Here is a 288,358-nt window from a genome sequence, read left to right on the forward strand (position 1 = left end):
TAAGTGTGAAAGCCATTTTGGCGATCTAGAGAAAGAGGACAGGAGAGTATAACAGGACTGATGCTGGACTATGCCGAGTTCCTACCTGAAGTCTGTGGCTACAATGTAAAATGAGCCCAATAGCCCCAAATGTATATGTGTATCTCTAGTGATATTCAGCTGTTCCTCTGTAGCACAGAGTAGGTGGATAGTTGGGTTTGGCTTCTACTAGATGAAAACAACAGAGGAAGAGAGAGGGAGAAATTAAATATATATATTTGCAAGGGTGGGGGGATTATGAAGTTGGATCACATAAACAGCTCATTTTTGATGAAAATGAGGACTCTAGGGAAATGGCTCATTGTAAGCAAGTAAGAGGAGCCAGTGGACTAGAGGTCTTGGTAGAGTCAAAGAACTGACGGAGTATCGATATAAGAGAGCTGAATGAATAGGAATTTGTGGCCAGATAGGGTAAGCAGAACAGCTATGTGTGGGAAACTGCTAGATTAGTGAAGGGTATTTTTATACCCACTGCTTATTTTCTTTTGCAGTAATCAAGTTCTCTGTTGCATTGTTCCAGTGATGGAGTTAAACTGCAGGGGACCACACAGATTTTTGAATAACCCATCTAAGCAGCAGATGAGAGTCAGATTCCACAGGAGAATTCTAGTAAAGATGGTCTTAGCATGTGACATTATAAGCAGCTTTAAACAAAATTAAATTTTGAAAAATAAACAAAAAAAAATCACTTTAAATGGAAAAAAAGTGTGTTCTTTTTCTATTTACAACACTTCTGACACCAAATGTAGGTTTTATTCCACACCAAACAACTCTCCAATTTTCTGTACACCAACTGGGTGTCCTACAATTCAGTTCACTTCTGGCACTAACTACCCCGACTTAGCGCAGACCCCACAGGTTAAGGGCTCAGTCCCACAAGAACACCTCCCACTTTAGACACCCATCAAAAGCCCAGGGGTTGTCACCTTTTTTCATACCAACTGGCTATAATTTGGGGGTTCCCACAACACCAACCTCAGGTTCAATAATTTGTTATAACAGCTCAAAGGGCTCACAGAAACACTCCACTTACTATTATCAGTTTATTACAAAGGATAGAACTCAGGGACAGCCCAATGGAAGAGATGCATAGGGCTAGTTATGAGGGAAGGGGCTTGGGGCTCAGAGCTTCCCTGTTCTCTCCAGGGACATCATTCTTCCAGTACCTTGATGTGTTCACTAACTGGGAAGCTCGCCAAAGCTCACTGTTTTGGTTTTTTTTAAAAATGGAGGTTCCATTACATAGGCATGATTTATTGGCTATTGGTGATGTGCTCTTCCAGCCCCTCTTCCCTCTTGTAAGTGGAGGGGGGGTGGGTCTGAAAATTCCCACCTTGTAATCATGCCTAGGTCTTTCTGGAGATCAACCCCAATCCTAAAGCTATCTAGGGAGCCCAGCCACCAGTCATCTCATTAGCATCAAAGACGACACTCATCACTCTGGGAATTTCAAGGATCTTAGAAGCTCTGGTATCAGGGACCAGATCAAATATTAGAACAAAAGATGCTCTGTGGTGTGGCGTGGCATGGCGTGGCTCAGTGGTTGAGCATCGACCTCGGATCCAGGAGGTTGCGGTTCGATTCCCGGTCAGGGCACATGGCCAGGTTGCGGTCTCAATCCCCAGTAGGGGGCGTGCAGGAGGCAGCTGATGGATGACTCTTTCATCATTGATGTTTCTCTCTCTCCCTCTCCCTTCCTCTCTCTGAAATCAATAAAGATATATTAAAAAAAAAAAAATGCTCCTAGCACCCTAACACTGAGGAAATTTACAAGGGTTTTAGAAACCCTGTGTCAGGAACTTGGGGCAGAGACCAATTACATATTTATTATTTCACATAGTTTTATCACCTTAGTTGATGAAAATATTGCCCATAGTGTATGAAAATAATGCACCTGTGTCTGGAACGATGGAAGAGTGTGCGCTTTGCTGTGTCTTCCTGGAAGTATTTAAGTGCTCTGTTGTCAATAGTGATGAATAATGTATTAGTTGTAGGCTTGACTCTTTTGTTTGCACTATAGGCACACACAGTAAAGACAGGACATGTTTGGGATAGAAACAACGTTTTCCATCATATAATGCTGTACACTTTACAAAATACTCATTTGAGAATATTTGCTGCATCTTTTCAAAAGAGCTGTAAGTACTTTCCAACAAGCACCCCATTGGCTGCTTTGTGCCTTCCAAGGTAAGCTGCATTATTCCCTCCAGCTCCCTGCGAAGTCAAACCTCTTGGACTGTGAATACCAGCAGAGCGCAGGGCTCTGGGGCTGTGGTTTTTGACTTTAAATAATGACATCGTTCAGGTTCTAAGCCCACGTCCCTCTTCTGGCTCGCCGTTCCCCTGTGACCTCATTACTTTCTCTTAATCTATAAAACAGACACATTAGTGCCGATTCACTTCCTATGTCTATCATCAGAATAGGATTTAAAGTTTCTTAGAATGGACCAAACACGGGCTTTAGAAAGATCAAGTGCAACACGTTAGCGACATCAGCCTACTAAATAATTTGCTATGGCCCCCAAAAGACAACCCCAAACTTCTCTTTGCTGACTACAATTCCAGTTTCTTCCTACGCTTTCCTCTGACTCTGCTTTCTGTTTGGCTGAAACTGGAGGCAGGAAGGAAGTAGGGATACGAAGCCAGGAGTGGGACCAGGGCGCCGAAGCCCCGCAGGCCGGTTAAGGGAGCCTGCGCGTCTCTCCCGTGCTTCCACCGAGGGCTAAGGCTTCCAGCAGAAATGAGGATGGGGTCCGTTCCCGGTCCAGGCCGAGGTCACGCTGACAGGTTTTACAGAGCAGCCTGCGACGCCACAGCTGGGTACCCGTTCCGGAGCCCCCGCCTGCGGACACGGCCAGGGACCCCCACTCCGCCCCAGGCTTCCTCACCCGCCTCCCGAGCGGGCGCGCGGCGGACTCGCGGGCGCGGCCTCTGACGGGAGCGCAGCGCTGCGCTCCGCCGCCAACGTTTTTCCAGACCGCCGGAAGGAGCGGCGGCCCCACTACCCTGCCGCCTGTCCGTCACGCAGTCGTCCACGCCACGCCGCTCCTGATTGGTGCGGGGCCTGGCCAGGCCCTTTCCAGCCCCGCCCCCCGCGGATGGACAGGCCGGGGGGGCGGGGCGGCTCCGGGCGGGCCCGCCCAGCTGTCAGTGAACGGGGGCGGCCTGGCGGGCGGGCGGGCGTTCGCTCGCTGGCTACCTCGTCGCTCGCTCGCTCGCGCGCGCTCCCTCTCGCCGCCTGTGGGGAAGTCCGGGCGGCTCCAGCGCCCGCCGCCACCGCCACCTCCTCGTCCCGACCTCCTGCTTGGTCCCCTCCTGGCTAAGTTCCTTCCTCTCGCGCACCGCCGAGTAGTCAGTGGCCCGGCGTAGGGGTCCGGAGAGTCACCGCGGCGGCGTCGGGTGGTGGTTAAACCATGTTAAGGAGGATTTTGCAGATGGTAAGAGAGTGAAACCGTCTTTCCGGCAGCACGTGAGCGGGAGCGCCCGAGCCGCGGGCTGCGGCTGCCGCGGCCGCGCTGAGCTCCCGAGCAGGCGCCACGGGCGCCGCTCCCCGGCGCGGGCTCCTTCCTTCTCTAGGCCCTGCTGCCCGGGAGGCGGTTAGGCCGCGGTCGCCCGCCCCGGGGTCAGGGAGGGCGTCCGGGGCGGCGGCGGGGCGGCAGGCCGGAGCCCCGGCCTGGAGTCCAGTCCTGCGGCCCCGCGCGCCCAGGCCCAGCGCCCCGCTCCGGCGCGGGGCTGTCAGTGCGAGGGGGCGGCGGGGCGGAGGGTGTGGTACCCGCACGTCCCTCCCGGGTCCTAGAACGGCCGGGTAGCCGCGAGTTAGCGCCTGCGGGACCGACGGGCCGGCCGCCTGCCCGGCTGCAGGTCGCCCCGGGGGTCGTCGCGGGACGCTCGCTTAGCGTCAGCCGCACTCCCCGCGCCCACGGCGACCCCCACCTTTACACCTCACGCACCTGCCACCAGGGCTCCGGGTTCGCGTGGGGACCGTGTTGTAGGCTAATGTGGCGAAACCCGGCCTAGCACGGGCCCAGTCATGGTACCGACACTTACTGGCAAAGTCAGCTGAGAAAGAAGATATTACTCACTGTTGGAAACTTCTGTTTCCCAATTAAAAATGCGTTCCCCCCCCCCCCCCCAGCCAGGCCCCTTTTTGAGCTGTCCAAGAATAAATCCGCAGTCAGCTTATCCAGTGGTATACATTTACTCTATTTAAAATCTGGAAAAAACCTAAACATATAAGGTTAGAGCATTGGAAAGAGTAGGCGCATTGTTTAGCAGTCAGTCCCTATAATAACATCATAAAATCCATTTTCCTGTAAGAGTTACTGTACTAAATTTTTGTTTTGGATGACTGCTTTTTTTTTTCTTTTCTTTTTTCTTTTTGAGACTAACAGGGTGCAACAAAATGTAAATGATTGCATAGTTGGTGCCAGACGCATTTGTTGGTTATGGAGTGAGTGGGATAACTGATTCAGAGGACAGAAGAAATGAGTGAGTTTGTGGTATTCAGCCACTGTTGAGTCAACTGCTGCATAGAAAGGGAGTGTTCTTGCTTTGGCATAGCTTTTGCGAAATGTTCACGTCATGTGAAACTTGGTAATATATCAGGGGTAGAAGTAGTTCACTTCTGTATCTGCCACCCTTTATTGATATTTGATTTTTTTTTTGCAGTGGTTCTGTCAGATTTTTTTTTTTTAATCTTTATTAATAAGCTGGTGATTTTGGTGGTAGCAAGGGCGTGCCCTTTGCTCTTGCCATAGGTTCTTGCGTTCAACAGTTAAGACATCTGTGCATGATTTACTTGTAGTACTTAGAGATTTTTCTTTTATCGGGCCTGGAGGAATGAATTACCTCATGCTTCAAATTTTTTTTGTCATAGTTCCATAACTGAAAATTAGTTTTCCTGTGGTTTCTTTTAAAGTTTAGTTTGCAGAAATATGGGATGCTTTCCAGTACTCTTAATGTTGTTAAGCCTTACAGTTATATAAAGACAATTTTTAGTGTTGGTGCATACACATCAACTGTTGTATAAGTTTCAGTTGAAACTGCAAAATTGGAATTTGTTCTGGTTATTGCTGAGATGTGATATGGAATCACCACATATGAATAAGTCAATTGACATTTGAGTTTTTTTGACCGTGGCGCTATTGACATTTGTGACTGGATAATTCTTTCTTTTGGGGGCTGTCCTTTACATTGTAAGATATACTACCCAGTAGATGCCAGTAGCACCCCCCAAATCCCCTTCCCCTTATGTGACAACCAAAAATATCTCTAAGACTTTACCAAATCTCCTCTAGGGGCTATATTGCCCATGGTTGAGAACCACTGGGTTAAACGTGCATACTCTTTTATAGGAAAGTTTGAATTGTTTCTTACATTGACTAAACTTTTTTTTTTTTCCAGTGTACTTGTATTGAGTGTCCATAAATGCCAGTGATATGCTAAGGGCTGGTAAACAGTTGAATAAGATATGGGCCCTCCATTTAGAACTCACAGCCTGTTTATGGAAGTGGACATTTAAAAGTAGTAATTAAAGTGCTATGTAATAGAAGAATGGAGAGTGCCCTGGGAGCTACTTTGTAGGAGGGTATTGGGGCAGTCATGAAAACTTCAGGAAGGAGGACATATTCGGAGCTCAAAAGAGGGAAGGACGTACCTAGCAGAGGGAACAGCAAATACCAAGACATGAAGTCATAAAAGGGTGGGTGATATTAGGGGAGAAACTGAAAAATTAAGAAGTTAAATGATACCCAGGGATTGGTGGGAGATGAGGCTACAGAGGTGGCTACAGACCAAGGTGAGCAGAGTCCTGGAGTGCCTTCCAAAGTACAGCTTTTATCTTATAGATGGGTCAGTGTTAATGCTCAACATTTAATAGGGGCATTTTGATAAAAGCCTTAAAGAAATCATGTGATTTTATTAATAGTTTAGAACCTAGACTATATATTTTAATTCCACAGGTGATATTTATTAACAAGTATAACTGGAATCTTTAAATTATGCAACATAGTAACAATTTTATTCCTCCCTGATAATCTGACTTCTCAGCAGAGATACTAAGATATAAGAATAAAACTAAAGTTACTGATTTAGAGATTTGTTTGAAATGGTATCCATGCTTTGAAATTATACTGCATTCCTTTAACATTATGTTTTTAGGTCACCTTTCTGTTTCAACTGTTGTAATTTTCTTTTGAATGATGTTTTTTAAATAGAATTTATGAAAGAAGAAACAGACAATGTACGTATAATTAATTATAACTCAGAGTGTTTGAATATCACCAATAAGGTCCTAAGTTACTTGACAGAAAATTTAGTGTCTCATTCCCTTCTTCCTGCTCTTCCTCCTCCACTTTCTAAAGGGCTCTCTCTGAGTCTTGAAAGAGTCTGAAAAAAAACTTGAGGTGGCTCCAGTATGTGTGTATTGATTATTTTGCATAATAGTCCTTTGAAAAGAAATGTGAATTTAAAGTACTTGATAGCCAGAAAGATGATCAGCATTTAGTACTTTAGGCAGATTATAAACTTTCTTGCATTTTCTTTCTTAAGTAACTTACTGTGATTTAACATTAGTGTATTTGATTTACTTTTACTGCTACATAACAATAACGTTGCTAAAGAAAAATGGTGTTTCGCTTTTATAATCCTCACCCGAGGATATTTTTTTTCATTGCTTTTTTCAGAGAGAGTGGCATATGAGAGAGAGAGAAAGAGAAACACTGATGTGAGAGAGACAATTGATTGGTTGCCTCCTGCACAAGCCCTGACCACGGCCTGGGATGGAGCTTGCAACTGAGGTACGTGCTGTTGGCCGTAATCGAACCCAGGACCTTTCAGTCCGCAGGCCAACACTCCAACCACTGAGCCAAACTGGCTAGGGCAAAAATAGTTTTAATTATTCTAGAATTGTAGAAATAGGAGGCTTTTATGGTCAACAGGTCTATCTCTCTGATTTAAAATATGAGAAAGCAGAAACAGAGATTCAGTGATTTATCTAAGGCAACACAGATAGTAGATGTGAAAACAGACTACAGCCAAATTTTTCCAACTCCCAATCTATTTCTCTTTTCTTGGCATCTTGTCCCTGCACCCCCCCAACTTGGTATGGTTAGCACTATGCTTGTCATTATGGAAGATATAGAAAAAATATGAGGCATAACTTCTCCCGCAAGGAACTTACTAAGTACCAAAGTAAATGATATAGCAAATGAAGGCTATAGTAGTACAGAGGAGGAAAGATCAGAAATTAACCTGTGTGAGTGGGGAGTCTCCTTGGAGAAAATGGGCATGAGAAAATGGGTTTTGAAGAATGTGTGTGATTAGGAGAGAAGAGAAAAGTTTCCTTCTAGGAAGGAGTTACAGTATAAGCAAAGACTCAGAGATGAGAATGCATATATTCTTCCTGCCTACCCTCCTTCCTTTGCGTACTGCCTTTCAATAAACAAATATTTATGACACTTGCTATGTGCTAGATACTGGGATACAACAGTAAGTAAGATACAATCTCTACCCTTAGGTAGCTTAAAACCAAGTGACTTTTAGAGAGAGAGAGAGATGTTTAGAGTAGAAAGAAATCTAGAGAGAAATTTACAAAAATAGCGTGATACCTCCTTTTAGAGATTTTTGTTTAGCCCTGTCCAATGCAGGTGAGTCACATATGTAGTTTCAAGTTTCTAGTAGCCACATTTAAAAAAAGCAAAAAAGCCCGGCCGGGCGTGGCTCAGCGGTTGAGCGTCGACCGAGGATCCAGGCGATCGGGGTTCGATTCCCGGTCAAGGCACATGGCCGGGTTGCGGGCTCGATCAATGACTCTCTCATCATTGATGTTTCTGTCTCTCTCTCTCCCTCTCCTTTCCTCTCTCTGAGATCAATAAAGATATATTAAAAAAAAAAAAGGGGTGAAATTAATTTTGAAAATATGTTTTCTTTGACCTAATATATCTAAAATATTTTAACATGTAATCAGTATAAAAATTACTAATGATATACCTGACATTCTTTTTTGTGCTAAGTCTTTGAAATCTGGTGTATATTTTACACTAATAGCATATCTCAATTTGGACTAATCACATTGCACCTGCTCAACAGCCTCATGTAGCTAATAGCTACTGTATTGGATAGTGCAGGTCTAGTTGAATACAGTACATATATAATTTTAAACTTAAAAAAAAAATCTTTATTGATTTCAGAGAGAGGAAAGGAGGGAGAGAGAGAGAGGGGGAGAGAAACATCAATGATGAGAAAGTCATTGATCGACTGCCTCCTGCACGCCCCCAACTGGGGATCAAGCCTGCAACAGGGGCATGCGCCCTGACCAGGAATTGAACAGCGATCTCCTGGATCCTAGGTCGACACTCAACCGCTGAGTTTTATTTAGAACTAATTTCAAACTTATAAAGTTTCAAGAATACAATAATACAAGGAACACTTGTGTACGTTTTATCCAGACTCACCTATTATTTAACATTTTGTCCTGTTTGTTTTAACATTTGCTCAGTTTCTTCTCTTTCTTCTTTGGTTCCATTTCTTTCCGTTTCCCCTTTCCCCCTCCTCTTCCTTTTGCTCCCCCTACTCTTCCTCTGTGGTGTTGACGTTCTTCTTCCTTCTCCTCCTCTCTCTTTGTAATTATATTTTTTTCCTGAATCATTTCAGGATCAATTATGGTCCTTTCCCTCTGAATACTTAAGTGAATATTAGAGATGTTTTCTTACATAACCACAGTACAGTTATCAACTACCTAAATTTAGAGTGATTCACTTGATTATCCGTAATTTCAGTTTTGTCAATTGATCTGATACAGTCCTTTGTCGCATTTTCCCCTTCCAGTATAGGGTCCAGTTAGGGATAGATATTATATTTAGTTGTCATGCTTCAGCCTCTTTTAATATGGAGCACTTCCATAGCATTTCTTTGTAATTTATGACATTTGTGAAGAATACAAATTCCCCCTTGCTTTTTTTTTCTTCTTTTTCCTAGAACGTTCTTCATGTTGTGTTTATCTGATGTTTTCTTGTGATTAGATTGTTATTATGCATTCTTGGCCAGAATGTTTCCTAGAAGATGTTGTGTCCTTCTTAGATTATTACATCAGGAGACCCATGATGTCTTTCTGTATTTCTTTCATAGGTGATGTTAATTTTAATTACCTTGTCAAAGGTCAAAGTGTAGCCTAATTTTTTGACTGGTTAATAATTATTTTTTCTTCCTTTGCATCTAATAGGCAGCTACTTATAAGACCATGCAAATGTCCTGCTCCTTATTAAAATTTTCCCTAGATTTAACATCCATTATTTACTCATACCTGATCTAGTCTTCACCACAGTGACAGCAAAATGATGATTTTCCCACTTTAGCATTCTCTCCACATTTACCATTTGATCCTTGGCATTCCCCCTATCCCTTTCTCCTTTGTAGTTCCCTTCCATCCTAGTCCTAGCTACCTTCCTTAGAAGTTCTCTTCCTTCTCAGCTCCATTCCCCTCCCTCCTTTCTTCCCTCCCTATTGGTATGAATTCATAATTTCAATTTTTTTTATGGTTTATTCTCATCACTGTACTTAATTATTTTGGTGCTCAAATTAGCTCAGATTTACACAGTGGGAGTCCCTTCAGGATGATGCCTGTGTCCTTTGACATGCCCCTGTCATTGTTTTGAGCTCTTCCTTACTTTCTGGCATAACAAGGTATTCCAAGTTCATCCTCTATCTTCCCTTTCTCAGCCCTGAAATTAGCAATTTCTCTGAGGAGCCCTATTCCTTTTTGTGGGGAATTGTAATAGAGACCAAGGTCTGGGATGGCTTTCCTTCTTGTTTCTTTCAACAGACAAATCTAACTGAAAATTTGAACTTTATAGGCATTAGGAAATAGATAAGATTTTATTAAGCAGTGAAATGTATTTAGTACGGAGGGGAGGAAACATCTTTTTTACCTTCTTTGGGTCTTTCACTGGGCCTAAGAATTAAACTGACATAAGACAGATTAACAGGAGAAAAACATACACATTTTATTAAATTTGTGAGAGCCTTCACAAGAGAATGAAGAAGACCCAAGTAAATGACCAGAGCAGAAAGTGTATACACCTTTTAGTCAAAGAAACAATACATTTGTGAAGAATTGACAAGACAAAGGGCTTTGGGCTGAGGTAGTGAATGGTGAAGAAATAACTAGGAAGATAAGGGTGAGCTTAACAAAGTTTGTTTGCACACATTTCTCAGCCCCAAACTCTGTCTCTGGTGATAAGGCTGCCTTCTACCCTGTTAGTACAGGAGGGTACCTTTCACATGGGAGTTTTACTTCCTGCTTTCAGGAAGAAAAAGGAGGGTCAGAGTGTCCTTTTTGCACATGCTATTTCTTAAGTGCTTTTAATGAAAAATAATCAATATGCCAAAGTGGCCTATTTTGGGGTAACATACTCTGGTTTCCTTCAGGCACATAGTAGGAGTTAATAATATTTGTTGAAATGAGTATTAAAAGGAATGTTTTGGGAAGATTAATTTGCCACTGTTGCATGTGATGTATTAAAACCATAGGGTATAGGCAGAGATCAGATGGGAATGATTTTAATATTTTAGGGAATGATTTATATTAGGATGATGGCTATGTGAGCAGAAAAAAAGGTCATCAATAGGGAAGACCATTTGAACATATCTATTCCCCAAACATCTATTATGGGCCTACTATGTGCTATGGACATATTGTTGAGTAAAACAGACATGAACTGCTGAGGAACTTAGTGTCTAGAGGAGGAGAGAGGAACTGTTCAAATACTCACATAACTATGTGCTCACATCCTTGGGTGAGTGTTAGGAAGGAAAAACACAGGGAGCACAGCCCCAAAAGCACACAGCAAGAAGGCCTTGATCTAAACTAGGATGCTATGGGAGGCATCCCAGATTAGTTACACATTTGAGTTTCATTAAATTATTATTTATTGATGTGAATTTTTAAAAGTAGGATTAATTTTCTCTGTATAGATTTATTTTCAGTGTGTTAAGAATAAGGACAAGATTATCAAGGCTAGAATAAGTTTTCTAATCACAGTGGTCTTTTGCTTGAGCTAGAGACAATATTTAGTGGTTAAGAACGAACTGTGGAGCAATACTACCTTGGTGATATTCACACCCCATTTACTAGCTGAGTAGCTTTTTGGCAAGTTACTTGAATCTTCTGTGTCTCATTAAAATGATCAGAATACTAGTACCCTTCTCATAGGGTTGTTGTGAGGACTAAATGAATTAATACATGTGAAGGTCTTAACAGTATCTGGCACACAGTGAGCTCTCTATAAAAGTTAGCTGCTGCTAATATTGGTATTATTATTAGTATTATTATATAGTCTAAATTTCTTCAAGGAACACTTATCATTCCCTTGCTTTATCTTTTTTTTAAAAAAATTGTGTGTGTGTAGACATTTATTCATCATACTGTTGAACATTTATTCTGTGCTAATTGCTGTGCTGGGCTTAGGGATTAAAAAAAACCCTTGAGTTTTAATGGAAGAGACAGATACGGATACTTAAATAATTCCAAAGTAATGTGGTGTTAATAGATACACAGAGGAAATATTTGAATACAAAAGAAAAATTAACTAATTCTGTGGCAGAAGAGTGAGGGAGAATTGGGGCTGAGACAGGGAATGAAGATTGTTGAAGGCCTTGCAGAAGCTGGAAGAGTGACTAACGCAAGGAGGAGCAATGGAGAGAAGGAATTTTAGAAACAGGGACCAGCTAAATGGAAGAGTATTTCTGTATGGGGATAGGGATAATTGTGAAATGAGGCTGGAAAGGGTTTTGGACTTTATATTATAGACAAGAAAAAGCCATGGAGAGTTTTTAAGTCATCAAATTTGTAATGATATTTTCCCTAGGTAATCTTTATAAAAAGTAAATCAGGTCAATGAATCACTCTTCTGTCTAAAGTCTGTTGGTGACTACTCAGTGCCTATAGGAGATGTCCAGATTCTTTACCTTGGTACACATATGCCTAATGCTCTGGTCCCATTAACACCATTTCAGGCTCATATCCATGCATCTCTGTACATATACTGACCTTGCTATCCCCACTAATTGCATTTCCCACAACTTACACTGTTCTCTCATCCCATCAAACCTTTGTAGAAGCTCTTTATTCTCCTCAGAATGTCCTACAGTCATTTGTCCACATTGCTCAGTTCAGTGACACTGGAAGTTATTTGCTTACATTTTTTTCTTCTCTCAAAACACCCCATGCTAATTAAGAAACTGGGCTTTTGGAATGAGACTATCATTTAGGGCTCCTCCATTAATGAGGATGAGATCTTATGCAAAATTTCAAGCTCTCTTGAAATTAATTTAGAAGTAAATTGAGGATAATACATACCTTACAGTGTTGTGGAAGGATTAAATGAAATAATGTTCATGAAGTACCACAGTATCTAGCATTCAATAAACATTTAATATATAGTAACTGTTATGTTACATATATCTAGAAAATTTATTACATTGCTTTTGTAATTTGTTTATTTGACTTCTCTCTTACTTGACTGAGCTTCCTTAGGGTGGGGATTTTGTTTTTTTCTTAGTGTGTAGGACCTAACTTAGTGTTTGATGCTTAGTGGTTTTCAGTAATAAGTATATGTTGATGACTTGATGGCTCTGTAGAGAGAATGGTTTCATTGGGGGGGGACCAGCTAGAAAGTAATAATTTTTAGTTCCTAAAATTATTGTACATTAGAATAATTTGGAATCCTTTAAAAAGAAATAAAAGATTCCCAGCTCCCTCTATTGAATCAGAATTTTCTGGATCTCTGGTTGTCAGTCCAGGGGATGATAAAGGTTTGAATTTAGGCAGTGACTTTAGGGGTAGAGAATAGATTGATTTTTTAAGAAATAGAATTGATAGGAGGTAAATGCAGTACTCACATCCTCCCACAACTGCATCAAATCACAGCTAAACTACAGAACAACCATCATCAGAACTGCCTGAAATCTAGCTGAACAGAAATCCTACAACTAAAGATAAAAGAAGAAGTCACATTGAGTCTGGTAGGAAGGGTGGAGACATGGAATGAGCTGGTCCTCCATCCACGTGTGGCAGATGTAGGAGGAATATCTTGGCTACAGAGGTTCCCTTTGATGAACAGGGGGTCCCAGCCCCACACCAGGCCCTTAGCCTAGGCTTCCAGTGCCAGGAAGATAGGTCCCCATAACTTCTGGCTGTAAAAACCAGTTGGGATTGTGGCTGAGTGAGATGGAGGGCTGCTGGAGTCTCAGGCAGCTCCTCTTAAAGGGCCCATGCAAGGACTTAACTCAGATTCACTCCCTCTGAGTTCCAGTTCTTGGGCAGCAGCTTGAAAGGCATCAGGGGCATTAGAGGAGGAACTGGAACTGAATTGTCTGGCATCAGGGTGAGAGCTGGAGGGGCAGCTTTCTCCCAGACAGAAGTGTTGGCAGAGGCTGTTGTTCTTTTCTGAGCCCTTCCCCCACAGAGCCAGCAAGCAGGAGCCATGCCTGAGTCTCCATCTATCTGGCTGTCACTGTTTATCCCACCCTGTTGACTCCCTGAGACCTTGCTCCACCAACTTGTGGGCCCACCCAAGCTTTTTTCAGTGGCTTTCCATACAAATGGCCTGTCTTGGCTCATGCTTCAGACTTTCCTAAAATCTCTGAAGCAAATAGCACCTGGCTTTGGTGTGCCCCATATCCCTTGCTAAGTGGTCCCAGGCCTGACACTAGGGGCAGCTGGCCTTGGTTCGAAGCTTAACCTCTTCTGGGCACCTCCAAGCCTAGCACTAGTAGCAGTCATCCACAGATTACTTTGTAGCTCATTCTGGGTGGCCCTGGGCAGAACACAGGCAGCCGCTGACCTTGGCTTATACCTCCCTGGAGTTAGCATACCCAGTGGACAGCTTCAGACTATGTCCAAGCACTACCTAGCCACCTCCACAAGTGACACACGCAAGGGGTGGACTCCTCGGGTACCAGAGCCCCACTGAAGTAAGTCCTGCTCTGTGGGGTAGACCCTGGCACAGCTGATCCTTGCAGCCCATCGGCCTGGGGTAAATCCCTCCCATTGAGGTGCCAAGAGCAATCAAGGCTCAACTACAACAGGAGGGTGCACACAGCCCACAGCAAGACACATCATAATTAAAATGCCAAAGGTTAAAGACAAAGAGAGAATCTTAAAAGCAGCAAGAGAAAAGCAGTTAGTTACCTACAAGGGAGCTTCCATAAAACTGTCAGCTGATTTCTTAGCAGAAACTTTGCAGGCCAGAAGGGAGTGGCAAGAAATATTCAAAGTGATGAAAAGCAAGAACCTACAACCAAGATTATCCAGCAAAGCTATAATTTAGAATCAAAGGACATACAAAGAGCTTCCCAGACAAGAAAAAGCTAAAGGAATTTATTACCATAAACTAGTATCACATGAAATGTTAAAGGGAAGGGTCTTCTTTCAGCAGGAGAAGGAAAAAAAAGGTAAAAATATGAACAATAAAATGGCAATAAATACATATCTATGAATAATTGAATCTAAAAAACAAAATAAATTAACAACAGAACAGGAACAGATTCATAGATAACAGAACATTTTGATGGTTGCCAGATGGGAGGGGTGTTGGGGAGGTGGATGAAAAGGTCAAAGGATTAAGAAGTACAAATTGGTAGTTACAGAAGTCATGGGGATGTAAAGAACAGCGTAGAAAATATAGTCAATAATATTCCAATAACTACGTATGGTGTCAGATGAGATGAGATTTATTGGAATGATCACTTAGTAAGTTATGTAATATCTAATCACTGGGGTGTACATCAGAAACTAATACAATATTGTATGCCAAGCGTAACTGAAAAAACTGATTTAAATTGTAAAAAAATGAGAATTGGTAGGATTTGTTGGTTTGTGAGTAGTTTGGGTAGCTGAGAGGATGGTGGAATGAAGTAAGGTAAAGAATAGAGGAGGAAGAACAGGTTTAAGGAGAAAGGTGAGTATGGAGCTAGAGAGATAGACATTCCAGGAGATGTTCACTAGGCAAGTGGAAATATAGGTCCAGTACTCAGGTGACAAGTGGAGACAGGTATGTATGAATGTTGGAGAGAATTCAAATCAGATAAAGACTGAGAAGTGTCCACTGACTGGTACAATTAGAGCATACCTAGTTCAATTTCAGAAGAGCCATAGGGAGAAATGATTGGGAAGTAAGGAAATAAATTTAAAAATACTTAAAAAATATTAAAATAAGTAAAAAGTAGCACAGACTACTCAACTAAGCAATATGGAAGAGTGCCTGGTCGGGTGTGGCTCAACAGTTGAGATGGAGGTTTGATTCCTGGTCAGAGCACATGCCCAGGTTGCAGGCTTGATCCCCAGTCGGGGGAGTGTGGGAGGCAGCCGACCAATGATGACTCTCTCATCATTGATGTTTCTCTCTGTCTCTCTCTCCTTTCCCTTCCTTTCTCTGAAATCAATAAAGATATACTTAAAAAAATATATGGAGGGGAGGAAACAGAAAGTAATTAAATATTAAATGCATGAATGTAATCTGCCATCCTTGGACAACATTCTAATAAATGCTTTTCATTTTCAAGGATCACAAATTTTATCAAATCAGTTTAAGTAGAAAGGGGAATTTACTGTGAGTTTTCAAAATGACCAAAGAATAAGATTTGCTGTACTCTTGGGTCTCTAGAGAGTAGGACCTAGAATGGTGTTAGAGGCAGCTCTTCCCTCTATCTCACACTCTCTCATGGAACACTGGTATCTTGTGTCTGCATCTCTGCATCCATCCTCTTTGCTGCTGCTTACTCAGTATCTCAAGACCTCAAATTGCCACCTGTCCACATGGTTCTACTTGCTTGCCACCTACCTTTACATAACCAAATGGCCCAATGTCTCAATTCCTAAATTCTAAGAGAAGAATCTGAAATGTCCTCTTCATCTTTTCTTGTTGGGTCATGCATTGGTCTCCAGCTGGCCAACAGAGTTGCTTCCTCTGGGTCAGGTGTTCATTGCTGGTTTAGTTATCTGAGGTTAGGAGTGGAGTGGGATCATATGAATACTTAATATTCCTCTTTCTTGGAGTTGTGGCACCATGAAACCCATCTTTTACAGATCATTCTAGAAATAAGCTTTGTCATGGCTCTGAAATTATGAGTAGGTTTATTAGGTTCTAGGAATAAAAGGTTCATCAAGTTAGCTCAAAAATAGGATGATGCTGGATTAGAAATACGGAATTTCAAAACCAAAAATTTAATACGGAGCTGAGCCTCAGAGACATTTTTATTGAAAGGCTTCAAAGGATCCAAGGCATTGCTGTTCAGGACCTCCATGACAGGGCTTTATAGGTTTTTTGTTTGTTTGTTTGTTTTTTAAAGACAGATACATTTCTATTTTGCATTATAGAACATTAATTTTAAACCTATTTTAAAATTTTAAACTTTTAACAAATATTGTGAACCATGTAAACAAATTATTCAAACTTTCCTGAAATCCATTGTACCATTTAACAACCCCAAAGACTGACATTCTGTGTAAAGACATGAAAACAAAGTGAATTTCAAATAAATCCCAACATAGAATAAATATTTTAAATATTATTTCTTTCACTCAAGAATTCATTATTAGATGCAGTGTACTATACTTACAAATTTATATAGGATTTTACCATAAAATACAGATTGCATTATTGTTCTACAGCAAAAACAACCAAGCAACCAACCAAACAAAATAGTATTAACATAATTCTAGTTTATCACACTGGCTTTCACTTGCTTTGTTTGGAAAAATTGCCTGGCTTTATTTAAAAGATTTATAATTTCTCTAAAATAAGGTTGAGGAATATGTATCTCGAACTTGGTGAAATATTTTTGAAACATGACCAAAAAATCAAATGTATAAATTTTAAAAAGAAATAACTATTTGTTTATGCATGTTATTTAGAAATATGGAGGTAAATACCAAAAGAAACACCATAAAGTGGAAGCATTCCAGGAGGATTAGGGTCTGCTATTATACTTTTAGAACACTTACCATATGAATTTTACTTTTAAAACGATATATTTATTATTTTGATAAAAATAATACTTAAATTTTTAAAAAGTCCTTCAGAATTAAACCCATTATAGAAAAGATTGGCTTTGATAATCTTTTCAGACTTAATCTCTTTGGACTTCACATCTTACAGCAGTGTCCCAGCAAAACTAAATTATATAGTTTCCCAAAACCTGCCCTCTTGTGTCTCTCTGGCTTTTCCCAGGCCATTCCTCCCTCCCTCCCTCCCTCCCTCCCTCCCTCCCTCCCTCCCTCCCTCCCTCCCTCCCTCCCTCCCTCCCTCCCTCCCTCCCTCCCTCCCTCCCTCCCTCCCTTCCTTCCTTTTTGACTGTAGAGTTCTGCTGTTCAAGGTCTCAGTGATTCTTCACATATTTATTATGTCCCTTGTATACTTTTGTTTCTGCTATCAGCTAATTTTCTTACCATCTATTTTAGTTTTTTTCTTCATAACTTCTGCATACTCAGAGGCTGTGGTCTTTGAAACTCTGGCTGGTTGATTTGCTCAAAGTCATGTACTCTTACTTTACCTCATGACTGCACTGTGTATCTGTTTAGTGCCAGTTTGTGCAGCTTAATCATTTCTCTTCATAGGGTGCAATTCAACGGCCTAAGCATAAGACTCGGTGATAGTTGTTGGCATTTTTTGCCCCTATTGAATCCTTTTATTGGCTGCTAGCTAGTTTATGAATTGGCTGCTATTGGGCCAGGTGAACACATCTGGTCAATTGGCAGTAGACATGGGGTCATATAACCTGGCTGTTTTGAACTGTGTTCTCAACATGGCCTATGGTAGAGTAACTTACTTTAGGATGGATCCATGCCTATTACGTGCACTGTGATTGATTGACATATTTGTTACAATAACATGAATAATTTAGTTGCATAGCCATCTGTTTAAGTGTTGCGTGGGCTATAGCAGTAGATGTAATGTAAGAAAACCACATTTTCCCCCTCATCTCAGTTTTTAATATCAGTTTTTAAGTTTTACATCAGTATGCTAATATAAAAGTTTTTCCAGAGTATCAGTGATACTTTTTTTGGACTTTATTAAATAATCTTTGGAAAATGATTTAAGAATTCCTATTTTTGTATGGTGCTATGCCAAAATGCATTATTGTGTGAGATGGATTAAGTGGTAAATCATATTGAGTTAGATCCTTGATGAGGAAGTATGACTTTATGTTGTTCTTTAAGATATTTATTTTTCTGATATAACCTTATATCTGTTTTCAACTTCTAAATATTTTAGGCAGTGGTTTAGTTTTTAAAATAAAAATATTTAAATATAATAAAATAATATATTTCTGGTTCTAAAAATAAATCATATGCATCATGAAAATTTGAAAAGTTCAGAAAAGGAAAATTGAGAAGCATAGGGGTATAGTTTAGTGGATTGTTTAACATTAAGAGCACAGTTTTGAAGTCAGGTGGAATTCTAGCTCTATGCATTATTATATTTTTTATCTTAGCTAACAACTTGTTTAGCTTCTTTAACCTTATTATTTTTTCCTTTTGGCTAAATGGGAATAATCCCTTTGACTTTATTCAAAAGACTGTTGTGAGGATTAAATGACATATGTAAATAAAGTGCTTGGTGGTATGCCTGTCATAGAGGTTATATGTTACCTATTATTACTGTTAATAAAAAAATAGAGTATTTCATTTAGCAAGCTACCAATTGATGTTTCCTTAACTGAAGTTTCTTATGTGCATGATTTCGAAAATGTAAATGATGTAGGGGAAGTTTATATTCTGAGCTTTTCAATAAGATTTATGCCTCAGAGTTATTTTGGTTTTACGTGTTTGAGTATAAAGGTACCACAGCAAGTAGAGAAATTACTAAATTTGGAATCAAAATACCTGAGTTCAGGTTCTACCTCTGCTACTAGTGTGATCTTAGACAAATAATTGAGCTTCCTCTTGGCTTGACTTCCTTTCTGTCCAATGAGGGCATGACTTAGTGATTTCTAAAGCGCTCTTCAGGGTAGAAGCGTTAGTTGAAAACTAAGGAAGTACCAGAATTTTGACTCTGCAGATCAAAATGCAACCCCTAAGTGGCATTTTAGATGTGTTATGTAACAAATCCTGATACCTTTTACCCTATTTTCTAGCATCTTTGCTGAGAAAAAAGTGTCTTCAGGAAGCAAGCATTTAGTGCTAAAATTTGATAACTCATGCCCAGTGACTAGGATAGCACCTGGCACATACAAGGCTTCAGAGGATTCTTTTCTACTGAGATTTCTCCCCACCCAGTGTGTAGCACTCTATAGGCAACTCAAATGCAAGTAAGGTACATTCATTGTAGCGGATGCTTTGGTGTGCACCTACATCCCCCTTTAGAGTGGAGAAACATTCCCTTAGCTGCCTGGAATCATGGCTGCCAAAGGCTCATAAGGGTATCCTTCTCTGGAAGTTGCCCTTACAGAAGGAAGCTGCCTCACCCAAGATTATGTCCCCATTCTAGAAGCAGTCCGTCCTTAATTACTGGTTGATGTGGGAGATACAAAGAATCATCATCCCCTTTCTTTGATTAGGGACTTCTGTGAAGGGCCATTCTAGCTTAGTAGGATTAGCTGAGGCTGCTGTTGCAACTGTATTACTGATCAATACTGTTCTGTTTCTCCCTGGGCCCAGTTATACTGCCCCTCTGTTCGCACAGGTGTTCTTGAGAGCACTTCTGCTTACAGATTTCAGAGTCTCAGAGTTTGTTTCCTTGGGAACCTGAATTACAAGTCATCTCCTATTTGAATAGTTTTTCTCAGGGATTTTTCATCATAAAAGAATTATATTCAAGATGGATTTTAATTTTATGAATGTTGTGTTCTGCTTCTTTGAAACTGGTATTCAACATATCTTTTATAGCAGGAATCAATGGCTAGTAGATAAGAATTTCTGTTAGATTCTAAAATGCTGAGTAAGATGTCTTCAAGCATATTTTGCTAGGATTTTGAACATGGTCCACAGATGCTCTGCTTAGGAAATTTTATTATCAGCACTTTTCCCAGTTCCCTCAAATGACTTTAAGACTTAAAAAAGTGAAAAATAGCTTCTCAAACCTAAACTGGGAACCCTTATTTTGGTATAGTGTCTATCCATACTTGTTGAATCAAAATATCCAGTACTCTAAACTTGTTTAAAATGTGTAAATCAATTTTAATTATATGTTAGATATTTTAAAATGTTGGATATTTAAAAACTTTCATTCTTTTACTTAATATTGAGTTAATTGTATGATGTCTATAAACCCAATGTAGTTACTGATAGCTTATCGATAATTAGTTTCCATAGCCTCGGTGTCTTAATGACTTGGTTGCCTTTTTTTTTTTTTACTTGGTTGCTTTTGAGAGGTAAATTACTTTAGTGTAACTATTAATTACCAAGTAAGTTTTAGAATTTTGAAAGTGCCGGTAAGAAAGCTAAGCATATATAGAGATTGGAAATATGTTTAGGGCCCAAAGGAATCACAGAATGAGCATTTTAGGGCTTCAAGGACCATGATCTTATCAATGAAGAAGTTGAGATTAGAGAAATTAAGGGTCTTGATGGGTATCAGAGAGATGACCTAGCAACATTTTTAGATAGTAGTATTCCCTCTAGATTATTGAATTGGGACTTGGGAGACCTAAGTTTTAATTGCAACTCTACCATTCTATAGCAGAGTGATGTTAGATAAGCCAATTATATTTTCTAGAGGTTAGTTTCTCCATCTCTGAAGTTATACAGTTGTAACATTATTTCTGAGGTGCTTGATTTCTGATTTACTTTCTGAGATGCTTCCCAGCTTTAAATTTTTATTCTAGGTCTTTTGGGAGAGAAGTGCACTTAATAAATGTCTACTATTTATATCTACCAAATGTCAGGCACTGATTTAAACCTTTCATATATTATTTCATTTAATCTTCACAACAATTCTGTGAGGCTGACATTATTAGTTCTACTTTACAAAGTGGGGATTAGGGGCTTAGAGAGGTTAAGTAAATTTACAAAGCTTCTAAGTGGGTAAACTGAAAGTTGAATTCAGGTCTTTGTGACTCCAATTTCTAAATTCTGAATCACTGTTTCTAGATTTAGGTGTACTTTTGTTTTTGGAATACTCGACTGGTCCTGCTGAAAAGAAGAGCCAATTGCATTTAGATAGGTAAATGCTTCTAACCTCCCTGCTCTAGCATTAGTGTAGTATGGTGTATCAATAAATTTGGCAGGAAAGACTTAGGATGCAGAAGTATATTGTGTGCAGGTGCTTGAGAAATTTTGTAGAGAGCTGGAATCAGGTGCAACAGGGGGGGATACCTTTTTTAGCAGCTACTTTGAAAGACAAATTGAATAAGGATTACACTTAATTTAGCATTAATAATTTAACAACATAGGCAACTGTATTTTCTTGCTCATTGAAATTGTAAATGATTCTAGGTTAGGCAGAATTGCTCACATTTCAGAAAATAGGAATTGTTCTCAGCTGAAAGCTGATATAAATGAATTAGCGTTAAATGTATATTTGTGTGTTTTGTTTTTTTTTAATATATCTTTATTGATTTCAGAGAGAGGAAAGGAGAGGGAGAGAGAGAGATAGAAACATCAATGATGAGAGAGTCATTGATCGGCTGCCTCCTGCACGCCCCCGACTGGGGATCGAACCCACAATCGGGGCGTGTGCCCTGACCGGGAATCGAACCCCGATCGCCTGGATCCTAGGTCTCGATGCTCAACCGCTGAGCCACGCCCAGCCGGGCTAAATGTATATTTGTAACGAAGCTTACTATTGTACGTGGTTTTGTGATGGGTAAAAAAGTATCTGTGGAATTATATGGTTCTATAAGTTTTCTAGGTCAAGGTCATATTATTGTAAAAGTCTGAGTAAGCCTTCTACTTTGGGATTTGATATTGATCAGAATATATTCAGTTTTAAGAAGAAAGTGGAGAAATGAGAAGGAACACTGAGGACAAAAAGTAATTAGCAAAAATGAATTATGAGACAAAATTAAAGGTGTTAGAGTTATAATGGAGATTGGGATGAAGAGTATTAGCGACTGTTTTCAAGGTTGAAGATTTAGAACAAGCAGGAAATGGTTTAAGAGACAAATTTTATGTGAAGTTTGAGGCTGACAGCTAGTTGTTAGGATTAGGGGAACAGAAGGTATAAAATGAAAAGTGGAAGGTTCTTTCTCCAAATAATTATTTCTAATAGTTTCTTGTATACTTTTCCACATTTTTTGATGTATATATCCACTAACATTATACAAATATAATCATACTCTTCATTTAAGTTCAAAATTTTTTACTTAATATAAATTGGAGGTATTTTAGAATCAGTACTTTCAGACCTACCTCTTATTGTTTATTTTTAATAACTACATTATATTCAGTTGTGTGGATTATCAAAATTTAATCTACTGAAGGATATTTAGTTTGTTGCCAGTTTTGCTGTTATAAACAAGACTGCAGTGAACATGCTTGTACATATATAGATGGTGCTGGGTAATCTCCTAGCAATGAGTCAGAGAGTATGTACATATTTTGTATTTAGTTACACTCCCACTAACAATGTTTGAGAGTGCTGGTTTTCCAACACTCTTTCCACCAATAACTATTGTCAAAGAATAAAAACATCTTGATTTTACTCAAATACCCTGAAAACCAGATTGGCAGTTTGTCATTTAGTCTTCCAGTTTCTTTTAACTTAAAAAGTTAAAAAAGAAAAGATGGAAAATAGAATGATGTAAATTTTGGAGTAGTTACATTGTCTTTTTAAAAGTATGAAAACTATTATGTGTTGGTTAAATGCAGGTTGACACTTGTATTATGTCCTTACTAGAAACTGTGGTGAATATCTCATTCTATACATGGCTCCCATTTTCAAAAAACGTTTGTTTTCTCTTTTGTAGAGAAGATATGACATTGCACCTACTGTATGTAATGGTATTGCTGTATAACAAATCACCCTAAACTTTGGCTTTGGCTTAAAACAACCACCATTTTATTTGCTGTAAATTCTGTAGGTCAACAATTTGTGCTAAGCTTAGATGAGCTGTTTTTCTGCTATTCTCTTTTAGAGTTACTCATACAGCTGGAGTTATCTGTTAAAGTGGTACCTCGGTTTTCGAACATCTCCGTTGGCGAACATTTTGGGTTATGAATGCTGTAAACCTGGAAGTAAATGCTTTGATTTTCGACCACGCCTTGGAAGTTGAACATGCCACATGGCTTCTGCTGAGTGTAAAATCCTGAGACCTAGCTGTTGGCTCTTGATCCCTCGGTTTTCGAACATTTCAGAACTCGGTCTTCCGAAACGGATTACATTAGAAAACCGAGGTACCAGTGTAATTTGATTGGGATGTGTCATCTAAGGTGGCCTTACTCAGATTGCTGATTATATTCACTGGGCCACAGGTGTCCAAGGCTAGCCTGGGTTTATATAGTGGCAGAAGAGTTTCCAGCAACAAGAGAGCAAATCCCATTGTGCAAGCACTTTTCAAGTCTCTGTTTGTATCTCATTTGCTACTCTACCATCAGCCAAGGCAAGCAAGTCTCAGGGCCAGTCCAGAGTCCATGTGGGGGCGGATTAAACAAGAGAATTATAAGGGCATTAAAATATAGTTGTGATTCATTGAGAGTAATTACTGTAACAATCTACAATAGACTCTAGTTTCTTTTTCCTTGTATCATAAGTAAATGTTACAAGAGAAGTATAAATAAACGACAATAGAATTTAAAGGACAGAAAGGTTTCTTATTTGAAGGGGGAGATTCAGGGAGCATTTTATGTTATTTAAGTTGGAAAGACTGATTTTATCAAAAGTTACAAAATGATGATTTTCTGAAATTTTTATTCCTTTTACTTACGTTGACATTTTTTGTAAAGAACTTTTCAATATCAACCAGGGCTGTTTGGTTATCATGAATTTCAGCGCATACTGGAAAGTCAGGATAAATGCTTAATTCTTTTAATTTAATTACTAATTTTCAGAATAAGAATTGTTACACTATTCTAGTAGTGATCGATGTGGCATATTTGTTTTTTGACTTTTTCCTTGAGAAAAGAGAACTTAAGGATTTTTTAATATACTGTTTTATGAACTCATGGATTTATAGATATTTAGTGGCTTTTAATCATTGGAGGCCAGTGTGAATTTTGATTTGCAAATTGTCCCAGCTTTAGCTAGTGGAAGTGCCTCCAAGGTGACTCATCATTTTGATAGGACCTGATTAATTTTTGATAGCTTCCTTGCTTTTTGTCACACCATGTCCTAGGTTTATCTTGTAAAATTTCTCCTCTAGGCCTGGAATCAGCTATTTCTTCAAAAAGTCCTGGTTCCTTTTAGTGGGGAATGCTATTTAGATATCACTGGCTGGGCACTTGAAGTGCTCATTACTTTTGGGCTGTCATTGCTTTTAATCGATAACTAAGATCTACATTTATATCTATATATATCTTTAATCTTTAAACGACGGCATTTAAAAGACAGCATCGTACAAACTCCATATATTTTCCAGGATCAACTGTACAATAATGGTTTCTTTCCTTTTGCCTGTAAAAAAGAACGTATATGCTTAGGTTTCTGAGTATTTAACCTTTAAAAGACGGCATTTAAATTCCGTCAGCATTTAAATTCGGCCAGCGGGACCCACTCCTTGCCGGGAACTAAAGTTCCCTTTCATCGGATAAAGGTTAAATATTGTTTTTTAAGCTTTTAAGCAACAAGAATTAAGTAAATATATTTTAAATACATATTTAAAGATATATGAAAGCAAACAAAATGAGTTCAAATTTAAGATTATAAAATGGTTTTTACTTTTTTGATTTTGTATTTTTAACTTACACTGAATTTCTTGGTTTGTAACATTAACATACTTATTTTCTTATAAGATACATAAAATAGCTTTAAAATAACAATATTAATATTACTAGTAATAAGATTACTGAATGTTTTTAACTTTTTTTAGCATTTTTTTTTTCCTTATAGTAGCTAAGGCTAAGTAGTCAAAATGCTATGTTCTTGGAATAATTATTTTCTTTGTGGCTATACTGCCAACTTGAGATTCATTTGGGTTTTTAAAATTAAAAATTTATTTTTAAATTGTGATAACATAAAATTTACAGTTTTACCTCCTTAAAGTGTATAATTCAGTGGCATTAAGTACATTTATATTGTGCCATCATGACAACTATCTGTCTCCAGAGAGAGAAAAAGAGAGAGAGGGAGGGAGGGGAAGGGAAACATTGATTTGTTGTTCCACTTATTTATGCATTCATTGATTGATTCTTGTATTTGCCCTAACTGGAAAGAAAACCCACAACCTTGGTTATTAGAAAGATGCTCTAGTCAATTGAGCTACTCTGCCAGGGTCTCCAGAGTTTTTTCATCACCCCAAACTGAAACTCTGTACCATTAAACAGCAACTCACAATTCCTCCTACCTCTGTAGCGTCTTGTAACCACTATTCTACTTTCTATCTCTATGAATTTGATTATTCTAGATATCTCTTATAGGTGGAGTTTTATACATATTGGTCCTTTTGTGTCTGGCTTACTTCACTTAGCATAATGCTTCCTAGGTTCATCCATGTTGTAGCATGTTTTAGAATTTCCTTTCTTTTAAAGACTGAATAATATTCCATTATATGTATATACCACATTTTGTTTATTCATTCACTCATCAGTGGACATTTGGCTGGTTTTCATCTTTTAGCAATTGTGAATAATGCTGCTACGAAAATTGGTGTACAAATATCTATTCATGTTAGATTTTAACCGACGTTTTTAATAAATGAGGATTATTATTAACTAAGTTAGAGAACATAGGAGAAAAAAAGAAAACTTTCCTGTGGGATGGTAAAAGGTTGTGATAAATGAAGGGTTTGATTTTGGGTAAGATTCATTTCAGGTGCTTTGGGAAATCAATTGGGGAGCAATTGGAAATGTGGGTGTAGAGGTATAGAGTGCTAAAGTTGGTCTCTCTTTTATAGCTGGGTGAGAGATGATGGCATCTTGAACTAAGATAGTGGCAAAGGAGATGAAGGAAAGGATAGATGCAGAACTTATGTAGGTGATTGAATTAACTTGGTCTTTGGATGTGAAGGTTAAGGAAGAGAGGTGATACTTTGGATTTAGGCAAGATGAGTATGAGGTATTTCTGTAATTTGAGGTAGAGAATGCAGATAGGTGAAAGGTTTGTGAGACAAGATAATGAATTTGGTTTTGAATAAGCTGACTTCGGGGTGCTTTCAAGGCATTCAGGTAGAGATATTTAGCAGGACAGGAAAATAGGAATTTGCAGTTCAGCAGGGATCTGGATTAGATTTAGAATTTTATTATTGTCACCACTGGGGGGTAATTAAAATTAAGGGAGTAAGTGTGATCACCTAGAGAAGGTATATGATAAGCTAAGAGGTCAAGCATGAAAACTGCTTTCCATGAAATTAAAAAAAAATTCTCCATGAAATAGTACTTTCAAATTTCAAATAGTACTTTCATTTGCAAATATATATTCTCATTTTATCTGTTATGTGGTAAGTTCTTGTCTTTCAATAGTAGGAAAGGGGTAGTGAGGGCATTAAGAAATCTTTGGTTATCCATTTTTAGTGTAAGGATCAGGTAATGTATTTAAAGCACCTTTCTCAACGTCTGTATATAGTATATATGGCTTTTCAGACTTTTTGAATTTGTGAAATTCTTTCTAATTGGGTTTTATAGTGAGCTGAGGAAGAAATAGAGTAACAAAATCAGTGCTGAAAGTTAACATTTTATGACATCCTTGTCATTCATCCTTATAAATGTCTTATAAATCCCCAAGTTTTGAGGTTGTATGCCATTTAATTTCTAATGCTTGTATTCTTTCCTGTTTCAGAAATAATTTTGCTAACTATGAAGTGTGTATAGTATTCAACAATGTTTTCTTCAAAGAATTTTCCAATTTTCCAAAGCAAAAAATTTATTTTTAGTTAATTCATCTTTTTCTGGAAATTAACTCATTATTAACTCAATTTTAGCTGATGTGCCTTGTTCATTACCTAGTTTCAGCTAGAGCAGTATGTGTTGTGCATTTGCTTATTAAGCATTTATTATGGCTCTTGTGTGTGCAAAGACTGCTCTAGTTATCATTTTAGTGAACTTTAGTGCTTTGAAGGTAGATATGATTTAGAGATGACGTTCTTTATCTTTAGTAGCAATTAGGTTGTGAACCTGATTTGAGTAATTTTCCCAGTGAAATGTTTGCTCTCTTCTTTCTTGATCTTCTCTACAGTGAAGTCATATATAGAGTTGGGGACGAGGGGAGATGTTGAGAATTTGGAAGCTCTGACTCAGTATATCGCCAAATATTAGAAAAAACTTGTTATCGAAAAATATTTGTCTTTTATATGCTACTAGATGTTTGACTTGGTTTCTGTTTTTTCTCTGCTATTAGATATAGTGATTGAATTGCAAGACACAGCTATTGGTTACTTTGGATAACAGCAGTGCAATAGTAGATTATTTAGTTTTATTCATTATACAGCTAATCTGAATAGGTAAATTATGTATTTCAAAGAAACTTCATGTTGTTAAAATTTCTGTGATAGTGATATTTTCTTTCAAGGTACAGTAAGAAGTGATAATGTTTTTGTTTGCTTGTTTTTTTGTCTAGAAAAGTGCAGTTCTTTCTTTAAAAGCTTGTATTTGATTTTAAAAAATATCTTTACCTGAGGATATTTTTTCCATTGATTTTCAGAGAGAGCGGAAGGGAGGGAGGGAAGGAGGGGGAAAAGAGAGAGAGAGAGAGAAAGACATCGATGTGAGAGAGACACATCAATTGGTTGCCTCTCACACACGCACTGACCAGGGCTGAGTGTCGAACCTGCAACCCAGTTATGTGTCCTTGACTGGGAATCGAACCCGAGACCCTTCAGTATTCAGACCAATGCTCTAACCACTTAGCAACACCAGCCAGGGTAATTTGATTTTTTTTTTTTAAATTTATCTTTATTGTTGAAAGTATTACTGGTGTCCCATTTTTCCCCCCCATTGACCCCCTCCACCTTACTACCACCCATTCCCCAGGCCTTCACCCCATTATTGTCTGTGTCCATGGGTTATGCATATGTGCCTATAACTTCTTTGGTTAATCTCTCCCCCCCCCACCCCCTCCCCTTTTCCCTCTGAGATACAACTGTCTGTTTCATACTTCAATGTCTCTGGGTCTATTTTGTTTGTCAGATTATTTTGTTCATTAGCTTCTTCTTAAAGAAGACTCTTCAACATTTCATGTAGTACTGGTCTGGTGGTGATGAACTCCTTTAGCCTTTTTTTTTTTTTTAATCTGTGAAGCTCTTTACTGACCTTCAGTTCTAAATGATAGCTTTGCTGGGTAGAGTAATCTTGTTTGCAGGTTCTTGCTTTTCATCACTTTGAATATGTCTTGCCACTCCCTTCTTACCTGCAAATCTTTATTTTTTATTTTTAAATATATCTTTATTGATTTCAGAGAGAGGAAAGGAGAGGGAGAGAAAGAGATAGAAACATCAATGATGAGAGAGTCATTGATCGGCTGCAGCCCGCAACCCGGGCATGTGCCCTGACCGGGAATCGAACCCTGATCGCCTGGATCCTAGGTTGACGCTCAACCGCTGAGCCGCCCCGGCCGGGGCAAATTTTTGTTGAGAAATCAGTTGAAAGTCCTATGGTGCTCCCTTGTAGGTAACTAATTGCTTTTCTCTTGCTGTTAAGATTCTCTCTTTGTCTTTAACCTTTGGCATTTTAATTATGATGTGTCCTGCTGTGGGCCTCTTTGGGTTCCTCTTGTTTGGGACCCTCTGTGCTTCCTGGACTTGTAAGTCTATTTCTATTACCATGTAGGGGAAGTTTTCTGTCATTTTTTCAAATAGGTTTTCAATTTCTTTCTCTCTTCTCCTTCTGATACCCAATTATGCAAATGTTGGGCCGCTGAAGTTATCCCAGAGACTCCTTATATTATCTTCATGTTTCTGGGTTCTTTTTTTTTTTTTTGATCTTCTGGTTGGATGTTTTTTGTTTCCTCATGTTCCAAATTACTGATTTGATTCTCAGCGTCCTCTACTGTTGATTCCATGTAAATTATTCTTCATTTCAGTTTGTGTAGCCTTCATTTCTGATTGGTATTTTATTATGTCATTGAGGATCTCACTAGTTTCCTTAATAGTCTTACTAAGATCCTTGAGCATCCTTATAACCATAATTCTGAACTCTGTATCTAGTAGCTTGCTTGGCTCCATTTCATTTAGTTCTGTTCTAGAGATTTCTTTTGTTCTTTCCTTTGTGACATGTTTCTTTGCCTCTGCATTTTGGCTATTTTTTGGTGTTTCTTTCTGTGTATTAGGCAGAGCTGCTATTTCTCCTGGAATTTGTAGAGTGGCTTTGTGTAGTAGGTATCCTGTAGGGCCCAGTGGCTCAGCCTCTCCAGTCACCTGAGCTGAGCCTTCTAGGTGTTCCCTTGTGTGGGCTGTGTACACTGTCCTGTTGTAGTTGAGCCTTGGTTGCTATTGGCATCACTGGGAGGAATTGACCCGCCTCTTGAGTGTGTCACTCATGGATGTGGTAGGGTTGTAATCCAGCGTGGTCAAAGCTGACCACCAGGTGGACTGTCTCTGGGCCTTCCAGGAGGTGCAAAGTCAGCCTCTGCCTGTGCCTTGCCCAGGGCCACCCAGCATGAGCTACACAGCAAGCTGTAGATGGCTGCTACTTGTACTGGGCTTGGAAATGAACAGAAGAGGCCAAGCTATGAACCAGTGCAGGCTGCTGCTACTTCCAGGCCTGGGGCCACTTATCAAGAAATATGGGGCACGCTGAGGCCAGCTGCTGCTTGTTTGAGAGATTTTAGGAAAGTCCTAAGCATGAGGTGAGAGAGGCCATTTGCATAGAAAAGCCACTGGAAATGTCTTAGATGAGCTTGCAAGTAGGGAGGGGAGGGGTCTCTGGAAATCACTAGGAAATCACTAGGGTGAAAGATATGTCAGATTGCTAGAGATTCAAATATGGCACCTCCCTGCTGGCTCTGTGGGGGTGGGCTTGTCAAAGGACCAATGGCCTCTGCCAGCTTTCTGGGAGAAAGCTGCCTTTCCAGCTCTCGTCCTGATTCCAGACAGGTTAGTTCCTCCCCGAATGTCCCAGGTTCCTTTTAAGCTGCTCCCCAGTGCTGGAACTTAGAGGGAGCATGTCTGATTAAGTCCATGCTTGGGCCCTTTAAGAGGAACTGCCTGGAACTCCAGTAGCCTCCGAGTCCCTCAGCCACAATCCCTGCTGGTTTTTATAGCCCGAAGTTGTGGGGACTCCTCTTTCTAGCACTGAAACCCTGGCCTGGGGGGGCTGATGTGGGGCTGGGACCCCTCGCTTCTTGAGGAAACCTCTACCACTGAGACATCCCTCCCAGTTTTAAACCACAGCACCTGGGTGTAGGACTGTGTCCGAGTCTCTGTGATTCAGTCCCCTACCCTTCCCCACCGTACACCCCCACCCCACCCCCAACCCCGTTTTTGCCCCTCCTACCCGTCTAGTTGTGCTTCTTCAGTTCCCTCATTGTAGGATTTCTGTTCAGCTAGATTTCAGGAGGTTCTGAATGATGGTGGTTCTGCATTTTAGTTGTAATTTTGATGTGGTTGAGGGAGGCAGCGGGTACCGCTGTTACCTATGCCACTGCCTGGTTGTCTTTTCTAATTTGATTTTTTGATAGCAGTGTTTATAGAGATTAATGCTGCTTTATATTCATCATATAGTTGTTGTTAATATGAATCTGCTTTTATATTACCAGCAATCTAGGGTAGCCTATCTGTTGCAGGTATCTTTTTATTTGGTTTAAGTAAATACCTTGAATAACTCTTGGGCTTATTTAGGTCTGTTTAATAGGACTATTTTAGGCAAATTTGTGAAAGGGTCTTTTTGGTGATGATAATAGGATTATTACAGGATGTTTGTGTGTTGAGGCAAATGTATAGTGAATTGTTCTACATCTTGGGTACTTAAAGTACATCTCAGTGAAGATGTCCAGTAGAGAAGCAATATAAGTTAGTGATTAAAAGCCAGACTGCTTGAGCTAAATTTTTCACCTCCATTTATTAGCCATGTGATTTTGGGCAAGTTACTTAGACTCTGCCTTGGTTCTCTCTTGTGTGAAGTGGTAATGATAGTATGTACCATAACTGTTTTTTGATAATGACTATTGAATCAGTCCTTGTGCTCTGAATTTGTCATTTTGCTCAGTGTTGTAATAGACTTACAACTACTTTAATGTAACTCCTACGTATTAATGAATGATAAACTTAGATGATAAAAGTGGCAGGGGGAAAAAAACTTTAGCACTACAAACTACATCTTTGGTGATGGAATATCAAGTATTGGAGACAGATTGGTAATGGTTGGTATGGATGGTAGATTGCTGGGTGACTAGGTAATGTGAACTGTTTGTCTTTTTAGCACCTCTCAAATTTTGTAGTTTAGTTGATGTAGGAGAGAGAGCAATGTAAGAGGAATCAGATCAGTATTTTAGTTGTTTCTTTCTGAATTTTGTTTAATACAATCTCAAGAAGTCCTTTAGCTGCTTTGAATCTGTTTTATCATCTATAGAGATAACATTTGTCCTGCCTCTCAAAGAGATATCATTGTGATTAAATAAGATGTTCTGTGAAAGTGAATTTAAATTATAAAATACTATATCCAAAAGTAAAATTTTTATTAATTTAAAAAGACTGAACATGAGGTAATTCATATAGAGATCTTGATAGAGTATTAGTCAATTTTCAATTAAGAATAGCTGCTAGTACTGTTTGTTATTATTGAAAACATATCTACTTATGTGTAAACCTAGACCTGATTACTGTTTAGGTTATTAAGTAGTTTATGAATATATTGTTAATATCTGCTTTGATTTTTTTTCCCCTTTTCTGTTTATGTTTCAGACTCCTGGGAGAGTTGGCTCTCAAGGTTCTGATTTAGATTCATCAGCAACTCCTATTAACACAGTGGATGTCAATAATGAAAGCTCTTCAGAGGTATGGAAAATAATACTTTGTCAATAAAAGTCAATATTATTTAAGGGAAAATAGCAAATATTTGGAATAATGAGTGGTAATTTAAAGTTTCATAGGAAAAGTTATTATGTCCTTTTACTAAGGAATGCAACTTTTTAAAAATTATTATGTCTTTATTGATTTCAGAGAGAGGAAGGGAGAGGGAGAGAGAGATAGAAACATCAGTGATGAGAGAGTCATTGATCGGCTGCTTCCTGCAAGCCCCCACTGGGGATCGAGCCCACAACCCAGGCATGTGCCCTGACCAGGAATCAAACTGTGATCTCCTGGATCTTAGGTTGATGCTCAACCGCTGAGCCACGCCTGGCTGGGCAGGAATGCAACTTTTGAATCATACTTGTAGACATATACTGGTACTTAGTTGTGAGAATGAAAAGTAATATTGCCAATATCTCTTAAATGCTAATGCCATCTCAACTTAATGAAGATTTAAAAATCTGTTGGTAAAGAATTCTCAGTTGATAGGTATCTACTTATGTGTTTGTACGGTCATGAACTACTGAGCTAATGAAAAATTAGGTTATCTTTAAAATTTATACATTATTTGCTGTCTTCTTAATACCTTTTATTTTATCTTTGTTAGCTTATTAAAAATTAACAGAGAAACTAAATAAGTCTAAAGAAGAAATAACTTTTTGAGAAGTCAACCTTAGTAGTTGCTTTATTTTAATAATTAAAAAAAAAAAAATTTGTACGTATTAGAGAAAGGAGGTAAGGAAAGGGAAGAACATAAAACCACCCATAATACTGTTCCTAAGAGATCTACACACATTTTGCTCTGATAGTTTTTATTAGTTGACCCTTTCTAGGTCTAATGGTGCCACCTAGTCAGTCCCCTTTTTTCTGTTTTCTTCTCACCTCTTGCTTAATGAGTCTCTCTCGTGTGTTTTTGGGTATATTTTTCTTTCTAACCATTCATCTCTGTGTTTTTTCTCTCTCTGACCATCTGTCCCTTCATCCATTTGTCTTCATGTATATGTATATTAACCATAATATTTTATAAGATTGTGAGAGGGAGAAGAAAAGTATTAGATGAACTTCATTACAAACAAGTTTAAGGAAATGTCTTAAAAAAAATATTCCATACTGTGTTCATGATATGATGAGTTTAAAGTGCCCAGCTGTACACCTGTAAAGAAATCTATTAATAATTGTTGATCTCAGTCAGACCAAAAAGAAAATCTCCAATGGGTAGTGAATAGTGAGTGCCTGGTTCTTCTTAGGGTCATTTTCCTACTCTCTGAGATAGTTTTCTTTTCTTTATCCTCAAATTTCCCATGTCTTATCCTTTTCCTACCTTCCTCAGTTACTTTCTATATCCTGAAAAAAAATAGGATCCATTAGATGAAGTGTTCCTGTTTTGTCACCAAAGCTATGCTTGCACCTGTGTTCTCTTTCTTAGTTTAGTACAGGGAAGACAGGTAATTTTCCTATCAAATTTCAGTCCTTTCTGTTGTGCACTGGATTCCATTCTCTCACATTCTCAGTTTATCTTCTTTTCCTCCCACCACTTTAGTTTTACCTATGTTATGAATTTTTCCCATCAGTGTATAAATACTACTCTAGAGGTACCACTAACCTGGGACTCCCTTAAATTAAGTTCTGTGCTTAAAATTCGTCAGTCTACACAATAATATAAATTCCGACTACTAACCTAATTGAGGATTATTGGTGATTATGAATACTCAGGGGAAATTGTTTTTTCTATGTGCCCAGTGCTAAGGTACAGACTTGTCAAGGTCTCAGTCAATGTCTCAGTTGATATCTCTCTCTTTCTCTCAGTCTCTCTCAATCTCTCTCAGTTTCTCTCACTTTTACCCCGAGGCTGGCTTCCCACTTTGAACGAACTCTAAGTTTTAACATTGTGCCCTTCACAACCATCTAAATGGAATATGAAATATCATGGTCTCTAGGACTTTAAAGAAATAGTAAAAAGTAAAGCAACAGCTTGCTTTGGTGCATATTTATATCATCTTTTATATTTTATTATATATAATATATATAATATTGTCTTAGTCATTATGGGCTATTACAAAAAAGGTTCCCTAGACTGAGTGGCTTAAACAACATTTATTTCTCACAGTTCTGGAGTCTTGGAAGTCAGGATCAAAGCTCCGGCAAATTTTATGTCTAGTAATGGCCTGCTTCCTGGTTCATAGATGGCTGTTTCACATGGCAGAAGGGATGAGTAAGCTCTCAGGTCTCTTATAAGCACACTAATCCCATTCATGAGGTCTCCACCCTTATGGTCTAATCACCTCACAAAGGGCCCACCTCCAAACACCATCACATTGTGTGTTAGGATTTCAACATAACAAATATATAACATGTACAATTATATAATGTAATCAGTGATACTTTATATTATTTAGTTGTTATCAGGATAGTTGTTCAGACTATTTAGTAGCCAGAAGCAAATGTCTTTGTTTACTCTTTTGTCCTTCCCAATCTGGCTTCCTTTCTTAGTACTCACTGAAACTACTCACTAATAACCTACATAATGCCAAATTTGATTTTCATTTTCCTGGTCCTTTGGCTAGAGAGAGCAGGTTTTTCTTAGGGCATTTTTGTAAGTGGCCACTGAAACTTCCAGCTTCTCTAGTACCTAGTCTGGATAATATGAGGCAAAAAGAAAACTCAGAGCACTGTCACGACTGTCAGTCTTTGTGTCTTGAAATCCTTAGCTGGTCTGCATTATTCTCTTTACCTTTCAAAGTCTTCTGATGTTGTTTTATATATAATTTCTAGGGATTTTAGTTTTACTTAGCAGGAGGAATAGGGAAAAGTACATCTATTCCATTTTGTCGGGAACTGGAAATCTGTCCATTTGAAAAGTTGGATTTATTTATCTTTTTACTATCAAATTGTGGGAATTCTTTATCTATTCTGGGTACAAGTCCTTTGTCAATGTTTAGACTGCCTTCTGTTCACCCCATTGGTGAGGGTTATGGGATGGCTAAATGCATAATTTAACCTGACACTGGGCAGATGAGATCAAGAGCAGTTTATTAGTCACATAAACTCACAACCCAGGGGAGGAGGATATTGCATGCCATACAGGGCCACATGAGGACTGCACTTAGGAACAAAATGAACAACCAGGGGCTGTGAGAGGCAGGCTTTATAGTTTCAAGAGGGTAAGGTGCCCAGTGGTTCCTACAGAAGGATGTGATTGGCTTGTGTGAATAACTCCATGGGTGGTGTGGAACCGAAACCCACTACTCGGGGATAATAAGCGAGCCCTGCCCTATTTGCTGTGGAGAAGAGGATTGTTTGACTACAGGACCTTATTTGCAGGAGCAGAGTGGGGACGGGAACTTGCAATTAGGCCATTTGAAACCCCTCAGTTTCACCACTTGTTAAGGCAGCACATATTATTGGGACTTAATTTTAGGTCTTACACTTCAGTCAGATACATGTGATGGGGATATTTTCTCTCAGTCCGTGGCTTGCTTTTCATTTTGTTAATTTTTTCTTTTCAAGAAGTTTTTAATTTGGGGGAAGTCTAATTTGTCAGCCTTTTTTTTTTATGGTTAATGCTTTTGGGGTCCTTCTATGAATTTTTTTTGCTACCACAAAATTGCAAAGACTGTCTCCTATGCTTTCCTCTGATTAAAAAAAGTCATTTTAGGGTGTACATGTAAGTCTGTGATTTATTTAAAATTCTTGTGTATGGTGTGATATAGTGGTTGAGGTTCATTTTTTTCCCACATGGATATGCAAACCACATTTTTCCATATGGTTGTTTCAGTATTGTTTGTTGAAACTGTTACCTTTTTTCATTGAATTACATTTTTAATTTTGTGAGAAATCAATTTACCTTATATGTGTGGCTGTATTTCTATATTCTTTATTCTTTTTCATTGATCTTTATGTACATTTGTATATTTATGTCAATACTGTCTTGATTACTGTAGTTTCACAGTAAGTCTTCAAATCAGATAGTTTAAGTCTCCCAATTTTATTGTTCTTTTCAAATTTGTTTTCACTCTTATATAATAGGTTCTTTGCATTTTTATATAAATTTGAGAAAAGTTCTAGGATTTTGATTAGGATTATATATATATAATCTACAGATTAATTTGGGAGAGAGACGCCATCTTAATATTGAATCTTCTAATTCTTGCACATATAATTCTATTTCTTTAATTTCATTCAGCCATGTTTTGTAGTTTTCAATGTAGAAGTCTTATATGTCTTATTAAATTTATTAATTGGTAATTTTTATTTTTTCATGTTAGCATAAATAGTAGTGTTTCTAATTTTATTTTTCATTTGTTTGTTTCTGTGTTATAGAAGTACAATTGACATTTGTATGCCTAAGTTTTATTTTACAACCTGGCTAAATTAATTTATTCGTTCCAACAGGTTTTTGTTGTTTTTTTTGTTTTGTTTTTTTTGAGATATATTAGGGTTCTCTAAAGAGAAGCAGAACCAATAGGTTCATATATGTGTTCTCATCACCTTAGCATAATGGGTGGAGCACAGTAATCATACTCAGTAAATACTTCTTGAATGAACAATTGATTTCATGTGGAAATTTACAGTAAAGAAACCAGAGTAAAGTGAAAGCTGTGATAGCAAAAAAAAAAATGCAATGATGCCTTCTTTTAAAGAAGTATTATTTTGTAGTTCTAGTACTTGGAACTGTGGTTACCTGAATGAAATCCCTTTCATTATTTAAAAAACACACACCAAAAAACAAAAAAATTGAATTCATGTTCCTCGCTTTCACCTCCTGGCTAATCTCCTTTAAGGGTTATTAACAAAAGGAACAATGATATTAATGAGAGCCAACATTTAGTAATGTTTTCTTTGTTACGGGTGCTATGATTACCATTTTGTATGTATCATGCCATTTAATTCTCATGAGACCCATATGAAATAGTTTATTATTGTTATCTTATTTAACAGACGGGGAAATTGAAGAGTAGTGTGAATCCACGATTCAAACCCAAGCCTAGGTCTTAACTACTATCCTGTCTTGCCTCCTACTTTGGAACCTTGTTTGCAGTCTTCCTTTCCATCCTTCCTTCTGTCCTAAGTGATATTAGTGACTCAAGGAAAATGCTAATTTCTCAGTTCTTAATGTTATAAATGCCAATGGTCTTTATTACCTCTTTTCTAGCTACTCAAGTCATGGCAGTACTTTCTCTAGCTTATTATCAGGCAGAATAATTTTACCCGAAATGATAAAATCTTATCCCCCATTTCTTACCATAAATGCCTATCCCCTCAAAAACTTCATCATATTTTCACTTCTTAACTTTGGGCTTGCTGAGTATTTCAGGTTTTAATTTCCTATCTTTTCTTCTAGTCTTTAACCTTTCCAGGCTTTATTTTGTTTTCTTTCTAACAATACATTTAATGGTGGTTGGTGTTAGGGAACACTTACAATGTCTCAGGCACTGTACTAAGCCTTTTGTGTACTACACAATAACTGTAGGAGAATAGTTGTTAATATCAGCCCCATTTTGTAAATTAGGAAACTGGCAGTAGGTAAAGTGACTTTCTTGAGTTCATATAGTCAGGATAGGTTGAGACTCAAATCTACTATTTTTGACACCTAAACTCATGACGTAACTTTTATAACCTATTGTCCTTCACCACTGTCTTCATTTTGTTTACTTTTCCCAATACTGTTAATTTTTCTATTCTCTTTTCCTTTTACTGTTCCTGTCTGACAAAACTCCAAACCATAGCTCAGTGTAGCAGTCCACAGTTTAAAATTCAAATATTGTTAGGTATAGGAAATTTGGAAGATTGTTTTAAAATGATATTATTTGGCTTAGGAAAGTAGAACGAAAGGTCACCTACTGGGAATTATGGGTGTGGGCAAAAGGATCTTAGGCTAGGGGAATATGATGAAGGCTAAAAATTGCTTTCATTATAAGAAATTTTGTTTAGTATATTGTATTACATAAAGGTATTTGTTATATCTAGTGGACATTTCCTGATCTAAAATAAAAGGTAACTTGCTAATAATAGCTCTCTCAGATAAGTAGGGATAAAGTGTTATAAACAAAAAAATAATAATAATTCAATTAATAATAAGCAACTGGCCATTATAACTTAAAAATGAACCAATGGGAATTTATAGCATAAGATGGTAACTAAATTTAGGAGTTCTACTTTGTATAGATCTTCCATCTTTTATGCCATTACTACCTGAAAATTTCCTTTACATGTTCTAAAAAGAGATAATACTAATTATTTTCCTATTATGTCTATTTTTTATTGTCTGTATTTTGTTTTATAAATAACTTTTTATGTATATACTCCTAAAAGTTGTTATTTCACAGGGTTTCATCTGTCCATTATGTATGAAAAGATGTGTAACTGCTATTGATTTGTCGGAGCATTACCAGAAAGTGCACGCTGAAAATGAAGCAAGAGGACAGGAACTTCTTAATGACTCCAGTGTTACTGTGGGTCCTGTATATTTTGTTTTAGCAGCTTGGTTATGGGTTGCTCAGAATAGCTTTCCTTGCTTGGTGTTGCTTAACTTTTTATGCTACAAGGGAATATGGATTGCTTTAATTATGCATGCTTTAAAGAAAGTTCAGTAAGGAAAAGAGGCTCTTGGGAAGTTGGCTTGATTTCTCTTACTGTTTGCAGCTGTCTAAACATAAAAGTTTAAGTTAATATCTTTGCATAAATATAAAAGTTTAAGTTAATATCTTTGCATAAATTTTGTCATGAAATTTGAAATATGTGAATGATATTTTATTTCAGCATTGTAAGCTATTACCTTTATTACATAGGTAATGCTCTACTAATGAATGCATTAAAATGCTTTAGGTTAAAGGACTTTACATGTGAGCTGTTACTGTCTTTTTTTTTTTTTAATCCTCACCCGAGGATATTTTTTCCATTGCTTTTCAGAGAGAGTGGAAGGGAGGGAGAAAGAGAGAGAGAGAAAAACATTGATGTGAGACACATCGATTGGTTGCCTCCTGCGCACACCCTGATCCAGCGAGGGATTGAGCCTGCAACCAAGGTATGTGCCCTTGGCCAGAGTTGAACCTGGGACCCTTCAGTTCTCAGGCTGACTCTCTAACCACTGAGCTAAACTATCCAGGGTTGTCTTTTTAAAAAAATTAATTTTATTGATATTTTTAGAGAGAGGAGGGGGGAGCGGAGAGAAACATCGATGTGAGAGAGAAACATCGATTGGTTACTTTCCACATGTGCCCCGACCGGACTGGGGATTGAACCCACAACCTGGGTATGTACCCTGACTGGGAATCAAACCCACCACCTTTTGGTGTACAGGAGGATGCTCTAACCAACTGAGCCACACTGGCCAGGATGAGCTGTTACTGTCTTTATTTGGGAAAATATACAGTAGAATCTGGATTTTTCCAGACCTGAGGGAGATGCCAGAATGACACACACTCATTAGCAGTGGATCACCCAAATGTTTCTCAGTAGTGTGTGGGGCTGGTGCATACCTATGGCAGGGAGTAGGATTCAGTGAAGGGAAGGAAGTGTTGCCCATTTTCAGGGTGGAAAAAGTTTCACAGATGATCCTGATACATATATCTATCTTTCTTTTGAAAATTACTACAGTGTTCTAAAAAAAGAGAAACATGACTTTTTTTTTTGCTTCTTTTACAATTCTTACAAAAGAATGACATTTTTAATACTGTGAAAGACGAAAAAATCAGACTTACTTTTTTCTGTGAGGCAATTAATTATATATATATATAAGGAAGTGATTTTACCAAACATTCACTTATTTCACATATTAGTAGAGCACCTCTTAGTTGCTAGGTATTTTGGTAGGTAAAGGAGACAAAAAGGTAAGTAAGATATGATTTTTACCTCAGGAAGTTTCTATGATAGATTTTATTTGCAAAGAGAGTACAATGGCTATTTCAACTTGAGGGGAACTAGAAAAGCTTCACTGGAGAACAATTAAACAAGAAATTCTCTAGGGTGATGTGAAAAACAGTGCATATAGGAGGATATCAGTTAAACTAGCCGGAGCAGTGGGAGCAAAGATAGAGGCCTAACTGATTCTTGGAACTCTGCTTAGCATTTTACCTGTTGTCTTCCTTCCAGAACGAATGGGTTAACGGTTCTTCTTTATGGGTTGTCGAAATCATAAGTGTCAATCTCACCTACCTGTCACTTAGATAGGAACTTTCCTTTTAATTCAAAGAACATTTGGTATGACAGGGATACCCTAAGTATCAAGTTAAGTTTTTAGCTGTAGTGAATCTGAGAAAGGATTACAGATAACTGAAATATGAATAAGGAATTTATTGTTTTTAACCTTAAGTAAATTGTGTGTGTAGAGGTTGGTTAGGTTTTATGTTCCTTTGTTGTTTTTTTGAAGTTGGTGAGAAATTAGAATGATTAAGGGAAATAAATGTAGCTGGCTGTTTTTAGTGTTTTATAGTTTGCTAACAATACTTTTGTGGAAGTTATCTAACAACTTCAATCCCCTTGAAAATAGTTTAGGAAATGTAAAAAAGGCAGAGCCTCTTAATGTCCAGAATTAGTATCACAAAGCCCTTGAACTAAAAGATCATGTCTCTGTTTATGGGATATCACTCAGGCACTCCTTCTGAGCTTATTTTACTTTTACTTTAAATGAGTGATGTTGTTTTAATAAACTTTTCGTTAATCTTAACCATTCCTAACCATAGCAGGCTAGCATTGTTAGAAATAGCATGTAAACAATTTTCATAAATGATTGTTGAAAGACAAGACAGGGTGTAGGAAAAACTGTAAAATGTGGATACAGGAATTAAAGAGTCTTGCCAGAATTAATAGAGTGGATGACACCCAAATCAGTGATTAATAATTTATGCCTCTGAGGCATCAAGCAAAGGTTTAATATCACCTATTTAAGAAGGTAAGGAATTATATGTATTTTAGAAAGATTTATATTTATCAGTAATGTCTCAAAATTGGAATTTTATTTAAACATACAAGCTCTAATCACATGGAAAATTCACATAGGTGGAATATTTTTATAAGTAAATATATGTTTTCTGAATTTCTAAAATTTCTCTTTAGGAATGAATTAGTTCTTTATTTTTATAAGTAAGTATATGCTTCTGAATTTCTAAAATTTCTCTTTAGTGATGAATTAGTTCTTTCTGAACTATTAAGGTGGTAATATTTATAAACTTTAAGAATGTATGACATATCTTAATGTGATCATTAGCTTTCTGGCATTCTTAGGTTCCTAGAGCCAAAAACTGAAAGTAGAGATAATAGTCAAAAAGCCCACATTGTGAAAACTAAAGTGTCATTGGGATGTGAGTTCTCAGAGGAATGCTCTATAATTTGTCTTCTATGTACTAGCAGAAGTTGAGACACGGGAGAGACATGACAGGCTGAATATTATAGGGGTTCGTGTGCTGTTGCACCAATGACATGCCAACTAGTGTGGTATAACAGCCACTGAACAGAAGTTATAAGAATGCCAAATTAAGCATGATGTAGAGCCATTATGAAACATGGTGGTAATGAGATGGTTTTGAAGAAAGAGAGCATAACACCAGCTAGATTAACACACAAATGGAGCATGCATTCATTCATTCATTCATTCATTCATTCATTCATTCATTCATTCATTCAAAAGACAGTGCTGAGTACCAAATATCTCTGGGGCCTAATGGCATTATTCTGAAGTCCAAAGGCACATCCTCAGTACTACTGTCTTTGCTCATTTCAGTAATTTTGTAGGGAGCTCACTGCATTCATTCACCTGTTGTGTGCCCCTGCACTTCAGTCTGACTCTGTGACCAGAACACATCTCTGCTTCCCAAACACAGCACCACTATCTTTTTTTATACCTCTTTCTGATCTTTGTTCATGCTCCTCCATTTGCTTAGAATGCCTTGTACTTTTCACAAGTAAATATTGCCCATTCTTTAGGACCTAATTCCAATGTCTCATATATATATATGTGTGTGTGTGTGTATATGTATGTGTATATGTATATATGTATGTATGTATATTTGTTTATTTTTTATAAAGCAAGAACTGTTGCCACAGGCAGAGTTGGATATTTTTTTCCTTTGTTTTCTGTAGTTCTTCATATATACTTGTGTTATAGCATTGTCTGGTAGTGTATGTCTATGTTTACATATCAGTCTCCCCAATACTCAGTGAGTCTTGATTCTGCCACACAATTCGCATAAATGATAAGTGAGGATATGCTCTTTGCATAATAACCAACAAAGGAGCAGCATTTTTATTTATTTTTAGTTTTTATGTGTTCAGAGTATTTATTGCTTAGCTTAATCTAGAGGTGTTAATCATGTCTGATTTTTGTTGTTGTTATTGTTTTTCACCAAATTCTGTACTCTTAGGTTTATTCATATTTCATTAAATAAATATACAATGTAGAAAATATATAGTATGTTAAAAATTCTACATTAGTCATTAGGGAAACATAGATGAAAAGCTTCAATGGTTGTCTATTAAGTGAATGTAGAAACTTGACAAGCTAATGAGAATAGTGCTGGAGGAAGAAGCAGTATATGCAAAGGCACAGAAATGTAAAGTACCATGGTGTGTTCAGGGAAACATAGGTATTGTTAGTATTGTTTAAGCATGTTGTATATAGAGTGAGAGGTGTCAGGAGATCATTGGGAGAATAGTCATGCAAGATTGTGTATGTCATAACCATATCATCTGGGATTATTTATAAGTTTTTTCTATTCTTTGAGACTATATATTAATTTTAGACTTTTGCAGTGTTAATCTTAGGTTAACAAGGAGATTTAGTTCTCAACCATTGTAGAAACTCTGGTAATTATGAGTTATATACTATAATACCCTTTTCCTCATTCAGTGATCAGAATGCTTCATGTTCTTAATTTCATTGTTTTCATTCCTCTAACGTAGATTGGAGCCGAGACTATTTTACTAATGGGGATAGCTACAGAGAGGAAGGATGTAATGACATATCTTTTCAACAGTTCTTCTAGATTAGAACTAATTTCTCGGATTAGAACTGTATACTCTAGTCATTAATTTATTCAACCTAAAAGATGGTTGTAGGGACTTTCTTTTTATTTTGTAAACTTCAATGAGAATAGACAGTGATATGCCTTTGTACAAAACCAGAATTTGGGATTAATACCATAAATTATAATTTACATAATAGCACTATTGTGTGAATGACACTTGACTATATTTTATAACATACAAATTATTATTTTGCAATATTAAATACTATATTGAAATCTTTTTCTGCCTTTTTTCCATAGGGTTTCATATGTCCCCAGTGTATGAAGTCCCTTGGATCTGCTGATGAACTTTTCAAACACTATCAGGCAGTTCATGATGCTGGTAATGACTCAGGTCATGGAGGAGAGGCTAATCTCGCTCTGAAGCGGTAGGTATAGTATAATAGTTTTGAAATGTAATGTTATGAATGTATGTAATATCATTGTTTAATCTTGAATAATTAGCTTGTGAAAATAGTATTTTCATATTATTTAATTTAAATCTGTCCATCATGGCCTTCCTCCTTTACTGTTATAACCTATTCAGCAATTATACCAGCATATACAGCATGATCCAGAAGTTATGTTTTTAATGAATATTGTGAGTTATCAAAAGAAGGATAAATTATATTTAGCATATTCTGTTTAATAAAGAATGATATGCTTTGTTTAGAAGATTTTATAGTAAGTTGTTAAAATAATAAATTTAGTCAAGAATTAAAATTTAATATTTTTGAAAATTTCTTTTTTAATCACCAACATAACAGTAAGCACACATACACATTCTGCTTCATCGCAGTTTTGCCTGACCATGTTAAGAATTAAACTAAAATATAATTACTTAGAACAACATGCGACAATATAACTTTTCTTTTGCTATTGGTGAGAACTCTTGTCTTATACCCCCACTAAGGAAGATAGCTTGATTTCATTGTACTTGTAAAAAAATTTTTAGAGAGAGAGGAAGTGGGCGAGAGAGAGAGCACGAAACATCAATGTGAGAGAGAAATATTGACCCATTGCCTCCCACCCCAACTGGGGATTGAACCCGCAATCTAGGTATGTGCCTTGATCAGGCATCGAACTCACAACCTTTTGGTGTATGGGACGATGCTGAAACCAACTGAGCCACCTAGTTAGGGCCACATTATAAATATTTTTATATTTAATATCAATTTAACAGAGTTGCTTTTTCAACTATGACTTAGTGCCCAATATATGAACTTTCAATATAAAATTATCCACAGTTTATCCTCGTTTTTGTTTCTTAACTTTCATTCAGTGTTTAATTCATCAAGGCCTAGAATCTGCCCTACGGTTCTCCTGAAACTCCTTTGTCAAAGGCCAAGAGTAACCTTGATTATTTTCAGTTCTTATTGTGTGGGCAGAATAAATTTTTCCTTACTTTCCTAAATTCTTTTGGCTGGTCTAATAATTAAATCGACTTGAGACAGATTAACAAAAGAAAATAACCAAATTTAATTACATACATACTTATGGGAACCCTACATACATGAGAGAGTTAGACACCCCACATACATGAAAGGTTCATAGACAGAAAGGTAGAAATGAGGTATATATGACATTCTGATCTAAGAAATGATATAAGGTGCCTTAAGGTTTCAGAGGGGAGGAAGATCATTCCAGAATAAGAAGAGCAGATGTTGAGTAATTAGAAGTTTGCCCTGCCCTAGGTCCTAAAAAGTTACATTTGGTGATAACTCTTACTCTTATTGTGGGCAAGCCCTTAATTTAAATTCTTTAAGGGAGAACTAAAGTTTCTCTTGAGCCTGTAGGATCTCGATTGCCTTCAGCTCAAAATAATACCCGTGCTGAAGTAGCACATCTTGGCAAGGTCTGTTCTAAAGCCCTCCAGTAGGTTGACTTCTGTTTGGTTCTCTATAACCTTGTAACAATTCACCAAAAATTTAGTGGTTTAAAACTATAACAGTTTATTACTATGATTCCTTGGGTTGACTGGATGGTTGTTCTGCTTTAAGTGATATAGACTGGTGTGCTGAGAAGGCCAAAAGGTCCAAAACGGCCTTAAAGTCATTGCTGGGAGTTGGTGTTGGATGCTGGCTGCAAACTGAGCTGGGGCTGTATGTCAGGAGCCTTAGTTCTTCTTATGGGTTTCTTCATGTGGCTGCTTAGACTTACAGACTAGCAGCTGTATTCTGAGAAAGAGTGTTCCAAGAGGAATTAACCAGAATCTGCCAATTTTCTTCAGGCTGGATTCAGAAGTGTCAAAGCCTCATTTATACCACATTCTGTTGGTCATTTCTGCCTTCAGTCTTGTACTTCTCCAGTGAATTCTCTATATTACTTCCAGGGTAATAATCTTAAAATGCAAATTTGATTACTGTTGCTCTAAGTAGTAACTTTCACTAGTTTCTCATTCCTTCTGGGATAGTTACTACATAATTTCCCAGGTTTATCTCTTACTGTGTCTGCTCTTCTCATTTTTCTACATCTCTCCAGTTTCTGATTATTACTAACTCGCTAACAGAGTGGATAACATGTGACTATGGACATGATATGTCTTTTAGATCAAAAGCCCACATGATTTAGGTGGGGCATGAAACCTTTCTGCTTTAAAGCTCTCTATCAAGTTTACATGTGAATTCTATCAACGTCGATCACATATTCAAAACCTGATGCATTAGTAGTTTTCTGGGGATCAGATTTTTAAAATGTATGTACAGGTAGCATATCCAGAGTGCAAAATTCAAATGATTCAAAAAGTTATATGGTAAAAATTGAATCCTTGCCACTTTTTTCTCTAGTCTCTTGCTGTCTACCAGTTTCTTGCATATACTTTCAGAATAGCCTGTGCATATATATGCTTATATCTGTCTACATATAAAAATATATAAATATCTGTGAGCAGTTCTACAATGTTCTGCACCTTTTGTTTCTCTGTGTATCTTATGAATTGTTTTACAACAATGCAGAGTAAAAAGCTATTTCACTCTTTTTAATGATAGCATAGAATTTTATCATTCTATTGATGAGCACTTAGGGTATTTTCAGTGTTTTGCAATTACAAACAGTGTGATATATGTCCTTGAGGATGTATATTTGTATATGGTTGAATATATCTGTAAGGCAGTGATTTTCAGCCTTTTTCATCTCATGGCACACATAAACTAATTACTAAAATTCCGCGGCACACCAAAAAAAAAAAATATTATTTCCAGTCTGACAAAAAACAGGTATAATTTTACTCATTCTCATCAGATGGCTATTATTGTGTTGGCTGTTGTTATTTTTTTATTTGACAATCTTAAGGGAAAAGAGGTCAGGTATTGAATGTTTTAAAATTTTTTGCGGCACACCAGTTGAAAATCACTGCTTTAAGGTAAATTTCTAGAAGTAGAAATTTTGGATGTTTCCCTTTCAAATTTTAATAGATATTGCCAACTGTCTTTTGTAAATATCCTAAATTGTTTTATGTTATACATTTCAGAATATTTTCTATTGTAGGCAAATTACTTTCACAAATTTGTTGAAGTGGCACTTTAAAAAAGATTAATTTGAGCAACTGAGACCATCAAGTGAGAAGTTGAATTGGAATTATCTTTCTTGGGATTTCATTACATTTTACATGAGCCATTTATTTATTTATTTATTTATTTATTTATTTATTTATTTTTAAATATATCTTTATTGATTTCAGAGAGAGGAAGGGAGAGGGAGAGAGAGAGATAGAAACATCAATGATGAGAGAGTGATTGATCGAGCCCACATCCTGGGCATGTACCCTGACCGGGAATCGAACCCTGATCGCCTGGATCCTAGGTCAACGCCCAACCGCTGAGCCACGCCTGGCCCGTCTATTTATTTATTAAAAAAAAAAATTTTTTTTAAATTTATCTTTATTGTTGAGAGTATTACAGGTATCCCATTTTTCCCCCCAATTGATCCCCTCCACTTCGCTCCCACCCCCTTCCCAGGCCTTCACCTCATTATTGACTGTGTCCATGGGTTATGCATATATGCATATAACTTCTTTGGTTAATCTCTTCCCACCCTCCACCTCCCTTCCCTCTTTCCTCTGAAATATGATCGTCTGTTGCATGCGTCAATGTCTCTGGATCTATTTAGTTCGTCAGATTCTTTTGTTCATTAGCTTCACTACAACTTTTCCTGTAGTGCTGGTATGGTGGTGATGAACTCCTTTAGCTTTTTCTTATCTGTGAAGCTCTTTATTTGACCTTCAACTCTAAATGATAGCTTTGCTGGGTAGAGCAATCTTGGTTGTAGTTCCATGTTTTTCACCTCTTTGAATATTTCTTGCCACTCCCTTCTGGCTTGCAAAGTTTCTGTTGAGAAATCAGCTGACAGTCGTATGGGTGCTCCCTTGTAGGTAACTAATTGCTTTTCTCTTGCTGCTTTTAAGATTCTCTCTTTGTCTTTAACCTTTGGCATTTTAATTATGATGTGTCTTGCTGTGGGCCTCTTTGGGTTCCTCTTGTTTGGGATCCTCTGTGCTTCCTGGACTTGTAAGTCTATTTCTTTTCCCAGGTAGGGGAAGTTTTCTGTAATTATTTTTTCAAATAGGTTTTCCATTCCTTGGTCTCTTTCTGCCTCTTCTGGCATCCCAATAATACAAATGTTGGGCCTCTTAAAGTTGTCCCAGAGGCTCCTTATACTATTTTCATATTTCTGGATTCTTTTTTCTTTTTGCTCTTCTGGTTGGGTGTTTTTTGTTTCCTCATGTTACAGATTGCTGATTTGATTCTCAGAGTCCTCTACTCTACTGTTGATTCCCTGCAAATTATTCTTCATTTCAGTTCCTCTAGCCTTCATTTCAAATTGGTACTTTATTATGTTATCGATTTTCTCACTTATTTCCCTAATAGTCTACTTAAACATCCTTATAAACAAAATTCTGAACTCTCTATCTGTTAGCTTGCTTGGATCTATTTCATTTAGTTCCTCTTCTAGAGATTTCTTCTGTTCTTTCCTTTGTGACATGTTTGTTTGCCTCCACATTTTGGCCGCTTCCAGGTGTTTGTTTCTATGTATTAGGTAGAGCTGCTATGTCTCCTGGAATTTGTAGAGTGGCTTTGTGTAGTAGGTGTCCTGTAGGGTCCAGTGGCTCAGCCTCCCCAGTCACCTGAGCTGGGCCTTCTAGGTGCTCCCCTGTGTGGGCTGTGTGCACTGTCCTGTTGTAGTTGAGCCTTGGTTGCTGTTGGCGTCCCTTGGAGGAAGTGACCCCCAGGCCAATCAGCTGTGAGGACCAGCTGCAACTACAGCCAGAGAGCTGCTGTGCTGGAGACACCCTTATGGATCAGGATTTACTTCAGTAGAGCTTTGGTGTTCACCAAGTGCGCCCCTTGAGTGTGTCACTCGTGGATGAGGTAGGGTTGTAATCCAGCGTGGTCGAGTCTAACCACCAGGTGCACTGTCTCTGGGGCCTCTGGGGAGGTACAAAGTCAGCCTGTGCCAGTGCCTTGCCCAGGTCCACCCAGCAAACCATAGTTGGCTGCTACTTGTGTTGGGCTTTGCGTTGTCCAGGAGAAGCCAAGCTATGAGCCAGTGCAGGCTGCCGCTATTGCCAGGCCTGGGGCCACTTATCAAGCTGTATGGGGTCTGCTGCTGCTTGTTTGAGAGATTTTAGGAAAGTCCTAAGCATGAGGCTCGAGAGGGCACTTGCACAGAAAAGCCACTGGACATGGCCTGAATGAGCCTGCAGGTGGGGAGGGGCGGGGCCTCCGGGAATCACAGGGCGGGGCCAAAGGTGTGAGTCAGGTGCTGGGGATTCCTCCGGGAAACCCCCACTGCCGAGATTCCCTCCCGGGTTTCAACTGTGGCACCAGGTGTGCGCCTGCAGCACATCTCCAATTCAGCCCCAATCTGCCTGAGTTAGCACCCTTCCTACCGGTTTCGGTGCTTCTTTAGTTCCCTGATTGTAGGGCTTCTGTGCAGCCAGATCTCAGGAGGCTCTGAGTGCTGGTGGTTCTGTATTTTAGTTGTAATTTTGATGTGGTTGCGGGAGGCGGCGGGTGCAGCTGTTACCTATGCCACCTCTTGTTTCTCTCCCTACACGAGCCATTTAAATATATTGTTATCATTTCCTTTCTTCATCATTTTAGTTTATACATAGAGTTGGAAGATACTAAATAGGAGAGAAAACTTAAAACTCATCCATACTTTTCCATACACATGGGAAGACTAAATGTCCTACTTTGGCATGTGGTTTCTACAAATCAGATTAGTTGATAGGGCCATATGTGGGAGGGATGGGGACACACCACACACAATACACATGCACACACACCCCAGAAATGAAAACTAATGAAAATTTTACAAGAAAACGGATTTTAAGAGTCTTGAACAAAGGTATCAGGAATCTATTTTTGAATTTTATGTTTATATTCAGAGGACTAAAGACTTTATCTCAGAGTATCTCCATCATGATGAAGCCCTTCTAGGTAGAAGTTGCCACTATTTTTATGCCTCTTTTTATTACAGTCATAGAGCTAATGATAGTCTATTACTCTTACTTATTTACATGTTCATTTCTCCCATTAGACTGAACAACTTGAGAGTTTGGAATAGACAGCAAATGTCTGTTGGATAATGAGTGAATTCCTTACACATGAGTGTCTATGAAAGGTAGAGGACTCATTTCTCCATCTTTTACATTTCTCTTAGTTGCTGATTTCCTTTCTTTTCTACTGTTAACCCTATTTCACAGATCAAGCTGATTCTGACTTTTTATTCTTTATCTCCATCCTCTTTCTAGAAGAGAATTTACCCACCAATATATTCCATTATCCTTGCTGATAATGCATGTGCTGTGTGAACTTGATCTTCTTATTAGAAATGATCCTGTTCTCTATTCCCTTTATACTAGAGTCAGTTCATTTGAGGATTCCTAATGAACTAATTTGAGTTCTTGTGTCTTCTATCAGGGCAGCCATTAGTAGTGGCAAGGAGCAAGGAGAGTTCCTTTCTTTGCTCTTTACAATCCAAGAATGGAAGATATGTCCAAACATACAGAAGGATAATTCCAAAAGTATTTTATCATGGAATCTCTCTTGCATTAGGGCCTAGAGTCATCTTTAGCTTACTATTCTTTGTCATACTGACTCTTAGGTGAGGGAAACAATGTGAGAAGGTTCCACAGGGAAGAGCATGTCAGACTCAAGGAACAGAAAGAAGTCATTGCTGCTAGAGCTAAGTGAATGAGAGGGAGAGTGATAAGGCAGGGACTAGATGGTGCAGATTTTATAGTCCTTGTTAATGAGTTTAGATTTTATGTTAACTACAATAGGAAACTATTGATACTTATTGTTGGTAAGTTAGTGGGAGATATTTTGCTTCTGGCTTAGCTACTTGAAAGTCAGTTATATCATTATTTCTGTGATAAAGTATTTTTCCATTTATAAACAATGAGCTTTAGGAATAAAATTATTTTCTTAAGGGCTATATATATATATATATATATATATATATATATGCCACTATACATAAAATCTACAAGAGTTTTTTAATTTGTTTAAATCTAGAAAACTAGCCATGGTTTGTTAAGAGAGGAGGTTCATTAAAGAATATTATTAATTCTCCCCCCCACCCCGTCCCCAAATATGTTTAGAGATGATGTTACACTACTTAGACAAGAGGTCCAAGACCTACAGGCTTCACTTAAGGTAAGAATAAAAATGATTATATTTGTTTATTTTCAGTGTTTCAAATAATAAATCTTTTAAAATTTGCTAATTAAAAATCTTTCTTTTCCCCTTTAGGAAGAAAAATGGTACTCAGAAGAATTAAAGAAAGAATTAGAAAAATTTCAAGGGCTACAGCAGCAAGTAATTGTTTTTAAATACTTGAAGTGTGTTTATGAGTTGATTATTGTCATTGTTGAAAATTAAGCATAACACCTTTTTTTTTTTTTGTAAGCAGGTGGCCTGATATAAACAACTTACTAATTCATTTCCTGTATTTAATAGCCTACAGTGTATACTTTGTAATTCTAATGAATGCAGACAAGTATATAGGAATCTAAGATGTAACTTCTTAAAGGTGTTCCATTAAAAATCAATTACCTGTGATTTTAAAAAAATAATCAGGCTACATTATTGTATTCTAGCAATGTACCTAAATGGTTAAAAAATACAGGCTCAAACAATAGTGAAACTTTTCAAAGCATTTGTGATTGTGACAAGTTGGAAATGACTAAAATGTCTATTGGTAGGGAAAGAACTACTATTAAGTGTTATAGTGAAAGTTGTTTGAAAACGTGGGAAAACTTGTATTAACAATGTTAGGTTTCAAAAATCAGAATAAAATATTTATATATATGTGTGCATATATATAAACACATGTATATATTACATGACTTTAACTATATAAAAATAATACATAGAAAAAACAAGAAAATCACTGTGCTATCAAAAGTGGTTATCTCTGAGGGAGATTCTTTTGCTATCTAGATTCTTTATAATTTAGTGTATTTTCTAAGTAAATATCTTAACCAATTATGATTTTATACTAAAATTATATTGACTTTTAAACTAAAATTACATAAATTGCATAAAGAATTGTAGAATAATGAATTTTACCAAATCCATATATAGTTTTCATTTGTTAGAATAAAATGAATACCCTTCAACAATAGTTCTAATATTTTTATAAAGTAACTAGTGATCCTTTTGCACATTATCTTAGCATACTGTGACTCTCAGTCAGTCTTTTTTGCCTTTTAGTCTTTTCACCAAAAATTGTCATTTGGACTAGAAAAGACAAAAACAAATAAGTGGACAGTAAAATATAAGTCTTGTTACTATTCAGCCTCTGTAACCGAGGTTGCATTAAAGAGGTTTTTAATAATCTAAAATACTTATAGATCAGTTACTCATCTTTTACATGGATGCCATTAACAACCAATCAAACATGGGCTGTATTATCTTCTGTATCTGAAAACAGAGAGGAAGTTGTTAACTACATTTGAGATGACTATTTTACATTTAATAAATAAATTCTCCACAGTGCAAGGTATAAATTGATTTGTTAGATTTCCCTTTGGGGCAAAGTGTATTTGAAATATTGATGATTCTTAGCAATCATAATGTCCGAATCCAATGTACAGGAAAAAGAGTCACCATGAGATGCTTTATTAAGCAAACTCTGTAATATGTGTATAATTCTTTAGAATATGACAATAAAGACAAGATAGAATATTATTTTTTTCCTAATGCATGTGATAAATTAAACCTTATGGAATATGTTCTTTATTTCTGCCTCTTTTTAAAATGATTTATGATCCTGAATTAAAAGTGTATGATTTTAAAGCCAAATTTTTTAGAAGTGATAGTTTCATGGCATATTTATCTTACGTAAATTTTCAAGTATTATAGGATTGACTCTTGCCTGCATACTTAAATATTTGCTTTAGAATCTATATTTATAATTGTAATAATTTATATTTATTCCTGAATTTATGGAATTTAAGATGTGCTCTATTGCAAGACACATAGTAATTTCTTATATGTTAACTTAAAAACATTCTTAGAACCAGTGAGCTACAGTTAAATTTTTATGCCAGTGGTCCTAGTGTTATTTAGAGATGTGGAAGAATGTGAGCTGACCAAAATTTAATTTTCATCAAAATGTTCTTTACCTGACTGAATGTGGCTTTCAGAGATTTCTTTTTAACATTGGCAATTGTAAAAGTATTATTTTTTCTTTTTAATGCATTTGTTTATGTCTTTTGTTTTCACTGAGGAGTCTAAACCTGATGGATTGGTGGCCGATTCATCAGCAGGTAACTTTACTTAAAGCAGATATTTTGTTTTTCTTTTTCATCTTTCTCATCCTTCTTTTTTACTTTTTTCTTTTTCTCTTATGCCTGCTATATGAATTTTATTTTGTGGTTAAGTTTTATGGCTCTAAAATAGTGAAGATACCAATAATATTCTAGGTTTACAGTGCTTGTTACCTATGAACTTTATAATTTAATCAATTTGCTAAAATCCTAGTGTTTTCTTAGTTCATTATACTCTGAAGTTACAAACTTCTGGAATATTACATCAATCAATATGGTTGTTTAATGAAAATTTAAATCTATTATCAAAGAATGATGTACTCTTTTTCTCTCAAAATAAAATGATGAAATTAGCATCTTTATAACTGACTATCACAGGAGGAATGCTCAATGAATAATCAAAATTATTTTTGAGGTTAATTTCCCCCTGAAATCACTTTTCTTTATGAGAATGAAGTATTAGGAATTGACTGGATATTTTAGTTGATTATTTTACTTAAGACCTTGGTTGTTTTCCTTAAGCCGTTTCTCATTGCATTTCACATTGTTACAAATTTTATCAGAGAAGCAGAATATATTCCTTTGTAGTCAGTTTACAGACATAGGAAAATAACTATGAAATGTGAAATCAAAATAATATTTAAACAAATATTTATAGATTATTTGGGTGTGATGCTAAATAGTTCTTTCATTTGTTTTACATGTATGCGAATTATTACTTTTGCCTTAAATGAAACAAATATGCTTAATCCTTAAAATACGAAGATACTCGCAATTGGTGGTAGGCATGTTAATTGTTTTTACTGCAATGATTTTAAGTACTTAGAATTTAGCAAATGTAATTAACCTTATATTTGAATACATGCTATACCTTTTTTGTAGAACTTCACTCTTTGGAACAACAGTTAGAAGAAGCCCAAACAGAAAATTTTAATATTAAGCAAATGAAAGACTTATTTGAACAGAAAGCAGCACAACTTGCCACTGAAATTGCAGGTAATAACAATTTTTTAGCTAATACATCAATTTCATTTCCTTTTCGTCATTATATATCCTAGAAATAAGCATTGTATTTTAGTGATAAAATATTTGTTATAGACTATTGTGGGGATTACTATAATTTAGTAACAGAATCACTATATAAATTATTTTGTTTGTTGTCCCACTACTTTCTTCAAAGAACCGATTTTCTCTACAGAATTCTTCTTGAATTTTAGAGAAGATGAATTTTCTTTTGGGGTATCTTAAAGGTTAACAAGTAACATTTTGAAAATGTTAAATAACGTAGTATAGATTTAACCTTTTGTTATATTATCAGTTACATATATTATTTTTTTTTAAATTACATACTTTTAGGTAAAATATATGTGATTAAATATATACTAAAATTCTATTTAGAAGAATATTTATATATACCAAAACATTTGATTATTTTAAGTTCATTATTTAATGTAATCAGAAGTATACTTTTATTATATATTTATGGTTATCTAAGGAATGTGAATTGAATTAAGTGATATATAGACATGCACTACAATGTACAGGAATTTATAAAACTGTTCTTCCCTAGATTTAATGTCATGAAACTAATATATGCATATATATATACATATATATATGTATATATATTAACTATCTTTAATTAGATATAAAGTCAAAATATGATGAAGAAAGGAGTCTTCGAGAAGCTGCTGAACAAAAAGCGTCACATCTGGCAGAAGAATTAAACAAAGAGGCAACTATAATTCAAGATCTGAAGACTGAACTGGTAATTTACACACCATTTATTAGAATGTACCTTTATAATCTAAATTCAAAATGAAGTACCTGCTCTGATGAAAATTTTTAAAAGTATAGCTTCACTAAAATGGAGAAAATAAAAAATTCCCTATAGTTCTTCTACCACCTTCTTATATTCTATATATGATTTTATAAATCAAATTGGAATTTTATGATACATAATTTATTACTTTAACATTTTTACTGTTTCTGTCTTAATATCATCTGTCTCTTTGTAGTTTCCATATTTGCATCTCTGATGTTGACCTTCCCTTGCTCTTTAGTTTTATAAATCCACCTACTTTCAGGATACTTTCATTTCAAATTCAATAAGTATAGAGACCATGGACACAGACAGTAGTGTGGTGGCCTGGGGTGGGGCGGGAACAAGTTGGAGGGGGACAATAGAGGGAAATGGGAGACATCTGTAATACCCTCAATAATAACAAATAAATTTAAAAAATTTAATAAATATAATCAGGTCATCATATTTCCTCCATAACTATTTCTGCCATTGGTACTGTACATCTTCAACACTCTCCTGAGGCTTAACAACCTTGGATCTGTTCTTGACTCCTTTCTGTTCTTTATTTAGCACTCAGTAAATATATGAATGAATAAATGAGCTACATTCAACCTGCAACAAACCCTAATTATGCTTACATCTGCTCCTTCTTCATTTTTATTACCAGCTTTTTAGGATAGAAAAGGAAGTAATATTAAGCATTTATCAAGTGATTGTTTTGACCAATGGGTGTAGTTTGTGAAGGAAAGGAAAGCAAATAAAGTACTAAGGATAATCGTGAATTTGTTATTTTGCACCTTGAGTGGTAATTCTCTCAAGTATGAAATAGAGTGGGAAGAGAAGAGGCTTGTTGTGGGGAAGAAATCAGTGTTTGATATTTGGAGTTCAGTAATTGATGTTAAAGATTGTTTTCATTTTGATTTCTTTGTAGTGGAACCATTTAAAATGTTCATTTTAATTTTTCACTGTAATTTTTAATTAACATGTGTTGTTGCTTCATAGCTTCAGAGACCCGGTATAGAAGATGTTGCTGTGCTAAAGAAAGAACTGGTCCAGGTTCAAACACTAATGGATAACATGACCTTGGAACGTGAGAGAGAATCTGAAAAACTCAAAGATGAGTGCAAAAAGTTACAGGCAGATTATGCTAACAAAGAGGTAATGAAGTTCAGTGTATTTAAATGTGATTGACATTAACTTATTTATACTGTTGAGAGAAGCTAGGATTTGAGATTTTTCTGAATGATCTATCAAAACAGTATTTGCCTTTCTTTCATTTGCTGAGTAATATTTGTATATAGTCAATATGGTCTGAGAGTCACTCTTTTGTCTTTGCTTTATGTAGCTAGACACTTAGAGAAGAATGTTTGCATAAAAATGTATTGTGTTATTTAAGAAATGATGTATGTTGTGCAGAGATGATATTTAAAGTTAAATGTGCTCCTGGCTAGTCAGTAAGTGGTAATTTAATTTATTTCAATTAGGTAGGGGTAAAGGAAGCATCTCTGAGAAGTGATCTACAACTCTTGCTAGATGGTGTAGGGGTTCATATTTCTTCGTAAGTCAGCCACTCCATTGAGCTGACATTTGTTTCCCTGTAATTTACATGCACTGGTTCCAGTTCTCCGCAGGAATTACACAGAATGCATCCTTTTTCTTTTCCTCATGAGATATTAGAAAGTTGTTCATATTAACTCTGAGTTTTTTTCTCTTCCAGGATAAACATTCTTAGTCCCTTCTATCATTTCTCACATGACATGACCTTGGCCTATAAATCCGTTATATAAATTATATCAGCATATGATAAGCTCTAGGATGTGTAATAAATATATTTGTATAAAAATAGTAGCCTTTATCCTTTTTACCGTATTATAGAGATATTGTTATGACTACTATATTTGTAGTTCTTAAGCTCCCTTTTGTGATATGGACCTCTGTTTTTTATATTTCCAGTTTAAAAAGTAAAGTTATAGTGACCTTTCAATTTGTATCTCTTAGAGTTGTTAAGCTAATGATCTAAAAGCCACTCTATTCATATTTAGTAATATATTAATGAGCTATGGAGTATAAATATCGATAATCCATGCCATCTTTTACTTCTTCCTGTGTCTTATCGGTGGAGGAATGGCGAAAGTTTATGGGTACAACATGCATAGGCATATGAGGCTTTATAATGCTTAACACTTCAAATTTTAATTTTATGAATTTCAGGGCCAGATTTCCCAAAAGTGATCTTTGTAGCTCAGTAACATAGTCCCACAAATTTTCCATCAATTTCAGGGCATTCATGAACTTATCAAAGACGGTTAAAAGCTCCTAATGTGTAATCAAGGAGAGGCTGAATTGAAGACATCTCATGAGGAAAATCTCATTTAGATGACACTAAAGTAGAAATACTTGAACCTGGATGAATCCAGTTATTTACTTCTGTACTTCAATAAGAATTACTTTTGATTAAATCTGCCTGCCTACTAATATTTCTCAAATTAAAAAAAATTATACTCTGTTTGATTAAAAATTTCCTTAATGTTAATTGAAATTTCAAAACAAATGCAATTGGGTGACTAAAATTGAGTCACAGTAATGGCAGTTTTAGAATATGTCTATTTTAAAGTGCAGTCCTCCCTCAACTTTTCCAGCTGAGAGTTATGGTGTTATAGTTGTTATACAAGTAGAATTTGAACAAAGAGAAGAAAAATATATATATATATATATACATATACATACATATATATATATATATATATATATATCTTACTCGCATTTTGGGAAAAGTATACGTGGGAAAATATTTTTGTATTTATATATTTGTATTTATATATATACTTTTCCCACGTAAAAGTATACGTGGGAAAAGATTTTTGTATATATATATATACATATACATATACATATACATATACATATATATATATATATATATATATATATATATCTTACTTGCATTTTGGGAAAAGTATATGTGGGAAAATATTTTTGATCAAATATTTGTAATATTTGATTTAAGAATTACTCTAAGATTTTAAAGAATTTATATTTTTTATTCATGTAGATTAAAATATCTTTATATGTAATGAGAAGAGGTTCTTTCAAGTTTTCATAAAAAATGCCTGTGTTTTCAATTAAATTTTAAAATAAAGGGATTTATTCTTGCTGAATAATGGTGATTTAATATTTCATTATATTACTAATATCTGGATAATATTTACTCCCTTCTTAGGTAATTAATAGATATACAGTGATTGAGGCCTCAGGGGGGTTTTGAAATATTCAAAACAACTTTAGGAAATGGTAGTATAAGAGAGAAATATTATTATTAGAAACAAACACTTACTTTTGAGCACTACTAGTTTTGAATACTATCCTAGGCATTTTAAATGTGTAGTCCCATTTGTTTCTTTTAACCCTGTGAGTTAAGTACTATTTTAAGTTTGTTTTATATGTAGGAATCTGAGGCTCAATGAAGTTACAAGACCTCTTCAAGGCACCTAATATTAAGAAGCTAGTATTAGAACTCAGGTCTTATCCAAATCCTGTGATCTTCCTGTATCATGTTATCTTCCATTTTAGGTGATCTGATGATTTACCTTAAAAGTAAATTTGTGCTGTTACTCTTGACCTAATACTTATTGTTATAACTTTTGTATTTTGCCATATTGTATGTTGTAATATTTATATTGAGTATAGCTTAAAATTACTTTTGAGTTGTGTCTCATACCATTTTAATGTGAAAAAATTTACTGTCTAAATACTCCATCTCATTTATTTGTTTATAACTGCATTTGTTTTTAGCTTCTGCTTACTCTTTAAATAAATGACATGTATTTTATTAATTTACTGACATTCAATTCTATTTATTCTCAGTTAAGTGTGTTGGTAAATTATAGGACTTAAAGAACTTAATAGAAAAAAAAATTATTTTATGTATTAACTATTTTACTGAACCTAAAAATTAGTGTGAGAAACAAAACATATTTAAAGGAAATAAAGAAGCTAAAAAATGCAATGGTTTATTTGGTATTCCTGGTTGAGGCTAAAGATATATAATGTGATGTGCATCGTTAAGTATGTCCTTATGTTTCATTACTTTCATTAAATGTATACCTTATGAATTCATTGACAGTTTTAGGGGGGGTCTAGATATTTTAGATGGCATTTTCATAGCTCATTCTAAAAAGTTTGAAAGTGCTTTATAAATACTAGTTAGCTGTTTTATAGATCAGAAATTGAGGATTTAAAGCTTTAAATTGTGTTATTTCTAAAGACCTACATTATTGAAAATGCTGAAGTTGTAATCAACTTACATTTAGTGTGGTTTTTAATGGAAATTATTTTTTAAGAATTGTATTCGTATTCCAAATAAACTCATTTCAATTTTAGTTTTAAAAGCTAAAATGTTGATAAAGATATGAAATAAGAGTGATTATATTCAGCATATTTATTTAAATATCTTTTAAAAGTATGCTAATATAAGAGATCAGATTTAGCAGTATGTTTTGACATTTTTATTGTGTTCAATGTGTACTTTTGTCAGTCTTGTTTTCCATCTTTCATCCATCATTTTATTATTATTTTTTCTGCTTTCTAATGGAGATGCTTAAACTTGAGGTAATGTGTTTTTGGAAGGCTTTTAATATTAGTAATGCTTTTAATATAGTACCTTTATCGACATATGGCAATTTTGTGTTTTAAGGCAATTTCAGAACCTCAAAGATATGCTGATTTTTGTTTTTATTAACCATGCAAATTTTTAGCCGTATTCCATTGATTATTTACTAAGTAACTGTAGTAGACTACTAGGACAATAATTATAATTCTAAACTACTAGCAGGATGTTTGCTTGAAATATATTTGCTTAATTATTTTGTAATTTAAAGTTTGTTAGTAAAAGTTCAATGTTGAATTCAATAACATGGCTTCAAAGAATGCGAACTATTTCTAGATTCTGATATACTGTTTCTATGGGAACAAATATCTGTTAACTCATTGGATATAGAGTCAGTCATTCTTTTTTTAAAATATGTTTTTATTGATTTTAGAAAGTGAGGGAGAGGGGAGAGAGACAGAAACATCAATAAGAGAGAAATGTCAACATCCATCTGCTGCCTCCTGCACACCCCATGCTGGGATCGAGCCCGAAACTCAGGGATGTACCTTGACTGGGAATTGAACCAGTGGCCTCTTGGTGCGTGGGTTGATGCTCAACCATTGAGCAACACTGGCCGGGCAGAGTCATTCTTTTAGTCAGTATTTTTTTTTTTTAAATATATCTTTATTGATTTCAGAGATAGTACAGGAGAGGGGGAGAGAGAGATAGAAATATCAATGATGAGAGAGTCATTGATGGAGCCCATAACCCGGGCATGTGCCCTGATCGGGAATCGAACCCCCAATTGCCTGGATCCTAGGTCGACGCTCAACCGCTGAGCCACGCCCGGCCGGGCTTAGCCAGTATTTTTTGAATGCCTAAGTGTTAGCAGTTAGGAGAAGGGATATAACAGTGAGTAAAACAGAGGGGCTGATCTCATAAAGCTTATATTTCTTTGTTGAAGCCAAACAATATAGCATAAGTAACAAATCATGATAGAAAGTCAGTTCATGCTAAGTTCTATAAAGACACAGTGTGGAGCTGACGATAGTGTGGGGAAATTTTAGACAGAATGATCAGGAAGGTCTCCTCAAGGAGCATATGTGTGAGAAGAAGGAAGTAAGTAGGAATCAGGGTGAAGAATTGGGAGCACGAAGAGGCAGTGCAAGTACTAAGGCCTTCATGGCACAGGTGAACTTTGCATGTTAAATAGGGAGGAAAGGTCGTGGCAGGATGGCTTAGTTGGTTGGAGCATTGTCTCATACACCAAAAAGGTTGTGGGTTCGATTCCCAGTTTCAGGTTCAATTCAAGGTCAGGGCATGTACAGGAGACAACCGATCCATGATTCTCCCCCCCCCCCCCCACTCTCCCTTCTTCTCTCTAAAATCAATAAATACATACTGGGGTGAGGATAAAAAAATAAAAATAGGGAGGAAAGGTAGTGAGGCTAGAGCAGAGAGCCTTCGTTGTTTGAATTTCATCATAGTGATATCTGAACAAGGAATTTATTTATTTTGAAATTTTGTCTTTTAATTTTTATTTTTCCCCCAAATATAAACATTATACTTGATCTTTGTAAAAAGAGAAAGCAAAAGTTTCTGAAATTCACTGCCCTCTTCCGCCTTCCCCATTATTAAAGTGCACCTTTTGGTATATACTGTTCCCAGATCTTTCTTTTTTTCCCCTTGAGTAAATTAAAAAATTTAAATGCTTGCTTTTTTATTTTTAAAAATTCTGGATCTAAAAAAGATACATATTTTGTGTACAAATGGTAAGTGATACACCTAATGTTCAGTTCTTTAGGTGTTAACATTATAAAGTCATTTATAAGAACATGTCTAAAAACTATGATATTTTTGGATATATTTTCTTTACATTTTTTTTGTTTAGTTTTTTCTACATTTTGGAATTTATCAGCAAGATAGTTACTTGAGAGATGTTACACTTGGCTTACATCTTATAAACTTTAATGTGGGATCATGGTGTTTTAATGAAATATACTCATAATTTGCATTTTAATATATACTATTATTTATTTCTGTTACGTACCAGACCCTCTGCTAAATCTTTTGATAAGATATTAAGAAGTAGGGATTTAAACATGATAATTTATTTTCTTTTATGATAAGTTGGCATTTGTGCAATATGATTAAAAAATAGTAATTTAGCCCTGGCCAGGTTGCTAGTTGGTTGGAGCATCATCCTGTTTCAGATTCATCATCCTGTTTCAATTCTGGGTCAGGGCACATACCTAGGTTTCACGTTTGATGGGCGGCAACCCATCCATCTCTCTTACTCACATCGATGTTTCTCTCTTTCTCTTCCTCCCTCTTTAAAAATCAATAAAAACATATCCTTGGGTTAGGATTAAAAAAAAAATACAACTTAGTAATTAATGTAGCTGAATTTTCCCTAATATTTCTATTAACATCCTTAATGTTTCTAACAGAAAATGAATCTGAGATTCCAACTTATTAGAAATAGCAATTTGAAATAAACTCCCAATACCTATAGCCATGTCAAGGCTACATGACCTATTTATGATAGAAGTTATTGGGATATATGACTAACTTGAACACAGTTACAAATACATGAATAATTAAACATGTCCTTCTTTGAAATATATATATATGTGTGTGTATAATATATATACATATGTATACATATACATATATATACATAATTAGTTATATATTATGTTGAAACACCCTGTATAAGGTGTAACTATAAAGTAACGTGGCAAATTGCCTTTCAGTGTGTCACAATTGGTTTGTTTACAGTGAACTTTACATGAATGTTTTCCTTAAAAGGTCAGGCCATAAACATATCTCAGACATGCTGCCATTTCTAAAAAACATTTTTGAAACTTCTTTGAATTGATTTTAAATCAGTTTGGAAAAACACTCAAAAAACTAGTTTCGCCCTAGCCAGTTTGCTCAGTGGTTAGAGCATTGGCCCGTGGACTGAAGGGTCCCGGGTTTGATTCCGTCCAAGGGCACATACCTCGGTTGCAGGTTCAATCCCCGGCTGCTGGTTGGTGTGTGAGCGGGAGGCAACGAATTGATGTGTCTCTCTCACATCCATGTTTCTCTCTCTCTCTCCCCCTTCCACTCTTTCTGAAAAGCAATGGGAAAAATATCCTTGGGTAAGGATTAAAAAAAAAAAAAAAAAAAGTTTAAAAAACAAAAAAACTGGTTTCATTAATTTATGGTTATTAAAGTAAACTAAAATAAAAGAAGCCTATGTTTGATCATTGAGTTCAATCACTTACCTCATTTACTAGGTGGTTTCTAAAACTTAAAACCAAAGCCACTGTAAATGGCTGAAGATATACCACCAATGAGAATCCTTAAAAAAACAACAAAGTGCCATACATTCTGGAAGGGTTTCCAGAAGAGGAGTAGTAAAAGATGTCTTGGCAATTTTGTCACAATAAAGTAGTAGCCTTCTAACTTTTCTTCCTTGAAGATGAAAGTACTTATTTATAATCTATGATGTAGGCAACTGCTGATGTATTTAGTATGAAAAAAATTTATTTATTTAATTTTTATTTTTTTGAAAAAAAAGTTAAAGTTTATCTTATTTGTGTTATAAAGTTTATATATGAATAAAGAATATAGACAGTGAAAATTGTAATTTTAGGAATGTAAAAAGTAAAAAGGAAATCCAATAAGCAATATTAGAAACACAAAGTTCTTTTGTTAAAGTCACTTACAGCAAACCATACTTAAAAAACAGTTCTTAGTCTTTCTCTCTAAAGGGAAAGCTTTAATGGTTAAAACATTCATGTATAAGAAGTTTATATTATTTTTAAATAATCAAACCATTGTTTTAAAAATAGAAATTAATTTTCATGAATAAATGCAAAATGTATTAAAGCAAATTCATGTTCAGCTCTTTACATGATCATAGAGTGATCTGGCTTAATGAAACTATATATAACTTCCATTTGATAACTTCTTTGGACAGTTACTTTCCATTACAGTCAAAAAAAGTGATTCACCACCTTTCAAGGTGATTCTTTGTTGTATGTTTGCATTTAACATGCTTTTAAAAGAAAAGGCTATGTTATAGAAATTGGGAGAAAATGTAGGCTTAACTTGCATAACTTCTTTAAATTCAGGAGTATTAATGTACAGTTTCAAAGTCATTAAGTTCAAGTTTGTAGTTTGATGCTTACTTCAGATGCATAAAGTAGGATGTCAACTTTTCATTTCATGTATTATTAAATAAATGAAGTGCGTTCTGGATAAATTTTTAAAATTATTTTTAGGGAAATTAGATGTGGGCTAGCAGTAGGATGGTAGGATAAAGAACCAATTGAAACTTCTAAGGATTATTTCACTTTTACATCAACAACGACAAAAATCTATGTAATCTTAAAACCTTTGTTCCATTTCAGTTTGATCTATTTCTTTTTTAGGCCACAATAAGCCAGCTAAGGAGTGAACTTGCCAAAGGCCCCCAGGAAGTTGCTGTGTATGTGCAAGAACTACAAAAACTCAAAAGTTCTATTAATGAATTAACACAAAAAAATCAGGTGAGAATTTTAAAACTACATATAGTTGTGAATTGATTTTATATATCTTAAATATTAATCTTGTGTATGTTATATGTGGGCACAGTACAATGTGACATATTCTGTTTTTTCTTTTCTTTAGTGTTAGATATATTCATTGTTATGCAGCCAATCTCCAGCACTCATCATCTTGCAAAACTGAAACTCTATTCTAATTAAACAACTCCTCATTCATTGCCATTCCCTGCATCACCATTCTTTCTATATCTATCAATTTACAATTTTAAGTAACTGATAAGTGCAATCATACAGTATTTGTGCTTTTGTGTCTGACTTATTTCACATAGCATAATGTCCTCAAGGTTCATCTATGTTGTAACATGTGTCAGAATTTCCTTCTTTTTCAAAGACTAAATAATATTCTATTACATGTATATGTCATATTATCTTTTCATCTGTTGATGGATACTTGGATTGCTACAATCTTTTGGTATTGTGAATAGTACTGCTATGAACATGGGTATACAAATATCTTTTTAAGACTCTGCTTCTAATTATTTTGGTTATATACACAGAAGCAGAATTGCTGGATTATATGGTAATTCTGTTTTCAGTATTTAGAGGAAGTCACCATAAACAGTGCATAACAATTCTCATAAGTAGTGCGCAAGGATTCCAGAATTTCTCCACAGTTTTGCCACCTTATTTCTCCCTCTCTCTCTCTGTTTATAGTCATCATCCTAATGAGTGTAAGGTGGTAATTCATCATGGTTAATTAGCATTTCCGTAATGGTTAGGATGTTGAGCATCTTTTGATGTGCGTTTTGGCCATATAGTAATGTTAATTGGGGTGTTGTTGTTGTAGTAGAGTTGTAGAAGTTCTTTGTATGTTTTGGATATTAACCCCTTATCAGATACATGATTTGCAAATATTTTCTCTCATTTCTTAGGTTGCCTTTTCACTCTGTTGTATCTTTTTGTTAAAGAAAAACATTCCTCCTGTATATCTCCTTTATTCTTAATAAACACTTTGACATCAGATGTGTGGGTGCTCCACACATCAGCAGGTCTGCGACACAGGCTGGGTGTCCTACGGTTTACCTCAATTCTGAAACTCCTTACATGGAGATAGTATCAGATCCAACACATTAAGGGTGGAGTCCCACAGGACTGTGACACCCCCCTTCAGATGTCAATTGGAAGTTTAGCTTGTTGTCTATAATTCTGACCAACTGGCTATAAATGGAGGGTTTCCACAGCTCCCTCCTGGGGTTCAACTAATTTTTTAGAGTGACTTACAGAAGTTAGGACACATTGTACTTACTACGTTTCTGGTTTATTATAAAGGACTATAACTCTAGAACAGCCAGATGGAAGAGATGCACAGGGCAAGGTTTGTAGGAAAGGATACAGAGCTTTTAATGTCTCTCTTTTCTCTCCACATGTTCACCAACCCAGAATCTCTCTCAACTCTGTCCTTTTAGGTTTTTATGAAGGCTTTATTACATAGGCATGATTGATTAAATCATTGGCCTTTTGTGATTAATTTAGCCTCCAGCCCCTCTACTCAACCTGGAATTGGAGGGTGGCTGGAAATTTTAACCCTTTAATTATAGTTGGTTTCCCTGGCAACCCCTCCCCTATCCTTAGGGGCTTTCTAAAAAAAATCACTTCATTACCATAAACTTACAGGTGGTGGAAAGGCGTTTGTTGTGAATAACAAAAGATCTTTATAGTTTTATTGTTCTTGTCACAAAGAAAATTCCATGGGTTTCAGGAGTCTGTTCCTGAAATGGGGATGAAAACGAAATATATATTTCTTATTATAAACCAAAATATCATACCTTTGATGCAGTTCTTCTATTTTTACTTTTGTTGCCTGTGCTTTTGGTTTCATATCCAAGAAATCATTGCCAAATCTAGTGTTACCAAGCTTTGTTGTGACTACCACAGCTTTTAATAAGTTTTGAAATCAGGAAGTGTGTGAGACCTCCAGTTTTGTTCTTTATTTTGTATTTTGTAATGTTAATGTTTTCTGCCTTGTTTCTTTATAGATGAACAACAGATAACATTTAGTTTAGGGGCAGGGCAGGTAATAATATTAATTCCTTTTCCCCATTTCTTTACTGTTTTAGTGATGGTGGAGTAGTGTTATTAAACCCTTCTATTCAAAGGTATGGTGAATTTATTGGCTTTACTGTTAACTTAGACCTAATGTTTTGGTGAAATATAACAAGAGGAAAATCAAGAACGAAAAGAACGTGGTAGAAAGGAAAAAAAGAGAATTGACTCTATTAAAGAAGCTATAGGCCTGAGTCTACAGGACCCAAGCAGGGCTGTTGAGGTCAGCACACTGTGGACATTATTCATTTATAGGATCTCCAGGAGTAGGAGCTGACTCAGTTGCATGTAGCACACATAATTGGCTGTAAATATTAAGTCTGTTGCCAACAGCCGGGTGAACTAATTTCGAAGTGGATCCTCCAACTCATGTCTAGGCTTCAGAGACTGCAGCTTTGACCTGCAGTTTACTATAACCTCATGAGAGACCCTGAAGTGGAACCACTCAGCTAAGGTTCTTCTCCTGACTCTCAGAAGCTGTGTGGATTTCTGACTCTCAGAAGCTGTGGGAAATAATAGATATAATTTTAAGTTGCTAAGTTTTGTGGTAATTTGTTGCTTGTGCCTTGGCCAACAGTTCTCAGGTTTCTTGATCTGAGTGTTATGCATAGAAGTGAAGTTCTTGGGGTGCTGCTAGGAAAAGAATTTCCTCAGGTGCCCCACAGGAGAATGGGGTTTTGTGGAAAGCTTTATCGATGATAAAAAATTAAGGGGGTTCCCCTCTAAGGTCCCGTCTCTGTTTTGCAATGGAAGAAGTCCAATTTTGTCTTCAGCAGGGCCAGAATTAAGGCCATTGCCCAGAATTTCTGTTCTTTATTAAAGTCCAGTCCAGCATCCTGTGTGTGGAGTCTACATGGCCACTGGCCATGAAGCTGCTTAAGGCCACATGGCTATGGAGAGAGAACAGGTGAGCGCACTAGTGAGTGTGGGTCATGGAACAGGGAGAACAAAGGCAAGGAAGAGCAAGGTTGTGGGAACTCTTTAGGGATTTTAACCAGGAGCTTCGTCGAACTAACCAACCAACCTTTTAAGATTTCATGTGCTTCTGATGGGGTTCGCCCCCCACAGCCAATGCATTGTTCCCCAGGCTAGACTGACAGGCAAGAACCTTCCCTACCTTACCCCAACTTCACTGTACATGCGCCTATCTCCCCCTTTGTTTGATCCCTTCCCCCACTGATCTGGAGGAATGACCAGTGGTTCCCTGGGGAGTGTGCAGCTGTATCTTCCTGGTGAAGCTGCCCAGATGACCATGCTTATAATGTCTGCCCTGCCCTTTGCTCTCTTCCTATTATTAATATTAATAAACTAGCTAATTATGATGATAACATCAGCACTGCTTTACATTCTCAAAGTTGTTATGAACCTCAAAGAACTTTTATTTTTCTAGTTTATATCTATGGATACTTATTAGAAATTAAAATATAAACTTTAAAAACATTAGCAATTAAATAATTAACATAAATACTATTTCTTATGAAAAATGACTGTTTTTTTCCAAAACGAAGAATAGTGGTGGTGGTTTATATTTTTGCAAACCTCTTAAATGTTTAGCTTACTACAGGACAGGTGGACTCTCTGTTGGCTTTTACATTTTATGTTATAATATGGCTGAAGTATATGAACAAAAATTCAGTCTCACACAGATATGTAGTTGGAAAAAGTAGGGATAACTTAATAACCTTTTAAGATAATTGTAGCTATTTTAATTTGATACTATACTGTAACTAGAGAAGTTATAGTTTCTCAAAAGTTACAGTGTAGAATCTGAAACCATATCAATGCAGTTTTTGTACTTTGTACCATTAAAATTCATTCCTCTATCTTGCCTTTTGAGTCTTATCTTTCCTGTGCATGATTTTGTAATATTGTGTTACAAATGTGGAAAATATTGGTTCACTGACATATGAAAATCTCTCAAGTACTGACACAGTTCATTGTACCGTATAAAAATAATCACATTTGTCAGTATCACCATCAATCTCAGAATAGGCTTTAAGTATGAAAAAGTGTCAAGCTCATGGTGGTGGATACAAGTTTTCCAAAATTCTAAGCTTCATTTGCAAGCTTTAATTTTATCATTGGCAGCAAATACTATCAGTTCTATTCTTTGAAGTGACAGGTCCTCTTTTCTCTTTTTCCTCAAGTCTGAATAATCACAGTTTGTCTCTCATTCTTTCCAGTAAAAATGGTGTTTCATTAAAAAAAAACACACAAAAAAGCCAACTAGCTCAGTGTATAATTTAAACACAAAAAATACTTTTTCATGTGATAATTATATTTTTCTTTGGAACACAGCAGAAGTAATCCATATGTACTTCCATTTGAACACAGTTTTATTTCCTTTCCTATTACAAATATTACAACTATGGATATTCACATATAAATCTCATGCATTTTTGCAAGAATTTCTCCGTTATATATTCCCAAGTGAATTTTTCCTGGAGAGTGTCAGTGTAGCTTCCATTCAATCTGCTGCCATCTTGAAATCCACTACCAAGAAATGCAAATTTAAAACATAGTGAAATACTGCCATACTCTATTAGAATGGCTAAAATTTAAAAGACTGACATAATAAGTATTGGCAGGTATATTAGCTTCCTAGTGTTCCCACAACAAAGTACTACAAATTAGGTGGCTTAAACAACAGAAGTTTCTTGGTTCATAGTTTTGGAGGTTAGAAGTCCAAAATCAGTGTTAGAAGGGTTTGCTCCTTGTAAGGGCTGTGAATGAGAACTGTGTTCCATGCCTGTCTCTTAGCATCTGGTGGTTTACTGGATGTCTTTGTCATTCCTTGGCTTGTAGATGCATCACCCCAATCTCTGCCTTCACCTGCACATGGTGTTGTCCACTTTGTCATGTCTCCCAACTGAATTTTTTTGTAGGCTGTACACATGCTCAAATTTACTAGGTGACCCCAAACTATTTTCCAAAGTAATTATACCAGTTCACCAGGGTTGGCAGTCTGCCTCTTAGAAAATGACCAGGATGTGTACATGCAGTGGATGCTTATGCTCAGCGTAATTTCTTATGTATTTTTGAAACAAACTATTAATAAAGGACATGTTTGATATTGATAGCCTGAGGTATATGGTCAAATAATGCAGCACAGATTGTGTGTGTATGTGTGTGTGTGTGTGTATGTGTGTGTGTGTATTCACACACATTGTTAAAGTACTATGGCTATTTTATAAATACGTGGAATCAAGATGGTTTAGTATAGTAAAATTAGAATATTTTTGATTAGGGAATAGGATATTATACTAATCTTAATAATACTTGTGCAAGACTTCACAATTTTTTCCCCCCTCAAGGTATTTTCCTCTTTAGGATTTTCCCTACAGTTAGAGCAAGCTCAGAGGTGCATTTTCCTTTACTTATGGTCCTTGCTATCTGCCTACCCGACTCCTCCTCACTCCATGTCCTTGGGAAACCATAATTGTTGACAGCAGTGATATCCCATTGTTTTGAATTTGGAAAGCTCTATTCAGTATATGGTCTCTTGAAGGCTATTACATAAAATGCCTTGGGAAGTTTTTATGGATCATAAGCAACATCCAGGTGGGTAGGTAACACTATAATGTATAATGAATAGGAAATTGCTTTTGTGCTAATGTCAAGATTTTCAGCATTAAACCAGTGTTTTGTAATTACTGGTTTTGAAAACTTAAAAACAAAAGGGGAATATTGAAGAAACTTCTTTTTTAGTTTTTAATAAGAATTATATTTTGACATTTAAACAAAATTCTGCAGCTCAATTTTAATTAACTATTTCCATTTAAATTTTGAGCAAATCCTATGCTTATTTAAAGCTATCAATATAATATAGGTCATTGAAAGAGACTGAGTTATTTTTTGAGTCTCATCTCTCATCCCTTTACTATCCTTCATTGCTCTCCTCTTTCTAACAGTCCCAGTATTAAGGTGCTTATAGGCCAAGCGGGAGCCAGATGTGGCAAGTAGTTATATTGCTTGTATTACCACTTTGTTGCAAAGTGGCATATTGATATGAACAGTATAGTACAGTGGTCAAAGGCATGTTTAAATCTCACCTTTGCTACTGACTGGCTGTGACACTCAACCTCTCAAAGTTTTTCCTCTTCTGCTAAGTACTGTTATACCCATTTACCTCTTAGGATTGATAGGAGTATTAAAAAAAAATTAATAGTGCTTAGACCAGTTTCTGATGTTTACTAAACACCTCAGTGAGTGTTCATTTTTGTTTTTACTTGGTAAGTGTTGTGTACAGGATTGGGTCAGGACCAAGGCGGGAGTTTTCCTAACTTACTGCCTAGTAACTCAGGAAAGGCTTTTGTAGAAGACATAATGGTTTAGATTAGTCTTTAAGGATTCTAAAGAGCATTTTACATGGCAGAGGGGTTAATGACATTATTTTGAGAACTAGATACACAGGAGGCATGGGTATATGCAAGAGCACAAAATACGAGATGTTGGACAGCTACAAGTAGGTCATTTAGTTCTTTCTCTTCAAGCTATTTTGAGGAACAAATAAGATGAGACCCCTGAAACCACTCTGTAAGCTATCAAGCATTAAAAAATGCCTTTTTTTTTTTTCCATTCATTCTTATTCCCGGGCAAGTAACAAGTGAATAATGGAGCCTAATACAGGGAAAGTGACTCTGTAAAAAAATATGTTGAGAGAACAGTTGGTGAAAAAAATCAAGAGAGGACTGAACATTTGGAAGAATTTTGCTTAACCAAATGATAATTATGTTATGAGCTAGGCTAAACATTCATTCTATAATTTAAACTTAAATAGGATATATTTTGGGGAGCACAATTTGACTCATTGAGTGTCTAAATTGTATTGTGAAAAATTTATTGGACTTAGAATCATAATATGTGACTCTGCCACTTGGCCAAGTCATGTTGGGTTCTTTCCACTGTAGCCTCCTTGTCTGTAGAATGGGGATAATTATGTCTATCTCATATTTTGTTCTAAGGACTAATATGGATAAATGCAAGGGCAATTACTATTCCCTTTAATGGATTCTACTGTACTTAAAAAAGCAATCTTCAAACACCATGTATGTATTCACTGTACTCTTTTGCTTCAGATTCTATGGGAAGACCATAATAAACAGTCAGTGGTGGTTATGTATTTTTCTTCTTAAAGAATGAAGCTGCCTGAGGGGTCATTTATTTATCAAACTGTTGGGATTACTTGGTCACTTTATAAGTAGGCCTGTGGGGAAGAAGACTGATTTATTACTAGCCTTAATTTCTGTATCATGTTTTAAAATTATATCTGCCCAAGTTCTCAGTATTTGTGAGCATGGTTGCATTCATGAATTCAGTAACTTAGAATTTTCTTTAAAAAGATACAACACATTTATAGATCAATAAATAGATTTAACTTAGACTATAAATTCTAAAATAAATGTTATTTTCTTAAAAGAGAAAATCTAAAATTATGTCAAGAAAGATTTGCAGTTACTAACTATAAGACAAAGAAATTTTTATAAAAAGAGAATTTTTCTAATATATAGTTTAACATGAAAGCATTATTTTTTTCTCTAGTCTTTTGGTTCTTCTACCTCTTATTTCTATTTCTGTTCATTGGTCAAAGAATACATTTCTTGGCTAATTTTGCTGTGAACTTCTAGTTGCTCTACTTACCCTTAAGGTTTCTCCCATCTTATCTCTCATATATGCTTCTGTCATCTTTCTGGACACTGCTTTTTTCTATAATATATTCCTATTTCACAATTTACATTAATGCACTTTTTCTCAGATAAGTTACTGCTGCCTTTCCCTCTTTGGTGCCTAGATTTATTACTCCCCTTGAGGTAATAGTGTTTCCCCACATGCAGCTTGTTTGTCTGTTCCATTCTGTCTTTTTATATGTTTGTGTCGTTTTGTATAGAGCAGATGGCATGAGTCATGTACACCTATTACTTAACTCCTCTCACCACTTTACTAAGCTCAAACTTTATTTTTAGGTGATCTGAACTTACTAGTTAGCTCCACCTAACTTTCCTCATTTTATTTTTAAAAAAACTATGCGCTTAAGAAATTTGACACAGCTTTTGTTAATCCATTTTTGCTTGCACATTATGTTTTAACTTTCTAAGAAAATTATTTTTTTAATGTATGTGTTTCATTTAGATTAGGCCAGAGGCTTTGATTGTCCCCTTCCATTTCTTTCTGTATTATTCCCTTCTAGCACACTGAATAAAAAACTGAGTAAAATAAATGTCCATGGATCGACTATCCAAGTGCTTATAGTGGCTTCTTAATGTGTTGATTTAAATTGATGTAAATTGATTTAAATTGATGTAAATTGTTGACTTTGACATTTGATTAGTCTTGATTCATATCTTTGATTAGTGGTATCATTTTTACATTTTGTATTTGATAGCATAAAATAAAATAACAATATAAAGCAGGGGATATTTTTAAATCACTATTTTTATATACTTAGAGAGATATTTGAATTAGTCTTAAACTTGTGACTCTCAAAAATGGTCCTTATCGAGAACAAAAATAAGGAATGAGTAGGATCAGGCATACTAGAGAAGTGAATGGTATTGTTATGCTAAAACACTTATCAACTATGAAATTGCAAAGCCAGAAATCAGAATTGCCATAGCATATTGTTATTCAAGATAATTTTTGATGCTAGAAAGGTAGTTTTAATTTTTAACTCAAATGGGAGAATATAAATATTCTTATCCTAAATAATCTAGTAGATTTTAGGGTTTTCATTTCATGTCAAAGTTTGTTTGGTAATTCATTTTTTTTTTTTTTTTTTAACGACAAGAATTTAATTTAAGCAAGAATCTTTTGTAAGTTTTTTTATTTTATTATTGTTTAAAATATTACAGATGTCCCCTTTTCTCCCCAATGACCCGTTCCACCCCGTTCCTTCCCCCTCCCCAGTCCCTCTCCCCACCATTGTCCATGTCCTTGGGTTGTGTATATATGCACATAAATTCTTTGGTTACTCTCTCCCCCTCCACCCACCCGACCTCCTCCATCCCTCTGATATTCTTCATCAGTCTCATCTATGCTTCCATGTCATTGAATCTATTCTGTTCATCAGTTTATTAAGTTCTTTAGATTCCACATATAAGCGAGATCATGTGATATTTGTCTTTCGCTGCCTGGCTTATTTCACTAGCTTAATATTCTCCAGGTCCATCCATACTGTCCCAAAGGGTACGAGATTCTTCTTCTTTATAGCTGTGTAGTATTCCATGGTATAAATGTCCCACAGCTTTTTTATCCACTCATCTACTGATGGGCACTTGGGCTGTTTCCAGATCTTAGCTATTGTAAACTGTGCTGCTATGAACATCGGGGTACATATATCCTTTCTGATGAATGTTTCAGGATTCTTAGGATACATTCCTAGGAGTGGAATCACTGGGTCGAACGGCAGCTCCATTTTTAAATTTTTTTTTTTTTTAAATGTCTTTTTATTTTATTTTATTATATATCTTTATTGATTTCAGAGAGAGGAAAGGAGAGGGAGAGAGAGAGATAGATAGAAACATCAATGATGAGAGAGTCACTGATCAAGCCCGCAACCCGGGCGTGTGCCCTGACCTGGAATCGAACCCCGATCGCCTGGATCCTAGGTCGATGCTCAACCGCTGAGCCACGCCCGGCCGGGCCATTTTTAATTTTTTGAGGAACCTCCATACTGTTTTCCATAGTGGTTGCACCAGTCCGCATTCCCACCAGCAGTGTACTAGGGTTCCCCTTTCTCCACACCCTCGCCAGCACATGTCGTTTGTTGATTTGTTGATGGCAGCCATTCTGGCAGGTGTGAAGTGATACCTCATTGTGGTTTTAATTTGCATCACCCTGATGATTAGCGACGTTGAGCATTTTCTCATGTGTCTCTTGGCCATCCGTATGTCCTCTTTGCAGAAGTGTCTATTTAAGTCCTTTTTTCCATTTCTTAATTGGGTTGTTTGTCTTTCTCTTGCTGAATGCTATGAGTTCTTTGTACACTTTGGAAATTAGCCCCTTATCAGCTTCATCCTTGGCAAATATGTTTTCCCAGACCGTGGGGTTCCTTTGTATTTTGAGGCTGTTTTCTTTTGCTGTGCAGAAGCTTTTTAGTTTGATGTAGTCCCATATGTTTATTTTTTCCTTTGTTTCTCTTGCCCTAGGAGATGTATCAGTGAAAAGTCCACTACGTGGGATGTCTGTGACTTTACTGCCTATGTTTTCTTCCAGGATTTTTATGGTTTCGTGACTTACATTTAAGTCTTTTATCCATTTTGAGTTTATTTTTGTGTATGGTGAAAGTTGGTGGTCTAGTTTCATTTTTTTGCATGTATCTGTCCAATTTTCCCAGCCCCACTTATTGAAGAGACTGTCCTTACTCCATTGGATACTCTTGCCTCCTTTGTCAAATATTAACTGACCATAGTGGCATGGGTCTATTTCTGGGGTCTCTGTTCTGTTCCATTGATCTATAAGCCTGTTGTTGTACCAATACCAGGCTGTTTTGATTACAGTGGCTTTGTAATATAGTTTGAAGTCTGGTAATGTGACCCCTCCCATTCCATCCTTTTTTATCAAGATGGCTGCAGCTATTTGGGGTCTTTTTTGGTTCCATATAAATTTTCGAAATGTTTGTTCCAGGTCTGTGAAATATGCTGTTGGTATTTTCATAGGAATTGCATTGAATTTATAAATTGCTTTGGGTAGTATAGACATTTTAATGATATTAATTCTTCCAATCCATGAGCATGGTATCTTCTTCCACCTGTTTAAATCTTCCTCTATTTCTTTTTTCAGTGTCAAGTAGTTTTCTGAGTCTTTTACATCCTTGGTATCTTATTTTTTTAGTTGCAATGGTAAATGGTATTGCTTTTTTAGTTTCTCTCTTTGAAAGTTCATTGTTGGTGTATAAGAATGCCATTGATTTCCGGATGTTGATTTTGTATCCAGCTACCTTGCCAAATTCGTTTATCAAATCTAGTAGTACTTTGATGGAGTCTTTAGGCTTTTCTATGTATAGTATCATGTCATCTGCAAATAATGACAGTTTTACTTCCTCCTTTCCAATCTGGAAACCTTTTATGTTTTCCTCCTGTCTGATGGCTATGGGGAGGACTTCCAGTACTATGTTGAATAAGAGTGGTGAAAGTGGACATCCCTGTCTTGTTCCAGTTTTTAATGGAAATGGTTTTAGTTTTTGCCCATTGTGTATGATGTTGGCTGTAGGTCTGTCGTATATGGCCTTTATTACATTGAGGTATGATCCCTCTATTCCCACTTTGCTGAGAGTTTTTATCAGAAATGGGTGCTGGATTTTGTCGAATGCTTTTTCTGCGTCTATTGATATGATCATATGGTTTTTGTCCTTCACTTTGTTTATGTGATGTATCACATTTATTGATTTGCGGATGTTGTACCAGCCTTGCATCCCCGGAATAAATCCCACTTGGTCATGATGTATGATCTTTTTAATGTATTGCTGCATCCGGTTTGCTAGTATTTTAGTGAGGATTTTAGCATCTATGTTCATTAGGCATATTGGCCTGTAATTTTCTTTCTTTGTAGTGTCTTTATCTGGTTTTGGGATTAGGGTGATGCTGGCCTCATAAAAAAAGAATTTGGGAGTTTTCCCTCCTCTTGAATTTTCTGGAATAGTTTGAATAGAATAGGTGTTAATTCTTCTTTGAATGTTTGGTAAAACTCGCCTGTAAATCCATCTGGTCCAGGACTTTTGTTTGCTGGGAGTTTTTTGATTACTGCTTCAATTTCATTAGTTGTTGTTTGGTAATTCTTAAATTATATTAAAGGGTTTAGTCACATGGGCCAATAATAAAATCATAAGTTAGTATGTAATAATTTAATTCTTCTTGACTAGAATATTTTAACTGTTTTTATGTTGTAATATTGACTAAAACATTTAGTAGGAGATAGAACTGCTGTATAAATTATTTCAATAATTAGAATAATTAAAAATATTAGAAAAGGAAGTAAGTTGTTAAATTGATATTTTTTAGAACTTGACTGAAAAGTTGCTGAAGAAAGAACTGAACTATACTCAGTTAGAAGAGAAACATAATGAGGAATGTGTGAGTAAAAAGAATATACAAGCAAGTCTTCATCAAAAAGACCTAGATTGTCAACAGCTTCAGTCAAAATTATCTGCATCTGAAAGCACATTGCAGAGAATACAGGCAGAATTAGGTGAAAAAGGAGAAGCTACTCAAAAACTCAAAGAAGAACTATTAGAAGTAGAGACCAAGTACCAGCATCTTAAGGCAGAGTTTAAACAGCTACAACAGCAGAGAGAAGAAAAGGAGCAGCATGGGTTACAACTCCAAAGTGAAATTAATCAGGTAAGAGATTTTACTTTTATTTATTGTAATTCCTCCTATGGTTTCTTCTTAGTGTGCCTGATGGTTATTTGATCATAATATAGTTCATTATCAAAAAAATTCTCATTTAAAAAAATTAACTTTTAATTTTTGAACTGTAGTATTGAGTCAGATCTTATTTCCTTTCATTTCAGTTTCCCTTAAGAGGAGAAAAAAATGATATTATCTATCATATAGTAATGTTGTGAAGTGTTTATGACTTAATACATATAATTGCTTAGGACAGTACCTGGCTCATGGTAGGTACTCCCAGCAGGTATTAGCTTTTGTAACTAATTCAAATTGTTGACTGTTCTTTAATTAAAAATTTTTTTCTTACTAAAATTTTAAAATATTATTTTTAAACCAATAATATAAAAATTAGATATTTTAAAGGAAGAAAATGTATTAGTCCTAACAGCTATTTCTTATAAATAAATAAAGTCTATCAGATGACATTTAATGCAAATTTTGACTTTGCCATTAACTTAAGTTTTAAATTATGTATTCTAGTTATTTCTTATAGATAACATTAAAAGTTGATTGAAAATGGAAATTTGGGGAAGAACTAAGTCCTCAGCCAGTTTTTTGGTAATGTTCAGCTATTTTCACTTAAATGGTAGTGATACTTGCTTTTGGGGCATCAATTTTTTTTGTCTTCTTGGCCTGAGATATTCTTCCTATTCCTCTTCTACTTGATAAATAATACTTATTTCACTTGGTGTTTTTTCTAGAAATGTGTTTCTGAACAGTGCCACTTCTAACCTCCCCCAAAAGATGGATTAAGCATGTACATATCTTGATTGTTTTACTTACCACAGTATAGTTATATTGCCATATGTCTTTCTTCACTAAACTCTGAACTCTTTGGGTACAAAGACCATGTCTTATTCATTTTTTATCCTCACTACCTGGCACATTGCTTGTTTATCAGCAAATGTTTTAGTGAGTAAGTAAGTGAATAAATAAATACAGACATTCATAATGGAAGGAAACAGAGGCTTAGCGATATTGGTGAATAATTTAAAAATAACTTAGATATTTGACTTTCAGTTCAGATAAACAAATTGGGCATTTATGGTTTCTAAAAGACACTGTCCCTGTTGCTAGGAGATACAGAAATGAAAGAGGACACAGTACCGACCTTAAGTGATTATGAAAATGTCACTGAGGATAAGGCAAGTACTGTCCTCTACTAAGGAATGTGAGAATTATAATAAAGTGATCCCATGTACTATGAGAATTTGGGAGAGTTCCTCTCCTGTTTTCTTCCCCCATAGTACTTCATATTATGTAATTATTTTGTCCAGTTATGTGATCAGGAAAAGCTTTGTGTAAGAGAGAAGTGGTATTTGAAATTGTGAACATTGGATAGGTTTAGGCAAGTAGTAGTTTGAAGGCAGCACGGGCTTTCAGGCAGAAGGGCTAGTGAGAGTAAACTAGTGGCAGGAAAGTATTATAAAACCCAGGAAGGGACATTGATTTGCTCTTAGAATAAGATATGTGTAATAAGAATGGACCATTGTGGAAGAGCATTTGGGACTTTTCTGCAGGGTCTTGAATACAGGCTGAGAAATTTGGGCTTTATTTGGTTGTCAGTGGATAGAAGGGCATTGGGAATTTTTGAGAACCTACTCAAACATATTTTTATACAAAGATTTGAATGTGTGAATATTGGGCTTAGTCACAGTTCTGTACAAAATAAAGAGGTCATACTGAAGACCTTGAAGTGATACCGTTTATCTTCTTTCTTTCAGCATGCTGTCTGGATTCTACCATCAAAGTATGTTTCAAATCTGTCCACTTCTTTTCCTCTACACTGCTACCACCCTTAACCTAAGCCTCTATCATTGCTGACCTAGGTTACTGTATTAGCCTTCTTACAAGCTTCCCTTCTTCTAGTGACCTCCTTGATCTATTCTCCATGCAAAAGGCAGAGACATCTTTTTAAAACATGAAGGATATCACTTGATTCCTCTCCTTAACACTGCTTAAAGTGGCTTTGCATTACATTTTCAATTGAAACCAAATGTCTTTATTTGGTATGTAAGCCTCTGTATGTGGTATGGCCCTACACTATGTCTTCAAACGCATCTCCTATCACTGTGAAGCCATGCTGTTCTTCTTTCAGTTCCTCAAACATACCAACACTTCAAGTGCTTTCCTGCCTTAGGTCCTCTGCCTGTGTTTTCTTCTCAGTGTGCTCTTGACTGCAGTTCTTCACAAGGCTGGCTCAAGTGTCATTTTTACAATAAAGCCTTATGGGACCATCCAATATAGCTTGTTTTCCATATAGTCTGACCCCTTCTTTATTTCAGCAAGCTTCTTCTTTCTTGTTCTTTATAACACTTTATATTGTATATTAGTTTTTTGCTTACTTCCATATTGTCTACAATTCCCATTGGACTGTGAGCGTCTTAATGTGAGGAATTTGTTTTATTTTGTACTCTATCCACGTCTATACTTAAAGCTTTCAGTAAAGCTTTAAGTAAAACTCACCTTAAATATTTTTTTCAATATCCTTAAAGTGTATAGGTATGAACTGGGTTTGTTTTGCTCTCCACTGTATTATAATCAACATTCATTTCAGTGCTGACAAACTTAGATAGTTGGCAATTGTCAACAAAGTAGCAAAGTAACAAAGGAACCTATATTCTTCATATTTGTGTTTATGAGCACTTCTAAAATAGCCACAGATGTGCAGATAATGATTTCTTAATTAAAAGATTAGATGTCATCAATTTTACTTTAAAAAATTATCTAACATGCCATCTTGAATAGCATAGTGGTTTATTTGTGGATTTAGGAACCAATTGCCTAAGTTCTAGTTCTGTGGCCTACAAACCATGCGATCTCAGGCAAGTTATTTAATTTGTGTCTCAGTTTGCTAATCTATAATATGAGGATAATAATAGAACTGTCTTTATGGGGTTATTAGAAAGATTAAATTAGTTACTACTTGTGAAGCATGTAGAATAGGGCCTGGCACATAGTTAACATTATTAGGAATATAATAAATAAAGAATTATGTGTATAAGTTTACAAAACTGAATTTATTAAAGAACATATATGTATAAGTATATATCTCAAAATGTGACTTTAAGGTGGGCCATTCTGTTGATAATTCCAGTGTATATTATTTTTACTTTTCTTTCTGTTTTTTAATAATAATTTTTTATTTTTCAGTTACAGTTGGCATTCAGTAGAATATTAGTTTCAGGTATACAACCAAGTGATAAAACATTTCTATAACTTATGAAATGATCACCCCAATAAATAAATCTACTTTTTAACTCCTAAGCAACTATGCAAAATGTTTTGACAAAAATCTAAGAATGTGGCCACACATGGCTAATAGCAAGGTGGTAAACTGAGACTCCAAAGGGCCTGGCATGTAATGAGTAGGTGAGAGAAGCCTACTGTGAGCAATGGAGAATGGCATCTAGCGGAGATGGCTTCTGCTCAAATCTAAACAACTGGCTATGTGGGAGCGAAGGCTCAGGCTGTCATCTTTTTGATACTTCAGAAGATGAAGAGACAAATTTTTATGCAGAATTTCTCAAGTTTTACATGTTTGTATCTTATTTTAAAAAAAACAAAAACAACAAATCCCACTGTGGGCAAAAATACTGAGTCTGTGGGCGGCCCCTGCTCCCACCAGTTGAAACTGGTAGGAAATGTCTGTCTTTACAGACACACCTCATTTTATTGCACTTCACAGACATTTACATCAACATCAAGGCAAGACCCTCCAGCAGTAAAAACCTAACTCTGGAGCCTCAGATGATGGTTAGTATTTTTTAGCTATCAAGTATTTTTAATTAAAGTACAGTGGTACCTCAGTTTTCGAACGTTTCAGAACTTGAACCGACTTCTGGAACAGATTACATTTGAAAACTGAGGTACCACTGAATATACTTTGTTTTTTTAGACATAATGCTATTGCACACTTAATAGACTACAGTGTAGTGTAAACCTAACTTTTTTATGTGCTGGAAAACCAAAAAATTCCTGTGACTCACTTTATTGCAGTAGTCTAGAACCAAACCAGCAGTGACTCTGAGGTACCTGTATATGGATGTTGCAGAGCAATGGTTAAAAGCAATGACTAGAGTTATTTGGACCTTCGTTTTAATAACTCACACACTTTATGACCTCAGGTTAAGTTCTTAACTGCTCTAAGCTTCACTTCAGCTATAAAGTAGGGTTCAGAATATAACACTCACATTAGAGTTGTGCTTAAGAGCCATTAGTTGCCATGGTGATGAGCTACTAACCAACACCATGCTTTTCCATGAGGGCAATGAGGTTGGATCCAGTGAGCAGTTGAGGTGGACTTGTCTCCCTGTCTACCCTCTCCACAGTGCTGGGCTGAAAGCAGGAGCCTCTCTCATGGAGATGGAGGGTCTACAGAGAGCAGAAGTGTCAGTCAAATCATTCTGCCATGGCATTCAGGCAAAAAACAATTCCAGTTCAAAAAACATGCCCCTGTCCATACAATGGCCTTAGGTTTGGGAACATGACTGTCTTCCCCTTCTTCCTGAGGCCCATGGGGTGAGACATGGACTCTGACTTCTGACTTCACCTATGATTTACCACCTTGTCACTCCAGCGATCATATGGGTACATATCCAGATAGTTTGGGCCAAAATCATGAGACCATGGACCACAAAGCATTCCTGAGAGATGTTAATCATCAAGGTAGTCTTCTGGCCCTGAGCATCCTGAGACAGTAAGCTAGGAAATGGCAAATGATAAACCCATACAGTCGCTGTTCATCTTCCATAGGGTCTTTCATGGAAGCCAGGCAGAAGATTGAAATAGGAGAGTTTAGACATTTACATCTCTTTTCTGCAAGCTGCTGGTGCATTTGGTGGGGTGGATGGGAGGGTGAACTTGGTCAGACTTGTTTCCATTGCGTGGGTGGCACTGCCCTGCTCTAGAATGTAAAGGACCCCCAGTGTGGATCTGGGGTCTGCTACTCCACCAGTGCTTTGAGGTTTAAGTCTCTGGGGAAAATGTTTCAGTTCTGGGATAGTTAGCTGATGTACCCTTTAGTGTAGAGCTTTATGGCAATTCTCATGGTTTCTTCAGCATTTATTCTTGACTTTCTCGAAGCCAGCTTCTCAAGCTCTACAGTGTCCAAGGCTTGAGGCCTCCACTTGCTCTTTGCCTTAGAACTGACCTCCATCACAGTTGTCCCGAGGTCCTACATGCACAGCTGATAGAGGACATAAGCCATGCTGTTAGATGATGCATTTTCCAACTGAATTCTACGATGCCATCTCTGTGATCATGAGTTACTTTCATTTTGTGGAAGATTCTGGCACAAAAGCCTGAATAGTTTTAAACCTCTCCACCACAAACCCCAGTGTTGGGAACTGGCAGCTGCCATAACTGATCAGATGCTCTGCCAATACCCCGGGAAAAATCTTCTGAAGACTCAGGGTCTGGAACCTGGTGAAGGCAGCTCCTATTCTAAGGTCCAGCTCCTGCCTCAAGTCCACAGCATCACTCACTCTCTAAACAGGCTTTGTTAGGTTTTCACAGGCCATCCTGATGGCTCAGGAGTAATCTCAGAAATGGGCTGTCAACACCTGCAGACTGGGTGTCACAGCTTTGCATAGGTGGATAATCTGAAACCCAGTATTGTGGTTTTTTTTTTAATATATCTTTTTATTGATTTCAGAGAGAGGAAAGGAGAGGGAGAGAGAGATAGAAACATCAATGATGAAAGAGTCATTGATCAAGCCCGCAGCCTAGGCATGTGCCCTGACCGGGAATCGAACCCCGATCGCCTGGATCCTAGGTCGATGTTCAACCACTGAGCCATGCCCGGCCGGGCTGAAACCCAGTATTTTCACCTCCATCACAGTTGGTCCAGATAACTAGGGCCTGATACTGCTCAGTCTCTTGTTCCAGAGTTTTCTTTATATATATATGTTATATATATGTGTATATATATATATATATATATATGTATATATGTATATATGTATATATGTATATATATATGTATATATCTTTATTGATATCTTAATTGATTTCAGAGAGAGGAGGGGAGAGGGAGAGATAGAAATATTAATGATGAGAGAGTCGTCATTGATCTGCTGCCTCCTGCACGCGCAACCTGGACATGTGCCCTGACCCGGAATCTAGCCACGGATCTCCTGGATCCTAGGGCGATGCTCAACAGCTGAGCCACCCTGGCTGGGTGAATTTTCTTGATGTGCACAAAGTTTTCTGGGTAGTACTTTTTAATTTCTGCTTCAAGAGGACAAGGGGATTGCAGCTCTGCCATTTATGAAACAGCATCTGGATATCATGAGCCAGCAAATATCCAGAAACAGAAATCATTATCATGGTAACTTCTGGCCAGATAATAATCAAATTCATAGATCTTGTTGAATTTAGAAAGTCCTTCCCTCAGCTTCATTCAACCCTTGGACAGTAGGTCAGTGATCCCTGTGGCTGCGTCGTTTTTCTAGGCCACACAAAGGACTTTCTGCATGCCTCAGAAGGCCACCTCCATGGAAGAGGTGGGAAAGATCCGGCATCTGAGCCAACACAGCCTTTGGAGTGCGTAGCGAGCTACGGAAACAACCATCCTGGGTACCGGCGCATGCTGGGGAACTCAGAGGTGAGGGCCACCCCTTGCCCACCGTAAGGGAACTAGAGCCTCCAGGAGCTGCCAGTGCGACGGCCCACGTTCAGGTCTCCTCCCACAAGCCCACCGGACTTCAGAGCTGCTCGAGGTCGCTGCCTATTTTCACTTTTAATTTACCCTCTTTTCCTTTAACATATTTACTCTAAAATGGTATACCATCACTATGTAAGTGATTTGGGCCTACTGCCACCCTTGGCCAGCTTCGATTCGAGATTTATTTCTTTATTAAAGTTCAGGAATTTATCAGGAGTCATGCAATAATGAATGATAAAGTTATTAAAAATACATATCTTTTTTTCTCACCCCCTTTAGTTACTTTAGAGCAATAGTTATTTTTAATTCACTGGTTCTCAACTCTGTCTGCACATCAGAATCACATAGGGAAGTTTTAAAATGACCAATATCAAAGCCTCACCCTTGATCCAATTAAATCACTATCTCTGTAGTAATTTTGCTGACATAAATAAATATTACATATCCACAACTATAGTCTACATACCTAAATCCAAGAGTCACCGCTTGTAAGCAATGTTTGTTGAATGATTAGCATGTGATCACACCCTATCTTGCTTGGTAATTGGTTCTGTTCTCACATGGGTTGACTTTCTGCAACAGTTTTAATGTGTGCCGGGTTGATGTTCTTACATGAGCTAAGCCACACCTCAGCTGTGTGCATTTGTTGTTTACTTGAGGTGACTGGTGAATGCCCGCATTTGCTAGACCTATTCAGTATTAATTAATTAATTAATTAATTAATTTACTTATTTATTTATTTTTTGGCTGGGTACAGTGAACTTTATTGATGGTGCAGGGCAAGGTAGGGCTCCCTAAGCCCCCTCCCCTTCTTTAGGGGGTCTGGGATGGAAACTGTGGAGGTCAGGAGATTGTGTGTTGGGGGATCGATTTGGGGCAAGAACTCCCCAGCAGCTGAGGGCCTCTCTTCCTCTTGCTGGGGCTGGTGGTCCAGGGGGCTCTTACTCCTTGGAGGCCATGTGGACCATAAGGTCCACCACCCTATTGCTGTAGCCAAATTCATTGTTACACCAGGAAACGAGCTTGACAAAGTGGTCATTGAGGGCAATGCCAGCCCCAGCATCAAAGGTGGAGGAGTGGGTATCACTGTTAAAGTCACAGGAGACAACCTGGTCCTCAGTATAGCCCAGGATGCCCTTGAGGGGGCCCTCTGATGCCTGCTTCACTACCTTCTTGATGTCATTGTATTTGGCAGCTTTCTCCAGGTGGCAGGTCAGATCCACAACTGACACATTGGGGGTGGGGACATGGAAGGCCATGCCAGTGAGCTTCCCATTCAGCTCAGGGATGACCTTGCCCACAGCCTTGGCAGCTCCAGTAGAAGCAGGGATAATGTTCTGGGTAGCCCCTCTGCTATCACGCCACAGCTTCCCAGAGGGACCATCCACAGTCTTCTAGGTGGCAGTGATGGCATGGACTGTGGTCACGAGTCCCTCCACGATGCCAAAGTTGTCATGGATGACCTTAGCCAGAGGGGCCAAGCAGTTGGTGGTGCAGGAGGCATTGCTGACAATCTTCAAGGAGTTGTCATACTTGTCATGGTTCACTCCCATCACAAACATAGGGGCATCTGCAGAAGGGGCAGAAATGATGACCCTCTTGGCTCCACCCTTCAAATGAGCCCCAGCCTTCTCCATGGTAGTGAAGACACCGGTGGACTCCACAACATACTCTGCACCAGCATCACCCCATTTGATGTTGGCGGGATCTCGCTCCTGGAAGATGGAGATGGACTTTCCATTGATGACAAGCTTCCCGTTCTCAGCCTTGACTGTGCCTTTGAACTTGCCCTGAGTGGAGTCATACTGGAACATGTAGACCATGTAGTTGAGGTCAATGAAGGGGTCATTGATGGCAACAATATCCACTTTGCCAGAGTTAAAAGCAGCCCTGGTGACCAGGCGCCAAATACGGCCAAATCTGTTACTCCGACCTTCACCATCGTGTCACTGGGGTGCAGCTGGTACTGCGCGGGAAGACGCGGCTGTCTGATGAACAGGAGGAGCAGAGAGCCCTATTCAGTATAAATTTAAAATTACAGTGATACATATAGAAAACTTTTCTGTGAAATTAAACTTTTCATACATGCTCAATTTTAAATACACAAATGTGTCTACATAAGTATAAACAGGCAAACTAATTTGTCAGTTTTTTAACATAGGCATTCGGAAACCCTACTTTATTACATAATGGACTTTAGGCTTTAATGGACACCCCATCACCCAAATTAGTCTGTTACATCAATGTTTTACGGTAGTGCTAACTCACTGCGTTTTAAGAAGAAGAATAAGCCCGGCCGGGCGTGGCTCAGCAGTTGAGCATCGACCTAGGATCCAGGCGATCGGGGTTTGACTCCTGGTAAAGGCACATGCCCGGGTTGTGGGCTTGATCAATGACTCTCTCATCATTGATGTTTCTGTCTCTCTCTCTCCCTCTCCTTTCCTCTCTCTGAAATCAATAAAGATATATTTAAAAAAAAAAAGAAAAAAAAAAAAGAATAAGAAGGAGACAGATGTTAAGGTGCTGGCTAAGGACAAAGATAACATAAGTGCATTGTCTTTAACTGTTACTGATTCCTGTTTTAGTTAGATGGAAAGCATGTTTTACTTTAGAAATTAACTTTAAAAAAAATTAAGGGTAACATATATTTTGATAGCCACAGATTGTTTCATAGCATGAGAAAATAGTGGGTTTCTACTTTGCTGATAGAACTTAATTTTTTCCTTACCAATTGTAAATTTTTATAGAGAAATATGCAATTGTAGAGCATGTGAGTATAAATATGATGCAAAGGCTGTAGAGTCTTAATATTTTAAGACCTAATATAGTTTTGATTGAAAGCCATTGTATAGAGTGTTTTATTTTTTTAACTTTGCTGAGGCATATGCATTTATTTTGAGTTTTGAGGCTGGTTTGTCAGAGCATTCTTAGTGTATAAACCTTTCCAAATGTCTTACATTCTTATCTCCATGCAACTATTTTTTTGTTCTATACTCCCAACACTTGTGCAGTAATTCTTCTGAAAGTAATACAAACTTTTATCTTTTTTTAATAGAATGTCTCTCCCTGCCCCGGCATCCCAAGAGAAAGTATCTGTTATTTCTGGTGGTATTAGAAAAAATAATGAATTTGAGAAAGTACTAGTCCTTACTTAGCTCCAGGTTAAATTTCTCTTTTACTTTTAACTGGCTGGCAACTTTAGAGTTAGTGAATGAGGGTCCCCTAATATTTAAAAAAAATTCTTTGCTTTATTTTATTTAGAAATTATGTGCCATTTTGAGGACTTTGGAATGCTTTTAAAAAGTCAATTATGGTGGTTCATAAATGCGGAAAAACAGCAGTAATGTTTAAAAATACTGTGGAGCCCAGATGGTGTGGTTGAGCATTGTCCTGTGCACCAGGAAGTCACTGGTTCTATCCCCGTCAGGGCACATGCCAAGGTTGTGGACTTGATCCCCAGTATGGGGCATGCAGGAGGCAGCAGATCAATGTTTCTCTCTTATCTATGTTTCTATCTTTCTCTCCCTCTCCCTTCCTCTCTCTGAAATCAATAAAAACATATTTTTTAAAAAATACTGTTGAATATGTCTGAGTATGCCGAGTATCTTAATTTTTAACTTTCACTTTGTTATTTTAAGTTCTTCAAATTATTCCAATACTTATGTCCAAATAAGACCCTTTAGTTCACTGTATTTTTTAAAAGAGTAAGAAAACAAGAAACTGTGATGTTTAATCACAGTTTTATGTGATCATGATTTATGTGATTAAATTTGAATTGGATCAGGAAAATTATGATATTGTACTATATTGGTGAAAAATAAAACATTGTTTGGAAGCTAGGTGGTGGTAATGATGGTGGTGCATGTGTTTATACACACACACACACACACACACACATGCACACACACACATATACCTTTTTTTCTTTTTCAAAGTTACATGGCAAACTTCTGGAGACAGAGCGCCAACTAGGGGAAGCTCATGGAAGGCTGAAGGAACAGAGACAGCTTTCAAGTGAGAAGTTGATGGATAAAGAACAGCAAGTGGCTGATTTACAACTCAAACTTTCTCGTTTAGAAGAACAGGTAAGCTAGCATTTCATATGAGTTTATGTTAGCAAATTTGTTGATAGATTTGAGGCATCTTGAATATTGTTGATTCATTCTTTCAGTAAGTGATAATTATGATTGTTATAGAAAAAATAAAACAAATATTGATACTGTGGTTTAGATTATTGTTAGAAGAAATTTGTATGTAATTCCTTGATCACATTAGTATATAAGACACAATGATAAAATAAATGTGAACCTGGAGAAATAATTGAATTCTTCTCAGGATAAGAGTCTATTCCTAGGAAGTAATTTCTTAATCGTGATATTAAGTAATGAGGTATTGCTGTTAAGGTTGATTTTATATATTGTCTGAATTTAGTTTTTTCTTCAGACTTGAAAATTGTGAGATGTGAAGTAATGCCTGATATTTATGACTGATAGCTTTATGCCTTTAAGTTGTCATCTGACAGTCTACATTTTCTAAGTTGAAGGAAAAGGTAACAAATTCCACAGAACTGCAGCATCAATTAGAGAAAACAAAGCAACAGCATCAAGAACAACAAGTTCTTCAGCAAAGCACTACAGCAAAACTTCGAGAAGCTCAGGTAAATATTATTTGAGTTATTACCCTTTTAAGCAAAAATAGCCAAATAATTATTATTTTGCTTTGGTAAAACTAGATAATGCAAAATACTCAAGTATGAAAGATTTTGATAATTTTCATTATCTGGATAATCAGAAAATCTTTTTGTTTTGATTGCTATGTTGAAATTTTCTCTAAAATATTTTAAAATTATTTATCATAAGTAAACTTATTTAGTTATTAAATTTCTTTATTAACTAAATGTATATTAAATGTATTTAAATAAAAAATATATTGTTTGTTATTTTTATACCTAATATATTATTATTTAGTATTGTTTATTATTGTTATTTATTATTTATTTTCCAATTACTCTTGACATACAATATTATATTAGTTTCAGGTGTGTTGTTTAAATAACTTATTTGAATTAAAAAAAATAAAATAAAATTCCCTGGTTTAGTTAGCCCAGTAAAAAAGAACATTTTGTATTTCCTACATTAGAACATAGTGTTTGTTGGTCATGCCTTTTCCTGCTTCAGAATTATCATATGAACGTTGGAATTATTGGTATAGAAAATATAAGTAATTGGTTAAATTTATACAGATTCTATAGAATAGCTTAGAAGATTAAGAGAAGTTAAATTTTTGTTTTGTTATGGTGAAGGAAAGAGGGTGCCCAGATATTTGAAATGAATTCAACTTTGACATTCATTTATTCCTTCAATCTTTCATTAATTCACTGAATATTATTGAGCACTGTATGTCAGGTTCTGTGGTATGCACTGAGAATAAAGAGATGAGTAAGACACAGTGCTGCCTCCTGGGAAATGGTAATCTAATGCTATGCACACGGAAACAATGTTGGAGTTTAAAGGAGGCAGTAATTAATGTTCTCTTTCCCTTTTGAATTTGGAGAGTGGCTTGGGAGTCACATGGACAGGAATCAAAATACTGTATTCATTTATTTGTTCTTTCATTCATTTAGTCAACAAATATGTGTTAATGTCCGCTCTTAGCCAAGGAATTGATTTTGTGGATATAACAGTGAAGAAAACAGATAAAAATGTCTGCTCTCATGGACCTTAGTGAGGGACAAACAGTAGCCAAGGTAAATAGGCAAAATATATAGTGTGTTAAATGATGATAAGTGCTGGAGATGAAAAAATGGGTGGGGAGCTGGAAGTCAATGACTGCAATGTTAGCATGCTGAGGAAGGCCCCTCTGAGAAGATGAAAGTCCTGATGGAAAGGAGGTTGTGAGCCATGTGGATATCAGAGAGAAGAGCATCAGTATATTAAAAAGCCTTGAGACAGGAGCATATCTAAGGAACATTAGGAAGCCAGTGGTTGGAGTGGTGTGAATGATGAGAAGTATTAAAATGGACACAGAGAAATCATAGAGGGTCAGAACATGTCCAGCCTTTTAGGTAATTTTAAGGATTTTACTCTGAGTGAGATGAGAAATCATTGGAGGGTTCTGAGCAAAGGAGTAACATGATCTGACATAATTTCACAGGATTACTCTGGCTGCTGTGTTGAGAGTAGACAGTAGGGGCACATGAGTAGAAGCAAAGAAATTAGTTACGAGACTACTACAATAATCCAGAAAAGGAATGATATAGGTTGTACATTATGTCATTAACCAGTGTCACCCCAATAAGTTAAATAAAAATTTTAAAAAACAAGTGATATATAATTTTTCCAATGGGGAAAAGTACAGGTAGTGAGAAGTAGTCAGATTCTAGATATATTTCAAAGATAAAGCTGACAGATTTACTGATAGATTGATGCGGGGCATTGAGAGAGAAGTCAAGGGTGATTCCAAGGATTTTGACCTGGATAGTAAGAAGAATGGAGGTCACACAAAATGAAGACTGTGAATCTTGTTGGATTTGGGGACATGTAGGTCATCGATGACTTGATAAGAGCAATTTGGATAGAGAAGGACTAAAAGCCAGATGGAGAGAGTTCAAGAGAAAATAGGAAGAGAGAAGTTTGATAAAATGAATATGGATAACTCTTGGAGTTTTTCTGTATAGAGTAGAAAGAAATAGGGTGGTAAATCTGAGGCAGAGAATTTGTCACAGGTCTGCACCCAAGTGGGTTTTTGTGTACTATACCCCACAATTAAATGTATTCATCCAGTCACAGGCAAAGCTGGAAATGACAGCCTTTCACCTTCTTGTAGACAGATTATCTCTTAGACTGAGGGGAGAGCAAGGGGCTGAGTGTAACAGGCTTAGTCTTTTATCCAGATTTTCCAATTAGTTAAATTCTCATCCCTGGGGAGGACTAAGAAAAGAATGGCAAAGAGGCCAGGCAAAGTCTCAGTATGGAAACAGAAAAAGTCCTAAGAACTAATTAAAGAGATGTAATGAGTGTAATTCTAGGTGTATGTATGTATATAAGATTATTATGGTAGCATAAAGGCCAGGTCTAACTTAGATAGAGTCTGGAAAAAAGTATTCATTAAAAACTTCTTAGAAGTGGCAGTCTGAGCTGCAAAGGATGCATAAATGTCTCTCCAGGTTGCAAAGATGGTGATAGTGAGGAGAATCCTCCAAGGAGATGTTACAAGCACAAGGATACTGAGGCTGGTGTGAGCTAAACTATTAGGTTTTGCTGGAACTTTGAATGTAACTGAGAGATTAGTTAGAGAAGAAGCCAACACATTGGACATGTGTAAGTTTACGAAAGGCCTTGTGTGACATTTATTTTTGAAGATGGAAAAGTGGTGAAGGTCTTAAAATAGAAGTGCCATAGCCAGATTTGGTTTTTAAATAGGATATTCTTGTGGTTGTGTAAAAGATGGATTTTGAAGGGAATAATCTTAAACAAGAGATCAGTTAAAAGATTAATAAATACGTATTTTAGATGAAAAATAACCATCTTAGTTCAAGCAATTGTTAAAAAAAATGTCATAGGGACAAATATAAATAATACTTGAGAGGTAAAATAAGTAGGACTTGTTGCCTTAGTATTTGTAGAGAATGAGAGAAAAGAGGAACGATTTCCTTATTGATAACATCAAGTGCATGGTAAATGGAGGTGTCATCAATTGTGTTAGTGAATGTGAGAAAAATCGCCATCACATTTTATAGGGGAATGTGATGAGTGCAGTTTTGGACATGTCTTGAAGCACCTATGGGCTACATTAATTTAAAGCTTATGGGTATTAGCTGTGTGAGACATCAGTAAAAAAGGGTAAATGGAATTATTAGAAGAGAAGTGGTCAGCCAGAGAAAAGAGTATAATGAGAAAAACAACTAGTAACACAAGATACCGGGAAACACCAGTGCTTAAGGGATGGATGAGTGGAGGAGGAGCAGCCCAAAGAAAGAATGATCAGAGTAATTAGGAAGACCTACGAATGGAAGAGAAAGGACTTCAAAGGTGGGTGTATGGTGGGGATGCCCAGTATGATGAATGAAAAATGTCCATTGGATTAAGCAATTAAGTAAATTTGTGACTTTGTCAAACATAATTTAAATAAAGTGATGTAAATGAAAGTCTGATTTTTGATTGTTGAGTAAATGAGAGACGAGGAAATTAGGAAAGTAAATATGTATTACTTTTGAAATTTAAATGTGAACTGTATAAAGACTGGGCAGAAACTGGAGTAGGGCTTTGTTCAGGAAGTGTTTGGGAGAAGGAGAGATATCTGAACAAGTTTAAAGTCTAGGACAAAGGAACTGATGGGAAGGGAGTAATTAAGGATGTTGGAGAAGTGATTAAAGGAATAAGGTATTGAGAAAAAGCTATGATGTCCTGATAAAATGGGTGGTGGTAAATTAGAATTTATCCTCTGAAGGATGTCTTTTGAAGCTTGAGGAAAGGAGGTAAATTTGATATATATAATTTTATGGGTAAGGAGATGGATAAGTAAGGTAGATATTCCTGAAGATCCACCCCCTCACCCTCCTGTTTTTGGATAAAGTTGGAGATAATAATGGCAGAATGTCAAGCAGGCAGAGACTAAAAATTTAAGAGAATATTGAAGCTTAGATGTAGTTATTGGGGGAAATGTTTGAGGGTTAGAACCTCACTAAGTGAAAGGATTGACAGGATGATTCTGAGTATGTAATGGAGATTGGAGGCTAGAAATCTGTAGTGGAACCAGTCTTTTTGGAATTTTGTAATTTTGCTCTAACAGTGCTTAAAAAGGTAGGGATGAAGGAAGCAGATTGTAATATTGATCTAGGCTTGGGCTTTTCTTGGGATGACTGTATTGGAAATTTGGGAGTAAAAGGAAGTGGAGAATGTCGTTGAAATAAGAGTTAAGGTTAGTTCATATCCGTATGCGAGGTTCAGGAAGAGAAGCTAGGCTTATGCTACATAAGCCAAAAGAAAGTAGAGGTAAATGTCTCTTTAACATTGAAGAGCAGAAATGAGGTAATGAAGCCTGGCCGGGCGTGGCTCAGCGGTTAAGCATCGACCTAGGATCCAGGCAATCAGGGTTCGATTCCCGGTCAGGGCACATGCCCGGGTTGCGGGCTGCAGCCGATCAATGACTCTCTCATCATTGATGTTTCTAGCTCTCTCGCTCCCTCTCCTTTCCTCTCTCTGAAATCAATAAAGATATATTTTTTAAAAAAGAAATGAGGTAATGAAATTAGAAGACCATCAGGAAGTTGTGGTCACAGAGTAAGATAGATGGAATTTTTTATCTGGAACAATTTCAGGTGATTACAAGTTTCTACATATGAGTGATTGTGTAGAGTGAGTAAAAGTATAGGAATTAAGATGATATGAATGTTGAAGCTGTGCTTTTAATTCTCTATGTATTTTGTATTTCCCAGGAAATTGGCAGAAATTGGGATTGAGAGAAAGACTATATCAGGTCTCAAGTCTTCAGTGAATGAGGTAGGGATTTATAGATGATAGCAACACAGGATAGAGGGTAGAATAAATGAATTACCTACTCTCCAAAGCAGCATGAAACTTTTACATATGGGAGAAAGTAGTGGTGGTGAAAAACCAGGAAAGGATCAACGCTCCTTTGCTTTCCCAGAGGAATAGGCCTTAGTATCAGAGAGGGCTGAGGGGGGATCACAATCTGTGAAGGGAGTACCACATATCAGTTACGCCTGAGAAACTGAGTGACTGGAAAAAAGCTTAGGTCTTTGGTTCTAGAAGATTAGTGCAATGTGGAGAGAAGGATTATTAGTGGCAGGAAAGGATGATAGCAGAGGTTAGGTTGTATTTTATCATTTAGTGATTGAAGCTTAGAGGGATGAGAAGCATGTTTAAAAGTGACTGATCTCAAGTATTTCAATATTGGCACAAATTGTTGAGGATACCAGGTGGTTGCTGGCTTTGTCTCATGGTGGTGGGGGCTATGATAAGATTTGCAGAGATACTTGTTAGGGCCTTGTTCTGGGTAGAAGCTCTCTGGCTCTTAAAATGATTGAGGCAGATGTGAAGGCTGTGGGTCAGACAGCTTAAAACATTAGTGGTCATTGTTCTGGATGTGGGCTCTTGCATTGTGCTCTGTGTAACATTACTTTGGTAACGTGGAAGAGGGATCCCTTGATATATTGATAGGAGAGTCCTTTTGTGGTATTGAAGTGAATCTTCTTGAGTGTCTGTGTGTTAGAATGCAGTCATTTATTTTTCTGTTCATTCAACAAGTATCTTAGAGCATATGTGTCTTAGATATATCAATGAATAAAACCAAAATCTTCATCTTTGTGGACCGTATATTCTAGTGAGGGGGCATAGGGAGGGAGGTAAACATGAAAAATAAATAAGTTATTTAGTATTAGAAGGTAAATGTTATGGAAAGAAAAAATACTTAGGAGAAGGAATATTGGGAAAGGCTGCAATTTTAAATGAATTGGTCAGGGTAGGACTATTGAGAAGGTGATACTTGAACAAACATTTGAAGAAAAGGGAATGAGCCGGGACTGTGAGAAAAGTGTTCCAAGTGTAAGAAAAATTAGTGCAAAGGCTCTGAGGTGGGAGTGTGCCTGACATGATTAAGGAATAATGAGGAGTCCCATGTGTCTCAAGTGAATTGAACAAGAAGAGTAATAGGCAGTGAGGTCAGAGTGTTAAAGTAAGAATGTGGTTAATCGAAGTTGTTTTTTTGTTGTTGTTCAATTCTAGTTTATGAACAATAATATAGATTTATATTAAATATATAGTACTAATTATTTAATTAAATTAGCCACGTTAAAATATAATGATTAAAGAAATTAAGACTAAGCATTTGAATTATTAAATTTATTATCAATTATTTTATGTTTAAGGAATAACTTTTTAAGTTCTCTTGTTGTTAAGGCTAGTTTTCTATTCTTTACAGAATGATTTGGAACAAGTACTACGTCAAATTGGCGATAAGGACCAAAAGATCCAGAACCTCGAAGCCTTATTACAGAAGAGTAAAGAAAATATTTCCTTACTAGAAAAGGAAAGAGAAGATCTTTATGCAAAAATTCAGGCTGGTGAAGGGGAGACTGCTGTTCTTAACCAGTTACAAGAAAAAAACCATACATTACAGGAACAAGTAAGCTTGTCAGATTTATTCTATTTCTAAATTTGCTGTTCTTTCTAAATCTTATTTCTTATTTAAATGACTTTTTATTGTGGTTATTTTTAGTACTTTTTATATTATATATTTTTGACAAATACCATCTCATTTATCTTAAAGGTGGGTTGCAATTGTAGTGAAATTAAGTTAAGATGATTTGAGAAAGGAAACTTCAGTTCATGTCCCAGAATGCAACTTATTACCTATGTGAACACGAGCAAATCATTTCACCTTGTTAGCTCATTTGAAAAGCAGAAATGTTATTAATAATTATATTTGTTTTATGACATTTTGTTATATTTTGAAAAAAGAATGAATAACAAAATATATTCATAAACTCAAAGTACTAATCAAGTGTTAGTTGTTACTCTATTGTTTGGCATACAGACTTAGTGGTTACTTATATTTTGATAATGTCTTTGGAATATATAACTAATAATTTGCTGTTACCTTATTCTAACATTTGTATGTAGTTTAAGAGAAACATAAAATTCAGCTTAATACATTTTCAAAATGAAAAGAATTTATATTTGCTTTTTAGGGGGAAGAATTTTCCAATGAGAGAATTATAATTATCTAAATGAGAAAGTATTAAAGTATCAGTAGGTCGTATCACTTTTCTAATTTGCATATTAGAATAGAACATAATTTTTTTCTCAAATTTCAAATTTAGCCTTGGTCACCAGTTTTTATGAAAAATTCTTTAGACTAGTTATAGTTGTAACTAGCATACAGCTTGACATTGTGTATTGTATATGACCAGAAAAGCCTATGCATGTTAGAGGAACTGGTACTTCTTTAGTCCTGTCACCATAAACAACTAGAAAATTGGGGGAGTATAAAATTACTGTTTTCAGACATTGTACAACAAGCAGTACAGGGCTTTGATCCCTGAGAAAAGAGAAACAAATCAAGTGACTCTTTCAGCTACTCCAACTTTGGACATGGAAACATTTCTATGACTTTGGACATTGCACCAGACTGTGGTGCAAGCTAGGGAAATCTAAGGAAAACACAGTGGTCTCACTGTATTGAGGAGTGAGAGACTGAAGTTCAGGGAGGTTGAGGCAGCTCAGATTTTCAGGGCAGAATATCAGAGAGGAGAGAGCGTGGGGAGAAATCTGCATAGGGATCCACTTGAGCCTTTGGCTGAATATTAAGCTTTGTGCTCACAAGATGGGATTCCATGAGGCTAGGCAGTGAATAATTATTAGGAGCTGAAGTCTGAAAAATTATCAGATTCACAGGCTGGAAGATGTTCAAGTTCTAGCCAGTCAGAGAAGAAAGACATGGGCAAATGCTTGGGGGCATTCAGTAGAAGCCCTAGAGATGTCACACCTTCGAAGTATCATTAAACTAGCCCTAGAGTAACAAAGCATAAAAACAAGCCTCAAGAGGATCCAGCTGAACCACAAGCACATTAACTGCCAGCTTGAACAAAATTCAACATTTTTTGAAAGAAAATGGCAAAATCCAGAGCTGTCACAATAAATACCAAAAAATTGCTAGACATATGAAGAAGCAAAAAGCATGTGAGCTATAAGCAGGAGAGCCATCATTCAATGGAAAGAGACCCTGAATTGAGAGATGATGGAGTTATTAGACAAGTACTTTAAAAAGTTCTTAAAATATACTTATGGATATAAAAGAAAAACTATAGATTGAGAAAAGGCCAGAAAAAATGGATAGTGCCTTATTAATAACCTGCGGGACAGTATCATATAATATAGCATACATATAATTAGTGTCACAGAAGGGTGGGGAGGAGGAAAATATTAGTAGAAATAATGGCTGACAAAATTTTAATTTGATTAAAAATAGGAATCCACATTCATGAAACTCAGTGAACTCGAAGCAAGGTATACCTAAAAAAATCAGATGAATTGGATTTCATCTAAATTAAAAGTGTATATACTCTTCAAAAGACACCATTATGAAAATAAAAGCCAAGACATAGGATAGGAGAAAGTATTTACAATACATTTGTCTGACAATTTAGAACTATCCAGAATATATGGGGAACTCTTATTAGAGCAGTGATTGGGGATAGAGATGAGTGGAGGGTACTGACTGCACAGGGGCATGAGGAAACTTTTTGGGGTAATCAAAATGTTCTCTATCTTGATTGTGGTACTGATTAAATGAGTCTATATTTATCAAATCTCACACTATACAATTTAGTTCAGTTAGTTTTATTTCATGTAAGTTAAAGCTAAGTAGAGATAGATTTAAAATAGTAGGAATCTCTGAATTTCACGTTATTTCTTATGATTTTGAGATATGTTTACTTAATTTTGGAAAGATGTGAACAATTCTTCTTGAAAAAAATTTGAGATAACCTATCATAGAGCACTTTAATATTCTCACGGTACTTAAATTTGGGTTTCTTAGTTCTTGTTATATCATTTATGACCTTCATAATTAAGAGTCTTGCTAATGTGATAGGTAACTCAACTAACAGAGAAGCTGAAGAATCAGTCAGAAAGCCATAAACAAGCCCAGGAAAATTTGCATGACCAGGTGCAAGAGCAGAAGGCACATCTTAGAGCTGCACAAGATCGTGTCCTTTCCCTAGAAACCAGTGTCAATGAATTAAGTAGTCAATTAAATGAAAGCAAGGAGAAGGTCTCTCAGCTTGACATACAGGTAATATTCAATTTAATATGAGTTTGTATGAATAAAACACATATTTTAGGCCATCAAATGTTTTAAATTTTGTTTCCCTCCCTCTCTGTCCCTCAATCCCCCACTCATCCCACCATTCCCAGACCCATCTCCCTCTCTCTCTCATTAATAGAAACAATTTGGGAATAGGAATTAATTAATGGTTGTATTTAGACAATTTGATGCACTTTCCTGTTTGCCTTTTTTCCTCATTCTTCTGACAAACTATACTTCCTGAAACTACCAATCTTTTCACTTTGTTTTCATGAAGTTATTATTATTGTTTTAGAAGTTCAAAGTAGTTTGATATTATACCATTAGATTTCTAGGTTAAAATTTTTTTGACTTTGTTTTTATTTTTATTTTACTTAAAAGGCATGATTTTAAAAAATACCTTTATATGGTACCATTATATTTTTAAATATACATTCTTTCAGAGGCCAATATAGTTTTGCTCAATGAGTCAATTATGGGGTGGGAATTAAGACATATTTATTTCTCCATTCTCATCATTGGTTTCTTATTGTATACTACAGTAGAGAAAGTTATAGAAACATTTCTAAGCCTCTGTTTTCTTTATTTCAGGAGATTAATTCCATTGAAAATAAGAAATAATATAACAACTTGGAATATAAGAATACCCATTTCTTTCTTTTTAAAATATAATTATTTGTCAGATGAGTTATATGATAACCTAATAAGTGCATATAGAATTTAAGAAAGGGAGAAATGTTTTGGTGGCATATAGGAATATATTTTTATCATTTATCCAAACATTATTAGGAATCTTCTCCCCTACTCTTTTCTGTTTGGGGGATTTTCACATACTAATTTTTCACTATTTAAATCCTTATGGGTTTTTTTTGCCAAAGGACTTAAAATTTTAAATTATTTAGTGACTAAAGCAATGTATATTCAAGCAAGAGGAACTCAAGGATTAAATATGGATTAAATGACTTGTAAATTTTGTTACAGATTAAAGCCAAAACTGAATTATTGCTATCAGCAGAAGCAGCAAAAACTGCTCAAAGAGCAGATCTTCAAAACCATTTGGACACAGCCCAAAATGCATTACAAGACAAACAACAGGTAGGGGAACCTGGTGCAGTTCAAACCATAACCTAATGTTCTGATAGATAAATTAATTGCAAACATATATAAAGATAATAGTTTTATATAATGTTGTGATTGACTTGCTTATTCCCCTTAATTTCTTCCGGAGTTCAGAACCAGTTGGAGTGGCAGATGCAGGAGTCAGATAGATGAAGATAAAAACATCATTGTTGTTTCTGATAAGCTCACCTGGAGTACAACTGTGGTTGGGCTTCTTAATATTGTATTTCTCCCCTAGTCTAGAACTTAGTGTGGAGCTGAAATATTCATTCCTAATTGTTGAGTTGTTGCTTCATTCGATCAAGTGACAATGACTGGGAAAGAGAGGGAGGCTTGCCCACACGTTTTTAGTAGACAATCTGGTCCATAAATCAGATATACTTATCACTTGGAGTCAGAAAAGAGCAACGTGTATTCCATCTCAATAATAAAAGCTACTCTCCTTTCTTGGGAGTAGGAGTCAGTGGACCTGGAGGGAATATAGAAGTTACCTTTTTAATACTTCTGATAAAGTAAAAGCTTCCTTCTTAGGGTCACGATAAAAATGCTGGTAGGTCATTCTTACTTTTTACCAGGTAGGCATTTTTAAAATTTATATTTTATTTGAGAAGTAATACTAGTTGTTGATTCAGTTTTTAAAAACAATATAGTAGTATATCAAATTGACAAAACAAAACTGTTTTCTATATTTACTCTAAACTGCAATCCTTAAAAGGAATGTTTACTATTAAATTTGGTATGTAAGTTTCTACAAATACAAGAAGATTGAAATCATATCAAGCATCTTCTTGGATCACAATACCATGAAACTAGAAATCAACCACTATAAAAAACCCCCAAAATATTCAATCACATGGAAGCTAAATAGCATGCTATTAAACAATGAATGGGTTACCAATGAGAGCAAGGAAGAAAGCAAACACTGCACGGAAAAAAACGAAAATGACCAGACAAAAACCTAAAATCTATGGTACACAGCGGAAGCAGTCCTGAAACGAAAACTCATAGCATTACAGGCCTATCTCAAAAAACAAGAAAAAGATTAATGAACCATCTAACACAACAACTAAAAGAACTAGAACGAGAACAGCAAGAAAAGCCCTGAGGAAGTAAAAGGAAGGAAATAATAAAGATCAGAGCAGAAATTAATGACATAGAAACTAAAAAAACAATACAAAAAATCAATGAAACCAAGAGCTGGTTCTTTGAAAAGATAAAATCTGATTGATGCACCTTTAGCCAGACTTATCAAGAAACAAAGAGAGAGGACCCAAATAAATAAAACCAGAAATGAAAGAGGTGATATAACAACTGACCCAACAGAAATATAAAGGATCATAAGAAAATACTATGAGCAACTATATGCCAATAAAATGGACAACATGGGTGAAATGGACAAATTCCTAGAAGCATACAACCTTCCAAAGCTGAATCAAGAAGAGGCAGAAAACCTGAATAGGCCGATAACAACTAATGAAATTGAAGCAGTAATAAAAAAAACCTCCCAGCAAACAAAAGTCCTGCACCAGATGGATTTACAGGCAAGTTTTACCAAACATTCAAAGAAGAATTAACACCCATTCAAACTATTCCAGAAAATTCAAGAGGAGGGAAAACTCCCAAACTCTTTTTATGAGGTCAGCATCATCCTAATCCCAAAACCAGATAAAGACACTACAAAGAAAGAAAATTACAGGCCAATATCCCTAATGGACATAGATGCTAAAATCCTCAACAAAATACTAGCAAACCAGATCCAGCAATACATTAAAAAGATCATACACCACGACCAAGTGGGATTTATTCCAGGGATGCAAGGCTGGTACAACATCCACAAATCAATAAATGTGATGCATCACATTAACAAAACAAAGGACAAAAATCATATGATCATGTCAATAGATGCAGAAAAAGCATTCGCCAAATACAGCATCCATTTCTGATAAAAACTCTCAGCAAAGTGGGAATAGAGGGATCATAACTCAACATAATAAAGGCCATATATGACAGACCTACAGCCAACATCATACACAATGGGCAAAAACTAAAACCATTTCCATTACAAACAGGAACAAGACAGGGATGTCCACTTTCACCACTCTTATTCAACATAGTACTGGAAGTCCTCGACACAGCCATCAGACAGGAAGAAGACATCAAAGGTATCCAAATTGGAAAGGAGGAAGTAAAACTGTCATTATTTGCAGATGACATGATACTGTATATAGAAAAACCTAAAGACTCCATCAAAGTACTACTAGATTTGATAAACAAATTTGGCAAGGTAGCTGGATACAAAACATCTGGAAAGCAATGGCATTCTTATACACCAACAATGAACTTTCAGAGAGAGAAACTAAAAAAAAAATACCATTTACCGTTGCAACTAAAAGAATAAGATACCTAGGTATAAACTTAACCAAGAATGTAAAAGACCTGTACTCAGAAAACTATGGGACACTGAAAAAATAAATAGAGGAAGATATAAACAAGTGGAAGAATATACTATGCCCATGGATTGGAAGAATTAATATTATTAAAATGTCCATACTACCCAAAGCAATTTATAAATTCAATGCAATTCCTATTAAAATACCAACAGCATATTTCAGAGATCTAGAACAAACATTTCAAAAATTTATATGGAACCAAAAAAGACCCCGAATGGCTGCAGCCATCTTGAGAAAAAAGAACAGAGTGGGAGGGATCACGTTGCCGGACATCAAACTGTACTACAAAGCCATTGTAATCAAAACAGCCTGGTATTGGTACAACAACAGACATATAGATCGATGGAACAGAACAGAGTCCCCAGAAATAGACCCACACCATTATGGTCAGTTAATATTTGACAAAGGAGGCAAGAGCATACATTGGAGTAAAGACAGTCTCTTTAATAAGTGGTGCTGGGAAGATTGGACAGCTACATGCAAAAAAATGAAACTAGAGCACCAACTTTCACCATACACAAAAATAAACTCAAAATGGATAAAAGACTTAAATGTAAGTCATGAAACCATAAAAATCCTGGAAGAAAACATAGTAAAGTCACAGACATCCCACGTAGTGGACTTTTCACTGATACATCTCCTAGGGCAAGAAAAACAAAAGAAAAAGTAAACATATGGGACTACATCAAACTAAAAAGCTTTTGCATAGCAAAAGAAAACAGCCTCAAAATACAAAGGAACCCCACGGTCTGGGAAAACATATTTGCCAAGGATGTATCTGATAAGGGGCTAATTTCCAAAGTGTACAAAGAACTCATACTACTCAGCAAGAGGAAGACAAACAATCCAATTAAGAAATGGGCAAAAGACCTGAATAGACACTTCTGCAAAGAGGACATACAGATGGTTAAGAGACATATGAGAAAATGCTCAACGTCACTAATCATCAGAGAGATGCAAATTAAAACCACAATGAAGTATCACTTCACACCTGTCAGAATGACCACCATCAACAAATCAACAAAGGACTCCTGCTGGTGAGGATGTGGAGAAAGGGGAACCCTAGTACACTGCTGGTGGGAATGCAGCCACTATGGAAAACAGTATGGAAGTCCCTCAAAAAATTAAAAATGGAGCTGCCTTTTGACCCAGTGATCCCACTTCTAGGAATACATCCTAAGAATCCTGAAACACTAATCAGAAAGAATATATGCACCCCTATGTTCATAGCAGCACAATTTACAATAGCTAAGATCTGGAAACAGCCCAAGTGCCCATCAGTAGATGAGTGGATAAAAAAGCTGTGGGACATTTACACCATGGAATACTATGCAGCTATAAAGAAGAAGGATCTCGTACCATTTGGGACAGTATGGATGGACCTGTAGAATATTATGCTAAGTGAAATAAGCCAGGCAGAGAAAGACAAACATCACATGATCTCGCTTATATGTGGAATCTAAAGAACTTAATAAACTGATGAACAGAATAGATTCACTGACATGGAAGCATAGATGAGACTGGTGAATGTCAGAGGGAGGGAGGAGGGCGGCCGGGTGGAAGGGGAGAGAGTAACCAAAGAATTTATATGCATATATGCACAACCCAAGGACATGGACAATGGTGGGGAGAGGGACTGGGGAGGGAGGTGGGACGGGGTGGAATGGGTTATTGGGGAGATAAAGGGACCTTTGTAATATTTTAAATAAAAATATTCAGATATAGATAAAAAAAAATTGGTATGTATCCTTCCAAACTTCTATAAGCATCAAATACACACACACATAAACACACACACACACAGACAGATATTTTTCTTTTATGAACATAGAATCACTATATATGTTATTCTGCAACTTGCTTTTTATTTACATTTTGCTAAACACATCTGGAAAGTAATTTCTAAGCACAAAATCAGTGTCTGGAAGAAGTAGTTACTAGAATATCCACATAAAAGTTTAAAATTTATCCCCCAAAAATATTAGTAACAGAATTCTGAAGCCAGTAGCAAAAGAATAGCAAATATTCAAGTTATTTTATTTTATTTTATTTTATTTTAATTTAATTTTATTTTATTTTATTTTATTATTTTTTTTTTTTAGATATATCTTTATTGATTTCAGAGAGAGGAAAGGAGAGGGAGAGAGAGAGACAGAAACATCAATGACAAGAGGATCATTGATCGGCTGCCTCCTGCACGCCCCTGACTGGGGATCGAGCCCGCAACACGGGCATGTGCCCTGACCCGGAATCGAACCCTGATCGCCTGGATCCTAGGTCGATGCTCAACCGCTGAGCCACACCCGGCCGGGCAGTATTCAGGTTTATTAAGAATTAGTTGCAAATTAAGACAACAATGGAATATGCCCTTAATGAGGTAAAATATGTGTGTCTGTTTAATTAACACTCGAAGGATTGGAAATGGTGAAGTAGAACAAGCCACTTTCATACATTGCTAGTGTGTTTGATGGTGGTAGGAGAGGCTGTTTGGTAGTCTAGTTCAAGAACTTTCAAGGATTCTATTTCCTTGAAATAGAATCTATTTTCTGACTCCAAATGATGAGTATATCACTTCTAAGAATATATTTCAAGAATTTTTTGTTTATTTTAGTTCACTTTTAGTCCTTTATTTTAAGGGAATAATCATAGCTTTAAAGGATGCTGTTTGTATCTCTGTTAATAAATGCAGAGAGTTTAGTGGCAATCTGAAAATCTAAAATAGGATATTTGGATAAAAAATGGCCTATATCATTAAAATGGAAATTTATGCAGTCAAGTATAATGATATTTTAGAAAATGTCACAGTTTCATGATGCATTGTTATGTAACAACAAAGGCTGTTACAATAAAACTATGTAAAGTGAGATCCTGTTTTTATTTTAAAAGTACAAATCAAAAAATAGAAGCTAATGTACAGAAAAGACTGAAAGAGAAGTTTTCAAAACATTTATTGTGATTATCTGTGGGTGGTGGATTTACTAGTAATTTTTATTTTGTTCTTTCTGTGTAACTAGATATCCCAAATGAATTGAACAAGTATCACAGATGTAATCATTTATTTTTTAAATGTTATTTTGGAAAATGGTTTCTTGAACATTGAAAACGTTTACTTATAAAAGCATTATTTTATTATTAGGTTGTTTATTATTCTTTTGTATTTTTTTGGCTTCCTAGAAAAAGTTATTGAACTGTTACACATATAAACTTAATATCTCAGAATATGCACAAGTTCATTTCATGTCCTTTATACTGTGGATAAATTTTAACCACTGAATTATCTTTAGACTTACCTGTGATCTTACTCCAAATAGTTTCTTAAATGAAATTAGAGTTTTAATTTTACTCTGACCAAACATTTGGTCACTACAATAAAGTAAACCTTACCAAAGTTATCTTTACTTGTATTTCTCTACAGGAGTTAAATAAGATCACTGCTCAGTTGGATCAGGTCACTACAAAGTTTCAGGAGAAGCAAGAACATTGCAGTCAGCTGGAAAGTCATCTGAAAGAATATAAAGAGAAACACCTGTCTTTAGAACAGAAAACTGAAGAATTAGAAGGTCAAATTAAGGTTTGTATTAAGAGAAATTGAATTTAGCCATATTTTTCACAGCTGTAGCAATGGAAACTGATGACCTGGATGGAATAAAAGACATTACGTTTGCAAAAAAAGAGGAAGTTGTGATATAAAAATTTTAAAAATTACTTGTAATTATTTTTGTATTAATTTAGAATTCTGCCTTTACTTCTGATTTCTTCATTAGTGGGTGGCTTTTACAAATAACAGTTAATGTTTATACTGGTTTCATTGTAATGTGTAACTAGTATTTCAATGAGACAGCCAACCAGGGATCTACTCTATAATTAGAAGAAACTTATTATTTTGTTGTTGTGAAGTCTCTTTTGTTCTATCATTTCCATTTCCTTACCTCCTTATTCTAATATAATATTGAAGATATAGTAGACTTCTTCCTTTTTTAAACTTTACATTTATACCCTTTGGATTTTATTTCTAATTTGATAATACATTTATTCTATGGTACTCTGCTTCTTACTTTAACACAACTCCCAGCAAAAGTGTTGATTTACTAAAAAGATTAAATTAAAAGACACATTAGAGAAGGAATTGACCTGAGTCCTTTGTTTTTTAATTGGAACTATCAGTGAAACAAAAATTTCTCAAGTATATAAATATATATATCTGTGTGTGTGTGTGTGTGTGTGTATATATATATATATATATATATATATATATAGCCACAGCAATATAACACGGAAAAAGAATTACATTTACAATTGTGTTTATGGGTTCCTTTTTCTTTTCTTTATGGCCAGTGGTAATAGTAATGACAAATTTATGTAATGGGTGAAAAGAACAGAAAAAAACTACTTTACTGTAAAGTGGCTAATGAGAATTCCATTTGGGTATCTTTTAAAAATAGTTTTTAAGACCCAATAGTGTCTTTTGTATTTATCAGGTCTTTAACATTTTATAATTATTATTTTATAAAGTATTCCACATGTTTTATATCAATATATTATAGAATTGATGTTAATTACATCAAATATCCAATAAAAGTGTCGAGTAAGAGCCACAGGTACCTAGATTAATTTATAAAATAGAGTGCAAAATTATTACAACTATATAAGAAAATGCACTGCTTATAGATATTCAACCTATATACTTAGCTCAATTTTGAAAATTTGTAAAAATATTCTCAATTATATGTATATGTATGAGACAGAAACTACACTATGAAGAACAATCTCTAGACCAAGAGATTAAAGAAACAAAATCATGAATTTAATTGGCTCTATATTTAGGGTCAGTATATGTTAATGAGAAGGATGACATGACAGCTTCATTTTAGTTTTGAATATAATTACATCAGTGTTAACTATGAATAAAGAGGATAATATATATATATTTATTTAAAATTTTTTATTGATTTTAAAGAGGGAGGGAGGGAGGGAGGGAGGGGGAGAGAGAGAGAGAGAGAGAGAGAGAGAGAGAGAGAGAGAGAGAGAGAGAGAGAGAGAGAAGATCCATGTGAGAGTAACATTAATCCGCTGCCTCCTGAAAGCCCCCTACTGGGGATGGAGCCTGTAACCCGGGCATGTTCCTTCATCTGGAATCAAACCAGTCACCTTTTGGTGCATGGAATAATGTTCCAGCCAACTGAGCCACACCAACCAGGGCAAGGATAATATATTTTAAGTGGGCCCCTTTGTGAACTTTTAACTTATTTTTTCATATTTGAATGAATAATTTTTACTCATTATAATTATTCTAAGTTTATTTTTTATTCAGATCATTTTAAAAAGTAAAAACTTAGTGACTGTTGTGTTTTAAGCCTGCTGCTAGCTCCTCTGGAAGATTTCAAGATAAATGGCTCCTTTACACAGTAATGGCTTTAGAATGTATTTTTTATTTAAATAAGTATTTTATGGCTGTTTTTGTGTGTTATGTCAACACCAATTTGAGTATAAAACAAAAATGTTATAATATTTAAAATAATTTTTGACATTAAAATGGTTACTGTGTTATATTTTTTCCATAGAAACTAGAAGCTGATACTCTTGAAGTTAAAGCAAGCAAGGAGCAAGCTTTGCAGGATCTACAACAGCAAAGACAGTTGAACACAGATTTAGAGCTTAGAGTTACAGAATTGACTAAGCAACTAGAAATGGAGAAAGAAATGTAAGCTTAACTACTTATAATTTAAGGATTAAAATTTAATTTTGTTATCACAGTGCTTAAAGATTTAGTAAATGTTTCTTTGTGTTGATTCTATAAACAGCTAATATTAATGTGAATAAAAAAATAAAGCCATCATAATATGGTTAAATTTACCTTCACTAGAAAGGACTGAAAATTTGAGTTATCTAGTCTTTTTTCAACAGTAATGTGGTACTCATTTCTGTGGGTTAAAGCAATTATTTTGAGTTGTTTGTCAATTTGCAAAAATTAATGTAAATGAACAAACAGGCGTGTTTAGATATAATCACCCAAGAACAGTCAGGCTTCTGCTTTGAGGTACTGTACCAAGTAGGGAATAGATACTTTATATATAAGAAATGGTCTGTTTTAGCCTTATGATGCATTTTGGCAGATTATGTTTATGAGCACATTTTTAAGCCTTTTTTTCTAGTAGCTTTGCTTGATATTTTTTGGTGTTATCTTTAAATGAACAGAAGTTTTAATTTTTGTTTAAATTTAATTTGTCATTTTTTTTTTCTTTTATGTTTAGTGTTTTGTGTTCTTTTAAAGAAATCTTTGCCTATTCCCAGAGTTTATGAAGAATTCTCTTATGTTTTCTTCTAGAAGGATTTATAGTTTTAGTTTTTACATTTAGGTCTAGGATTTACCTTGAATTTATTTTCGTGTGAGGTCTAAGGGGTCCTGGATCACCTTTTCCTCCCTACATTAAGTTGTTATAGTAACAGTTATTGATAAAACATTTTCTCTCCCATTGAATGGCCTTGGTACCTTTGTCAAAAATGATTTACTGGATATATGTAGGTCTCTTTGTGGACTCTATACTATGTCATTGGTCTGCAGTCTATATATGGCATCCTGACACCAGTACAATCGTATGTTGATTTTTTTTGTAGCTTTGTGGTAGATTTTAATATCAGGTTGTATTAGTCCTCCAACTTAAATTTTCAAGATTTTCTTGACTCCTCTAAATTTATTGCTTTTCCATATAAATTTTAGTATTAACTTATTCATTTCTACAAATAAAATTATTGGGTTTTTATTAGAATTGCAATGAATCTGTAGATCAGTTTGGGAAGAATTAACATTTTAACTTTATTGAATCTTCTAATCCATGAACCTGGTATATCTTTATCTATTTAGGCCTTCTTTAATTTCTCTGGGCAACATTTTGTTTTTTTTAAACAGGGATTTTACATATCTTTTGTTAAATTTATTTCTAATATTTTATGTTTTCCAATGCTATTTTAAATGGAATTGTTTTTTAAATTTAATTTTCTGATTACTTGTGAATAGTATAAAAATATAATTGAGCTTTACATAATGACTTTGTACCCTTTAACCTTGTTAAATTCAGTTTCTTGTTTTAATACTAGTTTTTTAGATTCCTTAGAATTTTCTAAGTGGACAATCATGTTATCAGTTTTACTTCTTTTTTTCAATCTGCAGACCTTTTATGCCTTTTTCTTGACTTATTGCTGGATGACACCTCCAGTAAAATTTTGAATGTAAATAGTAATAGTGGGCATCCTTGCATTATTCCCAGTCTTAGGCAGGAAAATTAAATAAATTATCATCAACTTAGAGGTTAGCTATAGGTTTTTCCTAGATTCCTTTATCAAATTAAAATCATTCTCTTTTATACTAGTTTTAAGAAAATTTTCATTGCCCTGGCTTGTTTTGCTCAGTGGTTAGAGCATCAGCCCATGGACTGAAGGGTTCCAGGTTCAGGTCTGGCCAAGGGCACGTACCTCGGTTGCAGGCTTGATCTCCAGCCTCAGGGATCAATATATTTTAAAATGTATCTTTATTGACTTCAGAGAAAGGAAGGAAGAAGGAGAGAGAGAGATAGAAACATCAATGATGAGAGAGTCATTGATTGGCTGCCTCATGCACAACCCCCAATGGGGATCCAGTCCATAACCTGGGCACGTGCCCTGACTGGGAATCTAATGGAAATCTCCTGGATCATAGGTAATGCTCAACTGCTGAGCCATACCTGCCGGGCTTTTTCTGCATTTTTGATACGGTTTTTCTTCTTTATTCTGTTAATATGGTGAATTAAATTGATTGATTTAAAAATTTTAAACCAACCTTGCTTTCCTGGGATAATTGTCACTTGATTATCCTGTTATTTATATATATTTATATATATATAAATTTATATATATTTATATGTATTTATATATATTTATATATATATATATGTATTTAACTTGATAATACTTTATTTAGAATTTTCCATGCATTCATGATGGTTATTGGTCTGTAATTTTTTTTAATGTCATCGTCAAGGTTTTGAAATCATGGTTATATTAGTCTTAAAAAAGAAATTGATAGTATTTCTTCCTCTACTTTCTGAAAGAGTTTGTATGAGATGGATATTATTTATTTCTTAAATGTTTGAGTGAATTCACCAATGAACCAAATCGCCTGAAGTTTTCTTTCTAGGTTGCTTCTTAATTTGGGATTCAGTTTATTTTATAGATACAGGAATATTTTTAATTTTTAATGTATTTCTTGAATCAGTTTTGGTAATTAATGTTTTTCAAGGAATTTGTACATTTCATATAAACATCAAATTTTTTGATACACTGCTGTTCTTAATACAACATGGGTCAAAAGTAGGTGTACAGTTGTGAGTCCTCGAAACACAGTTTATTCTTGTATTATTTATTATGCTATTTTTCATACAAACAAATGTAAACCTACCTTTGCCCCACCCTGTATTATACTTTTTTAAGGTCTTATAGGATCTGTAGTGATATCTCATTATTTTTAATAGTGGTAATTTGTGTTCTCTTTTTCTCTTGGTCAATCTAATTAGAGATTTATCAATTTTATTAAAAAAAACTTTTGATTTGGTTTTGTCAATTTTCTGTTTCATTTATTTCTCCTCCTGTTAGTTTAGTATTTTCGTCCATAGACTTTGGGTTTGGTTTGCTCTTCTTTTTATAGCTTCTTAACGTGAAAGCTTTCCTGTGGCTGTCTACATTTTTTAGTCTTTTTTCAGCTCCTCAGCCCCTTTGCATTTTGTCAATGATAGTTGTCAGATGTCTGTAGATAGTAGTTATATGTCTTATTCTAATAAAATCAGTATAGTATGAGCTTTTCAACACGTGGAATAAATTATCTTGATAAAGATTATCCTTTTTCTCATTTGCATTAAGTGTTCAATGGGTTCATGACAGACCTAAGTGTAAGGGTGGTTAGTTTAGAAGATACTGAAATCCTGAAAGATTAATTGGTAAATGAAATTTCAAATGTCTTTGGTGGAAGAGGGAGTATATGTCTCTGGCCACATGCCATATAGCCATAAAAGTACTGAACTGAGACATCTTTCTTTAGTCCTAAGGTAGAATTAGTCTCTTGCTTGGCTCATCCTTGATGTTGATGGTTTGATTGGGTTTTACTGTGAGATCTTCAGTAGACACATAACTCATCAGACTTTTGATGGATAAAAATTGGTTTCACCCCATTCATTTGAATGCCTTCATAGGATGGCTATGACTAGTCACACTTCAGTAGTCTTTGTCTCTAAATGCTAAATAGGCCACTCCCACTGAGTCAACAGACTTCATCTGAGTCAAGGGGATTAGGGTACTTGACTCTCAGTAAAAAAGTTGGAGGCTGAGAGCCTGGGAAAAGGACCCATCAGAGAAATTAAATAAACACATCAGAGTTAATGATAATTAAGTTATTTCACACCTTCATGGTTTCATTCTTGTTTTGGAAGTGATGATGAAAAATTTCTTGTTCTCACATCTAGTAAATTTGGTCCTGATACTTTGAGGATGTAGAGCTAAATTTTGTGTCTCAAATGGCATTTCTTCTCACTGTTAGCATCATAGTTTCTAAGGCCTATGTATTTGGGGAGCACATCTGATCCTTTATATTATCAACTGAGTGGATGGTTCATTACCTCTGGAACTCAGTCATCGGTTCATGAAGATCACTTCTGTGCTGGTTCTTGTTCTCTTTCCCAAGGCCCCTTTTGGCTTTTGGTTCTTTTTATTTCTAATGAACTCAGTGGAAATGGGCCCGTTTCCACTCTGTGTTCTATTCTCATGGTTCAGAACTCACTCAGAGGCTTCCATATCATATTGGAATAGGAAAACCTTTTAGTACTAAGGTCTTTTTTGCCTATATACTTTATGCAAACATTTCTTATGTGTAGAGTACTAGAAATGGAGGGCTGGGTAAACATATTGGGGGTTTCACTAAACCTCACCCCTGATCTGAGGGCTCATCCCCAAAACAGGGTACAGGGCTCCCCTTTCTCAAGGCCCATTAGCATCTATGCATTCAACTCTTTCTCTTCAACTCACATTGTATAGTGCATTTTCATTACTGTAGAGTTTAATGTATTTTCTAATATCCTTTGTGATTTCTTCTTTGATGTGTGGGTGACTTAGAAATACGTATGTTGTTTATTTTCCAGCTATTTGGGGCTCTTATAGATATCTTACGTTATTGATTTCTAATATTCTATAAAATTAGACTTTTCAGACTGTCTTATTTATGGCTTGGTGTATGTTTTATCTTGATTAATTTTTCATGTGCACATATGTGTGCTCTTTGTTTTGGGGTAAAGTGTTCTATAAGTATTGATTAGGTCAAGGTGATTGATAATGTTCTAATCTTCTATAATCTTGCCAGTTTTTTCCTTTGGCTATTCTATCATTTTCTGAGAAAAGAGTGTTAAAGTTTCCACCTATGATTGTGGATTTATTTATTGCTTCCTTTAGGAACTTTTAAAAAAATAAACAGTTTTACAGTGATTATGCAACTTTTTATTTCTGTTTACCTTCTTTGTTTAACATAATCTTATGATTTTATAATAATTATTTATGGAAAAGTTAAGTAGCATAGTAAATAAATATCTCAACTCCTAATTTTACAGTTGCTTGACCAAGATTTTAACTATATTTAAATGGTAAAATAATATTAGTATAATGACTTTTCTACTTAGACCTTTAAAAATCAGTGAGGTACAATATTCTATGAGTATACTTAACTTCATCTTTTCTAGCTATTTTTTAAAAAGTAAAAGTAAGTTTCTGGGTCTGAAAGTAAAAATTCAAGGTTCTGATATTGTATTAATATCCAACTTCAAATATGTGGCTGGTACATCTTTTAACAACCTCTCTTTAACATATTATTGAATTTATAATGATTACAAAATACATTGGAAATAGTATGCATTCAAGAAATATTATTGCTTTGCATTTGGTTTTATTTTCACTTTTAAAAATGGTTGATATTATGTGTTTTTGGTGCATAATATATATAATTTCATTTCTTTTAAGAAAATAGTAAAAGTCTTTAATTTTCCTAAAGCTGTGCCTATATTTCCTCATGATTTTGTAGTTTATTCATTCAGGGGTAGAAAACTTATGTTAAGGGACAAATGATAACAAATCTCCTGTATAATCTGATAAACTCTAGGATTAAAGTAAATTATTTGTTTTTCCTCTTTGTTTGAAAGGAAATATTTCTTTTGTTTTTAAATTTTTTTTTCTGGATTAATGCATTTTATGTTTTCAAGGAAAGAGGCAAAGTTCTCTATGTGCTTTGGGGATAACACAATAAATAGGTTCTTTAAGGTACATGGGAAAACTTTCCTGGCTATTGTAGACTAGAGGGTCTGTTACATGCAATTTGGGGAGGGATCCATTGTGGTGAATAAGACTGAAGTAAGTTAGTAGGCTTAGATGGTCTTGGCTTTACCACTAACTTATTTGACTTGAGGAAAATCGTCATCTGTTAAATGATCACATTATATGTTTTTAGGCATTTTTTGGTTGTATGGTTTTATGACATTTGTTTTCTTTACTTCTTAACTACACAAGGAAAATTTTAAACTCAATAATAATTTATTAATTTTGAATGGTACATTAGGGATGGTAAAATATGCATTTAAAAAAAAAAAATTGTTTCTTGACTCTTTAGAGTATCCCATACAAAGTTGGACCTACAGAAAAAATCTGAAGCCCTTGAAAATATTAAGCAAATGCTTACCAAGCAAGAGGAAGAAAAAATAATTCTTAAAAAAGAAATTGAAAATTTAAGTCAAGATGCAAAGGTGCAGCACAAGGAATTGAATAACAAAATTCAAACAGCAGTAACAGAACTACAAAAAGTGAAGATGGAAAAAGAAACTCTAATGGCAGAGCTTTCTGCATCGAGAGAGAAATTATCAAAAGTTTCTGATTCTTTGAAGAACTCCAAAAGTGAATATGAAAAGGAAAACCAGAAAGGAAAGGCTGCTATATTAGATTTGGTTAGTTGTTTACATTTACTTTCTTAGGTAGAAGTGATTTTTAATTAAAATGTACTGATTTTTCTACTTAATGCACTGTTGGCTTTTATCCTACATTTAAATGATTTAAATAATTCTTATGAAGAAAGGAATTGGGACTGCTTAACCTGAGAAAAGATATTGGCATGTACGTGTGTAATTTTTCAAAGACCCAGGGAATTTTCCGTTGAATATACAATCTTACTCTATTGCTAGTATGATGCAAGATTTGGGAGAGATTATAGCAGGTTTGTCCTCAGGGACGTTTCCACAGAGAATATAGCTACTAATTGAAACATTATTCACATATCAGCAAAAGAAAAAAGACAAGAAAGATCTTGACTCTCTAATTCTGGTACTATAAACTTTCTAATATTTATTGAATATTCTAAAACTCTGGATAATACCATGTCTTAGAGATACCATAAGACCTATTTAAAATACAGAGAAAAAAGTATCACAGTCTTAGGAAATACTTAAAGCGGAATGTATCCTCAGAAATATTTTAACACAGAATAACAGAGTAACAGTGAAAGTAAAATCCTTTTGTTCTCAATATAAAGGTCAGTGAAAGTGTTTAGTAGTATAAAAACATATGATATTAATATGTTACCTTTATGTTTCTTTCTCTTTAGTAAAAACATCTTTTATTTGTACATCTTCCCTCTTAAGTTGTGATTATTTTTTATTTATTGTTTTAATACTTTCTGTTCAATTTCTTGCTTCTACTTTTTTGAAGCCCATTCTACTTTTAAAATTGCATGACAAGCTAATTAATTATAATTAATTTTGAGATATAAAGCATTCTAAAATATTGTCTAAGTAATATGTAAAATATTTATTGTGATGGTTGATGATAGAAACTCTTAGACTTTTCCTGTCTCTCTCCCTTTACTGCTATAATATTTGCTTGTTTTTATCATTGAAATGGAAGATTCTATTCCATCTTAAGCCATGAATGATTCTAGTTTATTTCCTTTTGTGGACCTTACTAAGCTTATAAACCAAACTTCTTAAACTTACTACAAATATTTTCTGCATAATGTAGTTTCCACTTTTTTAGGAAAAAACTTGCAAAGAATTGAAGCATCAATTTCAAGTACAGATGGAAAGCACACTTAAGGAACAGAATGAACTGAAAAAGTCACTTGAAAAAGAGAAGGAGGTAAGAGTTTCCTTTTTTATAACACAAAATATGTAAAGCATAAAAGGCCTTTATATTTTAAAAATATTTTCACACTGATGTTTAAATCAAAGGAAGGTTTATTTCTCTGAAATATAATGAATTCATATATACATAGTTTAAAACTATAATTTATGTTCTACCTATTACTAAAAATATTTAAACTAGTTTATAAGGCCCAAAATTAAAGATTATAATTAATAAAGATGGAAAATTGAGTCAACTAGCTATTTGATAATCTAAATTAAGGAAGATTATTATGGTTGGAAAAAATCTTGACATAGAAATGACATTTAAAAATGTATATATATATATTTTATTGCCTTTTAGAGGGAGAGGAAGGGAGAGGGATAGAGAGAGAGAAACATCAATGAGAGAGAAACATCATGGATCAGCTGCCTCCTGCATGCCCCCTAGAGGGGATCCAGCCTGTGGATCCTACTGGGGATGCAATCCAAGCCTGTGCCCTGACTAGAATCAAACCAGTGACCTCTTGGTTCATGGGTCAATGCTCATCCACTGACCCACACCAGTGGGGCCATAGAAATGACTTTTTAAGGGCTCTTTATTTCATGGACATTTATATTGGTATATTTGGTAATGGTTGAATAACAATTGAGGGTTTTTTTCTGTGGTTAATGTTTCTATTGCTCTCTATCAAAAACAAACAAGCAAATGAATAAATAAATGATTATAATGTATAATTGTAATTCTCTGAAGACATACCTCTAGCAACTAGAGTTCAGGCATGTAGCTTTCTAGAGATCTGACTTGATAAAGCAGCAAAACCTACTCCTGACAAGTCTTTAATATGAAATTATGGTGACTTAGTGCCCATCCAGATTGTCCAGAAATGTTTACTGGCTATGCCATTTATTAGCTATGCTGTCTTGCTTTGTTTTAGATTACTTAATCTCTCTGTGTTCTGGTTTCCTCAGCAGTACAATGTGGCTAACAATAGAATCTATGCCGTAGGATTATTGTGAAAAATAAATGGGTTAATATATTTTAACGTGCTTAGAACACTGACTATAACAAAATAAATGTTCAGTGTTAGCTATTCTTTTATTACTGGTTATCATAGCATAATCATCATTATTGTTATATTACCTGACTCCTATTTTACACAAAAATATTTCCTTTTGTGTTAGAAATAGTTCAAGCATCTGTATGTAGTACTGAACCTTTTAAAAAAGTAACCTTAAATATGGTCAAATGCTCAAATTAGGTTTTTATTGAAATAATCATAAAACATGAAAACATGATTTAGGCTGGAAGGGTAGGAGATAGTGGTAGTTCACTTTGGCCACAGAGGAACCTCAGTATGACTTCTGTATATCTGTCTTTGAACAGAAATATATGCTTTTAGACTGTAAAAACAAGGTAGTAGCAAAATATGTCCTATTTCTCTAAATGAGTAAACTATTGTGTAGTGTAGTTTAGTGTCATCAGACAGATACTAGACATATTTCCCAAAAGCAATTTTAGTTTTTGTCATAGTTAGTATGGAGTTATTCTTTCTGATTAACCATGGGCAGCAGGCTCAGTTAGCATTTTGAGAATATTCTAGAAAAACAGTCGATGTTCTAGCAATCTAAAGATTGATGTTGCTATTCTTATTTTCTATGACACAAGGGAAGACTAGTCTAGTTCATTTACAAGCTCTATCCAAATACATGATCATAATTTAAAAGGTACTTAGGATTAAACAAATATGAAAGATTAATGCGGTGTGTCATCTAATAGTGAATAGTGTCAGCTATGAAAGCTACAGAGGGCAGGGATTTTTTTGTTCTACTACTGATTACCTGTGGCCAACAGGCTCAGTAGTTTTGACCTAGAATAGTGGTTGGCATGTAGTAGATACTCAGTAAATGTGTGTTTGATGAATAAATGAATGCTAAACAGATTTTCTTTTCTTTTAGACTTCTCATCAGTTGAAGTTGGAACTCAATTCAATGCAGGGACAAGTCACACAGGCCCAGAATAATTTAAAACAAAAGGAAAAAGAAGAACAGCAACTTCAGGGGAACATAAATGAGCTAAAGCAATTGACTGAACAGAAGAAAAAGCAAATTGAAGCACTCCAAGGAGAAGTTAAAATTGCTGTATCACAGAAGGTAGTGATACATTTGCTTACTTTTTATGGGAAGAAAAACTTTATAATTAAGATAATTTGATCATTAACACAGATGAATTGCAACAAAGAAAATTTATGTATGCTCAAACTATTTCTAAGTTAAATGTATAAAAGTACTTAATTATATGATTAAATATCTAAGTCCAAATTCCCATTTACTATAACCATTGCCAGGTAATTCTTATTTAAAATTCTAGAACTAATCATTTGTCTGATAGACATAAAATGATCTTTTTGTAAAATAACATATAACTAACACTTATTAAGGGAATGATTAATACAACATTTCTAGTGTATTAAAAATTTTAACAGAATTAAAAAATATATTATTCTTATTAAGGGAAAATAATCAAGAACAAAAATCACAAAATGGTTTATATGAAAAAAATTCAGTAGTGTAAATTTTATATAGTTATAATTGTTTGATATTTTAAGTTATCATAATGATTTCCATTTCTAAACCTATTTTAATTTATTATTGAGCATATATTTTCACTAATACTTGTCCAGATCAAGAGTTCATAAAAATGAACCATACCTGATATTCGAACAAAAGGAATTGTTCCCCACTTTTGGTATGTGCATATTAAGTGTTCCATGGAGAAGAGAGAAGTAAAATTCCTACTATGTAGAACAAACAAAATATGTCATATCACTAAGTATTAGCTGTCATATTACTAGAGAAAAAATATTAATTCTACAAATATACATTTGACATTGACCACTGTTTTTATAATTATCATATGCTACTTTATAAAAAGAGTAATTTTCTAATAATACGAACAAGAGTAGACAGATTTTTCTATTCATTTTTGTGTGTTGTTATATATAATCATAGGTCAGTATGTAATTATCACAATACATATTTTGTTGTATGCTTTGATACCTTGAGGTCGTTTTTTTTCCAACTCTATTAACCTTGTATCCAAGTATTCCCCAGATCTTCATTTTTATAGCATCATAACTTAGTTAATTAAAAAACAACAATTTTTATTTTTTATTATTTTATTTTATTTTTATTTTATTATTTTATATTTTTTATTTTATTACTTTATTTTTTTAATCCTCACCCAAGGATATTTTTTCCATTGCTTTTCAGGGAGAGTGGAAGGGAGAGAGAGAAAAAAAACATCGATTGGTTGCCTCTTGCTTACTCCCCAACCATGGCCGGGGGTCAAGCCTGCAACTGCGGTATGTGCCCTTGGCCGGAATCAAACCCAGGACCCCTCAGTCTGCGGGCTGATGCTCTAACTACTGAGCCTAACTAGCTAAGGCCAACACTGATTTTTAGCACACTTTCTTTTTCATTAAATTATTGGTTATAATAAAATTTCATATTTATGATTCATGTGTATTACCTATATTTTGCAGGGCTTTACTAGATGACACCTTACGGATTATGAAATTTATAGGAAATGTTCTTATTGGTAGTTGCCTTAATTCAGACTGCTATAACAAAAATACCGTAGACTGGGTTGTTGAAAAATAAACATTTATTTCTCACAGTTCTGGAGGCTGGGGAGTCCAAGATAAAGGCACCTGACATATCCAGTGTCTGGTGAGGGCCCGTATCTTGGTTTGTAGCAGCAGCCTTCTCACTGTAACCTCATGGCAGAGAGAGAGATTATCTCTCTTATGTTTCTTCTTATAAGGGTACTTACTAATTCCATTCATGAAGGCTCCACCCTCAGCACCTAGTGAACTCCCAAAGGCACCACCTCCAAATACCATCACATTGAGGATTAGGATTTCAACATATGAATTTCGGGGGAGGGGGGCATAAACATTCAGCTATAGTTGTAGTTCACTAATGTTAGTGTATGGATGCTAGAATAAGGAACACACTTTTTAACCTTAGGGAGGACAGCATTTGGGGGAGTATTGGGTGAATAGCTAGTCTCTATAAATTAGATTTGGAATTTAGAGTAACTGGAGAATCATTGAAAGGCAAGAATAGTTAGGTTTTGTTGAGGAGCAGTGTAGCATCATGGAAAAAAAGATAAATTTTAGAGCCAGGCAAATCTGAACTTAAATTTTATGCAACATATATTAGATTTATGGTCGCAGGGAAAGGATTCATCTTTCTAAGCTAAGTAAAATGGGTCATAGAGTTGTTGTAATGATTGAGATAATGTATTTAAAGCACCTAGTACTGTGTCCAGTGCAATATAGGAGCAAAATAGTTTTTGGATATTATATGAAGGTATAACAAATTATGATCTAAGAGTGTCAGTGTGCATGGTGGGCCATGCAGTGATGGTCTGTGACAAAGTTATCAGTGGTCCACAGTGAAATAGGAAAACCAAGGATAATGTTTAAATGGGTATAGATGTATACTGCATATATGCACATACATATATATAAAACACACATATTTTCTATGTATATATTTACATCTAATCATATTTTTATTTACATGTAATTATTACATAATCACATACATATGTACACACACAAACTTATGTATAATCATATATACGATGGTTTAGGAGCCATTGATCAAGGATCCAGCAAGCAGGCTGTAAGTCAACAGTTCCTGCACCTACTTTATTCAAAAACTAATGTGGGAATACAGAATGAATAGGATATGGCCCCCTACTCTCAAGTAGCTTATAATTTAATGGGGAAGCAGGTATGTAAAGAAAAAGAAAACTGTAATAAATAAAAGAGAATGAAACAACCTAAATAGACATATAAGAAAAATTAGAATTTAGTGAAAATTTTGACTGCCTTTCTAATGGAGCTAGCATTTGAACTGGGCCTTTGAAGACAGGAAATAATATTAGCAAAGTTTGCAAAACTTTAAAAATGTCATTTAGAACTTTAGCTATTGGAGTGCATGGTAAGTGGAGAAGTGAGGGGAGATAAGTCCACAAAATTAGATGAAGCCAGATCACAGGAGATGTTGTGTAGTTGTTTTCACTTTAAATTTTTAATATCAGAGTACTAAAAGTTTTTAATAAGGGAGAACTGTGTTCAGACCTGGGTGTTAGAAATATAGCCATGGACAGATAAGGAACCTGTTCTCATAGAGCTTACATTTTCTTGAGGGAAGAAACAAAACAGGATGATGTGAAAGGCAGTGATGGGACGGAGTCCTTCTAAAGGTTGGGTGATCAAAGAAGCCTCTCTGAAGAGATTTGAGCTGCTACATGAAATATAAGAGCTATACATACAAAGGTCAGGGAGACAACTAGTGCAAAGACTTTAAGGCTAGAACAAGCTTGGTACTTTTTAAAAAGAGAATACTAATATAGGTTAAGTATAGTGGGAGAGAAGAAGAGTAATATGAGAGGAACTTAGAGAAGTAGGCAGAAACCAAAGCATATACATGCAAATGTGTTGATTATAAGATAACAGAAATATATTTTGTTCTAAGGACAATTAGAATTATTTGGAGAATTTTGAGCAGAGAATACTACAGTCTGGCTAAAGGGAGATACAGGAGCAAGCAAGGAGGGCAATGAAAAACTATTGCAGTAGTTTCGATAGTACATGATCATGGCATGAACTAAAGTGTTAGAAGTGGATGATTTGGGAATATATTTTGGAAGTTGAGTCATCAGGACTTGCTGATAGATTAGATGTAAGAGATGATGGAAAGAGAAATCAAGAATAACTTCAGGTTTATGACTTATGCAAGTGGATAGATGCCCATATTTATTGGGGGAAGTAGTAGCTTTTTGATGAGCAAGGTTGCTCTTATTAATCAAGAGTTCTGCTTGAGATAGATATCTATCAATCATTCAAGTGGAGATGCCAGGGAAGTAATTGGGTAATGAGCCCAGGGTTAAGGTGGATAGGTTGAAGCTAGAGACATAAATTCAGGAGTCAGTTGTAAGTAGATGATATTTAAAGCCTTGAGTCTAGTTGAGATCTTCGAGAGAGAGACTATATAGAATAGAAGAGGGCCAGGGACAGAAACCTGGGGCTCTATAATATTGACAAGCCAAACAGAGGAAGAGGAGCTAGTAAAAGATTTTAAGAAGGAATGACCAGTGAGGTAGGAGAACCTAATACATAAGGTGCCTGGAAACCAGGCTGAAGAATGTTTCTAGGAAGGGGGACACTGTCAGCTATTTCAAATACTGCTGGGAGGTCAAGTAAGATGTGGACAAAGACATAACTATTGGATTTTGGAACAAGATGGTTGCTGGTTACCTCAGTAACAGTTTCATTGAAGGTAGTATATATAAAAGCCAAGTGCTTATGTCCATACTATGCATACATGTATTTTAAGTATGTCATAATTTGTGCATAGCTCCTGAATCTTCTTAAAGACTAAAGACAGCTTTAGAATTTAAAGGAATTGGACCTTTGGGAGATTCTCTTTTTCTGCCATCATGTTAATAAAGATGACCTGTAGAAATTTCCTAAGTTATTTTTGAATTTCAGGGAGAAAAAACAATAACTTCAACATAGCAATGGTTTTTAAATTTCTCTCATGTAGAAATTTCCTGTAGTTTAACTTTGAGCTATATCATCTTCTACAGCCTCTAGCACTGGGTCTTCCATCAGAATGTGGTTGTTACCCTCAGTCTCCTGAGGCCTTGATACTTAGGACTTCCCAGTGAAATGCTTTTTTTTCTTTAATTGCTTTTTCATTTTTGTTTTGAAGTTAGGGCTTGTTGGATTTTGTAATTTTTTTAACTTTGTAACTATAAGGTAAGTATGTTCCTCTTTACTAAAGTAGAAGAATTGTAGGGCATGGATGCAGTTCAGTTTGTTCTCAGTAATCGTAGTTGTGTGGATTTCATTTTATATTTGTAACTGATTTTTGGTATGCATACTGTTTTAAATAACTATTGTATGTTTCAGACAGAGCTTGAGAATACACTACAGCAGCAGTTAACCCAAGCAGCGCAGGAACTTGCAGCAGAGAAGGAGAAAATGTCATTGTTACAAAACACCTATGAAAAAAGTCAGGAAAATCTAAAACAGCTTCAGTCTGATTTCTATGGGAAGGAATCTGAACTTCTTGCCACAAGGCAAGATCTTAAGGTATAGTAAACTATATTTTTTCATAAAAATCAGTAAGTTGTTTATAGACATCCATTAAATGGTTGATTTCAACCCAAATGGGCAAGGAAATGATAATATTTATGGAATATCGCACTTGTTTTCTATTAAATTATTTTTGGAGTAGCATGCATTTTAAAAATGAAATTGTTTTATAACAAAATATATACAAGTATATGCATTTAAAAATAACATATCTGTAATAGTAAAAAAATGTGGAAATTTGTTAATTGCTATATTAGCTTATCTAAGGACTTTGCTGTCTTTATGTAAAAAAAACCCAAAGCTTTAAAATGTGCTGTTAGAAAATCTAAGGAGTTTTAAATGTAAACCACTTGTGAAAATGAAAACAGTTTTATTGTTTCTTGTCAGGCAATATTGACTTTAGTTTTATACATTTGTTACCTTCCCAAGACTACAGGAATGACTGATGATTAAAATTAGGAGATCATAGCTCAAAGTAAATTTACCATTAATTATGTAAACATATGGAATACCATTTGATTAGATAAAGTATCTTGTTTATTAAAATGAAGGATATGGAAAAAGGGTAAATAACTTTTATGTAGCATTAAGGTATCAGTTTTCTAAGGAAAATGGAACATTTGTGTTCTCTCATAGAAGTTTAAGCCAGCTCTGTCTGTCTGTCTGCCTGTCAGTCTCTGGTGAAATATAACATCTGTTTTTTATGTTTGAAGTTTTGTTTGTTTAATTTAAAGTGCATTATTAAAAATTCTGAAAGTCATAGGATATATATGTAATATATATAAATATACTAAGTCAGTATTTTATTCATAGGCTGCTGCTATAGGGAAGGCTTTATAAAGGAGGTAGGACTGGACCAGGTCCTGAAGGATACATGGAATTTGAATACACAGAATGTCTTGAGAAAGATCATTTCACTTGGGCACGTTTGAGAGAAGGTGCTGCAGTGGGAATGAGTAAAGCCAGGAGACAGTTAACATAATTGTCTTTTGCTAGAGTGCTGGTTTTTGTTTGGAAGTTAAGGTTAAAAAGGTTGGGATAAAATTGTGAAGTATCTTAGATGCCTAGCAAGGATAATTGGACTTTATATTTGGGGGGAAAATGAAGAGTCTAAACAGAGGAGTAAAATGAAGAAAATAGTTCTTTAGGCAACTTAAGAACTTGGAAGCGGTTTATAAACAACTTGGACTAGACAACTTGGATTGAGTAAACTAGTGTCAGAGAGATTAGTTAGCAGGCTCTCTTCCCTTCCTTCCTCCATACCTTCCAGTAATCAAGGTGCAAGTTGACTAGAACTGGGATTGAGGTTAAAGAGGATGGAACAGAAGAGGTTTATGAGAAAGACAAGATGAAACAGAAGGGCTGAATACATACAGGGTACAAGGAATCAGAGGTGACTAATGATTTGACACAGAAATAGGAAATTGGGTAAAATAATTTTGTAGTGCCAACAGGTAGATTATATATAAATATATAAATATATAAATATATGTTATATATATCATATCTATATAGAATATATATAGGTATTAGTTAAGTTAATGAGTTGTTATAAGAAAAAAGAATGCCACCTGAAACATAGAAAATGTCTTATTTGCTATCCTCTTAGGTAGCTTTAAATTATTATTTTGAATTTTTTATTTATTGATTTTAGAGAGAGAGGAAGGGGGAGAGAGAAAGAGAGGGAGAGGGGTCAATTTGTTGTTCCATCTATTTATGCATTCATTGGCTGCTTCTTGTCTGTGCCTTGACCGGAGACCAAACCCACAACCTTGGCTATCGGGACAACCCTCTAACCAACTGAGCTACTTGGCCAAGGCCTGTTTTTTCTTTTTCTTTGCAACATGACTGAAAGTCAGGGAAGGTTTGTGGAAGAGTTTGGACTTTACTTTAAAGGCAGTAGAGAACCACTGAAAGGATTTGTTCAGATTTGTATTTTAGGCCAATGACTGGCTATAGGATAAGGGATGGATTATAGGAGAAGATGGCTGAATATAGAGACTAGAGAGGAGACTTTGTAGTAGTCCAGTTGCAGATGATGGTGGCTTGGGCTGGTAATAGTAGAGATGGAGAATGTAGATGAATTTAAAGGGTATTTAGTTGATAGAGGAGATGAAACTTGACTGCTCTTAGAAGTCCTATAGAAATCACACTCTTTTTTTCATATGAATATATTTTACCCAAGAACATAATATAGTAACAGGATTTAGATCTCTTAAATCAATATTCTTTCATTAAGCCATCCACTATTTTTATTATGTCTGAAAGCTATATCACATACTAATATATTTATACATAAAAGAATCATTCAAATGTAAATGTGGGCAAAAAGTGAAAGGCAGAGGGCTAAGTCTGTTGTGGAGCTTTACAACTATTAAGAGACCAGAGATTGATTCTCAATTCCAAAGCTTCCTTTGTAGATTAAGGCCTTCCATATGTAGACTGAGGGCCGGCTTGGTTTGTGACAGGCCTCGTGTTGCACAGTAACAGAACCATGATTAGATCTCAGGTTTTCTGATTCATAGCCTTTTAGTCTATAATAATTTCATTAGAATTTTTTTTATAAAATAGAATACTGATGAATTCTGTATTAATGCTTCCAAAATGAGAAGGAACTGAACTACTTAGGAAGTTAATTTTTTTAAAAAGAAGTAAATTCCTAGGGAAATTCAAATGATATTACAGGCCAGAATAAGAGAGTTATCAGCCATTATTTTTTTGTTGCTTCAGTGGTATTATATGATCTTGTGCAGCAGAGAGAAAGGGAGAGGTTTAGAACCTTATAACACCTGCCTAAGGCAAGGTTGCCATCTGTGGGCTGAGGGTGTACACCAAGACACCAGAGAATGGGAGATGATCATTTGGCCTAATCTATGCCTTTAGCCCCATCTGCTGGATTACTTATGAAATATTTAAGTTTGTTGACAATATTTCAAATTGGCTGTGCTGTGTGCTGCTATTTGTTGTTGAGGAAAGGTTGAAGTGGATTTTAACTATAAATTTCTCACCCTGAGTGAAGTGAAATTCTTGATTAAGTTCATAATTAATACAAATCTTCTTAGCCTAGTACTCTTCTTTATGTCATTTCATCAGTCATCAAACTAAAAATTTTAAAGTTTTTTTGAAAGAAGGGAAAAGTTGTTGAATAGACAGAATAGCAATAGCTATCACAGAACACTGCAGAAATTCTTCTTTAGCTGTAGTACTGTAATGTGTTTGGGGTATCATTCAGGGTTGAGGTGGAGAGTTGATGTACTCAGGGATTTGCCTGTTCCAGTGGGAGCGGACCGGTTAAAGATAGCCCCAACTAAACCATTGAATTCGAGAGAGAAGTTCCCTAAGGAAGAGATGCTCAGCTGATGAAAATAACATGATTTGCCTTAAGAAACAAAAGGAATATTTAAAATGTATGGCAATATACCACTGACTGACATAGATGATTATTCAGAGGCAAGGTAGAGCAGTATGTCTTGGAGACTTCAGAAAAAGAGTAGTCTAAGATTTTGAACTTGACTTTAAAGATTTATTCACTGGGTTTTTGTGAGTTTAAAATTGTATAGGCTTATTTAAGCCATGAGCATTTTGGGATTCTTGTGGTCAGAGATTAGGGGTACTGTTACTTACAGGCTGTAGCAAGCCTTGGTATTCTTTAGCCTCTGTCACCTAATTACAGTTGCTATGGACTGTATGGACTAGGCATTGTCAAATTTTATTCTTTTTATTTGAAATCACTCTCACTTCTCGTGATACTTAGGTTAGTTCCCACATACACCATGGAGCCTTCTGTAATCACATTCTTCAGAAAGCTCTCACACTGGTCGTTTTTCTGTGCATTTGGCTCAAATGCTTTACTAACCTTGTTCAGCTTCTGTTTTCCATTCTGGTTCTGTTTTTCAGGCTACATAGCCATGGCCTTTAGTCAGGGACTATCTTATACCCTCTGTCTACTCTAGTAGTGTACTTAATTAATGGTTAGCTGCTTGATTAATAAAGGACTAGATGACTTTAGGTCTTTCCTGTAAAAGAAGCCTCAGGGTTGGTTTTATGTATTCTACTGGAACCCATTGAAAATGGAAATTTAATTTACATCAGAAAGACTTCTGAACCAAGTTATTGTAAGGAATAAACTTTCTCTTTCAGGGAGCTTAAAAAGTCCCTTAAGTAAGACCTTTATTTATTTTCATCTATTTTTTATTGAATGCTTGCAATAACCAAGTCTAATCAGCAGGATCCTACCTGAATTATCTTATGTTTTCTTTTCAAGGGAACTACATCTCTAGAATAAGAAAGATGAACTTCTTCTAGAGGGTGGAAGAGCATCTTCGAGTTAGTTCCGTTCCCTGAGGATTCTTAGCAATAGCAGCTGAGAGTGGCAAGGTTCCTGCCATTTCTGTTACCCACCAGTTAACATATCTGCCCCCAAATGAAACCTAATAGGTCAAAAACTTGCCCTTTCCCCTGTCGACTTCTCAAAATATTGGGACCTTATAACTGTCAGTAACTATGGACTATGTTAACTGGCAAAATTACTTCTGCTATACAAGTGGGAAGTTAAGAGGAGGGGGTGATGGCCTTGTCAGAAATAGAGCCTCAGATGTCTGGCTGACTTTCCTCTTTTAGTTCACTTGATCAGTTAGCAGATGTGAAATACAGTTTTGTTTTTCCAAGACAGAAAACACTTTTTACTTATTAAAGGTTTAAGCATGTCAAGGGACATCACAGATCCTACAAAACATATGCAGGGTGGGACAAAAGTAGGTTTGCAGTTTGTATGGAATATAATACAATAATTAATAAATAATAATACAAGAATAAACTCTGTGTTTCGCATCCTCACAGCTGTAAAATTACTTTTTCCCCACCCTGTATGTACACATGATGTAGCATTTAACTATATCTCTTTTTTAGTTTTTTTTATGTCTCTCCATGGCTTTTCTAACCACATATATATATATATATTCTCTGACGATGTTTGATATGGTCCCTAGTTATTTGATATTCCTTCATATCACTTAGCCAGTAAATACTTATATATTATTTCTAGAGGTTTTGGAATTCTTCAACTTTATTAAGTATTTTATGCTATAAATATTTTCCATAGGCAAGATAATTAATTATATGACATTTTTTCTCTTTCATATGATCTTACTGAAGGGTATAACATACTATATTTTTATAGTTTATTGCTTTTCTCTATGCTTATGTTAACTATTAAGTTTCTGTTGAAAATTGCAAAATAAATGGCATATAATAATTTGGGGAAATTGTTTTTTGTAAGTCTGTAGAAGAGAAGCTTTCTCTGGCACAGGAGGACTTGATTTCAAACAGAAATCAAATTGGAAACCAAAATAAATTGATTCAAGAACTGAAGAGTGCCAAGGCTGCTTTGGAGCAGGATGCAACAAAGAAAGAACAGCAGTTAAAGGAGCAGTGTGCAGCACTACAAGATATTCAGAAAGAAAAGGTATTTCATTTTCTGACCATTGAGATCATCCAGTCAAACCTCTTACTCTCAATACAGGCATCACCTTATTTTCAACAGCTCTCTCAGATGGACTTTAGTTTCTGATATAACAGTTTTGGTAATTGGAATTTTAATTCTAGGAAGTACTTCTTAATAGCCTCCTTTCATTTCTATCCATTTTTATCACTGCTATTTTTAGTTTTAGAAACTAATCTATTTTTCTAACCATAGACCCTTGGTTATTCAAAAACATGTAGTATAGGCCCTCAACTATTTCTCATATGACATGCTGTCCTCTAAATGTGTGAATGAGATAATAAAAGGTCTGGAAATAATTCTTAAGCTTTTTAAGAATTCCTAAAATTAAGAACCAGATTTTTCTAGGGGGAAGTATGAGTATATATAAGTGGTGCTAAAGTATATAAAGTTTAAAGCATTGTATTAATTGACCAGTATATTTAAAAATCAGTCACAGTTCTACATGAAAGAGAAATTCAGATCTGGGAGAACATTTTTTTTTTTTGGTTTCATAATCGAAATCATATATTTTCATCAGCTGATAGGATATTATTCTGAAGTGTACAATTCCTGAAGTGGTTGGTATGTGTAAATTCTGCAATTCCTGAAATTGTCTTTAATTAAAAAAATTGGAGGATTTTTGTGGGGGTGAGGTTGGTAAAGCTGGAATGAATTCATGACTTATGCTTCAGGTTTAGAAAATTTGACAGAACTATGGTTTATAGGCCTGTTGTTGCAAGGGTTGTAGATTAGTCAGACCTTGTATTCGTTTACCTCTAACTCTGATAATTTAACTTCGCTAAACCTTTGTTTGTTTACCTATAAAATGAGGATTAAAAAAGCTACCTAGTATAGAGATTAAATTAGATAATATATAATACTTTTAGCTTAGGTGTCGTATATAAAGGAAGTAATAATAATAATAATTATAGTAGTAGTATTAATGAGAGTAATAATGGAAGTTTTGGCTAAATTTTATGATATTCTTACTTGGCCAGTCTCTATTCATTTTAAAGTATTAACTCTTACTACTTAATCTTTATAACGATCTTATTGTTCACGTTGTATAAATAAGGACACAGAGGCCAGAGAAAGGTAATTTACTCATGTTAACTTAGGTCAAAGGGGACAGTGTTATAAATAGTAGCAGTCACTTTGATTATATTATCAGTTAAGTATTTACTTTAAAATTATTTTTTAATAATTTTTCAACAGTCACTGAAAGAAAAAGAACTAGAAAATGAAAAATCTAAGTTGGCAGAGATAGAAGAAACTAAGTGTAGACAAGAAAAAGAAATTGCTAAACTGAACGAAGAACTCAAGTCCCACAAGCAAGAAAGCATAAAGGTATACTAACTAATCACTGCTCTTCCTTCAACGTTGTATTATCATTGTTTAAATTTAAATATATATGTGAATTTATTGAGAACCTAGTATGTACCAGGCACATTGTTTTGCTGTTTTTGGCAAATTCTCTTGCTCTCAAGAGTACTCTTGTGTTACGTAATATCTGTATACATATTGAAACTATGTTACGTTTGTTTTCAGGTTACTGAATAAAGTGAAGTGACCCTAAAAGTTTTGATTTTGTTGAGATAATAATCAAGAGAGCCATCTATTTAGAAAATTATGCTTGTAGATAGTGAACTTCAAAATATGTAAGAATTTAGAATTTTAAGGAATTCTGTTTCTTCAATTGTTTTCTTCCTAAAATCCTTTAATAATCTCTTGAATATTTTTCCTAGGGTGCTATTTAAAGAAGCTAATTGTTTATAATTTGCTCTGGAAAATATTATTCATTTTCTTAGAGAAAGGTTAGATTCTCTCTTGTGTGCTCTCATAATACCTGTTATGTCTATCAGTATACTTACAATTTTGCTTTATAATTATCTCTGTTATGTCATTAGGTTCTTCCAGACTGTGACTTCCTTAAAGTAGTGAATGTATATTTTTGTGTAAATCCTCAGTACCTAACACAGTGTGATGCCTAAATGGTGACCAATAAATACTTGCTAAGTGAATAAAGGGAAATAGAGGGTAGAAATTTTTCACATAATTCTATCAAAACATATGTATGCAAAGTATCACTTGAATTTAAATGATTGTTGAGCAGGAAGTATATAATTTTGTATCCTTTTTAAAAATATATATATATTTTTATTGATTTCAGAGAGAGGAAAGGAGAGGGAGAAAGAGAGATAGAAACATCAATGATGAGAGAGTCATTGATCGGCTGCCTAGCCCGCAACCTGGGCGTGTGCCCTGACCGGGAATCCAACCCTGATCACCTGGATCCTAGGTCGATGCTCAACTGCTGAACCACACCCCGCTAGGCTAATTTTGTATCTTTTTAAACAATTGTTTGAAACACTGAACTTTAAGAATCTCATTAGAGAAGAGGCTAAAACTCATGTTTGTATATATTGTGATAAGTTGCATAAATTTCAGCTATATTTTAAAATATTTTCTATAAAGAATGATTTATTTTTGGCCTTTTAAAATAGGAGCTAACAAACCTCAAGGATGCCAAACAACTTTTGATTCAGCAGAAATTAGAGCTTCAAGGGAAAGTAGATTCCCTGAAGGCAACCCTTGAACAGGAGAAGAGGAATCAGCAAATGCTGAGAGAGCAGGTGAAAAAGGAAGAAGATGAGCTAAAGAAAGGATTTATTGAGAAGGAAGCTAAACTGGTCAGTAAGTTAATGGTGGGAAGTGTTTTTGTAATTGATTGTGTAAATCCAGTAAGAGAGGATTTTCTACCTAGAAGTTATGAACAGGCTACCTAGAATGTTCACCTAACATTTCCTTGTTTAGGAAAAGAGATCTGATTTGTTTAAGTGGCTGAGGTATGATTAGAAATATTTTATTTTGTAATTGTATTTTGGTTTATATAGATGAAAATCCAATAAAACATGATTCAAAAAAATAAAAACACTTTTAGTGCTAGAAAAACCCACAACTGTGTAGATTGAGGTAAATGCCATGAATGCTAATCATGTTCAAATCAATTGTTTGGTCAAAATGAATGTTGATAAAAGGGAACGTTAAACTTCCGTTTAAAATTATGATGACCAAAGTCTACTTTTCCTTCCCTAAGTTGTGCATGCCAGATGGGAAGCATCTGGCTTTCCTTTGTTGAATTAAGTCTAAATATCCTCCGATAACTTGAATGCTTTAGTTGAAGAACTGCAATTTCAAATTCAGTGAATCAAAGGGTTGGTATTGGTTCTTGTCAGGTTGATAGAGACAAAAGGAATTATGTGGAATTTGAGACATAATAAAATGCTAGCTTTGTTTCCAGGGCATTTTGCCATCCCTAACTATGTGTTTTTCCCCTGCTCTTCTGGAAAAAAGGAAAATCTCAAATTGTTCTACTTTAGCTTGTTCTTATAAGAGGTTTGCTGACCATCATTTCAGCATTACGGTCTTTAAGCCAATTCAAATTAAACAGATGTTTGCGGAATCAATTTTATTAGCGTATAATGAAATATATTCTCCTGCCCGCTTTCCCGAAGAAGTAATATTATTTATGTTGCCAATGTTTTAAATTCAATAACTAACAAATTTATTTTGTAATAGGTTTTTTCCTCATTGCTTTTCCTTTTCTCAGCATACTGAAATAAAAGAAAAAGATGTAGGAATGAAGAAGCATGAAGAAAATGAAGCTAAACTCACCATGCAGATTACAGCATTAAATGAAAATTTAGGCACTGTGAAGAAGGAGTGGCAGTCCAGCCAACGGAGAGTTAGTGATCTCGAGAAGCAGACGGATGACTTACGGGGCGAAATTGCAGTATTAGAAGCAACGGTTCAGAATAATCAAGATGAAAGGAGAGCACTACTAGAAAGGTACTTGATAAAATTAGTTTATTTTCATTCTAAGTGATAAAAAGATTGTCACATTCTACATTTTTTTAAAGTCCTCACCTGAGGATATATTTTTCATTTATTTTAGAGAGAGGAACCAGGGGGCAGGGGGAGAGAAACATCAGTCGGTTGTCTCCCATATGTGCCCTGACCAGGAATTGAACCCGAAACCTTTCATTGTATGGGACAACGCTCCAACCAAATAAGCCACCCAGCCAGGGCACAGTCCACATTTATTAAAATAGAAGAAGAGTCTTGAGCAAAGTGCATAGCTTCTACAGAAATTTAAGTAGCCATTTAAAACTAATTCTGAAAACAGTCAGATTGCTGAATTAATATATTCTATTTAAAGTTACTAAAGTAATTCTTTATCTGTGTTCTGGAAGGGACTTTAATGACTTTTTAAAAAATTAACTACCTTTTTGCAATCTATTCTAGATGTCTTAAAGGAGAAGCTGAAATAGAAAAGCTTCAAACCAAAGTATTGGAAGTGCAAAGAAAGCTGGATAATACAACTGCGGCAGTACAGGAGCTGGGCAGAGAAAATCAGTCCCTTCAAGTAAGTCACATGGCAGTGGGAGGCAGTTTTTTAGTCTAGCTTTTACCTCTTAGTGAAAAGTATATTTTTAGCCTTTAAAAAAATCTCATATTTTATAAACACTTTCGAGTGGCTGCTATGTAGCAGTTATGTATAGACTGTGTTATGAGTAATTAAGTATGAAAGAAAGAACTTGAGAGACCCCAGGGATAGAGAACCATGTCATTCGTGAATTGTCAGGAGTGGGAAAATTCAAGAGCACCAAATAAATAGAGATGAGTTGCTATGTGTTGAAGAAGTGATCTGAATATGTGCTCAGAGTTGCAAGGAAGGATTGATCATTAGGGTTAGAATGGATGGGAAATCACCAAAGGTTAGAGAATAAAATTTGATTTACTCTATCATCTTATCTATCATCTATCATCTATCTATCTATCTATCTATCTATCTATCTATCTATCTGTCTGTCTGTCTGTCTGTCTGTCTGTCTGTCTGTCTGTCTGTCTATCTATCTATCTATCATCTATCTATCTATCTATCTATCTATCTATCTATCTATCTATCTATCTGTCTGTCTGTCTATCTATCTATCATCTATCTATCATCTATCTATCTATCATCTATCTATCTATCTATCTATCTATCTATCTATCTATCTATCTATCTATCTATCATCTATCTATCTATCTATCATCTATCATCTATCTATCATCTATCTATCTATCATCATCTATCATCTATCATCATCTATCTATCATCTACCTACCTACCTACCTACCTACCTACCTACCTACCTATCATCTGTTATTCAGACTTAAGAATATAGCAACTTTTGACAATGGAAGTTGACCAAAGTATTTCTGATTTTTAAAATTTTATCCCATGGTTGCCTATAGTCAAAATATTATGAAACTCAGGCACCAAATGACAAAGTATCCATCATTCTTTAAAATGTTGAATATTATAATGTGTTGAAACTTTGTTTTTAATAGATCAAACATACGCAAGCATTGAATAGAAAGTGGGCTGAAGATAATGAAGTACAAAACTGTATGGCCTGTGGGAAAGGCTTTTCAGTAACAGTGAGACGGGTAAATGATTTCGTTCATATTGCTACCATTCTGGATATTATTCCTTAGTGACAATGTTTTAATCATTAAAATACATTTTGACAGATTAAAACATATTTACATTTTTTGGTTAATTTACAACTACATAGAATAACTAAATTTCATGCAATTTAGTTTCTGGTTAGCATATGTGTTTCAATTTAAGTTTTAAATTCAGTTGTTGCCTTCTCTCTGAGTTACTCTTTGGAACAATCATTTTCTGAGTCAGTGCACCAATATTAAACTCATGTTTTAGTCATCATTGGGTTCTTTTAAAGGAAGAAAAAGCAGAGATAAAAAAAATTTATTCTGAATAATACCATCATATGATGTTGCAAGTTTATATTCCTGTTGAAGAAATGTCTGAAACATCTGGCAAACAGTAATAATTTTTCACCTGTTGGAGGTGCTTCATTAACATATTGAAAGGCTTTCTGTTTTTTCCAGAATTCCATGATAAAGTCCATATAAAATGTTTAATCTGATAAATAGGAAGCATTTAACTAAGGGATTAAAATGGCATAATAAAATATTATATTAAATACACTAATCATTCAAAAGTTTATACCTTCATAGTGCACTTTGCAGTATTCTTGTTGTCTCATAATGCTTTTGGTGTCATTTCTATGCTTAAGATTGTTTAATTTTTGTCATCTACAGCATCACTGCAGACATTGTGGAAATATCTTCTGTGCCGAGTGTTCAGCCAAAAATGCCTTAACTCCTTCTTCCAAGAAGCCTGTTCGTGTCTGTGATGCATGTTTCAATGACTTGCAAGGATAATGGGTTATTGCAGCTTCGGAGTAATATTACACTAACATTAGATTTTTAATAAATATACTTAATAGAGATTTTGGATTACTATTTGATTTGAACAGTGGTTGCAGTACTAAACCAAATTAGAGTTCGTATATTTTGGAATGCTGTCAATATCGAGTAAAACTCTTCTATTTTTGTGAGACTTGGGCTCATCTTTCATTACTTTTTTCCATTTAACTCCTGGAACAGCTTTCATGCCAAGTTTAGAATTAGCTAATGAAATGTAAATAAACTTTGGACAGAAAATAGCAATGTATTTTTTTAAATATAATTTCATTGTTCACAAATGACATGAATATACTTCCATAACTTCTTTCTCCCAAATTTAGTGTACAGAAATGTTCATGGATGATATCACATTATATATGTTGCACAATAACACATTATATATATTAAATATTCTCTTTCTAAAGTCATGCACAGAGCTATAAAACTTTATGATTGTGTTTATATATATATACATACATATATCCATACCTTAGTTACGTTGTTATGTTATAAATTTACTACTCATATGATAGAAACACATTTTATGTTGAAATATGTATTAACCATGAATTCAAAATTGTTTTTGCTTTAACAATACTGATTAAATTCTCTTGGGTGGATTTTAGGAAAACCTCTGTAAAATCAATTTGCTTATTTTATGATTATCCTGGGGTTATAGTTTAAAGATTAGGGTTAATTTATCTTTTTCTTTTTCATTCTCAATTTTAAACTCCATTAAGAATTTTATTCTCCATTAAGAATCCTACAAAGCTTCCTACCCTCACCCCCGGCCAGAAGATGAATAATAGAAATTGTCTAACAGTCCTATGCTCGGTTTCTTGTAAGCGAGAAGTCGTCTGAGATTAGCCTTCATATTATCCCCTCATTTTGTCTCTCCAGCATCTTCAGGAATGAGTTTACTTTTTCAGTAGATCTGCTTTTTACTTTTATTTGGTTTAACCTTCCCAAGGAAAGCTCAGCTTCATGGTAATTGTTTTATAATTTTTGTGTCTTAAAGCCAGTAGCTGATGTTGCTATAGTCTGGTCTGTAAAAACAAAATGCAAAATGGATGGGGACATTAAATAGTCTGCTTTGTATTTTCTTCTTACCTAATAATAGGGAAGAATTTTTTTTAATTGTGACTTAAATTTAAAATGGTTCTGAACTTGGTTTCCATATTAACTGGTAAATCTTTTTACTTTGCAAAAATAATGCTGTGAAATTACCCTGAAGTAATAGCTGGAGAGTAGAGTTTCACTAGAAACAAATGTATTTAGGATTCCCAGAAATGAAAAGTTGCAATCAAAACTGAAACAAAATGACTAATTAAGGATAATTAAAAATTAGCTCATTTGTATGTTGAACAATGCAATTGAACTTTAAATTATCATAGTCTTATTAATTTGGAAAATTGGAAACCATCTGAAGAGGGAAGTCATTAATATTAGTTTATTACTCTTTCTAGAGAAGGAATGTAAAGTTAAACATTTGTTCAGTGCAATTATTTGGTAGTAATAGCAGGAAAGGATGGGAGTTAATATTTTATTTATAATAAGTAGTTTATAATATACACTTGCTTTCAAATATCATGCTGAAATGAAATGAAATGAAATGATGTTTATGCTATACCTACAATATATATAAACTGAAAGGGATTGCCACATATTCATTAAAAAAAAACCCATTTAAATAAACCCTATTGTAAGTAGCTGTTAAGGACCCTGATTGAAGCCCTGAACTTGAATAAACATATAATCTTTAGCATATAAATGAAGAAATATGTTGCTCTTTATTAAAAATAATACTTGGATAATATAAATTGAGTTAAAATTATATATTTTCATACACTTATAAATCCTTTCAAATAGTCTTAATTCTATACTTTTACATATAAGGGACTTAATAAATGTGTTGGAAAAAATAGATATTCACAGCACCACTGTTTATTCTTTTAAGATGATAAAACTTCATGATAATTCTTCTGGATTAGAATATTTGTTCACTTCATCTCCTAATTGGGTGCACTGAAGGCCTTTTTCCTTATTGCCCTACCCACATATTCACCAAAAAAAACCAAAAAACATTGTGGGGACAACAAAACCATCTATGTCTGGGTAATTTTCTAGTTTTCATCTAGCTAATCTCATTTCATAGGTCCTGAATAATTTACCGTAGGCTATTGTACTAATGATGTTAGAAATGAAACCTAATAATTTTGTTGTTAACTGTCACCAATTTAAGGTGTTTAAAAGCAAAAATTAAAGGGTTGTTTTTTTTTTAATTAAAAAGTCATCTTCTGAGTCCTTATCAGCTCTACATTTTAGATGTTTGCTGGTACTATTTGTCAGTGAGTCAGAGTATGTATGAAGTCCCAGCTCTCAGCTCTAATAATGCAAAGCATATTAACATCATATGTTAGTAAATTCCAAACCCCAGCACAGAAATGTGAGCTAAAATCAAGTCTTGCTGGGTTAGTGTATAGTAAACTATACCTATGGAATTTTTTTTAATAGAAAGAAGACAAAGCTGCTCATATGGGATTTGTTTATTTTGAGGGGAAAAAAGAGGGAAACAAACACAAAAACCTCAAAGCAGTGTACAAATAACATTTTGTTCAACTACCTCTTAATGTGGAATTATCTAGTTTAAAGTTTCCTCACAGTAATGTTAAATAGTAACTGCCAAATTTGTTAGTTTCCCATCTCTCTTAAAAAGGCTTTATGATTATTTTATAATTTTGAGAACTTTAAATCCACTTTTTTAAACCTTTTATTTGCATAAAAATGGTTAGCTTTTAAGTGGAGAGCAAATTATGACCATATATTTTGATATTCATGACCTATTTGACTACAGCAGTTGTTTTTTTTTTTAATGCACTTTGGCTATAAAACCATGGATGACTTGATCTATAAGACTTAAATGTGCCATCAGTTTAGTATTCCTAGACATGAGCGTGATAAATGGTATTCTGTAATTATAATGTGCCACACATTAGCGTGTCTTAATTGCCCTTTGCCTGAATTTTAATGATCAATTTGTTATTGTTGCAGATGTGAATATTGTGCATAAACTTACTAAATTTATGTAAAATTGTGTAAAATAGAATTGGAAATAGCGAAGTTCTTCCAGTGTAGGGTAATGAATTTATTGTAACATGATGCAGTTATGTATATGACATTCTGTACTTCTTTGAACTGGATCATATATTCATATCCTCTGTAGATACTTTTGCATGAATATTTTCTTGTTTAGTTTTTGATTCATTATTTGTATTGTGTTTACTACTTGTGATCATGTTGTTGTGCCTTATTTTGTGAGAGAGTTTAGCTCAGTAAATACTGTAATTTCTAAACTCAGTGATTGGAAGGTTATTGATTGTAAATGTAACTGATAAATTACATGGCAGCATTTAAATCTGTACACAGGTCAGTGGAAGGATCCTTATTGAATTGTTGCTTTTGTTTTTTTTAATATGTTAAAGATATTAAAAAACATTTCTTTATAGTAGATGTATTCTGTGACTACAAATTATTTTGTCTATTTAAAAAAGAGAGCAAGATATTAACCATTTTGCATTAATTTATTTACAGAATGGTAGAACTTTGCACTTGCATATAGACAGTGGTTATGCTTTAATGTTCAACTTAGAATAGTAATTAAGTTTATAATCTCAAGAAAAATTACTGATGCCATTTTGCTTGAGACATTCCCTTTTCGTTCCATTCATTATTGTGGAGAATTAGCAAAACTAAAGAAAATACTAAACAATATTAAATTTCTTCTTTTATTGTATATCTAAGTTTAATACCCAGGTGACCTTTTAAAAATACTCTGGAGAAGGCTTGATATACCATTGTTACTGTTTTTGCTTCCCCCTGGGAACCAGAGTTCCAGAAGTATTTTTTCATTTTATTCTAATATGCTTCCCTTTGAAGAGTTTACTGCATATATCCTCAAGCACTTAACATATTACGTATTAGACATGTTCTTTTGTGAGCTTTATAGAATTCCAATTTAAATATATGCATATTCTTTTTTTAAATTTTATTTTACTGTGATAAGAACACTTAACCTGAGATCTATCCTCATGAGCTTTTTTTAAGTGTACAGAAGGTCTCTAGAGCTTACTCACCTTGCTTAACTGAAACTTTATGCCCGTTGATTAGTAACAACACATTTCCTTCTCTAGTTCACTGGCAATCACTATTTTATGCATTGATTCTATTAATTTGACTATTATTAGGCACCTCGTATAAGTAGAATCATACAGTATTTGTCTTTCTGTGACTGGCTTATTTCACTTAGCATCATGTCCTCAAGGTTCATCCGTGCTGTTGCATATTGCAGGACTTCCTTCTTTTTAAAAGCTGACCAGTACTGCATTCTGTACATATACAGCACATTTTCTTTATCCATTCATCTGTCAGTGGACATCAAGGCTCTTCCATATCTTGGCTGTTGTGAATAGTGCCACAGTGAACATAGGGGAGCTAATATTTCTTTGTAGGTAGCATATTCTTAAGCTGTTTTACACTCTTGATGTGAATTTACTCAGTCTCTCCTTTAATTATATTTTAAGGAGAAACTAGTCCTTTGTACATATAAATATATGGTTACTGGACTCGTGGGACTAAAGGAATCTTGAGAGATTGCCTAGTCCTAGTCCATTGCCCTCCTAAGTCAGTTTATATCTAAAAATCTCTGCAAGATGATTGTTAATTTCTTTTTCTAAAAACTATATGTGTATGCTTTTTGGCCTTAAATTTTTTCCCCTAAATCTTTTCTTGTATAAGCCTATATTATCTTGTCCTGAACATAAATTGCTTTCAATATCATCCAGGCCTCACCTCTAGGAATTCACTTGAAGTCTGTTCTCCCTTTTGTCTTTTTCCCCTCATTTATTTTACCCTTTAACAGTCGTTATTGCTTTCCAGATTTTCCTTTATTTTCACTAACTCCTACAAATGTCTGACACAAAGGCGATGACCCTCCATTGCAACAGTGTTTGGTCTTTGCACAAGAGCCTTTGTGCCACACTTGTCTGTACTGCCTGGTTTGTGTGGTGAAATTTGCCTTTTCCTCAAAGCATTAACTGTACACACGACTTTCCTAAGCATTATCCTCTCTTTCCCATTCTTCAGCTTAAAGAGATCAATTAAGGTATCATTTGTCTTGCAGCCCAAGTTGATAAATTTACTACTTCCATTTTGGAAAGTGCACAAGACACCATGACTGAAATTGAAATTTGTGGATTTCATTTGATATAATCTGACCAAAAGAAATAGTTCCTTAAATACAATTAATAGTATTTTCTACCATGATAATGTAATAATTCAAGCTTCCTTAATAAAAATTCTAATGAAATTTCAAGTTCTGCCAAGTAAAATTAAGAGGCTGTACTGTGGTAAAACACACACAACCCCATCCTGCTCAAAACCAGAAAATAGTTTTATGACAAACTCCATCATTCTTCAAAAAATGAGGTTTAGAGAAAGATATTTTACTATTCCTAAGAAAATTTCCCATGTAAAAATGTTAACTTGTGAAACTGGAACAGAGATGTTTGCATTTTCTTTTTTAAAATAAATGGAATTTTGTCTTTGGGATTTTCTCTATTCAAGTTAGAGTATTATCAGGTATACCTGAGATAAGTGAAGGGTTGAAGAACAGGAATTTAAAAATGGCTGTTAAAATGTAGACCTTATTTATCGCTTCATAGAAGAGCAATCAAACTTTGCATCAAAAGAACTGTGTGTGTGTGAGGCAGGACTGTAAAGCAGTAAGACTGATTTACAAGCCATGTAGGAAAGTTGGTTTCGTTATAGATACAGGGTAAGATGCTGGAATTCACATGGGACACAAACGCCGTTTTCCTCCTGCCACTCTATTCACCTGACCACTCACCTTTCCAAATTGTACCAGCACCATGCTTCACTCCCACCCCTTATAAGCCTGAATGAAACATTTTAAGGGAGTCTGTTTATCAGTATATACTTGACAAGAAAGTCCTCAGCGTTCAAATTTGTCGCAGTCATTCCTCTGTACTGAGGATTTTCTTCGCTCAGATCCTCAAATTATGGAACTCCTTCAAAAGGCACATTTCCTTCTAGCTCCTAACTGTTACAAAAATTTGAAAGAATACCTTAATCCCTCATTTCTAAACAGGTGGCTTTAGGTTCCTAAATTTCGGATGATTCTGCAGGTGATGTGAATAAGGATATTTTCTTGGTTTCCTGACTCTTGGTGAAGCAAGAGATTGCTGCTGTTATTTGTGCCATCCATGTTTTCTGTAAAACAACAGCAAAAAACAACACACACACACAGGCACACACAGGGTCGGAGTGGGGAGAGAGAAGAGGGAGACAGGAAAGAATGCAGAAGAACATTAACCTGACAGTTTTTCACAACTGGATTAATATTTTCCTTCATATTTATTGACTTGCTCTTTAAAACTGAGGACTAATGAAATATTTGCATGTTTCCCATTTTCTCTCTTAACATCTATCACCAATATCTCTAATTATATATGAAAATGAAAATGGATTACATGAGTATAGTATGCAAGTGGGATAAACAGTCATGAGTAATCTAAGAACCATAATCAGTGAGGACTAATTAGAATATAAGTAGTTTGAAGATTGAATTTCTGTTCTGCCTGGAAATAGAAGTTCTTAACCAATGGTATAATTTGAAAAACAGACTGAGGGAGATGCCCCAGGAAACTGAGTGTTTAAGAAGAATGCAATATTGCATTTATTGTCTGGCCATCCTGTTGCTGGGACGAAAGCCTACCAGAAAAAAGACAAAAAACGGAAACTTCTAAGCTAGAGAAACCAGAGTCAGGCAGCTGGTTTTCAACTTCATTGCCGTAAAGACAGTGACATCATTTCCCAAGGTCGACGAGCAGACTTGATGTGGTTCATTCCTGCAGCAGCCCCTCGCTTAAGTGGACATCACATTATTTGCTTACTGGGACTTTGAGAATTGATTGGAGCATTTAAAAAGCCAATCATGCAATCCAAAGCAGCCCCTGCCCCATTTCATACAGAAACCGTAGAGCTCAGAAGTCATTCCGGAGCTTCTGCCCCCAGAGAAATGAGGGAGGCTGTGTCGCCTCTGCGAGTGTGGGGCGACAGTTTCTGAGCATGACACAGACTAGGCGTCCACATCCCTCCACCTCGCAGCGTCTGCCCTTCCCAAAGTGGGCGAGGCAGATACGCAGAACTGTCCGTTCACCTTTACTGAAGTGACTTCGGGTGAGATTCCCCTTATGTCAAGTTTGAAGAATCAAAACCTACAAAACCAAAATACATACCTTGATGTCTTCCGTTTGGGCTTGTAGTAAGAACGCCGCTATGCACTGTCGATACCGGTTTTCGTGTTGGAGAAGGAAGGCATTTCTCAGCCCAAAGACTAGAAAAAGATCACAGAGACAAAAAGCCAGTCACTTAATAGGAAATCCAAACAGGGTCTCAGTCCTCCAAGAACCTAGAGTTGTGCGTGTGTGTGCGTGTGTGTGCGTGCGTGTGTGTGTGTGTGTGTGTGTGTGTGTCTGTGTGTTTAATGAAGGTGGGAGGTTTCCGTAGGTTGCAAACAAAGTCTGATTCCAAGATCAAGGCTTCACCACTATGTCCAAACAGAGCCCCCCTAAAGCTGCAAATCCTTTCTTCCTAACAGCCTCGGGGCTTGATGAGACCAGCCACGGCTCACGATGGAAAGTGGGCTCCTCTGCAAGGAAGCAGCTTAGCACGTCGGGTGGATGTTGTGTGCGTAAAGTATAGGTAACAAAAGCATGGAAAACAATGGGATTATTTTTAGACCCCACCACTCCTTTTAAAATGTTTATTTATTTTTGTTTATTAGTATCAAAAAGGAAGCCACATCAAAACAAGAGTTATACGAAAATTAAGATGTAGCAAAAATATAAACCCCCCTGAACGCTTCACAATAGGGTAAGAAAAGACAAAAAATAAAAAGTAAACTCAAATAAAATCGCGCATCCACCAAAGTATGTGAACTGTAAAATAAAACAAAAAGAAACAAATGGATGTTTTCTGTGTTTGCGAAAGAAACAGTCTGTTCCGTCATTTTTTCACTGGCCCCTTAAAGAAATAACAGGGGAGAGTGGGAGAGCAGACACCTTTCAAAAAAATTTTTTTTAATCTTCACTTCAGAATATACTTTTTTATTGACTTTAGAGAGAGAGGAAGGGACAGGAGGAGAGAGAAAAAACAGCACATCAATGTGAGAGAGAAACCAATCAGTTGCCTCCTGTACGTGCCCTGACCAGGAATCGAACCCGCAACCTTTTGGTGCCCGAGACAATGCTCCAACCCACTGAGCTGCCCGGCCAGAGCAGACATATTTTTATATAGCAGGAGCTCTTAAAAGAAAGGCCTCTTCCTTGAATTAATAATACAACACCGAGAATAAAGTCTGCAGCCTATATATCCTTTCTATAGTTGATTAACGTTTAGAAACAAACCAGAAAATCAAAGCAGGGTGTATCCTGGTCACGTGGACTACGCGAGAAAGGCTCTCGAAGGGCGCTTTTTCCCAGGCTGATCCTTAAGCTGCTGCTTGTCCAACATCATTATTTCTATCCCTTGGAGCTTGTGGTTTTAACTCAGGCTCACCGAGGCAAGGTGACCTCACTTCAGAATCAAAGCAAATGCAAGACTTTTGCTTTCTTAACTGCAAGAGCTATTCCAGTATCACAAATTATACTCCGAACAGCCTAAACCTCATAATTCCTCAACCCTGCCATCACTAAGTCTGTTGAGGTCATGAAATTCTGTCCGCTGCTTTGAGGTGGAGGACTTACCCCTATTAAAATGGCTTTCTGGAAAAAAAAGATTCGGCTGTGTTTGTTTTACTCCCTGATTTTTCTTCTTATAAATTCCTTGTAATAAATGAGGCTTTAAAGATCAGGTGGAGTTTCTTGGAGCTTTTAGAATCCGTTTTCCTCAAAAATTGTACCTGTAGTTCACAGGTACTGAAGGCGTCCCTCATTTGTTTGCTTTGCAATCTGGGTGAGTACAAGGGACTTTAGAAGCAAAAGGACCTGGTGCGGTTAGGCTCGTAAAATAAAAGGAGGAGATCGTATGTGGTCAGGATTGGCGCTCTTTCCCCCTGACATTCTAAAGTAATAATTAAAATAATGAATATAACTCACACTTATATAAGCACTTACTTTGCACTGGGCACTGTGTTTCTCCCTCTCCCTGTCTCTCTCTCTCTCTCTCTCTCCCTCCCTCTCTCTTTCTGGTACTGTTTTACTTATTTTTTTCCTTTTTATGTCATTTAAACCACACAGGAAGAGTGTAAGAGAGGTCAGCTAATTCCCACTTACAAGTGAGGAACCAGATTTCAATGGATTCTTCCAGGGCCATACAGCAAATGGCAGAGCCGGGGTTTGAACCCAGGTCTCTGTCACTGCCAAACTCAAGCCCTCCTCCTTCCACCCTTGCCTCTCTCTCCCTCTATAGCTTTCCTGCCTCGAGCACTGCATCTGAACAGTCAAAATACTAGACCAGAGGAATGAGGGAAATACAAAAAAACAGAAACGAGATGGGAGTGAAAAATACAAAAAAACAAAACACGGTGGAAGTAGCTTTTAAAAGGTATTGTTCGTATTTCAAAAAAGAAAGATAACCCAGCCACGTCAGATTCCGCCAAGTCCCCATTCCTAAAGCCCGCGGGGCTGGCCAGGCTGAGCCCGGCTTCCTCCCCTCAGGCCACAGCCTTCCAACAATGGCCACTGTGGTGAGGGAATAATTCAGGGCCTAGGATGCCCTCTGACGGGCCATTTTCCCCCGTGAAAAAGTAACTGAACAAAAGGAAGTGATCTCTGTGCTCACACACTGAGCCCCCGCCATGGACACTGCTCTGGGCCTGCAGGAGGCTCACGCTGGGCGGGGGTGAGGCTGCAGTTGCGGGCAAAGGTTTTGTTCCCTTGAGATGCCCCCTTTTTAGGCGTGCTCTCTGGCTGATGCAGACTTTGGCCTCTAGGTAACGCGGTTGGTCCCAGCAGAATACAATATAAGAGGCCTCAGGGCCTGCCGGGTCACAGTTCCACAAATGTTAATGGAGGTGGAAAGAACAAAGGAGACAGAGGCTCTGGTCTGGATACAGGAGACCCCTTAATGGGGAAGAGTTGTATCTATGTAAAACATTTAAATACAAAGCTTAGTTATTACCATAACAATGTAAATGTTTGCTATTGTTATTAATTTGTGTATTCATTCATTTATTCATTCACTGTGTAACATTGCTCTGTATGCATAAGTCCTCCTTTGCTAGTCATTGACACTTTGGGCTGGGCTGCTGGGGTGGGCATTGAGGGGAATGGGTAGTGGTCCCTTTTTTCCTGATCCTTCTTTGGGCCAGTAATACAGTCCCCTCCTGCCTGGCTTCAGCTGGTCTCTTAGGAGCCTATACCCACTGCAGAATGACACCTGTGTCCTGCTGAACACTACCCAGCACTGAAGAGACTGAAGTGGCCTGTGAGCCCCTGGAGCGCCAGGGCTTTCACGACTGGGCTTCCTGATCTCTCGTTGTTCTGAGAGCCCTCCCCAAAAAAGGCTGCTTGTAACTACAGGGCAACCACACGGTGCCTGGTTCTCAGTAGACACTCAGGAAATGCTTGAAAAATGAATAAAAATTATATAGATATATTTCTGACCTATACACATAACATATATGTATGTATGTATACATGTATACATATTATTTCTGGTATATGTCTTTCTATACAGTTATTGTAATAGAATATCTGAGGCTTGCATAGCATGTTGTTGTACCGGTGATTTATCAACAGCAGTAGTGCTAATAATGATAACACAATAACAATGCTAAAAATAGCTATCATTCATTGAGTGCTTTACCTGCATTACCCCTATTTTACCAAGAAGAACCTGTGGCATAGAAAATTTAAGTGCCTTGCCTATGGTCATATATCTAGCAAGTGGCAGAGCTGGGTCATGCATGACCAGCTTGTAGAGTGAGTGATATATAGCTGCATAGGAAGTCAGTATTTTCTTTGATGAAGACTTAAATTGGATTTATGTGCTGTTACCAAAAAGAGCCAATATGAAACTCTGAGATGGCAAACAGGTAAACTGAATGATGAAAACCGACACATACCTGACACGTGGAGTGGATCGATACTTCTGACAACCAATCTGTCGAGTGGAATGGGCTGATCGAGTACAGTACACGAACCACCCTCTTTTATTACTGTTTGCAGCTCAGGAGTAAGTGAAGGACACATTACACCTGTGTCTGAGCCTCCAACTTTCTGAAATTAAAGAGGAAAATAATGCACTAAAGAAGAAATAAGGATGGATGCACATTCCTAAGCTGATTTTTAGAAACAATTGCTTGAAATCCAGCAATTTCCCCAAAGCGTTTCCCCAAAGTACATAGTGATTTAAGGCATAGTGTTTCTGATTCCCAAGTTTAATTACCTGAATAAATCGTGTGTGATGTCTATAACTGGAAAACATTTTAATCACCATCACATCAGTGGGAAGCATTTCAATTGCCAGTATCTCTTTATAGTACTGAGTGAGATGAATGAGAAAGGGGAGTCTCATTTTGGCCAACTCTGTCCATGGGATCTAAACTCTAAATAGATTCCATACTTGCCCGGCAGTGGCTCAGTGGTTGAGCGTCGACCTAGGATCCAGGCAATCAGGGCACATGCCCCGGTTGCGGGCTCAATCAATGACTCTCTCATCATTGATGTTTCTATCTCTCTCTCTCTCCCTCTCCTTTCCTCTCTCTGAAATCAATAAAGATATATTTAAAAATAAATAAATAAATAGATTCCATACTTTAAAACTTGTAAGTAATTGAAATTGTTTTGAATACATAAGATGTTGAATTTTTTAAAAAGGATGTCAAAGGTTGTAATTTGCATCACACATATTGCTCATTAAATTGCAAAGAGGAATTTAAAACATAACATTTTTTTTTTCTCCAAAGGAAAAAAGTGAAATCTGATATCTTCTCTGGGTGGTTATTTTTGTGCCTATGAAGTAAATAAAACTCTCCAGATTTATTAGACAGAGGACTTCAAAGAGGAATTTAAAGCAGATAACATTCCTTATTTGGGAGTCAAGTTGTGAAGCATGAAATCAGAATATTACCTTATAATAAATCAGTATGGGCTGCCATTAATTCATGTACTCAGACTTGGGCCATTATTTGATATGAAGGTAGACGATGCTTAGCGTTGAGGTTTTTGAAGGGGATAGAGATTTTTCAGACTTGTTCAGACATGCCTGTCTGGGTAGCTTAGGAGAGAAGGGCATCTAAGTTTCGAAACTGCAATTCTTCATATTCTCAAATATCCACTCCCTCCTCAAGGACCATTCAACTATTTACAGATTGATCAATGGGTGTCTATTTTATTGCTTAACGATCCTTAAGTTATTTAGCTCAAATTAACCAACATGCCATCTTGAAGCATAGGTTTTAAAAGATTTGTGATATCTAGTCTCATGATCTTGTATCTGCATAAGGCTAGCCATCTGTAAAGAAGCGGGTGAACAAAACATTAGCTCTCTCTGATGGCTTGCAGCACTGCAGCTCCTCCCCTTCTGAGTGCCTTAGAGGGGGTCCCCTCCTTGCTGTCACTCACATTCAGGGGACAGACTGTGAAATGGGAGATCAGACAGAAAGCCCTTCGAGGACCATAAAACCCATGGCTTAATTAGCAACAGCAATAATAGTGGCCATTGATGCTTAAGTAATGGGGAAAATCCCTGTTCTTGGAAGAGATTTTGTGGTTTTAACTCAAGTTGACTCATGCTGTCTGTGATGTCAACAATACATCTGTTGGGCTTCTGCAGTTCTTACATTCAGGTATTATAAATAGGTAGATACTGAGAGAGCAGGGGTCCTTCCCACTTGCAGCCCCCAAACCACTATTTTCCAGAAAGGATGTGAGCTTTCAAGTCAGAATGAGCAATGGATGTCACCGGGGCACAGGGCAGCAGACAGCTTAGAGAGGTCCCACCGCAGCACCTGCCGCTGTGGCGAAAGGGCCAACACAGACAAAAACATTTGGTTTCATTTGCTTAGGCAGGTCGGGAATGCAGTCCTGTGGTTTCCAGGACTTACCTCGAAAGTATACAGACTAAGTTATTCTAAATATGTGCACATCCTTTGTCATCCTTAAGAAATGTAACTTGCTTTTGTTATTGTTATTTCTTAATTCCAAACTGCGGGACTGGAGGCGCCAATATTTTGTAATGTTTCCGCTTTTAGAGGATGAACCCCAATTTGATGTACGGAAATATTTTATACTTTAACACAACTTATTTGGAAATATTTCTAAACTTATTTAGCAGACTTATGTAGAAATAGCAGCATTTTACCTTTTTGTTGCGCTTAGTTTTGGTAACTAAGAGGAAATCATCAAAGAGAAACAGATAAACATCTAGGAATCTTGTACTATCTGGGGAGAGAAAGAAGGTGAAATTGGGGCTGGAAATGGTAAGGAGAAGATTTTTTGTTATTTAAATCAAAGAATCCCTTAGGAAACAAATTGAACCGGCATCCTGGCCCAACAGGATGGCAGCTCAGGGTGTTTGATCCTTGGCTCAGAAAACTGCCTGACTGTTGGACGGATTTCTTCCTAAAGCAGAGACTGGATGTGAACAGAAGCTCACAGCTTTAAAGACATTGTACCTGCGATGCGTTTCACATGGATGTAAGATAACTTGGATGATGTTCGTAATGGTTTCAACAAAGCCTAAGACGCATCTATCAACTATTTGAACTTACAGCATTTTTGCCTCGAGTCACCTGGATGGGTCATTGGCAAAGACGTGCATTACCCCCCCAAAAAAAGGCGTTTTGTCATTGCTGTGAACTAAATTGTGCCCCTGCCAATTCTTATGTTGAAGTCTTGTTTTTGGAATAAGGGAGAAATTCAGAATAAATGAGGGCATGAGGGTGGAGGCCCGATCCAGTAGGATTAGTGTCATAAGAGGGGACTCCAGAGAAAGAGAACCACGTGTGGGCACGGAGGAAGGGGACACCTCTAACTGGTCAGAGAGCTCTCATCAGAAAATGAATTAGGCTGGCAACCTGATCTTGGACTTCCAGCCTCCAGAACTGTACGAAGTAAATTCCTGCTGTTTAAGCCACCCAGCCTATGGTATTTGTCACGGCAGCCCTTGCTGATAAGAGTCTTTACAGTTCCTTGTTTCTCAAGTTTTACAATGTGTCCACAGGTAGCTTTATATTTATAAACTTTTTTGATATAACTTTTGGTAGTAACTTAGTCAATTAGGCTTTTCTACTTTTCTCTAGGAAGGGGCCAGTGGTAGAAGAGAAATCAAATGTTAGAATACGGTATCTTCTCTCTAACTTTATCACTTAGAAGTTAGAAGAAGAAATAGTTAAATTTAAGTGATTTCAGAGGAAAAGGCAGTCTGTCCAGAGGGGAATGTGACAGATACTTAAAGTAAATATTTTTCAAAATCAGTAAATATTTTTTATTATTCTATTTATTTTATTTATTTATATTATTTTAGAAGTTCTTTCTCATACACTTTTATCTCTGAAAGCTAGATGGCTAAGGTTAAATTAGTAGATACAATATTTAGGATTCATTTCTATTTCCTCCCTTTCTTTAGGTTTAAAAGAAAGATTCTTTTCATATTTGCATAAAAGAGAAATTAGATATTTTATTAAATCTTGAATTGTCCTTGAATATTTTAAAAACATCGTATTCCATCACTATTAGAGACATTTTTCCCCCTACAAATCAGCCTATGGCAGACAGCTGATTGTCCCTCAAAAAAATATTCCCCTTCTTTTGTAGTAATGAAATTTCTGAGTTTTAGTGGGTACATGCTCACTGCAAATAAATACTACATCTCCCAGCTTCCCTTATAGCTAAATATGACCATGTGACTAAACTCTGACCAATGGAATATGAGCAAAAGTGTGCAACTTGTGAGTCATATCCTTAAACAGCAGGCTTTGCTTGCCGGTGACCTTCCCACTTGTGTGGACTTCTCTGGGACCACACAGAAGAAAGCAGTACCCCGGGCATGGCAGAGCAAAAACAGAAGAAACTTGGGTCCCTAATCACACCATGGAGGACACTCGTCACACAGCTTCGAATTTTACATGAGAGAAATAAACTTGTCTTTTTAAGCGATTGTTATCTCTCTCTGTCTCCAATGGCCAAATCAATATCTTAACTAATAGAGACATGGTGCTGGGAATGTGACACTGGACAACATTGGACCTTCAGACCTGTGCTAAATGCTTTCCCCACCCTGTGCCATTCATATATAAATTAGGTTGATGAACTATTGTAAAAATGAAATCTCTTTATTCTCTTATTAATTTTAGTATTTTATTTTAACCGGCAGTGAGCATCTGCTATGTCCTACAACTTATTCCAGGAAATGATGATTATTTCAGCTATTTATTGAGGCCCTTGTGTGCCATGAAGCAGTCAACAAATATTGACTACCTACTCTGCATCAATGATTAAGACAGACTCTGCCCTGAGGAGATTTCATTCTACTTTGAGCAGACACATAGTAAGCATGTAAACAAGACTTAAAATAAGATAAATTCAGAAACTGATAGTGCTAAAAAGTAGATATGGTAATATAAAAGAAGAAGGCTAAGGAGGAAGATCGTAAGCATAAGATCATGCCGCCCACATTTATTATCCAAGGAGCTATTGGGACAGCACTGTTGGAGCTATTACAGCCCAGGGAAACACGTTAACCAGGTGATTTCATGAGACTTAACTAATGAGCATTGCGAGTCTGAAATTCTGCTTCGCTAAGTGCTACACAACCAGATCTGAGACTTAAAAATGTTTTCAGTTCTATGTTGACTAAGTCTTTACTTTTTCTCAGAGTCTGGACTGTGGGTTTTCATTGCTCTGCTAGGGAATGGAGCAGCGTTACTGACTTACTCCCCTTCTGCAGCAGCTTGAGCAAGTGTTGCAGCTGTCACCCCTTAATACTTGTCTGCACCCGACTCAGTTTTCTATTTGGAAATGTCAATCTGTGGGGAGCAACACATTTGTGAAGGGTATGCTGGCATGACTTCCAATGGGAAGTTGGTCATGCTCCAACAGTTACAAAAACTTGTACTTCCTGGGGATGATAAAGTACACTTATTGGTTACAAAAGTACAGATTTTAAAGCTGAAAGCAATTTGGAAACAACATGTATATGTTAGGTATAATCATCATCATCACCACCATCACCACCATCATCACCATTATCACCATCAGCATCTACAGAAGAGATGAAGGAAATTTAGACAATTCTACCCAAAACTGTTTAGATCCCCTGATTCTTGGTCCAGTGTTTTTCCCATTAAAAATGATGTCCTGTTTCTTCAAAAACTAGCACCCCCACTCCCGCAACATCTCCATGCCATCTCTGAGCCAAAGTCCCAGTGACTTTAAACTTGGCCTGTTACCACTACTACATGGTACCTCCTCTCTGAAGAAACTGATGAACACAGCATATACCATTAAATAAGTACCTGGTGTTAGTGACGTTTATGTAGTTCATCTTTATTTGACTCTACAAGAAACTTTTTCGGAAAAGGTGGGTCTATTTGTAAGGACTCCTTTTTAGGCCAGTCTCCCACCCACACTTCTGTGACAAGCACCCTGATGCCAAGTGATGTGTGGATGCACAACTAACATAGCTTTTCACCAAGAGATGGTCATTGTCATGTTCATGTTCTTGTCCTGCCCACACATGAACCCTAAAATTGCCTCCCTGGCCCACTCCCTCCGCCACCCTCAGTGTGATCAACCGACCTTTCAGGCATGTAGATTAAAAAACTTGAAGGTATCGACTCATTTTCTCCGTAACCATTTTGCCAATCATAAAGTCCTCCTATCCTATTTTTGCCTTTGAAATATCTCTCACATTTATCCTTTCCTGCCCATGTCCATTTCTAATATTTTAGGATAAGCCAGCACATCTCACAGTGTTGGGAAGTTGGTAGATACAGGGAAGGGGTGAACCTAAATCTCTGATAACTCCAGGCGGAGGCCAGTTTAGGAGGGAAGGGCATATGTTTGAACATTGAGCTGTGTTTTGCTTCATTACTTTGATTTGATTTTGTCATGATATATAATTATTTTTGAAATTTATGCAAATAACATTAAAGAAAATTTAAAATTGTTATCTCTCCAGATGAAAGGGAGAGGGGGATGGTCTAGAGGTTAAGAACGGCTGAGAAACAGGCTCAGGGGCTTCTCACCTCACCCTGCCTCACTGCGGGCTTCGGGGCTGGTCTCTGCTTTGGTCTCCTCCTCGACTCCATTTTGTGCGTTGCTTCTGATGACTCTTCAGCACCCTTTAAGCCTGTCACTTGTTGCTGGCAGTTCCCTAGCTGGGTCCCTCTGCTTGGCTTCCAGGGCAGGTGCAGCCATTCTGAAAGCCCACTAGGCCAAGGCGGCCTGGACTCTGCCCTTAACCACCAGCTGGCCTTGAGTATGATACAGAACTCCCTGAGCCTCCTATAACTTAGGATTAAATGTAACTTCTCTGCATAACTCACTGGAAGGAGAAATGTGTGAAAAAGCCCTTTGATAGAAAATGCTGGGCACGTCTACCTTTCCTACCTGGCAGTTGCCAGGTCAGGGTTATGTCCCAACCTGACATCTAGAGCTAAAATGTAGCAGATTCTCAACAAATGTGTATCAAATACGGAGTTAGTGCCTGGCACTCCCACCACCTCTCACGCTGCCATAAAAAGGCAACATCACATTCCTCAGGGCTTCTCACATGGTAGGCGCCCAATCAAGATTTTGTGCAGAAATGAATAAATGAATGAATGCAAATCCTACTTTGGTCAGGCAGCCCTTTCTGATCAGAATATTTATTGAGCACTGGTTCTGTGTCTACCATTCTTTCAAGTGGTTGTATATCCATTAGCTCATTTAATCCTCACAACAAATGGGGGTGGGGGGGTCGCTGTAAATGGGCCAAGGTTACACAGGCAGAAAAGGCTGAGCCGGGAAGGAAGGGCCTGGCCGTCAGCCTCCAGGGCTCGCCCTCCTGACCTCTCCACCAGAGCGTAGTCTCCCAGGTGGCTCCTGTCCCCATGCCTTTTCTCCGGCTGTGCTGTTCACCTGGGACGTCCTCCCCCGTCCTTCCATCTCTCTACCCTCCCAAGCCCACCTCTAGTCCCCCGGACCACATAAAGCCCTCCCTGGAACTCCAGCTTCACAGTCCCTCTTCTATTCTGCGCTTATCCTGCAGGCCCGCTCGTTACGGCAGAGCTTCCCAACCAGAGCAGAAGGGTTACAGAGAATAATGACTTTATATCTTCCAGGGACACCTCCCTAGCACAACATGCGCTAATAACAGGCCCTCAGCCAACCCTGACATGGAGCATTTATCATGTTCCCAACCTTGACCTAAGCTCTTCATGTATGTGTTTCTTTTTAACAACAGTCTTATGAGATAGATCTGGTTATCCCACTTTACTGAGAGAAAGTGGAGGGCACATAGCTAGTGACACTGTGAAGTCCTTGAAAAAGCCCCCACAGGCGTGAGTCCGTAACATGTTCTCTGACTCACGTCTTCCATGGCCTTGGCCATTGGCAAACACAGCTCTTCACACCCTTCAATGAGCAGCAATTGGACAAGTTACATGGTAGCAAAGATGGTGGATTTTTAAAGGAAAAAGTTATTTACCTGCAAGAGTTAATTTTCCCTCATAGAGAAGGTGTCTGTTGGTTGGTGACAGGATGTTTTCGGCCACGTGCTCTTTAAAAATGTGTTTCAGGCACTTGCAAAACAAGGGAGAAAATCACAGAGGGGTTGCTAGCGGTTGGAAGGGAGCAGATTCTGGGAGCTGGGGCAGTGCACTCTGTCTACAAGTTCAAGACATTTAGAAATGTCCGTAGATGGACCCGGGAATGGGAGAGGAGAGGCAGACCTCTCAGGACCACCCCAGGAATGACGTGATGACGTCAGCCTCCCCACATACAACACCGAGTGGATAAAGGCTGTACTTCTTGCTCATAAAACTAGATTTAATATTCAAGTGGACAGCTGGGGACTTTGTAAGACTAGTGTATTTCCAACTGAATGCCAAACTTAAGTCCTAATGGATCTTTTTTGTACCTCTGGAATGAAAAACCTTTTATCTCTATCCCAAAGTGGAGGCCACACTATAATCTCCTGGAGATGTCTAACTTTTTGAAAATTGTCCAGCCACTTCACTTTTCCTTCAAGATCCCCTGAAAGACAAGACACATTCAATATATTTTTAAGTTCATGTGACATTTCAGCATAAATTTTAACCAAGACATATAGCAATCATTTAGAGACACTGCCCCTGGAGCCCAACCATACCTTAGGTTCATTTAGCATACTGCTTGCAGTTTAAATGTCTTAGAAAAATTCACTAATTCGAAATCAGCCTCTTGCAGAGAAAAATGAAGCTTAAGTAATTTAATTCAGTAAGTTGAAATACATTGTGCATTTTTATTTAAATAATACAAATAAAGTCCTTGGTAGCTTTCTCTTATGCCCTATACCATATAGCCTGTAATTAGGGGAGGGGGGGAGTCAGGCTAACAAGCACAAACATATATTTTTGTCCTGATTATGAAACATACATTTGCTTCATAATAAGGTAATTCTTTTTTGTGAAAACTTACTTTTTTCTTTTAAAGGTTTGTATTAGTTTTCCAACATTTTCTGATAACATTGTATTGAGGTTTTGTAACCACCTGGGGGGAACATGGAAGGCAAATCATAGACCCACAGAGTCACATGGTTAGGGGGATCCTTGAGAATTCACCAGCTTTAAGCTCATGGGCTAAAGGAAGGCCACAGACATCTCTTCCCCCAACAATGAAAATCCATATGTTATTGAGAAATCTCCAGAAAAGACCCTATTACCTTCTTCACAAAGCTAGCAAAGTGAGTAATGATCTGCAAATTACTTTAAAACTTCCTTTTTAAGTCTATTTTTAATTGAATTTTTGTCTTACTCCCTTGATAATAAGTTTAGTTCCTTGGGTCATTTTAGAATTTGAACAACAAAAAAATTAAAAAGAAGAAAGGACTCCCACTGCGTGGTCACTTTACATTTAAACTTGCAAATGGAAAAATACGTCATTTCTGTGCAGTTGATCATCATAAATTTCAATTGTTCCCTTTTGACACTCCCAGGAAATCTCGGTTTATGAGCGCATAGCATGAACGTCTTTATTTGAATTTAATTATACAGAGCTACCCAAATAAACTTAAGTCATCAAAGGGCTTGCTCTGGTCCCACCCCCAAATTTCAGTTCTAAAGGTTGCAGTTGGCATTATTTTTAGATCGGCCCTGGAGTTCAGCGACCTGAAAAATAATGGATGGTAATGTATCCTCCGGAAAGCCTCCCACGGTGTTTATTCCCATTTGCTTTGTGTTTGGGCTCAGCATGGATGTTAAGAACAAAGCCTTCCATCGTCTCGGAAGTGGACCTTTTCCTGCCTGAGCTCGCACGTGAAAGCCTTGGAGACAGCCACGTCCTGCGTAACTGCTGCGAGGGTTCTCATCGGGGTGGCCAGGATGTGACTGGAGCCCATTGTTTTGTGTGTGTTTGATTTCCCAGAGCCATGACCTCAAGTCGATGGAATTGCCTTCTAGGATGAAGCCCAGGCCATTCCCCGGAGCCAGAGGGCCCCCCAACTCTTCCATTAAGCCTCCACTGGAGCTCTGGGTCACGTATCTCGGGACTTACGGATTGACTTTTCCACCTTTTCCTTGATGGAGTAGATCACGATCTTCTCAGTGGGGTCTGCACTCCTTTTCCAGATATTCTTCAGCAGCAAGGGGTATCGGGTCAGCCTGTGCAGTGGGGCCACCAGCAGCTCAGCCAGGCGAAGCCGCCTGCACTGTTCGTTCTGCTCACACCACTGGGGAAGGCAAAGCAGACATAGTCAGAATGTCACTTCTCCTATCGCGGCCCCGAGGAGCCCGAGAGTGAGACACCCTCAGAGATTTTACTTGGTAGCGACATGACACAGCTGTGAGCTTGCTGGGGAAGTTTATAAGCCACAGACTAGACTTTGCTTTTGAAAATTCTTATTACAGTTTCTTCAGCAAATTCAGGGTCTGAGATGGGGTTCTTAGATGGGGGTAAGAGGTATTATTGACTATGACTGACTAACATTGTTACTTTCTAATGAAAGAAACCGGAGAACCCTTTTTCAGCTGTCTCGCCTTCCCAGCAATGGTAAAAAGGCAGCATTCATTATCCCCATAGCATCACCTCTCAGTTCTCCTAAGTGGAGAAATTTGTCAAGATCCAAAGGCACAGGAAAAGTTTAAAATGTCTCAAATCCCCTAGAGAACATGTTCCCTCTGTGGCAGTGGTAAGATGTATCAATATGTGTTCCAGCCTCGTTGACCCTTCCCGCTTAAGAGCTTGGTGGGCCCTTTGGCTTCTCCGTGGCCGGCGCAGATGTCTGCTTGTGCCTGTTCCATTCCCGCCCTCATTGTGAGGCACAGCTGGCAGAACTGAGAATGGGCACACGGAGGGAAGAGGAAGGAATTTTGCTTGTGGGATCAGTTCCTTGACTCTCCTTTCTTGGAGGGAATCAAGGTAATATGAGAAAATGAAAATAGAAGTTGAAGAGGCTAAATTGAGCTACATGCTATAGAGGAGAGAGGAAGAGGGAACAGATAAAGAGACAATTTTCAGTAGAGAGTCTGACCAAGAGGCAGCTGCAGGGTGTGCAAAGCACTGGGGAACAGGGAAAGGAACTCTAATCAGTACTGCTGTGGGTTACACATTAGATTTCCATAAATGGTATTTGAGAAATACAAGTAATCATGAGACTAGCTCATAGCTCATACATTTGTGTCATCTGCTAGGCTGTTTCTTTAAATGCGATGCCCTCTCGAACCCACGGGGCCCTGGCTTTTGTGCAGGTGACACATGACACAGGGAGTCAGGTCTCATAGATACATCAAAAGTATTACTACTGAGTGTGTTTTCTCCCTCTTCTCCCGCCTATTCACTCATGCCTGAGTTCAGCTCTGAGGTGTCCTGCTCTTACACTAAATACCTTTCTTGCTGCAGGCTACCACCTTTTTCAGTCTTTCATGCTGAAGCTAGGCCCAGGTTGCCTCCTCTGCCTTGTGACCCAGACCCTTCAAGGCCAGCTTCGGTGTACACTGTGGACGGCTCCCTCTGCTTCCCCAAAGGTCGCTTCATACATCTTCACGCCCGGGTGTCAGCCCTTGCATTTCAGAGATCTAGGTACAGTCGACTCAAACCCCCACCAAGTCCAAAGCCTTCCCTTAGATATTTACAAACTCACTGAGTGGTGAGGGGCTGAGATTTGAATCCCTTCCTCTGGCCCCTGGACTCCTGCTCACACCAGTGCTTTCCTCCCTGAGCGGCACGGGCCACCTGATGCCAAACTTAACCCCTTTGTTGGTTTCCTGTGCTGGTTTCCACTGCAGTCCCGCTCATGCCAAACATTTTGTGAGTGTACGTATTTATTTTACCTAAGGTTTTGGGCTGTGGGGAGGGGTAAATACACAGCCCGCAGCAACCCCCACCCCATTTTGATGCCACTCTTTCCTTCTTTGGAAAGAGAGAGCTTTTCCTCTCTCTTTCTCTCTCCAACTCCTAGCATCTTTCTTAGCAATTTACACTGGCCTTTCATCCTTGGCTATGTTCTTGGGGGTTTCACCCTCCCCCACTAGGAATTGGATCAAAGTATTTCTTCTGAAAACACCCAGGGCTGGACACAATCTCTTCCACTTTCCTACATACAGAAGGCAGGTCAGGGAGGTGAGCATGGGGTGCAGGCAGCTCGCGGAGCCAGGCTTCAAGGCTTTCTGAGGGACCCCTTCCCTTCTCTGGACTTCAGAGTCCTCTCGGTGGAAGGCACTAGATCACCCCCATGTTCTCATAGGACTTGAAACGGTCCCTCAGAAGGGATGGAGAAGGAAGCAGGGGCTGCCGACGGGGAAAGGCCAGGGGTGGGGATGAACGGAAAGAAGGGCCTGTGGTCCCAGGCCTGGCCTCCCTGCTGACTCGCGGGCGGCGGCATCCCAGCTCGGGTGTCGGGAGCTCCGGCAACTGATTTCTCAGAAGCAGTTCGGTATTTCCTCAAAACACAGCACTGGGCCACTGCCCCAAATTTCCACACCATAGAAAACAGCTCTGGCTGCCAGCACCCAGAGTAGTTGTGAAAACACCCGATTTCCCCCAGACATCGATCAGGCAAGAAGCACCAGTGGTAAATAATTGAAACAAAGATCCAGGCAGGGATATTGAAAGCTTTTAGTGTTTCGGAAGGCCTCAGAAGAGAGAAAAAAGATATTTGATGAGTCTAAAAGTACATATAAGTTTTTCTTTCATATCTCTATTGGTTTTAATTTTCAGATCCATTAGGGGGAAAAAGAACATCTCTGTCAAGAGAGATTGGACATAAAAGGCTCTTTTATGGATAGGCTTAGATCAATGGAGGATGGTTTTGTTTTATAATAAATATCCAATATATTTAGGGCAACAGTGAAAGGAATTGAGGGGCCCATATAAAAACATTCTCCTCATAACTCTGTCCTGGTGCGATGCAGCATTGGGCTGGGGCAGCCAGCATTCTTGGACTTTGGGGAAATTTAAGCTCTTTAAACCTCATCTGTGAAATGTGAGTGACAAGAATAACTACCTTGGCAGCTTGGTGAGAGGTTCCAATGAGAAAATCCATACAAAGGGCCAGAATAGTGCCTGGAACGTGTCGAACAGTCAGTCCAAGGTTGATAGAGTTCTTAGTGATTGTTAATAGAACCTCATGGAGAGACCTGGTACAAAGTTCCAGTCTCTTTCTTTGCATCAGTTTAACTGCCTCTGAAAGAGCAGGGAGAATTCTACTCCCATCAATGTGCACCAGTATAACGCACAGGCATTCATAAAACCCAGCCCCACCTGACGTGGAGGGTAAATTCATTCCAGTGCACTCCTAGCCCCATTCCAGGCAGCCCATGACACAACTCAGATTTAAGTTCTCCAACGCCATTGCTTATATCAGCTCTAAACAGGTCTGAATTGAATCCTGCCTCTGCCCCAAACAACCATATGTTTCAGCCAGTTGCCTGATTTGCCTAAGCTCTTGAAAAATGGGGATAATATCACATTCCACAGGGATACAGTGTAGACAAAGAGATCATAGCAAGGCCTTGAGAACCAGTCGCCTTTACTATTATTATTATTTATTGTGTATTATAATTATAATCATCACTTTTATTATATATTATAATTAGATTATTATTAATTATCTCAAGGATGCTTTTGTTCTGTACTATGGGGCTGTGGGAGGCAGATTCATCTTTAATTCCCCCAGTCTCTCCTTGGCTCTCACCTTTGTTTCATGCTGCTTATAGTTCCCAGGAGATGGGAAATAGACCTGAGGAGCTGTAACCAGTTTTAATGGAAAGGGCATTTGGGTGGGTTTTTTTTTTTTTTCCTGAAGACCTTTATCCAGGTTCTTTTTTGCCACCTATTGGCCATGTGCCCTTGCAAAAATCATATAACCTCTCTGAGCCTCAAGGACACATGGGGACCATGTAATCAATTCCATAGTCTTGTACTAAGGATTAAAAGAGATGCTTGGGAAAGTGCCTGGTAAAACATTATGCATTATAAAAGCATTTTATGTTATCATTACAATAGTGTATCCCTAAGTATCTTTGGGTGCTATGTATATTTCATATAAAAATGTAAACCACCCTTCTATGTCACAATTGACATGGGATTTTCCACAGTTATTTGAAAATGGCTGAGCCTTGTTAAATTAATCTCTGCCCGAGGTTGGAAGAAAGAGACATGGAACTGGATTTTCCCCACTTTGAGGGCCAGAATTGGAGTCTAATCCATCAGCTTCCGGAGAAAACTTTTGTAACAGGATTATTCTTCCATCTGGAAAACTAATGAGCTTTCGGTTTTTAGTTTGAGAAGCAAAAAAAACACTGAATAATTGAAGCTACAAAAATAGGGCCAACTCTCTCCCCCAAGGTTATTCCTCCTTTCTCAGCCACCACACCCAGGCTTCCTGGCATATCCAGGCCACAGGTAAGCCTTGGGAACCCCGGCTGCCTTTACTCTATGCCTCTGAGGTGATCCTCTCTGCAAGGGGCTTTTTGCAACTGCCCGGAAGAGCTAGTTTCATGAAAAGGCTTGGACTATTTTCTCTGGATCATAAAAAGGATCTGGTATTATACTGAAAAGGTACAGTTCATACTAAAAAAATGTCAAGAGAGGGGTCAAAGTGACTGATGAACTCAGGGAAAATTCTTTCCATGTTGGCTGGAAAGAATTAGCAAATGCTCACTGTCCTTAGAAATTCCTTGCTCTAATGCTTTGGAACCCATAGCTACAATTTCAGGGGCAACATTTTCATTGTGCTCTACGATGTGCTCCAGGGGATGCCATTCACATAGAATATAATGTAAACTGTTCTCTAAGCTCCTGTGCAATAGAATCTTGCTTGGGACCAAACCCTACAAGAGCCAAACTTCTAGTCACAAACAAAGCCTGGCTTCTTATTCTAGCTTTCTCCTTATAGTATACCAATTTTGTTCGCAAACACAGCAATGAACAAATGACACAATTTTATCTCCAGCTAAAATCTTAGGAGGGACGTTAGATGATATAACGTTTCCAGATGTGCACAATTTAAAATTCCTCGGCATGCAGGGGAAGATGGATTTATGAGGCAAGCAGGTTTGTAGTTAAAATGTATTGTTCATCTTTTTTTTTTCTTTCCCACGTAACTTGGGTATAATGATTCCTATTATACCCCAAAGAATCTCAGGAAAAATATAAAAGAAAAGAAAATGGTACTTTACTTTTAAATAAATTCCAAAGTCATCTCTCTGCCTCAGGCTCTCAAGATAAAAGACAGCGGCTGAGTAGTTCAAGCAGTAGGTCTGGTGGCTCCGACAGAGGCTCCCTTGGAAATACTGTAAGAGAGGAGCGGAGGGGGAGCACGGACTGACTTTCTCTTCCTCTGCACTTTCGTCACCAACCAGAGCGGGGGACAGTGGAGGAGTCCACGTTATCAAGCAGGGGTTGTGACTGTGTGGGTAGGTTATCTGAAGGCAAACATTCTTTAAAAAATCATATTCCCATAATAAACAGTTAACTCCTCCATAAGTCACCTTCCCCCCCTTCACACTCTGCTTCTAATCGTGCTGTGTTGAGGTCTACACTCCCTGCATGGCACCTGATAACCAGCATTGCCTTTGATGTCAGGGCTCTTGTTTGATGTGAAGCTGGTATAGTCAGTAACAATATTTAACTTTTCATCAACTCTTCCTCAAAAATATCCATGAACTTAATTCTCTTGTTGGCTTCTAAAACTGTAGAGTCAAATTTGAGGACCTCTTCCAAATGTATGTATATGTTTCTCTAATGATCAAACTGAGCACACCGCACATGGTGCCAGCGTCTCAGTTAAGTGTCTTTCTTGGGTATGAGTCATTCTTTTCTCTTCACAAGCTCTGTCTCCTTACTGGCAGACATTCTCTTCAGGGTCTCACAGTGTCTACCACATTGCAAAGCCTATGTACTCCTTGATAGATTGAATAACGTAATGACTAATGGGTCCCATTAATGAATATCTAATAGTGTCATCCTGTGGTGGAATGAGAGAAGGAAGACAGACTTGTTGGTAATGTTATAATTGCATTTAGTAGCGAAAACAGACCCAGACTAAAAAGTCATGCCTAGCTGGGCGTGGCTCAGCAGTTGAGCGTCGACCTACGATCCAGGCGATCGGGGTTCGGGTCCCGGTCAGGGCACATGCCCGGGTTGGGGGCTTGATCCCTGGTGAGGGGCGTGCAGGAGGCAGGGATCAATGACTCTCTCATCATTGATGTTTCTCTCTCTCTCTCCCTCTCCCTTTCTTTCTCTGAAATCAATAAAGATATATTAAAAAAAAAAAAAAAGTCACTAAAAGAAGTGACAACAATAAAGGCAGAGATAACGAAAATCTAGAAAAGTATTTTATTATAAGACAGAGGAGAAAACACTATGGGGGGAAATGTCAAGTTTTTGCTCCAGCAAGGAGTAATTTGAAAGACAGTGTGAATTTATTTTGGGGGGTGGAGGGGACGTGTGTTGGCAGCTTGGAGAGCAAAGGGACTGAGATGCTTGAGAAACTTCATTGCTAGGAGGCAACTGTTAAGACCATATATGGTCAGGCTTAGAAATCTGATTCCACAATTTATCAGCTATATGACCTTGGCCAAATGATCTAACCTCTCAAGCCTCAGTTTCCTTTTCAGAGACTAGCTCACATGGCTCATGAGTGAATATAAAATATTCCAATCTCCCCTCTGGTGAACTTCTGGTGAGGCTGTTACTGTTCACTTATCTCCCCTTCCTGGGGAGGACTATGTGTACCCACTCTGCTGGAGGCCAGCGTGGCCATGTGACTTCCCTTGGCTGACAGCGTGTGAACAGACCTGCCCTGTGTTGCTTCAGGCAGAACTTGAAGAGTCAGTGAGTGCTCTGCCCCGCTCTCCTATGTCTTTGCCATGGCAACTGGTAGCATTCCAGGTTGTGCCTGCTCCCGCAGCATGGGTCCCAGACAGAGGACAGTGACAAAGTAGAAGCAGAGCACAAGGGAGAGAAGAACCAAGCTGTTGAGATTTGGGGAGTGCTACAACTCTGGTGCAACTGAATAGAACCTGACTGATAAAGGACCTTTCAAATCTAGGAAGAACTTGTGTAACCCATCTTTGCACACCTGTAGTATGAAACATTCATTTGAGGGCTGTATTATAGACCTTTAATAAAGAGTCCAGCCCAGCCAGGAGTGGCTCAGAGGTTGAGCATCGACCTAGGATCCAGGAGATCAAGGTTTGATTCCCGGACAGGGCACATGCCCAGGTTTCAGGCTTGATCCCCACCAGAGGGCATGCAGGAGGCAGCTGATCAATGACTCTCTCATCATTGATGTTCCCATCTCTTTCCCTCTCCCTTCCTCTCTCTATAATCAATAGACATAAATAAATAAATAAATAAACAAATAAATAAATAAATAAAAATAAATAAAATAGTCTATTAATATCCCATGCTTTAGTAGGCTATAGGCGCACTTACACTATAGTGTGAATGTCTGTGTCCCCCTCAAATTCAAATGTTGAATCCCAACCCCCAAAGTGATGGTATTAAGAAGTGGGGCCTTCAGGAGAGGATTAATTCATGAAGGTGGAGCCCTCATGAATGAGATTAATGTTCTTATAAGGATACAAAGAGAAGTCTGACAAGAAGAGAACCCTCATCTAATCTCAGACTTTCACCCTCCAGAACTGTGAAAAATAAATTTGTTGTTTATAAACCAGCCAGTCTGCAATATTTTGTCTTTGCCTGAACAAACTAAGACAGCTTATGAGTTTTAATGAGAAGCTGGTATTTCTCCAGACTATTTGCTTAAAACCAAATTAAAAATTTTTCTGACTCTAAATAAATTGAGGGAGCCTAAGAATTTAGCTCCTTCCCAACATTTGACATTCTTTTTCTTGTTTCTCTTATTCAAATCTGTTTTAAAGTTCACATAAGGATCTCCCTACTTTATACCTAGTTTTCTGCTTGTTTTTTTTTTTTTGCCTGTTAAACAGCTCCTCCTCCTTCCTGTCTCACCTCAAACATCTCTGCCCCCAGGAAGAATTTCCTGCCTGTTACTACCCCACCCTCTGCCACAGCCTGGAAGCTTTCCTTCTTAATATGTATGTTCCTTTTTTCCTCAGCATTGACCTCAGTTAGATTTTTTAATTGTTGCTATTATTATTGAATTAATTTCTCCTCCCCTAGACTGAAAACGAGTAGGAGTGTGCCTGGTTTTGCACATGATTCTGTACAAGGTATCGGCCCCACATATAACCACTTAGTAAGTGCTCAATAAATCTCAGTCTATGCTTTTTAAAGTGGATTGTAAGAAGTCAAATCTTGCTAAACGAGGATAGAAACTGTATTAAAAAGCTCAAAGTAAAAAAAGTAGGGAAGAGGCTCCAATATTTACTCAAGAAATAAATAGCATCTAACAAACCAGGGCTACAGGTTTTCCTCTTTTCTTTGTCTTGCAGATGCAGAGGTCCTACTAAGGGTGCTGATGGATTTGAAGGTTTATTTTGTGTGTGGTTGGGTTTTTTTTGGTTTGAAAGACTGGCACTCTTGTTAGAAAAACAACTGAACCATGTAATTAGCCTACACAAACTATTGCCATGAATATTGCTTTAAATTGAAATCTTTAAAAGACCGACTTGGAAATGCTTTCCCACGTGTGCACATTTCTGTGTTAATAAAACCCACACAGCAGAGGTGACAATGGGAAAACAGAATCCGCAAGTTATTTTTGAAAACATTGATTGGCAGAGAAAAGGATGGTTCCTTTGTGGGAGAGGGTGCTGGTGGAACTTTCCCAAGAACAACAAAAACAAAAAGTCAAGTAGATATTAACAGCTATTCTGGGAGGGGGTGGATTTATTGCATGAAGCTCAGGTCTCCCAGAAGGATTTTACCTTCTTGAGCACGGGAATGAAATCCACCGATGGTGAGGCCTCGGAAGCGTCGAAGTAGTCCTTGATGATGGCAGAAAGACTGCTCACAAAACCGAAGCTCGTCTAGGGCCAGAGAGAGAGAAAACAAGAGGAGGCGCACATCCAGGGGAAGGAATAAATATTTGATGCACTTCAAATATCATTCTACAGCTCTTTCTCATTTCAAATTTACCTCCTGGCAAAATTCAGATTTATTTCTTTTTCAATATATATTTACTTAAAAGTTTTTTTATAAATAAATTCTTTTTGTAATCTCTCTTCTCTTCCTTTTTGGAGGAAAGGTATTATTTATTTATAATATGTGAGTAAAGGATATTCATTTAAGAATAAACATTTATGAAGGTTAAGGAGATCTTGGGGATATGTTTACTTTCTTAAACAGCCAAGCTAAAATGAAAAGTGCTACTGAAGGCTGACATCTGCGATCTATTGGCAAGATGTCAATGACTGTTTAGGTTTCCTTCCTTCTTATTAACCTGACCTCCTGACCATAAGATCATATGGGGACAACAAACCATATTTTATATCTCAGTGTGGAATAAAGCCACAAGAATAGGAAAAACATGCATTTTCATGATCCCTCCGATGAATTTTAAAACATGTCTCCTGGTGTCTTTCTACTTTGGCTCACCTGACTTAACTCCTCCAGGTTTGCAAAAAGCCTCCATAAATCCACATCCAGAAGATATTCATAAGTTTGAAGGTATTTTAGTGTATTCATGAAGATCTTTAAAAAAAAAAAAAATGCACATTACTTTGTTTTTCAGTTTTGAAACTTGCTCTTTTCAAGAATGTTAAACATAAACCTCCTTTACAAAACAGTTTAGAAATCAGTATTTTCAAGGTTTAAGAATTTTCTTAAATACAAATGACATTTAAGCCCCATAGAACATATGGGAGACGTGCTCTTCTGCAGGACTTTGTTGTTGCTAATGGGGTCCCTAACAACATTCCTGCTGAACATAATCTGTTCAAATGGGCTTTCTCTGCCTCCCGGCGTCAAGAAATCTCTCAGGTCCTCTTCTTGCCAACAGCACTAGTGTGAGACCATAACAACATTCATGCTGAGTTCTCATTTATACCCTGCTCTGCAAAAGATCCAAATGTCTTTTACTTTTAGGAAATTAAAAATAGAGAATTCATGAGTTAATATCTGGTAACTGGTAAGATGTCTGGATTTGGATAAAGGCATTAAATATTAATGAAAACATTAGGAAGCCTTTATGCTCTTGTTTCTTGGTTTGACACTTTCAAACAGTAGGAGACTACTCTACAGCAAGTCAAGAAAGAACTACAATCCTCACAGATAATCTTTCCTGAGCCTATATACAAAAGAAAGATCAATTTCTTGAAATAAGAATGCTTTGCTTAAACATGATAAAGCATTTGAGGGAAACAATTATCTCAAGAATTTTAGGTGTAAAAAGACTGGACTTTAGATGCCAAGCTTCTCCAAGTCCATTGCCATATTACCTAATTCATGCAGTGAATGGTTCTTGAACTTGCTTCAGAATCATCTAGAGGCCTCGTTAAACCAGAGATTGGGCTCTACCCCCAGAGCTTCTGATTCAGTAGGTCTCTGATGGGGTCTGAGAACAGGCCTTTCTCACAAATCCCCAAGTGATTATGATGCTGTTGGTCCAGGGAGCACACTTTGAGAACCACTGACTAAGCACTTCCCCAAATCCATACAGTTAGTATTGGTAGTCTGGAAATCTGTCATTATCCAAGCATTTGAAACATATAATTAAGAAACAGATGTCACTACTACAGATAAATTTGGAAATTTTAGAAAAAATGTCTTTTTGCTACAAGATTATTTTCTGCTTTACTGAAAATTTTACCAACTTAAAAAAACATTGAGTACTTCAGTATATTCATTTTACTATTTGAATTTACTAATTGTCAATTCTAATTTACAAGAAACTTTGGGCAACTCATATTGATTGTGTAAAAGGAAAAACATGTACACTCTAAATGTACTAGGACACTGGAAAACAAATAAACTCAAATTGTTTTGTTTTTTTAAACAGAAAATGCCAGCTCGAAAAGCTTGTGCAGGTAACAGTGGGATAGAAAGTTCTGTGCTGTTTTTTAGGGCAATGGAGATAGGGCTCAGGGGTTCGTGCTCCGCAGGGAACAGCTGTTGGTTACCGCCCAGTTCAATGCTCCTTTTCCTGACATCATCTCAGTATCGTCTCTTCCCCAGGCCTTGATGTGCCATGTGGCAAGCAGACCTTACTCCCAGGGGTGGGCCTTGATTGCCTTAAACCAAATAAGCATTCCCTCCTTACCGGAGTAGTTGCTTCAGAAGTGGGCATGTGACTTAGGCAGTCCAATCAGAAAGAAATTCAAGACTTATGCTATGAATGTTGAAAATAGATCCCGTCTCTTTCTCTTTTTTCCCCTCTCCTTCCATGGGCTTAGGGAAAACAGCCATTCTCTGACTACAGCAGAGGCCAGCCGTGAGATGAGGCTGATGCCATGGAAGGCAGGAATGACAATGGAGAAAAATTTTGTCCTGGGTTTTAAGTTCCTTGATCAAACCAATCTTGAAATCTCTCCCAACTCTGGACTTGACATGGGCTGTAAATTCCTGCATTATTTAAGCTAGTTTTCTGTATCCTAAGGATATACTCCCTAGTTTCCATTTTCTCAGAGTCTCTTAGTGGTTTAAATTTTGTTGTTACTCAATGCTGTGATGACAATAAACATTACTTAAAAAAAAATAATAACTGACATTAGTATGTCACTTGATAGGTTTCAAAGGAAACTGATCAGATGCTCACCATGCTCAGATGCTATGAGGCAGCCAGAAATGGTAGTGTCATCCCTCTTTTATAGCTCAGGACAGCCTGTGGGATAAACTAGGCCTGCTGTTTTCATAACTAATGCTTGGTTGTAACACAGCTATGTACATTCCTTTATAAATTACCCATGGCTTCTTTTGCACTGCAACAGAGAGCTGAGTAACTGTAACGAAGGCCACATAGTCTGCAAAGCCTAAAATACAGGGGTGGGCAAAAGTAAGTTTACAGTTGTGAGTATGCCAGACACAGAATTTATTCTTGTATTATTATTTATTAATTATTGTATTATTTTCCACATGAACAACTGTAAACCTACTTTTGCCCCACCTTGTATTTACTATCTGGACCTTTATAGAGAATGTTTCCCAACCCATGGTTTAGGAAATGGAAGACTAGACTTTTTTAAGGTCACATGACAAGTCAGAAGCAGATCCAGGATTTGAACTTGGGTCTCCGTAAGTGCTTTTTTACGCAGTGCTTTTTCCTGTGTAAGAGAGAAGGTAGGATTCAAAAGTGCTCATGGGCAGAGGCAAGCTTGGGAGCAATATGGCTCTCCCTCCCCTGTGGTCTTGGAAGGCAATGGCTCCCTTGTCATCCTTGCCCTGTGGTTCTTCTTTAGGATAATCTGCTCAGAGCCTCACCAGATCAGGGATGTGGCACTGCACAACCTCAGGACACCATTTACCTGGCAGATGTCACAAATATAATCTGTCTTCCACCCCCACTGTGTTACATGTGGATGGCTGCCCAGGAATTCATGACTGTGGCCCTACAGCTGATAAAAGGCATGCTCCTGGCTCTGCTCACGAGGGAGCAAGAGCTGGGGAAGTGGGTGCCTGGAGGGTGACTGTGAGCCCTCTGACTCCAGGAGTGTATAAACACAGGGTAAGAATGGGCAGAGGAGATTCAGACATCAGACAGAGATCTGGACTAGTTTACTCAGAACTCCCCAATCCTGAGAGGTTATGTTTAAGAACGAAGAGACAAACAAGTAGTAGATAAAAAGTAGGTAAAATCTTCTTAAGATTGCCTGGCCGGCATGGCTCAGCAGTTGAGCATGGACCAGGAGATCTTGGTTCAGTTCCCAGTCAGGGCACATCCCGGGTTGGGGGCGTGCAGAAGGCAGCCGATCAATGACTTCCTCTCATCATTGATATTTCTATCTCTCTCTCCCTCTCCCTTCCTCTCTCTGAAATCAATAAAGATATATTTTAAAAAGTTTTTTCTTAAGATTGCCTAAAAGAGGGGCATCTCCACCTCCCAACTTTTTTTTTTTCTGTGTGAAAGGGGATAACAAATCTCCCTAAATCCAACCAAGTTTCCATCTCCTACAAAAATGAGGCCCAGCATTACCATCTTAAGAACTAATAAATGGTCCAAGAAATAAGTGCATTCGCTTGTGAACAGTTCCCACACGGCCTCTTGCTGCTTTCTCAAGTCTAATTGATCAGTAGGAAGCTTTCGATGTGTTTCCACGACTTCATTCCAGGTCTTACCCTGCAAATGGGAGGAAAAAAGGAATGAAACATTTCCACCTCGATGGGTCGACCTGTTCACCATTTGCTTTGACTTGCACTAAGTATGTCAAGAGCACACGCGCATCCACGGAACCATGCTTTCCTGCTCAGGCCCCGGCATCCTTCTCGGCAGTGGCTCCTCAAGCTGCCAAAACCACGGTTCTCTCTGTATGGTTTTGGGATGCATGACATACATTATTTTATTTTAAGTAAAAAGGAAATCAACTTGATGTCGTTTTGCATTATGCTTGGGAATTTCATGAGCCTTTTTCAGTCTATTGCAAAAAACCTCAAAGAACCCTAAACCCAGAGCTGGGAAGTCTGTTCCAGGCTTCCCTGCTACAGCTTGTTGAAATGAATTACATGAAATGAGAGTTTTAAAGTTTATAGAGACATTTAAATGGTCTTATCAAAAGCAAGTTATTTTTCAAAAGAGGAAATTGAGGCCCTGAGGTGAGTAAGAGTAACACCACTGTTAACTTTTGCACAGGCCTCTGGCATCCATTGTTCTAGTTGAGATGAAACGCCTTCCTGAGGTTTCCGTATGCATTAGCGAGCAGACCTGATTCCGCCCAGCTCTGTGCTCCTCTCCTGTACTTTGCTGTTATAGGAACAAAGGCAACAAAGTAATAACTAAACCAAGGAAAAAAGCCATATCACTCAGTAAGCAATTGGTGCGATACCTTAAGGCTGTGGAACTCATAGCCCCTGAAGTCTGCAATCTTCACAGAGGAGAGGCACTTCTCCAGATCAGACGCATGCTTGTGTTTGTCTTTGCCCTGCTTAAAAAATGGGTAGAAACAGAATTTGCAAACACGAATTCTTCAAGGACACGACTTCAGAAGCCTCAGCATCTTCAGTACTTTCATTCTCTAACATGCATGAGAACAGGCTGCACATGTTGTCTAGAAGCCACTATCAGTTGCAAAGTCATTTCTCAGCCATAGTCTGACCCATGGGTCCACAGAATGTGAGGTCTGGAGGACAGAGGCTGGTGAGGGTGTCTGATCCAAACCTCTCATTTTACTAATGAAAAAAAAAATAATCCAAGGCTTGCAACAGTTATATAGGAAATAGATGAGCTCCAGGCCTCACACCCACCCTGTGGGATGATACAATGTCTTTCACAGTTCTAACCTTTCCAAACACAGGATTATAGGATTTTAGCATCAGAAGGTACCTGGATGTTTTAGTTCCACCCCTCGGTTAGCAGATGACTGGGTAAAGCCCAGAGTGTTCAAGGAACTGCCCAACGTGATAATTCACTGCTAAAGAATATTAGGATATGCTGGAAACCAGTTTCCTTCGGATGAAACCACCCACTTATTTTTGTTATCATTTTTATTTTTAATAATACTAGTTAAAAAATCTGCTTACAAGGTAATATGTGGTTATTGCAGGAAATTTGAGAAACAAAGAAAAACACAAAGAAAATCAAAGTTACCTGTAATCTTTACCCCCAGATAAGCACTGAAAACCTTCTTCTGATTGTATTTATAATTAATCTTTAATGGTGTCATATTTGCACATCCTTTGGTAGCTTGCTTTCTAAACTTAGTGTATTGTGAGTTTTTTTTGACTCATTAAATACTCTGCTGCAACATCATAAATTATCTACTTAAAAACATTCATTTTACCACCTGTCCCAGGAAGAAACTGTCAAATGAAGTGTAAGGCTTCCTAAGGGACACTTGGCTGCATTTCAAATGAGTGTTTATCACAAATAAGTTTTCAACTTGTTCTGTTGCCTCAGGGTCACGATGTTGGCACAGATCTAAGGCAGTTTGGTGGAAGTTATTCAACTTTCTGTTAATGAGCAGGAGAGACCCAGTCACAGTTTCAGAATGTGCTGAAGGCTGTGGCTGGCTTCTCTTTAGGGTTAGGGCACTGACAGAGAAAACCTATTAGAGACTCATTAACTTCCCCAGAAGCAAAGAAATCTTGGAGAGGGTTGGGGACTGCCTACAGCAATTGGGACATATGCCTTTTGTTGATGTCTGAAACCATAGTAACTGCATGTTGTGGAAATAAAAAGTCAGCAGCCTGTTGGAAAAGAAAGGAGCCGAGACAATGGGAGCAGCGTTGGAGCTGTGGGAAAGTGGGCACCAGCCCCTGCCTTGCAGGGCACTCGCTGTGGCTTTCCATGGGTCTGACTCACCTCCTGACCAGTGGATATACCAGTGAGAAAGGAGGGGACAGTCTTTTCAGAGATCACATGAACTCTTTAGAGCAATGGACCCACTGTTGGAAGCCTTGTTGCTTCCAATCTGGTGGCATTAGCAAGGAGAGGCCAGGAGAAGAGTTTGAAGGGTATTTCAGAGGATACAGAGCATAAAGAGTAAGAACCGAACTTAATTCTGGAGTCTCAAAGTTAATAACAAAGAGGTGGGTGGAATGGAAATTTTCAGTAGGGACCGATGGCGTGGAACTGGAGCAAAATGAATATATGCGATGTGTGAATGTGAATATATACTTTTTAGGGTGGCTGACAAAGAGATGGCCTTGAATCTGTGAGAACAGACAAGGCCCATGAGAGCTCTGATGAGAGGGAGGAGGAGGGAGTGTCCAGATCTGGTTGTGGAGCCACACATTTGCAGGAACAATTCAATGTCGGGGCTAAAACAGACTCAGAGCCAGAGGGCCTGGGACTCCTGGGGACCAATCAAAGCTCTGCCGCTTATAAGCTGTGTGACCTCAGGCAAGCTATTCAACCTCTCCGAACCTCAGTTTCTCCATTTGTGAAATGGGGATAATAATGTCACCTGCCTTGCTGGGCTGTTGCGAGGATTAGTGAGTTGCCGCGTGTAAACTACAACATGCACGAACAGGAACACGCATGAACAGAAACAGCTCCTGATGACATGCTAAACAGTATATCTGTTTGCTTTATTACTAATATTCATTAGAAAGGAAGGAGGGAAGAAAGGTAAGAAAAGGGGAAATGTGTAATAGGTCAGAAAAATACATTATAACTTAGCAGCGTGTTTGCTACATTTATGTGGATTAGCACTTATATGGAGATGAATTACGTGATAAATACGGCTGAAAGGATGAAGGGCCAAGTAGACACATTGATTGGAAGGAGCCCAGATCCTGCGTCCTTATGAGAGCGAGCCTTCGAGGCGTGAATTTCCCTTGGTGACTGAGAGCATTTGCCGAGTCACTGTGCCATCCCACCAATGAATCCGCCTTTGTGTATCTCCACCGCCGCCTACCCCGGGCCAGCGCTGTGCAAGTCGTTTATCACTCCTTCCCCACCAATTCACACGTCAGTCTGACCCTCTCAGTTATGAGCTGATAATGGGCACCTCCACATTTGAGAAGCCTAGCCCAGCGTTGGGCACAAACAGTCACCCAACATGTGGAACGAATTGTTTCTTTGTGGAGAAAAATACATTTATGACAGCGTGTAAGAGCATCCCTTCCTTAGGTAGGTCATCCCTACGGGAAGCACATTCTGTGTCCCAGGCAGCCCTGAGAGCTTTCCTGCTCTGGATGAGCCCTCAGGAGAGCTGGTGGGACAGTCCCCTTCTCCTGAGAGCCCGGACCTGGCTGGTAACCGGCCCTGCCTCCATCTGAATGAGAAGGAGCCCAGGGAAGCTTGTACCACAGGCCCTGCCTCAGGCCTGCCAGGAAAAGTCAAACCAGGTCCCTAAGGAGGGGCAAAATGAGACTGAATGGTGAGAAACAGGCTTCCTCACGATGGTGTTAAAATTTTACTACCTTGTAATGTTTAGACTGTCTCTATGGCTGAGGGTTTTTGCCCATTCCCCCAAATTCATATGTTAAAGCCCTAACCCCTCAAAGGGATGGTATTTGGAGATAGAATCTTTGGGAAGTAAGTAGGTTTAGATGATGTCAGGAGGGCTTATAAGGACACTACCCCATTCGTGAGGTTAGCGAGGAGGAGGAGACCCTGGAGCTCTGTCTCCATTATGGAGGACAGAGCGAGAAGGTGACCATCTAGAAGTTAGGAAGAGAGTTCTCGCCAAAACTCCTACCATGCTGGCCCCTGATCCTGGGCTTCTCGGCCTCCAGAACTGTGAGAAGTAATTATTGGTTGTTTAAACCGCCTAGTCTGTGGTATTTTGTTATAGCAGCTGGAGCTGACAGACATTCATACAAATTTTTTATGCTTGTAAAAATAATGTGTAAGTCACTCAGGTACTTGATTATGGGAATAAGTAGTTTTCTAAACCTTAATTACAAATAAAACTACCAATAATATGGTCAATATTGATTGAATGTTTAAAATGTGCCCAGCTCTGGAGTAAGCCCCACACGCATTATTTGATCACAGCCACCCCAGGGGCTGGCACTATCACCTCAGCTTTCACAGGGAAGGACCTGAAGCTGAGGGAGGTTGATTTGTTTGGCCAAGGTCACAGAATAGTAAGTGGAGCAGCTGGATTGGAACGTCAGAGAGCTTTTAATTTAGTTACGGTACTTAAAAATGGTATTGCAACTGGTATTGCTGGGAGAACAGAGTCAGTCCCTCCCCTTCCTACAAAAACAGGAGCCAGGTTGTGGTCAGGAAGGCTCCTTCTCTCTACCCCCAGCATGCCTGAAGAAAGGACTGCACTGTGGCCAGCCCTTGTCATAGGCAGTGAAGAATCAGGGACCACTGATATTAATTTATGACTCTTTCATAATTGATGCTAGCAAGAATGAATTAAAAAAACACACGCGAGGAATAATCCAACTGGTTTTCCCAGAAATAGAAGTGTATTTGTGGAATCTGTTTCTGTAATAGCTCTTTAATTTTTCAATGTTCCCAATAAGTACAGCACTGACTGCAAAGTGGGGCGAACCCTGTGCAAGCTGACTTTATCGAGTGAGCTGTTTCAGAAGCTGCATCAAGTTATAAATTTAGAGTTGTAAAGCATCACAGTATTCTGATTGCTTTGTTTTTTTGCAGAACTCATGCACCACTGGCAATTAGCACTGTTTTGCTGCACAAAATGGCCTTATTTGGCATGTTCTGTAGTTGCTACTATGAATGTGATGATATAATTTAAACTTCACATGCCATCTGCCATCATGAGAAGATAAAGGGGCTCTTCAGGCACTTCTTGCTTCCTTAGCTACAGGAGACTTAATTGAAACAAAAATGACAATGCACAGAACTCACCGCTCCTCTCCTGGAGAAAGGCCATCGTGGCTTTTTGGACTCTGGTGGGTGAAATGAAAGAAAGTATATTAGGACTTTGAGTAACTAGTGACTGGAGTGCTTTACAAAACCTGCTTTTTCAAATGAGCCAAAAGGAGTTCATCCTGCTCTAACTCCCCTTCTCCTGAGAATGCACAGAATGAATATTTATATTTATGCAGATGAGTGAAGGAAGTGATGTTGCAACCTAAAACTTGGTATTCCTTTGCTACCTGAAGGTAATATTGGCCTATTTCTTGACTAGAGTATTTTTCCGCCTCCTTTTCTTTATCACTCGGGGGAAAAAAATCTATGAAATGTAATAAAGATGTCGAATAATTTATTTAAGACAGAGAGTCACAGAACTTTGGGACTGAAAGGACTTCGTTTTTACACTGTTCTCTACCAGAAACTCGTCCAGACCAAACTTGAGACTCGGCGACTGCGTGCACCTGATAATCCCCAGGTGCGATTAAATGCAGACTTCCGAAATAGGAACATCAACACATCACCAACCTTCACGTTGGGGTTTATTGTTGCTATTAGCCACCATCCAAGTAGTCCTTAGGAGTTGCTCTGAGTTGAGAAAAAAGTCATTGTTCAATAACACATTCCTGTTTTTTGATCATCAGGAAGTTAAGAGATGAGGTTTGGACTCCTGATTTTTATGTCATTTGCATAAATTGGTAATGTTACCCAGAAAAAGTTGGGAATTCTCTCTTAGGTTTAGGTGAGGTGCTTGGATGACTCAGTATACAAAATAGATGTCGTATAGGTTTGTCTCTCTTTCTGTTCAGTTCATCAGGGGACTCTGCATAATACTTCAGGTGGAGGCAATTACCAGCGGGCCTTTACTACAAAGGGTGTGCTCAAGGGACTTTTCCTATTGGAACCCCGGAAGGCACCTGTCCAACTGATTATCTTGCTCACTCTGACCACCTTATTAATCTTTTAAAAGGAGAGCTTGGGTGGAATCTCCTTTAAGGATAAATCTGCTTTACTACTCTTAGCCCTCAAATGCCTGGTGGTAAACTGTGTCCAATTTGAACAGCAACTGGGGTCTCTGGTCTTAACAAATTTTTCTCCTCTGCTCTTCTAACTTTGGGGGTCTTGGGAAAGGGTCACTAATATTAAGAAGATTTAAATGGGTCTTTATTGCCTCCTCAATCTTTTATTATTTGTATTAATTAAGATTTGCTGGCTCAGAATCTCTGTTTCAACAATAAGTCAGGGTGACTCAATGTGCACCCCAAAGCTTAAGCAACACTGCACTGGACCATGACTTGGGGACTCAAGATCCCTGTTCTGAACTCCTGAGAAGAGGGCATGGAGGCGTATGCTGGAGAATGTTGCATAACCTTTACTATGCGATGGCACACAACAAAGAACAACTAGGTCATTTAGAAGCGTGATGCAGAAGTTACAACCTGATTCTTAGCATACCAGTTTTCAAACTTTAGGTGGCATCAGAATCACCGGAGGGCTTGTTAAAAAACAGATTACTCAGCTCTGTCCCCAGAATTTCTAATTCAGGAGGTCTGGAGCAGGGCCCCAGAATCTGCATTTTACAATTTCCCAGGCAATGCTGAAGCTGCTGGTCTGGCCAGCCTTGGGGAGACACTGCTTTAGTTGCTAACCAGTTTAGAGCATTTGCAAAGTCTCATGGAACAAGTACTAGCTTCTATTAAGGTTATGCTGTGTTTAGAGCTAGCTCTAGTTTCTAGGGGCCTGTCCTTGAGTAAGTCACTTTATCCCTCTTGTTTGTTCATTTGGGTGACTGTATCACAGGAGATGGTAGACGTTTATTTGGATGGCTGTGTTATATAAAACATTAGATGAGAAAGGAACCTATAAAGAGTGAAGGACTATGATGTATTTACTGGTGGCTTCTGGGTTCCAAATAATGGGCGGCTGATGCAGGCTGCCGGGGAGCACGCAGGACTAGCAGTCAGGAGCCTAGACTCCATTCCTCTGACACAAACCCGCTGGCACCATGCTGCGTCGCTACTACCTTCTGGGTCTCGCTTTGCACATATGTGAGTGAGGAATGAGCTGGATGGTTTTCCAGCTGAGTTGCTGGTTATCCTTGGATCCTGGGGGTGCCTTGGAGGTGAGGCTTTGGGACCCACCCCACTTACAGGTATTGCAACTCTGCCTGGATCTGTTTTACAGGCTAGATTTCCAAGTGAGAATTCTTATGTAAAAGGGACTCTGTTAAGAACAAAACCAGTCTAACAACTACCAGGATGGGTAATCCTTAAGTCTCCTTTTAGATCACAAAAGCTACCCTCAGAATCATGGGAACTGTCTTTTCTTTCCCAGCTGAGTTCAAAATGCAGATTACCCTTAAGGCTGCCTCCCTCTAATCTCCCCTAACAGTAATCTGCTGTTACCAGGACTCTGTCTCCACATGGTACCACCCTGTTTGGAAGCCCAGGAGCAGGGTGGGGGCTGTGATTTTGGTTGTGTGCCCAGTCAGCAACACAGCAATGATAGAGAAGCTGCCCACCAACCCAGAGAGAGCATTCAGCCCCCAGATGGTGACCATCACTGGACCTGGGGCGAATTATTTCACAAGAGGACCTTTTGAGAGAAGGCCCATACCCGATCCATCTGTAAGTGGAATGGCTGATACCAGAATGATATTCAGCTGGTTCCAGTAATTCATGGCTGACGCCTGTCCTAATTTGGTGAGAGATCTGTTTTCACTTGTCAGTGCACATGTTGTACTGATCATTAAATATTTTGAAAATCCCCCTTGCTCATTACAATATCTTTCTCATAGCAGGCATGGGATATAAGTATGCTGAAGGACAGGACCTGAATTCAGCAGCAGAAGTGGGTGGCACAGGTAATCAGCAGCTCCATCTGACACCAGAAGGTCCCCAGGGAACACCTCAAGTCCAGGTAAGTTGAGCACCACAGAACTCCTTCTGTGCTCGTAGAACCTGTGTTCAAGAGACAAAAGGAGAGAGCTTAGAGCCACATGCAGGCTGGTCACCATTCAGACCATTCTGGGCATTCGAGAGTCACGGCTACAAGCCTGATTAATGTCTGCTTTTTAAGGAAGGATTTGGAGGCTACCCTGCGCTCCAGGCATAGGAGGGCTATGATGACACGCACTCTCCACACCTTTTTGAGCTTTATTGACCATTTATGATTCTGACTAATCCAAAGCAACAGCTTTCTCAAAAATGTCAGCACAAACATACCCAACATGTTCTGATTCAGGACACTGGGAGAAGCCCTCGCATGCACGAGTCTTTGGGAATTATTCACAGGGCCTCAGAGGGAGCAGGATGCATGGTGTGTCCACCAGCACCCCTAAAGGTCCAAAGCTGATTGTTTAAAATCAGTACTTCTATTTTCCCCAGAGAGAAATGACAACTGTGATTGGTAAAGCTTAGCAAACAGGCCTATCCTCTTCTCTAGCTTTATCTTCTTGATTCCATCCTACATGCAGTCACTAGACATGAGTTATCCAAAATGCAGGTCTGCCTCAGTCCCTCCTGGCCTCATACATTTCAGTGACTCTTCATTCTGTACCAGATAAATACCTTTTTAAAGCATTTATACAAGCCTTCTATAACCTGGCTCCTGATATTCCTTACTTTGCGATTTATTTTCTGGAAACAGGGAATGGATAGTAAGCCCCCCACAAAATGTTTCAACCTTTGAGGCCTTAGCTGGGAATGCTTTGCCCTCTCCAAAACTTTCTAACCCCTGTTCATTCCTTAAGATTTAGAACCATGGATTATCTAAGTAACCTGAAAGGGAAATACTTAGATAAACTTGGCTTGGCTTTATTCAAATGGGTGTATTTCTTGGGGTTTTAAAATCTGTTTTGACTACTCTTCCTCTGCTCATGTCTCTCTTCCTCTCTTTTTTTAATTGGAAAACGTCAAGTTAATTTTGCAGCCATCACTACCTGCCAAACCAAAGTTCATGCTCTCCATTTTTCCTACTATCAAAACCCTGCTTTGCTTGGGGTGACATGTGCTGAGGTAATACAGTGATTTGCTCTGACTCCCTTGCAGCTAGTGGAGGTCATGTGACCCATATCTGGCCAATGAGATTTAAACAGAAGTTGCAGGGTCTGGATTCTGGGAAACTTTTTCAAAGTGGTCAGAGCTCCCTAACTTATCCCTTTTACCTTCTGCCCTTTACCCTTCTTATTGTCTTGAATATGGCTTGATGCCTGAAAGTATACCGGTAATCTTGCAAAGATAACAGCAGAACAGGAAAAATGAAAGAGCCCCAAAGGTTGCTGGCATCTGCCCTGGCCTGGGCTCTGGTTATACAATAAGAGAAATGCCCTTTGTTTGCCTAGGTTGCTCTAGTTGGATTCTGCTACATACAGACAAATGCTATCCCAACTGACACAAATCTCCCCATCTTGGACTTCCTTCTTTAAGAATAAGGTCACCTTCGACATTCTGCACTCCTGTAGCTCTTTTGCCACCTATTTATGATGAGGTTTTATAAGATCATTAGAGTTACGGCTTAACGTCTTACAACTCTCCCCTTTTTGTTATTTGCCAATCCAATGTCCATAGTGGTTATGAAGATGGAGGGGGCTGAATTAGGTGACAGTTGGAAAGGTTACAGTCATTTGGGTGCAAAATATAATCATAGTTTCATTGTCCTGTAAATAGGACATTGGCATTGATACATTATGAATTAGCAGTATACAAATCCAACCAGGAATTTTCACAGTGCTATTCAAAAGGTATTAGATAAACATAAAATGCTGGGAGCCCACAAGAAAAATCCCCTGAAAATAAATATTAGAAGCTTTCCTGTAAACTTTATACTTTTCTTGAAAAGACCCTAGAAACATTCAATGAGATTTGGTATTTACGGGCATAGAGGGGATTGGAAAATTACAAAAATTTGAATGAGAAACGTAACCTAGGTGAACTTTGGGGGAAAAGTTTACTCTTCTGAGCTTTAACTCTAGAAGTTACACAATCTGGTAAGTACAATGAGTTTGGTAGCTTTCTACAACTCTATAAGTGATCTCTATATTTCCTGGAGACCTCAGAGAGAACATAACTACCAGTGGAGTGGGAGGATTAGTCTTTTCCCCCTGCCTTCAGGCTGGCTTATATTTCTTCTCAATTCTTCTACAGTTCTCTGGAGTGATGGTTAAGAATGAGGAGTCAATTGCCTGGATTTTAACCTTAGCTGAAGGACCTTGATTAAGCAAGTTAATAACTTCTCTGGCCCTGACTTTGCCATTTGTGAAATGTAGACAATAATCATACCTACTTATTGTGTGAAGATGGATAAAGATAATTAATATAAAGCACTTAGACCAGTGTCCGGAATTTAGTAAGCTGTTAATAAATGCTATTATGTTGATTATTGAATATATTATGATATAATGTTCTATGTACATGTCTGTTTACTCCACTGAACTGCCAGCTCCTTCAGTGCAAGGCACATGTCTCGTTATCATTCATGTTGGTGGTGTTCATTTAGTACTCAATCCATTGTTTTTGATAACCACCAATGAACGAAGTACTCCTCTACTGTCTTCCTCCCTCTGGAAAGTATCTTACTTTATGATGCAGTTCTGCAGAATCATGTCTTATCTCCTCTCTTACCCTAAGCTCCTGGCTTCTGGTCTAAATCCCCATGTTTAGTAAGAACTCAATAAACATTTGTTGTATAAATGGAACCATAACCAAACCTGCTAATGCCCAGCATCATCGTTGTCATTTCCTGACCAAACTCCTGCAGAATGTGTACCCCAGGAATAGCTAGCTGCTCACTATTCTTTAAACTTACCCTGCACTTTGTGCCTCCATGCCTTGGCTCAGGTAGTTCCCACCTGCCCGCCTACCTCCGCTCTGTCTGCCTGGCAACCTCACACTCATTTCTAAATTCCAGCTTAGACGCTCTTCCTCCAGGAGTTTTTTCTGATCTGCTCGGGGAGAGCCAACCCTCTTTCCTTCCTTCCCTTCCCCCAGCTTGTGTTCTTATGATTTCATTGAAGGCTCATGCTGTGTCTTAACACAGAATCTAGCCACTAACATATAACTTAACCTAGAGCTTGTTGAATAAATAGGTATGTTGACCTAAAGAATGATATACACACAGTCCTCAAATGAATTTGCTTTTCCATTTTGGAATATGAATGAATAATCATATACAGTAGTAAAAGGCAATTTGAGCTCCCTCTCCCCCATTGAAGGTGGTTAAATCACCCCTATCCATTTCTCCCTTGTCTAGGGTAACTTCTGACATAAGGCATCCATCTGGGAGCACACAGGCCACGTTTTGGAGCTCAATTGGAGCAGGGCTAAGACAACTGGCTCACACAGGGCTGGGGCTGTGACCTTGGCTTTATTGCCTTGGTGTTCAAGACCCAGGATGCCCATTCTGGAAAGGTGGGCATGTCCCTGGAAGAGCATAACAGAATCTCTGTGGACATGATATTTTTATGTTCATCAGAAGAGGGCATGGGTTAATAAAAATATCAAAATTACAGTAGCAACCATATGGAGACCTAGGAAAACAATAGGAGAGAATATCTGGACATAGTAACATAAACAGACATGAATTGGTGCAGAAAACCTGCCTCTGCATCATCCAGGCCTGGCAGTGGACTAGATTTCTGGGACCTCTGAAAAAGGACCCCATGTGTGTGTCAGGTAGGGCTGCTCAGATCATTGCATTAATGATATTAATGTGAATAGTTGCAATGAATTCAGAAGGACTTTGAACAGAGGTGTTGGTGATTACAAATTGATATCTTATTTTTGCAATTTCAAATATTAAAATTGCTTCTTATAAAAAATGGCATGCACACAGGACCATAGTGTCCAGTTCTAGATTGAATATTCACTGGAAGCAATCACTGCATAATAAATTCAGGATTTTTATCTATCTCTCCCAAACAAAGTGGTGTGTGTGTGGGGTAGGGTAGGAAAGGACTTTTTTGATACCTAACTTCCTCAGAGGGATATTAAGCTAGGAAATGAACTAATAATAAATGTAAAATGCTTGGGGTGTGGCTGGCAACCCATTGTCTCTGTGTAAGTGCAGTATAACTTCACGCCGTCCTTTTTGGGGAAACACAACTAAACAAACAGCCTTGAGATTTTTTTTTTTGGTTTGATGCTGCTCGGCTATTCTGGTTCTTTGCTTCAGTAGAAAACTCTGGACCCAGAAGGTTATATAACTGGGTGCCTGACCCAGACTTCACAGCCCTTGGGCTTGCCCACCACCTCCCCCTAAGCCCCAAATTCAGAAACCCCAACGCGGCCACACTTTCACTAACCCTGAGTTGCGTTGCCCCAGGCTGGTCAGGTCCGAAGGGACTAGTCCCATGGTTGCTGGAATAATCTTGTCTCCTTTCTGGTAGGTCTCCTTATTCTGTTCTCTGCTGAAGATCTGAAGGTCCATGGTGTGGGCTGGGATGGCAGCAATTTAGAGAATCCAGAGAATTCTCTCCCACTGCTGAGCTGGCTGCACAGCCATGAGTCAACACTCAACAATGAGCCTGCTCTCAAAGGTCGGTGCCAGAAAAGTTTCCGGCTGGTGGAAATGTGTCCCCAGTGGACCTCAAACGCATGCACTTTGCATAGGTTAGTCTTGGTGAATACTATTCTAATTTAAAATCAACAGTACTTACTGAACACCTACTTTTACTAGATACCCTGGTAAGTGCTTTACATACATTATAATGATGTTCACAAGCACCCTGTGAAGTGGAAATTACTGGCCTTATTATGGAGGGGAGGAAACTGAGGCTTAAAGAGATAGTTAAGAAATCCACCTAAGGTCACATTGTTAATGAAAGAGCCAAAATTCAAATACACAAGTCTGACTCCTAAAAGTCTTGTAAACAGGGGAAAGAGAAAAAGATACTACAAATCATTTTAAAGCACAAAGTGTTTTTAAAAACTGACATAATGCTGGGTGCTACTTTAGGTAAAAGGGGTACAGAGGATTGGATAGGGGTCCTCCACAAGATATGTTCACATCCTGACCCCTGGAATTTGTGAATGTGATCTTATTTGTAAAAAGGGTCTTTGTAGATATAATTAAATGAAAGATCTTGAGATGAGATTATTCTGGATCATCTGGGTGGTCTCTAAATCCAACGACAAGGGTATTTCTCAGACACCCAGAGAAGAGACACAGAGAAGAGAGAAAGCCATGTGACGGTGGCTGCAGAGATGAAGGGCTGCAGCCCCAGCCAGTGAACTCCTGGACATAGGAGCAAGGACAGGGCCTCCCCGGGAGCCTTCAGAGGGAGCCTGGCTCTGCCGACACCTTGATTGTGAACTCCTGGCTTCTAGAACAGTGAGAACATAAATTTCTGTTGTTTTAAGCCACTCAGTTGGTGGTAATGTATTATAGCAGCCACGGGAAACTAATGCAGGGGTGACACAACTGAGTGGCAAGGGCATTCAATTTATGACCCCTGATTCCCAACTTTGACCTTCATGTGTGACCTTGGCATGTTGCGCCCCTGGGCCTCAGTTTCCTCATGTGGAAAACAGCTGTGAGTGAGACCCTTTTCATTCCTCACAATCTGTGAAGCCAGGATTTAGGAGCATTGCTCTCATTTTCCTGCCAGTGGCCAGTGGGTGGGGGCAATAATTATGTGGTGACCTTCATCTTGGCAGAAATGTTTGAAAACAAATAATTAAAGTTTCTCCTTTAGAAACATGATTAATGCATTATTTGCATTTTAAAAAAGATTCCTTCTGTACAGTGGGCTTCAACCAAAGACTACTGGCCTTTGATTCCTAGGTGCAAATTTTAAGGCAAACAAACAGAAAATGCTAGAGAATATAGGGGGTAGCAACTGCCCCATAGTGATGTGTATACTAATGGAATAAAAATCTTACTGAAGGTGCTACAATTTCCACTGCTATGAATGTTGCCCAATGTTTTTTTCTTTTTCTTTTTTTCTATCAGAAGGCTTACCAGGGCTTATCCTTCAGATGCTATAGTCCCTGTCTGATAGTAAAATTAATGGTAAATGGCCTTGGGTGGGGGGCTCAGTTGGTTAGAACATTTTCCAGCTACCCCAAGGATGTGGGTTCGATCCTTAGTCAGGGCACATACAAGAATCAACCAATGAATGTATAAGTAAGTGGAACAACAAATCACTGTTTCTCTTTCTCTCTCCCTACCTCTCTCTCTCTAAAAACCAATCAATAAATTAAAAAAAATAAAATTAATGGTAAATGTACCTTTTTTAGCAGGTGGCATTCCAGCAATAGTGTGACTAGGTAAGATGGGTGTTCTATTTTAAGAATCATAGTGTTTTGCCATATGCAAGAAATATATCTTAACTTGAAACTATATCTTATCTTGCTTTTAACTATGGGTTGATTACACAGGAAGAACACACTGAAAATCAGCAACAATCTTTTAAAAAAAATCTCTTTTAAAAATAATCAACAGAGAAATGACAACTAGACTGCCAGTTATGAAGCTGTAGCTCTCATGGTTAAATCCAGAATATATATTTTTTCATTATGAGATTCAGAAAATTGTTGGAAACTTTCCTTTGCATCTTTGACCTTAGTTTCCAGTTCAACTTTCTACCAAAATATTCCATTTTTCTGGAAATCCAACTGAGAAGGCAGAAAGGATGGGGAGCCTCTAGCTCACTGCCCAGGACTTGGCACATAGTGGCCACTTCTGGGATGTGTAATGAACAAATGGATGAAGCTCCCTGGCATATTGGTTTTGTTATATCATAGCAAAAGCCTTATTAGATGAGTATTTATTAAGTGGGAAGACACATGAGTTTGAACACAGAACAGAGACAGTCTTTGGAGTCTGTCAGTGTAGGAAACACCCCCTGTTGTGACTTCTTGGGCTCCATAAGTAGTACTTATCAAACACACGTTCAGAGCAGGGAGTTGCTGGTACCTGCCTAGAACTCTCAACATCTTTCTAGGTTAACTCTCTTTTCTGGACAAGAGTCAAAATCCTGCCCAGTGGGATCAAACAATACTTGTACAAATACCTACCAACCCAAGGTACATTCAAGAGATAAACACAAAACAGATTAGGAAGGTGGGGGAAGTTGAAAGGAGCTGGGTGGAGACAAATAAGTAGCCAGAGGAGAAAGTATGCAAAACAAAAGGGAACATACAATTTCCCTACCAGGCTTGTCCTAGCCTAACCAACCGACTTCCTTTCTTCTTCCTTAAACATTTATTGAACACCTACTACGTGCCAGGCAGTGTTCTAGGCACTAGGGTTACAACAATAAACAGAACAGACATGACCCCTGACTTCATGGAGCTTGCATCTAGAGAAGCTGATGCCAGTGAAAGAACAGCACAGGCTCCTGATGGGAAAGGCACTGCCAGTTCACTCTACTCTCCAGCCAGGCCCAGATCAGAAAGGTTTTCCTGACTCCTTCAGGCTGCAATCTCCTCTGACTAATTAGTCAGATTAGTCTAAGATTAGTCTCCTAATCTTCCATCTATCTGATCACAAGGGGAAAAATGTGTAACTATGTGAGGTGATGATGTTAACTAAACTTATTGTGGTGACCATTTTAAAAATATATATATATACATATATATATAATCATTATGTTGTATACCTTGAACTTATGCAATGTTATCTCAATAAAAGTGTGGGGGGAGAAAGTAATACAACAAACTATGATTTCATAGAGTGCAGAAATTAAACAACAAACAAACAAAGCAACAGTATGCTATTAGGCTCTAGTTAACAACACTTTTCTAATGGGCTTTTTAGTTCCAGGACAGCTGGGATAGGGCCTTCTCTCTCTCTGATATGTCCAGAGTTTACAGACATTGCTAGGTATGTAACAGGTTTTAAATAAAGGCCTGCTGAAGATATAATATTGTATTCAATCTCAAGTTCAGGCACATTGAATTAATTTCCTGTAATCAATCTGCAGTCAGAATATTTTAGAAAGAATAAATGAATGACTTGAGTGTAGGAAGTGCTTAATGAATAAATGAGTGTTTTTTGCTTTTTTTAAAAAATAACACCTAATATTTTAGTAATTCTATTTAGTCACATCAAAAGCCATAGTAGATGGGCACTATTTGTATCCCCACTTCATTGATAAAGATTTTGAGGTTTCAAGTTGTTCAAGAACTTGTCCAAGGTCACGTTGCCAGAGAGAAGTAGAGATAGGACTCACACCCAGAGTTTGATTCCGATAGATCTTAACACCCCATTATGCTGGCCGCTGAGGATAGCTCCAGATGGCTTTGAGGATGTTTCACTGGAATTCAATGTTTTTTTTTTCTGGTTTCTTCCTGGAGATAGACTTCCAAATACCTTGGCATTTGATTTTCATGCTAATGTTTCCGTAGTTGCTAATTTAGATATATTTATCATTTTTTCTTATTTCCTTTTGAACACTGGAAGGTTAGTCTTTGTTCTCATGGACATAGTATGTAGGTTTCCCCTCTCAGCTTCAGGGCTGACCAGAAAATTAGGTATGGCAGGCAACTTTCTGTGAATATAGATTTTAAGGGATGCTGGGAAGGCCTTCCTGCCCCACAAACCTCCACCGCTTGCTTGCTTCCTGATGTTTAAAGTCCCACCAACACAGCTTTATTGTTTGGCTTCAAGTCATGTGCTCTCAAAATGCAAATACATCTGGGAGAGATAAGTAACACTGTAAAGCAAGAAGTCTGCCGGCTAGCCTGTCTTCCTTCTTCCAGTTATCCCTTCCCTCAGTAAATATTTGTGGAGATAGATTCTAGGTGAGTACTGGGTGCTAGAGGTTTAAGGATAAATAAGTGGTCTCTGCCCTCAGGAGGTCTTGATTCTGGAAGTAGGTGAATATAAAAGAAATGCAGTAGTGTGTTAGATACTATGACGAGGTGTTTATAAGGTGTAGGGAAACCCAAAGGGAAGAAATACACTGCTCTACTTGGAAAGGTAGGTGTAGATATCTTTTAAGCTTAAAGTCCTTCACATTTTAGTAAGAATGAATTGTAAAGATTCTTTTCCAAGAAGTATATTTTGGTGATAAGAGAAAGTTTAGAATGAACATGAGTTCACTGAAATGTTATGGAGGGAGAGAGGGAATGACAGCAAGTAAAAAGTTCACAAAGAGAAACCTGGAATCAAAGTTATAATACTGAGCTGATTTCAGAACTGAGAGTAGATTGGGCCCTTCTCATTTACATGAGTCTGCCCAATAGTCAGGCCCTGTGTTAAAACACTAGCAAAAAAAAAAAAAATCAAAAAAAAAAAAATCAGTATTTTGGTTGTTCTGATTGGCTAACAGCAACAGAGGCAAGCATTTCTTAAAATACCAGGGGTCAGCAAACTTTTCCTATAAAGGACAAGATAGTAAATGTTTTAGGCTTTCTGGGCCATATAGTCTCTTTCATTGCATGGCCAGAAAAAGAGCCATAGACAGTGTTTGTTTATTTATTTATTTATTTATTTATTTATTTATTTATTTATTTATTTAAAATATGTCTTTATTGATTTCAGAGAGAGGAAGGGAGAGGGAGAGAGAGAGACAGAAACATCATTGATGAGAGAGTCATTGATCAAGCCCACAACCCGGGCATGTGCCCTGACCGGGAACTGAACCCTGATGGCCTGGATCCCAGGTCTTTGCTCAACCGCTGAGCCACGCCCGGCCGGGCCATAGACAGTATTTAAGTGATAGGTCATAGTTTGCTAGCCTTTGGTTTATAACATTTAACAAATTATTAAAGTCCTAAGTTAACAAGTTAAATAAGGTTTTCAAGGTAAGGCCTCTGGCTCCTGAATGGACATCAGGGCCTCAGGTGGAGCTCTTTTCCTAACATAATATGACTAAACCTTGTAAACTATCTGAAGGAAGCTTGGGACAAATGGTGGCTGTGGAAAAGACTAGCGACATTACAAAGAAGAGATGGAGGGAGCAAAAGACAGACAGAGAATCTTTGTGTTATAGATGGTTAGCCATTTACCAAAGATTCATGCTTAAAGTGAACTTTTTGATTAAAAAAGTATAGATTAAGTGGTCTATGGCTGATGAAAAAGTTACTTCTTTATTAGTGGTAATATATAAATGTTTAACATATTAATTTATAGATTATAGTTCTTAGTCTTTTATTTATTCACTCAACAAACCTTGCTTTCTACATGCCAAGTATTGTACTAAGTCCTGGAGAAATAATATTTAGTAATTCAGAGCCATTACTACATACCAAGATATCCAAGTTACCTCCTTTCTAATTTCCTATTTTGATTTTCTGTGATATTTTATAGTATGTGATTGTGACATATTAAACTCTGCAGAGCTTTTTAATACCTCAAGTCCTTTGACCAAGTTGTTCCTTTGAATTTGCTAAGACTATTTCTGTTATTGCCTCACAAAGATTCTGCATGTCAATAAAAACTACCTGCATGTCATCTTTTGCAAAAGGCTTAATATGTCCCATCACTTAGCCTTTATGTCTGCTAACTCCATCTTATAGTCAAAGCTGGACACAGACTTCACCTGCTCTGGGAAGTATTCCTAGTTTAAAGACTTCAGATGTATATCTCCATTCCTGATACCTTCTCTAATCAAGTATCTATTCAAAATCCCCACTCAGATATTCCATAGGTCTTCAAACCCAACATTTCCAGACTTGTAGTCAAGACCTATATCCACCAACCCTTATTTCCTTCCCCCATTTGCCTCAGTGTTACCTAAATCAGCACATGGAACCATTTGCCACCCAGGAGTACAAGCCAGAAGCCTGGAGGTCATTCTTGATAACTTCCTTCCCCTCACCCCTTATGGTCTACAATTCACAAAGTCTAGGTGATTATAGCTCTTAAATAGCTCAGGGTGACCTCTTTGTAACTCTATTGCCTTCATCAGAGCCTAACAACCTACCAACTCCCCAAACCTGAACATTCTAATTTTCTGCCGGAGTCCGCTCTCATCTAAATCTCTTGTCTACACAATATCCACCTGATCGCATTGATCCATTCAATGGTTTTACATTGCTTTTTATGAAACAAATCCCTAAACATTCTACTAAACTCTGCATGATCGACTGTAATCAACATCATCTTTTTCTCAGACTACTCTCTTTTTCTTTTTCTCTGACACTTCTGAATCAGGTGTCATTTTACAGTTCTATTCTTGTTTGCACCCTAGGAAGATTTGCATGAATGGCCCCATTCTTCACCAACCCTTGTATCCATACTATTTGCCATGTAATATTTCAATGCTCTCCTGCTGTTGTTGACACATAATTTCCTGCCTCTGAGTTCAGCCATATGACTTGCTTGGGCCAATAGAATTAGACCATATAGGGCCTGGGCTCCGAGAGGCCATGCATGTTTCTACCTGTCCCCTCTTGAACCTTTCCCTTCACCATAGGAAAAGCAAACATGCCTGGGGTAGGCCTTTGGTCCAGATAGGGGCACTTATAATGTCCAAAGACTGAGTACCTGAATTAATCTGAAATATAATTCTATTACTTATAAAATTGTAGAACACATATACTTATGTGAGCAGGGATTTAAGTTTTTTTTCTTAAGCTTCTTTCTCCTAGGCCTTTGCACCCTTACACTCCCTTAGATATCACCTTATGGAGACATCCCCAGGCGACCAAGGTCAAAAGAACGACTTCTAGGGCTGCGTAGCTGCATTTCATTCCCAGCCTCAGTTTGCCCCATATACCTGGATCCCTCATGCCACTTCTGAAGACAGGTTTTGGATGTCCATATGCTCCCTGTCTTCTTGGTTGTCCTGCTTTCTCAATAAATGCCTTATATGATTCAACCCTGCCTCGGTTGAATTGGCTACAGTGACAGGCAGTCCTGAGCCCCGCCTGGGTTTCCCAGTAACAGTCCCAGGGAAAGGATGAGGGACATGTGGAGTGGAACTACCCAGCTGAGTACGGCCTAGCTCAGCTGACTCTCAGAAGACACATAGATTTATAAGAAACAATAACTGGTTGTTGTTTTAAGCCATGAGATTTAGGATGGTCTGATAGGTAGCAGTGGCTAACCCATACACTAACACAATATTGTGTATTTTCCTGTGGCTTTGTAAATATCCTCTACCTTTGCTCCTATATTTAGGCCAACGGGAGTTAAAAATCAACAAAGGTTGCAGAGATGGACCTCATCTTTCCTATTTTGAACACAAACTCTTGCCTGGGGATTGAGGGCCAGTAATAATACAATGGCTAATTCCTGGAAGATCCCTTCCTGACTTTCCAAATGAAATGAGGGCTTTCCAGCCAATCCCACAAATTGGGTGGGTGGGTGAAATTGGGCATGGAGCTTCTCCTTGCAGCCAGAGCTCTTCCTCCGCGGGAGGATGGCAAATCACCACCACAACCCCAGGACCACGCTGGAAGTTCAGAGCTGGTTTCCATGTGCCGCGGTCCACCTGCGCCCTAGGCAGAGGCGCAGCCTGTCATAGCAGGCATTTTAAAGGATGCCCTAGATTTAAACAGCCCATCTTTTCCTTTCGTCTTTGTCCTCTGAATTTCTCCTTGAGAAGCTCTTGAAGGCTTTATGTCCTTCCCATTTTCTCTACCTGACAAAACCTATTAGTAAGTGGGTGTTAATTAAGCCACAGGGCCAGTTCATTGACAATTCAGAATTAAAACCCTGCAGCATGTGGCTATCATACCCTGCCCACAAAGCCACAGCAAAATGCTGTGTTTTAAAGGAGACCTGAAATTAAGACTCTTTTACCTGTACCTGTGAAGAGTGACATGGGGGCTGTCAAACAAAGTGCCCTGACTAATAACCCATCGGGTTTGCTTTGTCAGAGCAGACAAGTAGGTGTAAAACTAAACAGTGAACAGATTTCATAACACTGGAGAAAAAAAATAAATACATACACACCTGGACTGAGGTAATTCTTCTCCCTGAAACAGATTTTAAAAATATATGTTTTAGTTTTGCTTAAATCCACCCCAAATCCCAAAGCAGACACCTTGAAAAGAGAGACAACTAACTCAACTAGCTAAAATGTTTTAGGTTTTTCTTTTTGCGGAGGGGAGGAGGAAAGGATTAGAAATTTAAATAATTTGCTCTTTCATTCCTTTTAAGCCGGTCACACAATGCCATCTTCCAACTGTGTGTACCTGCGAGGGCCACCCTTACCACCCACTGCCCCGCACACCGCCTCTCCCAGCCTGGCCTGGGCGGACCCTGCCTGAAAGTGCCTTCAGGGTGTAGAAGATGAAAGCGAGCTAGACCTCCATCTCCTCTTCCCCAAACTGCTGCACCCCATTTACTTGAGAGTCAGCATGTCTAAAAGAGTGGGGGTCTCCTAGGCTGTGATTCCTGTGCCGTCTCCCACCACAGGACCCCCTGGCCTTTGGGGAAATGTGGAAACTCCGAGGCCTATTTTGCTTTGTGGTCCACTGAACGGGAGGCAGGAGGCTTAGAGCTGTTACCTGAGGCCCAGGGGGCCAGGCGGCGGGGCTGGGCGGTGGCGGTGAGTGGCCTCCTGCTCCTGGAGGAGAGGCCTGGGGAAGGGACCCGACGTCCACAGGCACGTCCACAGGCAGAGGCACTGGGAGGGCAGCCTCGTCTGTGGGCGCTGCTTGGGGCTCAGATGAGTCAGCTGTATTGAGGGCCCTTTGGGGGTCCAGAGGCAATCTGGAGTGAAGTCTCAAGGGTGATAGGGAGGGGGAAGAATTTTGGGGGCTCCCAGGTAGACTCTTGGGAAGATAACTTGGGGAGCCTGCAGGCTCCTTCCAGCCTCCCGAGGTGGGCCCCTCCGCGGTCTCCTGCTGAGGCGGGGAGTGCCCAGTCCCACAGCCACTGCCCCTTAATCTCCTCAAAGTGGGCGAGGTGGAGATTCTGCCTGGGGCTTGCCGGTCAAAGTGAAGAAGACTCCCCAGGCTCTCACAGCGCTTCCTCGGCAGGCTCCTCCTGGGGTGCAGAGGGGAGGCCCCGGGGCTTTGGGGCTGCTCCTCTGGGCGGGATGACTCTGTCTTCCCCACGTAGCTATGAGGCCTCGGGGCTAGAAGCTTCGTGGGGACACTGTCAGAGTTGCTGTGCTCTGGACCACACAGGGGTTGCTCAGTTTCCCCATCCAAGGGCCACTGTCCCTCTGGTATGTTTCTGTCCTTTACCAGGCGATAATCACAGGCAGGTTGTTGCATCTTTATGAGGAAGAGCAGAGTGTGGAATCTGTTGCAAATGAGGGACACCGAGGTGAGAAAAAAGGTGTCTGAAATTTCACAAGACAATTCTACTTCATCATAGGAGACAGGTGTAGCCCAGTTCACATTAGTAGCCTTTATGTTTGAAAGGTAATTAGCATAAGTGAGGCCAGCCTTCTCTTCTGAATAGCCTGTATATCAAAATTGGCCTGCTGGTTACTTGATATCCCTTCTAGGTTCAAACAAAAAAGCTTTAAAAATCTTTAGCGAGCTAAGAGACTTCTTGGAAGATAGCTCATCATCTTTTGATTATTTCCTTTTAAAAGAATCAAATATTCATTAAATTTTAATTACTTTATTATTGATGTATGTGTGTATATATGTACGTGCGCATGTATACATGCTTTGGTGTATTTCAGGAATGTAAGCATGTAAGAAGTAAAGTAAGTTTCCTTCCCTCAGGTTTAAATTACAGAATGAGACTTAGTTGCAAAGACGAATGTAAAGTATTTGGCAAAAGTCATTCTAGATTTTGTCTTTCCCCAACTTTTGGAAAAACAACTTGTAAGTCTGAATAGAAAAATCTGGATGTCACCCAGATGCCCTACTTCTCGTGACAAGGGGCATTTTCCAGGATTCACTAATGCAAACTTACCTCCAAGTTAAGCTCTTCTCATGTTCAAGCAAAGCTGATTCTACCATATGACAGCTTGATTCACGTTGACATGAAAATGACTTATTGCTGTTCCATTATTTTGTAGTTTCTCATATGAAGAAAGTAGTTATATTTGGGAAGACATTGATCTTTACCCACCCTGCCAGCTATCGCGTAAGAGTCAACAGGTGTGAGACTGTGGAACAGATAGTACAATCATGCGCAATGTGGAAGGTGGCTTCAGACTGTGCATGGCTGGCTTATGGATGGAACATCGGTACTGACCACATATTCTGAGATCTCCAATAATATAATTTTAGCAAGTCTATGATTCAACAGCAAAACTCAGCAAGCTGGAACCCTTTGAGAATGAATACATTTGGATAGGCAAATTTTAAGGAGACCTAATAATTTACTTCTTTAGTGCTATAAAATTTTAATTGCACCAACAACATTTTTTAGTAGAACTTTATCTACAGTGTTTTATTTACCTCCTCAAACTGGTAATAGAACACTGAACACCAATAAATCTTTTCATGATGGCCTGGCCTTCTTATGTTATCACTCACAGTACTACCTGAAATACAATGATTATAATCAATATTTAATGTAGTTCTATGAGAAATGGAATGCTTGTTACAGGTTTTTATAGCATATGATTACTTACCCCAAACTAAATGACCTCAATTGCTGTACTCCCTAATTTTCGCTCATTGTTTCTCATTACAGTTTGTGTACTTGACTATGACAGCCGCTCTCCCCTTTGTTTCTTCTAATCTGTTTTAAGCATAGAAGTTCAAAAAACCTGTGTTGAAAGAATTAATAGGCTCTTAGATTTACTCTTATCAGCAAAGAGGAGGAGCCCAATGTTATGACATTGTCATGACAATATTGTGACACCGATCTTGAGGACTTTGTGTTCTCTTATATTTACTCCCTGGTTCTTATCTGGTTTAAGGCCAAAGGAAAATAACAGGCACTGAATTTTAGATTGAGAGTCGTTTAAGGAACTACTTAGATCCCAACTAAAGTCAATTCAGCTTTTATCTGCAAAAGAAATCTGCAATTCTTAATGCTGGGTTTGCTTTAACATTTTGAGCTGAGGACTCAAGTGTACAGAACTTTACATGTAGAACAAAAATGCATGAGGTACCCATAGTTAGGGAGCCCGGGGAGGGTGATGCCAGTTAGGAAACGTACATTTTAGTGAACTGGTTTTGTTTATAGATTGATAATTTCTGGCTGCTGCTTTAAAGGCTGAGGCCAGCTTCACTGGAGAAGAATGAAAAAGCCCATCTTGACCACTAAGATGAAAACAGATACATTAGGTCTCTTTTCAGGCTCTAGCTGGAGGGGCCAGTTTCTCATTCTCCCAACAAACAGGTGGCTGAGCTGAGGACTGGAGTTACAGGTACTTTCACACATGCACACACCCAGGGGATTTTTTTTTTTTAATCCTCACCAGAGAATATTTTTTCCATTGCTTTTCTGAGAGAGTGAAAGGGGGTCAGCCCTGGTGCTCCGACCAGGGCTGGGGATCAAGCCTGCAACTGAGGTATGTGCCCTTGGCTGGAATTGAACCCGGGACCCTTCAGTCCACAAGCCGCTGCTCTAAGCACTGAGCCAAACTGGCTAAGGCCAGGGGATTTTAAAATTTCTTTTTTATAGCACTGGCCAAGTCCTAGGCAGGCACGCCCTAACAGGCATTCAGTACTTTCACAGTTCACATGGGCACTTGCAAAACAACTCTATCAGAATTCTTAGTCCTTGGGTTTCCCCTCTGGCCTTTATCTTTTCTCCTGCTTTGAGGGGTAAAGATGTTGCTTGGATTTCCTTTCCTTCTTGACACAAGGGTGTGGTGGCCAGTAGGAGGTTAATATGCCCGATAGAACTTAAGGGTCATTAAGTATTATTTAGTGACCAGTGTCTCAAAAATTGGAAGCAAGGCTATAGTAACTGTGGACATAACTCACTGCAGAACCAGAGAAACTTTAAACACAGCAGGGCTTTGGGAGGGGGTTTGCAGAGAGAGGAGCGCCCAGGCTCTGGGCCATCTGCTTGCTCTCCCCACTTTCCCTCCCCTCACCACCAGCCAGCCTGTGACCCAGGACAAGCCGTGCCCCCTCTGTTAGCTCCCAGGCTGCATTTATGAAGAGGCATCTAAGAACCTCCCTCACAGCTTGTCGCAGGAGTTAAAGGAGGTAATGGCTGAGAGTCTTGGGAGGCCCTCCCTAAATGATATGACCTCTGTGAATACGACATGGAGGCAAAAGTTACCAGAATTCAGGCTAATTCAGCTCCATTCCATCCTCTAAAAGACTGAAATCAATAAATGATCAGTATAAAGAAAATTCACCAGCTTCCACCTCCCAGTCTCTAAGAACCCAGCAAACACTACCCACGCTGTTGGGAAGCAAGCTCAGCATGCTGGAAATTAAACCAGATTGAATGATTCACCCATTCCTTTAGACTTGGAGTCGCCAGCAAGGCGACAAGAGAAGCTGGTAGCAACAGGGTCTGAACAAACGGAAAGCGCAAGAGGGAAACACAGCAGCTGAAGGTTGCCTCTAATACCTGTGGGTGGTCTGCCTCTGAAGGTGACATTGTCCAGGTGGGTCCTGACACGGGGGGTCAGCAGCGTCACAAAGCCAGCTGCCAGGAGAGGGCTCAGGAGAACAGGTTCCACACCTGCAACAGTGGGTGCTCCTCCGCCAAGTGCAGGCAGACTTGATGCAAGTTGAAAGGAGGAACTGGTCTCTCCCCTCCTTAGAGGCCTTTCTAGTTATTTGTTTATGAAAAAGCCTACAGGGAAGCAAGTTCAGAATCTAAGATAGCCTCAGAAAAAGCCCGGTGATTAATTTTTGCTGAACAATGGCTGATCCAGTACAGAGGTGATATAAATGTGGCTTCTTTACTTCCCCTTCAGGTGCTTAATGATGGGTACTGATAATTTCAGGGAGGCACTTCCAGGTTCCTGTTCTGTTTCTTTTCTTTTTTTAAATATGCTTTATTGATTTCAGAGAGAGGAAGGGAGAGAGAGAATCATTGGTGGGAAAGAAACATCAATCGGCTGCTTCCTGCACACCCCCTAGTGGGGATCAAGCCTGCAACCCGAGCACGTGTCCCGACCAGGAATTGACCTGGCGACCCCTCAGTGCATGGGCTGACGCAACCAGCTGGGCCACGGCAGCTGGGCTCTGTTTATTTTCTTAAAGTTTATGAGAATCATTCCTTTTGACCTTTCTTTGCTCATATCTTAAAACATTTTGCGTGGATCTATGCAATTAGTAGTCTGTTTGATCAGCATTGAATGATGGAGAACTAATCATTGTTCTTGGGAACAAATTTGTGCATTAATATTCATATAATTAAAATGAAATGGGAGGCATTTGTATTTATCGGTACTCTCATTAAAGCAGAACCCTGAAGAAACTTTATTTGGTGTCTAGGTGGAGATACTGCATTCATTCCCAAGAATGCATGCATTATTAAAATAATATTTCTACAGGCTTTTTATAAAAACAAATTCAAACGAATACTAATTGTCTACTTTACTGAAGTTTTCATTGCTTAGAATCATTACATACTTGTTGTGAAAGTTCCTTTAGGTCAGTTTTTCAAAGTGGGGTCCCTGGACCAGCAGCACCAGCATCGCCAGCATCACTTGGCAACTTATTTGAAGGCCAATTCTGGCCCCTCCCCACGTCCTGAATCTGAAACTCTGTGAGTGGGGCCAGAAGTCTGTGTTTTAACAAGCCCTCCAGGTTATTCTTACACATTTTAAAAATTTGAGAACTGCTGCTTTAGGGGGAAAAAACAGATCTCAGTCTAGTGACAACCTTTGTATTAGTCTTTAACTCTGTTATATTAGCTTTATTAGAACATTGAAAAATGACTTGACCTACTCCCCCCACCACTGTGGGCGCCATCACTGCCACCAAACCAAAAACAGTGTCAAGGGCATTTCTCTATTTTGCCAGCATGGAGCCAGCATAAAAATAGCCTAAGTTCTTGCCAAGGTTGCCTAAAAATGAAATGTTTCACTTTAGAAAGAAATAAAAATAAAGTATTTTAGCTTTTGGCTTGTGGAACGAAGGTCATACCTTATCTTCTAGTTCCCTTAAGCACTCGTGGCTGTAAAACTGTCTCTCTCGGGGGATAGTGATAACAAGACATTTGATCTCCATCCAAAAATCCCCAACTTCTGGTCGTAACTTAAATAAGAGAATCAAGAGTCTACAAAAAGGTCACAATGGATTAAGGGAAAAATAGTGCCACCTGTAAGGAAAGGGGACAGAAAGGCATTTTGCACAGGGAAGGGACACCCTGGAGAAAAAGCAATTCCTCCCATCAGCTCCTCCTTCAAGAGCCTGGGGCAAACTCATTAAAAGCCAAGCAGTCCTTTCTCCCTCAGCACGACACACAAAGTTTCTCTCCCGTGCTGCAGAGGGGGCAGCTCTCCTCAAGCTTTTCATCCCCTGCCCAGGTTACTCAGCTGGGAAGCTTTGGCTGGGGAGAATGTCCTCTGAGATATGCCCCATGCAAAGTTGAAAGCCTGACAAACTGTTTTTGTCCCATGAATATCCAGATCTCTGGCTGCAAACCGTCGAGTTTCAACTGGCCCTCCAGCTTAAACAGAAGTAATCTAATATTAAAAGTTGGGAGATTTTACAGAAAGATTTAGATTGCAAGCTTTAAAAATAAAATTTAACCTATCTGGCAACACTACATTCCTATTCCCACACTTCTATATCTATACAAAATGACCAGAGCTGAAGACAGTCTCCCGGTTTAGACAGGAAAAGCCATGTCCAGTTCACCACACTTTCTGTCACTCCCTTTAGTTGCCCTGATGTAAGCTAATGTTGGATGCTATTTGTCATTGTGCTTGTAAAATTTTATTTATCTAGGTTCTGGAATCATGTTGAAAAATGAATTTTTTAGTGTGCTGTTGACCTGAGATATGTGATAAACTGAACTGTACACTTGTGGTCTAAAAATTAAAGTCAAAAATTCATGAATCAGATAATTTTTAATTTTTTGACTTCTTGAAATAACTATTTCAAAAAAAGATAGTTCTACTGAGCCATCTTAGATCTTTTCACTTTATTCTTATAACCTCTAGACTATTTTGTTGGGCTCTGTAGTTATTCTATTTGCTATTCCTGGAGAGGGATATATTTATGCCCTTGGTGTTGATTTATGGCCAGGAAAGCATTGGACGAGTTCTGAGAGTGTGTGGGCTTATGACAAAGTATCTCAAATAGAATTTGTTTTAAAAGAAGAAAGGAGAAAAATACAATTAAATCATTGGATTGCTTGCTCAGTGATTTGGAAGACTAAGGGGCGTGGAGAAAGACCCAGAGCCACAGCTTTGTGCCATTGAACAAATGCAGGGTGGTACAGCTCCCCATCAGGGCCAGGCCTCTGCTTGCTGAGGCTGCTTATCAGGAACAAAGTCTGAGGCTTTCCCACACAGCTACTGCTGAAGCCCTAGTGCTATTTATTGGCTGACATGAGAAGGTCCTATGGACTGGGATTCCCAATGAGTTCCCAATGCCCTCTTCTCTTCTAGGTCTCAGGACAGCGATAACCTTACTCCTTTGAATTGGGGTTTTAGTAGACATCTGTTAGCAGCTTCCCTGGACCCATGACCCACCCCTTTTTCCAAAGAATTGTGATTTCCATTTAGGTTTTATGTGTTTCCATCATGCCCAGCTTGTTGGATGGAACACATGACCTTGGCTAAGCCAAATATGCATTCCAACCCCCTGGCTGCTTACAAGGATTGGCTTAGAAAATGGGCTTGTGAGCTAAGCCAGTCCAGTCATTGTGACTCTCAGGAATTTTGCTGAGAATACTGGGACAAAAGCTCTCTTTCCTCATGGATGCGAAAGAGGAGGCATGCAGCCCTGGGAACTGCTGGCAGTCATCTTGGGATGATAGGGGTGGAGGAACCAGTCTTCGGATATATCTGACACCATGGCAGGGAGAGTGGAGTTAAAAACAAGACAAAACTGAATAGCTGGATTAGTCCTTGTCAGGCTCCAGAAAGACGTTTTTCTACATTTATGTTTTCCCATCATTAAATTTTCTTTATTGTTAAGCTACTTTGAGTCATGCTTTCTTTGCTTGCATCCAAATGAATCCTCAGTGATAAGGAGGCGTTAGAGGGGGGTCTACTGATTCCTCTTCCTACCTTCTAGAAACACCGCTCTCAGCAAGACGGCAGCTTTCACCATCTTCCTTTGATCTGAACCACTTAGACTGTATCTGTAGTATAAGTTCCTGTAGATTTCCAGCCTGTAGATGGCACCAATCCTTGATTTCTAGTGGCCATGCAGCTGTCTTCCAATGTAAATATTTTGTTGGTCACTATATTAGTTTTCTATTACTGCATTAAAAACTACCATAAATGTAACAGCTCAAAAACACACACTCCTTATCTCTGAGTCACTGTGGGCTGGGAGTTTGGGCACAATGTATCTGATGCTTTTGTTCACTATCTCACAAGTCTGCAGTCATGGTGTTGGCCGGGCTGCATTTCTTTCTGGAGTTCAGGGGCTTCTTCTGATCTCTCATAGTTGTTGGAAGAATTCAGTTCCTTGTGGTTGCAGGTCTGAGCCTGTCAGGTCCTAGAGACCAGCTGCGGTTCTCAGCCACATGCTCCTCTCCATGGGCAGTTAACACCATACTTGCTTTTTCAAGGCCAACAGGACAGGCTTTCCCTGCAGTCTGGTAAAGTGGAGTCTAATAGATATACTGTAGCTTAATCCCAGGAGGAGCGTTTCATCCCTTTGCCATATTCTATAGGTTAGAAGCACACAGGTCCCACCCACACTTGAATGGAAGGGGTTACACAAGAGTGTGACTTGGGGGTCACATTAGGCTGTGTCCACCACAGACGTTTCAATAGTAATTTAGTTTTCTTAAAATTGGTATGTGGCTTGGCTAAGATATGTCCCCAACCTCTCGCACCATATCTTTCTTTTACTTTTTAACATCAGATTGGCCTGAAGAATGGTTTTAGTGTTTCTGGGGAGCAGAAGCCAGTGTGGAGAAGTGGCAGTAAACCAAGCAACCTCACACCGTTGAAACCCACGAAGTAGGCGTCGCTAAGGTTCACGACTCCTCAGGCTGTGCCTGGTCTATACCAGCCCATTCGTGTTTGCCAACACCCAACAGACACACTGTGGGGTTTATTTCTCCTGTTTAATATGAGTGCGGGCTGCTTTGAACTTGATGTTCAACAGGAGCTCACTGCAATGCTTAGACTTATGTGAATGAATGTGTTCTGATGTTGACTGAACCAGCAACAAATTGCCCACCTTGGAAAGTGTGGAGATGAGATTTAGGCGTGAAATTTATTTCTGAATTGTGCTGCAGTCCTAAGCTGCTGCTGATTTGTCCAGCATGTTTCATCCAGCGGGACTCATCCAATGTTCAGTGGTGACATTTTCGAAGTGATTGTGCTTGCCTCCTTGACAGAATTCTCACTGGAAAGAAGTTAATGGCTGCAATAACAGCCCTGGGAATGAGTTTTCAAAGCCCGATAGGAGGTAGAACAAGCCTGTGAATTATATTTTTAAATGTAGCAAAGCTAGAACAGATCATGTGGCTGAAAATTGTCCTGTTTCTGGTTCTTCTTTGTGAGTTAGGACCCATTGTTAGATCTCATTCACTTCCCTGTGATCTCTGTCCTCCAGTAATAATTCCCGCATGATTATGTCAAAATTATCTCCACGGTAGCCAGTTGTGGGGTTACAAACAGAGAATTAGGACTTTAGGGGGTGAGTAAGCAGAAGCAGCAGGAGCCCTAGGATCAGAGAGGCATAAACCCGCCCTTGGGAAAATGTTCCTGAAGACAGCAAAGGAGGTGGGAGGGCGGAGAGGACCTGGTTTGTTATGTAAGCAGGAACCACTTCTAAATGGAAGAAAGGTGGATCCAGTTTTCTCCAATGACACTCATAAATCTTTCTCAAGCAAAAGGACACTGTGAGAAGGGTCATATTACTGTTGCATTATATGTGGCTGTAAAATTTTTTTCAAAATGCAATACACATTATTTCCTATACAACCTACTGTCATTACATAAAGACAGAGTCATCTTTAAACTTTTATGAGCAAAAAGCACTTTGCCTGATCTTACTTTTTATTTTCTTTGCACACAGGAATATTTCTCAGGTCATTGTTTAAGGGATTATATAATCAGAAACTGATCTGCACATGAAATAGCCCGCTGAGTGCATTTACAAGGAGACAATGAGTGTGCAAGGCTGATTATAGTACATTAGAAACTTAGATGGCCACTTGCAATTAATTGACTTTATTTTTATTTTTGGCAGAGGTTGCCATATTTGATGACTGTACATTTTGTTTAACCCCAGGAGTGCCCTATGTGCTTGTTAGAGACTCAACATCTCACAGGATTGATCAAATTAGCTCAGAAGAGAGCCCATGGGCCCACATGGCCCTGTCTGAAAAAGAATGCTTTATATTCTTACTTTCCGCTTTTTGTAGACAAGGAGAATTTTTTGTATGTAGTATACACTACTTTTAACATTATATGTAACAAAGATTCTCCTGCTATCTTTCTGGTTGAGATGGAGAAGTGTAGGCTAAACGAGAGTTCAGGTAGGTTAATGGGGACCAACTGTAGCCCAAAAGAGCTCTTGGTGGTAACTGTGGAGAGCAGGCTGTAGAGAAGAACCATGAGTGGCTGCCTGTGGTCTGTGCTGATCAACATTTTAATCAGTGTTTGTACGATGGAATAGAAGTCCTGTTTATCAGATTTCTGGATGTCACAGTGATAGGCTGCGTGGTCAATGAAACAGACAAAGGAATCAAAATTACACAGGACAACCTCCATCACTGATTGGAATAATGAGAGAAATCCAGGAAGGTGGCATATGACTGATATACACATTGAAAGAGATTTAAGTTTTTATTTATTTTATTGGAATTTTATGTTGTAGAAACATTTAAAAACCATAAAAAGAAAATAAATATGTGTCATGTACTTACCTTCTAACTGCTAACATTGCGATATGTTTTCTTATAGATTTTTAAAAACTGCATGTCTGTGCCTGGTCATATGAATATTTATATTCATATATTTTGGATGCATATAATTAATATAAACTATGTTGTCTTGTGAAAAAAAATATAAGTATTAAGTCCTACCATGATCTGGGCATGTACCCCCCAAATTCACATGTTGAATTCTAACCCCCAAAGGTGATGGTATTAAGAGGTGGGGACTTGGGAGGTAATTGCGTCATGACCCTCATGGATGGGATTAGTGCCCCTATAAAAGAAGCTCTGGAGAGATGCCTTGTCCCTTTTCCCGTGTGAGGGCACAGTGAGAAGGTGCCAGCTATGAACTAGGAAGTGGGCCCTCGCCAGACATCAGGTCTGCTACTGTCTTGATCTTGGATTTCTCAGCCTCCAGAACTGCTGTTCATAAGCCACCCCATCTGTGGTTTTCTGTTATTGCAGCTGAAATGGACTAAGAGAAATCCCCCTTGACTTCCCTCCTGATTCTTCATTTCCCACCCAATTCTCAGAGTCTACTTTGTACTTAAGATCTTTTGGGTGGAATTATTTTGCATGTTCAAAAATTTATAGGAATGGTATTATGCTGTATAATCATTATTTTGCAACTGTGCTTTTCACTCAACAGTACTGTTGAGATATAAGCATGTTGATTCATTCCTTCCAGCTGAAAGTAAGAGCTCAAGTCCTGACGTAGCCTATGAGCCCCTTGGTTTACTTCCTGTCCTCATCTTCTGCTAGTTTGCACCTCCTGCCACAGTGGCCTTCTTGTTGCTCCTGGAACACATTAAATGTGTTTTCACCCCAGGGCCTTTGCACTTGCTGTTTTCTCTGTTTGGGCTGCTTTTCTGTTAATACACATATGCTTGCCTAAGCCACACTTTTCAAGCCTTTGCTCCAATGTCAATTCTCAGTGAGGCCTCCACAACACTCAGACTACACCGTTTAACATTGCAAACCTTCCACTCTACTGTTTTCCCTGTAACAGTTATCATTTTTCTAACATACTACATAGTATTAATTATACTTATTGTCTTTATTTTTGTCTCAATTCATTAAGATATAGGCTTTACAAGGGCAGGAATCTGTGAGCATATAAGGCTGTTTTAACATTAAAAAATTAATGTATTTAATGCCCTAGCCAGTTTTGCTCAGTGGTTAGAGTGTCAGCCCTCGGAATGAAGGGTTTCGGGTTCAGTTCCCAGTCAGGGGCATGTACTTTTGTTGCATGCTTGATCCCCAGCACCAGTCAGAGCTCTTGCAGGAGGCAATCAATCTCTGTGTCTTTCTCACATAGATATTTTTCTCTCTTTGTCTCTCCTCCTCCCTTCTACTTTCTCTAAAAAATCAATGGAAAAAAATATCCTCAGTTGAGGATTAACCAAAAAAAAAAAAATTAATGTATTTAGCGTAATTAACATTAACAACAAAAATGAATCATATGATATTGTGCAATTGTTTGTTGCCAGTGTTGTTGCTGTTCCATTCTCTCTCTCTCTCTCTGATTCTTCTCTGGTGCCATTTATATATGTTTTGACTATGTCCCACATGTCTGTTATATTCTGTTATTTCCATCTTTCTCTCTCCTGCTCTCCCTTTTTTAACTTCAGGGCTTCAGTTTGGAAATTTTCATTGACCTATTTTAGATTTACTAATTCTGTCTTCAACTTCTGGTCTACTGTCAAACTCATCCATGAGTTCTTAATTTCAGATATTTTATTTGTTCAGTTTTAGAAATTCCATTTTAGTTTTTTTATAGGCTGTAATTCTGTGTTATCTTTTTTATTTATTTTCCCCATCTTTCTCCCATATCCATGAAAAAAATAAATGTAGTAATAAAAATTTATTATACTTATCATAGTTGATTTGAAATTTTTTGTCTGCTAACTCCAATATATGAATTATATGTAGTGGGCTTAATTTTTTTGTCTTTTTTTTTCTCTTGATTATGAGCCACTTTTTTTATACCTGATCTTGAAATGCTTTGTAGTTTTGATTGGGTGTCACATACACATTACATATAAAGGAAGCAATATTATTGCCTGGAGTTCTTGCCCTTCTCTTTGTTTGGCAGCTGGACTGAAATGTTACCTGAATCTAATTAGATTTCTGTGTAGGGGCTGGGGAGCAGCTTTGGCTAAATTCAGTCTACTTCTGGTAGATGTCTCAAGATCTATGGTCTGCTTGTTACAGAGAACTCCCTCTAGTGGGATTTTGTTGCCTAAGCATTGTGAGACTGGGAGGTTTTATTGTCTTTCCAGCCCACCCCAGCCTCCTGCTGCTTCAGCACTTAGTAAGTGCCTTATGAGAAAAACGATCATGCATTTGGGGCTTCCCTGCATTTCATCTGTCAAGGCAATGCCTGTAAATATCAAGAGTTCTGGCTTTTCTTGCCCCTTAGCAGTATTCCTTTGTCTATGTCAAGCCAGTCCTCAGCTCATACCAGATTTAGTAGATGTCCTCAGGGAAGAAAATAGCTAGCAATCTCAGTTCACATGGGAAGGTCTTTTTATTTTTTTCTAGTATGGCAGCTGGAATGATGGCTTGCTGTTATTATCATCTCCTACCTGGATGAAAGTGATGTCTTGGCTCCAGTAGATCATAGCAGTTTTGCCCAACTACTTCTCCTCTGAATTCATATAGGGCCAACGTTTAAACTTCTCTAAGTCACTTGGAACTCACAGACAAATGGATATACAAACAACTTTTTGACACTTACTTTTAATATCCCTGGACCATGTACATGTAGGTTATAAAAACAATAACCATCACCACCACAAGATAAAAATAATTTATTGAGCATGTATTATACTTTTGGTGTTGTAAGTATTTTCTCAAAACCTCGACAAGGAGGACATTATTATATCCTGCTTAACAAATACAGAAATTGAAGTTCCAAGAGTTAAAGTATACTGTCCAAAATCACTCAGTTCTCAGCTAATAAGCTGTAATTCAAACCAGGTCTGTCTGACTTCTGTTACTCTTAATCAGTATACTTTCAACATTTGCCAAAAGGACACTAGGAATTAGTCAGATAGCGTAATCATGATGCCTTTGTTGTACATAACAATCCTGTTCACACCAAAAAGTAGATGCACTGCAGTGACCATTTACTGCCATATGTAACTCTATTTAAAACCATACTGTGAAGAAAATATGAATAATGTCTTGATATTTATCAGGACAGATCTTCATATTATTAATTTCCAGTATTATTTCAAAAGAACTCTTGCTATTCCCTCAAATGATTACATTTAAAAATATTTAAGGACCAATATTTAAGCACCAGTTTGATTTTTATCACAATTTCTTATCTGCAGAACCACATATTTTGGAATTTGTGGAAAGACATAAAGGCAATTTAATTCACAGTATCCATAGAGTATGGCTAGCTTTGCTAAATGTTGCTAAGCTTTTTTTCTTACTGTTCTTTCCTGATATTAGCATTACCCAGAGATGAGGGAAATAGAAGCATTCCCCATTCATTATTCCTACATGTTTTCCTTGATTCTAAATGTGGTTTTACTCCTCTGTTTTTCAGATACAATTATTTCATTAGAAGGTCCAGGGCTGTGTTATCTTGGACTCATTTTATATATATTTGTGTCTCACCTTTTTATTTTTAAGCTTTTAGATGTCCTTGTTTAAAATTCCCATGAATGCTTCCTTTCTCCTTGTTTCTGCAGCAGCAAAATCAGTCTCAGAAATATTCAAGTAGCAGAGAACAAAGGGAAAGTCACAGAAAATAAGGATGGTTACACTACCTGCTCCCCCTGGCACAGGCTTCTCAGGGGAACTGCCTTGCTGGGCTTCCCAGGCCGCAGAGAGTCAGAAATTGGGAGAAAGGTAGAGAGTCACCAGCCCGAATCCCTTCATTTTTCAGTAACAGAAACAAAGTCCCAAGAGAGTAAACGATTTGCCCCAGATAATTTAGTGCGATGCTGGATCCTGACTTCTGGCTCAGTGTCCTCTCCGGAGCCAGCCACGGGCCACGCCCTGGCTATAAAGCCACCCGCGCGATGCTGAGGAGGCCGACACCGCCGTTTATGCTCTGCGACTTACTCCTTGGTGGATGAACATTTCAGGAATCCTCCTTTTTACCTGTTTTAGGTCAAGGCAAGACATCCAAAAGCCTTTTCACCATTATCTGTGATACCAAGAACTTAATGACAAAATCCGTTCTGGCAGCTTGGTCTTTGACCATTTTAAAGAATTTTATATCGTGTGGAGGTCTGAGCAGGAAAGAAGGGTCAATCTAATCAGAACCAGAGAACCCTCCAAGTGACCAGGCTTGTGCAAGTCCACAGCGCCTGTTGAGCTAAAGAACAGTGAGGAATGGAGGTTTCTGGTGTGTGAGAAGCAAAAGGAGTGCACAGTCATAAATATCTGTACTTCATGGATTTATTTATTAAATGCTTATATTTACTATTTGTTATTTATTTTTTATGGATCTATTTGATCATTTAAAGTTTGGTCTTGCTCCCCCATTTCTTCCATTATCCCTAAGATTGGCTCCAGTAAACTTACCAGAGTTTGTTCTGATTACAACATTGGGCTCCTTAGCCACAGTACTTCCTAATCAAATCATGCCCCTAACATGTACCAGCAAAACCCATTTAAAAGCGTCCTTAGTTTAACCTTTGCCTGTCTGCCTTGCCCTTCTCGTTATGCTCCAGTGTTAGAAAAGAGTTCCATATTGGAGGTAAAGTCGTTCTAACGTTAACATATTCATTTACTAGGTAAGCGTAATAAGCATTGAAATAATGTAAACAATAGCAACAATCAGAGTTCTTCTTTTGTGCCAGGCTTGCGGGGCAAAAATATAAATGACACCGTCATTGTCAATTTGCAGACTCCCTTGGTCAGGCCTGAGTCCCATTTATCTTCCTCATTGACTCAGCATCTGGCCCATTTTCTGTTTATAGCAGAACTGGGATTTGGCTGAGCAAAGCGGAGGTCGAAGGGCTTTCCAGTGAAACCAGGAGTTGACTATGAATGCAGGGTATTGGGGAAGGAGGTGGGCATGAGGCGGTGGCTGGACAGCAGGGTGCTGCCCGGGAAAGTGTCCCAGAGGGGATGGGGTCAAGCATCTCTCTTCATTGACCAGGGCAGGGAGAGGCAGTGCCTGAGGTGATTAGAGTAGGGATCCCGATGCCCAGGAGGTGCAGTAGGAGAGGCAGACATGGCATTTCAGCGACACTCCCCGCTATCCGGGAGCAAGAAGATGATGATGAAGATGGTGATGATGATGATAATGACAGTGTTTACTTAGTGAGCATTTACTATACCCAGACACTTTTCATGTGTCATCTTTTAGAACCTGTTTGGCAGAGGCTCACACACTTAATCTGGGCTGCAATCTATTTTGTTTGGTCCTCACAATGAGGTTAATTGATTTGTTCAAGGTCACATGGCCAGGAAATGGCAGAAGTAGGTTTAGCCTCAAATCTGTCCAACTCCAAAGTCTATGTAGAAATAGTATGTGTACAAATAGCCAGACCCCACTCCCTCCCTATGTATTCTCCCTTGGGAAATGTCTCAAAAAAACCTCATGTAAGTTGTAGGAAATATTTACTTGTGCACCTGGCTTATTTTATTTCCTAAATGACATACACTTGAAAGGCAGAGATAATACATAGTTAGGAGGCGATCTCCTTCTCTATTCCAAGTTGGAAGAAAACTATCAATGGTGAAATCTTAATAAATTAATCAGAATTGTTGGCTCTTTAATTCCCCTGGCTGTGCTCAGGTCTAAGGGTATCTGACCAGTTTGTCAGTTCCCTTTCTTTCTATCAACATCCACGAGAGTGTGCTCTTCCTTCCCCCTGCTTTCTACCTTCTGCTTTATCACAGTAAAGGGGCTTCCTAAAGAGTCAAGGATTGGACAGTAGAAACCTTGAACCTGAACTCTATGGTCTCTCTTCATTCTGCATGCATATCTTTTTGCTATTGAGAAAGTTGTTTCTGTGATAATTGATCTTCTATATCTCATCTCTACAGCAGGACTGTAAAATAATTTCCTGCTCAGAAATAGCTTCCTACTTTCTGCAGAATGAAATTGAGATCTTGTCAAACCCCTTCACACTTGGTTTCAGAGTGCTTTTCCAGTCTTTCCCCCCATTTCTATTCTTTTAATCCTCCGTCCAGGAACAGGCATCTTTCCCGGATACACGTATAGCTCTTCTTTGCTTATGTTTCCCCCTTTGTCTGGAATGCCCTTCTTAAATCTAACCTCCTTACTTAAGGTTTTATCAATACCTATAACTGGAAGTAATTCTTTTTTTTTCTATCTAAAAATTTTATTTTATCTTCTTCGGCATATCAGATCAACCTTTTAATAATACAATTGTAGCCTGTCATTTAGTGGATTATTTTAACAGCTGGCACTGGAATAACTCTTAGGGAGGAAAACGCACTGATACATTGATAAGGTACTTGTAGGAAAAGATGGCCCTGGCTTCCACAGGAGCCAAGAGAACAAAGGTGATGGTTAGACTCCTCTGATGAAGACAATGAGATGAATGTTTTTGTGCTTTTGAGAAGAAAAGTCTAAGGAGAGGATAGAGAGGAGTATGCATGTGTGCAGGCAGAAAGAAGCCAGCCAGATGTGTACTGTGTCTGGGTTAACTCAGGGGTGAAGTGGTTATTCAAAAAGCTTGGGTGCTTGGTTGGCTAAAAGATGTCTCAAGAACAGAGAAATCTAATGTCTAACCTGAACCTGAAGTCTCCCTCTTCAGTTCAGTTAGAAGTGGAATGCACCACTAGCTGCTAACCTCGCCCTTGTAAACCTTCAGTAAATTATACTACAACCAGAAAACCTTTTGGTGTGTGGTCATATGCACATTTGGGGGTGTGTATATGTTCATGTGAAGATATAAGAAGGGGCTGAGTTTCATGTTTCTGCTGCAGTGGTACCAAACTGAGTGAGCACTGGCAGCAAAGCAGGAGCCCGGAGCCAGACATGATCACACCCGTGACCCATTAGAATTGGCAGAAATCTTGGGATAGGCATTGAAGCTTGAAAGGTGGCTCAAGCCAGCCTCATTTGGGTTGCAGTAGCGAGTTATTTGTGTATTTGTCTTATCTTATTTGCTAAATGGCATGTTCCTAGGAGGCAGAGCTCAAACATATTTTGTTTATCTAAAAGATCTTGCGCCCTGGTCAGTGGGGCTCAGTTGGCTGGAGCATCAGGGCATATATGGGAGGCAACTGAGTAATGTCTCTCTGTCTCTGTCTCTGTCTCTGTTTCTGTCTCTCCCTTCCCCTCTCTCTAAAATCAATAAAAAAGATCTTATGACATAACGTTAGTAATAACAAAAGTCATGAAAACAATGATACCATGTGTCATCATAGATATCATATAGAGCCCATTGCTTACAAATGACAGAAAGAGGCATGAACTCAAAAGTGAAAAAATCTAGACTGATTTTCAAAATTTTTATATTCTAGTTGTGTAACATTAGTCATTTTTTTCTATGAACCTCTGATTTCACATATGCAACATGGAAAAATACCAACTCTAACTCATAGGCTTGCTATGAAAATCAAATTAAGTTGTCCACTCAACAAGTGCTTGTTGAGAGTCTCTCTCTTCAGTTTTTCTTGTCTCACAATGGCGGCAGGAGTTGTAATAGTCTTTTTTTAAAAAAAAAAAAATCTTTATTGATTTCAGAGAGGGAAAAGGAGAGGGAGAGATAGAAACATCAATGAGAGAGTCACTGATCAGCTGCCTCCTGTGCGCCCCCGACCGGGAATAGAGCCCGCAACCCGGGCATGTGCCCTGACCGGGAATCGAACCACCATCTCCTGGATCCTAGGTCGATGCTCAACTACTGAGCCACGCCTGGCCAGGCTGTAATAGTTTTTATTTAAAAAGTATTGAAATGTTGTTTTCTTAAGTTTCTAAACTTGGTCAGCACACTCTTACTTTCTTGCTGTGCTCTTAGAGTCGTGATCCTTATATTTTATCAACTATGCATACTTGATATAATGTCTGGCTAAGTTGGGTGGTGAGAGAAGTTCAGTGACACTGTGGTGTTGAACTCAAAGTTCCACCACCATCTGGTGTCCCTGGAACTGCTTTGGTGCTCCTTTCTCGCCGGGTGAGTGCCTTCCTTACCTACTACAGGGCCCCAGAGGTTACATGTTCAGTACTTTTCCTTTTTTTTTGGAGTCAGTCTTGGAGGCCGAATGTTAACTATAACCTGCCATTGTTTTTGCATCTATGACAGCGTGTGACATGCATGATTCTGGAACTGACACTGAGAATAAGCTTCTTTCTAGGATCCTTGTCACACCTGGGTATTTATTTTTCCTTCAGAGTAATTATTGTCAGAACACAGAGCTAATGACCAGGTGGGTCTCTGTTTTCCATAGAATACATTTGTTGAACACTTATTTTGTCCTGGATACTTTGCTAAGCATTTTATAATATTATCTCAGTTAATTCTATAAGAATCGTATGAAATAAGTACTCTTATTGTCCTCATTTTACTGGGTATAAATGACACCTAGAGAAGTTAAGCTACTTGCCCAAGATCACACAGCAAAGAGTGGATTTAGGATTTGAACCCAGGTCCTCTGACTCCAGAGCCCCTTAGTCATTTTGCTGTTCTGCATGTGGCTCTGCGCTCTGGACCTTTATCCGCAACTTTCCAATGAGGGCTGGACAGAATGTCAGGACTAAAGCACAACACTGTGGTGATAGTCCTACCCTAGATGCCTGGAACTCCATTAAGTTTCAAGGAGTGCTCAGAGGAGCACGATAAAACCAGGAACTTCTCTGGGGACTATGGGACAATCAGGGTAGGCCCTTATCATAAGCAGAGTTGCTTGGCATGGACCTTTTTTTATGACAGTCTCTCCTCATGGGTTTGTTGACTCCCTGTGCCTTGAATGTTGGGGCTGGGTCCAAGGTTTTGGGAGGCCCTTTGCTCCCGTAGCAAAGTGGAGAAGGCCAGGCTAACAGTGAGGGGTTCCTGTTCTGTGTGGCTACAAAGTCCTCTAGGACTTGGCCAGGCTTTGCCACCTCGCTGTTCTTGGTGTGCAGCAGCGGAACTGCAGTGCTGGCAACCTCGCGGGTCACCCGCTCCCAGCTGCTCGTTTGGCAGCTGTGCCTAAGCAAGCGGGGCGCGGGGCTGCGCTGCAGCGCCTCCTTGTTACCCGTGACCCGGCCGCCTGTTTTCCATCTCATTTCCACGGATGGCTCCAATGAGGCTGAAATTGCACCAAGTGGAAGAATTGTGAGGAAAGGGTCAATCTGGCAACATTTTTGTACACAATGTTTGTTTCTGAAATGTGCCAATGTGATCTGCAAAGCATGAAAGCAGTGATCTGCAAAGCATGAAAGCAGTGATCTGCAAAGCATGAAAGCAGTGCCCCATTTGCCTCTGAACCTGCATATTATACCCGCTTCCTCCTCTGGGGAAGCTGATGCTGTGCTGCCCTGGGCATTACAGTCTGTCCAGCTTTGGAAAATCATTTATATTTCAAGATGTCTTAAGCATCACCATAGTAATCAATTATACCCTGAGATCCAAATCTTTATTGTTTAAATATTAACTGGGAAAAAATATAGCTATTTGAGGGGAAGGGATGTGTGTGTGTGTGTGTGTGTGTGTGTGTGTGTGAACAGGAACATACTGTTCTTAATTCATAGAGCTGGCCATCACTGACCCACCATGGGAGGCTGGTTAGTTGCCTCTTTATAGTAGGGTTAATTAGAATCCTTACTTTCTCTTTTCCAGTGCCAAATGCAGTCATGCGCTTTTCAGGGTTTGAGTCTAATTTGAACAAATGGGAGAGAGGGAGTATTTTTCTGCAAAGAATATTTCTTTATATGAAGAAAATAAATTCATGGAGAAGTGACAGATGCTGAAAATAACCTTTAATGAGTAATTAATGATGAAATGACTCAATGATTCCTGTTTTCATATTCTGCTAGGAGAGAAATGTTATATGTGCTGTAAATCTGCTCCACCGCTATTTGATAGAGCAAAGCCAGTTTCATTCCTTTTCTGCTGTAACATTTAACACAATGACTCTGAAGTCCCTCTGAATAAAGACACATCTTTGTTAAGCACATTTTAATGCAATCCTTTTTGTTCATATCACTGAGCTGACAAGCGTGTCAATATGTCACCATGGCTGTAGGCTCCCCGCTGTTGAAACCTCGAGTACTTATCTTTTCATTTCAGTTACAGGAAAAAGACAAAAGAAGGGAGAGGGCGAGAATAACAGAAACTGACCGGAGCTGGCCTGAACCAAGGTGGGCTCAATCTTACCTCCAGGAGACCCTGAACCTCATTACACCCTGATTATAATACATTAGCATGCTAACCCACACTCCCACCTGTGCCTGTGATATAAGGGAAGAAAGGGGTGGCACCCCAATTCTGGGAAAAGACAGGCCCATTTCTCAAAAACTAATGCATATGCCTCCCCCTCATGATGTTGCCCCCATATAATCTTCCCCTAGACAAGAAGTTTTTCAGTGAGTTTGGCTCCGCTCTCCATTCTCTGGCCATCAAATAAAGCTTGTGCTGCTGAACGCTCTGCTTCAGTTTAGTTTTTGGCTAGAGACACCGATGGAGAAAGAACCCTTGAAAAGACAGAGGGTTTTTCCCGGGGACCAGGTCCCACAGTTGGGGCCTGGATGATCAAAATTGGTAACAAATATTTAAGGAGAATATAGGTGTTTATATGCAGATACACAGGTTTAAAGAACAGAAACACACACAAAAAGGTATTTAATAATTTAGTAGAGGTCCTCAGATATGAAGATGATGATATATGGCATTGATTTGCTCTTTTAGAAGAGGCAGGAGTTGGTCTAGCCAGAGCATATAAGAGCAGTGCAAGCAGAACTCCTTATACTTAAAAATCTCAAGTGCTCGGCTCACCAAGCCCTGCTCACCGTCACGTCAGGGACCCACAAAAGTCCTACAACTCTCCCGCAGAGAGAGGAGCATTGAAGGTGAATCTGCTGGAAGGGTCTGAGGTACTATTTGGTCCTCAACCATGGATTTGTCTCCTATTGTTTTAATTATCTGTTGCTACAGAACAAATTATCCCACAACTTAGTGATGTAAAGCAACAAATGTTTATTTCACGGTTCCTGTGGGTCAGAAACCCAGGGGCAGCCTGTCTGGGAGGCTCGGACTCAGGCCTCTCAAGAGGCTGCAATCAAGGTTGCCTGCGGTTGCCTTATAGCTCTGTCAGGAGAGGATCCGCTCCCAGCTCACTCGTGTGGCTGTTGGTGGCCTCAACTCCTTACTGGCTGTTGGCTGGAGACATCAATCTGTTCCTTGTTAAGTGGGCCTTTCCACAGGGCTGCTCACAACACAGCAGCTGGCTGGCTTCACTTAGACTGGGTGAACCAGAAGAGGGTAAGAGTCCAAAAGAGAAGTCACAGACTAGCTGTCACCTGTGCTTGGATGTGGCATCCCATCTGTTTTGCTGTATTGTGGTCTGAGAAGTGAGTTACTAGGTCCAGCTCACACTCAAGAGGAAGGGATGACACTGGGGCATGAATAAAGTGTCAGGAGGTGAGGATGGTTGGGGGCTGTCTCAGAGGCTACTTGTGAGTGCACCTCTTCTTAATGTGCTGAAGTAGGGTATTGGTCCCCAAAATCAGATAGTAGGGGAGCTCAAGGAGGGAACAGACACCCAGAAACACCTTTGGGCTCCTCACTGCATTGGCCCCTGAGACATTTCAAGTGTAGCAAACATGGAACTTAATATCGAGCTACTTCTAATGTCTGCAGCCGTTGGCTCTCATTCCAACTCCGAAGGTTCGTGTCAGCGGTGGTTGGGCGGCTGGCACAGCGGGTGTCAGGCAACAGTGCTCTGTGCTCTCAGAGGTAGAGTCCAGAAAACCAGCCACACAGCTTTGAAATGAACATCTCCTAACTTAGGGCCAAGATGCTGCAAAGCTTTCCTGGCCACTGGAACTCAGATGCACTAACCTGTAGATAAGTTTATCTTATTGCTTATAATGGCAGTCAAAAAGAATTTCTTTAAAAATGAACTAATTCTTATAGAGATCAGACCTTTGGATTTACTTACCGGCACCATTTTAAGACAGTGTAGCTAAGTGGTTGAAAATGGTCTTCAGGCTCAGAGCTGAATTTGAATGCTGGCTGATTCACTAGGTAAATGTAAACAAGTCAACTAACTTCACGAAGTCCCACTTTTCTCACCTGTGAAATGGGGACCCTGTTAACACTGCCCTCCCAGGATTGGTGTGAGTGTGGCATCATCTGTGATTGTCTGTGGAAAGGATTAGCCCACACTGCTGTGGTTATAGTGACAATGACTGTGTCTGTGGGAAATGTAGTCTCCACTCCTTATGTTTTGGTAGAAGGACTAGGAGTTTTACTCCAACCCCTAGAAATAAAAAGACCAGGAAAAGACTTCTCCCTTCTCCCTCTCTCCTAGAAGAGAAGCATGCTCAGAGAGCAGACTTTTGTCTGCTCTCTGAAAGCTTCTAGGCAGATTCTGTGCTGTCAGGGGGCAGCCACACAGTTTGGAGGGTAAGTTCTTTTTTCTAGGGAATATTCCTGAAACCTAATGTGGCCACATTCTCCACTCCAGCCATTATCAGCAGCTATAAAACTGCTAGTTTGATCTTCAACTACCTGTATTTTTTTCAATGAACTTCATGCAGATGGGAGGGTATCACTTCTCAGCTCCCCAACAGCCCCACAATTATCGTTATTATTATTTAGTCAGCTGTGAACCTGCCCCAGATATTTGTGAAGGTAAAAATCAAGGTGAAAACATTCATTAACTTGGAACAATCTCAGTCTCCCTCTGCTTCTCATGAGATCTCGTGAACCTTCGTGGGTGATTTGGGCCAGAATTTGGGGTTAAATTATCCATGAGGTGCTTTTCTCCATTTCTGTTTGGAGTATATGAGTGGGTCTGGCTCCTGAAGGCAGAGGGTGTTACTGCACACCCATCTCCCAGGGCTGTGTGAGAACAGAGGGTGCCCAGCGTAGGAAGGTGACTGGGCTTCAGCCTCTGCTGAGGACAGCCTCCCGCCCAGCCTCCGCGGGGCAGGCGGCCAGAGGGACTGAGTACCAGATCATGAAATCTTCTACTTGCTGCTTCTCAAATCTAGTCCTTTGCATACTGAATCATTGTGAACTAGTTGTCATCGTGCTCCTGCTCTGTAGAATAAAACATTTTCTAAAATTAGTCATTGAAGTTTGTATAATTATAATTACAATGTTACCAAAAAGCCACACCTGACAGGGGCAGAGCATGCTGCACAGAGCTTTACTGACGGCTTTTACAGCTCCCTGCCCCCTCTTGCTCTTTTTTTAAGTAAAAGAGAAAAGAAAATGAAAACCAGTAAAATTAATTGCTAAGATTTAAGGTTAATGTTGGATGGCTTCAGTGTGCCTTTATTTTCACCTGCTAAAAAGCCACTAAATTCAGAGGGACTGTATATGGAGGAAAGTGAGATAAAATATGTGAAGCATTTAGTATCAAGCACCTATAGCAAGTTATCAATAAATAGTAACTACTACTCCTACTAAAGAACAATGATTATATGTCAATAGGCTGATCATTTATAAATGCTACCAGGACGGCAGCCTGCTAAGGACTGTAGGAAAATTCAGTGACTAAGGCAGACCTGTATATACAGAGAGTTAAGACGGGGGTCCTGCCACCCACCCCCCAAATCAGAGAGTTTTATGGTCAAACAAATTTGTGAAAATCTCCATCCTAACTGCTCCCTTTCCCGCGAGACACCATGCAACGTTCGGTTTTAATAGCCTTTGAGAAGTCCCCTGAGAAAACAAGCTGATCCCCTTTGTTAAACTCTCTCTCCTAAACTAGCACAGACCCTCCATTCTCTACACTGTTACCAGGGGGATCCTTTCAAAAGACAAATATCATCTCCCTGCTCACAGCCCTTCAGTGACAACCCATTGCTCTCAGGGTATGTTCAACATGGCCCTTGAGGCTTGGTCTGTGTGCCTGGTCCCTGTTCTCCAGTTTCGCCTGACTCCACGCTGTCCTTTGCTCTGGGCACTCACTGGCCACCTTTCAGATTCTCGAACATGACGTAGTTCTTCTGGGTCCAGGGTTTTTAGACAACACTTTCCTTGTGTGGAGAGTTTCCCTGGTTCCGCCCACACTCAGCCCTTACCCCTCCCCACCTTCATTCTGCTCTGTTGTCACCTTCTCAGGCTTCCAGTGTCAACAGTGCTGGTCCTTCGGGTCACTCGGTGTGGATTCACTGAGGGCCTGTTACTCACTGGCCTTTTCCACCCAGTACTGTAAGACTGATGAGGGGATCCTGCCACCAAAATTGTACTATTTCAGGCTCATGTGGACCCCCCATCAGGTGGGGTGGACCAGTGCAGTACCGCTTCTGCTGGTTTTGTTTTGTGTACTGTTATTAGACCCATCATTTCAAAGCTGGGAGACATTGGAGCACAGAGTAGGATGTGATGAGGTTCCTCTCGGAGCTGTATAGAAAAGCAGGGCTGTGGACATGTATGGGAAAGAGAGATCTCCAAGTAATGATAACCCGCATTTATCATTTATCTCTGGGAGCTGAGCACTTCTCAGTATTTACTTAATTTTCAGAGCAGCACCATGAGCTTTTACAAATGAGGAAACCAAGAGAGAGGTAAGGTGTCCAATGCACCTTCTGGTAAAAGGCCGAGCTGCGACCCTAGCCCAGGCAGCTTGATTCCAGAGCCTGCCATGCTGACAGTAGAAATGGCTTCCCAGAAGAGGTGGCCCTCCAGGTGGACCTTGAAAATTAGACAAGATTTGGATATTGGGAGACTGGTGCAAGGTGGAAGGGGAGGATATTAAAGGTGGAAGCAAAGCCAGACTTTGGGGAAAAGTAGAACATAGGTTCCTGAGTGTGGCGGGAGGGGTGGGGAAGGAAGAAGAGCAGAGAAAAATGTTGGGATGACGGCTGGGGCCAGAGCCTCAAATGCTATGTTAAGAAGTGTCGAGTCTATTTCACAAACAGCAATGAATTAGTGAGGGTTTTCATTCCAGGCTGCACAATCTCCAGAGTTCAGCTTTAGGAAGGTCAGTCTGTCAAAAGGGCTTAGGGTCAGTGTGATCAGAGACCTGGATTATACCAATGTCTGAGGTAGTTATGAACAGAGCCTTGTTTCATTCCTAAAAGTGTCCTGCTTTGGATGATAAATTAAATAGGCTGGGAAGGGAGGTTGTTGCAATACTCAAGGGAGTTCTGGGATTAGGGGAGGGTTTATAGAAAGAAAGAGAAGGAGATGGATTCAAAAACTTTGGCAGCAATAAGGTTATCTATTTCACAAATATGTGTGTATTTAGGGGCAAGAGGGACTGAGGAATTGTAGGCGGTTTAGAGTTTTGGGTGGCTGAGTGAGTGGAGAGTAATCATAGTATCTAAGTCAGGAACATAGGGGCAGGAGCAGATGTGGGATGAATGGGTGGAGAATGGCTCTGGGGTCCCAGCATGGTTTACTCACAGGGGAATCTGATAGAGGTATTGACCAGGGTCTGATGGTGGGGCAAAGGTGTAATGGCCACTGTAACGAGAAGGGTATCTTCAGACTGAGAAATGCTGCGGGGTACTCCAGAGACTATAACAGAATTTATTATAGGCTAACTTACCTATAAGGATGTACTAGCAGTTTTGTGCAAATTATTTTCTGTTAACAGACCCCTGTTACAGTACTTTTTTAATAGTATAACTCAGGTACTAACGATCGACAAGACAAAAGGACAAAGAATGTATGTAGCATGTGCTAGGGGCCATACCTCCTGGTGGTCTTGTGATGAATGATTGCTTAGAATCTATATTCTCACCAGCTTGCTATTTATCTTGGTAGTCATGTCATCCACGTTACTAACAAACATATTTATAGCTACATTTTATGAAACACAGATAATCATCAACCAGAAGGCCTTGATATGCTTGCTGGGGACAGTGAGGTTGTCAAAGGTCATACAGCATGAAAGAAATCCAGAACACAGAGATGAAATTAGTTTTGTTCACAGCTGCATCTATACAACCAGCGAGCTGGGCCAGTGAGCCAGGCTGTGGCGCAGAGGTCTCAGGACTGCAGGCTCAGAGGTGGGGTTCTCTTCACAGAGATAGTTAAAACCAGAAGAGTAGTTGAGGTTAAGACTGGTTTCATTTATTTACTATGTGTGTATTTCTTTATTTACTCCTACTGCTTAGAAAAATGGACTTAGAGTGGCTTAAAACAATGGAGCAAAACTCCAACCACTCAAACTAGAAAGAAGAGAGAAATAATAAAAGAAAAGGGAAAAAAAGAGTTTGCTGAGGTTGCTGAAAGTATAGTAGGAAAAAAGGGGCCAAGAATAGAACATGGAGAAGCCCTTAAAGGGGGTCCCAGGGGGGTGTAGGGTGGAGAAGGAGCTAAGCTCCTTGAATGCTCCTGTTTACCACCTGTCTCACTGCCATTTTTTCTCTCTAACTCTGGAACTGCTCTCAGTTTCTCTCTTACATTTTCCAAACTCTCTCTGGAATCTAGGCTCCAAGATACGTTTGCTGAAGACCCCCTTTTCCTACCTAGGACTCCTCTCCAATCAGTGATTCTTACCGCAGTGTTTGAGGGAGAGCTATGGAGAGTGGGGACAATGACTCCCCAATTCCAATAGGGGTCAAAGCACTTGGGGCAGCAGCACTTGAAGGGCATCGCTTTTCATCTTTAATTCTTATTTTGTGCCTGGCTTACTGCACTGCTTTCTCCTTTAATGACTGGCAACCACCCCTACCACTCCATGAGAAGCCATGTCACTGAACTGCCAGATGATTTTCTTGCAGTGTTGCCAACAGGTGACTCAGCTAGCTTGAAAATTTTCTTACTTTTCTGCTCCCCTGCCTCCTCCCTCCTCACCTCCTCTTCTCCCCGTCTCCCGCTCTCCTCCCAACCCTGTGGAGGAAAGATGCTTTGATGAATTAGACCTTACACGCCTGCCCACCTTCACCCCTTCACAGTTTTCAGAGTCTCCCCAAAGAAGAAAACATGTGACCTACTGGAAGGTCATCACCTTCATGATTATATACATGGTTGAGGTCTTCTGCCTAACTGCCTGCGGGCTGTGTTTGTGAACTGGCCGGTGCTTATAGCATCACAGTCCCCTTATGAGACTGATGTTGTAAGTTCTGAAGTCCTTCTGGAATTTTTGGCTTTGCAAAAGAGTTTAGACCCAGCTAAGATCTGCCAACACGCATGGCAATGGAGTGCCAGTCAAGTGCCAAGAGCTGGAGACTAGTGTTCCTGGTTTCTCTCCAAGGACTCTGGGGCTCAGGATCACCCAAGAGTGGTAGAGGTTCCATTTAAAAGAGCCCCCAGAGGGAATATGCTGCTCAAGCCAAAGGTCAAAGCTAATTTTGATACAGACACCCCTCCCCATTCTTCCAGGAATTGTTTGTCTTCGTGACTTAAAAAAATCCTTATGTGTTAAAGGACATCTTTTCCTGACCTATATTTTCCTTTCCAAATTTTTATTTTATTAGTTGGACTACTATGTTTCTAACCTATATTCAGATCATACTGACAAAACCAGAAGATAGCAGAGACTTCTGAAGCTCCAACTGACTCTAAAATCTCGTCCTAGGTCAAAGGATTGATATTTACTTAACACAGGAATCCACAAATCAATACCCTCCAGCTCAGTAGTAGTTTAAAGAAAAAAGAGAAGGCCTTCACTTTCCTCTACTACCAGAATCCACAGTGATAGTGGGAAAAACACAGATGCTAATCTGAGCCAAGTTAACTTGATTTGGGAGATTCAGGGAGCAGGGACTTATGATTTCCTTTGCAACCACCTCTTTTCTGAACTCACTCTCATCCATCAGTTGCTGTCAAGTGCCTGTACTGCCTGGGAGTTCATTTCAGCCTTGCTGTTACTTTCTAAAAGCTATCAATCCTTCTGACACTTAATAATTGCATAATGGTGTGGCATCCAAGGTCAAGGCTCATCAATATCCTAAAATATACCACTAGGGGGTCATTAATAATAATGAAAATAATAATAGAAAAGTACTAAAATATTCACTTGCCTGTAGTCTGGTTTCTTTCAGACTCTTTTAATATCTTTCATAATTTAAGACCTATTAACTTATGTTAATCCCAACATAAGTTGGGATCCAACTTACTGTATTTGCAAAAGACCTGGAATCGAAACCCAGGGATTGGATTCTAATGATGGTGTGACCTTAGAAAAGTTCATTCACCACCATGTTCCTCAGCTTCCTCATCAATATAAGGGGATATATTATCTCCCAGATCTACTGCACAGGGTATTGAACATAAGAAGGACTCACACAGGTATAAAAACCATGTGTAATTGCACTGCATTATTGTTGTCTTTTTTTGCCTTATGCTGAGAATTTAAAAATTAATTAAAAAAATTCATTCCAATATCAAATGCAAGAGTCAGGTTCTTACAGCAGGGATGGAGGCCTGCAGAAAATACCAGTCTCTTGGGCTTGAAGATGGGGCCTATGAGGGGAGATGATGGGTCCGTGGGAGGGGCCTCTGCTGATGGTTGATGATTGACAGAAAAGCAGGCATGAAAGGAGGCCCCCTTTTAATGGAGGATTAACTACCATCTATCTGCTGCTCATCCTTTATGTTCTTTTCTATGGTGATAGTTAGTACATCTTAAGAATAATTACATCAACATATTTGGTTTAAAAATTTTGGAAAGGCACCCATTTGAAGAATGTGCTCAAGTTGAGGCAACCTTTTTGTTCCAAACCAACCCTTCCCTCTGGCTTTGTCACTGCAGTCACATCCTTACTTCTGGATCATATGTAAACAGAGGGCCAGCCTGGGAATGGATAGCAATGAAGAGACAGTGACCTTCCTCCAACTAAGAGGGCCCATGACACAAGTCACATGTAGCCAAGGATAGCAAAATGTACCAGTCTAGGAGTTTCTGGCAAGCAGATGGTTACATGGTTCAAGTCTACCTTGGGGGGAGAGAAAACAGAGAACTAGAGATGGAAGGTGGATGGCAAAGGATTGTAGATATGGCTTTGATAGGAAAGAAAGAAGCACAGAGCTTAGAGCTGCATGTGGAGCACCCTCCATGAGAAGGGAGGGACTAGAAAGTGGAGAGAGAGGGAGGCAATGATCTGAGAGGCTCATAGGCCAGGCCGAATGAAAAGTTATGTGTTATTTTTTTAAAGTAATCATTATCCTGTGATTGTTATTTTGGCCAGGTTTGATGAGTTGTTATAGGGCATTAAAGGTTTTCAGAATCATAGATTTGATCATTGAAATTGCAAGCAAGCAGCATATTCAAGACCCACGGATTCAGGTGCTCTGCTGGTACATGCTGTGGTCTGTTAGCACCATTGCAAATGCCTCATTCAACAGAAACTAAAGAGATTTTGCAAGTGCTTGTATTGTCCCAACAATTTTGTCTCTTAGCTAAAATTGAGAGAAAGCTTGTTGTTTGGTATAACAATCTATGTTGAATCCATTTTCCATTTTTCCTTTTCATGATCTTTAATGAAAAGCAAGTAACACACATTTGTTTTTTGCAACGGCAAAGGTAACAAAAAAAATTGAAATCCCTTACTTTATGTAAGGGCATAATAAATGCAAATGTAGGTGGAGGTGGAAGGAATTGAATGTTATGTTATAGACATTATGCTTCTATTCATAAAAATATAGTGCTTACTGGTGTTCTGTGAGTTGTCAAATACAGGGGTGGGCAAAAGTAGGTTTATACTTGTCCGTATGGAAAAAGACATACAAGTTATGATTATTACAGTAGCTTTATTAAGTTTCATATACTCACAAGTATATTACCTCCTAGATCATTCTCAAGGAAGTTTCATGAGTTCTTTTGTTGATTTTTTACTTCTAACAGAACTAGATGGTCAACACTTACACAGTACACTAATTTCCAGGGCTCAATAATATAAATTTTGTTTACTCTCACTCCATTCTTATGTGTCGTATGAATAAAATGTATACAAAATGTAGTCAAGATACCAAGAAAAGCATTATGAATTTCCCACATTGGAAGGGGAAAGGGACACTACGGCTCCAACTAGAAATCTCTGCAGACTCAGGAGCAAGGTGGCTGCTTCTGGGCAATATGAGGAGCACTGGTTACTGTTCAAGGAGCATGTGCCTCTGGCCAAGCCCTCTGCTAGGTACAGTTTACACCTTGCTTGGAGTACTCATAACAGTTCTGCAAGGCAGGCATATTTCTATCTCCCATTTTACAGATGGGGAAACTGAGGCCTAGAGAAGGTCCAAAGTCATTGTTGCAAGGGCATAGAGGAAGTGGCCACTGTGAACTTAAATCTGGTCTGAATCCAAACACCTTGTTTTCACCACATGCCATTGCCTCTCAATAGAGGAGATACTGAGAACATTGACTGTCTTCACAATTTCCTTCATACTGTAGGTTAGAGCCACAGGCCTGCACATTTTGTGTGATAGAGATGTCGAGCTGGTATTACTTAAAAGAAAAGCCACCCATTTTTGAAAGAAAAAAAATGAAACCCTAAAATAATCGTCTGGTGATATTTACCTTGTAAATTGAATCAGCGCACCACATGGACAGGTTTAACCTGTGTAGTTTTGGGACTTACAAAAGATTCAGGTGCTAGACATTAAGTTGTTCAACATCACCATACTCCCAACTTCTCCCCAAGCTTTATAACATTAAAAATAGCACTAGAACAACATCAACAGAAGAGTTCATACTGCTTTTATATCGTACTTCCCATTTCACAAAAAACACTTTTCTATCAACCATCTCATTTCATCCTCAACATGCACACAGACCAAAGATCTACTAAAGACAAGCTTGCATGACTCCATTTCAGAGGTGCAAGGGTTTCAGTGACTTGCTCTGAGTCCCGTAGACAGTAGGTGGTGGACACAAGACCATCCATCTGTGACTTGGGAGGGTAGATCCAGGGCTTTCTTGGGACTCCCCTTCCCCCCACCACTGCCCTACAGCTCCCAGGGCAACTCTGTCCTTGGCCTTTGCCTGTGGGTAAAGTCATTCTTCGAAGCCAGCAGAAAAAGTGTTTGCTTCCCCATCCCCACCCCCCCTTTGTCTTCTGTGCAAGATGCAGAGCAGGCCACACCCGGGAACAGGGAGCTGCTCGTGATGGGGACTCTGTTACCACATTTTCAACATTTAACATTTGGAGTTAGTAACTAAGTGAAACTGGTTAATGATGCTAAGTATTCTGTTCTTAGTAAAAGTATATAAAATGCTATCTATTCAGAACAAATGAAGACATAACTACTTTTCTGAATAATTTTAATGAAGTATTCTATTTCCTCTTGGTTCAGTTCTGCCACATTAGGTTGGCTCTGGGGGAATCAGGCGTCTTACATCTTTTTTCAGCTTTAAGGATGAAGGTGTTTTTGGACACTTTTCTCAATTCTAGTTCCCAATATTTGTGGTATATATTTAATCTCTGCCCTATTTTTCTAAAACCTTTGCTTATGAGACTTTGAAAACATCACTTGCCAGTTCTTGTGGGTTGTTCCATGTAAAGTCATTTAGAAATTCTCCATTGAAATGTTTCGTCTCGTGATTTGTTTCCTGTTAAACATTTATAAACTGAAACTACTGCAGGTAGTAGGTAGCATAATTTTATGGAGTCCCTTAATTTTTATTAGGATTTTAAATGCAACATGGAGTGAACTTTTTTTTTACAGCACAATATTTTGGTGTGTCTGTGTGTTCAGTTCTCCAAACTGAGCAGATGTAGCAAGATCAAAGTTGTTGACTTTGGTTTCTGACCTTGGTTTTCATTTGGAAACATCGTATGTACTATTTAACAATCAAACTTTATATGGCGTAACTTCTGCTTTGTTCTATAATTGCTTTGAAAACCTTTGATACTCAAATCTCTTCCCAGTGAACTTTTGTTGGTAATTTTCTTCCTATAGCTTAAACAGGTGAAAATAAGATCCAAATTAATTTTTATATATATAACAAATCAATGGGGTATTCAGTCCCTAACTCGATCTGGAAACTTCAGATGCTTTTCCACCTCCCCGTGTCTCTCATGGCCCTCCTGCAGTCAGTAGCTAAATCTTGCAAATTCTAATTCAGAAATTTCTCCCATTTTCTTCCTCACTGACAAAGGCTTAGCTCAGGTCTCACCTTCCCTTGCCTGCACTATTTCCATCAGATTCCTCTCCGGACTTCAGGTGTGTGGTGTCATCTGTCTCTCACTCATCTCCACACCCATCACATCAGTTCATCATAGACATAAACCAACAACGACCCAAACAGACAGACAACTCACAGGTGGTGATGTTCTGATTCAAATCCTCCATTACCTATATGGAAACTCAAAGATAAAGCTGGAGGCTAGTGAACGCGGGAAGGGCAGATTTTAATCAGTAATCTACTGTTGCCATAGAGAAAAGAGTGCAGTGTGAATTGAACTCAGTTTTGGTTTTTACAGAGGTGTCTGGGTGTTCTACTGGCAGAATGAAGGGATGAGGCCAGGGGAGCGAGCAGGGGCTCAGCAGAGTCAGGGAAGTGAAAAATCACAGAAAATGGGAAGGGAGCTTGGTATCATGGAACCTGCCTGGTTTTGCTAACGGGCCCTCATCAAAGTTAGCCATCTACCATCCCACAGAGGCTGAGAGAGGAGCTCTATCTTCAGGTGTTGGCTGAAGCAAACAGTAAATTCTCTTGGCAGCCTTGGGTTTCCTAAGGCAGCCACTATAAAGGGGACTAGGATCATCCTAGGGATGCAGCTTTGAGCTGTCAGAAATTACATCAGTGTTTGCTCAAGTTTTCACAGGCCAAAGTTGAGGCCTGTTTGAGAAGAGGTCTCAGAGGAGCCTGCCTAGAGTGTGGTCAAGGGGATAATCTTTGTGAAAACAAATTCAAAGTCTTGAGCTTGGTAGGTAAGACCTTGGGTATTTAGGCTTCCTTATAGCTTGTTGTTGCCCACTTACCCCATGGCCTTTGTGCTCCAACCACACTGATTTTCTCCTTCGAATGCATGTACTGACTGCTCTTCTTAAATATCTCTCCTCTGGAGAGAAAGCGAAACCACCCTTCTGAGAAGTTTCTCCAACTAGGGCCAGGCATTCACCTTCCTCTGGCTTCTCGGAGCACTTTGCACCATACTTCTGGCATAGAACTCTTTACCTTGTCTTGTTTTCTGTTTTCTTCTATGTCCTTCCTGTTCATAAAACTGAGCATAAAGAGGGAGGGACCACATTATCCTAGCTTTTCCTAAATGTCAGTATTTAGCATAATATCGTGGCAATTTCTGCCATATGTGACTCCACTGGAAACCACCATGGTTCAATGATTGGCTACACTGAATATTGTGAGATGCAGCAGTCAGTATCTATGTCCTGCACACTAGTTACATTTCTAAGCAGTATGATGCCTGAGCATCCCAGAGTAGACAAACAAGAAGCCAGCAGACAGAAAAAGGCAGAGCTGAGATGGAATATAATAGAGCCACAAAAGAAAGAGAGAGTGTGGAAGCCCGGGCCCTGTCGTGTCTGATACACCACTCTGTTTTCCCAGGCATAAAATCCAGTTGTGTAGAAATGGCAATATGTTCACCAAAACCCAGGTGATTTTCCTTCTGTGCACACAGCTAAGCGACAGTTCCCAGCCTTCTTTGCAGGTGGGTATGGCCTTGAGTTCTCACTAAATGTAGTTGAAACACACATAACTTACTTCCAGGCTTAGTCCATAAACACGTCCCACGAGGGATCTTTCATTTCCTTTCCTTATCCATTGGGTAGGAGGCTGAAGACTTGGAGGAGAATGGATCCTGCAGCCACCTGACCAGGACACCAGCAATAAAGAGTGGCATGAATGAAAAATAAACATTCACTATGTTAAGACAGTGAGATTTGGGGGTTTAACTTTTTAAGCAACTAGCAATTAATACCTTAACTAATCTGTCTAATAGTTAACCTTTTATTGCTGAAGCTAATTGAGGATGCATTTCTGTCACTTGCAACCAGAAGAGCCCTGCTTACACCATTTGGCCACTTGAATAAAATTAAAGTGAAGGAGTAGTAGGTTTGCCATGAAAAAATATTGGACTTAAAGTCAGAATATCCAAGTTTACTGTCCTTGCCCTATTAACTTTGTAATTTTCACTGCATGCAATTTGGGTTTACATTGCTAAACTGATTTACTTGGGTTTGACTTTGACCATGGCTTTCTAGCTAATCTAATCTCCACTTCCATTACTTGATTCCTTCTGCTTCCACAGTGGCAGTGTGAAATTTATTGGTTATTTGAGCTGACAGCCCAGTGATTGTATTTTATGGCCTTTCTATTTAGTGATTGCTTTTTTTCCAGGTACTTGGAAAAATCCCAGAAATGGCTTTAAGAATCTCTTCCTAGGTGAAGTATTTTTAAACATTGTTTTGGAAATTTCCAAGTACAACAAAAGTAGAGACAATAGCAGAACAAATTACCATGTAGCTATTATCAACCTTCAAACGTTATCACCACAACATTTTACCTATTTTATTTCTTCTATTCCCTGCCTTCCCTTTTTTTTCATTGCTGGAGTACGTTAAAGCAAATTTCAAACATAATGTTTTTGACTCCTAAATATTTCTGTGTGTATGTGGGTGTATACATATCTTATATATGTATGTAAATATTTATTATATATGGATATTTATATTTACATATTTATGTCCTTAACTGATAAGGGCTTTTTATAACCTAAGCACAATGCCATTATCACATCTCACAAAATTAGCAATAATTCTTCAATAACATCTAATATTCATTCTATTTTAAAATTCCCCAACTACTTTAGTAATGTCCTTTTACAGTTGGTTTGATTTCAATCAGCAGCAAAAAAAAAAAAAAAAAAAAAAAAGATTCACATGTTGCATTGGGTTGGTGTGTTTTTCAGCTTAATCTAACCTATAAGTAACTGGAACAGTTAGTTTTAGCTGTAAAACTACTGCAAAACTTAGCCACGTAAACAAACACCTCTTTGCTCTGTGTGGCTTCTCATCCTCTAGTCCAACCTGGGTTTGTTCACATGGTGCCATATTTCCCTAAGCCACAGTGGGAACTCCTGCAAAGCCACCCGAAGCCTAGGCTCACACTGCACATGCTGCTGAACTCTAGTTGGACAAATAAGTCACAGGGCCAGCTCACAATCAAGAGGCAGGGAAGTAAACCTTACCTTTTGATGGGAAAAGTTGCAAAGTCAAACTGCAAAAAAGTAGCTATACAAGAAGGGGAATAATTTGTAGTGATTTTAGCAATCTACTTATAGTCACCTTCCATTTATTCTCAGGTAAAAATGTTTGAACTTCCATAACCCCTAAAAGCTGTCAAATATACAATTCCTAAGGTTTATAATTTAAGTTCAACCTCACTATTCTGAAACTAGTAGAAACTGATCACTTACAAAGATTTGAGAAGCACTGGGTCAGAAGGCATAAGATCTTTTTGTACCTATATAAAAATATTATCTCAAGTTTCCCTCGAATAGCAAGTTCAATTCATGAGCACATTTTTTTCAAACACGCCTTTACAATGATTGAAAAACAATTCTTAAGATATATAAATGAAGCATAATAAAATGTTTTTAATAATTTTAATTTTAGCATGAATAGCAGATTTTTTTCTCTTCCAGAAGGTTACCAAATGCATGGAAACTATCAGGAAGGGAATTCTATTTCTCTGGTCCAAGGCAATAATTCAGTAATAAATAAAGAAACCTATTTATCAAGGCTATCTGTAGATCAAGGGCCTAATTTATGTGATGGGAACATTTCTGCCAAATACTTTCTAATGAAAAAAAAAAATTATCACCTATTAAAGACCTTGCCAGGTCAGCTTAAGTTGGTAGTAAAGGGAGGTGACGAGAGGTTGATAAAACAACCGCAAATTTTTACTGAATGTACAGCTCTAATGATCTGACTTTAAACTTAGAGGTTTTACTTGTAATGTGCTGAAGCCAGCTTGTTCCACCTTGTACTCATTTCTTTCTAATTCTATGTTCAGTGAAATCACATTGGTAGCTTGAAATTGGCCCAAGTGGGAGTATTTACACTATGGCAACTGGCAAATGCTATAAATCAGACCCTCTTTTTTTCTAACAGTCAATTGTTAAACATTCACAGCATACCACTTGCATTTACTCACATGAAAAATGACAGGCACCACTTCCTAGGAATATTCGAAGAAAGTTCTTTTGTGATGGAGGACAGCCATTGGAGAGGAGAGGAGAGAGCTTCCTTGGGTAACTTCCATCAGCTCGTGTCAACTGGTAGCTTAGTTGGGTAGGAGCAAAGAAAGAGCACTTTTGAGAACTGAAAAGAAGCAGAGATAAGAAAAAGGAATAGGAGGTGTGCTCAGTCCTTTGCTTATTCTACTGACTTGGACTCTCATCAGACTCAGCTAGACATGCTCTTTAGCTTGTTTCTAAGTGTTTAAACATAATTGGAGTCTGTTAGCAAGAAAGGCAGAAATTGAAGTCACTCCTTCTATATTAGAGAATTCTGCCATTCTGTCTTGTGTGAGTTTCTTACCTGCAACAGCTTTTCCTATCTGCAAGAAAGAGATAGAGCACCTGTTCCTCCCTGCTGGGCACGTACTTATGGTTAATGCCGTGTTGCCTTTCCCTGTAGAGCAATAAATGGAATAGAATGAGATTATTGAGAAGAGTCAGGGCTCTCTATGGAGAAGAATAGTTGGAAGTCATCAGAAGAGATCTTGCTATAAACTGTAGTTTATGGGCCAGCAGAATCAACATCACCAGGGAGCTTGTCAAAAATGCAAAAAGCTCAGCTCCCACCCAGACCTACTGCAATAGAATCTGCATTTTAACATGGTCCCAGGTGGTTTTTATGCACGTTATAAGTTTGAGAGTGATCTAAGTGGTGGTTTATTCATTGGAGCAGAGAAATACCCATATGTTTTCTGTGAAGTGTGTATTTTAATTCTATTTCTAACTCCCTTTTATTTCTTAGCCTTGTTTTTCCACATTTAGGTTCCCATTTAAGCTTCATGGTTAGAAAACTATGTGGCCTTTCCAGGAAGAATATTTACATAATCATCATCATAGAAAAATGTATCTTGATTAACCTAAAATAGTGGTACCTTGGGTGGCTGGGGAAGGTGAGCATTAACTCATCCACAGGAGAAGAAAATGGACAGGGTTAAAACGTAATAATGAAGAAATAGTAATATCAATATATTATTAAGAGATATAAAAACAATGACCAGGACTAAAAGGAATAGCTGAGTGGCTCAAAGTAGTTGGTTCTGAGAAGTGGGACTATTTTTAAAAAATTCTGTTTGGACTATTTCTTTTTTAAAATGTGTGCTTGTATTACTTGAGTATCATTTAAAAATGCCACAAATTCTTGTGTTTTATGCATTCCTGAAACCCACTTTAGATCCTTTCTGAGAACAAGGTGGAATATAGAGCAGCCAACAAACAGACCCCCAAATCTTCCCCAGGGAGAGCAAGCAGCCGGCAATGACAGCTTAAAACAGGACACGCAGTGCTTTGTGCAAAGGAAAGAGGTCAAGTGTGGTAGCTCAGAGAGGAAATGAGCTGTTCATACCAGCGACGACCTTATATCTGAAGGCTGAGAAGAGGCAATCTGGCATAAAAGGAGAGATGGAGAAGCCATACAAGGATGTGGTAGGGTAACGTTCATGAGAGAAGTCCATGTTCCCAAGAGAGGAACTTGCATCAGAGAGAATTACTCAGTGGTTTATCTGCCAGAGATGAAAGACTGATATACTCTCCTAGAAATAGAAACTACGAAATCTGGGAAAACAAATCACAGAAAAAGAATGGACTTTAAAATCATTTAGGACAGTAGTTTTCAAACTTTATTTTAGCTGTTGACTTTTCCCCCCTAAATGAGATTTTACTCCGAATTCTGATGTATTAGTACCGAAGCAAGCAGAACCGCTGAGGCTGAAGTGGAGGGTGGAAAGCCCAGGGCCAGCTGGACCCATGAACTTCGTATTGTTCTCACGAAGGTCTGAGCTCTGAGAAACACAAGCAGAAAGTAAACTATGCGGCAGCTCACTAACATCCCTGATTTTACTAAGGCTTGGGGAGACCCTGTGATTCCCTCATGATCATACATAAGGTCAATGGCAGAGCCAAGTCTTGACCTTAATTTTCTTGTCTTTCAGTCCAGTGTTCTTTTCAATTTGCCTTATTGGCGCATGACATGTTTGGAGGGGCCGTCAGCTCCAACAGACTATACACTCTGTGAAGACCGAGGTTGGGTTTGGCTTCTTCACTACTGTTGAATGCTTGGAGTGAAGGAGGCCCTCAAGAAATATTTGTTGTGTAAATATACGATGTCACATTGGCTTAATTCCTTGATACTTTTAGGGAGTTAAATGAGTTAAAAGATGTGAAAAGTACAGTTAACTCACCTTGTAAGATTCTTTTCTCCAGGAAGCTAGGTTAGTTCCTTGAAGATAAATGATTTACTATTTTTACCTCCTTGAGTCTTACATGAGCCTTTCTTTATCCCTCCCCAGTCTGGCACTCTTTTGTAGAGAGTTTTCATTTGTTTGGGATGAAGATCTTTTTGGTCTTCCTGTCTTTGAATCACCCAGAATGCGGGCCATTTTTTAGACCAGCTCTTTTATAAGCTTTGTTTCTTTGAAGATTGACTTTGGCTATGGAGATACATAGGTTGGACCTCCTCTCACAGACCCACAGGTTGAGTCAAAGGCATTCCAGCGGAGGCATCACTCAGAAAAATCTTTATTCAGCTGAAACCAAGCCTTCTTCAGCTTTGGCTCGCTATAGACAGATAGCAGAGGCGGCACCTGCACATAATAACAGCTGTGATCACTCACCATAATTGCCTTTTAATAGCTTGTCTTGAGAAGGGGGCTTGTGCAGAAAATGTGTATGTTGGTGTCAGAGTTTCCATTTAGCTCAGGTAAACAGGGCAGCTAAAGGCAATCTCTTTGAAGACTTTCATCTGTGTCTTAACAGGTGCCTCTCCCGCTCAGGTGTCCTGGGCAATTGACAATGAAAATGAACATCAGAAGAGGTGCATTGAGAGGTTGAAAACAAACAAATAAAGGGTAAGCCATCAGCTCTTTTAATATCAGAGTTACAGGTAATAGCTCAGCTTGACTGCCAGCACGTTCCCTAGGGCCCTGAGGTATCCAAGTTCACTGTGTTTTTCTTTGGAAGAATTAGCAAAAGGTATTGGTTGGCTGACCTACCGGCTGTACCCGTGGCTGAAACAGCCTGTTTCGGCCAGAGTGAAATGGTTAGTTATTCCTCCATCCTTATTAGTTATTCCACTGCGCTGAAGTTACCTTTCCAAAGAAGCAGCTACAAAGATCATTTTATCCTCAGTGCCAAGGGGTGGGCTGGAGCAAGGGCTGCCAAGACTTGGAGTGGCTGGGGATGACGGCTAGTTTTTATGCAGGCAAATTGACCAGAGGGACTTTTCAAAAGTTGGCATCAGTACTTTTTCTCCTTTTTTAAAAATTCTGACAATAATGAATGATGTTAGACTTGTTTTCAATTATGCAACAAGTCCCCATTCATTAGAAACCCAGGCAGCAATGCCAGCTGTATTTCAGTGACTTTGAAAGCGCAGTTCCCCACTTGGCTCAAGGTTGAGCCATTTCAGCGTTCAGCATCTGCGCTGCCAGCTCAGGTGTCATGGGAGTGATTAAATGTTTGTATATTCAGGAAAGAGCCGAATCTTTTCCACTTGAGTTTAGAGGGCTCTGGGCTTATCATTTGTTTCTGGGATATGGAGAAGTGAGAAATACAAGAGTTCCAACCTCCTTCTGTGTTACATGAGAAGGGAATTGTCATATAGCCAGGTGGGTGGGACCCTTGGATGACCCAGCTCACTGTCTCCTCACCGTGATTACTCCACATACTAAAAACATGGGTTTGAGCCATATGCTTATGGCTAGGAACATTCAAGATATCACCATAAATGTAGATTTTTAGATATTGTGGTAGATAAAAGCAGAATCCATTTATATTCCTTAGTCCTAAATTGTCATCAAGTATAAGATATACCCTGATTTAATAACATGTCTTTTGAGGGGGAATTGGGGGCTGGGAAGAAGAGTCAGAAAGGTACAAATACATATGTTTATTATAAAATACACTTTGATATAAAAAACATTGAATGTGAGCCCTTGTTGGTGAGGCTCAGTGGTTAGTCATCCCCACCCCCCCCAACCATGGAAGGGTCACGGGTTGGATTCCTGGTGAAGGGCACATAACTGGGTTGCAGGTTCGATTCCTGGCCCCAGTTGGGTGTGTGCAGGAGGCAACCAATGGATGCGTCTCTCTCACATCAATGTTTCTCTCCCTCTCCCCACTTCTCTCTCTCCCACTGTCTCTCTAAAAATCAATGGAAAAAATTATCCTGTGGTAAGGATTAACAAAAACAATAAGAAAAAAACTGAATGTAAAAAAATTTGCATGTTAGCCATGAAAAAAATATATTACAAAATCATAGAAAAATGTTTTATTAAAGAACTTCATAGACATCACAAGGACTGGTTCTTCTCTTCCAATTACTCAACAGATTTTTTTTTTTTTTTTTGAGAGAGAAAGAAACATTGAAACATGCCTTGACTGGAGATCAAACCTGAAACCTGGGTATGTGCCCTGACCTGGAATCAAACCCATGACCTTTTGGTGTATGGGACAATGCTCCAACCAACTGAGCTATGTGAGCCAGGGCTCAATAGATCTTCAGAGGTTAAGGTGAGCTTAAAAATTTTGTTGCTTCTTGAAGGATGCCGGAAGGATTGGAGAACTGTAATGAACAAATATAATAACTACAACAATAATAATGATAACCCTATAGAACAATGACTGTGTGTAAGACACTGAGCCAGGTGCTTTGTACATGTTATTTACAGTACTTTTTATAATCTGGAGACATGGGTATTATTAACCCATTTTACAAATTAGGAAACCAGGGCTCAGGAATTTTACATGACTTGGCAAAAAGATCACAAAATTACTAGAGGGTAAAGATGAGATTTGAAATGTGCCCTGTTTAACTCCCCCAAAGCCATGCTTCAAGAACAGGAGAAGAGATGTTTCAGTTTTGAATCAAAGAGCAGCAAAATGGAATGGGAGAGTCCTAGGAAGTGACAGGGAAGAGAGGGTCTCTCTGGGACTTTGAGGAGGAGAACATGTTTTTTTTTCTCAGCTCCATAACAGTAGCAAAGCTTATCCTGTGGCAGGCTCAAGGCCAAGTACTTTGCCTGCGTTGTCTTGTTTAATTCCTACAACAGCCCTGAAAAGTCATTCCCATTCCCACTCTACAGATAAGGAACCTGAGGCCCAGAGAGGGAATTATTTAGTTGGTAACTTTCTTAAAAAATATGTTTTTATTGATTTTAGAGAGAAGAAAGAAGAGAGAGGTAGAAACATCAATGATGAGAGAGAATCATTAATTGTCTGCCTCCTGCATTCCCTGTACTGGGGATTGAGCCCTCAACCTGGGCACGTGCCCTGACTGGGAATCAAACTGTGACCTCCAGGTTCATGGGTCTACGCTCAACCACTGAGCCACACCAGCCAGGCTAGTTGGTAATTTTAAACTGTGGTCTATCTGACTCCAAGTCCTGTGCTCGTAACCAGCAAATTATTTTGTGACAAAGATGAATTACTCTTTCCCTAACAAGTTATGACATCTCTTCCATGTTCTCTCCCAAACCTCCATTTGCCCTTCAGCCCCTGCTCCAAAACGCCCTGTCGGGGCCTTGACTGGCTGTCCGGCCAGGGATTTGTTTCTGAGCTCAAGATGAAGGATCCACAAGGTGGCAGTATAACATTACACAGTTCAAACCTGGGGGAAAAGAGATGAAGCTTCCCTACTGTATTAACCAGGTCAGACTCAGATCTCAGACAGACAAACCATTGACAGTAAGGCTGGCCGCAGCGGTTTATTCTGTTGTGTGTGCAAACACATGAAATTCATTCCCCGCTAGCTAATCCGAGAAGAAGGGAGCCAAGAGACCTCAGCGAATGATAATGGTGGTCCCAATGCTACAGGAGAGTGGGTGTAAGTGCTCCCTCAAGACCTGCAGAATAGGAAAAGCTATTTTTATTTTTCCAGTAGTTTACATCCTGACCCTCCAACTCCCCCTCCCTATTTAGGTTCCATGAAATCTATGAAAAGTACAGAGTGTAGAAAGAGCTAGGAGGATAGGCGAAAGGAAGAGAGCAAGGCTTTGTTGTCAAAGACATGGGCCCGGAGAGCACCTGGGCTCCTTTCCGGGTGTGTGATGTTAACCACCACACCCAATTCCCCTGGGCTCATTTGCTCATGCTGAAATGGAGGGACTGTGTCTGCATGCAAGTTGTTGGGAATATTAGGCAAGGCAAAGTCATGAAGTATTTTTAGGTGCTTAATCATGGAAATGGTTTTCTTCAGATGCCTGTTTCCTTAGCTTAGAGGTACAGCAACTAAGAGAAAGACCAAGATTCCTATCAAAGAAAGAGACAGCATGGCTGGGGTAGGAACGAAGGTACAGTCTATGAACAAAGAGAACTCCTGTTGATCTAATAACATAAAAATGCTTATGAGGCAGGCAGAACAAAGGGACTTTTGTTTACATTTCTCAGCGTCATTTTGTAATTTGTGTTGTGTAGTGACAAGAAATAATCACGTTTTTGAAGAGGAGTGGGGAGAGGTGCATGTAGAAATCTCTTTGGTTTCTAAAGGCTCTTAGGCACAGTTAAGTTTTACAGATGTGTATCTCACAGGTCATTCTTCACATGTGCCAGCATTGTCTGAATATAATCCAGGGTCAGGAGCCTGTGAGCTCAGGTTCCAAACCCAGCTCGTTATTTACTGGCTTTATGATTTACTTGCTTAACCTTGCTTTCCTCATTTGAAATAAGTGGAAAATTACAGTAGCTTCTTCATAGGCTGACATAAGGATTATATAGGATAATACATGTAAAGCACCCAACACATAATGTTATCTACAGTTATGTTATCATAATTGTAATTAGCTAGTTAATATTAACAAAGGAAAGGAAGCAAAGGGAAGTCAGGCATTGTAAGCATGGCTACAGCTTCACACAGCATTGTCCCTCCAAGCGGGTTAACACCCCTCCTTTCCCCCAAGGGGTACTACATTGTTGGGGGAGAGGGAGAGGTAGGCACATGCCCAGTAGGAGTCAGGGTGGTACAGGGGAGGTGCTTGCCTGTCACTCTAGCCTGGGGAACATAGATTGGCTAGAGGGTGGACCCCGTCAGAAGAGCACAAAATCTTGGAAAGTTAATAGGTTAGTTGGAAGATGCTCCTGGTTAAAATCCCCAGACAGAGTTCCTTCTCTCATTTTCTCTCTTGCTCCGTGACCCGCACTCACCTATGCATTCGCTCACTCTCTCCATGCCCATGTGGCCTGTGGCACGGCCCATGACTGTGCAGAGTCCACACGCAGGATGAGGGACTGGACTGGACTTTACTACAGAACAGAAACTATGGGCAGTGGCCTTTATTCTGGCCCTGCTGAAGATAAGGTTGGATTTTTTCCATGGAAGGAGACAGGGAAATGGGAATTGGAAACCCAGAGGTTTCTCACCCCAATAAATATTACTCATCCTTCTGTGCGAGTCCCAGGAAATTCTTTTTGCAACATCACAAGAACTGCACTTCCACCAATAACAACAGTACGCCCTACAAAAGTGCTGGTCATTGTTATTGATAGCTTTGCCCAGTTTCAATAATAATAGTGCTTTTCATGGGCCAGGAATTCAGTTGCAGCTGGCAATCTGGCAATACCTGAAATTGCTCAATGAACAATAAACAGAAAGAACAAAAAGCTGGGCTCCTCCTTGCAGCCCTCTGCTGAAAGACTTGCTCCAATCTTTTTATATCCTTCCAGGTCACCTACAGCAGTGCCCATGAGTGTGGTGTCTACATCAGACCAAACTGACTCCCTTTCGCACTTAAATTGAATTTTAGGTACCTGTTGGGAACTTACCAATTCTTTGAACTAGAGACTCCAGACAGGGGAACCGAACCCATGACCCTTCGCTGCACAAGATGATGCTCCGACCAACTAAACCACACTGGCCAGGGCTGCATGATGAGAAAATTAGACCTTACTGAAACGGAATACATAAAACAGAGTGACGTCAGAGGAATGGTGGCATGAGAGAGTCCCTTGGCCTATCTCCTAGAAGTTACAACAATCTGTACAGCCGTATCTTGGCAAAGGATTCCCTGCTTAACACACAAATATGCCTGAGAGATGCATCTAAAAGTGGGCAAGTGGATCACTGGGTGAGGTGAACAGGGAGTGGGGCTGATACAAGCCAGAAGCCCAGCCCAGCATCCAGGAGCTCATGTGGGCTCAGCCCAGGGAGGGGAGGAGCCTGGTTGTCACTGACACACCCCGTCAGCCAGGGGGAGCAGAGAGACTTGGTGGGCACTCCCGCAGGAGCTGCAGCAATAGCTGCGGCTGAGCCCAGACCTGCGCAAGAACACAGCCTAGGACAGCGGCCGCAGTTGTCGGGCGGTGGGCAACTCAGACAGTGAAACAAACCACAAAACGTGGCTGCCTCCCCTTAAGCTCCCATATTGCCTGATGCCCAGGAGGTGCTCAACAAATACTGGCAGGTTGTGTAGAGAAGTGTGGTAAATAACAGGAGGGTAGCTGGGTCCTGCTGATGGCAGCACCCCTGAGGGCAATTCAAGAACCCTTGCTACTGAGGAGCTGGTGAAATAATTCAGCCCCTGGAGCCAAATGACTTTCAGGGCACACTGCTCTTTCTTCTATGGCTCCTTTTTTTTTTTCCCCTCATGAGACTTTTTTCTCCTTTATTATCAAGAGCACCCCTATGTTCATAGCAGCATTATTTACAATAACAAAGATCTAGAAATAGCCTAAGTGCCCATCAGTAGATGAGTGGATAAAAAAGCTGTGGTACGTTTACACCATGGAATATTATGCAGCTGTAAAAAAGAAGCATCTCTTACCCTTTGGGACAGCATGGATGGACCTGGAGAGTATTATGCTAAGAGAAATAAGCCAGGCCGTATCACATGATCTCACTCATATGTGAAATCTAATGAACAAAATAAACTGATAACAAAATAGATCCAGAGACATAAAAGCATGGAACAGACTGATGAATCTCAGAGGAAGGAAGGGGGGGTGGGGAATGGGTGGGGAGAGATTAACCAAATAGATTTATATGCATATATGCATAACCCGTGGACAGACAATAGTGTGGTGAAGGCCTTTGGGGGGGGGGCAGGGTGAAGGGGGTCAGTGGGGAAAAAGGAGGACATCTGTAATACTTTCAACAATAATGATAAATTTTAAGAAAAGAATATCATTTTCATAAAACCTCATTTCCATTTGATGTTGCTTAAAGTTACTCTTTTTTTGGCAAGAACAACTCTACAGCAAAGAACAATTCCTTAACATCCCCTTCAAATTTTCCCTTTCCTCTCATTAGGGGTAGAATGAACAACATTCAATTCCACCTGAGAGTGATAGCTTTTTAAAATCAAAGCACGTAAAGCTAAGGTTTGCCTAGATTTTTTAACAACGTTAAGTGTAACAAATTGCCTTTCAACAGTGAAGGATGTTTTGTTTTCTTTCCTTTGTAAAAATTCAAGATTGATCAGGCATTTGCATGAATAGAATAATTTATTAGAATAATTTACAAAATCTGTCTCATATATTCTCTTCCACTGTCAATTATATGCCTCAAGAAAAAAGCTTGAGGCCAATTTTACGGAAATGGATCCGTCCTCTGATTATTTTCTTGCTACCCAGTCTTGAATGTGAATGTAAAGGATCAGCTAAGCACCGTGTAGGGTGTGCTTCATGGAAGGAGCGCAAGATTTTGATTCAATAGTCCTGATTTCTAATCCCAGTTTTTGCCACTTTTCTGACTATAATTGCAAGCAAATTATTTTACTTCTCTGAACATCAGTTTTCCATCTGTAACTGGGGGATGTGATCGTAAATTTAGTAGTAACTATTTAACAGGATTTCTGTGAGTTTTGATAGTGCCCTATATGTTAAACTATTAATGTAATAATTATAATAATTATTTCAGATTTCTCCCTTAGCATTCATTATAGGCTGCAAGCTGTTCCCATTTTGCTTTATTAATATTTGTTATACACGTCTTTATTTACTGTCCGGAGGACTCTGAGCAAGTCATTTAATATCCTCATCGCTGTTCTTAGGACAAAGACCAAAATCTGTCACGTGATTTGTCTCTGTACTTCAAGACCACTTCCTCCCCTTGCTGTCACACTCCAGGCACAGTCACCTTCTTTTGGGTGTATAAGTAGCCACCTACCTTCCTTTCTACTCTAGAGCCTTGCATGTGTTGTTTTCTCTGCTTGAAGTGCTCACAAACATCAATCTCGCTCCACTGCCCACTTCTCAGAGTTAATGCCTGTGGATCTCAGTTCAAAGGCCACATGACTGGGGCCATCCTGGCCACCCTTGGGCTTAACTCAAGCCCAGCTATAAAGGGCACCTGTACAACCCTCTGTGTCTCCTGTCTTGTACTTCCCATTTCATTTTATTTGTGTGACAATTACATTTTCTCCCTGAAAGCAGAGACTGTGTGAGTGTTGCTTCCACTGGGAGCCTAACACATAGCCCAGAGCCTGACATATATGCAACACTTGATAAATATTTGTTGACTGAAAAATGGAAAAATGACTTGAATATAATCGATAAAATATATACAATTTGTAAGCTAATATAAAATAGTGAAAAATTGGAACTTGAGAATATATGTGTAAATATAAAAAGGCAAGGCCAGGTAAAAAGCTAGAATAAATATTTAGACTAGAGAATTCAACAGGCTTAACACATTTAAGTTGTGTGATCCTAAGCTTTCTGAGGGCCAGGAAAAAAATGAAAATATGACTGGCTACGTGATGGTCACTGACTTGAGGAAAACAACATGCAACAGCTTTCTGGGGAAAGAAAGCTGTTGGTGGCACTTTTCCTACTGGAAGAAGTTACTTTGAAGGGCTAGAACTTGTTTTCTCCATGGCTTCTTGAGCAACTTGGTAGCCTTCCAGAATCCCAGATTAGAATGGCAGAGATTCTGTTCCCAGATTTTCTTCCCCCAACTCTCCCCTCCTCTCCTCTTCCCCCCTCTTTTCTTCCCCCCTTCCCCTCACCTCCCACGTTTCCTCCTTTTCTCTCCTGAAATTTCTATCTCCTTGCAATTGAAAAAGAAGCTTAAAGTGTGGTCTTTCCCAGAGCCGGGCGGTGGTGGAGGAATGTCTAAACCTGGCAGGGCCCGCAGACCCTGCCCAGGGCTCACTCCGCACTCGCCCCGACTGGGTTCACTCCATCTCCCTTAGGTTAGGTTTCTGTGTCTCCTGGGGTAGCTGGTGCCTCCCGCAAAGGGCAGCCCAGAAGATGAATGAGAGAGCACCTGGAGCAGTGCCCGCAGAGCCCATGTCCCATAAACGTTTCTTTCTTATGCATTTCTTCCTCCCTCTCAGAATTGGCATACGAATCAACGGAGATATTATGTGTTGTGTGGGTGAGGGTGTGTTTATATTCCAGAGGTCCAAGGAGAGGGAGGAGGCCCACTCTAGCAGTTTACCAAAAAAAAGTTGGGGGAAGGAAAAAATTAAATGTATTTCTGTTTACGAATGATTTCCTCCCCTGATTTTTTTTTAATGTATTTTTTTTTTTTTTACTCAAGGCAAGGAAACAAGGAATGGATTCATAGCCTCTAATCATACTTATATGTGTGTGTGTGTATCTCCCACTATCTTTTCATATATATATAAAATTTTAAAGTGTATGTGTAATTTAAAAAAAAATCCCTATTTTTGCAAATTAATAAGACATTGCATCAGGGATATGTTCAAGTCAAAAGAAAACAGCTGCCAACTATAATTAAAAAATAAATTAAAAACAAACGACAAAAGTCCCAGGAAGTTGTGGGACCAGATGTACGTATGGCCAAAAGTCAGGAATGACTTAACAATTGAGCTTAAGTTGGAGTTCCCCACCTTCGCTGCCTTTATGCTGAAAGACTGGGCTCTGGCTTAGCTGAACTTAATCACTACCGGGCATTTCTCTCCTTATAAAATTTTCAGAATGTTTATTTGATCCCTTGTGTCAAATTTCCGCATTAGAAACTCACACAACTCAACATAGATTATAAAGCCTATGATCCCTGAACAAATTCTTCTTGCCATTCTATCTCATCCAAATCAGGTTTTTCCATCTGGGAAGGTCATGAGAAATCCGTAATTACTTTAGGAGCCACCTCAGGTATGGTGGTTTCTATGAGGAAGTCTCGAGAGAGACAAAGTATATTGCCCAGTGGTTACCAGCTCTGTCAAGAGAGGGACATGATTATTTGTACAGTAACTTCCTCTAGTTTTTTCTCCCTGAAAAATAATATCCTGGTAGCACACCAAATCTAAAATTGGATACTCTGTATGTGTCTTATTATGATTTTGTGGACAAAGGAACTAAAAACAATGGTAGTTTAAAAATAAAATTGCTTTGTTTTCTCTGGCAGTGTCAGAAATGAAGACTCTTTCACTGGAAGAAAAGGGTACATATTGTGCTATTGTAACATACTAGAAAAAATGTACCTGGCACTAAGCATTGAAATTGGTAAAAGTTATATGCAGAAATTCAAGGTATTTATCTGTTTATCTTTGTTAAGAATATTTAAATTTAGTAATCTATGGATATTATTGAGAAAGGTTTTAATGACCAATATCCACCCAGAAGTGATTTTGACTTCTTTTAAACATCTGGCATTTCACTGGGTTCAGCAATTTTTCATGTTTAAATTTACCAAACGTGGAATAGTAACCCTATTGCAGCCACTGAAAGCAGTCCTTTGTGGCCTTTGAAACTCTATGGCACAATCCTGCATTGGGACCGGCAAACCAACACTCCCAGCACTGTGGAACTAACATAATATTAACTATAGTATCTACATAGTATCTATATAACCTATTAAAGATGAACATGTCATATTCCTCTCATTGATGTACTTACTGTGTTAAGTACAACTCAAGGTTCTTCACCAGTATTATCTAATTTAATTATGATTTGGTACTGTTATTATTCCCATCTTACAGAAGAGAAACTGAGGTTCTAAAAGTTTACGTGACAGCTGGTGTGTACCATGGAGTACGCATTCCAGTCCAAGAGTCTCTGTCTGTGGATTTGTCCCTCTAAACTGCCAATGTATTGCTCTTCAAATAACTACTTGATAGTTACTAAGTTATTAGCAGGACAGAAGGCTGAAAACCGGTTTGTGGTCCTTAGCTCTCCAGCTATTTCCTATGTGACCTTGGACATGTTATTCATTCTTCGGCCTTGGTTTCCTTATCAGTCAAATGTTGAGAGAGCTGAACTAGGTGGCTTTTAGGATTCCTCTTATCATTATATTGAATGAGTCCAAGATGAATGGGAATTGTTTGGATAATTTGAGAAAGTGGTTACTGTTGTCACTGTCATTATAGCCCCACATTTTTAAAAGGAGAGTTGCTTCACAATAATGAAGGTCATGATGTTATAGTAGAAAAGTACCTTGGACTAGACATCTGGTGACCTTTGGGAAGGAAGTCAGATCTGGATAGTAACCTGTGCTATTGACTGGATATTTGTAACCCCCAAATCCGTATGTTCAAACCTAATCCCTTAGGTGGTGGTATTAGGAGCCTTTATTGTGCCTTCACTTGGTCTTCCCTCTGTGTGCACTCACGTGTCTGTGTCATGATCTCTCCTTCTTATAAAGACACCGGTTTCATTGGATTAGGGCTCACTCACATTACCTCATTTTACCTTAATTATCACTATCTCCAAATACAGTCACATTCTTCTGAGGTACTGGGGATTAGGACTTTTCCACATGAATTTTGGGGTAACATAATTCAGCCCATAACACTATAACATGATCCAAAGTTTGTGACTCTAAACTAATTTTTTTTAAAGAAAGGAAGAACTTATGTTGAGAAAATAGGACAAAGTGAAAATATTCATCACTGGGGGATCAGTGTGGGAAAGTGTGGCTCAGAACACCAGCAACAGAACATACCCTGGGAAGGTACAATGTTCTTTCTCTGGAGGAAGACCCAAGATGGCAATGGAGTAGGAGGAAGCTACACTCACCTGCTCCCAGGACCAAACTGGAATTACCAATAAAGTATAGAATAATCAACCTGAATAAGCAACTTAAAACTAGCTAAACAGAAGTCTTATAACCTAGATTTACAGAAGAAGTCACATTGAAGCTGGTAGGAAGGGCAGAGACACAAAAAGGGCTGGCCCTGCTCCCATAGAGTGGTGTCTGAGAATCTGAAGGGATAGCTCAGCTGCAAAGTTCCCCTAAGGAGTGTGGGGTCTCAACCCCACCATGAGCTCCTCAGCCCAGAGTACGAGAGCTGGGAAAAAGTGCCCACATAACATCTGGCTGTGAAAATCAGCAGGGATTCTATCCATCAGGGAGAGACTCAGGCACCCAGTTAAAGGGTCAGTGCACAAAATCTCATTAGCACCTTAGGCTTCAGGGGAGGGAAAGCAGAGCAGACTAGAGTTGTGTGAGGAGAGACTGGGGTTTGTGGCTCAGAGAGAGAGCTGAAGGAACAGCTGCCAGGATTGCTGAGCTGAGCCCTTCTCCCACACCACAAACACCATCTTTCTTGGATGGAGCACTCTCCTCCATATGACATCAGCCTGGACGAATGTATTAGCCCCACCTTCTGAACTCCCTCTGACCCCACCCTGAGAAGCTCATGTACTGCAGAGGGCTCAGCTGCCTAGGCCTGGGGTGTAGAGGTCCAGGCAGACTCAGTGTGTGTCAGTGACTGAGTTGTGTGGTTCTGGTGCGGAGGACATTCCCCCACCTTTCCATGGGCCTGACCAGTGCCTCCGCCTCCCAGGAGATTCACTAGCCCCACCTTCCAAAATCCTAGTAGCCCAATCTGGGGAACTTGAACTCTCCAGAAGGTCCAGGCAGAATCTGGGACAGACTGAGTTGTGTGGCTCTAAGGCAGGGGCCATTTTTCCTTCATACACCCCACTGATGCAGATATCTCCCTTCACATGCCAAATCTTGTTCTGTTCAGGCCTGATAAACTCTGCCTCACCTTGATGACTCCCTGTAACCCTACACCACCACAAAGGTCTGCAGGCACCTGTCGGGTGACAGCTAGCCTTGATATACCTTGGGACTTTTGCTGAGTAGTCTCTGACTCAGCACGGCACTGAATTTGAACATGAATCAATCTGGTGAACATTACTCACCCTTACCTGGTGACTCACTGAGAACCCCTCTTTCAATTGGAGTACCACCAGAGGCTCTTTCAATGAGGCAGGCAGAGGCAGAGTTTGGGGTGCCTTGGGCTTGGTGCTAGTGAAATCTGGCCTTCGTATGCCGCTTGGCCCTTCCCAAGCACAACCACCCAGCAGAGGCAGCCACAAACAGTGGATCACTTTGTAGCTCCAAACAGGTTGCTTAGGAGCAGGTCACAGGCATTGCCTGACATTGACTTGCACCACAGTCCTTCCCAAGAGGCCCCAGAACCAATAAATGCAGTGGTGCGATTTAGACAACAACAGAGCAGAATCCAATTAGCGTCACAAAGCAGGCATCCGAAGGGAGATCTCGGCAGGCACCAGGCCCTATGGAACCTATTGGGATAAATTCTGATTTGTGCGGTCAGCATCTGCCCAGCAACTCATAAAATATGGTTAGGGTCAGTCCTCACAGTTGGCCAGCCTAAATGTTGACCCTATGTATGAACAAGTGAGTAGCAATCAAGACTCAACTACAACAGGGGGCTGGCATAACCCATATAAGACACATTCCTGAAATACCCAGATCAAGTGATCAAGGAGACTGCACCACCGGGTCCTACAGAACACTTACGACATAAGGCCACACTACCAAGACTGGGAGACATACAGATTTACCTAACACACAGGAACAACACACAAGGAGGCAGTTAAAATGGGGAGACAGAAACATGCCCTAAATTAAATAATAAGAGGAATCTTTAAAAAATGAGCTACATGAAATGGAAGCAAGTATTCTACCAGATATAGAGTTCAAAACAATGGTTATAAGGATGCTCAAGGGACTTAGAACTTGAACAGTTTGAAAAAGGACATAGAAACAATAAAAAATGAACTAGTCAGAAATAAAGGATATAATACCTGAAATGAAAAATACACTAACAAGAATAAATAGTAGGTTAGATAAAGCAGAGGTTTTAATTAGTGATTTGGAAGACAAGGTAGCAGAAAACACCCAAGCAGAGCAGCAAAAAGAAAAAGGAATTTAAAAAATGAGGATAGTTTATGGAACCTTTGGGACAACATGAAGCATAGCAACACCTGTGTCAGAGGGGTACCAGAAGGAGAAGAGAGAGTAAGGGATTGAGAACCTGTTAGATTCAATGACATGGAAGCATAGATGAGATTGATGAATGTCAGAGGGATGGAGGAGGTTGGGTGGGTGGAGGGGGAGAGAGTAACCGAAGAATTTATATGCATATATGCACAACCCAAGCACACGGACAATGGTGGGGAGAGGGATTGGGGAAGGGGAAGGGACGGGGTGGAACAGGTCATTGGGGAAAAAAAGAGACATCTGTAATATTTTAAACAAAAATAAAATTTTAAAAAGAAAAAGAAAAAGAAATGACTGAAAACTTCCTTAACCTTGTGAAGAAAAAAGACACACAAGTCCAGGAAGTGCAGAGAGTCCCAAACAATATGAATCCAAAGAGGCCCACACCAAAACACATCATAATTAAAATGGCAAAGGTTAAAGACAAAGAGAGAATCTTAAAACCAGCAAGAGAAAGTTACCTACAAAAGAACTCCCATAAGACTGTCAACTGATTTCACAATAGAAACATTTTAGGCCAGAAGGGATTGGCAGGAAATACTCAAAGTGATGAAAAGCAAGGACCTACAACCAAGACTAGTCTACCCAGTATGGTTATCATTTAAATTGAAGGAGAAATAAAGAGCTTCCCAGACAAGAAAAAGCTAAAGGAGTTGATTACCACCAAAGCAGTAGTATAAAAAATGTTAAAGGGTCTTCTTTAAGAAGAAGAAAGAAAAACAGAAACAAAAAGGAACATAGTTATAAAGAATAAAATGGCAACACATTTATAGTATAAATAATCACTTTAAATGTAAATGGCTTAAATATTCCAATTAAAAGGGCATAGCGTAGGTGAATGGACAAAAAAAAAAAAAAAAAAAAAAAAAGACCCATATATATGCTGTGTATAAAAGACCTACCTCAGAATGAAAGACACACACAGACTAAAAGTTAAGGAATGGAAAAATATATTTCATGCAAATGGAAAAAAAAAAAAAAAAGCTGGGGCAGCAATATTCATATCAGAAAAAAAATTAAAACAAAGGCTACGATGGAAGACAAAGATGAATATTACATAATGACAAGGGGATCAATCCAACAAGAGGATATAGTTCTTGTAAACATTTATGCACCAAACATAGGTTCACCTAAATATATAAAGCAAATCTTGATGGACATAAAGGGAAAGATTGACAGCAATACAGTTATATCAGGGCATTTTAACACCCTATTGGCATCAATGAATAAATCTTTCAGATGGAAAATCAACAAGGAAAGAATGACCTTAAATGACACAGTAGATTAGATGGGTTTAATTGATATCTTCAAAGTATTTCACCCCAAGGCAGGAGAATATATATTCTTTTCAAGTGCACATGGGACATTTTATAGTATAGACCACATGTTAGGACACATAATAAGTCTCAATAAATTTAAGAAGATTGAAATCATATCAAGCATCTACTCTGACCATAATGGTATGAAACTAGAAATCAATCAGAAGAAAAAAACTGAAAACCACACAAACACAGGGAGGCTAAATAACATGTTACTAGACAATAAATGAGTTAACAACAAAATCAATGAAAAAGTCAAAAGATACCTTGAAACAAATGAAAATGAGCACACAACAACCAAAAATCTATGGGAAACAGCAAAAGCAGTCCTAAGACAGAAATTCATAGAATTGCAGGTCTACCTCAAGAAACAAGGAAAATATCAAATAAAAATTTTAACTTTACACTTAAAGGAACTAGAAAAGAACAACAAACAAAGCCCAAATGAAAAGAAAGGAAATAATAAAGATCAAAGCAGAAGTAAACAAAAGAGAGTTTAAAAAACAACAATAAAAACCATCAATGAAACAAAGAACTGGTTCTTTGAAAAGATAAACAGGATCGATAAATCTTTAACCAAATTCATTATGATAAAGAGAGAGCACCCAAATAAATAAAATCGGTAATGAAAGAGGAGAAATAACAACTGACACCACAGAAATACAAAGGATTATAAGAAAATATTATGAACAAATATACATCAACAAATTGGACAACCTAGAAGAAATGGAGAAATTTCTAGAATCACACAACCTCCCAGAACTGAATCAAGAAGAAATATAAAATATGAACAGACTGATTACAACTAATGAAATTGAAGCAATAATAAAAAACATCCTGTATTGGATGGCTTCACAGGAGAATTTTACCAAACATTCAAAGAAGAAATATTCTCAAACTATTCCAAAAAAATTCAAGATGAGGGAAGACTTCCAAGCTCATTTTATCAGACAAGCATTATTCTAACTCCAAAACTAGATAAAGACACTACAAAGAAAGAAAATTATAGGCCAATATCCCTGATAAATGTAGATGCTAAAATCCTCAACAAAACATTAGCAAACTAGATCCAGCAATATACTAAAAATATCATACACAATGATCAAGTGGTATTTATTTCTGAGATGCATGGTTGGTACAATATACATGAATCAGCAAATGTGATACACCACATAGACAAAATGAAGGATAAACATCATATGATCATATCAGTGAATGCAGAAAAAGCTTTTGACAAAATCTAGCACCCATTTATAATAAAAACTCAGCAAAATGGGACTAGAAGAAACATATCTCAACATAATAAAGGCTATACATGACAAACCCACAGCTAACACCATATTCAGTGGGGGAAAACTAACAGCATTTCTCTTAAGATCAAGAACAAAGCAGGCATGTCAACTTTCACCACTCTTATTCAACATAGTACTGGAAGTCCTAGCTACAGCAATCAGAAAAGAAGAAGAAATAAAAGGCATTTAAGTTGGAAAGGAAGAAGTACAACTGTCATTATTTGCAGATGACATGATACAGTATATAAAGAACCCTAAAGACTTAAACAAAAAATTACTAGAACTGATAAAAATTCAGCGAAATAGCAGGATACAAAATAAATATCCAGAAATCAGTTGCATTTTATATACCAATAATGAACTATTAGAAAGAGAAACTGAGAAAACAATCCCACTTGCAATTGCATCAAAAAACCCCATCTAGGCATAAATTTAACCAAGGAGCTAAAATACCTGTACTCAGAAAATTATAAGACAATAAAGAAAGAAATTGAAGAATATACAAATAAATAGAAGCATATACCATGCTCATGGATAGGAAGAATTAACATTTTTTAAATGTCTGTACTACCCAAAGCAATCTATAGATTCAATGCAATTCCTATCAAAATACCAATGGTATATTTCACAGAACTAGAACAAATAACCAAAAATTTATATGGAATCGCAAAAGACCCTGAATAGCCACAGCAATCTTGAGAGAACAAGTTGGAGGAATCATGCTACCTATTATTAAACTATATTTCAAGGCCATAGTCATCAGAACAGTATGGTACTGGCATAAAAGCAGACATATAGATCAATGGAACTGAATAGAAAGCCCAGAAATAAACCCACGCCTATATGGCCAATTAATATTTGACAAAAGAGGCAAGAACATACAATGGGGTAAAGAGTGCTTATTTAATAAATGATGTTAGGAAAATTGGACAGATACATGTAAAGAAAATGAAACCATTCCACCTTTATATACGGTATACAAGAATAAATTCAAAATGGATCAAAGATTTAAATGTAAGACTCAATACCACAAAAATCCTAGAAGAAAACATATGCAGTAATATCTTGAACATTTCTCTTAGTAATATTTTTTCTAATATATCTCCTTGGGCAAGGGAAACAAAAGAAAAAATAAACAAATGGAACTACATCAAACTAAAAAGGTTTTGCACAGCAAAGAAAACCAGACCAGCATTATCTTAATTCCAAAACTTTTCAACAGAATGAAAAGACAACCCATTGAATGGGAGAACATATCCACCAATGATACAACTGATAAGTAGTTAATATCCAAAATTTATAAAGAATTCATATAACTCAACGCCAAAAAACCAACCTATCCAATTAAAAAATGGGCAATGAACCTAAATAGACTCTTCTTTAAAGAGGACATATAGACCGCCAATAGACATATGAAAAGATGCTCAATGTCACTAATCAGAGAAATGCAAATTAAAACTGCAATGAGATAACTCTTCGCACCTTTCTGAATAGCTATGATGAGTATATCAAGAAACAGCAAGTTTTGCCCGGCCAGGCGTGGCTCAGCGGTTGAGCGTCTACCTAGGATCCAGGCGATTGGGGTTTGATTCCTGGTCAGGGCACATGCCCGGTTGTGGGCTTGATCAATGACTCTCTCATCATTGATGTTTCTGCCTCTCTCTCTCCCCCTCCTTTCCTCTCTCTGAAATCAATAAAGATATATTCAAAAAAAAAAAAAAAGAAACAGCAAGTTTTGGCAAGAATGTGGAGAAAAGGGTATCCTCATGCACTGTTGGTGGGAATGCAGATTGGTGAAGCCACTGTGGAAAACAGTATGGAGGTTCATCAAAAATGAAAACTGGAACTGCCTCAGAAGCGATTCTACTTCTGAATATACTCAAAGAAACCCAAAACACTAATTTGAAAGAATATATGCACCCCTATGTTCACTGCCGCATTATTTAAAATAGCCAAGTAAACCCCATCAATAGAAGAGTGAATAAAAAAAGTGGTGATATATATATATATATATATATATATATATATATATATATATATATATATATATATGATGGAATATTACTCAGCCATAAAAAAGAATGAAATCTTACTATCTGCAACAGCATGGATGGACCTGGAGGGTATTATGTTAGTGAAATAAGTTAGTCAGAGAAAGATAAATACCATATGATTTCACTTATATGTGGAATCTAAAGAATAATACAAATGAACAAACAAAACAGAGACAGACTCATAGATACAGAAAACAGACTGACGGTTGCCAGAGGAGAGGAAGGTGGAGTGACTGGGTGAAAAAGGTGAAGGGATTGAGAGGTGTAGATTGGTAGTTACAAAATAATCATGGGAGGTAAACCAAAGCATAGGCAATATAGTCAATAATGCTGTAATAACTGTGTATGGTGCCAGTTTGGTACTGGAAATATCAGGGAGAGCACTTTGTAAAGTATATTATTGTCTAACCACTATGCTGTACACCAGAAACTAATACAAAATAATATTGAATGTAAACTATAATTGATAAAATTAAAAAAACAAACGAACATTCCAGACAAGAAAATGTTAACAGTATAATAAATTTAAAACAAAATAATATAAGACAATAAAAAAAGTTAAATTTCTCTAAAGCAATGTTTTATTTTCAATGTTGACACTGTAAAACAAAACAAAAGAAAAATAATTTTGTATCTTTAAGGGACTTGACCTTAGTACAAAGTTTATAGAACTAGGCCAGGGCCATGTTCCTGCTCTGGATCATCAGACAATGGCTGCTTCACTGCAGAATGGTGAAGGTGTTCAAAGAGCTTTCATCAGCCTAATGAGGTCATCCTGGGACTTAAAGGGGTTCTGGTTATATATATTCAAAAGCTCTGAACTACTTTTGCATCCACAGGCTAAAAGGGATATTAAATTCATTGCACAAAGAGCCGAAAGTTATGTTACTTGATTGAGCTAAGATTATCATATTCTAAAAAGCAATTAAAATAGTTTGACCTTTAAAAAGTAAATCACTAAATTTTAATGTTAAGTTTAAATCTGAGAAAAGGCAAACAGTGAATTTAATAAGTATGAATGAGTTATGTAACTGAAGAATTTTTGCAAGCCTTTAGTACATAATTTTCTTTAAAAAGTAATTTAGCAATAATAAAATCCAGATTCTTACATTCTGTTTTATGTTGAAGAAGACTAATACTTCATATGTGAGATATATATCACAAGACATATTTTTGTATATATACATATCAAGTAATATATATTTTTATATACATGAATATATATAGATTCATATATATATATTACCCAATATTTCATTAGTAGTCCATTTTCCCAAGTGTTCAGAGTCATATGTCTTGTCATTTTAATTGCCTGCACAGTAAAACTGAGAAGTAAGCAGATCAACTTCTGAAAAGCAAAAATGGATGCTGAGTGAGTTTTGCTTGAGTACTGAAGTATTAGAATTTAACTTACAGGAGAACCTCTTAGTTGTCACTCAGAGCCAACAGACTCATTTCTAACAAGCCTAGTAAGCCCAATTCTGAACATGAAAATTAGAAAAGGGCTCCACCAAAATAACCACAAAAGAACAGGGAGGGGAGGTAGAGAGAAATGATAATAGATATAAAACTTACTGAAGGCAAAGTCAACTTTATAAGCTTTGATAAGCTCTGAAGCTATCACTGTGCAGGGACTTAGGTTTATATCAATGACCCAGGGTCATAAAGACAGAGCTAATGCTTCAACTGACTGGATGAGGCCCACCCACACCAGAGAGAGCAATCTGCTTTACTCAGTCTGCCAAGTCAAATGATAACTTCATTCAGAACACCCTCAGAAATTTCCAGAACAGTGTGTGAGTAGATGTGTAGGCACCTTGTGGCCAAGTGAAGATGACAGATAAAATTAACCATCACAACTATATTACAGTTAGAAAGCTTATTTTTCATCATAGAATTAATACATGCTGTTATGAGAATTTGGAGAACTAAAAAGTAAGTCTCACAACTTAATGCCTGGGAGTTGGTAAATTCTCCAAGCGTACAGTCAGTGAACGAATAAATGAATGAGTGAATGAATAAGTGAATAAAATTAGAAAAAAAATGTTTGTTAATATCTTAGTGTTAGGGCTTTTTTTCCCTGTGCATTTTTTTTGGTTTGTTTTACATACAGTAGTTTTGTTTTACATGTTGTGTTTGGGCTTTTTGACTTTCAAAGTGTCAAGTCACTTCTTTCTACTAAACAAGTACTATGAAGATTTATCACCTGGCATAGTCTCATCCTCCAAATAACATGAGTGAAGACAAAGCACGTGCTTTATCAGTGCCCCTTGCCTCAAAATCGCTTTATGGTAAATATAAAATAGTCCTGGATGCACGTATATTTTTGTCTAATGGAAACTAGCTGAGGCATGTGATAAAATAATTTTTTGAAATTTCTTTAATTATTGGGAAAACTCAGAAATTGTCTTTTTAGCTAGAAACTAGAACAGTGTGAATGTGGGCATAAGAAACATCTATTTTGACTTATTTGACTTTGGCTCCAGTTCTATAGGATTTGGGCTTCCTATGATTGGGTTAAATAAAGAAAATCATAGAAAAAAACTGAGAGATCAGAATGCAAGACTCAGTGCCTTGTTGGACCAGAGGCTGAAGCCAAAAAAGGCCACAGGCAGAAGAGCAATTCATTAATCATCTGTAGAAAAAAAAGTTGAATCCAGGACACAATTTTATTCTTGGCAGTTGCAGCAGCTGAACAGAAAACAAAGATGTGCATTAAGATATTAACTTTGCTACCAATACACTGGGTTAATAAGGAATTTCACCTTTCTTTACCATAGTTTGCCTGCTGTAAAACAAAGACATTAATGGAATTTAATTTTGACAGTTTAATTGTGAAATCATAATTTTAAAATATAAATGTTATGGAAATAAATTCACTCAAAATGTGCATTGGGCAGCTATGATATGCACAGTACCATTTGTTTTGGCCAGAGGAATATGACCTTCCTCCTATGGTCTGAATGTTTGTGTCCCCCCAAATTCATATGTTGAAATCCTAACCCCTCGAGGTGATGGTATTTGGAGGTGCAGGTTTTGGGAGGTGATCATGTCATGAGAGTGGAGTCCTCATGAATGTGATTAGAACCCTTATAAAATAGGCTCCTGAGCTTCTTCCCCTATGAGAGACACAGTGAGAAGTCTATAGTCTGGACCTGAAAGAGGGCTCTACAGAACCTGAGGGTGCTGGCACTCTGGTTTTGGACTTCCAGCCTCCAGAACTGTGAGAAGAAAAAAATTCCTGTTGTTTATAAGCCACCAAGTAGCCCAAAGGTACAAAAATGCCTCCCTGTCTTTGTGGCATCTCAAGTAGGCTTTGCACATAGAAAGTCATTAATAAATGTTACTTGAAGGTTCCTACCCTCATGAGCTTGCATCTGTTTGGGGAAAATAATAGAAACAGGTACAGATGCAACACTGACTGGCGGTCCTGCAACCACGTGATGCACCGTTGAACCTGAACAAGCACCGAGTATCCCGGCGGGGAGAACCTGTGGGAAAGGTGGCTTGGGAGGCTTTCGGGGCCTAGCAGGGAACTATGATTCAGGTAGGTGGACAGAGCAGGAAGGTGTTGCAGGCAGGGCAAGTAGCAACTGTGCATCTTGCAGTCCACCTGCAGCCAAGGGTTTGTTTTCAGATGTAGTGGAAGGTGCAGCTGCAAAGAGTCCTGGCCCTGGGCTAAGAAATGGGGACTTTGTTCTTTATCCTGTAAATAGTGGCTGCCTTTGTTTTTGAGCAGAGGAGTGACAAGATGAAAGTAGCATTTTTAGAAAGACCTACCAGGTGCCAACAAAAAGAATGAATTGGAGAGGAACCAACTGGAAACAGAGCTATGAAGAGATTTTGCAGAGCCTGGGTATAAGATGAGGGTCTGGTTTTGAAAGCAGGAGTAGAGAAAGGACAGATGGTTTAAAGGCCATGTTAGTGAAAGAACTAGTAGAGAGTGCACAGAGTTTGCTTCCTGGGAAGGGAGAGGTGGGGAATAGGGAGAATGAAAGGCAATTGCTTTTGAAGCTCAAGTGGCTGGAGGGATGAAATTAGCATTTGATAGAAATGAAAGAGAAGAACAAAGACAGAAGCCAGATAAAAGGAAAGCTAGATGATTTCAGTTGCACACTAATGTATTATTGCTGGTAGAGCACCTACTCCAGGGTACTGCGTATAATGCCTTATTGTTCACCAGATACTTTTCCACGTGTGGTATGGACGACTTTTGCGATGAAGCTGAAACAGCCCAGAGACCTGCGCAGGTGCTTAGAGAGGAGCAGGTAGGGCTGGAGTGAGAGAAAAAAGGCTGTAGGAATAGCTTAGAAAGCCCTCCCCATGGTACTGTGCAGAGCAAATGGCACAGAATGACTCATTTGAACCTGTTTAATTCTCATTTGTGTTACTCAGTTCGAAGTCATATATCTGTGACTGAATCACCGATCTTTAATGTTCATTTATTTTCCACAATAGCTAGTGAGCTGCATTTAGAAATGTCATCAAGCAGGGTTTTGAAATAATTCCTCAAATAATGTTTGTATCCCTTCTTAGCATACCTTTTCTCTTAAGGAAATGTCTACGTATATAATTTCCATTTGTGCATTCAACAGTATACTGGAGCAAAACCAAAACGAGATGTGCTATTGCGTGTTCCTATCAGCCAGTGTGGGGAGGGTGACTGGCAAGCTGAACTGCAGTGGTATTATTAAAATCCATGAGCCGGAGCATTACCAGTGTGTAATTTTAAAGAAGGCAATGGGTGCTAAGTATCTTTGACACGTTCCCTAAAGCTTTAACCATCTTGGGGGAAAATGTTAGAAGTCTGTCAGGAACATATTGGATTTTCCTACAGCATATGGTGATGAGATGGAATATCATTTTATGAGAAAATATTGTCATACTGGCTTCCTAGCCCAACATGTCACAGTCGTTTTCTATTTCTATTGTGTAGCTGTTTTCTTTTGTGCCCTTTATTTCTAGACTGGATTAAGGTCTGGGTCTTGGAAGAATAGAATTGCTTCATCCCGCTCTCCTTCCTTTGGCCGTTTGTTTTCATTCTTTCTTCTAGTCATTTGTCCTCCACAACAAAGCCTTTACGCTGCGTTTCAAGATTGGGAGATACGTGCTTTGATCAAGGTTTTGTTCTGACTATCCTAAGAGAGCTGTCCTCTCCCGACCCTTTCTCGCCTACATTATTGTGCGGTGCTGTTTCATTCGTTTCTGAAGTAGTTTCTTGCATCCCAGGCCTGGCTGGAATGGAAGTAGTTCTCTAGCTTGCATTTAAAAAAAAAAATAAAAAAATCCATTTTTATTTCAACAGAATGATGGCTAGAAAAAAAGGTCACATTCCCTGCTTGGTCCCCTGGGCTCTTTTAAGCACTGAATGTGTTCCCAGAGTTGGTCTATTCCCACATCACCCAGTAGGTTGCAAGTGGGGTTGCGGGTTGGCATCCTCTAGGGGTGGCTGGGTGGATGCCTTAATTTCCAGATTCTTGAAAGTGTCACATTAATCTGTTTTCTAAGGCAACTAGGGAGCAGTCCCGTCTTCCCCAAGGGCTTTTATTGTTTTGGATTTTTAGAGGCCAAGTAGGCATTTCCAGTTGGCTATGAATTTCAAATTCTTTGCTGTACGCCTCAATAATTAAGACCTGGTGAGCTCAGATAAATTGTTTTACAATACAGCTCCCTACTTGAGGCAGCTGTGATGCAACGTATGATCCCGTCCCTCTCCCCCAGTGAGGGCAATGGAAGTCTCTCCCCAAAGGCATTTCAGACACTATGAGTTTCAATTTCATCCTGGAAAATGGGCTGGGAAGACATGGCTGAAGGCTGGAGTCAGGCAGCTACGTATGTGTAGCCCACACTTCACTGGGCTACCCCCCAGTTGTAGAAATTCATCCCCAAGCTGGTTGGATCAGCTGTCCTGCTGGGGAGAGATGTCTTTGACTGGCAGCAGGATGGAGGCCTGAAGTCCCAGCCTGTTCAGGAAAGTTAGGAACAGCGTAGTAGGCAAACAGTCTCTGCAAGTAATACATTTCCAGAGGAATGACTTGGATATAAACCATTCAACAAACACTATTTAAAAAGCTATAAACATTATTATTATTATTATTATTTTAAATCATCATTAGGCTAACACATTGTAGAGCAGACATTGGAAATGGAGAGACAAAGTGAAATGTTTGGTTTTCATCAAACTAGATGACTCACACTGGAGATGATATTGGATATTCCTTGATTTAAAAAATATTTCCAAAATGATAGAAACTTGCTATATAATGTCAAAGCTGTCTTTGTAAGAGAGAAGTTAGCCAAAACTAAAATGTCTCCCCCAAGTCTCCCATCTGCCTCCTCCAATGCAATACTGTCACAAGTATGAAAATCCAGTATGACAGTCTACCACAGACGGGGGCATTACAGTAGGGTAAGCAAGACTAGAAACACGGGTTTCTTAAAAATAAATATGTAAAGAATCACAGAAGTACACTTAGAACCACTACAAGCACCCTGGCTGCATTCTTTCTGCCCACCTTCTTCATTCCTTCCCTTCCCCAGCTTCCGTACTTTCTGGATTCAATTTAATTTCCATGATATTAACAAATATAATTTTACTTAGTGTATTCTGGATCACCCTAAAAGTACTTAGACTGGCCTATAAATGTCATTGAAATATCTAAACTATAATATTGCTGACTAAAAAATTATTTCTTCCATGAAATTAATTTTAAAATAGTTCAATTCCAGCATATCCTTTCATTTCCCCATCTTAGAGCCACTGTATTACCTCTGCTGTATGTGACTGTACTGCTAGAGTCAATTCCTCCTTCCAGAGTATTCTTTCCCTCATTTCTCAAGTACTAAAATCCTTCTTATTGCTTAAAACTCAACAAAAATACCACTTTTTTTCTGGAAGACCTGCTTGTAACAAATATTGACTGAGGGCCTTCTCTGTGCCAGGTTGTATTTTAAGGGCTGGGGATCCAGCAGTGAACAAGACAAAGCCTTTGCTCACGTGGAATTTACAGTTTGGGAGTTGGAGATAGCCATTGATAAATAACCAAAAATTAGATGTGTAACATGTCAGATAAATAGAAGAGGTAAGGCAATCAGATAAATAAAAGCAATTGGGCTAGAAGGTGATGGGGGAAAGACCAGTGAGGAGAATACAACTACTCTTCCTTTTGTACTTCTGTAGAATAAAATAAAACTTAAAAAATTAAATACCCTTTTATACATGAAAAAAATGACAGAAATGCCATAGGTGGTGTAAGCTGCTTGTAAACAGGAAGTTATTAAGCTTTGCATTCAGCAGTGCCTTGTATACAATAGGCATCTAATTAATGGGCAGTGCACATATATCAGTAGCACACAAGGAGCTGACAGTTTATCCGTAACACCATCAATACATGTTAGTGTCGTATGATCTAAGGCATGTCAAGAAATGGAGAGTGTCCTGTCAGTTGACTGGGGAGTAAAAAGTGACAATGGAGTCAAGAATCAGTCTTCTAAGGCTGGAGGTTGTCAGTGGCAGATGTCAGAGAAATCCAAAGAGTGAAGCTGAGGACGCACTAGGATGCATACAGGTGGAGCAAGGGGAGAGACAGGTTGCTGCATCAGAAGGACCACAACAGAAATTGTTGGTGATGCTGAACTAGCAAAGGTCCCTCAAAGTCCCGAGTAGTGAGCCTGAAGACCCCCAGTGGCTGGATTTTGAATAGCACACTGAATTTCAGCTTCTATACGGGGGCCCCTTTAATTAGCTTAGATACCATTGAATATCAAATGTTATTTTCCATTAATTAAGCATCTTTTTTGGATAACCTTTTGATAAGAGTGCTAGCAAGACCAAACCTGTTCTGCATTTCAGCCATTTCCAGAAGTGGTTGGGTGGCGCAGGAAGTGAGTGGGCAGTAGGCCAACAAGGAAAACATTCTGTGCAGCTGATCACTAAGAAATTCATAATAGAGTGCAGTACTCTGGCTATTAGGAACACTTTTTAAACCAACAGGACATATGTAAAATTTACAACGTACCAGGTACTATTGTGAGCATTTTCCTTATCAAATGATGCCTTCCTTCTGTAGTGCACTTCTCAGTGTTCAGATACTTCCACTGACAATCTTTATACATGATTTTTGCAGGTGGATCTGGCCTTCAGATAAGGCGAGGAGTGTGACCACATGGTCAGAGGGCTGTGGACACTAAGCTCCCCTGCTCATGCCTCATATTGAGCAAATCCATGCGCCCATAGTTTTGAAATGGGGTCAGATATTGGCCCCTAGGAATTAGGTTACTTCCTAACTTCAAAGTGAGCCAGAGTCTTCCAGCACATTGGCTGTCCAGTTAAACAGAGGGGTCATGGTGTGTTCATTTGGAGCTGTGTTTAGGGAAGTTCTTTAACCTGCAGTGATCCTGTCTTCCTCTCGACGCCTCTCTGTTCATCAGATTGTCAAACAGTTATGCTGGAGAATGGTCATTTACTTATACAACTTTTTAAAAAGTGAGAATATATTTTTTGTATTTTAAAGAAGGCAATTAGTGCCTTTTTTCTCTTGGTATGAATATAATTTTGCAGTTTTGACTACCTTTAAACATGGAAGGGAAAAAAAAATCTAAAATAAAGTATATCTTAAGTGAGGAAATAGGGCCTTAGTTTAAAAATATGTTAATTATTAGTAATCTGAAAATGCTTTCAAAATGACTCAAAACTATTTTTTTAAATTTCTCTCTCAGAAGGTGTAAATGAGGCACAAGAAACTGAAGATTTTTGCTGAATTATCCAGGTTTTACTGAGTTGGTAATAAAATTCTGGACGCAGAGAACTTAGGTTGGAAAAACACACTCTTTTCTCTGGTTTCTTTACTTTATGTGAATTCTCTACTGCTTCCTTAGTTACTAGCACAGCCTTTAGAAATGTCTTACTCATGAAGTAGGGTATTGATTCCTTGGTTTACCCTCTTTCTCCGTCTTCCTCAGATTTCCTTTCACTTCCTCAGTAGGGGAGGGAAAAACAAACTGCTAAAACTGAGTGCTGAAATAATGAATAAAAACAAAGAGGGTAAACCAAGAAACCTATAATGTACTAGCTTTAAATTTGCCTTGCTTATTATAGCAAGATTTATTTTCATAGAAAAAATAGTTGCTTTGTACTCTGAAAACCATCCTGTATAGTAGTTATATATCATTAATAAAAAATAATATATATTTTCCAAATCAAAATGACTCCCAAGCTTTAGGTAGATAGAATCACAAGCTCAAAGGCCTATGTAGCTCTTTTATAGAAGAGAGCGAAGCAGATCACATATGAGAGGTAATGAGATTTGCCTGAGTGTGGAGAGTTTGAGGGCACAGGTCCCGCCCACGGCGGTCTGGCTATGTTACTCCAGCTGATTGCTTCCAAATGGGAACTTGGGTCCTGGCTAGCTGATTTCCCAATTTTTCAAGCTGGGCATTGAGATTTTTTTAAATTAAAATTTGGTATCCAATTAAACAGCTGGTATTCAGCCACCAGAACACACATATGGACTGGCTTCCGCTTGGAAGGGGCGGAGGTTTCACCTGCAGGAGCGAGGATGCCTTTGTACTTCCTTACTGTTTAATTACATTGCAAAACAGGAAACGACATTTAATCCCTGAGAACAAGGGAACAACCTTTGAGACATAGTTCTTTCCAAGACGTCTGTTCTCAAAGGCTCAAAGGAATGCTGTTTAGAGGGGAGGCACAGAGGCACTTTATATTCAAAATGAACAGCAACCATAGTATTTGGAAAGGATAGAGGGAGCATCCTACACAAGCAGTAGCAATAAGTAAAATCCTTCTAATCTTTCAAGACCATTCTTAAAGGCCACTTGCTCTATGACCCATTTGTTCTAAAACCAAATGTAACATCTATGCTGTCCACCGGAGCACTGTAATATTTATATCCAGAATGAAACTCAATAATAGGCTTTTTTATTGACTTTATTGGGGTGATCTTGGTTAATAAAATTATATAGATTTCAGGTGTACAATTCTATAATACATCATCTGTATATTGTATTGTGTGTTCACCACCCCAAGTCAAGTCTCCTTCCATCACTACTTACCCCCTTTACCCTCTTCTGCCTCCCCCACCCCCTTTCTCTCTGGTAACCACCATACTCTTGTCTGTGTCTATGAGGGGTTTTTTTTTTGCTATTCCTGTCACCTTTTTCACCCAGTCATGCAACCTCCCTCCCCTTTGACAGCTGTCAGCCTGTTCTCTATCTATGAGTCTGTTTCTATTTTTCAACAATAGGTTTAATAATTGGTCTGTCATGGATAATGGCCGATCAGAACACAGACTGCCTTTAAGAAACCAGATATGATGATTTACAAAGCTAAATGCAAGCCCTGCTCATATCATACTGTGATATAGAACTTTGCTGTTTAAAGGGCACGCCTCTGACCAGCAGCATCAGCATCACCTGGGTGCTTATTAGAAATGCAAACCTCAGGTCCCGCCCCTGACTTACAGAATCGAAATTCGCCCTCTCACAGGATCCCCAAGTAACCGTTATGGCCTCACTGCCTGAGAAGCACTGTCTTGGACACTTGGCAGCTCTTGTTCTCCCCTACCACATCTTGCCTTGTATTAAAGTTATTTACATTCTTCCTTGTCACTACCAGTAAACTATTAATTCGTTGAAGGCCAAGGCTACATTAAAAAAAAAAATTCTACCACTCTGCTTAGCATCTTAAAACTTTTGCATTGAATACAATTGAAATGTAAAAGAAATGTCATAGCAATAATTATAATCAGAGCGGCTCACATTTGTTGGGTGCTTTCTATGTGCTTGATGTGAGGTTAAGTATTTTACAAATCTTATCTAGTCCTCACAGTTACGTAGATGGTATAAATCATTAAATTTATGTTAAAATTAGGGGCTGAAGATTGGAAAGGTTAAGTAACTTGTGCCGTGACGTGAAGGGGCAGGTTGGGGCCAAGCTGAAGCCTGCGCCGTTAGCTGACGTGGGTGGGCAGGGGTGGCTAGAGTAGGAGGACTGGAAGGAAGCGGTTTCAAGTTAGTGAGGCTAGGGGAAGGGTGTGTTACTCCTGCGGGTGCTGGACAGTTCATCACTTGTCACCTTTGGACCCTGTCTCGGAGAGGAAATGCTTCCTTTTACAGCAGGGACTCTCTCTGCTGCACACTGGTCCTTGGCCAGAAGATGGAGCACTTTTGTCTTTATGTTTTATTGATTCATCTGCCTGGAGATGAAAGGGGAAGAAAGAACTTTTTTTTTTTTTTTTTTTGCCTGTGACAGTCGTTTTTCCTCTTCTCCTAAAAGAGTGAAAGGGATTAAGAACTCAGCTAAATGCAGGGAAAATGATTGAGTGTGGGGAGAGGGGAAAGAGAGGAAAATGCCACTTGGCTTTGCAGACCCTTCCAGCAGGAAGCAAAGAGCAGCATAGATTCTGTGGCACAGAAAAACCTAGTAACAGTTTAATGGGACCACCAGACAGTACTGTTATGGGAGAGAGGCAGTATGTAATTATTTTTAACATATGTGTGTGGTTAGGGCTTGAAATGTATCATAATGCTGTCCAATACTAAAGAAGTATAGGCGAAAGGAATAATTCTCCCCACGACTGGCAAAGAAACCAGCCTAAGTAACCCACTGGGGGAGAAAAGCATAAAAAAAAGAGCTTAATGAAATTAAGGCTCTGCAAGAGAAAGTGGGATTCTCCCTTAAATAAACAAGCTTTGAAAATATTTCAAAATGCTCTTAGGAGGAAATGCATTAGATTATTCATAAAACACTCACTTGGAAGGAATTGTCTCAAGCTACACTTCCGTTCTGTTTTAAGAACTAGCTGAACACTGCTGTTATTTTTGCCACTTTCTAACAATTAGCTTCAGGAAATATTTATTTAGTTAAACATCACTGCAAGCAAAACAAACAAAACGTTTTGATGCTCCTTTCAAAACCATGCATATCACTGTCCCTACAACTTAAGGAGCCCTTCCAGCAGCATCCTGGAAGAATATTATCTATGGAATCTGAGAATCTGTTAGCATCAGGTTAATTGAAAAACATCAAAGCTCTTATATATATATTGTCAAAAGTAGATGACTAGGTCTCATGAGCAATTTCCTAGATTTCAGGATTAATTAATGCCTTAAAATTATTTAAAAATCCACATGAAATCACATACATAAACTTCCATAATTTTCTCTTCTGGGATAATAAGAATATTTTCTCCCCTTAAACTCTTCCCTTTGTTTGATTAGAATCTTACATCTCCTTATTGGATGTTTAGATACTTAAATGGCTGCTTCAAATGTAAGATCTTAGCCTAAACATATATTAAATTATACTTCAGGATGAAATGCAAAGATTTGTAATTTAGTATATAGAATAATTTAAATCATAGAACTACTTTTTAAAACTTGGGCTCTGTATTTTATTATATCAAAATTAAACAAAATTTATTATAACATACTGATAAGCACTTTAATTATCCAAGTGTTTCATGCATGTGACATGCTAAAGGTTGGTAAGAATGTTCCTCCTACATAAAGAGATGGCTTTACATTTATGAAGCTCTAAAATGGCTTCACATTTTCCTACTTAGGACAGGAGCTCAAAGAAAGCCTCCAACTGTCCAGCCTTGAATTGAGACTGACACCGATTCTGCTCCCATATATCTCAGTCTCCAAATTCAGAGAGCGGCCAGGCCTGTCCCCACTCCTGTTTCATGGGAGACTGCTGTCACAGTGGCTGGGCCTTTACGCTGGCTTCAGATTATAGCTTTGCCATCTACTGTTAATGGGGCTTAATGAAAATTACCCAAACTCTCTGTGTCTCACTTTGGGCATTTGTACAGGGAGGATAATAATAATAAATAACATCTACATCGTAGAAAATTGGGACATGGAAGAACATTCTTCCCAAAATGAATGCCCCAAAACACTTAGTGATTTTTATTCTTAATAGTGGGAGAATAGAACCCATTGTCTTCATTTAGTCATTAAATCAATCAATTTGAATTGTTACCATTTAATTGTATTCTTGAAATAACATTTCATATTTATCTTACTACATGAGCAATATACAACCATTATAATCATAAATTATGAGTTAACATAAACAGAAAAAAAATCACTCAAAGTCTTACCACCCAGAGAAGACATATATAATGATTTTACACACACACACACACACACACACACACACACACACACACACACACACTTTTTCCCCTCATGAGAATATGTGTTTCCGGGATGCATAATCACATTTAAACCACAGTGGGATTAAAAACTACATATTTGTTAAAATCATATGTACTGGAGTAAAACAGCCCTGACTTAATTTCTGACTTTGCCTCTCAATAAACTACATAATCTTGGGCAAATTATTGACCTATTTTATGCGTTGGCTTCTTCATCTGTAAAAGGAGACTACCTAGAGGATCTCCCCCCAAGTGTTGTGAGGGTTAAATAAGCATTTATATGAAGGGTAGTGTCCTTTCTTGTTGAAATCACTACTAGGTAGGATGTATCTTCTACGGATCCCATTTGAAGGACCTTTCACTGGTAAATGTCAGGATCTCATGCAGGTCTACTCCCATTACTACTTTCTGCCACCCTGATTTACTATGTCTTTAATTCTTCACATGCCCAGTGTTGAAATTCCACTGAATTGTAGGAAATTTATCAATGAAATCTAGCTCAGGGGAAACAAAAATGTATCCAGTAGAATTCTTTTTCCCCAATAGCATATAACCAGATTGGCAGTACCTTATATTTGTTCATATTCCCCACATATCTACATGTTATGCTTTGAATATAAGTCCATAAAGTAACATTCACCAGCTCAGAAAAAGTTTACTCACTATTATAAATGAGTTATTGTGTGTGTATATATATTTATGTGTGTATATATATATATATATGTATATATATATTTTTTACTTTAAAAGAAGCAATTAATGAGCTGATAAAATTTTTCATATAATATTGCTTGAACTCTATTAGAATTTTTTTTGGCTTTGTTTTCAGGCCCTCAGGCCCTAATAGCATTAAACAGCTTTTCTTCAAGTTGGCATTTGCTCTTTGCTATTTATCGGTGCAAAGTGTAAGGCAAAAGATGAAAGGAATGCTCTAAAAAACTGAAATCTCTCCAAAGATGATTGTAACAAAAATTATCTATTGCAACTTTATAATTAAAGCCCATGATGAAATGCATATGTCAAATGAGTTTATTGGAGAAGTTCCCTTTCTGCATTATCCCTTTAAAGGAGTAATTCATTTAACTGAAACCAACCAGAGGAAGGAAACTGTATGCAGGCTTGAAATTTTGTTTGGAAACAATTAAGTTCTGTCTTTCCCAAAATATAGATTGTGCAATTAATGGGGAACTTGGCCAGAGCAAGACTGTTGACAAAATGTAGCTAGACGATTTGACCTATTTTTAGTTGTGCTGTTTACATTTAATAGCATTTAACATGAACATTTACTTACATGGAAGTTATTCTTTTAAAATATAATGAAATAGTTGGCATTTGTTTAGGGAAAATATCCAGCTTTTAGTATAAAAACAAAATAAAATACTCTACACATAGAAGAGATAAATATCCTCATTGACTTCAAGTAGAGGGGACATTGTTAGAATAATAACACTTCACTTAAAAAGTTCATTACATGTAAAACATACTCTGAAAAAATAAAAATTATCATCTATAAAATATTTAAATACTTTTTTTTTTTTTTTTTTTTTTACTTTCAAATATATCTAGTCATGGAAAGTAGCCCAATAAAATTTTTCTCTGGTAGAGATAGCTAGGGGAATTGCTTTAATAAATAAGAATGATTTTTAATTAACATTGTTAGTAAAAGGGGTCCTTGAAAAATAGTTAAATTAGCTTCCTCTCTTCATAGATTGTTTCAATTATAATTTTTCTCTCACTATTTTTTCCTTCGTTGGTAGTAAAAGATAGTTTGAGTTCCGTCCTTGTTAAGCACCAGGCATCACCAGCGAGTGGGGTGTGAAGTGACAGATGTTAAACAGCTAATGACCTTTGCTGTAACTCTTTAGCATCTTGTGAGTCCACCTACTTTGCACAAGCAAATGCGTCAGCTAAATCAAAGAGAATGGGCACTCTTCCTCTGGGTCTTGCTCCCTGGGTTAGAGCTCACGCCTGCCCCTCACCTCGGGCTGCCTGGGGAGACCCTGAGAACTCACTACCTCCCAGCCGGGGGGCCCTGGTCTGTGCTTAGATCCATTAAGTGGGGCCCACTTGGAATCTCAGCAGATGACCAGGGGTCCCTAGCACTGCAAATCCAAAGGTTGCTTGGCAGCACAATTCCTGACATCTCCAACAAACAGAGGGGCAGATTTCCTGCTGTTTTCCTGCACTGGACAGGCCAGCGACCAGGGGATTGGACTGGCTCATCAACAGAATCAGCTGCAAGAGGGGGACAGGAGGCGTCATGACTGCCTCCCTCTTCTTCCCTGTTTACATTAGTATTTGCATGTGTGTTCATACTTCTGCCAACCAGCCTCCCCATACACATAGTTCATAATCACAGAAGTGAAAAAAGTAATACGTATGCAAGGATTATAAGAAAGTAAACACAGTGCCCAGCCCCGCCTCCCCCGCCCCACCTCCGTTTTCCACATTCCCTTACCTCAGAAGCAGCTGCTACAAACCTTTCAGCTCCTTATCCTGGTATTTACTTTCTTATCTCTAAATAATGCGTTTCTACAGGTATTTCTTGACTTTCCAATTTTAGATATTATCTATTGACTGCCCGCAAATCTTTCAAATACAGTTATATCATATATTTAGAAAAATTCTTTCCGTTTTTAATATGTGTTACATAGTACATATTATGCACAGAGGTAAACATTTTTTTGTAGCCGAGTCACAGTGTACCCATTACATTTCCTTTCTTCTACAATTTTTCTTCTTCTGGTGTAAATATTGTCTCAGATTTTTCTTTTGTTGCTCTGTAATCTTTAACGAGCTTCTAACAGTCCCTAACATATATTTAACAAGTGCTAGGTGCCCAGTGTTGTTGTAAACAATTTGTATGTAAGGGGCGAGGGGGTAGAAGGTGGGGCACGCCATGCCCTGGTGTAAAAGGACAGTCCAGGTTCCTCGCTAGGACGCCTAGGATCTGGCCCCCGGCTACCCCCAGCCTTATTCCCTGCTCTCTCCTGTCCCTTGCTTTGCACCCCAGCCTCGCTGGACTTGCTTTGGGTCTTAGAGTTTACCCAGCCTGCTGCCCTGCCCTGGCGTTTTCAGCAGCCCCCTGGTGCTCGAATCACTCTTGACTCCCGTCCATCCTCAGGTGCCAGTCTTCCCCGACCCCTGAAATATGTCACAGTGTCTCCTGGAATGTGCTCCAGTAGCGCTGTGATCTTCTCACTCGTCACCCTTATGTTCTCTTTTCTTCTTGCTGAACCCTAAGCCCTGGGAAGGCAGGTCTGGGTGGTCTTGTTCCCTGAGGGGGCCCCAGTGTTTGGCATCTGCATTTTTAGCTGTTTATAAATGGTAGCTATTGTATAATAGAGACTCTAAGGAGAGTGACAGTGATACAAAAGCGCATGAAAACATCCCAGTGATTCAGGCTGAGAAAATCCTGTGTAGGGGTAATGAATTGTTTACTTAGATGAAGTAATTCTGTTTCTCTTTTATAAGTTGCCTAACCTTAAACTGGCTGAGACTTGTTGCAACTATAAAGTGAGAGAGGCCATTGGCTTTATAGGTTGGGCAATGGGTCTGGGAATCCAGTTCTTATTCCAATTTTGCAAATGATTCTGAGAAGCCTTGAAGAAGTAAATTAACATCTTGGGGTGTCAGCATTGTTTACACTAACCCTTTAATTTCTTACCTTCCCTTTCCCCTCATATATACCAAAGCAGTGATTCTCTGAGCAGCGAAAACAGGGAAACCAGAGGGGACTCCGCCTTCATGGAGCCTCCAGTGTATATTCATCTCATGGGTTGAGATGATAACAGTGGGGGAAGAATGAGTTTAGAATTGAGGAGGTGGTATGCATAAATATTTGTAGTAGTGGCTATAACAATGTACTTTTTAATAAAAGCAACCTTTATGAAATCTCCAAATTAACCAACCCTAGTTTAGTCTGTCTTCCTCTCATAAAATGCTGTTTTGAAAGCATGAAAAAGAAAGAGTTGCGTTGAGATACGGATGCTAGGAGGGGCATTAGGCTCACTCATCAGATGAGGGATCTCATCATGAGTGATTCAGCTATGTGACTAAGTCAACTTACATAGCTATCATGAACTCGAGAGGAATAATTGAAGTTATAAATGCTAAATCCACGAATACCAGGGTGAGGAATACCTTTCATCTTAATTATCAACTCTGATTAACTTTTAGTGGATGCTCAGAGGGCTCTTTGGAGGCTGCATCTGGATCGAGTGAAAAGGGTGCTGTCATCGATTTTCAGAGTGTACCGAGGATGCAGGTGGAGCTGTGGCAGCAAGCAGGCCACGTATTTGCTGACCCCCTGCATCTTTCAGGTATAGAAAATGAATTGGATAAACGCCCCAGCACGTGTGGCCCCGCAAACACTGCGAAAGAGAACAAGCACTAAGCTTTGAAGGGACCTGTCTATGTGATTAAAACTTGGAACAGACTTCAAGAGTTGGAATACAATGTGGTTACTGTTCCTTCCTTTGACCATGATATTTGAACCAAACCTGACTGATAACAACTGAAATGTCTTCTGGGACGTCAGTGCAGTTTTGCACTGGGATCCATTAGAGATACCAAAACAGCCTGATGAAGACGGGGAGAATTCCTCAGGCCTGGCTGAGCTAATTGCCATGGAGCCGAACGATGTGGCTGCAGCTGGCGGTAGGGCCGGCCGTTCTCAGTTTCCCTCGTTTTACTCTGTGCACAATGGCTTTTGCCTTCTGTTTACTCATTTCAGTTTAACTTGGCTCTGTCACCCCTTTCACTATCTCTGAGCCATTCCCAGCAACAGGAGGCCTTTCGCTTTCTTATTTCAAAGAAGATTCAGATGACCCTGTGAAGTATTTTGGGTTCCGAGGGGGCTGAAGACCAGTTTGGGTTCATCAGAGAGGGGAGGCGTTTTGATGGGACGTTGGGAAGGGCGCTGCCAACCCCTGCGCAGGTTGTGGCGACAGGAGGGTTGAGACATGATTTTAGAGATGATTTTTCAAAGACTCCGCCAAGACTCTATGAATAGTAATGACAATAATTAGTACCACGGTGAAGCGGAAGGGGAAGGATGATTTCGGGAAGTCGATAGAACAAGTCACATCAGTTTTATGGCCAAAAGCCAAGAACTGCCTCACTTTCTGATGAGGAGAAGACGCTGGTGATTTTTATAATTTAGATACTTTTGTGAGTGAGCTGCAGAATTTACTGCTGGACAAGAGGAAAATGGGGTAAAATTCAAAAGAAATGCTTTTTAAAAAAATTTATCTTTATTGTTGAAAGTATTACAGATGTCCTCTTTTTCCCCCTTTAACCCCTTCTACCCCTCACCTGCCCCCCAGCCCCCCAGCCCAGGCAAAAGAAATGCTTTTAATTTACCCTCAGATGTTTGCTGTAGGTGTGAACATGAATTGAGAGAGCAAGTGTATGCCTGTTTCTTTGTATGACTATTATTTGCCTGGACTCAGAATGAGTTGGAGATGTTTGAGGTCATCCAGTCTCTGAGGTTTCAAACTCTTTATTCTTTATAATAGCATAACTTTTTCAAATGAACTCTTTGTTTAACTCCAATACAAAACAGGTAAAAGCAAAGATGGTTGTGTAGGAGATGGAGCGGAGAGTCGAGAGTGTGACCACTTGTGTTTGTGCCTTTCTCCACCTACCTGATTTTTCCTTGAGGCGCCTCTGTTCCAATTGGACTTAATTAGAAAACTACCAATTTAACGCAGTCTCCTTATTTTATAAAAAGAGGTTAATGTGACGTATCCAGAATCACACAGTTTGTTACCTGGGGGAACAGCTCCCTGTACAGTGACATTTCCACTGCGTCATACATGGAGTGTCAATGACGATCCTTACTGAGACTCCCCCTAACCCTCTCTGCTTCTCATGTCAATAAGGTCCCCTTCATTATTGTCTTCTTCCCACGTTATTTGATAGCCTTCATCCCCATTACTGCAGTTTTCATGACAGTTAAAAGAAAAACATATTTGACTCCACATACCCATGAGAGAGCAGTAGGGAACATTGAATATGCCTTCCTCAGTTAAAGCCCACAGTGGTTGCTGCTCTTGAATGTGCCCTGTGAGTAAGGGTCCCAGTCTGTGACCAATGCTGGATTGAGGGGGTGGGGAGGAAAGGAGACTCTGTCTTGTCACCTTTTTTTTTTTAAAAAAAAATATATCTTTATTGATTTCAGAGAGAGGAAAGGAGAGGGAGAGAGAGAGAGAGAGATAGAAACATCAATGCTGAGAGAGTCATTGATCGGCTGCCCAGCCTGCAACCCGGGCATGTGCCCTGACAGGGAATCGAACCCCGATCGCCTGGATCCTAGGTCGACGCTCAACCGCTGAACCACCCCCGGCTGGGCTGTCTTGTCACCTCTTATTGTATGCCCCTGCCATGCGATGGAAAAGAGTAATGAGAAATTCTCTGCAGGTCTTTCTCAGAACTGACATTGGGTCTGGCTTCTGATAAACGATAAATTCTCATATTATGTTCTGTGAGATTTTTAATCTGGTGCATTTAATAGACAGGCTGTTACAAACCATAAGAGTATCTATCACCTGAATAAAAGAAGTTATTACTTTTATATGGACTTGTATTTCTAAGGATATAAAATCAATTTTTAGAATGAGACATGATCTCAGAGAATTTATCATCTTTTTTTTTTCCTCTTGTAATGAGGAGTTGAGGCCCAGAGTAGTAAGGAACTGTGTCTGTGATGAAGCAGCTAGTTCAAGACAGGAACTCGGTCCTCCTCAATCAAGACTCATTGCTTCTCCGAGTCTTTTTACAATTTTATTTTTTCCAGTCTTTGATTGGTTTGATTTGATTGAAAAAGACATGCACTGTGTGTCTGCTAGTGCAAAATATCCATGAAAGAGAGAGAGATTTTCCTATTTCCATGGTGGGGAAAGACACACACAATAAATATCCTTTAAGATCTGCAGCCTTTACTTCATTTACAGGCAACTTGCCAGTCCCTTTGGTCATTTTTTTGGTCTGAGAGAGCAGTCAGTGTTTTATGATGGGAGCTTAGGCACGGTCAGTGGTATCGACTCTAATCTTCTGATTAATGACTGCACTTTTTGTCTTTTACATCAAGTAGCATACTGTTTGACCCAATAGTTCTAATACTGTCAGGGCTATGGGTTGAAACTCCCTTAAGCTAACTCGATAAGTTCAGATTCATGGTCACTGATTCCACAATCAAATGTGTGTGGCCATCAGGCATGTATGGGACAATAAAGCTATGCAAGTCTGTCATCTCTTGTGGAGGGATGAAGTGGCCTACATAGGACAATGATGAGAGGGAAGAGCCTTCATCATATTAGCTTCATCTTTAAGAGTAAATTGTTATTTTTCTGTGTTGACGGCAGGCTATTAGACATGAAGAGCATGGGCTCTGGAGCTTACCACCTGGGTATGAACCCCAGGCCTGCCTGTTACTGGCAGTGACCTTCGTTGAGTTAGTTAGCCTCACTGTGCACAAAGTTTTGCATCATAGAGTAGGTTAGTAAGAGGTAATATCTCAGTGTCCTGAAGATTAAATGAGTGAATACATGCAGCCGTTAGAATAGTCTGGTATATAGTAAACACTTAATAAATATTATTGTTTATTATTCTAATATGGATTAAAGACACCCACAAAACTCTAGGTAGACATCAGATTTCTTACCGTTTAAAACTGTGACATGAGAAATACTTGTTTGAAACAGCTACATTTTGAAATACTTTGTTATGCATCCATAGATAACCATTACACACACTAACCATGCTTGAAAGTCACAGACAATATGGATATAGTCTAGACATAGCATGTCTGAGTTCTAATTCTTGTTAATGTTGCACACTCATTCAGTAAGCATTTGCTATGTGCTAGGCTTTGTGGACACAAAAGTTAACATTTAAAAAAGACACTGTCTTTGCCTGCTAGGAAGAGGCAAGCTCGCAAAATTTGTGGTAAACCTATATATACAATTTCACTAGTTTATTTTAAACTATGACTTATTATAATGTTTAATTTAAGTAACTTATTAAATATGTAATTAAATTTCTTTGCTATATTAAGAAAACAAACCAAAAAACCCCTTCTCATTATTTAAGTGAACTCCATCCATCATTTGTCTTACTTCCTATGTTCAGGAAACTCTGAGGCACCACCCAATAACTGATAGCTTCTTCTGAGCAGGATTTTCTTATTATTGAAGGCCAGAGTTAGTGGAAGGTCTATCTTTCTCTGACTTTATTCAATCAGCTGTGCATTCTTCGGTGATACTAATGGGGCACACCCTCGACCAGGTGAAGTAAGGGTGGGTGGATAAGTAGGGTGAAGACATACACATGATTAAGACATGGTCCGAGTTCTCAAAGGGTTTGGGGGTGAGAGGTGGGATAGAGTGGAGATGCAAAGAAACATGAAATGACCCTTGTCTTCAAAGAGCTCATGGTTTTGAGAGAAAGATTATCAGGAAACAAATCACTATTTTGTCTCTCAAAGAAGAGGAAGTGACTAAGTCAGCCAGCCTGAGATGACCAAGGAAAGCTTCAGACAGGAAATGACATGTACACTGGGCCAAAGTATGAGTAACTATTAGTCAGATAAAAGAGAGAGGGTGAGTTTAAGACAGAGAAAACTGCAAATGCAAAGGCACTGAGGCACGACACACAAAAGTTGGAAATATTAGGGCAGCATGAACAGTTCAGAAAATGTGCAGCTCCATCCTGCTTTAATGACATGTCATTGCCAAAGTTCCTTAGCTCAGCTGGAACAGCCTGGCATGAGGCAATCCCTGCCCACATTCCCAAGCCATATATTGCTTCACAACCACCAGCCACACCAGTTCCTTTTTGTCCCTGGTTCATCCTAAGCATGATCACTTCAGAGCCACTGCACTTACTGCTTCTTTTTCTGGAACATTCTTTTCCATTTGTTCACATGGCTGACCTCTAATCATTCTTTAGGTCTTACCTCCTCAGTGAGCCCATCTAGGGCCATTTTCCCTGAAGCAAGTCACTGCTATTCCCTATCACAGAACAGAACACATTATAACCTGTAATTATTTTTTCTGTTAACATGTTTATTACCTGCCTACTAATGTAGCATAAGATGTGGGGGTAGGGACACTGACTGTCTTGTTCCAGTGCTCAGGTCAGTCCCTGACACTGTGCTTGATAAAAATTTATTGAATGAAGAAATGAAAACATCAGTGAATGAATGAATGAAAAGCTCTGAACGAGACTGGTCTGAATATCTTCCATTTATTTTCCCAGGTCCCATCTCTACCTTTCTCCAGTTCTGTGTCATGGAAGCCTGACCCATGTGAACTACATCAACATCTACCTGCTGGGTTGGATCCAGCCAAGAGGAAACAGCTAAAGGAGAGAGGAGAGTTGGTTGGGGTGGCCTCCATCTGACTGCATCCCTACCCTGATGGTCTCTGGGGGGGGCCCTCTCTACTTTTAGAGGGAAGGGTAAGTGCTTCCTTCGTTCATCGCTTTTGGGAGAGTGACCTGTCTATCTTTCAATGCTACTAACCCTTGTGGTTTCTTTGTACTTTATCTGCATCGTTGTAGGTAGTCCCTCTATTAATCTCTCTTCAATTTACCTATGCTAATCTGTTTCCTGCCAGGATCTGGAGAAATACAAGAGGGCTGGGACCAAGTTAGGAAAGGCCTTCCACACATGTAGGAAACTCAGACCATATTCATTTGGAAATGGAGAACCATGAAAGACAGAGCTTTATGCAAGGGTATGACATAACCCAAAGGGTGAAGCAAACCCTTGGGGTCAGTGTAGGTCATGTTCTCCAAACTTCTGACAGTGCATTCCCCATCAGTGAAAAATGCTCGAGCATGTCCTGCTAATATATGCATATCTGTTTATTTGCAAATTATGTACATACAAGCTTGTACTAATAACTTTTGCATAAAATACAAAAGTAGATATTAATAAGGACAAGATAAAGATAAAATAATATATATATATTTATTTATTTTTTAAATATACCTTTATTGATTTCAGAGAGAGGAAAGGAGAGGGAGAGAGAGAGATAGAAACATCAATGATGAGAGAGTCATTGATCGGCTGCCTCCTGCATGCCCCTGACTGGGGATTGAGCCCACAACCCGGGCATGTGCCCTGACCAGGAATCTAACTCGATTGCCTGGATCCTAGGTCAACACTCAACCACTGAGCCACACCCGGCTGGGCTAAAATAATATATATTTAAAATATTTCAAATTGATTTTAAGTTTTCTTTTTTTACTAAAACAACCATAATATTATTGTCGTAATTGCTTTGTTTTAAGTGTTTTATTAAAATTACCCATATCTGTATATATAAGTATATATAGATATAATTTTGTTGTTGTTAATCTTTATCTTAAGATATTTCTTCCATTGATTTTTTTTTCAGTAACTTGATCAACACTAGTTTATTTGTAAACATATTATGTGTCAATAATCAGATTGACAACACTTTATACATTTCATTGTATAGTATTAACATCATACCAAAAACAATCCACTGTACTTAGTTACAGTTTTGGTACTTTAAAAATCTTTAAATACAAACTGTATTTGAAATACTGAACATAAAAGAAAGATGAATAGCAGAGATAGCTGAAAACATCAAATAAATCAATATTAAAAAAAACACCCCAAAACCAAAATCATCTGATTACATATTTTTTTAATGACATAAAGTTGTGGCTCTTTAGACCCACTTGAGAGGTGACATTGTATCACACTAAGTTCCGTGTCCTTTTTGAGATCTTTTTTTCTCTTGGTTTCTAAGGAATGTTTGCCATGGTTTAAGCTACATTACAGGGGAAAAGAAATGGGAAGTAGCAAAAGCCAATGAATGATTTTTAAAGAGAGTGAGAGGGAGGAGGAGGAGAGAGAGAAACATTTATATGAGAGATACACAGATTGGTTACCTCCCACATGTGTCCTGACCAGGGCCCAGGATTGAACCTACAACCCAGGTATGTGCCCTTGGCCAGGAATTGAACCTACAAACCTCTGGTCCACAGGCTGACGCTCTAACCACTGAACAAACTGGCCAGGGCCAAAAAAAAAAGTTTTTAAGATTTTTCTTTTCTTTCTTTCTTTCTTTCTTTCTTTCTTTCTTTCTTTCTTTCTTTCTTTCTTTCTTTCTTTCTTTCTTTCTTTCTTTTTCTTTCTTTTTTTGCAAGAGAGGAAGGGAGAAAGAGAGAAAAACATCGGTGTGAGAGTGAAACATCGATTGGATGCCTCCCCCAGCAATCAACCCATGCCCTGACTGGAATTGAACCAGCAAACTTTCAGTGCATAGGACTACATCCAACCAACTGAGCCACACTGGCCAGGGCTTCCATTGATTTTTAGTGAAAGAGAGAAAGAGAGAGAGAGAAAGATCGATTGGTTGCCTCTTGCATGCACCACTGCCAGAGACCAAACTGCAACCTAGGTATGTGCTCTGATGGAGAACCAAACCCACAACTCTTTTGGTGTAGAGGACAATGGATGCTCCAACCAACCAAGTCAGGGCAAATTATAGCTATCCGTCAATGTACACTTAGAGTGGCATTCATTACCAAGGGGTGCATTTAAATTCATATTTTAAACCATCTTTGTGATGACTTCAGTTGGGTAGAGGTAGTTTAACCTCTTGTCGGGTCTAATTATATTATAATTGGGTTGGACATATAGTATGATGACAAAGTGCTTCTTCCAAGTGTCATTTGTTAATTTTCTTATTCATTTTTATATCTCCAGCAAAGAAAACAAAGCCATTATAATAGTGACCACTTATTAAAGACACAATTTGGTGCAAATGATTAAATACAGACTGAGAACAAGGAGTTTTCTGTACCATTTTAATCTTATACTGAAGAATAACCGGGACTTTTGATGCATGGTTTAAATAAAACTTCAGAACAATTCTGCAAAATCAGTCTTATTTTTACCCTTTTATAATAAGGAAACTTTTTACAAACATGGAAAGATCAAAGAATTTGCCCAGTAGCTAGTTAGTGTCAGAGAAAGCTTCAATTTAAACTTAGGTCTGCCAGTGCCCAGAGGACTTAGTGAAATTTGGGATGCTTTTATCAGATGGCCTCGATTTTCTCAGTAAAATAGCAGAAGAGGCTAAGTGGACTTAAAAGGCTACGTTCAGATAAAATTGGGGTGAAATGTGCTGATTACCCAGCTGGAAGGCAGAGCACCTGGGAAGCTATTCTCTTCGCTCTTCACATTCAAACCAAGAATCTGACATTCTCTCCACACAGCAAATTACTCTTATACCTTAATGGTTTCCCTGTGGTTCCTTCCTCCCCAGCTGGAGGTACCCTTGTTTGGCACTTATAGTTAATGCTATAAGTGAGTAAGGATTTGTTTAGGGGAAAAAACCTCAAAAAACCACATTATTCATGTTTTCTTTATTTGTTATTTTTGGTTTATTGTTCCCAGACCCAAGTTGCAATTTGTTGGACTGAATGTCAAATAATGTTAAGGAGGAGATGGCAAGAGACCACTCAAGAAAACACTTGACAAAGAAAGCCACAATTATAAGATGTATAAACCCTAATGAGAATGTTTATTTGTTAGGTGGTCAAATGTGCAAATATCATAGTGCTTTTGAAGCTATAGGCTCCATCATATTCATATAATTTCCTGAGAGTCTTGAGTCTAACCAGCCTCTGTCTTTTTTTACAAAGCATCACTCCTTCCAAGTGTCATGAGTATTGAAAAGGGTACAGGGATGGGGGTGTCCTAGCACAGGTAATAGGAGGATAGCCTAGAGAGTAAGTGGGATTGGAGAGTGAGGTGGGAACTGGATGAGTTTTAGAAGAGCAACTATAGGGGTGGTAGATAGACAAAGAAGTCATCCAGAAAGGGAGAGGTAATTGCTGACTTATACATGGAAAGAGCCCTTCCAATACCTTAGCTCTTTAAACACTGGGCCTTCCATATGCTGTTATATATACCTGCAGAGAAGGCTGGTGGAGAAACAAGTGACTTCAGCTCTTAATAAAAACATTTTCAAAGATTATAGCCTAGGATGGGAGAGAAAAACAGAATTTTATGCCTGCAAAGTAATTCATAGTAATCCACCAGGATGCCATGAGAAATTCAAAGCATTATGTTAAGAGTATGAAAAGGTAGCAATTTAAATATATTTGCTATTATCTCTGGCAGACTTGGTTAAGTAGTTCAGTATTGTTGAATACTGAGCTTTCATTTTGGCTTGGGCAATTTTGGAAGGCTTTAGATTCTTTCAAAAGCTTGTAGAGTATAATGTTTCTATTGGGACATACACTTGTGGGTCTATACGCATAAACTTGCACGTCCGTGCAACTGGGGACAAAGAACCACTGCTGTCTTCCTGCCATGGGCCTCGCAACGCCCCCTGACAGCAATGAATAGTGCAATCACTTGCATCTGGTGGGGGAGTGAAGGAGGGGGTGAGAGGAGAGACGGTGAGTAGTTAAATGCTATTGGAAAAACTTAAACTTGAGACGTGTCCCTTGCCAAAGCTAAGTACTCCTTCTATTTAATTCCTGTTGACTCCCTCTTCTATTTCCTCAGTGGCTACTGTAAGACTTTTATCATGAGATTTCCACTCAGCACTGCACTCCTTCCCACTTTTTCCTACCCCTTCTTCCACCCTGTTTGTCACATATTACTGGCCTTCTCTCATAGCAGATGACCTGTTCATGCTTTCCTGGGAAGATTCGTTTCAATTTAGCTTCTTTATTTCCCCATCAAATTCTTCTGGTATTCAGCATTTCTCTCTTCCTTCTGCCTGGGCATTCAGTCATATTCCATTGTTCCATCTCCCTGTTGGTTTCACTTCCTCTAGGTAGCCCTATGCTCAGTTTCCCCTTTCTACTCAAAATACTTGTTTCCTCTTGAAATGTTAGCTTTGTTTCTCAGGATAACCATCTCAATGCACAACTAGCCTTTACTACTACTGTTCTCAAAAACATGTATTTTACACTTATCCACTCTGTTCCATGACTTATTGACTCTTTTTTAGCTCCTTCTGTTCTTTCAGCACCACATGTGGAATGGTTGAAGGGCAGAGGGATGTTTGCCATGCAATTTGTGTTCAGATATATAAAGGGCTCTCAGATGGGAAAGGATTACTTTTCTTCTAAGCCTAAAATGCACATTTTTGAATTAACAAGCAAAAGCCACAGTGAGACAAATGTTTAAAACAAATTGAGATAAATTTTATTACCACTGGAATTATCCAGAGATGAAATGGGCTACCAGGGGTAGCAGCAGGTTGGCTGCCACTGGAGGCATTCAGATGCAGGCTAGGTTGTTGTAGAATACATTCAAGCATCAAATGAGCTCTCAGAACACTTCTGAATCCTGAGATATATACAAGTTTTCTCTCATTTGACTTCTTTGCAGCATCAGCCACCACTGTGTTCATGCCATGTTTATTATAATGCTCATTATAAAAAAAATTAAGGAGTACAAGGTGTATACTAAGCCCTCTTATCTCTTTCCCATTTCTTCCCAGTCACCAAGTCCTCACTTTTTACAGTTTGGTGAGGATTACTAGGTAGAAATGCAAGCATCTTTCTCTCTAGCTGTATATGAATTTTTAATAAAATGGCCTTATGCTGTACCTAGTGCTCTACAACTTACTTTTTGTTCACTATGAAACATGGTGGGCCACCTTCTGGGTCAGTATATAGTTCTACCTCTGTTTTGATTCAATAGTATGAATCAGGAGTCAGCAAACTTTTTCTTTAATGGATCTGAAAGGATTTGAATGCAAGCTTTTATTTGGGAGGTAATCCCAGGGAATGTTGTTAGGGGGGTGAGAAGTAAAACGGTGAAGGCAATGCACCCAATAAAGAATGCACTAGAGATGAGATTACTGCTGTAGACACCTGGGGTCTAATTCCTCTAGGGGTCTCTGGGAAACAGTACGGATTATGCACCCCAGAATTATCCCATCTTGGGGTCAGGGAGCTGGTGTGTTTATTCAAATTCTGTTATTACCTGAGGGAGGGCTCTTCTGGACTGCCTCATTGTTGGAAGGGCGGACTGCTACCTGTAGAGAAAGCTATCAGGTGGTGGGAAATCAGTGATATTTCCTTAGGCTACACCCTAGATTTGTGGTCTCGAGTGAATAAAGTTTTTGAAGTGATCTGACAAATTTCAGGCACATTATAGGAATCTTCTGGGTATCACAAGAGACTTTCTGTTTAAATGCCTACAATCCATCCTGTGTCCTTCCACTGAAATACTCCAAACAGAGCATAACTATGGCTTATATAGCTTCTCTAGTGTATAAAGATCAATAGTGAGAAAATTAAGAAGACTTTTTCTTCTGCTCTGATGGGAGAGATCTAAAGGCAGAACATGAGGCACAGCGGGGACTCTCATTGATCACGTGCCAGTTATGTACCAGGGGCATGTTAAACAATTTTGTATGCCTTGTCTAATTTAATCAATTTAATAATGGCAGCCACCTTGTGAAGAAGTCATTGTACACTTGTTTCACAGACAAGAAAATTAAGGAAAACTAAAGTTTGTAGGGTAAAGTGATTTGACCAGTGTTATGAAATGTATCAGTTATCTTTCCCCACAATAATGCTGCATAATAAATAACCACAAAACCTAGTGCCTTAAAATAGTGTTTATTTAGTTCACAAGCCTGCAGGTTGGTGATTTAGCTGGACTCAAGCTGGGCCTTTCTTCTGGTCTAAGAGGGGTCTAAGAGGGGTCTGTCTGGGAGTCAGCTGACTGTCAGCAGGTTAGGATTGCCTTGACTGGGATGATTAGGAGGCCTCAGCTACATTCCACTCATCTCTCACCACTCAGTGGGCTAGCCCTGGTATGTTCTCATGACAATGGCTGAGAACAAGAGCACGGCCTGAAACATGCAAGTACCTTTTTACCTTGCTGCCTGCAACATGTCTGATAACAACCCATTGACCCAAGAAAGTCACATCATTTTGACCAGCATCAGTACTTGGATGCAGAAAGGGTTGAAGATTTGGGGAACTGATGCAATCAGTCAACCAACTTGGCTATTAAATGTAAGCTGAGGTTTAAATCCCAAACCCTGCCAATTTTTGTGCACTATGACGGTTTGTAAAAGGAAGCCCCATCTGAATTGGTCCTAGAAAATGTCATGACCGTTTTCAGAGAAGGTGCGATTATTTAATCCTCTGCATCTTTGCATTATTTCCAATTCATTATCTGGCTCAAGATGAATTTGACTCAGTTCGTTTATTTTTATATTTCATTTTGTAGAGAGGGAGCTGGTAAGAAGAGAAGAACTCCAACACCATTTTTACTGATAAGAAACATAGTCAATGGCCACTGGACTTTATAAACCTCCATAAAGAATGAATAGGATGTGTATAGCTTTATCTTTTCATAGCCACTTTGATACTTTCAAGAGCAGATGGATAAAATGAGATGACTATGACTAATTTGCATTTAAAAAGACTTCCTTAACATGGCAGCTCAGCCCAAGAAGACTGCAAGTTCAATATAAAAGGTCAGAAATATTTGTCCACCAACCAAGATCGTGTCACTAGGAGCACTGGGACTGCTCTGGCTGCCTGGAGAGCCTTGGTTCAGGAATGCATTCGTTGTCTTCTTCTTTTTAAAGAAAAGTTGTGATCAACTCTTTGTGTCCTGGCAGGAGAAAATAATAAGACTTGACCCCTTTTGTTCCAACAAAACCCTGCAACTGCCTCATTCCATTGTCCTAACGTGTATCATCTGTCAGTCGTCAACCCCCTCCAGGACGGAGCTGCATTCTTCTGATGTTATCACTTTGCTATGTGGTGTCCTTTCTCATCTGGTTTTGGAATTTAAAGAGAAAAAAAAGACCATGAAAAATGTGTAAGCTGGATACTATTCATTCACTTATTTATAAATAAATGGAAACTGACAGACACCTCTTCAGCAAATGTTTACTATATGGACAAGTGTTGATGACATGGGCTGAAAGACACAGTCTGGTGCCACCAGGACCAGCTGCTCCTTCAGTAGCTACCATTGTGCAGCCTCGCTTTCGTTTTGGCTTGGCACATGCATTTTCAGCCTGCCTGACATTGTGTCTCCAGGGCACTTTATCTCTGGCACTGTCTGCAGAGACAATAGATGAGCCTTTTTACAGGCCTGAAAGCTTGGGCTTTGTTCTTGATCTCTGGTGTTACCGCTGCTTACGTAAGGATCTTGCCTGATGCCAATGGGTGCATCTGCTGTTGGCCCAGTAACTTTGCTTCATGGAAATGGCACTAGATTTTTTTGTTCTTCATGGTGCCGTGCTGACATTTGCTAAATTGGACAAATGTTTTTGTTTCCAGTAAAGATGAAACACTTCTCGTTGTTTGGCTAGGGGAGCAGTGGATTAAGCTGTTGGTTTTATAGCAGATCTTAGACTGGCTCAAGTCATGGATCCTGAGTGATCTCTTCTCAGCTACTCAAAGGGATGCCATTTAGGAGGCTGTGGGGAATTGGTGGTTGAATTCCTTGGGAATCCAAGAAATTTGCTTTCCTGTATGAATTCTAGATTGTACAGGCCTGTTACACAGTTACAACAAAGAAGTTAAGCCCTCATCTATCAATCAATCAATCAATCAATCAATTGATCCGTCAACCAACAAGAAAGTATTTAGAAGCTACTGGAATGTATTGTATTGGGCTCTGCAAACACAAAGAGACATTGGTTACAATTCTTGCTTTAGCGGTCTACAATTTGATTAAGAAGAATTATAGATGTACATAAATTACATATACACACACAAGGTATTGTTTAACACATTCTGAGAGGGGGAGGTCACTGTGAGCTGAAATGCCTGAGGAAGACTTCCTTGGGAGAAATGAAATTTAAGCCTAATGTGAAAGATTCACTGATACATTGAGAGTTGAGTGAACCCAGATGAATAGAAACAGTCATAAACAGAGCTATTCTTGGATGTACAATGGCTATTTTAGGAACTAAGACACCCTATAACTTTGAACATCACATTTTTGTCATTTGGATTTACTTACTGTGTTCTCCAGAGACCTCAATAAGCTGAGGGTAAAGGGCTGACATTTGATAACAATCTTCTGTTTACCATCTGCTGTGCTATCTGCTGTACATACATTATCTCATTCAGTTCTTCTGCAGTTCTGTGAGCCACACATTGCAGTTCCTGTCTACAGATGGGGAAACTGAGGCAAGGAGAGGTTAAGTCACTTACCCAGGCCTCATAGTTATCGTGACAGCCCTCCGCATTACTTACACACAGCTGATAACTTAATCGATTTTTAAGGTAGTCAAGAGAGTAGAACAATTCAATATCAATGCCTTTTCTAAAAAAGTATTTGAAATGCTGCTTGTTAGATGAGTACATTGTCAGTAATTACAAAAATGGATTAAAATGAAAAAAGAAAATAACAGCATGGAGAAATGAAATAAAACAGTTGAAATGTATCCTTTTGGAACACACATATCACAGAATATGTCATGTAGCACAGGTAGGCCAGACTGTGTGTGGTGTGTGTGTGTGTGTGCATGCGCGCTCACGTGTGTATAGTGTTGGGGGCTATATTCTGAATTTGGTGCACTCTGCACATTTTAGGTACTTACTAATCGAGCCAATGTCTGAGATATTACCTGCTTCAAAATGATGAACAGTTCCACTCTGACTCTCAAGGTGACAGATGTTTTATGGCTAAAATATTGCTTTGGGAAAACCAAAATAGACCCACTGAATCTAAAATAACTGGACAAAAATATAAGGAAAAGCATAAGAAGTGGAGACTGGCAGCAAGGCAGCTCATTATATTTGAGCGATGGTTTTCAAAAGTCCTCTGCGAGTCATACACAGCCTCCTGAGTGTGCATTCTCCCACAGGCCTCCTCTTCTAGAATGAGGACCCTTTCACACTCTTGGCCACCCATGCTCTGCTCTCTTGCATGGATGGAGTAATGGAGAGTCCTGAGTGACAGTCCCCAGGGTGGCTGCTTGGTGGGATAGCAGACTAGGGAACTTGAGCAAGCAGTTGCTTGCTTGCAGACCGTTACTTTCTCCCATGTCCCTCAGCTATTCTTAGTGAATTTCCAGAGGATAATTCCTTTCAGTGAAGCTGCCCTCTCTCTATGACCTCTGGCAGGAAACCTCACCTGGCCTCTGTGTGCCTGGTTCTTGCATTTTGGGCTTCTATATGGATCAGTTAAAACAAGCACCCCTGCACCTTACAACCAGGGTTAGGGAGAAGATGACTTCATGTCATCTATGCCACCTTCTCAAGAATTTGTCCCCTTAGGTCTTGCTGAAACATAACATAAATTCCTCTCTCACCACGACCACTTGCCTTTGTAATCTATGGCGGGCTGTATTTTGTTGGAAGAACTGGTGAGACATTTCTTTTAAAACTTTTTCATGGTAACGAATCAGGCACAGAAAAGTGTAGCAAATGAATTCATATCTTAATAAATTGTAAAGTAAATGCTCATGCAATTGCTCCTTGGGCAAGGGATAAACACTGCCAACACCTCAGCAGTTTGCTGAGTGTCTTGCCAACCCACCCCCCTCTTTTCTTTCAGGATAGCCCCTGTTCTGACTTGTTTGTAGTCATATCTGTGTGTGTTTTGATGGTTTCATTAATGAACACTTTAATTTGGGAAACGGAAGATTTTTTAGGCCTTCGGTCCCCATCAGTTTAATAAGAAAAGACTCCGTAACAAAATCTGGGAGGCTGAATGGGAGGAAACCTTGGTCCCAGACAAGGCTGGGCTCAATCCCTGTTTCTCCACTTCCTGGTTATATGGCTTTGGCAGGTCACATACACCTTGTGAAGCTCAGTTTCCTTATTTATGCAGTTGGGATAATAAACCCTACCCACAGGGCTATTGTACCAGGAGTGAGGTAACATAGGAAGCCATCTAACCTGTTGTAAGGTGCCTGGTTGTGCTCAGGAGCCTTTCTTGCTAGAGGATAATGATGGGATGTGCCATCTGATGACACGTGTGAAGTCTTTCTGGCCCCCATGAAAGCTCCAGGCAGCCATCTCTTACCCCAGACAAGGCAATGTGACCTTTCCCTCATTCTTTCCTTCAGTGTTCTGTGGTGGGTGCATGGGAGTATACAGTACTTGGCCAATGGTAGTCATGGAGTAAGTGTGGCTAAAGGAATGACTAAGTGAATGGGCCATTTACCCTGGCCCCTTCTCTCCAACTTCATCATCTGGTAGAGAGGTAAGACTTGCACAGAACTGAGGAGGAAAGAGCCAGGAGGAGGCAAGAAGGGGCACTGGTTACGAGCATAAGCCCACCAGCTTCCCTTACCAACTAGCAACTGGGGCAGTTATTCAGTGGCCTCTGCTTTAGTTTGTCCACCTGTGAGATCAGGCTAAATAACAGTAATTATCTCATAGACTTGCTGTGAGGGATAACTGCAGAAAATAGGTAAACTACTAACAGACAAGAATGGCACATTGTAGGTTCTAATTAAATGTGACTTATTGTTATGAAGGCATTAATAATCAAATGCTGAGATGATTTCCAGAAAGGATAGACTAAATATCTGGGGGGAGATTTTTAGAAAGTTTTCAGGAGAAGACCTTACTCCTGCTGAGCTTTGAGATTATATAGGATTTAAATCTACTCTAATTTAGAGCACTCACAGGGGCCCCTTCCTCAGCTGAGCCCATCTTTCCCACCTTCCATGCCGGGCTAACCCCACTCATCACTCAATACTCTTTTCTTCAGGAAGGCTGGTCCTGATCTGCCTGACAAGGCATAGACACCAGGTCATAAGACACTCAAAGCCCTGATGCTTGGTTTTCAAAGCACAGATTCCAATTTGTATTTATGAATTTAATTTATGTAATTATTTGTTTAATTTCTAACTCCCCCTCTAGACTATAAGGTTCTTGAGGAAAATGTTTGTGGCTTTGTTTTCCCCACTACATTATCCTCAGTGCCTGTAAACATTGTACTGGATCCCAATATAAACTTGCAGAATGATTTCATTCACATAGTTAGAAGTGGGGGAGTCATTTCAGAAAGAGAGACAGTGAACAAATGAAGAGAATTATAGATGTGGTTTATTTAATCTGAAATTCATCTAAGTAATTACTAAGAGAGAATTCTCCCTTTTAAATTTTATTTCTAAATTAAATTTATTGGGATAACATTCATTAATAACATACGTTTCAGGCGTATAACCTTATAACACAACATCTCTGTATCCCACTGTGTGCTCACCTCCCAAAGTCTAGTCTCCCTCCGCCACCATACATTTGACACCTTTACTTGCTTCATCTTTTCCCACCCCTTTCCCTCTGGTAACCACCATACTGTTGCTTGTGTCTATTAGTTCATTTTGTTTAATCATTTGTTGCTTTTGTTTTATATCCCGCAGATGAATAAAATGATATGGTTATTTTCCTTTTCCATGATACTCTCAAGATCTGACTATGTTGTTGCAAATCGCAGCCTTTTATCCGTTCTTCTGGCTTAGTAGCATCCCACAGTATGTATGTGTCACATCTTCTTTATCCAATTATCTGTCGAGGACGCTTAGGTTGTTTCCATGTCTTGGCTACCGTGTATAATGCTGCAAATGAGCGTAAGGGTACGTATATGTCTTTACAAATAAGTGTTTTCAAATTTTTCAGGTAGATACACAGTTTTAGGTCATATGGCAACTCTAATTTTTTGAGGAACCTCCATACTGGTTTCCATAGTGGCTGCACCAGTTTACATTCCCGCCAGCAGTGTATGAGGGTTTTCTTTTCCCACATCCTCTCCAAATCTTGTGATTTTTTCTCTTATTGGAAAATAGCCATTCTAAGGGATGTGAAGTGGTATCTCATTGTGGTTTTGATTTGCATTTCCCTTAGAGCTAGTGAAGTTGAGCATTTTTTCATTTCAGCTGCAGTTTTACAGAAGCCCTGCCCACTGTGGTTTTGTATCCAACAAGGAAGCCCAGAGGGAATTCCAGAAGAGTTGGGGTGGGGAGGGGAGTAGAGCAGGCCAGGGGCAGTCCTCTGGGAGTAGGCAAGTCCTGTTTGTCTCTGTAAACCCAGTGTTTGCTGAGGACAGCCCAGATAAAGGGCAGTGAGGTAGTGTGGGAATGGAAATGTGAGCAATGCATTGGGGAGACAGAGCGCCCACTGACTGGGGCCCTGGACCTGAGCCAGATGCTCTGCTCTTAGTCCATTTGGCCTTAGTGATGTCCCCAAGGGCCTAGGCTTAGCATGAGGATAAATGACACACATACAGCCCTTAGCCCAGTGTCCAGTGTATGCTATTGGCCTGGAGTTTCTAGCTATGATTGCAGTTTCCAAATATCCCCTACTCTGTGATCTGTATCCCTCTAGTCCATTTAATGTTTCTAAACTTGGAACCAGCTTTACCATCTACATTTTATTGTTATGTTTCATTTTTACATAGCAAAGCTATCTTGAAACTGGTGGTAAGTTCTAATGCCAATAGTGTCTTAGAATTGAGAATATATAATATTATCACTATATTTTATTTTTCTCAGAAAAATGGTTTATATAGAGTTGAATCTTAATTTAAGGGAAAAAGGAATGTTTAAAGTCATCACAGAGAAAGATTATGAAGTGTCTGGGTGTATAAAGAAGGAGATCATCTTGGGGAAGCTTTCCACAAACCAGTGGATTATGAGAATGGACAGCTTTTATTTCTCTTCTATCAAGTCACTTGTGTGATGTTTTTCTAAGAAACATGAGAAATTTACTTAATTAATAAAGTATCCCACAAGCTAAAATTCTATTTATAAAACACTCTTCTTCAAGGGGTTCCAAGTGCTTGGCAGACCTTTCCTAATAAACTCTTACAAAATGCTGTGCACCAAGGCCCAGGGTGTAGGAAAGTAGGAATGCAAGAGTCATTGCTACTTTTCTGTTTTAGGACACATTTAACTGACTTCTCAGAAGTCAGAAAATCAGGGACAAGGCTGGGGAGAAACTTTGTTTCCTAATGCCAAAGTTTATTTGTCAGTTTACGGAATATAATTACTATTCATCAAGTATTTTTTTCTCTCCTCTCCATCCTATTTATTTGGATAAATATTCAAATAAAATGTTTTAAATTACAGTTGACATCCAATATTATACTTGTTTCAGGTGTACAGCATAGTGATTAGACACTTATGGAACTTACAAAGTGATCCCTCAATGTACCCCCTTGACACCATGCATAGCTAATACAGTATTACTGACTATATTCCCTATGCTGTACTTTACATTCCTGTGACTATATTGTAACTGCCAATTTGTACTTCTTAATCTCTTTACCTTTTTCATCCAGGCTCCCAACCCCCAACCCCCACAACCCTCAGTTTGTTCTCTTTATTTATGAGCCTGTTTCTGTTTTATTTGATCATTTATTTTGTTTTTTAGATTCCACATATAAGTGAAATCATATAACATTTTTTTGTGTGTGTCTGACTTATTTTACTTAGCATAATACCCTGTAAGTCCATCAATGTTGTTACAAATGATAAGATTTCATTCTTTTTTAGGTTGAGTAATACAGTTCTATTGTATACAGGTACCACCTCTTCTTTATCCAGTTGTCCATCAATGGACACTTAGGTTACTTTCAAATCTTGGCTATTGTAAATAATGCTGCAATGAACATAGGGATGCATATATCCTTTTGAATTAGTGTTTTGGATTTCTTCAGATAAATACCCAGAATTGGGATTCCTGGTCTTCAGGTAGTTCTATTTTTAATTTTTTGAGGAACCTCCATAGTGTTTTACACAGTGGCTGCCAATGTAGAATCCCACCAACAGTGCAGGAGGGTTCCTTTTCTCCATATCCTTGACAATACTTGTTTATTGATTTTTTTATAATAACCATTCAGACAGGTGTGAGGGGATCTCTCATTGTGGTTTTAATTTGCATCTCTCTAATAATTAAGGACATTGAACATGTGGTCATATGTCTATTGGCCATCTGTAGTTCTCTTTGGAGAAATGTCTATTCAGGTTCTCTGACCATTTTTAAATTAGATTATTTGTCTTTTTGGAGTTAAGTTGTGTTAGTTCCTTATATAAATTGGATATTTACCCCTCATTAGCTGTATCATTGGTGAATATCTTCTTCCATTCAGTAGGGTGTCTTTCTGTTTCATTGATGGGTTTGGTTTTTTTGCTGTGCAAATACTTTTTAATTTGCTGTAGTACCATTTATTTACTTATTTTTTTTGTTTTGTTTTTCTTGCCTGAGGAGAAATATCCAAAAAAATTTACTAAGAACAATGTCAGAGAGTTTACTGCCTATGTTTTCTTCTAGGAGTTTTATGGTTTTGGGTCTTACATTTAACTCTTTAATTGATTTTGAGTTTATTTTTGTATATGGTGTAAAAAAGTGATCTAGTTTTATTTTTTGCAAGTATCTGTCCAATTTTCCTAACACCATTTATTAAATAAACTGTCTTTACCCCATTGTATGTTCTTATCTTTTTTGTCAAATATTAATTGACCATATAAGTCAATTTCTGGGCTCTCTATGCTGTTCCATTGATATATGTGTCTTTTGTTATGCCATTACCATGGTGTTTTAATTATTATAGACTTGTAGTATAGTTTGGTATCAGGCAGTGTCCTCTGCCCATTTTTTAATTTGATTATTTGTCTTTTTGGAGTTAAGTTGTATTAGTTCCTTATATAAATTGGATATTTACCCGTCATTAGGTGTATCATTGGTGAATATCTTCTTCCATTGGTGAATACCTTTCTTCTTTCTCAAGATTGTTTTGGCTATTGGGGATCTTTTGTTGCTTCATACAAAATTTAGGATTATTTGTTCTAGTCTGTGAAAAAATTCTGATTTGTTAATTAGCTGGGTGAGCTATAAAAATGATTAACAATTTGTTTATCTAATGAGTACATTAAAATCTAAACATCAGAAAGCAACATAAATGTCAGCTCTTATAATTAAAGACCTACTTTACAAAATTAAAAACTGGACACTGAGTGTGCATATCCTTAGATATAATTTTTAAGCCAGCATTTTTAAAGTGTCTTATGCTAACTGATGTTATAAATACAGAAAAAAATAGAGTCAGAAATTAGGGTGAAATACATGTGTTGGGTCATTTAAACAGTAAACATTCCTTTTAAAACATTTAAAATTAACATCATATATCTTTTTCACTACTAAATTGTCAAAGGCTATAATTACAAGTGTTGATCAAAAATGTAGAAGTTATGAGCATGTAAATGGTCACACCGTTTCTGGAAGGTAATTTGGCAATATGCATAAAATAGCTAAGGTGAAAAGTCTTTGACCCAGTAATACCATTTCCAAGAATCTATCCTGAGAATTATGAATGTTTTAGCTAAGAATGTTCATCACAGCATGGTTTACAATAATAGCAAAACAATGAAAAATAGCCTATGTGTCAAATATATTAAGAAAGTTATGGTACAATCATATAATGGAATTCTATGCTGCCTTTAAAAATGATACTATTCTATGCTATATTATTTGATGAAAAAGATTCCAGTGATATATATGTTTAGTGGATAGAAGGTACAAAATAGTGCTCAGTATGATTATGAAGATGTGTGTACACATTTATGTGTGTATGTGTGTGTACACACACATGCATAGGAAATATCTGTAAGCATATACAACAACATGCTACCAATAATTATTTCTGAATAGTGAGTGTTTATATTTCCTCACTTACGTTACCTAGGTTTTATAATTTTTCTTCCATGAACGCATATTATTGTTGTAATTTATGAAAATTTAACTGTTTGAATTTAAAAATATGAAAATCCTGAAGAAACTTCTACAGAACTGATTGGTGAGGGCACTGATAGGTGTATGCACACTCAATATGGAACTAGTATGGGGCCACCCACCTTAGTGAGAAAGGTGCCTGACAATGGGAGGTGGGGCTTAAAGCCAAAGTTTGGGAAGAATTTTGTAGCATCACTTGAGGGGCCCTCAGGGATTTTAATAAACCAAAAGGGCAAAGTGACATGTCTTTTGACAGCAGGGAGGTAAATGGTTTGTTCCCTCTGTGTTCTTCTTTGTATCTATATCCAAGAAATAAAATGTTTAATTCCCAAGGAAGCTCTTCAAATCTTCAAAAGTTGCAGGTGATCTTGCATATCACCTTCTGTTAATTCTGCTTACCTTTCTCTCTTCTCATTACTTAGAGTGTGTGACTTTACTGAAAGATTTATTTCCACCTTTTCAGGAGAAAGACATGGCCTTTAATCTGTAAGATTTAGTTAGTCCCCATGCCCTGTAAATTTGTTCTAATTTCTTCTCTTTTTGCCACACTGTCTTCAAATTCTTGACATTTTTTTCAATGCCCCACAAATGTCTCCTGTACTTTTTCTTTCTCTCCACCCCATCCTTCCTTCCTTCCTCTCTCCCTGCCTCCCAATAGAAGCAAGAATGTCCCTCTTCACACAAATCCACCAACCCCATGTCTCTGGAAAGCGCTGACTCAGGGCTTAGACAACCATCTTCCTTCTATGATTCCTCATTTTTTGGTGTTCTAAAACTTGGGCATTGCATGCGTTGTGAAATGGTAAACAATAGACATTCTCCAGGGCACAGAGGCCAAGGGAGCCCTTAGGAGTCAGGGTTAGGCCAGGGAAGAGGCAGGCTCTTGGGAGGAAATGAGAGCTTAATGAGGCTCCTGACCGGTTCCCTCGGTGACAGTGCCCCCACCAACTTGTTAGAGAACACTGATGACAGGCTCTCAATTCGTGCCACCACTGAAACCATTTCCTGAGCACTTACTGAGCACTAAACATTGCACTACCATATTTCTCGTTTTTTAAAATTTTTATTTATTGATTTGAGAGAGAAGGGAAAGAAGAGAGAGAGAGAAACACTGATTTGTGGTTCCACTAATTTGCTCATCCATTGGTTGATTCTCATACGTGCCCAGACCAGGGATCAAACCCGTAACCTTGGCATATGGGGAGGACCCTCTAACCAATTGAGCAACCCAGCCAGGGCAATATTTCTTAAGGTAGGTATTATCATTTCCTGTAATGGATGCTGCTGACACCCTGCCCGGATCCCCTTTACTGCCGCTCACCCATCCCCTAGCAGCCGTGAGAAATGGCTGACAACTACTTATATCCTTGGGGATGGGGGTGGGGGAATGGACAGCTCCTTGACCAGTGGGGGCGGCCTCTCCACCTAGACCTCAGCCAGTGCCTGACTGACCTGGGGTCCAAAAGGCCAGCTCCCTTGCCTCAAAGCAGGACCCACTCTGGTGGCATTCATGCTTCAGAGCTTTCTTGTTTGGATTCCCCCTGTCCCATCCTGTTTCTCCCACTGTCCTCCTTTTCAGAGTACTCTCCCAATAAATCACTGAACAGAACTCTCCAATTCTAGCTTTGCTGGGGATCCTCACTGAAAACACCTCCCATTTTACAAATGTAGAAATTTGAGTGCAAAGTGATTGAGCCTGTGCCCAAATCACACAGATGAGTAGGAATACAAAGTCCAGTTCTACCGGACTCTGTTCAATTATTATATGATAATTATACCCAATGCTAATTTTGATCAACAAACTTTCTTCCTCTAATGGGGCATGGAAGCCTAATGTTCAGGTGGGCAGTGAGCTGGGCTCAGATCCTGGGGGCTGACCTGGAGGCTGTAATCCAACAGCGAGGAGCCAGGTGATGATTCTGAGCAGAGCCTTTATAGAGCTTCCACCGGGAGTCATGCTCTTCCCCAGCCCCCATCACAAACTAGGGACAGTTTGGAAAGGTATATCTACTATCTGGTTGTCACCAAGACTGTAGGACAGTCCTAACATTTAATGAGCATGGCCAGGAATGTCAAAAAGTTCTGCAACATGGGAGGCAGTTTCATTCAACAGAGGATTGTTCTGCACCAAATGCCAGTAGCGCTCCTGTTGAGAAACACAGCAAAGTGCCCAGGGTCAAAAAGTAAGTGAGCCAAGTGCAGTCATCAAGTCCAAAGGGCAAGGGAATGATGAAGAAGAGAAAACAAGCCAAAGAGGGGACCAGCCAGGCAGCCCTGGGCCTCCGCCAGCCGGGCTGCAGGAGCGGGAGGGAGCCCGATGCCGTGCCCGCAGCCCGCTGCTCCTCCCACCCAGTGTGTGGGGCACTGTGAGCCTGGGCCACTTTAGAAGTTCAGGACAAAAGGAGGAATCAAGGTGGATGTCATGGGGACCCAGGAAGAAAGAGACTGTGTGGCGTTCGATTCACTGTTCCTTTATTTATTCCAACAAACAGGTAGTGAGCCCTGTAATTCCTGGAGTCGGAGGGAGCGCTGAGAAAATCAAAACACGCCGGACAATTTGGACCCCAGTCAGTGCTAAGGAGTAGGTGCGGGAATGATTTGCTCTATTTTCACTTTGGCTGCCCAGCATTTGAACCTCGCCCTACGTAGGAAATTTTTACCTTTTAAGTCTTGCTGGGCAGGAGGCCACTTCTTACTTGAGAAACTGAAAATGCCAGCTATCCACTTTCCCACCTCCCTTGCAGGCAGGCATGGACAGCTGTCCCGAAATTTTAACTGGAAAGCAGTTACCCAAGAGTGGAGAGGGAGGGAAGGCATGCCCTTTTGCCAGACGAGAGCTGGGTGTTACTTGGGGCCTCTTTTCCAGCCACAGGGAGCTGGAGTCTGGGTCTTCAGACTGTCTCTGGGAACTACCCAACATCCTTTGAATAAATTTCTTTCTGGCTTAAATCGGCCACATTTCAGTTGTTTAGTGGGCATACAAGAGTGCCTACTATGTACCAGTTTCTGGGAAAACAACAATAAATCAAAGGTCCTGTGTTTTCACTCAAGGTGACAAACGGGTACCCTGGTCACACTCCGGGAGTGCTGCCATGTGGGTAGAACCAAGAACAGTGAAAGCTCAGAAAAAGAGATTATCAATAACTAGTATTGGGTTCAATTTGTGGGGGAGTCTAAGAGCCAGGGAGGCTAGTGTGAGACAATAAAAAAAACACACACAAAAGATGAAGGGTGTAACTCAAGGATCTTTTGTTACAAAGTGGTACAACATTAGCTACAGGATGCACCCAGACCAGCTTGATCGCAGAAGACAAATTCTGGTTTGTGGTGGGACAGTGACTGTAGCAAGCCGGTTCCCTGACAGCCTTCCAGGGAAGCGCTATCCATGACTCACATTTCTCCCTGCTGTTCTGTGAAAACACAAGACAAAGAGCTGTACATAGCAGTCGAATTCCTGGCCCAGTTTATTCGCGATCCTGAACTTCCCAAGACTGTCTTATTTCTTCCATTAAAAGTTTGAAATCCTAGGCACTCTCTCCCTTTGGAGCACCCCAGCTTGCCTTTCCCTCTCTCCTTCCCTCAGGAGAGTTCTCTCTGCCTTTCTTTCTCCTAAGCTCCAAGGGCCTTTCTTTTGCCTCCTTAACTTGTTTCCTGAGTCCACGCAGCCCAGCTGGCTCACTTCTTCCATGACTCACTTCTACCTCTGTGACTTTCTAAATAAACCTTTGTTTGTATTTGAAAAAAAAGTTTGAAATCCTATGATTTACAGTATACCAGCCAGCCTGCTGTAGCTCGTGCTATCTTGTATAAATTAAATAGAATTTTATTTTAGGGAAGTGGGTGTGAGGAATGAGTTCAGTGCTCTGATTCTCTTATTACATAACTGTCATGCCTTGAGCAGCTCTTTCATCCCAGGCTCTTTCCCACATATTATCTTTAATCTTCAAAACAACCCTCCAAACAGGCATTTGAGGTTAGTTTTATAGGTGAGGCTAATGACTTGGCCAAGATCACA

The 288,358-nt window shown here is 38.4% G+C and overlaps 2 protein-coding genes and 1 pseudogene across 4 annotated transcripts; 1 reads left to right on the top strand and 2 right to left on the bottom strand.

Moving 5' to 3' along the window:
- Positions 1-3,156: 3,156 nt before the first annotated feature.
- On the top strand, positions 3,157-134,545 carry EEA1 (early endosome antigen 1). 2 transcript variants are annotated; one of them, XM_081130758.1, is made up of 30 exons: positions 3,169-3,476; positions 31,963-32,055; positions 38,397-38,522; positions 43,332-43,459; positions 50,677-50,731; positions 50,828-50,893; positions 52,809-52,848; positions 53,731-53,844; positions 54,495-54,616; positions 55,655-55,810; positions 63,665-63,781; positions 75,877-76,215; positions 86,869-87,018; positions 87,471-87,590; positions 93,875-94,078; positions 96,548-96,748; positions 97,742-97,855; positions 103,745-103,900; positions 105,891-106,030; positions 112,001-112,331; positions 113,413-113,514; positions 115,458-115,652; positions 120,491-120,673; positions 125,955-126,140; positions 127,374-127,505; positions 128,663-128,848; positions 129,769-130,007; positions 130,464-130,584; positions 131,556-131,654; positions 132,333-134,545. In XM_081130758.1, the coding sequence occupies exons 1-30, from the start codon at positions 3,453-3,455 to the stop codon at positions 132,453-132,455; spliced, it is 4,362 nt and encodes a 1,453-aa protein (XP_080986884.1). In that variant the 5' UTR covers positions 3,169-3,452; the 3' UTR covers positions 132,456-134,545. The 2 variants fall into 2 exon arrangements, with proteins under 2 accessions (XP_080986885.1, XP_080986884.1); XM_081130759.1 differs by lacking the exon at positions 38,397-38,522 and having other exon boundaries at positions 3,157-3,476.
- Positions 83,676-84,890, bottom strand: LOC308553002 (glyceraldehyde-3-phosphate dehydrogenase pseudogene; annotated as a pseudogene). Its single transcript has one exon. The product of its transcript is annotated as a glyceraldehyde-3-phosphate dehydrogenase pseudogene (transcript).
- Positions 134,546-138,659: 4,114 nt separating the features above from the next.
- On the bottom strand, positions 138,660-198,355 carry PLEKHG7 (pleckstrin homology and RhoGEF domain containing G7; the record flags this gene model as incomplete). Its single annotated transcript, XM_081127759.1, has 19 exons — positions 138,660-138,767; positions 139,796-139,893; positions 143,626-143,779; positions 145,866-145,945; positions 151,194-151,287; positions 151,626-151,741; positions 153,239-153,413; positions 158,362-158,475; positions 162,040-162,141; positions 162,710-162,805; positions 166,242-166,385; positions 167,089-167,187; positions 171,537-171,577; positions 174,375-174,502; positions 187,389-187,411; positions 187,946-188,850; positions 191,717-191,831; positions 193,418-193,550; positions 198,339-198,355. The coding sequence occupies 19 exons, from the start codon at positions 198,353-198,355 to the stop codon at positions 138,660-138,662; spliced, it is 2,742 nt and encodes a 913-aa protein (XP_080983885.1).
- Positions 198,356-288,358: the final 90,003 nt, after the last annotated feature.

This window comes from Miniopterus schreibersii, assembly GCF_964146895.1.
Source record: "Miniopterus schreibersii genome assembly, chromosome: 2".
NCBI lineage: Eukaryota > Metazoa > Chordata > Mammalia > Chiroptera > Miniopteridae > Miniopterus > Miniopterus schreibersii.

What these genes read in the sequence shown, in the direction of transcription:
- EEA1 (XM_081130758.1), top strand. Translation starts at nt 3,453, where the DNA reads ATGTTAAGGAGGATTTTGCAGATG. An exon ending in ATAATGAAAGCTCTTCAGAG is followed by an intron (nt 32,056 to 38,396) that starts GTATGGAAAATA and finishes GTTATTTCACAG; the next exon opens with GGTTTCATCTGTCCATTATG. An exon ending in CACTTGAAAAAGAGAAGGAG is followed by an intron (nt 113,515 to 115,457) that starts GTAAGAGTTTCC and finishes CTTTTCTTTTAG; the next exon opens with ACTTCTCATCAGTTGAAGTT.